At 44.6% G+C, this 258,204-nt stretch overlaps 2 protein-coding genes and 1 pseudogene across 2 annotated transcripts; 1 reads left to right on the top strand and 2 right to left on the bottom strand.

Annotated features, from left to right (window-relative positions):
* Nucleotides 1-17,276: 17,276 nt before the first annotated feature.
* On the bottom strand, nt 17,277-56,823 carry mettl2a (methyltransferase 2A, methylcytidine). Its single transcript, XM_078529825.1, has 9 exons — nt 56,675-56,823; nt 56,003-56,094; nt 54,532-54,968; nt 48,682-48,731; nt 45,183-45,243; nt 41,142-41,281; nt 30,804-30,910; nt 20,990-21,055; nt 17,277-18,909 (listed from the first exon to the last, which is right to left on the bottom strand). The coding sequence occupies exons 1-9, from the start codon at nt 56,788-56,790 to the stop codon at nt 18,758-18,760; spliced, it is 1,221 nt and encodes a 406-aa protein (XP_078385951.1). The 5' UTR covers nt 56,791-56,823; the 3' UTR covers nt 17,277-18,757.
* On the top strand, nt 32,967-33,326 carry LOC144667776 (cytochrome b-c1 complex subunit 7 pseudogene; annotated as a pseudogene).
* An 11,252-nt stretch (nt 56,824-68,075) lies between the features above and the next one.
* LOC144668068 (integrin beta-3-like) lies at nt 68,076-158,780 on the bottom strand. The gene is made up of 15 exons (XM_078529834.1): nt 158,635-158,780; nt 139,929-140,011; nt 133,721-133,922; nt 129,071-129,323; nt 122,073-122,235; nt 119,274-119,435; nt 116,832-116,927; nt 113,178-113,267; nt 110,921-111,055; nt 100,016-100,445; nt 90,172-90,391; nt 88,514-88,614; nt 82,116-82,235; nt 72,530-72,696; nt 68,076-71,607 (listed from the first exon to the last, which is right to left on the bottom strand). The coding sequence occupies exons 1-15, from the start codon at nt 158,687-158,689 to the stop codon at nt 71,536-71,538; spliced, it is 2,349 nt and encodes a 782-aa protein (XP_078385960.1). The 5' UTR covers nt 158,690-158,780; the 3' UTR covers nt 68,076-71,535.
* Nucleotides 158,781-258,204: the final 99,424 nt, after the last annotated feature.

Below are 258,204 nucleotides of genomic sequence, written 5' to 3'. Positions count from 1 at the left end.
AACAATCTTCAGCCAGAAGTGCCGAGTGGATGATCCATCTCGGCCTCCTCTGGAGGCCCCCAGCACCACAGCTGCCAATCTTCAGCCAATTTGATTCACTCCAGATGATATCAAGAAATAGCTGAAGGCACTGGATACTGTAAAGGCTATGGGCCCTGACAATATTCCGGCAATAGTACTGAAGACTTGTGCTCCAGAACTTGCCGCACCCCTAGCCAAGCTGTTCCAGTACAGCTACAACACTGGCATCTACCCGGCAATGTGGAAAATTGCCCAGATATGTCCTGTACACAAAAAGCAAGACAAATCCAACACGGCCAATTACTGCCTCATCAGTCTACTCTCGATCATCAGTAAAGTAATGGAAGGGGTCATCAACAGTGGTATCAAGTGGCACTTGCTTAGCAATAACCTGCTCAGTGACGCTCAGTTTGGGTTCTGCCAGGGTCACTCAGCTCCTGACCTCTTTACAGCTTTGGTTGAAACATGGACAAAAATGTTGAACTCCAGAGGTGAGGTGATAGTGACTGCCCTTGACATCAAGGTAGCATTCGGCCGAGAGTAGTATCAAGGAGCCCTAGCAAAACTGGAGTCAATGGCCTCAACTCCCCGATATTTCAAAACTCTATCTACCTCCTCTTTAAATACTTTCAGTAATCTAGCCTCCACAACTCTTTGGGGTAAAGAATTCCAGGTATTCACTATCCTCAGAGAAGAAACTCCTTCACATCTCAGTTTTAAATGAGTGTCCCCTTATTCTGTAACTATGTCCCTAGTTCAAGATTCCCCCATTAGTGGAAACATCTTCTCAACATCTACCCTGCCAAGCCCCCTCAGAATCTTGTACATTTCAATAAGATCACCCGTTGTTCTTCCGAACTGTAATGAATAAAGGCCTAACCTGTTTAGCCGTTCTTGATAAGTCAACCCCTTCAACCCAGGAATCAGCCTAGTGAATCTCTTTTGAACTGCCTCCAATACCAGTATATCCTTTCTTAAATATGGGGATTAAAGTGTACACAGTACTCCAGGTGCGGCCTCACCAACACCCTGTACAGCTGTAACAAGATTTCCCTATTTTTAAACTCCAACCCCCTAGCAATACAGGCCAAATTCCATTTGCCTTCTTAATTACTAGCTGCACTTGTGAGCTAACGTTTTGTGCTTCATGCACAAGAACACCCAGATCCCTGTGCTGCACTTTTTTGGAGTTTCTCTCCATTTAAATAATAGTCTGCCTTTTGCTTCTTCCTACCAAAGTGCATGACCTCACACTTTCCTACATTAAACTCCAACTGCCAAGTTTTTGCCCACTCACTCAACCTGTCTATATCCCCTTGCAGATTCCTTATGCCCTCATCACAACATGCCCTCCCACCTATTTTTGTATCATCAGCAAATCTGAAGAGGTTACACTCTGCCCCCTCCTCCAAGTCATTAATGTAGATAGTAAATAATTGAGGCCCTAGGACTGATCCTTGTGGCACTCCACTAGTTACGTCTTTCTAACCTGAAAAAGACCCATTAATCCTGACTCTCTGTATTCTGTGTGTTAACCAATCCTCAATCCATACTAGTACATTACCCCCAATACTGTGAGCTCCTATCTTGTACAATAATCTTTTATGTGGCGCCTTATCAAATGCTTTCTGGAAATCCAAATACACTATATCTACCAGTTCCCCTTTATCAACTCTGCTTGTTATATCCTCGAAGAACTCTAGCAAATTTGTCAAACATGGGAAATATCCAGCCTTGGGCTGACAAGTGGCAAATAACATTCATGCCATACAAGTGCCAGGCAATGACCATCTCCAACAAGAGAGAATCTAACCATCACCCCATGACATTCAATGGCATTACCATCACTGAATCCTCCTCTATCAATCTCCTGGGGGTTACCATTATCCAGAAACTAACCTGAACTAGCCGTATAAATACTGTGGCTACAAGAGCAGGTCAGAGGCTACAAATCCTGTGGCGAGTAACTCACCTCCTCACTCTCCAAAACCTGTCCACCATCTACAAAGCAGAAGTCAGGAGTTTGATAGAATACTCTCCACTTGCCTGGATGAGTGCAGCTCCAACGCTCAAGAAGCTCGTCACCATCCAGGACAAAGCAGCCCGCTTGATTGGCACCCCTTCCACAAACATTCACACCCTCCACCACCGACAAACAGTGGCAGTGGTGTGTACCATCTACAAGATGCATTGCAGAAACTCACCAAGGCTCCTTAGGCAGCACCTTCCAAACCCACGACCGCTACTATCTAGAAGGACAAGGGCAGCAAACACATGGGGAACACCACCACCTGGAAGATCCCCTCCAAGCCACTCACCATCCTGACTTGGAACTATATCGCTGTCACTGGGTCAAAATCCTGGAACTCCCTCCCTAACAGCACTGTGGGTGTATCTACACCACATGGACTGCAGCGGTTCAAGAAGGCAGCTCACCACCACCTTCTCAAGGGCAACTAGGGTTGGGCAATAAATGTCTGGCCCAGCCAGTGACACCCACATCCCGTAAATGAATAAAACAAAACACGTACTCTCACCCACTCTCTCAGTGGGTGAGAGTGCGTGAGTAAACACCTTGAGACTGGGAATGAGCTGGACAGACACACTCTCACCCTCTTCCACTCCAATGGTCATTTGTTATTAATTACTCTTTTTTAAATTATCAATTTACTGCTTTGACTTTGCTTTATTTTTGCTCAGCAAGTTGTTTCTTTTCTTCATAGTCAAATTTTTCTTTGACATTCATGTATTTTTCCAAAATCTGCTCGTTGGCCCCTTGAGTAAGAAAAAAATGGAAATGTGACCCCACATGCAAAAAGGTTGGACAGGCCAGGTTTAAACTAAGATGGCAGGGGATGGAAACCAGGAGGTTAACATTAGAGAGGGAAAAACAAGGTGAACAAGGAATCGGGAGAGGCATATAGCATTACATATAGAAAGAAATAGTAAGGTAAGAGTAAAAATAATTGCATGGGAGAGGGGACAGTTTTGGTGGGGATCTATCCCAGCTCGATTGGAAGCAAAGATTGGCAGGTAAAACTGCAATGGAACAATAGGTTACTTTTAAAGGGAAGATGGTTCACATACAGCCGAAATACATTCCCAAAAGGGGGGAAAGGTAGATCAAATGAAGTCCAAGTTCCCTGGATGATGTAAGAGACAGAGTATAAAATGAAGCAGAGAAAGGGTGTGTATGACAGCTGTCAGGTTGAAAATACAATTGAGAAGCAGCCTGAATATAGAAGGTTCAATGCAAAATGAAAAATGAAATAAGAGAAGCAAAGTAAGAGTCTGGGAAGCGGCTAGCAGCTAATATAAAAGGGAATCGAAAAGTTTTCTTTAGGCATTTAATAGTAAAAGGAAGAGTGGGACTGATTAGGGCCCAAAAAGTGGATTTATGCATGGAGGCGGGGAGCATGGCTGAGGTACTAACTGCGTATTTTGCATCTGTCTTTAACAAGGAAGAGGATGCTGCCAACGTAGCAGTGGAAGAGAGGTAGTTGAAACATTGGATGGTCTAAAAATTGATGAAGAAGAGAAATTGGAAAGGCTGGCTTGCAATCCTCATTTGATACAGGGATGGTACCAGAGGACTGGGGAACACCCTTGTTCAAAAAAGGTTGAGGATAAATCTAGCAACTACAGGCCAGTCAGTTTAACTTCGGTGATGGGGGAACATTTAGAGATGATAATTTAGGACAAAATTAACAGTCTTTTGGACAGTTATGGATTAATTAGGAAAAGCCAACCTGGATTTATTAATGGCAAATTGTGTTTAACTAATTTTATTAAATTTTTTGAAGTGGTAACGGAGAGGGATGATGAGGATATTGCAGCTGATGTGGTGTACATGGACACCCAAAAGACATTTGATAAAGTGCAACATAGCAGGCTTATTGGCGAAGTTGAAACCCATGGAATAAAATGGACAGTGGCAGCATGGGTACAAAATTGGCCAAGTGACAGGAAACAGATCAGGAGTGAATGATTGTTTGTCAGACAAAGGTCTGGAAGATTTATAGTGGGGTTCCCCCATTGCTCAGTATTAGGATCGCTGTTTTCTTGATCTATATTAATGACCTGGACTTGGGTGTGCAGGTCAAAATTTCAAAATTTGCAGATGACATTAAATGTGGAGCTATTATGAACTGTGAGGATGATAGTGGTAGACTTCAAGAGGACATAGACAGGCTAGTGGAATGGGCAGACACATTGAAGGTGAAATTTAATGCAGAGAAATGTGAAGTGATTCATTTTGGTAGGAAGAACAAGGAGAGACAATATAAAATAAAGGGTACAATTCTAACAGGGGTGCCAGAAAAGAGAAACCTGGAGGTTTATGTGCACAAATCATCACGGCAGGTGGAGAAAGAGGTTAATAAAGCATAAGGGATCCTGACTTTATAAATAGAGGAATAGAATTCAAAACAAGGATGTTATGGTGAACATTTATAAAACACTGGTTCAGCTTCAATTGGAGTATTGTCTCTATTCTAGTAGCACACTTTAGGAAGGATGTGAGGTATAAGAGAAGATGTAAAAAAGGTTTACGAGAATGAGATGATAGATTTCAGTTGCCTGGATAGTGTTACGATCCGATTAGAGACCAGTAACTTTTTGTTTAAAGTTGACAGAGTTTGAAATCCCAGGTACTTGTTGAGAGAATAAAGCCCCAAGATTCCATGGTTTTAAACAAACAAAATAAACTTTACTATGCAAAGTCAGCAAAGTAAAGCTGTCTCAAATATTTATCTTATACTTTAACACTCAGAATTAACATGAGGTAAATATGAATTAACAGGCAAATTGAGGTTGAACACATCACAATGTGCATTAAATGGCAGATGTGACCAAGACAGATCCTTATAGACTTCTCAGCAACCCACCCAGACAGCAGAGTCACAAAACCTCATTAAAACTCTGGCTCCCTCATGAGGTAATTCAATTCTCCTTTTGAAGATCTAGCCTCTGAATTCCCTTGAAAGCTGCTCCAACTTGGGTTGCCTCAACAACTGTTCACCTCTCGATGGTTCAATCTCCCCTCCTGGGACTGCGTTCCACGGGATTCACAAAGCTGCACTCCCTCCTCGAATTACCAGCACAATTCCAACCCTTTCTCAAACCACTAGCTTCACTAAGCTGGCACTTGCCTCTGGGTTTCTCCTCACTCCAGTCTCCCAGCTGCCCCAAGCTATAAATGGCTCACATGGCTTCCCTGAGCCCTAATTGTCTGGCATGGAACCAATGGCCTTCTGTCACTTTCTCAGCTCCTCAGGAATTCTTGGATCCCTGAATGCCTGGAGCATGCTGACAGCTCCAAGGACTTCCCTGTGAGCTGTAAACCACTTGAGATCCAAACGGCAACCAACCAACCCCTCCCCCAACAAACACACAGATAAATTGAAACCAGAGAACCTTCTTAAGCTCCGCCCATCTCTATGATGGTGTAGCCTTTCAGAGTTCGCTGATTGCTTTTAAACTAATCTAGCTTTAACTCCCAAAACAAAGCATCTCTCTGGACTGCACTACTTTGCAAACAGCGTCTCCAGTTCTCCAGCTGAGCAAGCCCACCTGCAGTTTTATGGTCCCATCTCTTCTATTCTGACTCAATGAAATAAACATGGGTAACCTCCTGAACTGCCATTTTCTTTTAGGTGTTCTGGCCATCTCTAAACCCAGCATTTTAGTTACTTTACATTCACAAAAATAATCTTCCCAGGACTAAACATTAGCTCTAAGATGGTAACATGAACTGTGAACTTGATATTTGTAACAATGATTGAAGAAGCTTTGTTTGTTGTCCTTAGAGAAGAGAAAGTTGAGGGGGGGGGGATTTGATAGCAGTGTTCAAAATCATGTCGGCTCTAGCTAGAGTACACATAGAGAAATTGTTCCCATTGGTGGAAGGAACCAGGGACACCAATTTAAGGGCAATAGCAGAAAGACCAAAGGTTACATGAGGAAAAACATTTTTACACAGCGAGTGGTTAAGATTTGGGATGCACTGCCTGAGAGTGTAGTGGAGGCAGATTTAATCATGGCTTTCAAAACGGAATTGGCTAATTATCTGAAGAGAAAAGAATTTCAGGACATCGAGGAAAGGGCGGAGGAGTGGGACTAGGTGAGTTGCACTTGCAGAGAGCTGGCATGGGCACGACAGGCCGAACGGCCTCCTTATGTGCTGTAACCATTCTACAGTTGTGTGGTTCATTCGACAGTTGTAAGTTTTCATTCATATCTGGTGTTGTGTGGGCTTCAGCAAAACCAATCTGTCTAACTTACGGTGACGATATATACTGAACATTTAGAGATTGCAGCTATAACTGTGGTGCTCCTATCCATGTATCCCATCGCAATGTGAGAGATGGAGAATAACAAAGGAGCTCATCAGCAACCATTGGAATGACAGCCAATTTTCCACGAGAACAACAGAGGCAGGAGACGCAAAGGAGGAATGAGGGATAGACAGAGGGAGAGAGGGAATAGGAGACATACCGAAGAGTGTCAAGAGATGAAGAAGAAATCAGAAAGAGAGTCAGAGAAAATAAGAACACGTCAAAAGTGACAATGCTGTGGTAGGTCTGAACATATCTTGTATGGCGTTCCAGTTGTTGTTACAGTGAGAGCATCAGTGAGCAAGATGTACTTCATTTTAAATTTATAGCAGTATAGTCTCCATCGCTATATTGGGTGTGTTGTGTTAATGTAGTTTACATAGAAACATAGAAAATAAAAACAGCAGTAGGTCATTTGGCCCTTTGAGCCTGCTCTGCCATTCAATATGATCATGGCTGATCCTTTATCTCAACGCTGCACTCCCGTTCTCTCCCCATACCCCTTGACGCCTTTAGAGTCTAGAAATCTATTTCCTTCTTAAATATATTCATTGACTTGGCCTCCACAACCCTCTGTGGTAGAGAATTCCACAGGTTCACCACCATCTGAGTGAAGAAGTTTCTCCTCATCTCAATCCGAAATGGCCTACCCCATATCCTGAGATTGTGACCCCTTGTTCTGGACCCCGGCACCACCCCCAGCCAGAGGAAATATCATCCCTGAATCCAGTCTGTCCAGTCCTGTCAGAATTTTTTACATTTCAATGAGATTCCCTCTCGTTCTTCTAAACTTCAGTGAATACAGGCCTAGTTGACCCAATTTCTCCTTGTACGACAATTCTGCCATCCCAGGAATCAGTCTGGTGAACATTCGCTGCACTCCCTCTATGGCAAGTATATCCTTTCTTAGGTAAGGAGACCAAAGCTGCACTCAATACACCAGGTGTGGTCTCATCAAGGCCCTGTACAGCTGCAGTAAGACATCATTGTTCCTTTACTCAAGTCCTCTCGCAATGAAGGCCAACATACCATTTGTCTTTTTAACTGCTTGCTGCACCTGCATGCTTGCTTTCAGTGATTGGTGTACAAGGACACCCAGGATCCTTCGTACATCAACATTTCCCAATCTATCACCACGTAAATAATACTGTCATTCTGTTTTTACTACCAAAGTGGATAACTTCATACTTATCCATTTTATCTGCATTTGCCATGTATTTGCCCACTCACTCAACTTGTCTAAATCACCTTGAAGCCTTTTGACATCCTCTTCACCACTCACATTCCCACCTAGTTTTGAGTCGTTAGCAAACTTGGAAATATTACATTTGGTTCCCTTGTCCAAACCATTGATATATATTGTGATTAGCTGGGGCCCAAGCACTGATCCTTGTGGTATGTCACTAGTCACTGCCTGCCATTCTGAAAAAGACCCATTTATTCCTACTCTCTCTTTCCTGTCTGCCAACCAATTCTCAATCCATATTACCCCCACTCCCTTGTGCTTTAATTTTACACACTAACCTCTTATGTGGAACTTTATCAAAAGCTTTCTGAAAATCCAAATACACCACATACACTTGTTCTCCCTCGTCTATTCTGCTAGTTACATCCTCAAAAAACTCCAGTAGGTTTGTCAAACATGATTTCCCTTTCATAAATCCATGTTGACTTTGTCTAATCTTGTTGATATTTTCCTGTTATCACATCCTTTATAATAGACTCTAGCACTTTCCCTACTACTGATGTTAGGCTAACCGGTCTGTAATTCCCTGTTTTTTCCCTCCCTCCTTTTTTAAATGGTGGGGTTATATTTGCCATCCTCCAATCTGACGGGTCTGTTCCAGATTCTACAGCATTTTGCAAGATGACAACCAACGCATCCATTATTACCATGGTCACATCCTTTAGTACCCTGGGATTATCTGCCATAATCCGCAACAGAGCAATATTTAAGGAGTCCAGGCAATTGAGGGATAAAACATAGGCTAAGACATTGGGCCAGGACTTCCAAGGACTGGAAATCGCAGTCAGATTTCCACTCCGCTCCTTTTAACTTACCTTATTCGGGAGTTGCACATTTTTCGCCTGACCTTCTGACCTGGGCTTGCTGAGAAATGTGCAACATACCAGCTCCTGGGACTCTTCAGTGCAGGGCAGTAGCAATGGGGGAGGTGAAGCCGCGCCCCTTTTTTAATGCACTAGTTGCCGTAAACCAGGTAAAGTTTAAAGATCCCGGCCAATTGGGAAGCCAGGGAGAAGGTAAATGTGTAAGGTAAGTGGGTGAGGGGGTAGGGTGATCAGGGGAGGGAGGATAGGATGGGTCAGGAGAGGGGTAGGATGGGTTGATGGGGACGGGATGGGTCAATAGGGGTGGGATGGGTCGGGCGGTCAGTCGGGAGGCGGAGGGGTAGTTGGGGTGTAGTCATGGGTGTGGGGTAATCTGGGGGAGTGGGAGGTAGGATGGGTTCGTGGGGGGAGTCGGGTTGTCAGTCAGGTGGATGAGAGGGTAGTCTGGGGGTACTCTAGGGGTTGGGGGGGGTTAATCGGGGTGTAGTCACAGGGGTGGGGTAGGTGGGGATGTCTGGAGGGTAGTCGGTGGGGTGGGGGGCTCGGAAGGGTAGGCAGGGGATGGGGGATAGTTGGGTGGGTGTCCAGTGGGAGGTCGGTGGGTGGGGGTCAGTGCTATAGTTATCAGGAGTTAGAAGTGGTTTTAACTCTTCTAACATTTCCTGTGTAACTATTTTGCCAGAGAGTCGGAATCACCTAAATTCTCCAATTTAAGTTGGAATATCGGATGGTTCCCAGTGCAGGGTAATTACCCATTGGAAGTTTGAACTTCCTGGTCAATTCCTTGCGTGAGGACTTCTGGGGGTTCCCCCAGTGCATCATCTGGGGTACTTCCTGGGTACAATCCCCCTGGAGATCAGTTCTGGTAGAACCCCTCTGTTTTTTTCAGTAATGCCACATGATCTTTTACATCCACCTGAGAGAGTAGCAGGTCCTTGGGTTAACATTTCATTCAAAAGGCAGCACCTCCAACAATGCAGCACATCCTCAGTACTGCACTGGAGTATTAGCCTGGACTTTGCGCTCAAGGCTCAGGAGAGCAACTTGGACCACGACCTTCTGATTCAAAGGTGAGAGTGCTACCCACTGAGCCATGGCTGACAAGTGCCTGATGTAAAAACAAAAAGCTAAAAGCTAAAGCTAACAGCAACTCATCTTCCGACTAGGCACTTTACAGCCTTCCGGGCTGGATATTGAATTCAACAACTTTAGATCTTAAACTCCCCCTCCCCTCATCCCCACCCCGTTTCTTCCCCCTCCCTTTTGTTTTTTTCAATAATTTATATAGATTTTTCTTTTCCCACCTATTTCCATTATTTTTAAATCTACAACTAATACTTTGTCAGTCTTTCCACCCCACCCCCACTAGAGCTGTACCTTGAGTGTCCTGCCATCCATTCTTAATTAGCACATTTTCTTAGAAAATATCACCACCTTCAACACCTCTTTGATCCTTTTGTCTGTGACATCTTTTGATTATCTGCTCCTATCACTGCTTGCTTATCCCCACAATCACCACACCCTCAACTTCTCTCTCTCCCCCCGCCCCCCCACCTTAAACCAGCTTATATTTCACCCCTCTCCTAACTACACTCAGTTCTGCCGAAGGGTCGTGAGGTCTCGAAACGTCAACTCTGTTCTTCTCCACCGATGCTGCCAGACCTGCTGAGTTTTTCCAGGTAATTCTGTTTTTGTGCCTGATGTAAACAGATTGCCTTAATAACCGCAAGTTGCATAAATTGTGGGGATTGTAGTGGTTTATCTTTCCTACTCTAAAGCTTTGAGACCCTGGTTACTCCTGACCTTTGCTGACCAGCTGTGTGGGATTTTGAACATCAAACTACCGGATTGCTGTAAAAACCCATCTGGTTCACTAATGTCCTTGAAGGAAGAAAATCTGCCATCCTTACTCGACCTGGTCTATCTATGGCTCCAAATCCACAGCAGTGTGAGTGACTCTTACCTCCCTCCTCAATGGCCTAGCAAGCAATTCAGTTGACAAACAGGTGGCTCCACTTCCCTTTCAGTGGTATTTAGGGATGGGCAATAAATGCCAGTGACACCCACATTCTGTGAATGAATTCGAGAATTCAGTCGTTCAAAATAAGGAGACATTGGATGGGAAGTCCTGATAACTCTAACCAATTTCAGCTCACTACATCATGTACAACCACCTTCCACTCACTGCTGACTGGTAGCTGACCTGCTGTCCATATTGCTTCCAGAATCTGTCTGCTGCTTGGAGCTAACTCCTTAATGCCTGCACAAGATCTAAGGAGTAATCGGCCGGACAATGAACTGAAAGGAAGGAAAATGTTGGGAGCATGTAGTTATGCAATGGGAAGAAGAGTCTGCTATCTAAGGAAGAATATACTTGCCATAGAGGGAGTGCAACAAAGGTTCACCAGACTGATCCATGGGATGGTGGGATGGTCCAATTAGGAGAAATTGGGGAGACTGGGCCTGTATTCTCTAGAGTTTAGAAGAATGAGAGGTGATCTCACTGAAACTTACAAAATTCTTACAAGGCGTGACAGGGTAGATGCAGGAAGGATGTTTTCCCTGGCTGAGGTGGTGGGGGTGGGGGGGTGGTGGTCTAGAACCAGAGGACACAGACTCAGAATTAGGGCCAGGCCATTTAGGACTGAGATGGGGAGGAATTTCTTCACTCAGAGGGTAGTGAATCTTTGGAATTCTCTACCCAAGCGGGCTGTGGAGGTTCGGTCGTTGAGGATGTTCAAGACAGAGATTGATAGATTCCTGGATATTAAGGATGTAAAGGGATGTATGGATAGTGCGGGAAAATGACATTAAAGTAGAATGTCAGCCATATCTAATTGAATGGCAGAGCAGGCTCGAGGGGCTGAATGGCCTACATCTCCTCCTATGCTGCTGGAAAATCAGAAAATGTACATGCTGATAAATCCTTGTATATATCTGATTCTGGAACAATGCTTCATATTTGCAGTAAGGGAGACAGCACATCGTGATGGTAATTATTATTGATTCTTTCTATTTTGAAACTGGAAGTTGCCGGAATAGAAAATGAACTAAAGATCGCTGACATCTCATTGGGCAACACAACTGAATAGATGGAAACCATGACTTGCATTTATATAGTACCCATTATGACCTCAGGATGTTCCAAAGCAACTTACAGTGAAGTAGGTACTTTTGAAGTCACTATTGTAAGTGTACACCACCATTGCAGCCAATATGTGTATAGCAAGCTCCCACAAATTGCAATGAAATAAATGGTCTGATCAACTGCTGAGGGATAAATGTTGGCCAGGGTATCTGGAGAACTCCCCTGCTTCTCTTTGAATAGTGTCATGCAACAGAAACATTTCACTGCTCCATTACACTGAATAATGGACCCCAATTACACTGAAGAGCAAAGACCTTGGTTCAATTGCAGTTGCCTGCTCTGTGCTTTGCCAACTTGGCATAGATCTGGGGTTGAACCCTGGTCTGAGTGACTCAGTAACACACTTTGTGATGAATGTGCCATTGGCTGAATGGGGATGGGGAGAGCCTTGACGATATCTGAATCATGCATTTTGCAGTAGCTGAAGAGCACTGTTAATAAACCTTCGCATATCTCTGAATGTAGAAGGTTCAGGGGGGGATGTGAAGAAGCAAATAAGAGAAGCAAAGAGGGAGTATGAAAAGTGACTGGCGGCTAATATAAAAGGGAATCCCAAAATCTTCCATAGGCATATAAACAGGTAAAAGGAGGAGTAGGGATGATGTGGGATCAGAAAGGGAATTTACACATGGAAGCAGAGGGCATAGCTGAGGTATTAAATGAATACTTTGCAGCATCTTTACCAAGGAAGAATATGTTACCCAAGCCATGGTGAAAGAGGGGGTAATTCAGACATTAGAAGGGTTGAAAATTGAAAAGGAGGAGGTATTGGATAGATTATCTGTGCTTATTGATAAGGCATCGGGACCAGATAAGATGTATCCAAGGACACTGCAAGAAGTGAGAGTGGAAATAGTGGAGGCACTGCCATAATTTTTCAGTCTTCCTTAGACTCAGGGGTGGTGCCAGGGGATTGGAGAATTGCAAACGTTACACCCTTGTTCATAAAAGGGTGTAATAATAAGCCCAGCAACTACAGGCCAGACAGTCTAACTTTGGCGGTGGAGAAACTTCTAGAAACAATAATTCAGGGCAAAGTTAATATTCATATGGACAAATGCAGGTTAATTAAGGAAAGCCAGCATGGAATTCTCAAGGGAAAATCATGTTTGACTAACTTGCCAGAGTTTTTTGAAGAGGTAACAGAGGGTTGCTGAGGGCAATGTTGTTGATGTGGACTTCCAAAAGGCATTTGACACAGTGCCCCCAACAGACTTGTGAGCAAAGTTATAGCTCTGGAATAAAAAGGACAGTGCAACATGGATACAGAATTGGCTGAGTGGCAGGAAACAGAGAGTAGTAGTTAATGGATGTTTTTTGGGCTAGAGGAAGAGTTTTGCTTTTCCTGATATATATTAATGACTGGACCATGGTGCACAGGGAACAGTTACAAAGTTTGCAGATGATAGAAAACTTGGAAGCATTGTGAGCCGTGAGGAGGATAGTGTAGAACTTCAGAAGGACATTGACAAGTTGGCGAATGGGCGGGCAGGTGGCAGATGAAGTTCAATGTAGAGAAGTGTGAACTGATTCATTTTGGTAGAAAGACAGTATAAAATAGGGGTACAACTCTAAAGGCGGTGCAGGAGCAGACGGACCTGGGTGTATATGTGCATAAGTTATTGAATGTGGCAGGACAGGTTGAGAGGGCAGTTAATGAAGCCTACAGTGACCTAAGCTTTATTAATAGGGGCATAAAGTACAAGAGCAAGGAGGTTATATTGAACTTGTATAAGTCACTTCTTTGGCCTCAGCTGGGGTATTGTATCCAGTTCTAGGCACCACACTTTAGGAAGGTTGTGAAGGCATTGGAGAGAGTGCAGAAAGATGCAGAAAGAGTGCAAGAATGGTTTCTGGGATGAGGAACTTCAGTTATGAAGATAATTTGGAGAAGTTAAGACTGTTTTCCATAGAGAAATGAAGGCTGAGAGGAGATTTGATAGAGGTATTCAAAATCGTGAGGGGTCTGGACAGAGTAGATGGGGAGAAACTGTTCCCACTTGTGAAAGAATCGAGAATGAGAGGGAACAGATTTAAAGTAATTATTAAAAGAAGCAGCAGTGAAATGAAGAGAAGCTTTTTCATGCAGCGAGTGGTTAGGGTCTGGAATGTATTGCCGAAGAGTGTGGTGGAGGCAGGTTTAATTGAAGCATTCTAAAGGGAATTAGACTGTTATTTGAAAAGGAAGAATGTGCAGGGTTACATGAAGAAAGCAGGAGAATGGCACTAGGTGAGTTGCTCATTTGGAGAGCCAGTATGGGCCAAATGGCCTCCTTCTGCATTGTGATAATTCTGCGATTCTGTGATCTTGAGTATAGAGTCCAGGATATGGGTAAAATTAACGGAAAAGTTCCTGCAGTCAAATGTGATCATACAGTCAACTAGTCAACTATGAACTCACCAACTGGCAGGAAATGTAGACTCTGAGAAGAGTACCTCCAGAACATGGCATTAGATGAAGACTATTACAAGTGTACTTAATACAATCCATATGTATTCCACATACTGCCAAAAAGAAATCTAGATTTGTTTAACATTTGGGTTCAATTAAATGTAACCCTAGATTATAGTGGATGTAGGTTTTGCAAATAGATTACCTTATTCCTGGTCCCTTGTCTGCCAGTACACAGCTCCCTTTGGATAGTCAAAGGCCCATAATTTTTTTTTCTTGAACCCTTTCTGGCAATCTGCATTGAAATGGAAACAAACAGCTTGAGGGAATTCAACCCCCACCCCCACCACAATAGGCAGAAGAGGGTCGAGGGGCAGTTAAATTCACAAATGTGTGAACCCTGGCCCCAACCTGCCGCAAACGTGCCTGCTTCTGTTTAACGGTGGTGGGTTTGGGGCCCATCTGACTAATCCACTCGGGAGAGGTGGGTCCGTCATTACAATATGCTACAGAAGCCCACTCCCGTTCCTCAGATTTTGGCAGTCATTTGAATTTAACACCTCCTGAGTTTGGGAGACTTGGCAGTTAAAGGGAGGTGGGAGCAGTTGGATCCAGCAGGTAAGTACTTTGCCAGTAATAAACACAGCCAATGCTGGAAATACTCAGCGCGCCTGTCAGCATCTGTGGAGAGAATTAGATAATGGGCTGAATTTTCATGCCATTTGTCCATATCGGAACAGAGGACCGGCGACAAACACGGTAGGCGGGATCCGATTCCAGGATTCATGTCTCCAATCCCATCGCTGGCAATTTTTAGCAGAGCGGGAAGTGAAAGTGATTCAAGAACTGAAGACACTGTTTGCTCAGGATGGAATGATGCCTTGCCCTTGTGAATAACTAGAATGCTTGCCTCTTCAGCGGTGTGCAGCCTTCCAGATATATAATTGAGTCTTGGGTAGGCAGTCAAGAGGCTTGTGCTCCTGTGACTGTCAGCTCGGTCTAGTAACCGAAACCCCTCACACGAGTTGAAAATTATTTCAGTTATTAACGATCAAAGGTTAAGAATTCAAAGTGTCTTAGCAAGATGGCAGAGGAAATCTACCTCAGTGCCATGGTTGTCAGATGTGGCTCAGTTGGTAGCGCTCTGATTGAGATTGAAGATTGAGCGGGTTGAGCCCCACTGCAGAGGCTGGAGCACAAAATCCAGGCTGGCACGTCTGTACTGTACAGAGGTGTGGTAGTCACAAGTAGCATCTCTTGGATGAAATGTTAAACCAAGGGCCTGTCTGGCCTCTGACCTGGATGTAAAAGGTCACATAGAACTGTTTGAAAGGGAGCAGGGGAGTTCTCCCCAGTTTATTAACACTTATTGCCTCTCAACCATCATGAGATTATGTGGTCATTGTCACATTGCTGTTTGTGGGAGCATGCTGTTTACAAATTGGCTGCTGTGTTTCCTACGCTACAGCAGTGACATTTCAAAAATACTTGATTCTGATTTATGGGGGTGCAAGCTCATGACATCAAAATGAGATTTGAACTAGGCTGATGCTGCGTTGCTAGTTCAGTACCATAGCCACTTGGTACATCAACAGTCAAGCTCAACACAAGGCCACTTGTTGGGTGTCCATGCACACAATCTAAATTAGGGCTTCCAAAACTGAGGGTCGAGACCCCTAGTGGGGGTTGCAGCATGAGATTTTGGGGTGGCGAGCTCTGAGACAGCAATGGCTGTGGAGCTCAGGATGACTGATAACAGCTGCGAGGCCCCTTTAAATCATGTCTATTTCTTGGGCCTGGTCTGACAGATCTTTGAGGCCTGATTACTGTGGCAAAAATGCCTGTGAAAAAGGAAATTTTTTTTTCAAAAACCTTGCATTTTAAACTCCCACCACTGTAAACTTCTCCCACCTATCCACCCCCTGCCCCCGCTTAGCAGCTGAAAGTACCCAAGTAACCCTGCCCCCCCCAGTCACATGAAGCCTGAGGCATTGAAATGGGGGTCAGAGCAGTAAATATTTGGGAAGCACTGATCTAAATTATGTTCTGGAGCAACCCACCAAGCTCACTTCCATTAGTCTTGCAACCTCCACCATCAAGTACAAAAACAGCGAGATGATATCACCTCCAAGATCTCCTCAAAGTCAGGCACCATCCTGACTTGGAGACATATATAGTTTAAGCCTGTGACTCCTTACCGTACACAGGATTTAATTGTGATCACCTTGCTTGTTCCTTTAATTATTTTACAAACTTCTTTAAGATCATCTCCTTTTCCAACTCTCTCCAAAATTCTCAGACCTCAGGTGCAACACCTAATACTTCCCCTCAGCCTGACATGAGTTCTCTAACAAGTAATTTTATTCCTTTCAGTCAGTTATTCTGACTTCCCACTGTTTTGTAGCCTTTTGTGTGGGACTATCAGATGTTCATTGGAAGCCCAGTAAAAACACCATTGGTTTTACCACAGCCCAAAGTCGAGGAGGCTGGTCAGATACCATCCCCAGCTGAAACCACTTTCGCTCCTGTTACTGGATTACCCTCAGGTCTACTCCTAGTGAAGTGGGTATATAAAACACCCAAGTACAGGGCTTTATAACATAGTATGCACGCTAATATATAACATACACAATGTTGTATAATATACAGACGGCAACATTACAATATTTTTCAAATATTCATTCTGAGGTTGTGGGCGTCACTGGTAAGTCCAGAATTTATTACCTCTCCCTGGTTGCCCTTGAGGCGGTGGTGGGCGGACCTCCTTCTTGAACCACTGCAGCCTTTGTGGTGAACCTGTTCTAACAATGCTGTTAGGTAGAAAGAAACTGTGGTAAGCTACTGCAGTGCCTCTTGTCGATAGTATACACTTCAGCTACAGTATGCCGGTGATGGAGGCAATGGATGGTGAAGCCAGTGGATGTGTGCCAATCAAGTGGACTGCTTTGTCCTGGATGTCTTGTTGGAGTTGCACTCATTTGGTAAGTGAGAAGTGTCCTATCACATTCCTTACTCATGCCTTGTAGGGTTTGGAATGACTTTGGGGAGTCAGGAGGTGAGTTACTTGCTGCAGAATTCCCAACCTCTGACCTGCTCTTGTAGTCACAGTATTTATGTGGCTGGTTCAGTTCAGTTCCCCAGGCTGTCGATGCGGGAAATTTGATGATGGTAATGCCATCAAGGGGATATTCATATCTAATGCATATACAGTAACAGTCATAAAACACACACAAACAGTGTCACATGTCACAGGAGTCACACATACCCAAACAGGAAAGTCCACTCAAATCACTGGATATCGACAAAGAAGAAAAAAATACAATTTATTAAATATACTGTTCTTGCCATAACACCATCCAGTAAAAACAATGACAATACAGTTAAAATCGACATTTTTGTTCCCATATCTACAGTGGGTCAAACAGTACGAATAGCTTGATGTGCTTCGTTAGACTACGATAACGTGTACAGACCCAGACATGGCTACTTGAAACACAGCAGCACTGAGAGACTCTCTTGGCGTGCACTCAACCCTTGTGTGGTGCCTACATATGGTTAGAGTCTAAATTTGCTGCGTTGTGTATCAAACTTTTCCAATAAGAATTAACCCTTCCTCCGCCACCCCAGCAATTTGAGGCATCCATGGCAGAGAGTGAGACTCCTTTGTTTAAGATGCTTTTTGCTGCGTCTGTGAATGGTGAGCAATCGATCTGTTCCTGGGCCTTCCCTGAAATCAATGTGCAGGAAGCATGCAAGGAGGCTGCCCTCTCTCTAATGGGCCCTCGTTACAGGAGATGGCCCTTGATGCACCCCAAAGCCTTGCTGCTGAGATGGGGATCTCTGCAGAGATCAGCCAGCTCAAATCCTTTTCAAAGTAAAGTAATAGCAAACTCAAATCGTGAATATCTTCATCTAATTTTGAGATCACCATGGTTTACATGGACACCCAGGGGTCCAATGAGGAAAGGAAACCAAACCAGTATGCAGAGAATGGTTCACACAGTAACTGGCTTGTGTGCCCTTGAGTGAAGACAACTGCGGAACGATCTGATCAAGTTATCTAAAAGGTTCAAAGGATTTGAAACTATATTTTCTGGTGGGCGAAATCAAGAACAAGTGGACATCATGTTAAAATTAGAGCTCAGTTATTTCGGAGCGAAATCAAGAATATTTGTTTCAGACAAAAGGTAGCAGAAATCTGGAAAACTCTCTCCACCCCCAAAATGGATGCTGGGATAATTGGAGCTTTTAAGACTCAGACTGATCAACTTTTGTTAGGTAAGGGCATCAAAGAATATGAGTGAAGGTGAGTAACTCGAGTTGAGGTACAGATCAGCCATGATCTGATTGAATAGTGGATCAGGCTCAAAGGGCTGAATGACCTATTCCTGCTATATTAACACAGAGACTACAGAAGTTTTGGAGAATGGAAGAAAATGGTGTGAACAGTGAGTTGTGGTGACTGACAGGGGAGCTGAAGGGAATGGGCAGTCAGGTTTGTACAGTCTACAGAAATGTTCAACAGATTAACACACTGACCAGTGATTTCACCTCCAAGAACAAGCAGCAAGTATGAATATGGTGACTGTAACATACAGAGTGCTATATATAAACAGACAGGAGTTAATGTGCAGTCATCCAGAATTTTATAACGGTTCTGATTATGGAGCAAGAGGGTTTAAGTCAACTCATCAGGGCTAAACAAAGTGACAGCAGATTGAATCAGGATCTCAGACAGTCACATCAATTCAATGCAGCTCAAAGGCAACTGATGCACGGGGTTGGGAATCTTCATTCTCCTTGCTGGAGAGGTTTGCGATACTTGCACTGGATCCAGACCCGATACATAGTCAGCTGCTTCCCACGGTTAACCTGCAGACGCCGATCCACTAGGTTCTGGACTTTGTCCAGGCTGGCAGATGTGAAGAGCTCATCCAGTTCACCTGGAGAGAGAAGACAGTATTACAGGTTAAGTGGGCTTAGGCCTTGCAGGCTCTACAATGTTCTTATCAAGTATCGGCCAATGGCCCACTCTGAGCAATTTTATAAATGGTATTTTAGAGCTTTATAGCAGGGGCTATCTCGATCATTGTGTCTGTACTGGAATAAACCAATACTAATCCCACTGACCTGCTCTCTCCTTGCAGATTATATCTAAATATTTACCTTCTTTTCCCTTAAAAGGAATGATCTCTGCCTCATCCACTCCCAATGGAAAGCATTCCCTTTGTGGAAAGAAATGCATTTAACTTCTTTCCTCACTCTCTCGAAGACAATTTTAGATTAATGACTGCTAGTCACTGCCTCCCTAACATATTCACCTTGATATAGCCCTTCATTATTTTAAGAACCTCCATTACACCTCTTCTTGGCTGGGAGGAGCAATAGTAAAGAAAGAGATGTGCATTTAAGTCACACCTTTCATGAATACAGGGTGTCCCCACAGCCAGTGAAGTACTTTTTGAAGCGTAGTCACTATTGTAGGGAAATGCAGCAGCCAATTTCCACACAGCAAGATCCCACAGAGATAAATGAACAAACAGTCTGCTTAGTGATGTTGATTGACAGATTGATATTAGCCAGGACATCTGGAGAACATTTAAATAATGCCATGGGTCCTTTTATATCCAAACAGGCACAACGGAGCCTCGGTTTAATGTTTCTTCTGAAAGATGGCATCTCCGATAATGCAACACACACCCCAATGGTGCTCTGAAGTCTCAGCCTAAATTATGTGCTCAAGGCTCTGGAGTGGAGCTTGAACACATGACCTTCTGACTCAGAGGCGGAAGTGTAACAAGGGCCAGGATAGTCCTGTCACACAGCGAAGCAGTGACTTATGCTGCTTACTGCATCTTAAATATTGTTCTTGCCTTTCTCGTCAGCTGCAGCAGGAGCTTGGTCTTCCAGCTGCAGAGTGTACCAATGGTCAAGGAGAAATGTGAGGCCTAGTGGCGTCACATTGAAGCAAAACCTGCCCCTTTGTCATCATTAACTGAAGGCAAACCGCTTCAGTTCAGTGTTTCCAAGTGTTTTAAAGCCAATTTTTAATCAATTTTTCATTCTAGCACCACCCCACCCCCACATCTGCACCTGCACTGCCGTTCACCCCCAACTCCTCATTTCCTGTTCAGACGACCCCATACACCCCACCCGAACCTGCATCACCGCTCACACCCCAGTCCCATCCGCATCCCTATGCTGCTCACCTCCCTCCCAAACCCATGTCATCACACACCACTGCACTCACATCTCCCGTGATGCTCACCCCCTTCCTGGCATTCACCCCTTCACCTCCCCTATCACTGTGCACACCTCCCCCAAAGGCATCATCGGCTCTGCTCTGACACCTGTGGAACTAAGGAGCTGGGGATATTGGGGCAGGGGTCTGAGTCAGGGGTGCAGGTGGCAGGACAGTGGGGGGGGTGGTGGGTTTAGCAGCATCAGGGTTGACGGCAGCGTGAAGACACCCTGCTTGATTTAAAAGAGCGATCCTAGTAGGCTCTACTCCTACTAAGAAGAGGGCTAAATAAATCAGGGTAAAATAAATTAGGTAAATCTAAGGCAAACAGCCCAAATTTACATGCTGCCTGGTCTCAGCAGGACCATCAGCCGGGGCTCCCACAAAACCATTTCTGGTGAACTGGAAGTTTGGGTTCCAGCATAAGTTGGCTTCCCAGTACCCAGAACCTCGGATTCCATCGTGGCCCCTTAATTGTGGTGAACATCTCCGCATTCACCACAATCGGGAACGGAAGATCTGGGCCAATATATGCATCATGGTTGTACTAAACCAACAGGCTAGCTGCTTGGAGTTCTCATTCCAAAGTGACAGCACTGACCATATCAGGAAGAGGTCAGGTCAATAAAACAGGATCTTAGCACATAAAATTTTAAAAAGGGAATCATTTCATAACAGGGACTGTGGATCAAATCACTATCGATTCTAATGCAGGAATCCCCTCAACTCCCACATTCTTAAAAAATTTAGTGAAGATTAAGCTGCAAACAGTGTATGATTACCTGGTGTGAAGAAATAAACTCTAGTCCCATCTCCTCGAACGTAGAAATTTTTAGATAGACAGCGACCTACAACAATAACAACAACTAATATTCATTTGGCTCCTTTAAGGTAATAAAACATTCCAAAGCACTTCACAGGAGCATTATAAGACAAAACATCACACCTAGCCACATAAGGAGATATTAGGTCAAATGACCAAAGTTTGGTCAAAGAGGTAAGTTTTAAGGAATGTCTTAAAAGAGGAAAGCGTGGTAGAGAGACGCAGGGAGGGTAATTCAGAGCTTAGGGTCTAGGCAGCTGAAGACAGGGTCACTAGTGGTGGAGCAATTAAAATTGGGGGATGCACAAGAGACCAGAATTAGGGCAATGCAGATACCTCAAAGTTGTAGGGCTGGAGGAAATTACAGAAGTAGAGAGGGGTGGAAACATGAAGGGGTTTGAAAACAAGGATTTTAAAATAAGACATTGCTTGGCTGGGAGCCAATGAAGTTGAGCGAGAACAAGGGTGACAGGGGAATGGGACTTGATGCAAGTTAAGACACGGGCAGCAGAGTTTTGGATGACCTCAAGTTTACAGAGGGTAGAACGTTTGGAGACCAGCCAGGTGTGTGTTGGAATAGTTGAGTCTAGAGGAAACCCTGGATGAGAGTCTTAGCAACAGGTGAGCTGAGACAGGGTAAGGTTGTTTTGAGATTGGACGAGGTACATTCTTTGAGCAGTGTAAAGGTGCTCTGGAGATGGCTGGGTTGCACCTGATTCAGAACTGCTTTACGCTGGCACTAAAGACAAAATTAGCAAAGTGTTTTCCATTTCCAGTGTTACGGAGGTGGAAATGGGCAACCTCAGGAATGTCACAAACATGAGGTCGGAAGCTCATCTTGGACCGAGTGTGACAGCAAAGTTACGAACAAAAACATATAATGTTGGAGAACTCAGCAGGTCTGACAGCATCTTTGGAGAGAAATACAGAGTTAACGTTTCAAGTCTATATGACTTCACCCTATTTCAAAGCTGTCCTTGTCCCCAGTTTCATTTTATTCTGTTTCAGATTTCCAGCATCCGCAGTATTTTGCCTTTATCTTAGTGTTTAATTCACTGCCACTTCTCTTCCAGGAATGCCTACCTTGAAGAAGTACTGCTCTTCTCTCCGACAGGATTTCCGCTTGTCTCTTTTGCCCTGCTCACCTTCATTGCTTTCCATTTCCCTCCTGGTGTTTGACGAGGTGTTTACTAAAACTTGCTTTCACAGCCATATTTCCTTCCTCAGTGACTGTCTCCGTCTCCGACTTACCCCACGTGGATTCCAAGTGAAGTCCCATCCCTCATGTTTCGAACCCACACAGGATTACAGGTTATCTCCAGGACATACAACGCTCCTCGAACTGCTATTCTCGTTGCATCCTGAGATCCACACTCCATGCGCCACCATGTGAACACAATCGACCTCTCCCTCCAGCAGCACAGACTCAACCTATCTCAAAGATGTCCTTGCCCCCAGTTTCATTTTATTCTTGAAGAGTCATACAGACGCGAAACGTTAACTCTGTCTTTCTCACCACAGATGCTGTCAGACCTGCTGAGTTTTTCCAGCATTTTTTGCCTTTGTTTCAGATTTCCAGGATCCGCAGTATTTTGCCTTTATCTTAAGGTTACGAACATACTGGCTTAATCTCAGACTATTGCCCGGGAGACGGCTGGAGTTGGTAGTTAAGGAACGGACTTTGAAGTGGAGGCTGAAAACAATGTCTTCAGTCTTCCCAATATTTAACTAGGGGAAATTTCTTTTCACCCAGTACTGAAAGTTGAATAAGTGGTCTGATAATTTAGCAACAGTGGAGTATTCGAGAGAGGTGGTGATGAGGTAGAGCTGGGTGTCATCAGCGTACAAGTGAAAACTAACGCTGTGCCTTTGGATGATGTCGCTGAGGGGCAGTATGTGGGTGAGAGCTGGGGGAGGGGGTGCACAAACATAGATCCTCGGGGGACACCAGAGGTAAGGATGCAGGAGCAGGAAGAGAAGCTGTTGCAAATGATTCTCTGGCTACGATGAGACAAATGAGAATAGAACCAGGTGGGAGCAGTCCCACCTAGGTGGATGACATTAGAGTGATGTTGGAGGAGGATGCTGTGGTAGACTGTGTCAATCAGGAATGGGTATGGTATTCAGAGAGAGAATACAGAGACTTAAAATGCATAGCTGATTTTATTTTAAATGAACTGCCGCATTTTACTGGAGTTAGCTGGAGTTCAACTTGCAGCTACTGAAAGCACTCACCAAAGGGGTTTCATTATGATGAAACATACAGGCCACTGGATGGAATGCAAAGCACTGCTGCCCATTTAGTATTTTTGGTTCCAAAGAAGAGTCATATTGGACCCCATAAGTTAACTCTGTTTCTCTCTCCACAGGTACTGCCAGACCTGCTAAGTTTTTCCAGCACTTTCTGTTTTTATTTTAGTGATTTTTGGCGATTTTTCTGGTGGTCTGGGTACAGGATCTCACTGGAAAATGGAAAACACTTTGCCAATTTTGTCAACCAGTGCCAGTATGAAGCATTTCCAAATCAGGTGCAACCCAGCTATCTCCAGAGCACCCTTACACTGCTCAATGTTCCTCATCCAATCTCAAAACAACTTCACTGCACCATATGGCACTGACACATGCTGTGGCCTCCGTCAACGAGACTGCCAGTTTGTGGGCAATGTGTTCCCTCCCACTGGGAACTAGGTTTAGATGTATTGCAGAGAGGACTCATAGACAGAAGACAAACACGACTTCCATCTCTTCAGTTTTGGCTAGTTTCAAATGCAGGCCCAGCTTTGAAAGAGCAGTGTCCAACTACCTGCACCATCAATTTCTCCGTTTGCCTGTAGTTTCGACAAAATTTGGAAAAGGATTTTAAGGATTTTTCATTAAGCGTTCATTAAGAAAAACCTTGCGACCTTTAACAATTCCATATGAAGTGTCTCAAACACTTTAGTGGTCTATCTCAGAAACAACATGTATTCAATAGGAATGGATAAAGTTAGTGGCTCAGTCTGAAACATAGCAGGAAAACTTACTGACTATCCAGCAGCAAATGCTCCATTTCTGCATCGCAGCAAATAATTCTGAAGTGGACTGGGAAGTGTGGTTCGTGTCTGTCTAATGGAGCCTGTAACTGAAGGTCATTGACCTTTCACTAAACCACACAATAAATAGAATGTTTTCTATCACTCTTTCCAACACCCAGTGACCCGACCTATTCTTTGTTTGACATTTTACTTGTCACAGCACCAACTTCCATGTTACTGAGAGAACAGTGTACTCATTGAATTGAGCAGAGCGGCAGTGGTGGTTGGGAGAATGGGATATTTTTTTCACCATATTAAGCACTCACTGTCCAGGTAATACAAAGCGTGGAGTCCCATGTCCCAGTGATTTTTTTCCGTCGATTGCAGACCTGCAACTCCACTTCCACTCTCCCACAATATTTCTCCATACTGATGAATTCAGCTAGTCTGGTAGGTAATTTTGCCGTTAACTCATTGCTTCTCAGAAGTAGAACATGGCAGAACTTGGAATGATTAATTCCACTTGCAGCCAATTTGTGGAAACAACTGGCATAGTGATAACATCTTCAACATAGTCAGACATTACAATGAACTTCACAGATGCGTAACCACACAAATTGTGTCTGTGCCAGCCAAAATTGGCCAACCAGCCTAACCCCACTTTCCAGTTCTTAGTCTGTAACCCTGGAGGTTACAACACTTCAAGTTCATATCTAAGTATTTTTTAAATGCAAAGAGGGTTTCTGCCTCTACCACCCTTTCAAACAGTGAGTTCCAGATCTCCATCATCCACTGGGTGAAAAATTACTCAACTCCCCTCGAATTTTCCTACCAATTACTTTACAATCTACAACCCCTGATTATTGACCTCTTGCTAATAGAAATAGGTCCTTCCTATCAGGCTCCATCTAGGCCCCTCATAATTTTATACTCCTCAATTAATTCTCCCCTCTGCCCCCTCTATTCCAAAAAAAGCCAACCCCAGCCTATCCAATCTTTCATCACAGCTAAAGTTCTCCATTCCTGGCAAAATCCCCATAAATCTTCACATCAACTCTTCTTGTTGCAAATCCTATCAAGTTGGTCAGACATGACCTTTCCTTAACAAAACCATGCTGACCGTCCTTGATTAATCAACTGTGTTTCTAAATGACTTACACTGTCCCTCAGACTTTTTTTTCCAATAGTTTGTCTGCAGCCAAGGTTAGGCTGACTGGCCTGTCATTGGTCTATTCCTTCCTCCCTTTCCAAATAGTGGTACAATATTAACAGTCCTCTAGCACAATGCCAGTTGCCAGAGAGCCAAGCTAAAGGGAGAGAGATTGGGGTTGCGGGCACATTAAAAGCTTCGTCAATGAGGTAGGATTTAAAGGAGGAGGGAGGTGAATAGATTTAAAGGGGGAATTCAAGAATTTAGGGCCTGGTAGCTGAAGGCAGGGCCATCAATGGAAGGGCGATGGAAATCAGTAGGCCAGAATTAGAGCAGTGCAGAGTCACCGATTTAAAACTGGATTTGTCGGAGAACTTATTTTCAGTGCTGTGACATAACTCAGTCAGCACACATGACGCATTTGTCCTGCCGTAGAACCAGTGTCCATGAGTTGGCACAGGTCCAGCGACAGGTCTTGTCAATTCTTTTACTTTTGACAATATAACTTGGATCTTCGGGCTAATTAATTTCCTTTTCATCTTCTAAATATTGCATCGGGTTTTTTGGATTATTGTAGCACCACTCTTAAGTGGTAACACTGAAAATAATCTTGTTTTCATTTGGCATTGTCACAGTGTTTAACTGTTGAGGTGTTGAGTTATGTAAAATCTGTGTGTTCGGTGAAAATTGAGATCAGTTTTTAAATTTTATTTGTTTTCTCTGTTGCAAAGGCATTGGCTCATTTTGGGCCACAATGCCACAAGGTGCCAGGAGTATTCTGGGCCCTCACCCTGCTCTGACTGATTCTGAGATTTTCTAGTCTGTATAGCTTGGTGCTACACTAGGTGGTGCCATCACCCAGCAGGTCATCAGAGGAGTCTGATATCAAAGCTTTAATTCATCATAAATCGGAGATGTAGCATACCCTGAATAGGAACAGCAGCGAATCACCAATTACATTTCTCATGTTGAGGCAGAGGGAATGCTATTTCTGGGAGTAGTTTATGGGCCCCCTAACAGTAGCTACATTGAAGGACAGAGTATGAATCAATAAATAACGGGGGCTTGTAGAAAGGTAATAATCATGGCCAATCTTAAACTTCATATAGATTGACAAATCGAATTGGCAAAGGTAGCCTGGAGGATGGGTTCATAGAGTGCATTTGGGACAGTTTCTTAGAACAATACATTCTGGAACCAACCAGGGAGCAGGGCATTTTAGACTGGTAATGTGTAATGAGACAGGATTAATTAATGATCTCACAGTAAAAGATCCTCTAGGCAAGAGTGATCATAACTTGATAGAATTTCACATTCAGCTTGAGGGTGAGAAATCTGGGTCTGAGACTAATGTCTTAAACTTAAAAAAAAGGCAATTAAAAAGGTATGAAGACAGAATTGGCTAAAGTGGACTGGGAAAACTGGTTAAAAATGTAAGATGGTAGAGAAGCAGTGGCTGACATTTAAGGAGATACTTCAAAACTCTCAACAAAAATATATTCCGTTCAGAAAAAAAAGTCTATGAGAAGGATGCACCATCCGTGGCTGATTAAGGAAGTTAAGGATGGTATCAAATTGAAAGAAAAGGCATTCAATGGCTATGAAGATTAGTGATAGGATGGAAGATTGGGAAAATTTTAGAAACCAGCAAATGATGACTAAAAAAAAGGAAGAAAACAGAGCATGAGAGTAAACTAGCAGGAAATATAAAAGCAGAGTAAGAGCTTCTACAAGTATATAAAAAGGAAGAGTAGCAAAAGTAAGCGTTGGTCCCTTAGAGGGAAATTAATAATGAGAACAAGCACATGTCAGAGAGTTGGAACATGTATTTTGTATCTATCTTACAGCTGAAAACATAAAGAGCATCCCAAGAATTATAGAAAATCAAGATGCAAAATGGAGGGAGGAACAAAAAATAATCACAATTACCAGAGAAAAAGTACTGGGAAACTAATGGAACTAAAGGCTGACAAATCCCTTGAATCTGATGGCCTGCATCCTAAGGTCTTAAAAGAAGTGGCTGCAGAGATAGTGGATGCAGTGGTTGTAATCTACCAAAATTCCTTAGATTCTAGAAAAATCCCAGTGGATTGAAAAACCATAAACATAACACCTCTATTCAAGAAAGGAGGAAGACAGAAAGCATGGAAACTATAGGCCAGTTAGCCTGACATCTGTCATTGTGAAAATGTGAGGAACTCATTGCTAAAGTAGTAGTGGCAGGACACTTAGAAAAATCACAATACAATCAGGCAGACTGAACACGGTTTTGTGAAAGGGAAATTGTGTTTGACAAATTCATTTCAGTATTGCTGAAAAAAAGGAGACTCTTTTTGTCAAGGCTTTTGATCTTGCATTCATCAGGACAATTTGCAAAAAAATACCAATGTCAAGGGAAACAACATATTTATACAGTCTGAGAAGAGTGCGCTGAGTGGCTGGCAAGTGGACAGCTGAATGTAATAATTTCCTTGCATGTCTTAATGGGCTCCATCCTGAGCTCAAATTCACCTTTGAAATGGAGCAGTCAAATGAACTCCTCTTTCCTTGATGTACTAGTTGAGAAATCTGCCAGGGGGTTCTCTACCACGGTCTACCGCAAGCCTACCTTCACTGGTCAATGCAGGCGCGTTGGGACTCTTACAGTTCCACGTGTTTTAAGATTGGCCTTATCGGCAACCTCGTAAATAGGGCCCGAGCCATTTGCTCACCATGCATGCTTGATGCTGAAATAAGGTGCATAAAAGACATCCTGCGGGATAAAGGCTACCCTGATCAGATCTTTTCACGCGGTAGGTCGAGCAAACCCATGAACAGGCCCAAGGCCATCAACTTTGGTCCTGAAAAGTGCCCAGTCTACCTCAGGTTACCCTGGTAGGGCAAGGTATCCTAAAAATTTGAGCAACAGGTAAAGCTAGCTGTTTCACGCTGCTACACTAAAGTAGCAACACAAATGGAATTCGCCACTAACAGGATGCTGCCATCAAGCCAAAAAGATTTTCTGCCTCTCACACAAATGAGTAATGTGGTGTATGAATTTCAGTGACAGGGATGCTAGGTATGTAGGCCGTACGTCGCAAGGAATGGCGGATCGCATCAAACAACAAGTCCCTTCCGCTGTTTGCAACGGGCAAGGTACAGACCGTATCCAACTAACCTGTGCTTGCAAAACTCAAAACACAATGTCCGACACTAGATGTGATGCCACGATTAGGCAACATTTGATAAATAATCCTCAGTGTGCTAAGAATTACACTGACAACCAATTTAAGATTGTCAGTACTGTTCGCAGTGTGGCGTAATTGCATGTACTGGAAACTACATACATTAATTCACAGGGCCCTGTTCTTTGCAGCAGAAAGAACATGTACACACATTGCTCCTGTTTCAGTTAGGTGACAGCCATTTGCTGGTTCATTCCCCAGGGCAATGTCTTGACCAATCAGAGTCAAGCTGCCTGGTTTCAATGGCAATCAATGCTTGGCAGTTAACTGTCAATCACCATCAACTGGTGCATTCACCATGGCAACACATCTACCAATCAGAGTCCGCTTGCCAATCAATCAGCTCTCTCTTCTCATACAATATAAATATGCGGTTTCCCCTGACATTGGTATCTTCTTGTGAATTATCCTGATAAGTGCAGGATGAAAAGCTTTGATAAAATATCTCTTTTTTCAGTAATACTTCAGTGTTTGTGCTACCAAACAACGGATTTCATTAGAGTTAATTGAAGATGGAACAAGCAGGGTGCTTAAAGGGGAACCAGTAGATGTATCTGAATTTCCAAAGGCATTCGATAAGGTGCCACATAAAAGGTTACTACACAAGATAAGAGCTCATGGTGTTGGGTTGATATACTAGCATGGACAGAGGATTGGCTAACTAACAGGGAACAGAGACTCAGGATAAAGAGTAATTTTCATGTTGGCAAACTAAAACTAGTGGAGTGGCACAGGGATCTTTGTTGGTACCTCAACTATTTACAATCTATATTCATAACTGGAGTGAAGAGACCAAGTGCATTGTAACCAAATTTGCTGATGATACAAAGATAGGTAGGAAAGCAAATTGTGAGGAGGATTCAAAGAGTCTGCAAAGATATATAGATAAGTTAATTGAGTGGATAAAAACTTGGCAGATGGGGTATAATGTGGGAAAATGTGAAATTATCCACTTTAGCAGGAGAATAGAAAGTCAGAATATTATTTAAATGGAGGGTGACTGCAGAACAGAAGGATCTGGGTGTCCTGGTACAGGTATCTCAAAAATATAGCATGTAGATACAGCAAGTAATTAGGAAGGCAAGTGGAACCTCGGCCTTCATTGCAAGGGGGATAGAGTATACAAGTAGGGAATTCTTGCAACAACTGTACAGGACACTGTTGAGAACTCACCTAGAGTACTGTGTACAGTTTAGGTCTCCTTACCTAGAAAGCAGTTCAAGAGAAGGTTCACCAGGTTGATTCCTGGGATGAACGGATTGTCTTATGAGGAAAGGTTGAGCTGGTTGGGCCTATGCTCATTGGAGTTTAGAAGAATGAGAGGTGATCTTATTGAAACCTAAGAGTCTAAGGGGGCTTGACAGGACAGATGCAGAGAGGTTGTTTCCCCTCCAGGGGAAATCTAAAACTAGGGGGCACAGTTCAAAAATAAAGAGTCTCCCATTTAAGACAGAGATGAGGAGGAATTTCTTCCCTCAGATGGTTGTCAATGGAATTCTCTCCCCCAGAGAGAGTGGAGGCTGTATTATTGAATATATTCAAGGCCAAGTTAGACAGATTGTTGATTTACAAGGAAGTCAAGGGTTAGATGGGGGTCAGAAGGAATGTGGATTTAAGGCCACAATCACATCAGCCACACTCTTATTAAATTGCAAAGCAGACTCAAGAGGCCGAATAGCCTACTCTTACTTCCTATGATCAGTTGGCCCGTGATTGTTTAAAAAGGCTGAGATTACAGAACCACCTCTGGAGGAAGTAATAACAGGCCTCTCTTTAGAGGTTACAGCACCATCTCTGGGGTAAATTAGAACAGCAGATTTTTGTTGGATGTTATAGCTTTTCTTCTGGAGCAAGTTCTTTAGAAGCCATTCTGTGGGCTAAATAATAGCAGACAGACCCACAGTTATTCTGGGACGTGGGAGTAATTTACCTTCCAATGATGAAAACTATCCACTTTCAGCTTCTTCCTTGAGAAATACATTTCACACTTCTGCCCTTGAGGAGGCAGCTGTGAAGACACTGCTGTGCCTAAGTTGCCAGTGGGTGATTGAACACTGTCACATGGGGACATCCATGTCCTGTGCTTCCATTACTAATGCAGAGGCACTGGGGTCTCGATCAGGAACAGAGTGAATCCAGAATCAAACAATATGCTTCTGAATCCTTGCATTATTCATTTGTGCTAAAAGTCGCAGTCACCGCAATTCTCCAATATATCACAAACTCGGAGTTAGTTCCAAACTCATGTCATCACATACTTGGGTAATGTACAATGAAAGAATTAGATTAAAACTGTAATTTTACGATTCCAATAATAGCTTGGGAGGCCTGAGCAGGTTATGTTACAGTATCAGTTAATCAGGGGGATCAGCTTCAAGCCCTTACCTTTCTTAAATCGAAGTTGTGCCATGTCATAACGCCCGTAGTCCCTGAAGAGAATCATCCCTCCTGGTTTCAGAAGTTGACTCAACCTCTTAACTACAGCCTGCATTCTGCAGAGAGAGGTGAGAAGAGAGAGTGGGGACAGGGGTGGAGAGGGGGGACAGGGCAGAGAGCGGGCATGGGGGGGAAGAAAGGAGAATGGGAGAGACAGATTAACAGGAACAACAAAGAGGGGGAAGAGAGAAAGGCAAAAAGAACGGGAGAAATATTTGAAACAGGTTAGTATTTGTCCCACACACCCTAGTCAGCCTGTGACATGCTCCAGGACACCAGCACTAGATACTACAAATGTTTTTATTTGTTCATGGGATGGGGCAAAGCCAGCATTTATAGCCCATCCCTCAAGAAGGTGGGAGTGAGCCAACTTCTTGAAATGCTGCAGTCCGTGTGGTGTAGGCACACTGACAATACTGTTAGATAGGAAGTTCCAGGGTTTTGACTTGGGGACAATGAAGGAACAACTATATATTTTCAAGTCAGGATGGTGAGTGGCTTGGAGGGGAAGCTGCAGGTAGTAGTGCTCCCATGCATCTGCTGCCCTTGTCCTTCTAGGTGGTAGTGGCCACAGGTTTGGAAGGTGCTGCCGAAGGAGGCTTGGCGAGTTGCTGTAGTGCATCTTGTAGATGGTACACACTGCTGCTACTGTGCATCAGTGGTGGAATAAGTGAATGTTTAAGGTGGTGGATGTGGTGCTGACAAAGCATGCTGCTTTGTCCTGCATGCTGTTAAGCTTCTTGAGAGTTGTTGGAGATGCACTCAGACAAGTGGAGAGTATTCCATCATTCTCTTGACTTGTGTCTTGTTAATGGTGGAAAGGTTTTGGAGTCTCACACTGCAGAATTTCCAACCTCTGACCTGCCCTCGTAGCCACAGTATTTATGTGGCCAGATCTGGTCAATACTAATTCCCAAATGTTAATGGTGGGAGATTCAGCGATGGTAAAGCTGCTAAATGTCACAGGATGGTGGATAGATTCTCTTTTGTAGGAGATGAGCAGCACATTGTGCTACAAAAGTTACGTGCTGCTTATCAGCCCAAATGCTATCCAGGTCCTGCTACATTTGGACATGGACATGAAATTTCACCTTCACAAGGACTGGGCAGTGGTCACTCATACCAATACTATTATGGACAGATGCATCTGTGACAGGTAGATTGGCAAAGACAAGGTAAAATAGGTTTCCCCCTCTTGTTGGTTCCTTCACAACTACCACAGACCCAGTCTAACAGCTATGTCCTTTGGGACTTGGCCAACTCTGTCAGTAGTGGTGTTACCGAGCCACTCTTGGTGATGGACATTGAAGTCCCCCAACCCAGAGTACATTCTGGACCCTTTCCACCATCGGTGTTTCTTTCAAGTTATGTGCAACATGAAGGAGTACTGATTCTTTGGCTGAGGGAGGGCGGTAGATGGTAATCAGTAGGAGGTTTTCTTGTGCAGGATAGTGACGGAGGAGTCTGAAAATTGGCTGTAAGGTATGATTCTGTGAGTATGTTACTTGACTAGTTTGTGAGACAGTTCTCCCAATTTTGGCATAAGTTGCCACATGTTAGCAAGGAAGACTTTGCAGGGTCAATTGGGTGGGGTGTGCCTTTGTGTGTCATTTTTGGTGCCTAAGTTGATCACAGGTAGTCTATCTGATTTCATTCATTTTAGACTTTCTGGTAGCAGATAACAACTGAATGGCATACTAGGTCATTTCAGACGGTAGTCAAAAATCAACCACATTGATGTGAGTCTGGACTCACACAGGCCATAAAATCATAAGAAATTGGAGCAGGAGTAGGCTATTCAGCCCAACAAGCCTGCTCCACCATTCAGTAAGACCATAGCTGATCTGATTATGGCCTTAAATCCACTTTCCTGCCTGCCCCCCATAACCCTTGACAACCAAAAATCTATAAGGCTCATGTTGGAGAAGGAAACAGTTAACTCACAAGGAGTTCAATCACTAATTACCAGTTAACAACCTAAGTACCCATTTGGATGTATAAAAGGGATAACAGTCCCTCGTTTTCTTTAATTTAGTTTAATTGGTTGCTCAAAAGAGTAAAAGGGATAACAGGTGAGACAAGTTGTTTCTGTAGAGAGTTTTATGGCTCTTGAGCAGGAAGATGGTGGCGAGAGCTCCAGTCAAAGCAACAAGCAGTTTGCTTCAAAACCTACAAAATTGGTACTATAATGCTGCAGGGTTCAACAAATACGGACTTATGCGGGATGACACACTCAACGAAGCTGATGACGTGAAAGAGGCTGTGCGAAGGTTGCCTGAAAACCTTTACAATGAGAGAATGTTCTGAATAAAACGAGCTTTGGATGTGAGCATGAAGCATTAAATCCTTCCAAAAGAAAAGTAGACAAAATACAAGTAGGATGTATGCTACCTAGAGCCATATCTTAAAGGAGTTATCTGCGAACAAAAGGAAAAAGAAGAATGGAATAAGGAGTGATTTACTGGTTTAGTTTTTGACTTGGTATTTGATTCCCTGTTAATATATAGTCATTGCAAATTTAAAACTCATTCTTTTGTTATTGGCCTTTGGCAGCAGCCAGGATAACAGATTCCCTTCTTGGGAAAAAAATAAATTGTGCTGTAAAACTACATTCCTGCAATTTGTTTTGTTTATGTACAGAATAATTTAAAACTCATTTTCTGATTACTTCCGTCATGGGCAGTTTTACTCGCAATTGTGTAGATTCAAAAATAAATCGAAAATAAAATTTAAAAAAAGAAATAAAACTCTGTCTGAAGGAGCCTGTCTTGGTCTTTATTGCCAAACAGCTATTGGAGCTTAACAGCGGTCGCAGTGGGTGGTTGCTGCTTGTAAGTAAAAAGATTGGAGATTTAAGCTTTCTTTGGACAAAAGACTGAATTTGGAGTTACTTTAAGAGCGTGATTGTATTTTTGTTTTTGTTATGATTACTGATCGATGTTTTCAGAGAGTGACCCCTATGAGCAATGGAAGAATGGAGTAACTATGTGGACATGGGTTACATCCTTGCCAAAGAATAAACAGGGAATGGTCTTGGCACTTTCATTACCATACAAAAGTAAAATAAAATGCAAAGTATTTTTTGGAGTTAGAGCCTGAGCATTTAGACACAGATGAAGGTTTGGAAACATTATTAGATTTTATGGATAAGATCTATCAAAAGGATGTGTGGTCAGATTTTGATAAATTTTGAAAGTTGGAGGATAGTTCCACAGAAGATTACATAATGGAATTCTGTAGACCATATGCAAGATTGCAAAAGTTCCATCTAGAAATTCCCCAATTAGTGCTGGCATTTAAGTTACTAGACTGTGCCAGAATATCGAAAATTTACAGAAAGATGCACACTGCTAGAACAGATGTCAGAAGCTCTAAAAAAGAACTCCTCTGAAAACATTCCTTTCCTGCAGCGTTCATGGTGCAAATGGGTCATTCGGCGGTAAGCCAAAAACGGAGGATGCAATGTTAACGGGATGGCGAGGTCGTTTAGAAGGATGCGGGCGTCCGTACAAAAAGGAGATTTGTAACCAGAAATAAAGAGGACAGAAACACCTTTGACAATTATGGCAGGAGAAAAGAATTGGGGAATTACAACAAAAGAGTGAACGCCAGGAATGCCCAGGGTGTGGTCAATCAGTGTTTTAGATGCAATTCAAAATACCATTATGCAATGAACTGTCCTAAACGATATAGTAAGGTGTTCAAAATTAAACATGAGACAGAAGACTCAGAAGAAGATGGAGATATTGACCAAAGAGAGGATATTGTATTAATTACAAGAAGTTTTAGCCCAGTGATGAATGTCTTGGTTGCAGAGTCCTTCAACTGTGTGGTGCTGGATAGCTGATGCACGTCTACAGTCTGTGGACTAGACTAGTTAACATGCTGCCTGGACTCCTTAAATGACAAGGACTGGAATAAGGTTAAAGAATTTGAGAGTTCCACCTGCTTTAGATTTGAAGATGACAATACCCTAAAATCTTTAAAAAGTGTAGTGATTCCCTGTAAGATAGCTGGAGTCAATCATTTCATCAGCATGGATGTAGTGTCTAATGAAATATCATTACTGTTGAGCAGGCCATCGATGAAAGCGCAAATGAAGATGGACATTGAAAATGACAGGCCATTGTATTTGGAAAACCTGTGGACAATTTACGCAATATGGACGCTACTGTATTCCTTTAATGAAACCTAACTTTTCTACTAAGGAAATTAAAGAAGTGCTATTAGCATCAGAAGAAGAATTTACAGGACAAAAAGATAATGGTATTAAAATTGCATCAGCTGTTTTCCCACCCGTCTTCCCAAATATTTAAAATTTTGCTAAGGGATAGAGAGTACGCTAAACTGATAAGAGGGGATAAGCGATAGATGCGATATATGCAAGAAATACAGAAGGACACCATTGCGGCCCATAGTGAGTCTACCCTTAACAAGGGATTTCAATGAAGTTGCGGTGATGGATTTAAAAGTGTGGGATAAAGTAAAGAACATTTTTATTTTACATTTTGTGGATTTAGCAACAAGGTTTGCCTAGTCGACAATCACGTACATTAAAAAGAAAAGTGTGGACCAGGTTGTGGAAAAGTGGATAGGGACTGGATTGGGACAAGCAGCAAAATTCCTCACTGTTAATGGGTGGGAATTTGCTAACTACGATTTTCGAGATATGTATGTAAACATGAATATAGTAGTTATGAATACAGCAGCAGAAAGCCCTTTTAGTAACGGATTGTGTGAAAGCAATCACGTGGTGATAGATGAGATGCTTCGTAAAATATTGGCGGATAGACCAAGCTGTAAATTATCAGCTCCAGCATTGGCTGTTCATGCCAAAAATTTGCCGCAGGTGGTTGGGGGCTATATCAGTTGGTTTTTGGTAGAAACCCAAAAATTCCTTCAGTCCTGAGTGATCATCCCCCAGCTTGGGAGGGAACTACGATTAGCTCTACCTTTTCTGAGCATTTAAATGCACTATACGCTGTAGAAGAGCTTTCCTTAAAGCCAAAGTTTCAGAAAGAATTCGGCGAGCTCTAAGGCACTATGTACGATCATCGGAAACTAATTTCAACCAGGGAGACATGGTATACTATAAAAGAGAAGGACTTAACAAGTGGAAAGGTCTGGGAAAGGTTATAGGTAAAGATGGTAAATAAAGATGGTAAAACAGTCTGGTTCCCATGCTATAAAGTGACTGTTTGGGTACACTCATCAAGGCTAGTTAGCATGGATTAGAAATTTGCGAATCTGGAAAGTGCTGTAGGAAGTGATGAGGAACCTTGTACTTATACCCATGTGTTGCATGATTGTGAGGGCCAGGTAGCTGAAGTTGACCGGGTATCTGAAGATGGACACAATAATTTGGACGAACAAGATGAGGCGATTAGTCCCAGAGGACAACTGCCAAAAGCTGACACTAAAGTTACATACTTGCCAGAAGGGACCAGTCAATGGCGGGATGTGATAATTGTAGGTAGAGCAGGGAAGGCCACTGGAAAATATAAAAACTGGTTAAATATACGAGGTCAAGGACAGGAGGTTAGGCTTATGGATTGGAAACATGAAGCTCAAAAACGGAAGGCACAAAAATGTATCAGTTCAGACAGTGGGTCTGGGAGAGAACATGCCTCCAGGAAGTGATTGCAAACTGTTGAAAGAACATCTATAATTGGGAGCGGGAGATCTAACAGTAACAGTCCAGAGCGTGATACAGGGCAGGATAGAGGGTGTAGCTTAACAAGGTCAAGGAATATGGCACAGACTGATAATGCTACAAGGAGCAGGAGTTCATATGATCGAGAAGTCTTAGTAGCTTCAAGCAAATTAGATGATAAATTAATAAAGGATTCCAAACAGTAAGAACTACATAGTTGGAAAGAAATTTGGGGTATACACAGAGGTGCCAGATAGGGGACAACCAGCTCTGTTGCATGGATGAATATGCACAGAAAAGGTGCTTCCTGTTGGGACTTATAAAGCTAAAGCTAGGCTAGTGGCATGAGGGTTTGAATTAAAATTGGGTTGCTAGGATATAAAAGTAGATTCACCAATGGCAGGAAAAGTTATTCTGAAGATCTTCTTGGCTCTGTTAGCTACAAATGCTCGGGAATGTAAGTCCATTGATACTAAAGCTGCCTTTTTGTAGGGACACCAACTTCAAAGGGAAGTTTTTCTCCTGTCCACCAAAAGAGGCGCCAAATGCAGAAAGGACACTCTGGAAGTGAAATAAATGCATATACGGTTCAAATGACACATCCGGAGTTTGGTATTTCTCAGTTTTGTTAAAGTTGAGTTGTCTTCAGTTGGAAACGGATCCGGCAATGTTTTGTTGGCACCATGGAGGGAAACATGCAGGCATCTTTATGATGCACATAGACGATATTTTTGTGGGGAGGTAGTAGCGAATTTGAAACGATTGTCATTAATGGGCTCAGAAAGAAGTTCAAAATTGAAAGTCAAGCTCCTGGTGCGTTTAAATACATTGGATTAGAAATCAGGCACAGCGGATCACACATCATCTTACATCAACAATCCTACTTAGAGAATGTCAATCCCATTGCAATTGGTCGTGGTGGGGCCTCCTAGAAAAATACAGTAGCTTCTGAAATGGAAAGAGGGGACCTCAGAAGTCTAATTGGGCAACTCAATTCGCTAGGCAAACAAACAAGGCCGGACGTCAGTTTTGGAAGTGAGTACTAAAATGAACGATCCCAAGGTTGAAGAAATCATTCGAGCAAACAAAACACTGACAAAATTAAAAATAGAAATTCCCATCTTTGGGTGATCTTAGAAAAATGAAACATTGTGTTCAGTGATGCATCTTCTGCAAATGTACGCGATGGATTTTCAATTGCGGGAGGATTTATAATATTTCTCATGGCGGGGGTGGGTGGGTAAATGTTGCCCTTTGGCATGGGAATCTAAAGATATGAAGAGTTGTAAAAATTACGTTGGCAGTGGAGACTCTCAGCCTTGTTGAGGTGGTTGATATGGCATTTTTTATATCAAAGATGCTGGCAGAAATTTTAAATGGAAAAGGGTATTTGGGAACGGTGCCTATCGAATGTCTCATAGACAATATGTCACTTTGGGAAAATGTTCACTCTACGAAGTGCGTTAACGAAAAGAGATTGGGAATTGACATTGCAAGCTTAAAACAGATGCTCGAGAATAAGGAGATTGCCAAAATCAAACGGATTGATATCAGCTACCAATTGTCCAACTGCTTCATAAAAAGGGGAGCGAGCTCCAAAAAGTTATTGGAGATCCTCAAAGAGCGATGTCTTTTCCTTTGAGAAGGCAAGAGGGAATATTCTTTTGTGTGGACATTTCTATGCATGTGTTTTTTTTTAAAGGAGGGGGAATAAGGTGGATTTATTGAATGAAAAATGTATATTGATGTTTGTGCTTTGGAAGAGAAGATCCTTTTTTTTCGTGATTATATAAACTTAAGGGTTACTTTCTTAAGAGGAGGGGAACCTGTTGGGGAAGAAAACAGTTAACTGGTAATTAGCAGTTGAACTCCTTGTGAATTAGCAACCTAAGCACCCAATTAGATGAATAAAAGGATAATGGGTGAGACAAGTTGTCTCTGTAGAGAGCTTTATGCACCAGAAATAAAACTCTATCTGAAAGAGTTTGTCTTGGTCGCGGTCCTTATTGCCAAACAGCTATTGGAGCTTAACAACCCAGGCTTTACTATTCTCTGGGGAAGAGAATTCCAAACATTAATAGCCCTCAGAGAAGAAATATCTCCTCATCTCTGTCTTAAATGGTGAACCATTGGGAGGCCCTTATTTTTAAACTGTGCCCCGAGTTCCAGATTCCCCCATGAGAGGAAAAATCCTGTCAACATCTGTCAAGCCCCCTCAGAATCTTATCTTTCAATAAGCTCACCTCTCATTCTCCTAAAGTCCAATGAGTATAGGCCCAACCTGCTCAACCTTTCCTCATAAGACAACCCCTTCATCCCAGGAATCAGCCTTGCGAATTTTCTCTGAACTGCTTTAAATACAAAACTGTACACAGTAGTCCATGTGTGGCCTCACCAATATCCTGCACAGTTGTAGCAAGACTTCTCTACTTTTATACTCTACCCCCCTTACTACAAAGACCAAGTTTGCATACGGACTCGAAACGTTAACTGTGTTCCTCTCCGCAGATTCTGGCAGACCTGCTGAGTTTTTCCAGGTATTTTTGTTTTTGTTCCAAGTTTGCATTTGCCTACCAAATTACTTACTGAATTTGCATACTCACTTTTTGTGATTCATGTACAAGGACACCCAGAGCCCTCTGTACTGCAGCATTCTGCGGTCTCTCTCCATTTAAATAATATGCTGCTTTTCTATTTTTCCTGCCAAAGTAGACAACCTCACACTTTCCCATCTAATAATCCATTTGCCAATCTTTTGCCCATTCACATAACCTATTCTTTGCAGATCTTTTGTATGCTCCTCACAACTTGCTTTCCTACCTATCTTTGTATCATCAGCAAACTTGGCTATAATACACTCGGTCCCTTCATCCTAGGCAGTAACCTTTTTATGTGGCACCTTATTGAATTCCTTTTGGAATTCCAATACATTACTCGTTCCCCTTTATGCAGCCTGCTTGTTATATTCACAAAGAACTGTAATAAATTTGTCAAACACTATTTCCCTTTCACAAAACCTTGTTGACCCTGCTTGATTGTATTATAACTTTCTAAATGTCCTGCTACTACCTCCTTAATAATGAATTCTCACATTTTCCCAATGACAGATGTTAGTCTAACTGGCTCATAGTTTTCTGCTTTCTGTCTCCCTTCCTCCCTCTGAACAGAGAGTTGGCATAAATGGTTTTCTGGTTGGCAGGATGGAACAAGTGGTGTGCCACAGGGATCAGTGCTGGGGCCTCAACTTTTTACAATTTATATAAATGACTTGGATGAAGGGACTGAAGGGATGGCTGCTAAATTTGCTGATGACACACAGATAGGTAGGAAAGTAAGTTGTGAAGGGGACATAAGGAGGCTAAAAAAGGATATAGATGGGTTAAGTGAGTAGGCAAAGATCTGGCAATGGAGTATAATGTGGGAAAATTTAAAAAATTGTCCATTTTGGCAGGAAGAATAAAAGAAGCATTTTATCTAAACGGTGAGAGATTGCAGAGCTCTGAGATGCAGTGGGATCTGGGTGTACTAGTCCCAAAAGGATAATATGCAGGTATACCAAATAATTAGGAAGGCTAATAGAATGTTTATTGCGAGGAGAATTGAACACAAAAGTAGAGAGGTTATGCTTCAATGAGACCATATCTGGAGTACTTGTACAGTATCGGTGTCCTTATTTAAGGAAGAATGTGAACGCGTTGGAAGTAGTTCAGAGAAGGTTTACTAGACTCATACCGGGATTGGGCGGGTTGTCTTATGAGGAAAAGTTGGACAGGCTAGACTTGTATCCACTTGAGTTTAGAAGAGTAAGAAGTGACTTGATTGAAACATATGTTCCTGAGGGGTCTTGACAGGGTGGATGTGGAAAGGATATTTCCTCTTGTGGGAGAATCTAGAACTGGGGGTCACTGTTTAAAAATAAGGGGTGGCCCATTTATGAGGAGAATTTTTTTTCTCTGAGGGTTGAGACACTTTGGAACCCTCTTCCTCAAAGGACAGTGGAAACATCGAGCTTTTGAATATTTTTAAGGCAGAGCTAGAGAGATTCTTGATAAGCAATGGGGTGAAAGGTTATCAGGGGTAGATGGGAATGTGGAGTTGAGGTTACAATCAGATCAGGCATGATCTTATTAAATGGCGGAGCAGGCTCGAGGGTCTGATTGGCCTTCTCCTAAGTCGTAGTCTTTCTTGAAAAGCGTGTTAACATGTGCAGCTTTTCAATCCACTGGCACCTTTTCAGAATCTAGGGAATTTTGGAAGATTACCACCAATGCATCTCTATCTACTATCTCTACAGCCACTCCTTTAAGACCCTAGGAGTGGGCCATCAAGTCCGTCCAACTAAGGATTTAAAGATTTTCTTCCCTAAAGCATACTACTGAACCAAACAGATGTTTATGCCAATCTGGTAATTTCGTAGTTCCCATTACTGATACTAGCTTTTTAAGGCATTTCACCAGATGCTATGAAAGGATTTTAATTCACATGTCTGGATCATTTCTCCAGATCTCTGGATTACTAGTACAGTAACATAACCATTATGCTACTGTACTCAACCTCACACTATGTACGTTGTCTAGTACCATATGTTTGACATAGTCTAGGGCATGAGTACCGTACACGACCGAGGTACTTACTTATCTGGATGTATCGCTGAGAGGACAAATATGAGGATGATGATGTCCAGGCTTTCATTTGGCATTGGATAGTTGGCCTGTGTATCACACAAATCGTGGACAAAAGCAAGGCAGCGAGAGCGATCATAACCAGAGTTCAGCTAGAAACAGAAGGACAAAATTTTGACACAACTTGTAGTCTGCAGGACACCAGAGCTCAGACCAATGGCTCAGCTGCTAATCTGAGGTTTGGTAATAGACACACTAGAAGAGAAACACTGTCGAATAGATCTAAAGATTTATTTCAGCAGAGAGTGAAATACTTGAACAATTAGAGATTGGGATAGGGTTCATTCTTCTATGTATTAGAGAACAGATGTATTGTATAAATTACTACAGCACAGTGATACGAGACAGTGGTACACACACTGTGGGTTCTTGTGCTGTGCATGCTGTTTTCATTGGCAGGAAGATTGGCAACCAGAGGACACGGATTTAATTAAGTGATTAAAGGGGGATGAGGAGAAATTACTTTATGCAGTGAGTTATGATGATCTGGACTATCTGAAAGCGTGGTGAAAAATTCAATAGTCACTCACAAAAGAGAATTGGATAAATAATTGAAAATTAAAGATTTGCAGAGTTGTGGGCAATGTACTTTTTTTGTAGCACGTGGGCCCTTTAAATGCTCTTGCGCGGTAACTTAAGGAACCTGACTTGTGCTGGAACTTTTAGGTTGTGTGGTCACACATCTGCACAGCTTAAAGGGAACATTGGTTATGAGGAAATAGCAGGGGAGTGGAACCAATTGGATAGCTCTCCAAGAGCTGGCACAGACATGATTGCTCCTTCTGCACTGTATAAGTTCCAAACTTTCAAATCATCTCGTCAGGCAGTTTGTGAAATGCCAACAGATTAATTCTTTAGAGTCATCCCTTTTAAAGAGGTGCCTTCCCCCCTCCAATACCTCATAAATTGCATTGATTCGAAGCTGATGTTTCGCTCAGTCAACCAAAAGACTGTTTAAAATAAGCCTGTATATGGTATCACTATGAGTCAAGACTGGAAAGGTGAAACACTAATGATAGTTAGAGCCAGAACGCAAAGCCCCTGTATAGGTTTGATTTGTGCTCAGTGTGAACCTCCCCCAAATCTAACCCACTGAGGACCAATAACAACTCCCCCAGCCAGATGGACTGAAAGAATCAGAGAGCCAGGGCAGGGAATTTGGGCACACTCTGGTGTTGAGCTCCAGTCCTGGTTCTAGAATGAACAGGAACTCAGTGATAATAGAGTCCAACAGCCTTGCCATCATTAGAGACACACCATTAGTTAATGCACATAGGGCACTGTAAATGTTGCTTCTTCCCCGGAGACGGCTTTGTGGGCACATGCAACACTCTGGAATGTTACAAACTGGATCTGCAGCTCTGGCTCCGAAAGAGGCTAAAGATCAGCCAGGGTTCTTTCTAATAATCACAATACAGCGACACTCGCGGGGAAGCGCAAGTGAGGTCAGCAGTGATGTTCTATTTGACCAAATAGTCTGCTCACAGTCAGTTGTGAATAATTGCCAATTGAGCAATACTCCAGCTGTCACCAAGTCTGAGGACCAAACCTGGTACCTTACTGGTTTCGAAGAGACATATTTGACTCAAAACATTAACTCTGTTTCTCACTTCACGGATGCTGCCAGAGCTGCTGAGTTGTTCCAGCACATTTCAAAATTTGCAGATGATACAAAATTTGGAAGCATTGTGGTCTGAGAGGATAGTGTAGAACTTCAAAAGGACATAGGTAAGTTGGTGAAATGGGCAGACAAATGGCAGATGAAGTCCAATGTGGAGAAATGTGAAGTGAGCATGGAGAGACAGGAGCAGAGGGACCTGGGTGTATATGTGCATAAGTCATTGAAAGTAGCAGAACAGGTTGAGAGAGCGGTTAATAAAGTATACAACATCCTGGGCTTTATCAATAGGGACACAGAGTACATGAGCAAACAGGTGATGTTGAACATGATGTAAGACATTAGTTCGGCCTCAGCTGGAGTATTGTGTCCAGTTCTGGGCACCACATTTAAGAAGGATATGAAGGCATTGGAGGGAATGCCGAAAAGATTCACGAGAACAGTTCCAGGGATGAGGAACTTCAATTATGAGGATAGACTGGAGAAGTTAGGATTGTTCTCCATGGAGAAAAGAAGGGTCTGGAATGAGTAGATAGGGAGAAACTGTTCCCAGTCATGAAAAAATAGAGAACAAGAGGGCACAGATTTAATGTAATTGGCAAAAGAAGCAAAAGTGACGTAAGAAAAAACTTTTTCATACAGCGAGTGACTGGGGTCTGGAATGTGCTGCCTGAGAGCATGGTGGAGGCAGGTTCAATCTAAGCATTCAAAATGGAATTAGATTGTTATCTGAAAAGAAAGAATGAAAAAGGAAGAATCTCCTGTCAGCCACCTGTTAATAAATGTTCTGTTATTCAATTAATAAAATCTGGAACATAAAGCTAGGATATAACGGTGACCATGACAACTATCATTGATTGTTGTAAAAACCCAGCTGGTTTACGAATGCCCTTTTGGGAAGGAAATCTGCTGTCCTTCCCTGGTCTGGCCTACATGTGATTCCAGACCCACAGCAATGTGGCTGACTCTTAACTGCCCTCTGAAATGGCCTAGCAAGCCACTCAGTTCAAGGGCAATTAAGGGTGGGCAACAAATGCCGGCCGTGCCAGAGAAGCATATAAAAAATATAAAGAGAAAAAAATACAAGAATTGTATAAATTGCTTAACCCTCTCCTCAGACCAGCACTCTGTTGTAAAGATTGGGGTCTGCCTGGATTGCTGATAACAGACTCCATTTGCAGTGCAAGCCCTGCAGAATAGCTCTAGTAGCTGCTCAGTCAGGCCATAACCCTGTTTTTATGAAGTGACATATCTTCTCTTTTAGCATATGGCCACCATAAGCCTGGAACAGCATCAAAAGTGAGTCAAAAGTCTAAGGAGTATAACTTAACATTACCCCACTGCTGCTCTGAGATTGCTGTGAAGAATAGAGTTATGCAAAACATTTCCATAGAAACACAGAAAATTTACTGCACAGGAGGTCATTCGGCCTATTGCGTCTATGTTGGCTGAAAAAGATTGTCCATCGCAGCGCCACTTTCCAGTTCCTGGTCCGTAGCCTTGTCAGGCATTTTTAGGTATTTTTTTTTTAAATGTGACAAGGGTTTGTGCCTCTACCACCCTTTCATGCAGTGAGTTCAAGATCCTCACCACATGAAAATATTCTCTTCAACTCCCCTCTGATCCTTCTGCCAATTACCACAAATTCATGACCCCTGGTTACTGACCTCCCTGCTATCCTTCCTATTCATTTAATGGCAACCTCACAATTTTATACCCCTCAATTAAATCTTCCCTTAGCCCTCTCTGTTCTAAAGAAAACAATCCTAAACTATCCAGTCTTTCCTCATTGCTAAAATTCTCCATTCCTGGCAACATCCTTGTAAATCTCTTGTGTACCCACTCTGGTGCAATCACATTCTTCCTCATGTGGTGACCAAAACTCTACACAGTACTCCAGCTGTGGCCTAACTAGTGTTTTATACAGTTTGCGCATAACCTTCCTGCTGTAGTGCTTCAGCTAATAAAGGAAAATATCCCATATGCCTTCTTAACCACTTTACCTACTTGTCCTGTTACCTTCAGGGATCTGTGGACATACACTCCAAGGTCCCTTTATTCCTTTACACTTCTCATTATTGCATCATTTATTGTGCATACTACTGCCTTGTGTGCACTGTACAAATGCGTTACCTCACAATTCTCCAAACTCAATTCCATTTCACGCTTTTCTGCTCACTGGGTCAGTTTGTTGGTATCTAGCTGCATTATCAACCACATGGCCGATTCCAATACACTAAGTGGTAGATGCTTGGTAAGCCCCAAGCCCACTGTGAGGAGTGCTGCTGACATAGAACTGATGAGTAGGATAGATTGGGCTACAGGGAGAGGCACATTCACAGACAAAAGCAAGAGCACAATTGCAACTTTCTCACCTTAATGAGTTCCACAGCAGCGGAGGAAAAATCGCAGCAGTACACAAACAGCCCTGGGTCACTGCAAGGGTACAAGAGGAGTGTTAGTGACAGCACCTATCCTTCCATCAGTAATCTCAACAACTTTCTCAAACTGCCCAGAGACAAAACATGACAGATGCTACGGTCAGCTCTTGTTAAAGGAACAGAACTGAAAACCTAGGACCATTTTTTCTCCACACCCATTGCATTCATTCTTGTAAACTAGATGTCAGGATCACCGAATTGTTACGGTGCAGAAGGAGGCCATTCGGCCCATTGTGTCTGCACTGGCTCTCTGAGCATTTTAACTTAGTGCCAATCTCGTGCCTTTTCCTCGTAACCCTGCACACTGTTTCTATTTAAATAACCATCCAATGCTCTCTTGAATGCCTCAATCAAACCTGCCTCCACCAGACTTCCAGGCAGTGTATTCCAAGCCCTAACTACTCGCTGTGTGAAAAGTTTTTTTCTCACCTCGCATTTGATTCTTTTGTAAAACACTTTGAAACTGTGCCCTCTGGTTCTCGATCTGTTTATGAGCGGGAACAGTTTCTCCCTATCTACTCTGTCCAGACCCCTCATCACTTTGAAAACTTCTATCAAGTCTCCTCTTAGCCTTCTCCTCTCCAAGGAAAACAGTCCCAACTTCTCCAATCTTTCCTCATAACTGAAGTGTTGAACCATTCTTGTAAGCCTCTTCTGCACTCTCTCTAATGCATTCACATCAATCCTATAGTGTGGTGCCCAGAACTGTACACAATACTCTAGCTGAGGTCTAACCAGTGCCTTATATAAGCTCATCAAAACCTCCCTGTTCTTATGCCCCTATTAATGAAGCCTAGAATAATGTATGCTTTAGTAACAGCTCTCCACCTGTCCTGCCACCTTTAATGACTTAAGTACATATACATCCAGGTGTCTCTGCTCCTGTACTTCCTTTAGAATAGTATCCTTTATTTTACACTGACTCTCCATGTTCTTTGTACCAAAATGCATCACCTCACACTTCTCCGCATTGAACTTCATCTGCCACCTATCTGCCCACTCTGCCAGTGTGTGAATGTCCTTGTGAAGTTCTACACTGTCCTCCTCACAGTTTACAATTCTCCCAAGTTTTGTGTCATCCGCAAACTTTGAAATTGTCCCCTGCACACCAAGATCTAGATCATTTATATATATCAGGAAAGGCAGGGCTCCCAATACTGACCCTGGGGAACTCCACTACAAACCTTCTTCCAGCCCGAAAAATACAATTATTCTGTTTCCTATCCCTCAGCTAATTTTGTATCCACGTTGCTACTGTCCCTTTTATAATCTATAACTTTCCTCACAAGTCTGTTGTGTGGCACTGTATCGAACGCCTTTCGGAAGCCCATTTACACCACATCAGCAACCTTTCTCCCATCAACCATCTCGGTTACCTCTTCAAAAAACTCCAGCAAGCTAGTTAGACACGATATTCCTTTAACAAATCCATGCTGACTCTTCCGAATCAATCCACATTTTTCCATGTGACTATTAATTCTATCCCGAATAATTGTTTCTAGAAGTTTCCCCATCACTGAAGTTAAACTGACTGCTCTGCAATTGCAGGGCAGATCTTTACAACCTTTTTTGAACAAGGGCAATTCTCCAGTACCTCCCCCGAATCCAGGGAACATTGAAAGATTATTGCCAGTGCCTCTGCAATTTCCACAATGTCAGAAACCTATTAACTCTTCCTACCCTAGTTCCTACATTATGTACATGATTCCTATGAAATGGTGGACAACAAAGAGTCTGCAGCACTAACTAACAGATTAAACTGACATCCGAAACTGGTTGTGTGCACAGTTAGTGAACAGGAATCTGCAGTTAGCCCTAACCCTCGTTCTTCAGATAAGTGAAGGCAAGTGAAAGTGTCCTGATCATTTTCCAGTGCCTCCTGCTGGCGAACACACCTCAGTGCTGGTGTTGAGCGATGGCAGGATCAGGTATGGCTGTGGGTTTTTGTTTTGTTTCAGTAAAACTTTGCAAAGATCATGTCAATCGCCTCAGAAGGAGCCTAGTGTGAGAGATGCCCACATTCAGCATCAGCAGACTTGGAGCTGCAGGAAGGCTGTGAGAATAGTGTTGATTTGTGCCAAACTAAATAGGGGAGGGGAGGTCTGTAACCACACAGAACCAGCTTAAGATTACCCCAGACTTATTTCACTTGAACTCTTGCAGCCACTGAGATGGGGCACAGGGGGCAAGTTTACTTTGTCAACTAGTTCCCCCAAGGGTAGATTTTTTATGATGTCAAATTTTAACCCGTGTTGTGTTAAAAGCAGTAAATATCCCTGAACCTTAGGAGTGGGCAGATGTTATGTCTTTCCTTCCCCATCCTCACCTAATCACAGGCAGACATGGAGGACAAAAGGCACACAGGAGTTGTAGCTGGTACCACCCCAGGCAATGGTTGCACATCAGAGTCAACGACCCAAGCATAACAGAAAACCTGCGATCGAAGCAGGTGAAGGTCAGGTTATATAGGCATTTTCTGTAAGCTACAGTTTGCAGCATCCATGCTTAGCACCAATTGTTTACAAAAGGTATGGCTTAAACATACAACTCCTGATGCACATGTTAGTGACAAGTATTAACTGACGTGCAGAAAGTTTGATTTAGTGTGGCACAAGAAGGAAAAGTATAAACTAGTTCTTACATATACACAACGTTAGGTTGTTGGCTTAATGAATATTAAAAGAAACAGAAAATGCTAGATATACTCAAAAGCGTTTCCAGCATTTTCTCTTTTTCTTTTAGGGTTTCCAACATCTGCAGTGTTTAGCTTTTAGCTTTTCACAATACTTAAAACAGCTTCGTCAGCCAGTGCCTCTCAGTTGTTATTTGGCAGGTGAACACTGGAGGGAGCAGTTTAGCAGAACCCTCCATCACAGCTGATAATCATAAAAACAGCAAGAAAGAATTGCTCATTTATGTAATGCCTCATCACCACCACTGGACAATATAACCAATGGATTACTACTAAAGTGCTGTTATTACTGTCATTTAAACAATTGTAGCAGTCAATTTGTACACAGCAAGGTCTCAAAAATAGCAAGTTTATAAATGACGTATGATCAGCTTTTGGTGATTTGTTTTTGAGTAAGGAATGTCGGCTGAGAGGAAGCCCCTAGTCTTTGAATTGTGCCATGGAATCTTTGACATTCGCTCGAGCAGGCAGCATCTCTGCTTAATGTCTCATCTGAAAGACACCCCACACTGGCAGTGCAGCACTCCCTCTGTGCTACACTGAGGTGCCAGCCTGGGTTACATGCTTAAGTTGGCAGGAGGGCTTGAACTCTCAGTCTCGTTGCTCAGGCAACAGTGCGTTCATTGTGCCAATTTGACACTGAATTTGTCATCACGAATGGGCCCGATAGGGAGGCATTATTTGGTGCGCACCTCAGTGAATGATGTGATGAGGGAATAACAAGGGAATAATGGTTCTTACTTGTTAGTCTGTAGAATAGGGAACACAGTATTTCCGACTCCACAACCGACCTAGTGAAGAGAGAAAGAAATGTTTGGTACATGCTACGAAAGGAATATTTCGATACTGTACAGCCTATTTGTTAAGACTGTTCCAAATAACTGGAATCATCTCAATGACTTGCATTTATATATCACCTTTATATATCATGTAGAAATATGTCCTGAAGTACCTCGAGTAGCATAAGACGACAAGAAATAGGAACTGGAGTAGGCATTTGGTCTGTCGAGCCTGCTCTGCCATTCAGTAAGATCATGGATGATTGTGAACTCAACTTCACCTTTCCACATTATCCCCATATCCCTTAATTCCCTTAGTACCCAAAATGCTATCAAATTTGTTATGACCACAGCCAATGTAATTTGCTGAGCAAGCCAAATCCCAGAGGGAAACTTATCTTTCTGATCATTCCCTTGTTTTCAAAATATAAAAAAAAAGGTTAAGAACTACTGATCCCAGAAGCATAGAATTCCAGTAACACTTTTAGGATTTTAAAGTTAAAAGATTTATAAACAAGAAGAAAAAAGCTTAAGCACACAAGATTAAAGTTACACAATTAAACAGTCTTACAAAACATCCCCCAAAAAAGTTTCACTTCGTCAGGACAGACAAGTAAACTACTTGGCAACAGCTCCCTCTTAGATTTTCAACTATAAAAATTCAGTAATATTACCCAAGGCAAAAACTGCTATCACTTTAGTAAAAGGTATACCACACAACTTCTCACTTTCTTTCACTTTGCTGTGGAAATCGAAAAGAAAGGGTCAGACTGCTTTCTGAAAACACAGACTTCTCTGGTTTGAAACCTCGATGGCTGCTTCAAATTCACAACTTTCACACCTCCTCCCAACACAGATCTGGTCTCAGGACATCTCCCTCACACACAGCCACCACAACCCAACTAAACATGCTTCTTTGAAAATCTTTTTTGCCCCTTTCACCTTAGATTCCATTATTCTTAGCACCTCTTTGAACACAACTTTTCCAAAATGCAAAAACACACACACACAGACACATACACACACACACATACACACACACACAGTGCGATTGGCGCTGCTGGAACTGAGGGAATAACTCATGCAAACCCAAAGCAGCCTTTTTGTACCCTCACTGACACTTACACACAGCATTAGGGTCAAAGGAAGAGATGGAAAGGAGAAGATGTCAAAAGTCTATTTGACGTGGATAAGCGTGAAGGTCAAAGAGCAAGATTCCATCAGGAACAGGGACATCCAGAAAGTTAAAGATCAATGCAGGGGCAATCTCACTGCTCCACATTTCATTAAATAGAGCCAGGCATTTATTACTGCCCATCGTAACCAAGCTGGCCAAGGTGAAGAGTGAAAAATTGCACTGCACTATTGAAGAGGTTCAGGGAGTTATCCTAGTGTACTGTCTGACATTTCTCCTTCAACCAACACAACCTAGACAGATTATACTGAGCACTCATCTCATTGTTGTGTCGAGGGTCTTGCTATGTCTAAAATGGTTGTCCATGAGTAACTGTAGTTCAAAAAGTAATTAAGCGTTTGGCAATGTTTGCCAGTGAAGGGCTAACTATAAATGTAATTTTACCCATTGAACTCTGGTCAACCGACTAGGCCTCCTACAGCATTCCCTTCCCGCAGGCTTTGAAAACCTGAGCACGGTGTCACCTAACCTCCACTTCTGCACTGGGTTGGCCTTTCCTAGTATTCTTTTCATTGGTGCTGGTGTCTGGCATACTTCACCTGAGAGTCTCAATAATAAGAAAATTTCCCATTTCACACAGACACGAGGGAACATCATTTGAAACAAGAATGTTCAAAAGGTAAAAGTTTGAGATGTTTTCCCCATTTTAACCCTCGACTTCAAACCGAAGACAAGGTTTTTAGTCTTTCTTTAATAAAAAAGTGATTTTACTGGGTATACATTCAAAGCAGGAGAGTTTACTCAAAGCCAGAGCCCACACGGAGATACAAGCACACGTTCCCTCTCGTGTGTGACTTGGTTATTCAGTGCTTGGGACCAAAATAAACCAAAGCTGTGACTTTTCCCAACAATGCAGCACAAAAATGACATTGTGCGAAAACTCACATAAACAGAAACCCACAACAACTGGGAGCAGAAACTGGTGTAGCAAACAACTCAGCTGCAGAAAGACAGAGCATTGCTGGTGTTGTTACTAATCTTCACACTGATGGCAAGTTATTGATTCACAGACAGGATAAGTTACTGACCCATACAAAGAGGGGCAGTTCATCAGAAATTGGAGGAGAGTCAAAAAAAGGTCGGATACTTTGTGAAGGAGGGGAGCGTGATGGTTTGAGAGGTTATGGTGCTGAACGATAATCTTCAGACTTTGGGACTCGTTTGATGGACAAGAATGAACTCTTTTGATCCCTATTCAAATCACAAGCTGTGAAGTTGACTTCCAATGTTGCTCATCATGGCACCAGCTCCAACCCTGTGTTAATCACTCCTCTTGAAGGCTGGATGTTGTGGTGTGAAGTTCCAGGCACTGAGCAACTCCATCAGTCTCACACACAAAGGGCAGTGAATGTCTGATGAGCTGTTTCACCTTGCTTGGGACCCTAGCTGGATAATATCCTGTCCTCATTTTATCCCCACACACCCCTAGCAGAGGTGATTGATATTGAAGGGCAAGAACCTGGACTAATTCCCCCTTACCCAAGACAAGGTCAGAGATCAGTAAGCGTAGCATCCAAACCGTCACTCTAGATCTGACTTGTTAACTGCACTGGAACACAGAGTCAGCAGGACTGGAGAACAGCATCACAGCTCATCTCGCAGTCCTCTTTGGGAAACGTACTGTGCGATATCTGACACCGATAAAATCTTTCTCCAACTTATCCAGCTTTCTTCAATCTCCTCATACAATCAGCCTGCTCACCACACTCTGCATAAACTAGTTAAAGTTACTTTTCACTCTCTAAGGTTTAAATTGTGCGCATATGTTGTGAAATCAGTGACTACGTTAAACATGCAGGACGTTTACCTTGTTTAAGCTCTTTCACCTCTTGAATACTTCAAGAAAGAAAGACTTGCATTTATATAGTGTCTTTCGCAACCTCAGGATGTCCCAAAGTGCTTTGCAGCCAATTAAGTACTTCTGAAGCGTAGTTACTGTTGCAATGTAGGAAACACACTTGCACATAGCAAGCTCCCACAAACAGCCACATGATAATGACCAGATAATCTGCGTTAGTGATGATGATTGAGGGATAACTATTGGTCAGGACACCAGGGATAACTCTTGTACTCATCTTCAAATTGTGTCATGCGATCTTTCACATCCGCCTGATGTGGGCACAGATGGGGCCTTGGTTTAACATCTCTTCTGAAAGAAGGCATCCCCAACAGTGCAGCACTCCCTCAGTAAGTTTACTTAGGAGTTTAAAATATCTTCCTCAATGTAATTCTTGCACAAACTGACGTGCTGTAAAGACTTTTGTAGGGAACAGTCTTTTCCAGAGTTCCAGGTGCATTTTGCTACTTTGTTGAGCTGCGATTCCTCCTCACCACACTTAGTTCAAATCTTAATTCCAGAAATGAAAACTATAGTTTGAGTTACGTCAGCAGTGCATTTACATCAAAAAAATGCTTTTCATGTCATGATGTCAGTAGTGATGGGTCAGCTACATGAGGAATTGAATGTGTCCACTTCCTTCAGCCCAAAAACTGGTATAAATATTTGAAATACCCAGCCACTAAATATATCCAACCAATGAGCTTGGCACTAAATACTGGCTAATTGACACAGCAAAGAATCTGACTTGGTTGTTGCAACGAGCTGAGTTCTGATCCTCAGTTGAGTTTGGTAAGGAAAGGGAGCTTGTCTCTCTCAGAAAGTGTTTTTTTTTTAAAAATTCATTTACGGGATGTGGGCTTCACTGGCTAGGCCAGTATTTATTGCCCACCCCTAATTGCCCTTGAGAAAGTGGTGGTGAGCTGCCTTCTTGAACCGCTGCAGTCCCTGTGGTGTAGAGACACCCACAGTGCTGTTAGGGAGTTCTGGGATTTTGACCCAGCATCCGGGAAGGAACGGCGATATATTTCCAAGTCAGGATGGTGAGTGGTTTGGAGGGGAACTTCCAGGTGGTGATGTTCTCAACTATCTGCTGCCCTTGTCCTTCTAGACTGTAGCTGCCGTGGGTTTGGAAGATGCTGCCTGAGAAGCCTTGGTGAGTTTCTGCAGTGCATCTTGTAGATGGTACACACTGCTGTCACTGTCTGTTGGTGGTGGAGGGAGTGAATGTTTGTGGAAAGGGTGCCAATCAAGCGGGCTGCTTTGTCCTGGATGGTGTCAAGCTTTTTGAGTGTTGTTGGAGCTGCACTCATCCAGGCAAGTGGGGAGTATTCCATCACACTCCTGACTTGTGCCTTGTAGATGGTGGACAGGTTTTCAGGAGGTGAGTTACTCGCCGCAGGATTCCTAGTCTCTGACCTGCTCTTGTAGCCACAGTATTTATATGGCTAGTCCAGATTAGTTTCTGGTTAATGGTAACCCCCAGGATGTTGATAGTGGGGGATTCAGCAATGGTAATGCCATTGAACGTCAAGGGGCAATGGTTTGATTCTCTCTTGTTGGAGATGGTCATTGCCCAGCACTTGTGTGGCTCAACTGTTACTTGCCACTTGTCAGCCCAAGCCTGGATATTTTCCAGGTCTTGCTGCATTTGGACATGGACTGCTTCAGTATCTGAGGGATCATGAATGGTGCTGAACATTGTGCAATCATCAACGAACCCCACTTCTGACCTTATCATGGAAGGAAGGTCATTGATGAGGCAGCTGAAGATTGTTGGGCCGAGGACACTACCCTGAGGAACTCCTGCAGTGATGTCCTGCAGCTGAGATGACTGACCTCCAACTTCCATCTTACTTTGTGCTAGGTATGACTCCAACCAGCGGAGAGTTTTCTCCCTGATTCCCATTGACTCCAGTTTTGCAGGGCTCCTTAGTTCCACACTCGGTTAAATGCTGCCTTGATGTCAAGGACAGGCATTTTCACCTCACCTCTGGAGTTCAGCTCTTTTGTCCATGTTTGAACCAAGGCTGTAATGAGGTCAGAAGCTGAGTGACCCTGGCAGCACCCAAACTGAGCATCAGTGAGCAGGTTATTGCTAAGCAAGTGCCATGGATAGCACTGTTTATGACCCCTTCCATCACTTTACTGATGGTCGAGAGAAGGGGGTAATTGGCCGTGTTGGATTTGTCCTGCTTTTTGTGTACAGGACATACCTGGGCAATTTTTCATATTACCTGGTAGATGCCGGTGTTGTAGCTAGAACAGGTTTCCCTACTAGTCATTTCCCTGGTAGACAAAAGGACTCTTAAAATGCAAAGTGAATTTTTAATTCACATAGCTCTAGGTGTCTGAACTCACAGACCAGTGAAGCCAACTGGGGCCCTCTTGGTTGCTTTGTGGAGTATTAAATGCTGCTGCAGTCATCCAGTAAGTAATTGGAGTAATTTAGTTGTCATTTTTAACAAAAACCACCACCAAGAAATCCAATAGGGAACTTGGAAGAAACATCTTTACCCAAAGTGTGCTGAGAATGTGGAACTCACGACCACAGGAAGTAGTTGAAATAAATATTATAGATGCATTTAAGGGGAAGCTAGACAACCATATAAGGGATAAGGGAACAGGTGTTTACGATGGTAGATTTAGATGAGAAAAGATGGGAGGAAGCTTGAGTGGAGCATAAAACTCAGTATGGACTGGTTGGGCCAAATGGCCTGTTTTTGTGCTGTTAATCCTATGTATCTACCTGTAAAACATTGTGAAACATCCCACATTACCTCAAGTATACGGAATGTTGCCGACGCTCCTGAGTAGTCTGTATCCAATAGTTCTGTCTCACTTGGCTTTGTGCGCATCTGGGACATACCCACCGAAGACAAGTCCACAAGTATATCTGTTCTCTGACCATCCTGCACACTGTCAGCATCAACTTTCAAATTATTCTGCTCTTGGATACAAACAGCTGCTTCTTCTGCACACATCTGGGGCAGGTGGGAGCCATTTTCAAAAGTCCGGTCAAGGCAGGTGTGGGGGTCAGCGTTGGCCTGGTCAGATGTTGCTGCAGTAGGCTTGGATTTATCCAATAGGAAGGACTTATAATTGGGAACCAATTCAGGAAACTCTGTGAAAAGCCAGTGACGGTCTTTGAAAAATCTGTTCTCGTGGATTTTGTAGAAGTCATTCCAATAGCTGTTGGCCTTGAGCTCGTACTCCACTGTTTGAAAAGCAAGACACATTTCAGAAGGATACTAAAATAATTTTTACTACAGCCAATTGTGTCACAGCAGCACACTGTACCACGCTGCTAACATAGGCAATTTGGAGTTACAAGTGCTGCATTTGTAACATCACTCGAAAAGAGGTACCAATTTCAAATTATAAAGTTGTTTAGGCTGACACTGAAAGACTTAGGGAAATGAGGAGACCTCCACAGCTTTCAGATCCTGAGAAAGAACAAGGTTGATTAGGAGACAAGCTGCCAGGTCTTAATGAAAACGCAACAGCTTAGGAGGAACACTGACCGCTGATAAAATAGAGAAAGGCGAATGAAGAGAGAGAGAGACAGGCACAGTATGAAAGACATGGGCAGAGGTCTCGGGGCAGAGGCCTGTGAGATCACAGATTATTTCTAGTACTCTCCGGAGTGGAATGTGAGGATTCTGTGCTCACTTATCTGGCAGGTGAGAGGCTGTGGTCATGGTTTTGACAGGATGAGGATTCGCTTCGGCAGCACATATACTAAAATTGCACTAACTGCACAACTTCATTCACTCGAGAGATGGGCTTAGAATTTCCTATGGCAGTTGTGTAAAATCATCCACTCTGCATTAATATTCATTTCCTTGTACTTTAGGCACTGCCTGTTTGTTAGTTGGATGTATAAATCTGATTCTGGGATCAATTCACTGGTTTGATTTCTTAACGAGGCTTTATTGTGAGTGATAATTTGTACTTAATCAATAAATCAATCCTACAATCTGCACCAGGTATTCCCTTGTGGTTTGGACCCTGAGCATTGGACTGCTGACTGTGCTGAAGGACTATGACATGATGAATAAGATACCGATAGTTTGTGCAAACATCCAAGAAAGTGTGTGTTCATTTGCAATGGTTAAAAATGGAGTGTTAAAATACAAATCATAATTGGGACATAAAGTATGTCTCTTTCATAGATTAAAAATTACAGCAGGTCTTGCCTTGAGCTGGTGCTAGCTTGTGGAAAGAAAGGAAAGCTGTTGATTCGCTCACCTTGTTTCTCTGAAGATACAAGCTGGGTACAATTTTCTTCAACTTTTTTTCTGGCTGCAGCCTCTTGTTCTTGAGACCATTCCACGTTATCCCTGTGTGAAAGGAGAAAAGGAAAGCCTCAGTACCCCTGCCTGATGGAGGAAACGTTAGACTAAAACTTTTGGATTGCTGTCAAAGCCCAACTAATTCCTTCAGGGATATGGGCCTGCCACTTCTACATGACCTACATGTAACTCTGGTCAACATTACATGGTTACTACATAACACCCTCCGAGTGCATATCGATAGAAGTCTAATCATCCTTGTATCATTAGTGGACGATTAATTCAGCCTTCATTCTAAAAAAAAAGTCTGTGAATGTCATGAAAATGAAACGTTGGTTAACTTTCCGTGTTTAAGTTGGAAAAGCGGAGCGTTATTCACGTGAGCAGGATGATGAATATTCACCCACCCGTCAGGGAAAAGCAGTAAAGCAGGTGGAGAAATAAAAAGCTCAGAACATTCTAGTGCTGAGATATGGAAAGGTTTATGAGCGACAGCTGCAGCGTAAAATGTGCTGGGGTGTTTTTATGGGAGAATTGACTATAAGACAGAGTTTGTAAGGTCTGGGGGCAGGGCCTCTCTCTCTCTCTCTTGGGAGGGGATCTGCCTGCCTGTCGCGCATATTCTCACCAGGCATTATGCTGAAAAACCCGGCCAGGGTCGGTCAGGTACCGACTCCCGAACTGCGGTCTCTGCAGACTGGACTCGGTCTCTATGCGCGCAGCCATGTTGGAACGATGAAGCATGCCGGGACCGTGGAGGAGCTGGAGGTCCTCCGAGCTGGGCGGTGAAGCATGGCGGGACCGTGGGAGGAGCTGGAGGTCCTCCGAGCTGGGCGGTGAAGCATGGCGGGACCGTGGGAGGAGCTGGAGGTCCTCCGAGCTGGGCGGTGAAGCATGGCGGGACCGTGGGAGGAGCTGGAGGTCCTCCGAGCTGGGCGGTGAAGCATGGCGGGACCGTGGGAGGAGCTGGAGGTTCTCCGAGCTGGGCGTTGAAGCATGCCGGGACCGTGGAGGAGCTGGAGGTCCTCCCAGTTCCGCTGAAGGGAATACCAGGTGGATGGGGCAGTGTAGTGAGTGGCTGGAGGCTGGAGCAGGGTCCGGCCGGCTGACCATTGTGTCTCTCCAGCCCATGATCTGCCCATTTCACAAATGGGCAAAGGGCAGATTAGAGGCTGCAGATCTTAGATTTTCTCTAGGGTGAAAATCATTAAAAAAACTATAATAAGCTTTCGTTAAGATCCCCAGGAACATGCAAATTAGGAGCAGGAGGAGGCCATTCGGCCCCTTGGAGCCTGCTCTACCATTTGGTCAGATAATCGCTGATCTGACTGTGGCCTCAGCTCTACTCCCCTCTCCATAACTCTCTTGTCAATCAAGAATCTATCCAACTCAGCCTTAAAATCATTCAATGACCTGCAGCCCCCACCACTCCCTGGGGAAGAGAATTCCACAGACTCACAACCCTCCTAGAGAGAGAGAGAGAGAGAATCTCCTCACCTCCCCCTCAAATTAGGAGACCTCCTTATTTTTAAACAGTGTAAGGATATTTAATGAGCAGATTTTTCTGGATGAAAATCTGCTCTCGAAGAATTTGGAGGAAAGTAAAGGGTGTGAAAGTAAAGTGAACCACGAGAATCACCCCCCGCCCCGTGTCTCTGTGTTACTGCTGGATGTGTCCAGGGGAAAGGTTACAATCTCAGAGGCCGGACAAATCGCTTGCTGAAACTTTACTGTCTCTATAAAATCTTATAACAGGAGGTGGATGTATGGATGAGGATATATACTCATGGTGGGACTCACCGACTGATCAATGCATTGGAATAGTTTTTAGTACATATTTTAATTAGAGTTAGACCTCCTGGGAAAAGGTGATTTTCTGTTTTTTATTGTTGTTATTCATTTAAATATTTTTTATTCGTTCACAGGATGTGGGCATGACTGGCTGGGCCAGCATTTATTGCCCATCCCTAATTACCCTTGAGAAGGTGGTGGTGAGCTGCCTTCTTGAACCGCTGCAGTCCATGTGGTGTAGGTACACCCACAGTGCTGTTAGGGAGGGAGTTCCAGGATTTTGACCCAGCGACAGTGAAGGAACGACCGATATATTTCCAAGTCAGGACGGTGAGTGGCTCAGAGGGGCTTGTTTTCTTGTGGACGAGCAATGTACCCAAACTGAATTTTTGTATGGACGATAAAGTGAAATCAAATTCTTCATCGAAAAAAGGACAATTAACTAGAACTAAAAGAAAACACAATACTGTGCATACTGGAAACCGGAAATAACATCACAGATCCAAATAACAACAGAAAATGTTGGAAATCCTCAGTAAAATAAAAAGCAAGTCCTGTTCAATGCTGAGTTACCTCAGCGGTGAGATTCAGCCTTCAGTGCGATTGACGCTATGATGAGGGAGGGTTTGGGTGAATCCGGAGGTGAATAATTGGACCAGAACCTCAGTGCGGAGCTTCTAGTCACAATTATTTTCCAATGTCGGAAGCGATTCCAGGGTGGAATCATTGATTCCCCACAAACAACGTGAGCAACTGAAATCTCCACATTTCAGGAGCTGGCAGCCCCACAGCTGGAGAGGGTCGAATGGTGAAAGGTCACCGTCTTTGGGACGAGGGTAAGATTTTAGGAAGTTTTGGACAAAGCTGCTCGGGATCCGAAGTTGGATGATGGAAGTGCAATGTATATTCAGATAAGAATGTTATACGTTGTATATTGCGTGTTGTATATTTAGATAAGAATGTTATACGTTGTATATTACGTGTTGTATATTCAGATAAGACATTGATCCAGAGCTGGAAAATGGCCACTTCAGAGTGATGTAAGTGCTGGTTGAGGGGTGAGGAAGAAGAGGTCATAAGGGGTATTCAGTCATTAGGGGGAGAGCCATTCCTCTGACAATGGCCAGAGGTACCAAATGGACTTGAGAGTGTGTATAGAGCCGGGCCCGTGTATAGAGCCTGAGCCTGGCCCGTGTATAGAGCCTGAGCCTGGCCCGTGTATGGAGCCTGAGCCTGGCCCGTGTATGGAGCCGGGCCCGTGTATAGAGCCGGGCCCGTGTATAGAGCCTGAGCCTGGCCCGCGTATAGAGCCTGAGCCTGGTCCGCGTATAGAGCCTGAGCCTGGTCCGCGTATAGAGCCTGAGCCTGGTCCGCGTATAGAGCCTGAGCCGGGCCCACGTATAGAGCCTGAGCCGGGCCCGTGTATAGAGCCGGGCCCATGTATAGAGTTGGGCGTGTGTAGAGCTGGTTGGGTGTATAAAGCCAGGCATGTAGAGTACAGTGTCCAGATTTATGTAAGGTTGGCTTTAATGTGTTGAGACATAAGGGACAGAGACTGTCCATGGGGCCAATCTGTTAATGGGTAAAATGACAGAACGTCAGTGGGAGATTGTCATAAAGAACCAGTTTATACTCCCAAAGGGCGAGCGCTCTACTTGTCAGAGACACAAAAGGCGTCAGACACAATATAAAACCACAAGGAATATTGTGCAAAAATGCAAAGAATAGCACAGATGCTGGTGAAAAGGAAAGATACAAAGAGCAGGAAAAGGATGACAAAACAGATCATAAAAGCTACAAGGAAGGAGTATAAAAGAAACTTGCAAAGGACATCAGAATAACACAAAAAACTTGACAATTCCACTAGGAAAATCAGGATGGCCAATAGCAACTAGAAAACCGAGAACGGTGACACTGTCAATAAAAATAAGGAAATGGCGGAGGTGTTGAATAATTACCATGAGTCTGTATTTACACAGGAGGAAGAGGTCGGCATGCCAGAGATCCCAGTGAAACTAATATTGAATGAGGGACAGGGACTCAACAAAATCAATGTAAGCAAAATAACAGCGATGCAGAGTGAGTGACATTACAGAGTGACAAAATAACAGGAGGAGATGGTTCCCACCCCAGAGTATTAAAAGAACTTTGTAGGCGTATATAGCCGGGAGTGTGTACAGAGCTGGTCTGTGTACAGAGCTGGTCTGCCTATAGAGCCGGGAGTGTGTACAGAGCTGGTCTGCCTATAGAGCCGGGAGTGTGTACAGAGCTGGGTCTGTGTACAGAGCCAGGAGTGTGTACAGAGCCAGGAGTGTGTACAGAGCCAGGAGTGTGTACAGAGCCAGGAGTATGTACAGAGCTGGATCTGTGTATAGAGCCAGGAGTGTGTATGGAGCTGGGTCTGTGTACAGAGCCAGGAGTGTGTATAGAGCCGGGTCTGTGTACAGAGCCAGGAGTGTGTATGGAGCTGGGTCTGTATACAGAGCTAGGAGTGTGTATAGAGCTGGGTCTGTGTATAGAGCCAGGAGTGTGTATAGAGCTGGGTCCGTGTACAGAGCCAGGAGTGTGTATAGAGCTGGGTCCGTGTACAGAGCCAGGAGTGTGTATAGAGCTGGGTCCGTGTACAGAGCCAGGAGTGTGTATAGAGCTGGGTCCGTGTACAGAGCCAGGAGTGTGTATAGAGCTGGGTCCGTGTACAGAGCCAGGAGTGTGTATAGAGCTGGGTCTGTGTACAGAGCCGGTTATGTGCATAGAGCCGGGTCTGTGTATAGAGCCTAAGTGTGTCTGGAGCTGGGTCTGTGTTTCGAGCTGGATTTTAATGTCCTGAAGTTGATTCGCGGACCATTGGAAAATTGTGTAGTCACTCGGCTCTTTAAGAAAGGTCAGAGTGGGAAACCAAGGACCAGTTAGCCTAACATCTGTTGTCAGGAAATCATTGGAGCCATTAATTAGGGATAGAGCGAGTGAACACCTTGGAAATGTTCAGCTGATCAGAGAGAGCCCGTGTGGATTTGTAAAGGGCAGGTCATGCCTTCTGAGCCTGATTGAAGTTTTTGCAGAGGTGACTAAAATGTTGGACCTGGGAACACCTATGGATGTTATTTATGTGAACTTCTGGATGGCAATTAGTAAAGTCCCTCGTATGAATCTGTTAGCTAAAGTTGAAGCCCACGCCATTGAAGATAAATTATTAAAATGATTGATCTGGTTAGGAAACCAGCGGAGCAGCAGCAGACAGAGGCAGGTACTTGAATTGCCAGGGGGTGACTATTGGTGTCGCTCAAGGGCGTTGGGGCCTTAACTATTGTCTGTATTTATTAATAATTTGGACGATGATATGGAAAACCACATATCCAAATTTATTGATGACACAATGATTGGTGGTATTTTAATTCTAAAATTACAAACAGATATTGGTGGATTAAGTGAATGGGCAAAACTGTGGCAGACGGATTTCAGTGTAAGGAAAGTGAGCTCATCCACTGTGGGCCTGAAAAGGCTCAAACATGCACGCGAAAGAGCGCAGAAATCTCCCTGGGGCACAGAGCTGCCTCAAGGAGATCAGCTTGAGTTTCCAAAATTTTAAAAAAGAAAAAAAAAACAATTTAGGACATGTCCCCTCATGTGAAAGTGTCACATGACCTGGGACATGTCTATGAATTTTAATGAAAATCTTTATTTCACTTATAAATCATTCATGAAACCTCATCCCGCCCGTGGATGAGGTTCCATGAAAAATGCGAAGGTCGCCTGGGCTCCTTGCCTGCCCGACAACCTTAAGGTTGCACGGGCAGCTATGTTAAGTGGTTTAATTAGTCTTTAAATGGCCTTAATAGGCCTTTGACAGTTTGGCGGGCGCGCAGCCAACTCTGGTGCGCACCTGCCGAACTGAAAATCGGAATGACGCGCGGTGATGTCGGGACGCGCACCTGATGTCACCGCTCGTCATTTTACGCATCAGCGAGCAGGCCCCACCCCCGCTCACCGAGCCGAAGATTCCGGCTATATAGATCATTAAAATATCAGGAACGGGGACAGCAAATAACCTAAAAGACAAATGGAATGCTGGCCTTCCGATCTCAAGGCCCAGAATACAAAGGGGTAGAAGTCAGGCTTCAGCTACACAAAGGCCTGGTTAGGCCACACCTGGGCCTGAATTTTTAGGTCAGCAGGCGGGCGTCATCAGCGGACCTGGGATCGGCCTGGGGATGGACCGCTGACCGTGGCTGGCCAGTTTGCGGTCAGCCAGCAAGAAACGCGCGGGGAGAAGTTCAAAGCTGCCGGGGTGGGGGTGGGGGCTGAGGGAAAGCTCCCTGAAGGCAGAGAGCTGAGGACCTGAAAAATCAATAATAAAGGCTTCAGAAGCTGAAAGGAAGTGTCCCTGCATCATAATAAAACACCTGAAAATTTAGCTCCTGAAAATGCTGCGCACAGAAATTTATTTATATTTTATGTCATCGCGGAAACCTTATCCCGCCCGTGGATGAGGTTTGATGATAAGTATAAAGGCCGGCTGGCCGATTCGCCCGTCCGCCAGCCGTAAGATTGGACGGGCGATTAGAAATGGCAGACAATTGCGCCGTTAATGGGCTTAATTGCCCCCTTAATTGTCGGCAGGCACGCTTCTGACTTTTGCGTGCGCCCACCGAGCAAAACATCACCTGAGCGTGGGGCGCTCGCTCGACGCCATCCCGCGCCCGCCCGATCAGCATTAAAATTCTGCTCCTGGAGTTACCGTGAGCTGTTCTGGACATCTCGCCTTAGGAAGGGTGGATTGGCCTTGGAGTGAGTGCAGCAGAGATTTACCAGAATGATACCTGGATTCAAAGAGTTAGATTGCCAGGGGAGGTTACACAAACTTTGGGCAGAGTTTTACTCTGGCGAGGGTTTAAGGTCCCGCCGAAGTCGATGGGTTTTTGAACCGTTTGCTGCATTCTGTGGCCCCACCCAAACAGGGCCTTAGGATTCCTCCCTATGGCTCTATTCCCTGAGATTTAGAAGGTTAAGGGGTGATTTGATAGAAATTTTTGGGATATTAAGGGGAACGGTTAAGGTCGATGGAGAGAAACTATTTCCGCTAGTCGGGGGGAGTTTAGGACTTGGGATCTTTGTTTAAAAATTAGAGGCTGACTTTTCGGGAGTGAAATTCGAAAACACTTTCACACACAAGTGCTGATAGAAGTTTGGAATTCTCTTCCACAAACGGCAATTGATTCCCAATCAGTTGTTAATTTTAAATCTTAGATTGATAGATTTTTGTTATCCAAAGGTATTAAGGGATATGGGGCAATGGCAGGTATATGGAGTTAAGTCATGGATCAGCTATGATCGCATTGAATGGTAGAACAGGCTTGAGGGGCTGAAGGACCTCCTCCATTTCCTGTGTATGTTCTAGTGGAGTGTGTTTAGCATTGAGTGTGTGTGTACGAGTGAGGTATGTAATAGAGCGATGTGGGGCATGTGTAGAGCACTGTGTGTGAGTGGCAATAGTGTGTAAACAGTGCAATCACGTGGATCCTATTGATAACCTCCTAACTGATGTCAAATTAGGGTTCTGCCAGACGTCAGTACAGCCTTGGTCCAAACAGGGGCAAAAGAGCTGAATTGCAGAGTTAAGAGTGACTGCCCTTGACACAAAGGCAGCATTTGACCAAATGTGGCATCAAGAAACCCTAGTAAAATTGAAGTCAATGGGAATCAGGGGGAAAACCCTCCACTGGTTGCAGTCATAGCTAGCTCAGGGGAAGATGGGTGTGGTCGTTGGAGGCCAACCCTCTCAGTTCCAGGACATTGTTGCAGGATTTCCTCAGGATAGTATCCTATAGGCCCAACTATCTTCAGTTGCTTCACCAAAGACCTCCCTTCCATCATAAGGTCAGCAGTGGGGATGTTCGCCGATGATTGCACCATTCGCGACTCCTCAGATACTGAAGCAGTCCATGTGCAAATGCAGCAAGACCTGGACAATATCCAGGCTTGGGCCAATAAGTGGCAAATAACATTCATGCCACACAAGTGCCAGGCAATGACCATCTCCAACAAGAGTTAGTCTAACCATCCTCCCTTGATGTTCAATGGTATTACCATTGCTGAATCCCCCACTATCAACATCCTGTGGGTTACCATTGACCAGAAACTGAATTGGACTAGCCATATAAATACTGTGGCTACAAGAGCAGGTCAGAGGCTGGGAATCCTGCAGCGAGTAACTCACCTCCTGCCTTTCTATCAAGTACAAAGCTCAAGTCAGGAGTGTGTTGGAATACCCCCCAGTAGTCTGCATGAGTACAGCTCCAACACTCAAGAAGCTTGACACTATCCAGAACAAAGCAGCCGGCTTGATCAGCAGCCCAACCACCACCTTAAATATGTGTACCATCTACCAGATGCACTGCAACAATTTGCCAAGTGTCTTTCAACAGCACCTTCCGAACCCGTGACTTCTCCCATCTAGAAGGACAAGGGCAGCAGACACATGGGAACACCACCACCTGGAAGTTCCCCTCCGAGCCATTCACCATCCTGACTTGGAAATATATCGCCGTTCCTTCACTGTCGCTGGGTCAAAATCCTGGAACTCCCTAACAGCACTGTGGGTGTACCTACAGCACATGGACTGCAGCAAACACATATACTCAATTTGATACACATTACCATATACACACTTTTTTATTCTTTTACGGGATGTGGCCATTGCTGACAAGGCCAGCATTTGTTGTCTATCCCTAATTGCACTCGTGAAGGTGGTGGTGAGCCGCCTTTTTGAGCCGCTGCAGTCCATCTTCCCTTGTCCTTTGAGGTGGGAGAGGTTATGGGTTTGTACAGAGCAGATTGAAGAATGTGTATAGCAGTGTGCTATATGTTGTAAGGTGTTGGCATAGTTTGGGAGGATTTATTAAGGTATTCATAGTCTTGGGTAGTTCGACAGTATTTATTAACTGCTAGAAACTGTATACATAGGTACAGTAAAGGTCTAAACTAGATGCAGTCTCCATGCTTGCTTCTACACATCGCTCTGTCCAGCACGACACTGACCCCTCGGTGCGGGTCACGTGCTCTCTTACATCAATGTGTGGGCGGTACCATGCTCAGTCCCACCTTAATCCTATACATGTCAGACCCTTATCCTACATGTTACAGTTCTGTGTTTCAGGGAGCGTATCTACAGTAGTACGTTAGACTGGATCATGTAAAGCGCTGGAACGAGTGTGGATTATGTTGTGAGGAGAGGGAGTAGAGATTAGAGCAGTATACTGGATCCTATCTGGTTAACGTTAACATCTGGAGGAATAGCTCACGATTGTTCCTTTTCCTTTATGTCAATCTGAAAATCTTGCTGCATTTTGTCATTTCATTTTGTCATTCAAATATCAGTAGCTGCTTCATCTGTGTAATGTTGACCAGGAATTATGGAAATTAAAAACAGTGAGGCAAGTCAGAGAATCCCAGGTTAGTGTCAGATGTTCACAAGTCCTGTCTCTGAGCACACTGCGCTCGAGGAACGTCAAGGGGCGAGCAGTGTGTACTTCAGGTAGATTCACACTCGGGGAGAGCAATAGTAAAATTAGTATCTTTATTACATCAGCTGTCACAATGTATTACAGTTTTATTAATATAAAAAATAAGGTTGAAAGCCCTGGAAGAATATATTGAATTGTGCTGCTGTTTATCACACTTTGTAGAATTCAGAAATCAAACATATTTCAGATCAGAACTAACCCATCCATTGCTGCAGACATTGTCCCTGACAATTGGAGTGTGACCAGTGTGTAAACAAAAAAACATTCATCTCACTCTGAGGTTCAGTTGCAGGTTTATGTTTCTGAATGTCTTGTTGGTACAAGTTAGACAGACAGACAGGGAAGGAAGCATTGACTAAGCTTCAGAGCTCGTCGCAATGATGGATTTCACCATTAGGCAAAGCCAGGGTCGTTTAGTTCCTGACATGGAGCCTCAGTGGAGATCGGGGGGGGTGCGGTAGAGGAGGGTTGTGCATTGGAGGGGAAGAGTGGGGGCAGTGCTGTGTTGGGAGAAGGTGGGAAGTGTTGGGGGTGGGGGGGGGGGGACAATAACAAAAATAGTTGGAAAAATTCAGCAAGTCTGACAGCATCTGCGGAGAGGAATACATTTAATGTCTCGAGTCCGTATGACTCTTCATCAGAACTTAAAGAGAGACTAGAATTTTGATCACCAGTGTTGGTGGGGGAGGTATGTGTGGAGGGGGAGGTGTGGTGGGGGAGACGGGGGGAGAGGGTGCATAGTGTGGATGGGAGGGGGTGGTGTTGGGGAGGGGTGTGGGGTAGAGGGGAGGGAGAACATTTGGGGGAAGAGGGGGGCAGGGTGATGTGGGGAAGGGGGGATAGTGTGGGGGTGGGGAGAGAGTGGTGTGATGTGGCTGATTGGAGAATTGGAACAGGTAGTAAACTGATCCCTATCCCCGATCCCCCAGTCCAGCCCTGCCAACAGGACTCTCCAGACTGTTCCTAGTTGTGCTTTTAACCCATTTTGTTCTAATGTTTATGTAATGACCATAATAAATGACCTCGATAACCCCCTGCCCTATCAATGGGGTTGTTAACTCTGGATGGAGATTTCATCACATGATCATGTCCCATGTGAATTAATGGATTCTGACCAGAAACAATCGAACCCTGGGTAACACAGGCCCTGTAGAAGTGTCTGGAACCCACCTCGAACTGCCACTCAGTCATGGCTTCTGTCACACTGGTGCAGTATGGCCCACACTTATGTAGGGTTAAGATTCTATGTTCTGGAGCAGTGTTGAGAGAGAGAGAGAGAGAGAGAGAGAGAGAGCGCATGTTACTCTGTTAAAACTCACCTGGGAGAGATTGATATTCACACTAGATGCCAGAATACACATGATATCCTGGATTGGAAGATTGTTAAGGGCTTACTGATGTTTACAAATGTGTAAAAATCTAAAGCACTGATGTTATTTCTTAGCCTGGATTCGTGTTAAGTAAAATATTTGCCGCAAATATGTCAAGGGCTATTGCTTAAAGAGAGACTAGAATTTTGAAAGAAACTCTCCTGCAGTACCCAGGGCTGATCAAAAGGTGTCGCCAGTCCACACAAAGGCACTTATGAATTGGGAATCTCTCCTTCTCAGCAGACGCCTGTGATCACTGAGAGTTTATATTTCTCCCTTATTCTCCCTCCCTCTTCTTCCTTCTGCAACGTTAACCAGAGATGTCTTCCCCCCCTCAGGATGACATTAAAGATTCCATTGCACCATTTTGACAAAGAGCAGGGGAGTTCTCCCCAGTGTCCTGATCAATATTTATCCCTCAATCAACATCACAACAACAGATTATCTGGGTCAGTGTCACATTGTTCTTTGTGGGATCTTGCTGTGTGAAAATTGGCTGCCCCATTCCCTACATTACAATGACTACACTTCAAAAGTACTTCATTGGCTGGTAAACATTTTGGGACATCCTGAGGTGAGGGAAGATGCTATATAAATGCAAATTCTTTCCTTTGTGTCCCACGGGCACTTCTTGACAAAGAATTCAGTTTCAGAGGCGCCAGATTCTTTGCATGCCAGCTCATACAGTGAGCGTTCACAGGGCAGGGCTCCACAGCACAGGCCGACCCTGCCTTCACCCCATGACCACGGCCGGCACAGACCTCCCAGTGCCAATGACCAGCACCATGGATCCTGCCTGAGTTACCAGCACCATTCCCCCCCCCCCACCCCTGAGGCCAAGTAGCATCTCAGCTGAGGCCCTAGATGTGTAAACTCAGCTGGGCTGTCTATGTGTGCTTTCACTCCATGTTAATCCTGCCTTCTGTCCAGGGAAGGTCCACTGGCTTTCACTTCCTACTTTTGACATGGTATTAACTGGCTAGGAAATCACAGACAGGTCACACACCCACCAAACACTGCCTGTAACTTCAGGAGAGCTGAGTGACTGGGTGGGGCATCATTCACATTCTGAATCACCAGCTACTGGGTGCACTTCCTGTTTACTAACCATATCCTCCTGCGATGTTCTGTTAGACTTCCAACATGCAACAACTGCAGTTAAATTTTGGCAGTTGCTACACTTCAGCTTGGGCAATTGCTTCCAATTTTCAGTCACAATGCAGTTAGAGGCATGTGTCCAGGAGAACGAGTCTTGTAGTGTAGAACCCAGCTCCCACAGGGGGCAGGACTGACCAAGGATTAACCTCTGCCAAATCCAGACTCTTGTGGAGACAGGAGTTTCCAGGGCTGCTCCGAACAGATGTACTTGTTCAACCTGCGTTTACCTGTAGAAATATGAAACCTTCCTCTGTCTCTAATTCCTGTCCCACCACTACAGGCTCATCGACCCAAGATCCCTCCTCCCCTTCTAAGATGCAGCCAAATGGATGCTGATACAACAGCTGGCCTGAATGTCTTTCAAAGTATATTTCCAAGACAATATCTCCACAAAGTGCTAAAAATAAAGAATGACTTTTCTGGCCCCTTATACCCTCAGAAACAGAAGGCTTTACAGACAGTGGATTAGGATGCTCTTGGTAAATATAGTGACCTAGGAATTGCGAGACAGAAAAAGACCAAAGCCCATCCAGTTCACCTTCTACCATCCTGGTACCTGCATGTTACAAAACTAATGGAGTTCTTGACCAATCCTTGCAATTAAAATCTATCAATGAGTCTACAGCAGAGCCGGACAGGAAGCAAGAAATGTCACCAGTGATGGGGTGGTGGGGGGTGGATTTAAGAACGTTAGGGCCTCAATGTGTTACACTTACTCATGTCTCTCATTATTCACAGACTGCGCCACATTTTCTGAAAGAATTCTGGCCAATTTGCATTGGGAACGAGTCAACCTCCTTCCACTATCTTCCTAGGGGAGCCAGTTCCTCACTGAAATATTGGCTGGGATCTTAACGGCACACACACCGATTCCTGATGTTGGGACCCAATGTGCATCCCGAGTCCACATTGGGTGGTCACCGCAGCGGCTATTTTGCTGGCGATGGCCAATCCCACCCCTGGGATCACCGGCTAATCAACGATGCTGCCTGTTTCTCAGGACTGTTGGCTCAATCGGAGAGTCGGCAGCACCACTGATAAAGGCAGTCACTGCTCAAGGCTGCGGGGAGAAGGAAGGAGGTGCCACCCCCCCCTCGAAAGCATTGTTAAAATGTTTGGTGATGGGGCAGGCAGACCTGGCAACTGGAGGGATAGCCCCACTATCGGAGTCGGTGGCCACGGAGGATTACCACCAGGAGGGCATCTCCATGGATAGACTGGAAAGGAAGCACCCCCTCCCCAGTCCCCTCTAGGGAGTTGCTAGGAGGTCACCTTGATGTAGCTGGCAGACTCCCCATGTGGCGGGAGCTGTTCTAACCCTGGTAAAATGCTGGTGGCCTGGTTAAAAATGCCATCAATAGACCACCTGCCACTGGTCAGCGGGCACCTGAGTTACTGCTGTTCCTGCCACTGGGAATATCCCCTGGCTTCAGGGACACATTAGACCTCCCTTCCTGACAAATCTTCACAGCTACTTTCCCATTCTCCAATGAGCCGGGAAAATCCCGGCCATCATTTCTGCAGATGAATTTACCCTATTTAAAGCACAGGCCCAACGAATCTCACAAACAGCTGTGGAAAATGGATGAGTGAATTGTTTCAGTTGAAGGGCACACAAATATAAGTTAGGGAGGCACAGATCACACCCCCTCAACTGACGACATTGCCGAACTGCATTCGGGCCCCATGTTCTAGAATTCCCTCCCTTGGCCTCTCCTCCTTCAGAGCCCCTGTTGAAAGCCATCTCTTTGACTAAACTATGGTTCACCTCCTCACCCACCTTCCCCCACCCCAAACTTCTCCATCTTTGGCTCAGTGTCTATTTTATCCACTTACTCCACTGACAAATGGGCTATGTAAATATAACTTGACATTATAGGTTAGTTGTTAGGAGGTAGTTCTTTCTGCAGAGAGTAGTTAAATTCTAGAAGGGATTGTCAGACCATAGTTCTTATGTAGGGAGTGATAATCAGAATGGAATCAGTTATTGTGCTGACAGTGAGACAGGCGAGTAACTCTCTAACAATGTTCAGTGTGTGCAGTTCGATAAAAGCCAATAAAATGAACCAATGGTATTCCTTCACCGATGAAGAGAGATATATACATAAAACACAGGAGGCTTTAATGGCATTTTAAACAACAGTCTATAAAAGGAACGAATGAAAAAACTACTAGTAGGTGTAGAACTTGTTCATATTTCGTTCTGGCTTCAGTCCCTTGCTGTTTCTGTAGCAACATAGCTGGATTTTTTGAGTGCAGGAGTTTCTGGGATGTAAAGCCAGAGGGGGAATCCTGCTTCCCCCCCCTACCACTCTCATTGGGCCATGGGGGTGGGGGAGCGATGGGTGAGTGACACTGACTGCGGAGCTGCCAGTCTAAGCCCAGTGAACCCATTCAAGCCAGCGCCTTGCAGCCTGCCTGGCTCAACCTCATCCGCTTCCGAACCCCGGGGGCTAACGGTTGGTCGATGAGCGTGAGCCGAGCATGGTTCAGGGGGTCACAGGGCCACATTCCTGGGGGGAGCCAGACAATCTCCAGTCTTTGGGAAACAGGAGTAAGGCATTTGTTTGAGCTGGTGTGAAGTATGGGTACCCATAATGGCCAGATATGCAGTTACATGTCATCATCTGTAGGATATGTTCAATCTGACTGGTTAAAGTTCCTCGAGATTCTGGTGTCTGAGGATGAGAAACTGGTTCCACTACTTTCTCCCTTCCTTTCCTACAGCTGCCAACCCTCTGTGTCCTCCCTCACGTGTCTAAACACGCCAAAAGGCCACTGATACTCAATCCTGCCCTCACCCAATTGAATGCTCATGCCCGCTTCCAGGGGGAGCAATGGGAATACAGTCAGGGGCACTTTTTCCCCCTTTCTCCCTAAACCCAGGAACACGGGGGCTCAGTCGTGACACTCCAACTCAGATCAACAAATAACACGCAGCAGCATTCAAATCAGGCAGCCTGTGCTAGGAACATACAGCACAGGAGGCCACTCGGCCCATCTTTGGAAGAGTGACCCAATCAGTTGCACTCCCCTGCTCTTTTCCGCAGAATTTCCCCTTCAATCCCCTTTGAAAGTTCCGTTGAATCTGCTTCCACTAGTCTTTAAGGGAGCGCATTTCACATCATAATAACTTGCTGGGTAAAAATAACCTTCCTAGTCTCCCCTCTGGCTCTTTTGTCAATCACCTTATATCTCTGTCCTCTAGCTATTGACCTACTTGCCAGAAAAAAACTGTCTCTCTTCATTAGGTTTATCAAAGCCCTTCATAAAGGGATGCATACTACAGTGCATTCATCCATTGGGATTATCAGAGACACCGTTCAGATATCACAAATCCTCACAGACAGACCAGCAGGTAAGTGCCTGAGGCACTGTTACAATGCAGGTTCAAACACCTACTGGTGAAATATACCAACACCACCTCACTGTGGCTCAGTGCAGTTTCTAGGTTAAACGATCCAGTGTTGAGGGAAGGTAGGTCTTACAGACTGAAGTTGCGGCTGTGTGCAGCTCGACACAAGCCAATGAAAGGAATGCTGTCTCATTGAGAAATAAAACCCCAAGCGCCTTGGTTTTGTGCCCCGTGTAGCCCAGTTAAAGCTCTCCAATGCTGTGGTTTGCGTAACCCTCTCCCGCTGATGCTCCCCTCAGTCTGTGTTGCCAGTGTAGGTGAAATTTGTAAAGGTTGATGTTGGTCCTTGGTAGAGCGGGTTGTTGGCCTGAAATGAGACATAATTGTAAACATGGTGAAGCTACATCACCAACCACACTTACAGAATATATAATCCTGTCTTGCTGCAGATGTTGAGTGTATCTGAGGGGACAATCGCAGTGAAATGGTGATAGGACTTGCTATAAAGCCACATCAAGCTCAGTATGATTTCCGTTTTACCAAAATTAGCAGGACAGCATCTGAGGTTGGCATCAGCTGGCACTGACAGCAATGCAACTGAAACTGGCTCAACATGAACTTTGGAAGTGTTGGCTGCTGCATTTAATATGTTACAGAAGTGGCAACACTTCAACAAAAGCACTTCATTGATTGTGATGCCCTGAGATCGTGAAAGATGCTATATAGATGCAAATTAATCATTTCTTCTTTCATTCTCACTGTCTCTCTTTCTAACTGTGAGCATGTTTTTTAGATATACAGAATGTATTGCCACTTAAATAAAATAAGTTTAACTTTGACCATCTGAAGGGTCAGTGTGCCTTTCCTGAACGCATACACAGAACTCCACTTTCTATTAGCAAGGCAGAGCCAGCAGTATAGCTCAGTGCACTACCTCACAGCAGTCAATCACAGGCACTTGTGTCAAACTATTCCTTGAAATGTACAGGAACATAGGAGCCATTCGGCCCCTCGAGCCCGCTCCATTATTCAACTAGATCTTGGCTGATCTTCTACCCTAAGACCATTTTCCTGCACTATCCCCATACCCCTTGATAGCTTTAATATCTAGAGATCTACCAATCTCTGTCTTGAACATGGGGCTCTGGAGTTTCTACAATGATCGACGCACAAGGGAAGGATGTCTTTTGAGTTGAGCTTTTTGGTACTTTCTGTCACAGGTTTTTTTTTGTTCAGTGGGTGTCCTCCCCAAACTCTGTTACGGTCAGTAAATGCAAACCCTTCCTTACCGTGTCCCACTTTGCCTTGGCTCGCTCTGCCTCAAACTTTACAAACTCTCGCTTGTCATGGACTGTAACCAGCAGCTTCCAAATCAGCAGCGCCACCAGGCCACAGAGCAGGATGGCACCCATCAAACACAGGATAATGAGCAGGATGTTCGGAGGTGGTTGGCATTCTGCGGGGGAAGGGGGGGAGAAAAGGAAAGAACTTTCATTTATATAGCACCTTTCTCGACCTCAGGGCGTGGTTGGTACTTTCCACATCACTGTTCAGAGTTCTATGAAAGGCAAGATGAAGGGGAGGCTGAAAATAGCAGAACGGAAGAGCAATGAGATCAGAAATTAGGGATAAAAGCAGCAGTGAAATTAGAAATATTCCCTATTCCACCTCCCACCTTGCAAAATTACTGCAGGCATTAAGGAAATTAGAAAAGGTGACAAAAGATGTATTAAATTGCATGCGCGTCAATGTCCAGAGAGTAACGAATATGGCTGGTGAGCTGAAGGTGCAAATTACTACATGGAATGGTTGCATTAATAGAGACGTGGTTTAAACAGAGCCAGGAATGGATCTTAGTATTTCCTGGTTACCAAGTATTCAGGAATGATAGAGATGGAAGAAGAGAACAGGATGTGCCAGTATTAATCAAGGATCTTGATATACTTCTAAATAGAAAGGTCTTACGAGCTGGTTTGAAGCCTGAATCTTGAGTTAAGGAATAGAGGGAAAGCTGTGACATTGTTCATGGTCTTTTAAAGAGCCTCAGGAAGTGGGGAGGAAATGGATGATCAAACTTGTTGGAAGTGTAGATGAGACCTTGATATCCATCTTCACAAATCATTAAAGGCGGCAGGGCAAGGTGATGAGGTGGTTAAGAACATTTGGGGCTGGGTTTTATGCCCCCACCCCCCCCCACCCCCCAGCCCTGCTGGGCATGCTTTTGGCAGGGGGCATGTAAAATATGACGGGTGGCTATCCCACTGCCTTCCCGCCAGCCCCCGACCCTCCAGGTCCCCATAATACAGTAGGTGGGCACGCACTGAAATCGGCAGTGTTAGGAGGAAGGAAGTAAGTAAGAATTTATGGTAAGGGAGAATTTATTGAAAAGGAATGAATTACTTAAAATCTCCAGGCGACCAGGGCTACCAAGCACATTGGCAGCTAAAGGTTACCAGATGAACCTTGCACATCCTTAGGGCCTGCAAACAACAGAAAGGCCTTGGGAGCTGGACTGCAGTCAGAGCATTGGCAATAACAACTAAGATTAAGTGTGCTCTTCAACAGATAGGGGAAGAACAGGTAGTCCCAGCCTGGGTGAAAAATAGGGACATACGGTGCATGTACCTGTTACCAGAGATGTCTGTTTAATGTAAACCTGTATGTTGACAAGATTGGAATCTGGAAACTTTCTTGTACGTGACCAATAATGTATAAATATGTTGAACATTTGTAATTTAGCAGAGTGCTATCTCAAGCTGCATTGTGATGGTTCTCCCCTTGCAATTGCTCGAATAAACGATTGTGACCTGTACCTGAGACTCCTGTGGTCCGTTTGTCAAAGTGACCACAACAGTAGCCCATCTGTCATTTTTAAATAAATAATTAATGAGCAATTGAACTTGTTATCAAGCCAGTTGACCCGAATATTATGCTGCCCACGCCATAATAAGGTGGGAGTGGGTAGGCCGTTTTTTTAAGCAACGGCTTAACTGTACTTTTCAACTTGTGGACATTGGGCACACCCTTTGCCCCCAAGATGTTGCCCCACTCCCTTGTTCCTCTCCGCCCAGCCTTCAAAACACAGCCCCCCCCCCCAAAGTCCACCTTGCAACGTGAGTAATTTTGGACACCACATTTCAGAATAGATGTAACGGCCTTAGAAAGGGTCCGGAGGAGATTTACCAGGGTCTTACTAGGGAGGGACCTCCATCATGAGGAGAAGTTTGAAAGGTAAGACTGTTCTTTCTGGAACAAAAGGTTAAGAAATGAGTATTCCTGAAAGAAGAGATATTTTTTGTCGATGTTTTTAGTCTTGATGACTCCCTGTCCTGATGAGTGCAAGATGAAAAGGTTTGACAAAAACGTCTCTTGTTTCAGCAAAACTCAATTTCTGTACTAACAAACAACTAGTTATAACCTAATAGAGCTTTGAAGATGACGAGAGGTTTTGAGAGAGTAAGCTGAGAGAAACTATTCCTTCTGCAAATGGGTCAAGATCTAGAGGACATAGATTCAAAATCATTGGCAAAACATCTCGAGGGCAGATGAGGGGAACTTTTCCTCTCAGTAAGTTTTTCAGATCTGGGACACTCCACCCGAAAAGGTGATGGAAACTGATCCTATAAATAATTTTGAAAGGGAGTTGGGCAGGTACTTGAGGATGAGAAAATTACAAAGTTACGGACAAAAAGCAGAATTGTCAGATGAAAGATGACTCCTCTTTCAAAGAGCCAACACATGCAAGATGGGCTGAATGGCCTCCTATTGTGCTGTAAGTTTTTGTCCCAATGCACTTAATTTTTGAAATGTTGAAATGCAGGAAATATGACACCCAATTTGCGCACAGCAAGATCTCACAACAGCAATGAGATAAATGACCAGATAAACAGTTTCAGTGATGTTGGTTGAGAAATAAATATTGAGCAGGCTTTTGGGGAGAGAGCCCCTGCTCATCTTTGAAATCATGGGATCTTTTATGCCCAGCTAGAAGGGCTTACAGCACCTTGGTTAAGCATCCCATCTAAAAGATGGCATCTCTGACAGTGCAGCACTCCCTCAGCACTGCAGTAGAGTAACAGCTTGGTTATTACACTCAAAATTGCAGAATGAGAGTTGAACCCACAAGCTTTTGAGTCAAACTTCAACCCCTTCAGAAGAATCTGGGAGTAAATATAAATCAGATTGAGATTAGAGCCTGAGTTTATTAACCAGGAGGCCAGCAGTCGAGTGCTACCCCTACCAGGTCAGATTCCTTAAGGGCATTTCAGGCTGGTGATTTACCTGAGCGATGTCTGAGTAGGAGGCCACTTTGTGTGTTAGAAAGCCCAGTGAGCAGTGTTTCTCCAGAACACCACAACATTTCCCCAGTGTCTCTCACATCCTGGCCTCCGACTTCTACGTTATTCTCCTTGGTTGATGGACAAAATGACAGGGTAGATCCTCAACTTGAAGCCCGGCAATGAAACTGCCTGGCTTTCATTCCTGTTAATTTCACTACTGATCTGCAGTGTCAGTTTCACACCCGGGCACCAAGTTGGAAATTAACCTTGGGCGTCATTGCTTCCAACTCCAGGCCCAAGGCCCGGGTCTTGTAGTTTCCCACCTAAAACCTGACTGCCAATGTGTCCCATTTCTCAAGGTTCCCAACCAGTGAGAGGGCTGACCCTCTGACTATATCCTGCCAATAACTTTGCCGTCTCTCCTCCTCCTCTCCTGAGAGTCACAAGAAATCATTTCCTGTTGTTCTTAAAACAAATAAATGAATTGGCCTGGGATGAGCTAATTGACTCTCATTGGCCTGTCTTGTGTTGTTATCATTGAGTAAAAATTGGGCAGCAACTTCCAGAGTTTGCACATGATCAGTTAAACGAAAATCTAAAATTTGCTGTCTGATTTCCCCAGCTCCTCCTCCACAGCTTGTGCTCCACCTGTATCTTGCCGGTATTGAAATCTATGTAAATGCATCTATTTGCAATACTTATGCTCCAGATAGGCCAGGAGAAAGTTAGGGCTGGTGCATTTAGAAGCCAGGAAATTTTTAACGCTGCGATACATTTTAATTACTGACAAACAACATCTCTGGCCTTGAAAATTTAATTTTATAACTATGGAGTCTCATTCCTTCAGCATTTAATTATAGAATCATAGGATAGTACAGCACAGGAGGCCTTTCAGTCCATTTAGTGTGTACTGGCTCTTTTGAAGAGCGATGCAGTTTGTCTCATTCCTCATATATCTTGGCAATTTCCCCTCATTCAGACTTTTATCCAATTTCCATTTGAAGGCTGTGATTGAATCTGCTTCCGTCACCCTTTCAGGTATTTCAGACTATCATAATTCACTAAAAATAAATTTACTCCTCATGTCACCTCTGGTCCTTTTGCCAATTACCTTGAACCTATGTTCCTCTGTTTACTGACCCTCCTCCCGTTGGGAAATTATATTCTATTGAAATCCCTCATAATTTTGAGCACGTCATTTTTATATTTGTTTTTTTTATTTGTTCATGGGTTGTGAGCATCACTAACAAGGGCAGCATTTATTGCCCTTCCTTAATTGCCCTTGAGAAGATGGTGGTGAGTTGCTTCTTGAACCACTGCAGTTCCATGTGGCATAGGTACACCCACAGTGCTGTTATTGAGGGAGTTCCAGAGTCTTGATCAAATGACAGTGAAGGACACAGTTTCAAGTCAGGATGGTGAGTGGCTTGGAGGGGAACTTAAGGGTGGTGGTGCTCCCATGCATCTGCTGCCCTTGTCCTTCTAGGTGGTGGAGATCGTGGGTTTGGAAGGTGCTGTCGAAAGAGGCTCGGTAAGTTGGTGCAGTGTATCTTGTAGGGAGTACACACTGCTGCCACGGTGTGTCAGTGGTGGAGGAAGTGAATATTTAAGATTGTGGATGGGATGCTGATCAAGCGGACTGTTTTGTCCTGGATTGTGTCGAGTTTCCTGAGTGTTGTTAGAGTCACATTCATCCAGGCAAGTGAGAGTATACCATCACACTCTGACTTGTGCTTTGTAGATGGTGGACAAGCTTTGGGGAATCAGGAAGTGAGAATTCCCAGCCTTTGACCTGCTCTTGCAGTCACAGTATTTATATGGCTGGCCTAGATCAGTTTCTGGCCAATGGTAACCCACAGGCTGTTGATAGTGGGGGATTCTGCACAGGTAATGCCATTGACTGTCAAGGGGAGATGGGTAGTGTTTTAATATGCCTGTAAGGGATAGCAGCATGGCATCGTTAAAAGGGAGGGTGTGTCATGTGATCTAGTTTTAGTTTCACTTTGCTCTGTGAGCAGAACACACACCCACACAGCTCTGCTGCTGATGTCTTCAAGCTTTCTGCCTTGTATAAATGTTCTCATGTGCCAAGTCGAAATAAATGAACCTACAACATGTTTACACAATCGTTTATGAATGATTATTTCATTCATGATTATATTTATATTATTATAACAACACAACATGGTGTTTAGTGGTGGACAAACAGCCTTGCAGGAAGATTAAGTACAGGTACGACACTGTGAACAGTTTTAGATCGTGTTACACAGCATGAGACGACCCTTGACGTTTTGGTCAGACTGCAACAAATTTGAAGCATCAGAGAATGTTGAGAATGCAGCGCGCTGACTGCGAAGAAAAGCTTTGAAGACAGAGCGCCGAGATAGATCTGGTGAACAGACAGATCCCTCGTGGTGAGTGGGTCAGCACGTCAAGAGGACCAGCACCAGGGTAATTCTGTCAGGAAAGATGAGTAACCAAGGTATGGGCTGGATCGGTAGTGAGTGAGTCAAACAAAAAAACCCAAACAAAATCATCATAAAATTGGGCCAGAGAAGGTAACGATGATAACAGGCGGAGCTTCAGAAAACTGTGCAAAGGCAGCTACGGCGACACTCATCCCAGGTGCTATAGGAGAAAGAAGGTCAAAGGGATATTTTCAGAATGTCCACAAGATTCCCCAGTCTGCATTGGGATGCAACTACCCAAATTCAGAACGTTTAAACACCATACAGAGCTATGGTTTCTTGATTCAGGTGCATCTGAAACAGACCAGCAAGACATAAAAAAATCACCTAGCAATTGGGAATGAAGGTCTATATAGGCTGAACACATGAGGATTAACAGAAAAGCTACTAAAGAATCCCCAAAAGATATGGACTGTAGAGAAAGACCGGTTCAGAATCAAGTTAAACTTATGTATTCAACGACTAGAGTTCATGTCATTTCGACAACAGCCTACAGAATCCACAGACACTTCATCAGACAAAAGGTACATACTGTGATTTTTCAAACACAGAGCTAGCAGAGTTGTTGAGTTGGCGATTGCATCCACTCCTATGGAAGAATTCCAGAAAGTCTGCTAGACAAGCCCAAAATATACAGCATGGAAGAGCCACTCAAGGATGGATACAAATACAAAGTGATCCTCGCAGGTCAACAAAGCTTACAGGTCCTAAGTACAACCCCAATTATTGACACTCACTAGAACACCCAAACCTAGCAAGACAAGTGGAAGGTGTGGTCTTCTGCATGCACAAAGGAAATGTCCAGCTTTTAATTAATACTGCAAGGCATGTGGCAGAAAGGGCCATTGGCAGTGGCAGTGCACTAGAACAAAGGCTGGTGCAGCTACAAAGAGCTGTGCACTAATCCAAACAGACTCTACACAATGGTTACCTTCAAGCAATAAGAATGACCATCCGGTATCCCATCAGAAACATGTTCATGAGGTGATTGACAAATCATAAAATGATGATGATGATGATATGCACAAGATGAAGAGCAGTGAACACGTTCCACACCGTCAATTGCTTGGAAAACATAGATACCATGTCACCGTCCAAAGCGTTTCCCAAGATTCGAATTATCTGCCCTAAGAAAGTTGGTAACTATTCATTATTGGCCAAGATTGACATTGGGGCAGTGCCAACATACTACCCCTGCAAATTCTAGAAGACGTGTATCCACAGACATGGAAGGCTATGGTGAAACCTACTGCTATGCAACCTTCAGTGTTCACTACTTCCATGTGCAGATTCCATAGTCCTGGAGTGCATATATAACCAATCTTCCAGGGTGTCACAGGTGTTCTACATCATGGAGGTTAAAGGCCCAGCGATTGCACATCTGTTGGCATGTCGTGGCCTCGTACTAGTCACTATCCTTGGAACCGGTCAGGCTTCATATGGCAGATCAACCTCAGAAACTACTCCTATCGCCTGAGTTCATAATCTAACATTGAAATATCCAGTATGTTTTGACAAAATTGGCAGTTTCAAGGGAACTGCAATATTACACTTGCAGAAGAATGCAAGTCCGTCAATTGAACCACCACGTTAAGTGCAACATCCACTTATAAAACAAATTAAAAGTCAAGCTAGACAAACTGGAGAAAGACGGAATCATTAGAAGAGTACAAGAGCACACCATTTGAAGCAGTTCAATCGTGTCATAAAGAAGGATGGATCATTGAGAGTTTGTCTCGACCCATGACGTTTAAACACTGCTTTGAAACATTGTCCGTACAAAATACCCACATTAGGAGAGTTAAATTCAAGATTTGCAGATGTAAAATTCTTCTCGAAACTTGATGCCAAGCTTGGTTACTGGTCAGTACACCTCACGGAGAAATCCCAAGAGCTTACTACATTTCCGTAGCCCATTTGGATGATACCGTTTTCAATGACTTCCTTTTGGGCTGTTATCCAGGATCTCTTTCAAGCTCACATTGCAATTTTACAATCCCAGGGATACAACCACACTGGAGATAGATGCCTCACAGAAAGGTCTGGGAGCAGGCATACTACAAAAAGACAAACCGATTGCATTTGCTTCAAAATATCTGTCTGTAACGCAATCCAGGTACTCCAACATCGAGCACAAGACATTATCTTTAGTGTTTGGAATCACTTGTTTTCATTCCTATCTATTTGGTAAAAGATTTCTGGTAGAGACTAGCCACAAGCTACTGGAGATGATTTGGTGAAAACCATTGACCAGCACATGGCCAAGATTGCAATGTCTCTTGATAAGGAATCACGGTTATGAATGAGATTAGGTGCAAGCCAGATAACTTGATTGTCACATCAGATACACTTAGAAGATTGCCTAACCCAGTGAAAACAGAAGATGTATCCTCGGATCTACAAGCTGACTTAATTGATATGGACAGGTGGCCTGATTCAATTCAGCAGGTCCACGAACACATGAGACCATTCTGGCCTTACTGGGACAAGCTAGGAATCTCCCAGGGAGTCATTTTTAAAGGCAGGCATGTCATCATACTGGAATCTTTGTGACCTGATATTCTTCAACAACTTCATCACTCACACATAGGCATAGATAAGAAGAGAAGACTCGCAAGAAAGACCGTCTATTGGTCAGGTATTGAAGTCATCGTCAAGAAGTGTGAGGCATGTCAAGACCATATGCCAAGTCAGTACAAAGTACCATTGATTTCACATGAAGTTCCTAGCCTCCTTGGTCCCAAATTACATCCGACCTCTTTCATGTCCATGGCACTGACTTCACTGTCATCATCGACTACTTTACCAAGTATCCCATTATTTGCCAATTGCACAATACGTTAAGCACAACTGTTGCACACGCTCTAAGTGCTACTTTCAGTTTATTTAGTGTGCCTAGAGAGATCATTATGGATAACAGATCACAATTTATTGGTAAGCCATTTCAGGATATGTGAGAGAAGTGGAATATCGAGCATACTATTTTCTGTCCTCATTACCCTAGACCATACGGCCTATCTGAAAGAATGATTCACATGATGAAATCCCTAATTCTCAAATGTAGACAGACCAAGCAAGGTTTACACATTGTGGTTAAGTCCGAGAGTAACACCTTTAAGTGGCAGGGCTCATACCAACTTACCTACTCTTACCCATTCTATTCTCTCAGAAATTAGACAGCAACTTTTAAAACTACAAGAGATGATGATCAACGTGCATGATAAAAATGCGGGTACAGAATTGACAAGTTTATAGTTGGGACAAGTTCACATCCAAGATCCCACAGAAGGTATGTGGTGACCAGCTGAGGTGAAGGATTTGACCAGAACCCAGGTCCTATGAAGTCATTATACACAAAGGCACAACAGTGAGGTGTAACCGAGGACAAATCAGATCCATTCCAGCTCCTCAACCACTGTACAGTCCTACTGCATCAAGGACAATATCCCAGATGCAACCAGGAACCAAGAATGACAATCCCACAGATCACAGAGTTATTAAATACACCTCCAAACAAGATTATGAGGAGATCAGGGCGTATCAGCTGATTACTTTTATGCTTTAGAGACTCAAATTCATCAGTCCTACACACTTATGTAATAGTAACCAAACATGAACATGTATTGTAAATAGTTATACTTCTTTGGAAGGGGGAGGGGAAAGTATCTTTATAAAGAAAGGGGGATGTTGTAATGTGCTTTTAAGGGATAGCAGTATGACATAACTAGGAGGGAAGCTGTCATGCGATTCAGGCTTAGTTTCACTAGTTTCTCTGTGAGCAGAGTACACAGCGCAGGCAGTTCTGCTGCTGATGGCTTCAAGCTTTCTACCTTTGTATAAACATTCCCATGTGCCTAGTCTAAATAAATGAACCCACAAAGTGTTTACACAATCCCTTATGGTACCTTTATATCATTATAACAACATGATTCTCTCCTGTTGGAGATGATCATTGTCTGGCACTTATGTGGTGGATGTTACTCCCCTTAACCTTCTCTGCTGTAAGGTTAATGTTTCTACAATACTCCCCATTTGTATTTATTACCAGCAATACTGAGAAACTGCAATTAAAGCAACACATAGAACAGAGGAATCAATTCAGCATAAGGAATAACTGTTAGTCAAACCTGGTTCTTCAATAACCGACAGAACGGATTTTCCATTTGACTCTTCGTGATAACGGAAGTGAACCACACAGCCATTCTCGTCTTTATAGGTACAGATGACACCATCTTTAGCTTCTGTGTCTACAGAGAGAGAGAGAGGCAGGGCATGAATCAAACAATGCAATTCCGCATTAAATGGAGACACAACCAAAACTTGGCCGCCAATTCCTCATTGGCCACTGCACCAGCACACCACAATGCTCATTTGATTCCCAGAATCGATCCCTAAGTAACAATGCCCGCAATCTGTCCTGTGAGCTGTATGTGTTATCACTCGCCACTAAAAGCTTGACTAGACTTTAAGCACAGTTATCAAATTAGTACTTAACATTCGTATCAAATTCTTCACTTCACTTTTTAAACAGAGGCATTAAACAAAGTAAAATAAATGCAATGAAAGTAACGGAGAGGAATTGATGCAAGTATATCAGGCGTTTATACAATAACATGAGCCATAATCGTTTACAGGCTGCACTGTAATCATTGAACGTAATGTACTGAACCCATGGATATAATGTTTGTATCTATTTAATGTGAAGTAATGTACCTATTGAATATAATGTATAGTACCCACTGAATGTAATGTTTTGCATCTTTTGAATGTAGTGTGTTGTACTCATTGGCCGGAATCTTGCGTTCTGGAGTTTAAGTTTGGTGGCGGGTGTGAAAGTGGGAGTGATTTCTGCTGGGGCAGGGGGCATGATGACGATCTTGCCCTGTTCAGCTAATTAAATATGCACCCGTGAGAAGTTCGCCAATTCTCATGGTAGGGCAGGCAGGAGGTCGCCATTCCCACCATTATCTCATGGGATCAAAGGTCCATGCACCATATTTAAAGGGCACCCAGGCAGCCTGAACTGTCCCTTTCACCTTTCCCGGGCCCATGTTCCACCCTTCTCCGCTAACCCCTCCTCGGTCATCCCCAATGTAACGGCACTGCCACCACCCAGTCTCAAGCATTTACAGGCTGGCATTTACAGACACTCTACAAAGAGGACAATGCAGTGGCAACTCACTGTTAATCATGGAAGGAGTCAAGCTCGCCGGTTGCACGCCACTTATGTGCAGTCGTAAAAGTGAACATTCTAATTTCTCGCTGGTGGGGGACTTAAGTTGAAGTGGGAACTTAATTCCGGCGAGGTGACCTTTTAATGACCATGCATGACATACTAATACATGCAAAAGAGCTTCCCAGCATTGTTCGTCGGGAATCTCCACCCGCCTTTAAAGTCCCAAGAACTTAATTCCTAAAATTCATCTCACCATCTGGAAACTGATTTTTGGCCTCACGCCAAATTAAGCTGCCCTGCCTGCCAAACGTCCCGCCGCTGGCAGGGCCAGAAGGTTCTGCCCATTGAATATAAAGTACTGCTTTCATTGAATGTAGTGTATAGAGCACTAAAAGTATTTTTAATTTGACTGGGGGCAGTCCCAGTTACACCAGATCATTAATTGGTAGAGAGTAGAGTGGATGGGTGGGGTCTGGTTGGGATGGTCACTCTGAGTTATGGGTTGGTTACCAAGGTTACCAAGCCAAGTGTCTTCCTGATGGTGAGTGTGCAAGACCCAAGTGTGAAGCTGCCCGTGTGCCAGGAGATTCCCCATGTGGGATATTTCTAGAGCATATTTTCAATAACAAATAATTTCTCTGCCTTCTTGGAGGTCAGTTGTTTTATTTCCTCAGTATCTCCCCTTCCCTGCTCAGGTACTAACTCACTTAAAGCTTCGGTTTCACAAAGCAAAAGCTCAGTTAGTTCACCCATGCTGCCATTTCTCAGCGGTGGGCCTAAATGGTGAGAAGATATTTGAGCCTGGGTTGAGGGAGATGCCAAATCAAAGCCAAATCTCAGCCTCTCTCTTATTTCACACTTGGCAGCAGGAGTCACTAGTTAAGAATTTGTAAGTGGGAACCTTGGACCCAGACACACTGAGACCAATTATGGCATCCTCTGGATATCCAGCAGTATTTATAGATCCACAACAGTTAGCTAACTCCAACTGTGGTGCTACAATTGGCCTCAGGATCCCTGACTTAGAGGGATGGGGGGCGGGGGGGAAGCAGATTGTTCACTGCAGGGGTGCCAGGTCTGACAGGATTAAGTCCCCCATGGTGTCATGTACCCAAACTCCTGGAATGGACATTTACCATCCCAAGCGCTGGTTAAACTGTTGAGGGGCAGTGGGCATTGGCATGAATTCTAGCCTCTTCAGAAGAGCACTGCAGCAGTCAGAGAAGATGCTAAAAGAAAGGGTAGAGAGGGATATAGCCTCTGAGACAGTATAAAGCCTCTTTCTTCCCCCTCCCCTCCCCAGCCCCGGAGTTGGAAGCTGCTTGCCGTGTTCGATAGCCAGTGTTAGGCCCTGCTGAGCAGTGTAGCCCAGCTTCTAGCTGACAAATCTCAACATGCACAGGCCTGTTGGTCTAGTGTTAATTTATAGATGGAATTGTCCCATTTGGAAGACTTTGACAGTCAGGTTGTCAGTAACTCCCTTATGGATCAAACAGCAACACCGACTACCTCTGTTAGTGTCGAAGGGCTCAGTATAGTTTGAAGTTATTTCCCATGTTAGGGTGTACAGGGAATTGTATTGTTCAGGTTGATTTCCTGGGACTAGCATGAAAGAAAGCTGATGAATATACAGTATACACACACACGCACAAACATGCCTTTCAAAACAAGAGCTACTTGTCTCTGATGAACTCATCCCATCTAATGTTATACAACTTGCACTAGCTTAGCGTCTACAGGATGTGAGGTGTTAGCTGCTAAAGTGAGTTCTCACACTCTGTTTCATTGATAAACTAACCTGGAGTAATTTTTAAAAATCTCCTTCAAAGTGACTAATTTGATGAATGGTGAAAGTTTGGAATCAGAGCTCGGAGCTAACAGAGCAGGGGACATATGGTTGGGAGTGGGGGGGGTGGAGCGGGTGAAGGAGAGGAGTTTGTGTTCACCATACACCTCATTGTGGCTCAGCTGGCAAGAGGCAGCACTGAAGGGAGACTACATTTGCTCATACCTTGCATCCCGGGAGGATTCCATTCCATTCCCCCAGTTTCTCTGTCTTCGTCATATATATTCTGGCGTTTCCAATATGTCATAGAGTCATAGAGTTATACAGCACAGAAACAGGCCCTTCGGCCCATCGTGTCCATGCCGGCCATAAAGTACCTATCTATTCTAATCCCATTTTCAAGCACTGGGCCCGTGGCCCTGTATGCTATGGTGTTTCAAGTGCTCATCTAAATACTTCTTAAATGCTGTGAGGGTTCCTGCCTCCACCACCCCCTCAGGCAGTGCGTTCCAGATTCCAAGCACCCTCTGGGTGAAAAAAAATTTCCTCAAAGCCCCTCTAAAAGTCCTGCCCCTTACCTTAAATCTGTGCCCCCTGGTTATTGACACCTCCGCCAAGGGGAAAAGTTTCTTCCTATCTACCCTATCTATTCCCCTCATAATTTTGTATGCCTCTGTCAGGATCCCTGACTTAGAGAGTCAGTGCCTTTTCTGCTCTACGGAAAACAACCCTAGCCTATCCAGTCTCTCTTCATAGCTGAAACGCTCCAACCCAGGTAACATCCTGGTGAATCTCCTCTGCATCCTCTCCAGGGCAATCACATCCTTCCTATAGTGTGGCGACCAGAACTGCACACAGTACTCCAGCTGTGACCTAACTAGCATTTTATACAGTTCCATTATAACCTCCCTGCTCTTATATTCTATGCCTCGGCTAATAAAGGCAAGTATCCCATATGCCTTCTTACCCACCTTATCTACCTTTGCTGCTGCCTTCAGGGATCTATGGACACGTACACCAAGGTCTCTCTGATCCTCTGCACTTCCTAGGGACCTACCATTTATTTCGAATTCCCTTGCCGTGTTAGTCCTCCAAAAATGCATCATCTCACATTTCTCAGGATTAAATTCCATTTTCCACTGTTCTGCCCATGTGACCAGCCCATTTATATCATCCTGTGATCTAAGGCTTTCCTCCTCGCTATTTACCACACCACCAATTTTCGTGTCATCTGCGAACTTATTGATCATACCTCCTATATTCACACCTAAATCATTAATGTGCACTGCAAACAGCATCCCAGCACCAATCCGTGCAGTACACCACTCGTCACAGGCTTCCAATCGCAAATACAACCTTCGACCATCACCCTCTGCCTCCTGCCACTAAGCCAATTTTGGATCCAATTTGCCAAATTGCCCTGGATCCCATGGGCTCTTACCTTCTTGACCATTCTCACATGTGAGACCTTGTCAAAAGCCTTACTGAAGTCCATGTAGACTACACCAACTGCACTACCCTCACCTACACACCTAGTCACCTCCTCGAAAAATTCAATCAAATTTGTTAGACATGGTCTCCCTCTGACAAAGCCATGCTGACTATCCCTGATTAATCCCTGCCTCTCCAAGTGGAGATTAATCCTGTCCCTCAGAAATTTTTCCAATAGTTTCACTGCCACCTCCTACCACTGTGTCTTTCTTTTTCCTCAACTGAGGGCTCCCCACCCAACTGTGGTCGACAGGGCCCTCCACCACGTCTCATCATTTTCCTGCACTTCTGCTCTCACTCCTTCCCCTCCCTCGCAGAACCATGATTGGGTTACCCTTGTCCTTACCTTCCACCTCACCAGCCTCTATTCAACAGATCATCCTCCACTATTTGTGCCAGCTCCAGCTTGATGCCACCACCAAACACATCTTCCCCTCCCCTCTCTGTCAGCATTCTGAAGGGAATGTTCCATCTGTGATACCCTGGTCCACTCCTCACTCACCCCCAAACAGCCCTTCCCTTCTCACAACACCTTCCTGTGCAAGTGCAGGAGATGTAACACGTTTTCTTTTATCTCCTCATCATCCAAGGCCCCAAACACTCCTTCCAGGTGAAGCAGCAATTTACCTGTACTTCTTTCAATTCAGTATACTGTATTTTCTGCTCACAATGTGGTCTCCTCTTCACTGGGGAGATCAAACGCAGATTGGGTAATCGCTTTGTAGAACACCTCTGTTTAGTCCGCAAGCAAGCTTCTCATGGTCTGTCATTTTAATTCTCTAACTTGCTCTCATGCTGACATCTCTGTCCTTGGCCCGTTGCAATGTTCCAACGATAATTGGTATAAGCTTGAGGAATAGCACCTCATCTTTTGATTAGGCATTTTGCAGCCTTCCAACATTGAGTTCAACAACTTTAGGCCCTAATCTCTGGCCACAGCATTTTGTTTCCTTTTCTTTGCATGTGTCAATCTTGTTTTTCTTGTTTTTGCTTTTGGACAGCAGATGTTCATTACTCCGCCATTCACACCTCCTCTGGACCTACCTTTTGTTTCTTTACTTGTCCCATTAGTCCGTTCGGCTATTCCTACCAACTCTTTTGTGGTACCGTCTCCTGCCCTGTCACAGGCACTCTTTTGTTTTTTTCCACCCTCCCCTTGTCACCTACTTAAAACCTATATTACATTTCTAACTTTTCCCAGCTCGGATTAAAGGCTATTGACCTGAAACATCAACGCCTTCTTCTCTCTCCACAGGTGCTGAGGAGCATTTCCACTATTTTCTGTTTCTATTACTAAAGGTAGACAAGCTGCCCTTCACCAGGAAGTCAGTCACCTACAATCTAGCACTGACTCAGGATTCAGTGTGTGCCCAGGGGAAGAGTTATTGGGTAACAATGGTGTAGAAATTCGTCTCAAGCACTGGTGCAAATTGTGTGGTATAGGATTGGCCACCGTTATACACAGCCCCAGGTATTTAATTGTATCGACTAAAATGAAACAGAGTATCAGCAGCTACATAGAATGAGCAATCGATCAATATTACTCAATTTGATCCAATATCCATTGGGGAATTTCTACCCTGCTGTAGGTGGGGTGGTGGGGGGGGGAGAAATATTATCAAGCAATGCTCTGCCTATGAGGTAGGTTCATTGGGTGGTGTTGTGCCATGGGGAGGGTTTATTGGGTGATGCTGTGCCCATGGGGAGGCTTTATTGGGTGACACTGTGCCCATGGGGGAGGCTTTATTGGGTGACACTGTGCTTGTGGGGGAGGGTTTATTGGGTGACACTGTGCCTGTGGGGAGGGTTTATTGGGTGACGCTGTGCCTGTGGGGAGAGTTTATTGGGTGACGCTGTGCCCATGGGGGAGGGTTTAATGGTGACACTGTGCCTGTGGGGGAGGGTTTATTGGGTGACACTGTGCCCATGGGGGAGGGTTTATTGGGTGACACTGTGCCCATGGGGGAGGGTTTAATGGTGACGCTGTGTCCAGGAGGTACCCTGTCCTGATCAGATAGCCAATAGGCAGGACGGCTGGTAGCTTAATCCAACATGTCGCTTTGTAAACTTACCCAGAGTCTTCACCTTTCGAATCTCGTCTGTGCACACCTGGTCGCATGTGCCGTTCTCCATCAGTTCCCCAGTGTTAAACACCTTACACTTGACACAGTCCCTGTGAGGGAAAAGGGAGATTGAACAAAAGCAGAGAATTTACACTTCTGTGAAACTCAACTCATTATTTTTGAAGCAAATTGTTCTCAAATTATCTCTCTTCCCTCTCCTGGCCCTTACTGATGTTGGCGCTGATTGGGTTTGCGGTCTGAACATCAACAGGTTATCCCACCACGGAGGACATCACAATCAAACCTAATCTTCTCCTGACCTGGTGCATTGGTGTGTACCTAGAAATTTGTTCTTTAAATGGGCTTTTCAATTGGCGTTCCTCTTTATTTATTTTTTGTTCAGTCTGCCTGCTGTAAAGAAAAACTTGCATTTCTATAATGTCATTGCCTTTTCAGGAGCCCCCCAAAACAATGAAGCACTTCTGAACTGTGTGTGCTGTTGTAATATAAGAAATATGGCAACCAATTTGCTAACAGCAAGATCCCCACAAACACAAAAGAGATAATGACTCGATACATTTCTAGTGCTTTTAATTGAGTGTTAAATATTGGCCAAGACTCTTCTTCGAAATTGTGCCATGGGATATTTTGCATCCACCTGAGAGAGCAAACAAGGGCTTCAGTTTAGCATCTCATCTGAAAGACAGCACCCCTGACAGTGCAGCACTCCCCTCAATGCTGCAATGGAATGTCAGCCTGAATGTTGTGCTCAAGTCTCTGACTCTGTGATTCAGAGGATAATGCCGGCACTGAGCCACAGCTAATACAAGGCTCTGGACAGCAACAAACTCCTTCCTTCTGATGACCCCCCAAATGGGATGGGGCAAATTCCCCACTTGTCCTTTGCAAAGGTCAGACTAATTCCTGGAATGGAGTGAATGTCCTATAAAGGAAAGATTAAATAGACTGGGCTTTATTCTCTGGAGTTTAGAAGAATGAGAGATGATCTCATTCAAAACATACAAAATTCTCACAGGGCTCGACAGGGTAGATGCAGGAAGGATGTCTCCCTTGGCGAGGGGGTTCCAGAACCAGGGGACACAGTCTCAGAATAAGACTGAGAGGAGGAGAAATTTCTTCACTCAGAGGGTGGCGAATCTTTGGAATTCTCTGCCCCAGAGGGCTGTGGGGGTTCAGTCATTGAGTATGTTCATGACAGATATTGATAGATTTATACACATTAAAAACCTCAAGGCCAGGATTTTATGGCTCTGCCTCAGCGTGTCTCCCCTTGGCGGATGCGGTGAGCCATTTAAATCTCCATTCAGATCGGCAGGATCGTAATATCCCACCGGGTGTGGGGGAGGGGGAGGGGGAGCGATGTCAAATCCTGGCCCAAGGGATATGGGGATGGCGCAAGGAAACGGTGATGAAGTAGGAGATCAGCCATGATCTCATTGAACAGCGGAGCAAAGTAGAAGGGCTGAATGGCCTACTCCTACTCCTATCTCTAACGTTCTTAAAAAGGAAGTTCGAGTTTGTGAATGCCAATCAAGTCTGCAATTGGAAAGTTCAATGGAGTCCAAAAACGAAGAGTAGCAGCTACCAGACTGACCGATTCTTCCTTCCGTGGTGTGGACGAGTTGTGGCGGGGGAACTGGACTTACCTTTTAGAGGAGCAGGCATCAGGGCAGGTGGGGCATTTCTCACAGCGGTCTCCATAGGCCCCGCCTTGGCAAACGCACTTCCCACACACACAGCTGCCCCGCCTGCTGCAGATGGACCCTAAAGCGGTCATGCAGCTGTCAGTCTTGGTGGTGCAGTTGCAGTAACTGTTGATCCAATTCGAGAAGCAACTACACTCCCCGCATTCGCACTTGCCATTCCCTGTGGTGAGTGGAAAATGGTCATTAGGCTCAGAGCGGCAAACATTGCAGATGTGGTATACTTGGATTTCCAAACAGCATTCAATAAAGGTGCCACAGAAAAGGTTACTTCACAAGATGGGGTTGGGGATGATATATTAGCATGGATGGAGGATTGGTTCACATAAGAACATAAGGAATAGGGGCAGGAGTAGGCCATTCAGCCCCTCAAGCCTGCCCCACTATTCAATAAGATCATGGCTGATCTTCCCCAGGCCTCAATTCCTCTTTCGTGCCAGCTCCTCATAGCCCTCAACTCCCTGATATTTCAAAAATCTAACTACTTCCTCTTTATGTACTTTCAGTGATCTAGCCTCCACAACTCTCTGGGGTAAAGAATTCCAGGTATTCACTACCCTCTGAAAAGAAATTCCTTCACATCTCAGTCTTAAATGAGTGTCCCCTTATTCTGTAACTATGTCCCTAGTTCGAGATTCCCCCACTAGTAGAAACATTTTCTCAACATCTACCCTGTCAAGCCCCCTCAGAATCTTGTATGTTTCAATAAGGTCACCCCTCATTCTTCTAAACTCTAATGAATAAAGGCCTAACCTATTTAGCCGTTTTTGATAAGTCAACCCCTTTATCCCTAGAATCAGCCTAGTGAATCTCTTTTGAACTGCCTCCAATGCCAGTATATCCTTTCTTAAATACGGGGACTAAAACTATACACAGTACTCCAGGTACGGCCTCACCAACACCCTGTACAGTTGTAACAAGACTTCCCTATTTTTAAACTCCAACCCCCTAACAATACAGGCCAAAATTCCATTTACCTTCTTAATTACTTGCTGCACCTGCATGCCAACCTTTTGTGTTTCATGCACAAGAACACCCAGATCCCTCTGTGCTGCACTTTTTTGGAGTCTCTCTCCATTTAAATAATAGCCTGCCTTTTGATTCTTCCTACTAAAGTGCATCACCTCACGCTTTCCTACATTAAACTCCATCTGCCAAGTTTTTGTCCACTCATTCAACCTATCTATATCCCCTTGCAGATTCCTTATGTGCTCATCACAACATGCCCTCCCACCTATTTTTGTATCATCAGCAAATTTGGATACATTACACTCTGCCCCCTCCTCCAAGTCATTAATATAGATAGTAAATAATTGAGGCCCTTGGGCTGATCCTTGTGGCACTCCACTAGTTATGTCTTTCCAACCTGAAAAAGACCCATTAATCCCGACTCTCTGTATTCTGTGTGTTAACCAATCCTCAATCCATGCTAATACATTACCCCCAATACTGTGAGCTCCTATCTTCTGCAATAACCTTTTATGCGGCACCTTATTGAATGCCTTCTGGAAATCCAAATACACTACATCTACTGGTTTCACTTTTATCAACTCTGCTTGTTATATCCTCAAAGAAATCTAGCAAATTTGTTAAACATGATTTCCCTTTCACCAAACCATGTTGACTCTGTTTGATTGTGTTAAGTTTTTCCAAATGTCCTGCTATTTCTTCTTTAATGATGGACTCTTAGCATTTTCCCAATGATAGATGTTAGGCTGGCTGGCCTACAGTTTCCTGCTTTTTGTCTCCCCCCACTTCTTGAACAGGGGCATCACATTAGCAGTTTTCCAATCCACGGGGACCCTCCCAGAATCCAGTGAGCTCTGGAATATTTCGACCAATCCCTCCACCATCTCTGCAGCCACTTCCTTTAAAAACCTTGGATGCAGGCCATCAGGTCCTGGTGACTTGTCTGCCTTTAGTCCCATTAGTTTGTCAAATACTTTGTCCCTCGTGATGGAGCATGTTACAGGATTGTTCCTCCCATTAGCTCCTTGCTTATCTGATATCTTTGGGATGTTTATAGTGTCCTCTAACGTGAAGACTGATGCAAAATATTGGTTTAACTTATCAGCCATTTCCCTGTTCCCTGTTATCAATTCTCCAGTCACATCCTTCAAGGGTCCCATGCTCACTTTAGCCACTCTCTTTCCTTTTATATACCTGTTGAAGCTCTTGCTGTTTTCTTGCCAGTTTACTTTCGTACAGGGAGGCAATGGCGTCGTGGTATTGTCACTGGATTAATAATCCAGAGACCCAGGGTAATGCAGTCCACGTGGTGTGGGTACACCCACAGTGCTGTTGGGAAGGGAGTTCCAGGATTTTGACCCAGCAATGGTGAAGGAACGGTGATATATTTCCAAGTCAAGATGGTGAATGGCTCGGAGGGGAACTTCTAGGTGGTAGTGTTCCCATCTATCTGTTGCCCTTGTCCTTCTAGGTTGTAGCAGTCGTGGGTTTGGAATGTGCTGTCTAAGGAGCCTTGATGAATTGCTGCAGTGCATCTTGTAGATGGTACACACTGCTGCTACTGTGTGCTGGTGGTGGAGGGAGTGAATGTTTGTGGATGGGGTGCTGATCAAGCGGGCTGCTTTGTCCTGGATGGTGTTAAGCTTCTTGAGTGTTGTTGGAGCTGCACTCATTCAGGTAAGTGGGGAGTATTCCATCACACTCCTGACTTGTGCCTTGTAGATGGTAGACAGGCTTTGGGGAGTCAGGAGGTGGGTTACCCGCAGCAGGATTCCTAGCCTCTGACCTGCTTTTGTAGCCACAGTATTTATATGGCTAGTCCAGTTCAGTTTCTGTCAATGGTAACCCCCAGGATGTTGATAGTAATCTCATGTTCTTATTGCACACACTCTGAATGTTAACATTAGCCTCCTTCTCTACCATACCATGGACCATCACCCCGCCACCACCCTGCCTACCTCTTTCAGCAATATAAGGGACATGTAGATGAAAAAATATTAAACAGACAGGGAAACTGAGTGTGGAAAGTGAGCCAGAACTGTCTGTCCATTGGAAGTGAAAGAATGAGACAGAGAAAAGGCAAAAGGTGAAGAAAAACAGAGAGAAGGGAGAATAGGAGAATGTCAGAGAGATGAGAGATGGAAAGAATAAGGGGATGAAAAGAAAGAGAATATAATTAAGACTGCAATAGAGGATGAGAGAATGAAAGAAAGAGAACAAGGAATTGCCGGATGGGAAATAGGGTTGCCAACCCTCCAGGATGAGCCTGGAGCCTCCAGGACACTGCCCTGTGCAACTCGAGAAAAATCACTGGGACATTGAAAAAGATTGTTTTTTTTGACATTTACTTTGAACATTTTTCTTTGCTTTTTGCTTTCCGATCAGCGTAGGAAGGTGGTACGTCACAAGGCCGGATGTGTTGGCTGACGAATGGCTGGGGTGTGGAGGTAAGTCATGTGATGAAATCTCCAGGAATACATTTAATCATATGTGGCAACCATGACTTAGTATGAAAATACCAAAGCCCTTCCTGTTCACTTTCCATCATCCTGGTATCGGCTTGGAATGGAGTTGTTGACTAATCAGTGACCAATCCCTGACAATGAGTCTACACCAGACCTGGTTATGAGGGGAGAAAAGGTCTCAGTGGCAGAGAGCTCTGGGAACCAATAGGTCCAAAGTCACTTGCTCCTCCCAAGCCACGCACCACTCACCACATGTCATGTCTCAAATTACTCATCTATGTATCATTAAGTTTTATTTGCTGAAAGAAATCTGTTCAAAGAGAAAGGAAGAGTAAAAGACAAAAAGATTGGGGTGCCATTAGGAACCGTGCTGTACTACTCTGCGTGATCATTCTGCTCTAATGCACACTGTTAAACACACTAAATGAGATTCTGCATCTTTTCTCATTCATGTGCTTTTAGACGGTTGGAGAGACAACCCTGTAAGCAGTCTACCCACTTTCCTTCCCAATCTAGGAATGTGGTATGACGTGATGATTAGGGGAGAGATTTTTAAAAAAAAATTGTTTAGCTTGGGTGTTCCTAACCCTGGGCTATCAACAGGGTATGATTAAGTTATCTGGTTTTAGCTAAGTGTGGTGTGTCGCCATAGGGAGGAAATGGAGTCAGTAATGGGCAAATCAAAATATAACATATATATTAGAACGTTTCAAATAAACCTGTTCTCTTGTAGTATTGATGTTTACCACATGGAAATTTCTGCACTTACATTTCTGGCACGAATTAATAATTTACTGATTTTTAATTTTAAAAAAATGCACATAAATTGATTATATTTAGTCATGAAAAAAATTCAATGCGATATTCATAGTTTTCATAAGTTCTCGTTAATCCTGGGGAGTTGTTTTGTGGTGACAAGTGAAAGTGGGTGTGGTGGGACCGGTGGGTGGTCTGCGTGGTCTTTTTTCCTGCCCGATTGCTCCATGGACAAAATCATTTGAAAACCACCGATCTAATCAATGTTTTCAAAACAGCAAAAGGATTCAATAAGATTAGAAACCATTTCCTTTCTTTTTTATTCATTCATGGGATGTGGGCGTCACTGGCAAGACCAGCATTTGTTGCCCATCCTAATTGCTCTTGAACTGAGTGGCTTGCTAGGCCATTTCAGAGGGCAGTTAAGAGTCAACCACATTGTAGTGGGCCTGGAGTCACACACAGGCCAGACCATACAAGCACGGTAGATTTCCTTCTCTAATGATGGTTGTCATGGTCACCAATATGGAGATTAGGTTTATATTCCAGATGAATTAATCAAATTTAAATTCCATCAGCTGCTGTGGTGGGATTTGAACCCATGTCCCCCAGATTATTAGCCTGGGCTTCTGGATTACTAGCCCAGTGACATTACCACTACACCACCACCTCCCCTCTCTTGTGACAGAGTGCAGTACAAGGGGCCAGAATCTTAAAATGAGAGTTAGGTTATTCAGGAGGGAAATTCAGACACCCCTTTTCACACAAAGGGTCATGGAAATTTGGAACTCTCTCCCCTAAAAAAGCTGTGGATGCTGAGGGGTTAATTGAATTTTCAAGATGGAGATTGGCAGGTTTGTTTAGCCCCAGGTATCAAGGTAGGGAACGAAGGTGAGCTGAGGGACAGATCAGCTACGATCTGACTGAATGGTGGAACAGGCTTGAGGGACTGAATGGTGCTATGTTGCTACTGAGTGGATGTGGTGCTATACTGAAGTCTGGATGCCCAGCCTAAGTGCAAGTCTGCACTCATTTAATTCTTTAAAACGTTTTGCTACCTGTCACTTTAAACAATAATCAACAGGATGCCGAAGTAGAGTCAAATATGGGTCAGAAACTGGGCTATAATTTTTAGCACTCCTGGTGTGAAAACAGAGAGAAGCAGAGTACCAACCCATTTATTATAAGCAATAAAGGTGGGGTTAGATGAAAAAGGGTGAGAGGAGGTTCATGTGGAGCATACATACTGGCCTAGACCAACTGGTCAAATGGCCGGTTCTGTACTGTAAGTTCTGTGTAATACTATGGCCCAATGTGAGGCTCCAATGTCACTGAAGAGTCTCGCTAACAGTGACCAGGGGAAGAATTTTACAGCCCCCTCCTGCCAGCAGGATTTTCCTGTCCCATTGAAGTCAGTGGACTTTTGAACAGCTTGCTGCATCTCACGGCCTTACCCCCGCCGCAGTTCTGAAGGGGTGCAAGAAGAGAGAGAGAGACCTGGGGATGTTTGTACACAAATCTCTGAAGGTGCAGGGCAGGTTCACAATACAGTTAATAAAGTATAGGGAATCCTGGGCATTGTAAATAGAAACATTGAGTATAAAAGGTGGCAAGTTATGCTGAACCTATACAAAATACTAGTTCAACTTCAGCTTAAATATTATGTCCAATCTGGCACCACACTTTAGGAAAGGTGTGGAGGATCTGGAGAGGATCCAGAAGAGATTTACCAGAATGGTTCCAGGGATGAGGGATTATAGTTACTTGGAGAGACTGGAGAAGTTGGCAGTGATCTCCTTAAAGCAGGGAAGAAAAGGGGAGTGTTTAAAGTCATGAAGAGTTTAAACAGGGTAAATAAAGAGAGACTGCTTCCAATGGCTGAAGGGTCAAAAACTTGAAGATACAAGCTTCAAGTGATTGACAAAAGAACCAGATGTGGCATGAGGAATTGTTTTGTAAAGTAATGAGTAATTAGGATTTGGAATGCACTGCCTGACGTGGTGGTAGAAACAGATTCAATAATAGTCTTCAGAAGGGAATTGGATAAACACTTGAAAGAGAAAAAAAAGTTGCAGGGAAATGGGGAGAAGAGCGGGCAATTGTGACTAACTGCTTTGCTCTTTGAAAGAGCTGGCACAAATTTGATGGGCCTAATGGTTTTATGGTTTTCTTCTGTCAATCTCAATGATTTATCTATCTGTGAGTCAAGTCACCAGCTCAATCATAAACTGAGAATCTATGTAGTTCAGGCATAGGATTACTGAGTACCAGATTGTAGGAGGTGAACTTGGGTTCTGAGCTTCAATTGCCAGGTGTGTTAACTTGGAGCCACCTTGATCCCAAAGAGACCGTATTCACCTCTCTCCAAAGGAGAAGGTACAATGTCTTTGGAGAGTGATCACATAAGATGTTTTTCAGATGGACATTGGATGAGGATTGAGAGTAGAAAGTTGCTTCCCTATTCATTCCTCCTTCTTTGAATTTGAGTTATTGGGGTAAATGTCAACATCTCCAAATTGAATGAAGTCTCCGACCCAGAATTATGAAACTTAAGAGCTGAGCCAACATCTGACTGGGATCTTTGCCAGTAATTCCTTTGGTTTCACCCGGGCTCCAGTCTGGTGATTGGGACTGTGGGGGAAGGTGCACCTCCAGTTTGTTGAGCCAAAGGAACAAGTGGAGGCTGTCTGTCTGTTTGACATCTATAAACTAGATGATTCCTGAAATCATAAGCTTCAGGAGCTGGACCATGGCAAACTTCCTGTGCATTTTAGCTTTGGGTCCCTGCAGCTTGATGAATATTGTGAAACATTAATTGTCTGTGATCGGTAATTAAAGTCATTTCACATGGAAAGCCAAGCCTGTGTGTGTGGTATTAACATGAGGCAATGTCAAACATTCCACTTGGAAGCGTATACATTGCAATAGCCAGGAACCAAATGATGAATCAAACCCTGTTCCTTCAATTTCACGCTCTCCGCTGCCTAAAAGCCTGCCGGTGGGGGAGCGAGAAATTCAGGCCCTCATGTGTCCTAAAATGGATACCGAGCTAACGAAGGAGACAGGAGGGGTCAGGAAGGTCAAAGGAGTGAGTTTTAACCAGCGCCTTCAAGACCTGGTACAGGAGTAGGTAGAGAGAAGCCTAAGCTTAGGAAGGTTTCTGAATTCCCCCTATCTGGAGTTGTCCATTTCTAAACCTGCTCTGTAAACTGTTGCACGGTGCTCGGAATTGATCAGAATGTACAAAAGTTGGTTCATTAAGTTCCAATTAAAAGAGCAATACTTTAATGTAGAAACCTTGCATTGATTTTTTATCAGTGGCTGAAGTTTATTTCTGACAGAGATCCCCGTGCTCCGAGCTGAATTTTGATACAGAAGCCTTGGGATTTCCCCCAGAATATCTCTCCATCCCATCAGACCTTCTGCTGGCTCTCTGCCATCGGACACAGACTCAGGTCAGGCCTGGATAATCTGCAGAGTGGGGCCGAATCCTAGGACAAGTGCCTGAGCTCATGGGGAGCGACTCACGGGCAGTGAGCCTTTGGCAGTTTGGGAGCCAGGGAAGAGGGCAGAAGTGTCGGTTGAAGCGTGCCATGCCATAACAGGGGTGATGGAAATCCCCCATCCCCCAAGTCACCTCCATAGAGTGGGCAAGAGTCTGATCCTGGGGAACATTTGTGTCTGGGCTGCTTCTTGTAATATTTAAAAACTACTCTGTGCTGCTGTTTGGAGGTGCAGGTTGTAATGCCAGTGATCTTCACAACCACCCGTCAGCCAGACAAGTTCCTGAGACTGGGGTCTAATAGGACCCTACACTTGGTCCCGACTGAGGGCCAGGGTAAGGGATGTTCTGCCCCTCACACCAACTTCATCAAATAGCAGCTCAGCGAAGGCCCTAGCCCATGAGTCCATGCAGGTTAATGGGTGTGGGACAGGTTTGTGGCCATTCCACTTGTACTGTTTCCTCGGGGGTTCTGATCAAGTTACACCAGACTAGGAAAACCCCAGGGAATGTTCCATTCCTTGGCGCCTCTCATAAAGACTTTGTTCCATGGCACCTACCTCACATCTGAGGATGTCCCAAAGCAGTTGTTACAATGTCAAACTAGTTGTACATAGCAAGATCCCACAAACACCAAATGAAATCAATGGCCAGTTAGGCTGTCTTTAGTGGTGTTGGTCAAGGGAAGAACGGTATCTAAGGCACTCTACTCTTCAACTATCATCATGGCATCCACTTCAACAGGTACGTGGGACCTCGGTTTAATGTCTCAGCTGAAATACAGCATTGCCAACAATGCAGCACTTGCCCAGTATTGCACTGTTTTGGGCTGAGGTCCTGGGAAGGGATTTGAATCAAACCTTCTAACTTGGAGGCAAGAGCATAATGTCCCCTTCCCCACCCACCACCAGCGGCATTGGGACTATGGAACTTGTCACCATATAGTTTGATTGAGCTGAATGACATTGATGCAAAGGAAGGCAAAATAAGCACATGATGGAAAAAGGGACAGAAGGATATGCTGATGAAATGGGTTGGAGGAGGCTCATGTGGAGCTTAAACACTGTCACGAGCCACTTGGGTCAAACAGTGTTTCTGGACTATAAATTTTATAACTTTAAGCCCCAGGACTGGTGGAACAGGTGCTGAGGGGAGGTGGGGTGTGAAGGTGGGGGGCGGGGGGGGGTTTGGTGGTGGGGGGGTAAAAGTTAGATTCTAAAAATATAGGAAACTCAACCCAAATGCACTGTGAACATATCTCAGATTTTCGCAAACTTTTGGATTTAATACCAGCTGGCAGGGTTTCCTAGGACTCAGGTAAGTGCCTTTCCAGCACTGCTTATGGGCAGAGGACCAGGTGTACTACCCTCCCCCACTCTCCGGCTAAAGCCTGGAACACCAGGATCCCCCCCCCTCAATCAGATTCTCAATCCGATGGGAAAATTGAACAAAAATAATTCAAGTGAAATCCCGTTGTTACATTTGGCAGGACATCTGACTTTCCTGTATTTCTCCACTTCTTCTAGATATCTGGGGTCCATGTAATTCATGCCTTCAGGTTTGTCTTACATGAAGGCTTAATAGAACTAGAGTAAAAAATGCAACATGATGACAAAATTTGAATTATTTGTAGATAATTGGCTTAAAGAGAACTACAGGTGTTAAAACTGCAAAAGTATAAAACGCGTATGATAAATGGAGTGAAAGAAAGACGTGAATTTATATAGCTCCTTTCATGACCTCAGAACATCCCAAAGCCCTTTACAGCCAACGAAATACTTTTGAAGCGCTGATCACTTTTGTAATATAGGAAACGTGGCAGTCAATTTGTGCGCAGGAAGATTATATTAAAATGGTATGTTTAAACCCAGATTGGAGAATTTGACTTCAAACCAGTGGTTAACCTGCTCCAGAGTCATTAGGCATTACTTGACTTTGTACATGTTTCGGTCAGGATTTTTGGGAGGAAGCATCAGAAAAAAGGAAGCCTGTTGTCCAGGAAACACAATGACAGGCACATCCTACTGGCCAATGATAGACAGGCATTGAGACTGCTGGTCAACACTTTCAGGTAGCAGAGGATTCTGTCACTCACCTGAGCACAGCTCCCCCTTGTATCGTCCACAAGAAAAGTCATCGCATTCGCAGAACTTGCCGGATATGATCCCAAACGCACTACTGTGGCAGACGCACTGTCCGCAGACGCATTCCCCGCGGTTATTGCAAATGGGGTCGCCTTTCTTTGGGGAGCAGGTGGCTTGTTCAGTCACTGAGGAATCGCTCTCTGTGCACTCACAGTGAGGTCCAAGGTGGCCTGGAAGACACTTGCACACTCCGCAATCATAGGTTCCCGTGCCATTACACTGAGTGCTGTTTTCCACTGCATTGGTTTCGCACTCGCAGTCACACTTGAAATTGACGGTCACCTCCAGAGTATCTTGAAACAGAATAGGCTTCAGAGTAAATGTCTTAACTTTCCCATCCTTCGGACAGTCTATGGCCTCTATTTTTACAGTAAAATTCACCTGGGGACAAAGAAAGTACTTGTATTTATATATAGCTCAAGATGTACAGAAGTGATTTGCATCTAATGGATTAAGACCATAAGACGTAAGGACAGAAGTAGGCCATTCGGCCCATTGAGCCTGCCCCGCCATTCAATGAGATCATGGCTGATTTGCTAGTCCTCAACTCCACTTTCCTGCCTTTTCCCCATAACCCTTGATTCCCTTATTGATTAAAAATCTGTCTATCTCAGCTTTGAATATACTTAACGACCCAGCTTCTGCAGCCCTCTGCAGTAAAGAATCCCACAGATTAACAACCCTCTGAGAAGAAATTCCTCCTCATCTTAAATGGGTGACCCCTCACTCTGAGAATATGCCCTCTGGTCCTAGACTCTCCCACAAGGGGAAACAACCTCTCAGCATCTACCCTGTCAAACGCCCTAAGAAGCTTATATGTTTCAATAAGGTCCCCTCTCATTCTTCTAACTCCATTGAGTACAGGCCCAACCTACTCAACCTCTCCTCATAAGAAAATCCCTCCACACCTGGGATCAACCGAGTGAGCCTTCTCTGGACTGCTTTGAAACGCAGTCACTGATGTTAGGAAAGTGATTATGGCAGTCAATTTATGCCATTATTCAAACAGCAATGAACTGACTGACCAGAACTGTCCTTGGTAGAATTGACTCAAGGAAGAATATTGGCCAGACCAGGAGTAAAATTTCCTACTTCCCTTCAAACAGTGGCCATGGGATCATTAAGATCTATCTGAATACATAGCATGATACTTCATAGGTCACTATTGCTCTATAGCTTTTTATTACACTTGGACTGATATAAATAGTGACTGCTATTACTCTATAGATCATGAACAGTTTGTAAATTTCTCTTACCTTATAGCTTTCCATGACCCTATGGATTGCTTTACTCTAGAGATTGCTAAAATTCTGTGTGTTCCTGTTACTCTAGGCCTGTTATTACTTTATGGGTTGCTATTATACTAAAGATTACTACTGATTCTTGGATTGTTACTGCTGTACAGGTTGATGCTTCTCTGTGCTACCTATTAACCGCTGGAGATTATATGCGATTTTAAAAAAAAGTTTGCTTTTTTAATTCATTAATGGGATGTGGGTGTCGCTGGCTAGGCCAGCAATTATTGCCCATCCCTAACTGCCCTTGAGAAGATGCTGGTGAGCTGCCTTCTTGAACTGCTACAGTTCATCTGGTGTAGGTACACCCACAGTGCTGTTTGGGAGGGAGTTCCAGGATTTGGACCCATCGACAGTGAAGGAATGGTAATATATTTCCAAGTCAGGATGGTGAGTGGCTTGGAGGGGAACTTCCAAGTAGCTGCCCTGTCCTTCTAGATGCTAGTGGTCATGGGTTTGAAAGGTGCTGTCTAAGGAGGTTTGGTGAGTTCTTGCAGTGCATCTTGTAGATGGTACACACTGTCTCCACAGTGCGTTGGTGGTGGAGGGAGTGAATGTTTGTGGATGGGGTGCCAATCAAGTGGGCTGCTTTGTCCTGGATGGTGTCAAATTCTGCCTTGATGTCAAGGGTGGTCAATCTCACCTCACCTCTGAAGTTCAGCTCTTTTGTTCATGTTTGAACCAAGGCTGTAATGAGGTCAGGAGTTGAGTGGTCCTGGTGGAACCCAAACTGAGCGTCAGTGAGCAGGTTATTTCTCAGCAAATGCTGCTTGAAAGCACTTTTGATGATCAAGAGTAGACTGATGGGGCGATAATTGGCTGGGTTGGATTTGTCCTGCTTTGTGTGTACAGGAAATACCTGGGCAATTTTCCACATTGCTGGATAGATGCCAGTGTTGCAACTGTACTGGAACAGCTTTGCTAGGGGCATGGCAAGCTCTAGAGCACAAGTCTTTAGTACTATTGCTGGAATATTGTCAGGGCTCATAGCCTTTGCAGCATCCAGTGCCTTTATCCGTTTCTTGATATCACGTGCACTGAATCGAATTGGCTGAAGACTGACATCTGTGATGCTGGGGACCTCCGGTGGAGGCCGAGATGGATCATCCACTTGGCTACTTCTGGCTGAGGGTTGTTGCAAATGCTTCAGCCTTATCTTTTGCACTGATGTGCTGGACTCCCCCATCATTGAGGGTGGAGATATTTGTGGAGCCTCTTCCCCCGGTGAGTTAATTGTCCACCACCATTCGCGACTGGATGTGATTCATTTTTAAATGAGCAGATATAAAGTCGGCTGTCACAGGCAAGGTTAGAGCTAGAACAGGGGCCAAATCATTCCAATATGGATCAGACAACAACAAAATAAGATTGGACGGGATATTCGAGCAGGAGAGTACCTAGACACCATTCAGAAGAGGTATTACATATGGAGGAAGTGTTATTGGAATTGATGCCTTGACTCTACATAAATAAATTCAGCCAATAATATGGTCCAGCTGGCTGTCTGCCAAACTTCATATCCAAGTAGCGTTGTCAACTGGGATTAAATGAATTCCTGGAGATTTCATCATATGACTGGCCCTCAGCTCCAACCATTAGTCAACCAACACATCCATCCTTGTGACATACTAGCTTCCTATGCTAACTGGGAAGGAAAAGACTCATTAAAATTGGATGATGCTTGACCGTCAGCCAAACAGCCTGTTTTTCCCCATTTTCAATATTTTTAAACCTGGTAAAGAGAAACATTCAAAGAAAATTTTAAAAAAGACCACTTATTTTCATGTCCTGCTGACTTATCTCCAGGATTGCACACATCAGTGTCCTGGAGATTGATCTTCAATTCCTGGAGGGTTGCCAACCCCATATCCAAGTTTTGAATTAGTAACAGGACTTAGTCACACAAAGTTGGGAAACTGGAAACAGATAACAGGTACACATGGGGGAAGAGAGTCACTGAAACTATTAGAAGGTTTTAATTTATTCATAAGCTCTTCTGAATGGTGTCCAGATAAATGACAGGTGTGGGAATCAATTTAACCCCCTGCACCTCAGCTGGATGTTCCCCTGTTGCACTGCCCAAAGTAAAAGGAAAATCAGGCAGAGAGGCCGACAGCCCCTGGCGGTCTTAGGCCATCCCTGGAATTTTCCCCTTCTCACCGCCTTGCTGCATGGAAATACTGGCTGGGAGCTAGGGTCCAGAATTCAAGGCAAGCTACATGCCTGGTACTGGCAACTCCAGGGTTTCCCTGGATGGAGGGTTTGGGGGGGGTGGGGGGGGTGGGGGGGGGGTGGGGGGGCGGGGTGGGGGGGGGAGTGCGGGGGGTGGGGGGGGGGCGGTAGAGGAAAGCATTAGCCCCAGGCCAGTGGAGGGACGGAGCTTAATAGAGGGCACCTCTTCCACTCTTCAGGCTTTACAACTGTAACTTGGCTGAGACTTCTTGGTGGCAGGGATCCCACTGGGTAACTGCTCTGTCCAAGTAATGATCCCTGACCCAGAAAACTGCAGAGTCAGGGCAGTAGGGGGAAGCCCCACCCCAACTTGCCATCATGTGAGAAGGGAAACACAGTCCCCAGCTTCCTTCCTCCCTGCACAACACTGCCTATCTATCTGAAAACGCTGACTCAAGCTGTCTTGAAAATGCACTTTTGCCTCTGCTATTCTGTCCAAAGTTTCATTTCGTGTTTTGGTCTTTAAATACAGGAAGACTTTCACATTAGTCCTAAGCTTTGGCTTTCTCCAGTTTGAACTGACGCTTTCTGGTCCATATCAGAGGCATGCCATGGAACACAAGAGTAAAATATTGACTATTATGTCCATCAGATGCCTCCAGGGATTGAACTATTGCCTTTAAAGTATCTTCTGTGAGCTGGCATTCCTAGTCATGTACATTTGGTTGGATTTTCTGTGGAAACTTCCCTCTTATCAAACAAAACGGTAAACCAGCACAGCATCATCATCGTCTTCCTCGGGAAGGCCTTGTGAAGTACCTTGCAACTTTGTTTTACTATGTTCCGGGCACTTTTATCAATGCAAGTTGTTGTTGGTGTTGGCATCCTGGCAATGGAGTTGCATGGTGGTGGGGAGCACCTTGAACAACCACAGACTGATGAAGGTCTAAGATACTCTGGCTGGCCCAGTTTGTTTATATCTGCACAATGTATCCCCTGCTCAAATCTTCTCCTTTTCATCTGAAGACAAGTTCCCCAAAGAGATGTTGCTTATTGAAGTAATATCCTCAATACAGTCTTCCTTTTATAGGAGAGGGTTAAGTTAGGAAGTACAGGGCCTGCATATTGCTGCCATCTCATAAGCCAACAAAGCCATGAACCAGCCAATAAAAAAATGTGAGGAGCAACTATCAGTGTGTCCAGGTATGTCAGGAGCAGTCAGTATTGACAATGTCACCCCAAGAAAGGACTCAAAGCATGACAAAGTTGCCCATAGTGGGTATCAGAATTCCATGGTGGTGACAACCAACACAGTACATACTCTGGCTAGAGCAGTGATGATGGGGGTTGGAATAAACTGTTTTTTTTGGGGAGGCTTTGGCATAGTGGTATTGTCACTGGACTAATATTCCAGACAGCCAGGGTAGTGCTCTGGGGATCCAGGTTCAAATCCCACCACAGCAGATGATGAAATTTGAATTCAATATAAATCTGGAATTAAAAGTGTAATGATGACTATGAAAACATTATCGATTGTTGTAAAAACCCATCTGTTCACTAATGTCCTTTAGGGAAGGACATCTGTCATCCTTACCTGGTCTGGCCTACATATGACTCCAGACCCACAGCAATCGTGTCTTGGAACAATCGGTTGCCAGAATGTTTAAGCAAGAAACAATCCCTGTTTATGTTGCCTGCACTGACTTGCTTGTGCAGCTATGTTGACAGAGCTAGTCCCTCTGAGAGCTGCTGTCTATTTAGTTGAGGCTCCTTGCATATCCTTCCATTGAATTGGGTGACACTGGGGCATTGGACCCTTTGATTTCCTCTTTACTGTGGGGGACCTTCTTCTCCAGAAATGGAGCCCTATCTGATGGTCCCTTCTTTGAAAGTGCTTAACTTGGGTGTAAGTAGAGCCAGATCTTTAATGGTTTAGAGCAAAAAAAAATCATATAGGACAGAGGGAGCTTATCCATCTACTGTGCTTGGGATGGCTCTTTGAAAGAGCGTTCCAATAACTTCCATTCCCCTGCTCTTTCCCCAGAGACTTGCAATTTTTTTCCCCATTGAGTATTTGTCTAAATCCTCTTGGAAAGTTACTATTGTATCTGCTTCCATCACCTTTCAGACAGTGCATTCCAGACCATAGCAACTCGCTGCGTAAAAGTATCTCCTTTCATTGCTTTTGTCAATTACCTTAAATCTGTGTTCGCTGGTTACTGACCCTCTGGCCAGTGGAAAGAGATCTTTCCTATTTACTCTTACAAAACCTTTCCTAATTTTAAATGGATATGGAATCACAGACACTCTTTGAAATTTCCAATTCCATTTATCCTGTCCATTATCTTGAGTACATTGGTTCCCTGCCACCCCTCCTCACCAGCTGCATGGAATCCAAATACCTTGTCTTAATTTAACAATTGCTCCACATCCTCACCCCTCACCCCAGGCTGAATTTCATGGCTGTGGTGGTCCGATCTACCCTGCCGCAGCTGTCTCTGGGAGCCCCGACAGAATTAAATGGCCTTCAGGCAACCTTGTGTCTGTTGTCAGGGTCCCCGTGCCTCTAAAGATGAAGGTCCTCCCTCCAAGAGCTGCTGGCCAATCAAGGGCTGCCAACGCTTCATTCCCAGCAACACCACCAGGAGCAGTGGCCACTGCTTGGATTTCAGGAGGCCTGGGGCAGAAGCAACAATGGAGGCCCTGGAAGGGTGATGAGTGGGACGGGCTCACTGGGGCCAGTCTAGTAGCCCCTGGTGAAGAGGGGAGGTGGGGGGGGGGTAGTTAGTGCGGAGAGTTGGCTTTTACTGTGGGAGCAGCCCTAGCCACCATTGAGACTCACCGTGGGCACAGGCTGCCTGATCAGAAAGGACCCCTCCCCGCTGCTCCTAAGGCCACAAAGAAGCTGCCAGGTGCCCAGAAGATGTGCCCCTTCTCCCCCCAGATTAAGAGAAAATAACCTCAAAATTAGAGCTTGGCCATTTTGGGGTGATCAGGAAACATTTTTTGCCACAAAGGAAACCTGGAACTCTCTCGCCAAAACCCACTGAAGCTAAATCAATTGGTAATGGCAAAATTGCGATTGATAAATTTTGATTGGGTTATGATACTAGTGGATATGTAACCAAAACAGATGGAATTAAGATACAGATCAGCCATGATCCTATTGAATGGCGTGACAGGCTTGAGGGGTTGAATGGCCTCTTCCAGTTCCTATGTAACCTTCAGTCCTCTGACCCCAACCTCTTGAGTGACCAGCCCAATACTTTGCAAGCCCCTGAGCTGTATCATTAGTGGCCAAGTCCTGAGCTGCTGAAGTCATAGACTGGGATTTTCTGGTCCCGCGGATTCCCGCCTGAGGTCAACGGACCTTTGGCTGGTCCGTCAAATTTTCCATCCCACCCATGATGATTCCCACCATGGAACCCTCTCCAGCTCTTCTGCCTTCTTCAAAAACCTTTGCAAATCCTATCTGACCATTCTTTCAATCACTTCTACCAATTTCCTACTTTCCTAGATACAAGTAGTGTACCAAAGCAGTAGATGAGATGAATAGCATAGATGAGCAGAAGAGGGGGAAAGGAATGGAAGGATATGTTGTTAGTGTTAGATGAAGAGCAGTGGGAGGAGGCTGCTTGTAGTATAAACACCAACATGGATGCATTGGGCTGAATGGCTTGTAGTGTTGTAGTTCAAAAAGAGCCTGGTATATTAAGTGTTAAGATATTTGGTTAATCCTGATGGAATGAAACCTCATGAAAGCTTCCTGTTGCCTTTTAATCACATTAATAAGGCCATGGGGATACTATTTTAATTAAGCTCGCCTTTGCAGTTTGGGAAATACTGTAATTACACCCTGACTAATTCCTTATTACGCAAAAGGAATTTAAGACTTAATTGCACTTAATATTGAAAGAATGTGATGGAGTAGCTGGTGCTGAGCAAGATTGATTGCAGGACTTCTTCAGCACCAGCTCCTTACACACAGGGTGACAGGTGACAGGTTGGTGGTTGCTATGGTGTCTGTTGCTAAAGTTTGTCAGTACCGAACGACAAAAGGCTTCAGGGCTTAAACCATGTATGTCCCGATATTCCTGCAGTCAGTTGGCCCTGATGTCCTGGACTGTCAGACAAAAGGGTGAAAAATATGAGGCAGATATAAACTGATCTAAACAAGGAAGATATGTCAAAGGACATTCCTCATTTATGGCCTTTGCAATGCTCAACCTGAGATGTTCACATTGCAAGGGCTTGAAGATGTAGGGTTGGGGGGGGGTCGGGGGGGGGGTATTGGGAGAGGAGGTGAAGCTCCTTCCTTTCTTCCTCCTTCCCAGAGGCCCTCAGGATTGCCAGTGCTCTGGAGCTGGAGCAAAATTGGTCCCCCAGGTCACATGTGGGAGCCCCAGTTGTGTCACAATTGAGACAGGGTGCTCGAGTTTAATACTTAGTTTACCGAGAGTTCCGATGGGCTCAGGGAATTCAGCACAGGTTGGGCCACAATTGCTCTCTTCCCCAAATCTGCCCTCATTCCACATCAGCCCTTTCAGGGAATATTATGAATATTGCCAATCAAATATTTCAAGAACACTTCCAGTTTATAGACATTCCAGGGAACCTGCTGTACTTGTCTCTGGAGCCACCAATATCCAATGTGGTTCTGAGGGGCACCATAGACAATGTTCCAGCTCAACTAGAGAAAGTGAAACAACTTATGGTTGTGCTGAAAGGATAGGTTTGGTTTTGCTGCATTTGATGAAGAATTGAATTCTGACTGTCGTTTAGAATTTACAGCATAGCCACTGGTCCGACACATCTATGCTGCTGTTTAAGCATCACGTGAGCTTGTGGGAGACGGTGGGGTAGTAATAATGTCACTGGACGAGCAATCCAGGGGCCTAGCCTAATGGTCTGGGCCATGGGTTTAAATCCCACCATGGCAGCTGGTGGAATTTAAATTTAATTAATAAAAGCTAATCTCAGTAATAGTGACCGTGATAATGATCACTGATTGTTGCAAAAGCCCATCTGGTTCATGAATGTCCTTCAGGGAAGGAAATATGGCATCCTTACCTGGTCTTGCCTGCGTATGTGACTCCAGACCCAGAGCAATGTGGCTGACTCTTAGCTGCCCTCAGTTCAAGTGCAATCAGGGATGGGCAGCAAGTGCTGATCTTGCCAGTGATGCCCACGTCTCATGAAAGAAAAAAAAGCCTCCTCCCCTCCAACTTCATTTCACGCTATCAGTATGTGTTTATCTATCTCCCCTTTGACTGCACTAGCCACTTCAACTAAGCCATGCAGTAGTAAGTTCCACATTCTCACCACTCTCTGGATAGAGATATTTCTCCTGAAATCCTGATTAGATTTATTAGTAACTATCTTATATATATGTCCTCTAGTTTTACACTTTCCCACAAGCGGGAATATGTTCTCTGCTTCCATCCTATCAAGCCCCTTCAAAACCCTCTAACAGGTCACCTCTCAGATTAAACAGGGAGCAAGAGGGAGAGACAAGATAGATAAGAAGGTAAAAGCAAAAAACTGCGGATGCTGGAAATCCAAAACAAAAACAAAAATACCTGGAAAAACTGGTTCCTTAGATAATATCACCACCTTCAACACCTCTTTGTCCTTTTGTCTGTGACATCTTTTGGTTATCTCCACCTATCACTGGCCCTCTATCCAGCTCTACCTGTCCCACCTCCCCCCCCTTAAACCAGCTTATATTTCACCTCTTTTCTATTTTTACTTAGTTCTGCTGAAAGGTCATTCGGACTCGAAACGTTAACTGTGTTCCTCTCCGCAGATGCTGCCAGACCTGCTGAGTTTTTCCAGGTATTTTTGTTTTTGTTTAGGTAAGAAGATATGTTGTGAAGAGGACATAAGGAGGTTGAGGACAGATATAGATAGGTTGAGAGAGTGGGCAAAAATCTGGATGTAGGAAAATGTGAAGCTGTTCATTTTTGCAGGAAGAATAATAGAGCAGAGTATTACTTAATTGGAGAGTGGCTGCAGAATTCCGAGGTGCTGAGCGATCTAAATGTTCTAGTGCGTGAGTCACAAAAAGGTAGTATGCAGGTACAGCAAGTAATTAAGGTGGCTAATGGGATGCTATCCTTTATTATGAGAGGAATTGAATATAAAAGTAAGAATGTTATGCTTCAGTTCTACAGGGCATTGGTGGGACCACATCTCAAATACTGTGTGCAGTTTTGGTCTCCTTATTTAAGGAAGGGTGTAAATTCGTTGGTGGTGGTTCAGAGGAGATTTATCAGATTGATACCTGGAAAGAGTGGGTTGTCTTATGAGGAAAGGTTGGACAGACTGGGCTAGTTTCCACTGGAGTTTAGAAGAGTGAGGGGTGACTTGATTGAAGTATAAAAGATCCTGAACGCCCTTGACAAGGTGGATGTGGAAAGGATGTTTCCTCTCATGGGTGAATCCAGAACTAGGGGGCACTGTTTTAAAATTAGGGGTTGCTCTTTTAGGACAGAGATGAGGAGAATTTTTTTCTCAGAGGGTTGTGTGACTTTGGAATTCTCTGCCTCAGAAGGCGGTGGAGGCGGGGTCATTGAATATTTTTAAGGCAGAGGTAGATGCATTCTTGTTAGGCAAGGGAATCAAAGGTTATCGGGGGTAGATGGGAATGTGGAATTCGAGACATTAACAGATCAGCCATGATCTTAATAAATGGCGGAGCAGGTTTGAAGGCCGAATGGCCGCCTTCTGCTCTTATTTCATATGTTGCATAAGAATGAGAATGGGGTTGGATAGGAGAGTGACGGAGTATCAGAAGTGAGGAAGAGGGAGAGACAGGACTGAGGAGTTAGCAGCGCCAATGGAACCTCGGACAGAGGGTGAAAAAGCCAGCTGTGTTATTGTTTACAGCTGGCATGCCGATGTTCACTTTATTCAATGTGAAACCCCGTTCGATGATAAAGGCAGCGTTGCTTCCATTGGGTGTGAAAGTGTGAAACAGCCCTCGGTTATTACAGAAGAACTTTGAAATAGTCCAGTAACTTGGCAGTTTGACACAGGGGTGATGTGATTTTTAAATGTGAAAAATCAATTGGAGGAATCCAGTAACACCTATGGATTATTTCACTCATTCATATTTTGTAATAATATTGACACATTAAACTCAAAGAACAAGGATGCAAAGGTGTAGATTGACTGCATAAGGACTATGACACCACTGAACAAATCTCAGAATGTGATTGTGGGACTTTGAGCATCATAGTGCCTAATTGTAGCGGCTCGATGTTTTGGATTCAAAACCAGCTCTCCTGTAACCTCTTAGGCATTGAATGAGGGAGTAAGTGTGGCAGGTTTCCTTGCTACCAAACTGGTATCCAGCCCAGTACATTGAGATGCTTTTACTCTACTTACTGTGTCTCCAATTTTCAGCCCTGAGCAACTTCTCTGTCCTGGTAAGGATTCCTTATTTCCACAGAAAGCATCGAAGGATATTGACAATTCCTTCGGCAGATTCACAACCTCCATTTCCACCTCAGAGCGGATTTTCTGAAGATAAGGAAGAAGCAAACACATAGCTTAGTTTAAAGACTAGTTCTACTCTTAATTATGTGCCAGTTGTCATCTCCGCCTACCTTTGCCTCATCTACAGTTCCCTGTAGTTCTCTGGACCATAGTTTCCTGACCAAAGGTTTTCTGGCCTGTGGTTCTTTAGTTTATAATTTCCTGGTACATATTTTGTTGCTCTATTTTCCCCTGGCTTATCTCTTTCCCCCTTTTTGAACAGGGATGAAACATTTTGCAGCCTCCAGTCCTTGGTGGTGAAGAATCCTGCTTCATAGTCTTGAATATATTAACAGCAAGTCTTTATTAACAATTCGTAACTATATACATATTTACAGTAGAGGGTACAGGTATGAAGCTGACCCCAGCATAGGTCTTTGTCCATCTCTCGACTGCCCCTGGCTCTGGCTCATGTGTCTTCTTACATCACAGTGTGGCTGGTACTGTACTCAGTCCCACATTAACTCTGTATGAACCAGACCCTACTACTACAGCTCCCCCCAAGTCTTTATCCCATGGATATACAGTTACTTTAGTGTATTTCCAAGTTTTACATTTTATAAGTCTTGCGCAATAAACCTTATTGTTACAGCCTTAATGCTATTCTAACATTATTGCTATTACAGTATTAACATTAGGAACATACTGGCTACCGCATCTCCCCCCTTTGAAATTAGGAGTTCAGGCAGTCTGGAGTCCTTATAACCCTTCCACATCTCATTCGCTGTTCCGTCAGGAGAGCGACAGGCTCTGGTGCTTCTTGTTCTTGCTGTTGGTTAGGAGGTTGGACTGGTGTTGGGTATGGTTTCATCCATTTCTTCCGTTGCTTGAGGTTGAACCACACCCGGTTGGTCTGGCTGGCTTGACAGTTTATGGCTGTTGTTTGTCTTGGCTGTTGATTGTGGGGTGGATGAAAATTCATCTACTTGGCGGTGTTTTTTTCTCCTTTCTTTTCCGTTTAAGCCATCTAGAAGCTCTCTGAGGCGGAGGAAGTGTGTTTCTGTGGTGAGAAGGTGATTGAGTCGAAGAGGATTGAATGGCATTTTCACCTCTTTTTTTTGGTATTGGTGTGGAGGTGCCACCAGGTTCCAGCGTCTCTTGTGGTTTTGGCTTGCTGGCTGGAAGTTGCTGTGTGTACAGTGAGTGGTGTGTCCACCGACTACCATCATCGTAGGTGAAGGTAGAGGCTCCTCAGACTGTTGATCCTTCTCTGGTATCACTCCCACAGGAGGTGCTGTGGTAATCTCGTGCATGGTAGGTTGGTCTGACCATTGGGGACTATCCGGGATCTGGAATGATGATGGACAAAACCTGCTCCATAAAAAGGGCAGAGAGATCACAGGTGAAATCAGAGTCTGAACACTCTTTATTGTTTGAAAACTCAGGGCCGTGCGGTTCTGGCTGGTTAACCACTGTGGTAGTCTTCAATGGAGTCCTCTGCTTGAGTAAAATGTCTACCTTTCCTGTTTGCCTCCAGGATCTTCTGTCTCTGGAGCTTTCTCTTTCTGGTGAATTTCCTCAGCATCTGTAGCTTCAGTTGGGAGTTAGGTTGAGTGCAGAATTCGCTGAAGGTGTCCGTTTTCTTAGTTTCTCAGCATTCTTATGAGGGTTTTGATCATGAAGCCACCATCATGAAGAATCCTGCTTTGGACACCATGAAGAAGGCTTCGTAGTCTTGAATATATTAACAGCAAGTCTTCATTAACAACTCATAACTATGTACATATTTATAGTAGAGGGTACAGGTATGAAGCTGATGCCATTCTTGATCTTTACCCGTATCTGTCCATCTCTAGACTGCCCTGGCTCTGGGTCACGTGCCAACACTGTGTGGGTAGTACTGTACTCAGTCCCACATTAACCCTTTATGTACCAGAGCCTACTACTTTTCCAATTTCAATTCTGGTTGGCGTCTCCTTCCCAACCTCTTTTAGTAATCCAGAAAATGCATCATTTGGGATGGAGCTGGTTAGGAGAAGGAGCTGGAGACAGGGCTAGAACTGGCGCAGGGATAGTTACTGGAGTCGGAATCATAACCTCAAGTTAATGATGCCATCATTTCGAAATATTACCTCCGAGCTGCTCGTTGAGTTTTGTTCAAACTTACCTGATAAGCATCCACGATGAGGTTCAGGACATTTCCGGAATCATCGGAAACTGTCCCAACTGTAGAGCCAGGAATCATTTCACTGTAATTCTGTGGAGAAAGCAAGATTACGCAACATTAAACCTCAATAATCTGAAAACTTAAAAATATCCCCTCCCATTGACAATTAAGCCAGTCATTCAACTGATTTCACTGTCGACCCAATCTGTTCACCAATTTGAATTGATCCATTCTCTGATTCCAGGTAATTGTTAGTAACCTGTATTGGCAATACTGTAACATTTACAGACATTTTATTACTTCAGAAAGTATGATGGTATCCAGAAGTTTTGAGTGTGTAATGTAGAGACTTTCCTTTTAACAATTTATATCAATCAGTGTATTAATTAGGCAATTGGTTTGATGGAAACTAGCTGACAGAAGCTTGAAGATGGAGCATGGCACAAGAGGCTGAACTTCTGGCTGCTGTTGTAAATCATGCTGTTTTATAGTTTAATAAAATGAATGCTTTTTAATCAATCTTGGACCATGGATGCTAAAACTAATTCAATATAAAAAAGTTAATACGAACATAGGAATTAGGAGCAGGAGTAGGCAACTTGGCTCCTCAAGCCTGCTCCATCATTCAATAAAATCATGGCTGATCTGATTATAACCTTAAACCCATATTCCTGCCTATCCCTGATAACCTTTCACCCCTTGATAATGAAGAATCTATCTAGCTCTGCCTTAAAAATATTTGAAGACTCTGCTTCCACCGTCTTTTGAGGAAGAGAATCCGAAAGACTCACAACCCTCAGGGAAAAAAATTCTCTTCATCTCTGTCTTAAATGAGTGACCTCTTAGTTTTAAACAGTGACCCCTAGTTCTAGATTCTCCCACAAGAGGAAACATCTTCTCCACATCCACTCTGCCAAGACCCCTTGGGATCTTAAAGGTTTCAATCAAGTCGCCCCTTACTCTTCCAAATTCCAATGGTACAAGCCTAACCTGTCCAACCTTTCTCATAAGACAACCCACTCATTCCTGGTATTAGCCTAGAAAACCATCTCTGAACTGCTTCTAATGCATTTACATCTTTCCTTAAATAAGGTGACCAGTACTGTACACAATACTCCAGATGTGGTCTCATCAGTGCACTGTATAACTGAAGCATAACCTCCCTACTTTTGTAATCAATTCCCCTCGCAATAAATGGTAACATTCTATTAGCCTTCCTGATTACTTGCTGTATCTGCATACTAGCCTTTTGTGGCTCCTGTACTAGGACACCCAGATCCCTCTGAATCTCAGAGCTCTGCAATTGTTAATGCTCACTCCCATTTTGCTGTGTTGAATTTCTTAAAATAAAATTGTAAACACAAAGAACAGGCTATATTAATTTTGAAACTTTATTGTGCGGAATAATATAACGAGGGAGCTACGTTTGGGATTGGGTTTTATCGCCAATATTAGAGTTTATTTCTTTGCCCCTAACATCAAGGCAGCATGTGACAGAAAATGGCATCAAGAAGCCCTGCAAAACTGAAGTCAATGGGAATCGGGGAAAACTCTCTACCGGTTAGAGTCATACATAGCATAAAAGAAAATAGTTTCACAACACTCGCTATGATTGCACTGCATTCAGTACCATTCACAACTTTTCAGATACTGAAGCAGTCCATGCACATCTACAGCAAGACCTGGACAACGTTCTAGTTTGGGCTGATAAGTGGCAAGTATCATCTGTGCCACACAAGTGCCAGGCAATGACCATCTCCAATGAAAGAGAATCTAACTATCTCCCCTTGATATTCAAGGTTATCATCATCGCCGAATCCCTTACCATTGATATTTTGGTGTTACCATTGACCAGAAACTGAACTGGACCAGCCATATAAATACTATGGCTGCAAGAGCAGGTCAGAAGCTAGGAATCCTGTGGCGAGTAACTTACCTCCTGACTCCCTAAAGCCTGTCCACCACTTACAGGGCACAAGTCAGGAGTGTGATGGAATACTTTCCACTTGCCTGGACGAGGGCAGCTCCAACACTCAAGAAGCTTGACACCATCCAGGGCAAAGCAGCCCATTTGATCAGCACTCCATCCACCATCTTAAACATTGTCTCCCTTCACCACCGATGTACAGCGGCAGTAATATGTACCATATACAAGGTGCACTGCAGCAACTCACCAAGCCTACTTTGACAACCCCTTCCAAACCCGTGACCTCTACCACTTAGAAGGACAAGGGTAGCAGGCGCAGGGGGGGTTACCACCACTTGCAAGTTCCCCTCCAAGCCACACACCATCCTGGCTTGGAACTTTATCACTGTTCCTTCACTGTTGCTGGATCAAAATCCTGGAATTCCCTTCCTAACAGCACTGTGGGTGTACATACACCACATGGACTGCAGCGGTTCAAGGTGGTGGCTCAACACCAACTTCTTAAGGGCAATTAGGGATGAGCAGTAAACGTTGGCCTTGCCAGCAACACTCACATACCATGAGTAAATTTTTTAAAAAGTGAAAATTTTCTGTTTGACTATGTTGTTTTCTAGTTGTTTAGGAGTCTACTCTAGTCGTTCTAGTTGTTTTCCCACCACTGATGTTGGACTTTCTCTTTCCTATTTTTGGAAAAGGACTGTAATATTTGGAATTCTCCATTCCTCTGCTTCTTGGAATGATGCCATGGTCAGAGCCTCCACTCTTCTGCACCCTACCTTCACTCAGTAACCTAGGATCATAGGAGCCAAGAACCTTGGAATCATGACAGCTCAGGAGGTCATTTGGGCCTTCATGCCCATGTTGCCTCTCTGCAGTATTGACACAGCTAGTCCCTGACCCCCACCCTTTCTCTGTAGCCCTGCAAACTGATTCTCTTCTGGTGCTTATCCAATTCCCTTTTGAAAACCAGGATTGAATCTGCCTCCATCACTCTGTCAGTGCATTCAAGGTCTTAACCACTCGTTCTGTAAAAATGTATTTCCTCATCTTGTAAAGACATCCCCCAAATCCCCAAATATGGTACCCATGGCCAGGGGATGAGCAGGGGTGAAGAATAATCTGGAAAATTATTTCCATTAATCAGAGAACCAGGAGAACATGGAGAGGCAGGAAATGATCTGATTAACCCTTTAGTGTCACTTTCCAAATCACTTCCAAACTGCACAGTGACACAATATATGGGCAGTCTAGAAACTTCTAACACTAGCAGAGATCAAGTATTGTGATCACTGGTTAGTGAGACTTCTGCTGGGAGTGGGCTGGTACACCTGGAGCTAGGGTGCATCACTGGCCCCCGCAAATGACATTTTGGTTTGAGTTTAAGTTTCCTTTTGTAGTATTGTTCTTTAGCTGCAGTGCCCCTTTTAAGGGGTTACCTCCTTTATTAATTTATTTGACCTTTCGTTAATTTGCCCCCCTTTTCGTTAATTGGTATTTCCAAAAGGATATAAATCTGAACTGAATCAGACTAGATCACTTGAGATTTGGAATTCAACTCAGTAGACATCTCCTGTTCTAATTTACCAACCTTTCTTTTGGTGACAGAAAAGATCATTATGAACCCATAAACAGAACTGGCAATGTAATCAGAAACAGCGGAAACTACATAGGCCTCTAGGTATGTCAGGCCTTGCTTGCATGGCGATCTTCACTTTTTAAAAGCCTACCTTGTATATGGCAGTGACGGGTTTGGTTACAGCAAAGAACAGGAAGATGTTATTCTCTGTAAGTTTTTCAGTCAGCATCGCAAGTGATGGGAAATCCTGAAATGCAAAACACGTGAAGATGAAAGTAGAATATTGATTCTAGGCACTTCGACTTGAATTTCTGTAAAGATGGGTTTCCATCTTAGCCAAAGTGACATCGGAGGCCCAATTCCAGAAGTCCCGCCCCCAAACCTGGCCCCACCATATTCGGGGTGGGGGGGTGGTGGGGGTGGTGTTGAGGGAGGGAAATGGGGATGAGTTGTACTTTGCATATCTGTGGTTCACGGAGGCAACTGCACATGTTATAAAGTGCAGCTGCTTCCAGTCAGATCCAACTTTCACTCGTCAGCTGTCCAAAACCCTTTAGTGGGGAGAAGGTTTAAAGCTGGAGTTCTTTGGAGAGGTAGGTACCTTTCTGCATAGGTCCAACGGCACTTTCGGGAGAGGTCGGGTGCCCTCTTGGAGAGGTCAAGCGTGCTTTGGGGTTGTTGAAATTAGACACGAAAGTGTATAAAAAGTAAGTAAACTTATTGGATCGGTCAAGCTGTCGAGGGATCTGTCAAGGCATTTAATACTCTTGCCCTTTACATTTTTAAAAGACCTGCCTACAGTGCAAAAAAAAGTGCTTTCTATTCCATTCTGTCTGTTGCTAGAAGCCTAAGGATTATCATGAAAGGATTTGTGCTGCATGACTGATTTCCCAACCTGTCATTATCACAGTGGGTTCCCCTTCAGTTCGTAGTTTGATTCCCAGCTCCAAGTGGGGTTATGAACACAACTGCTTGTTTTTATAAGGGTTTAAGTAGTTGAATGAAGTTAAATGTAGTGAATGGGTTTTTAATCAATGAGAATATAATTTTTAGTGAATTTGTAAATAGACACTTAAGAACTTCATTTCCTTTTGGAATGGGTGCTGAGGTCTGCCCATGATGGACACCGGGCAGCTGGCACGGAGGGTGTTCGAGCTAAGGGTGGTGGTTGGGGGAGCACCAAGTTGGCATTGGTTGGCATGGAGGGTGTGAGGGGTTGGGTAGGGGCATAAGGTGGCTTGGTTTGGGACATGGGGAGTGTGTGGAGGGGGTCAGTGGGTGTAAGGGGTGAGGGCTGGCAGGCTATTTTTCGTTTTGTTTTTTTAAGTTTCAAAGAGCTGGATCACCAAGGCGGGCCTTCCGCCTGGCCCTCCCTCCCCCTCCCCCCGCCCGGCCCTCCCTCCCCCTCCCCCCGCCCGGCCCTCCCTCCCCCTCCCCCCGCCCGGCCCGCCCTCCCCCTCCCCCCGCCCGGCCCGCCCTCCCCCTCCCCCTGCCCAGCCCGCCCACGCCCCCCCCACCGCGCGGCCCTCCCTCCGCAGCTGGCAGCCCGTGGTTGCCTCCGAACTCTTTCCCAGGTTGGTGGGTCTGACTCGCATTTCACTCCGTGCCCCCCACTCTCCCCAGCCCCGGAACATCTGGGGCCACTTTTTCCTCTGAATGGGGTTTGCAGAGCAACTTATCCACCTCTGTGCTCTTGATGCGGGGGTGATAATTCAAGACTAACAATCTCATCTCTCTAGCCCTGGTTTAATTTTAATATCTCATTATTGGGCCTTAAGAAATTAGGACACTGACCATTCCTGTTTACCAGTTGGATTTTATTCACACATCAAGTGATGCCCACACTCCTGCCATTGGCTGCCTGACAAATGAATCCTCACAACCTTCTGACACTGATTGGAAAGCAAGCAGGCACTTTGTTACCTAACTGACGGTCATGACCCAGCCAGTTAAATGGCAGTGAAATAAATGACCGGATCATCTGTTTTTTTTCAGGCGTGGACACCAGTGAACTCTTTGCAAAACAGTGTCACATCCACCTGAGGGGGCAGACGGGGCCTCAGTTTAACATCTCATCCAATAGACAGAACCTCCAAGAGTGCACTGCACTGGAGCGGGACTTGAACCCACAACCATCTGACTCAGAAGCAAGAATGCTACTGGGCCTTTTTTTTTTTGGATTATGCTGCCCAAAGGAAGTTTCCAGAATTTATTACAGTATATCAGGTAGGGTGAACACAGTTAACTCCCCGCAGAATGAGCTAGATAAAAATTGAATAGGGAATGGGGAATGTGAGGGTTCCAGGAGTAGGTACAGGTGAAATATTGATGGGATATAATTCAGTGTAATTGGGAGTCTGGATGGCATGGACTGTGAGGCGAGGGTGCAGGGCAGGGAGGGTAGTAGGCCAGGGGATGTCAGAATGGGTGAATGCTCTTTGGAAATCAAGACATATTTATGAAGAATTTTCACCCAGGTGGCTAAATGCTGAGGCTGAGTGTGTGGTAGGAAAATGGGCTGTCTGTGGGACAAATGACCTCCTCTTTTTCAATGCTCTCATGTCGCTAGAACCACGTTGCTTTATGAACATACCAGGATGGTGGAGGCATTGTACTCGTTGTCCTGACTCAGGTGGCACAGCCCATCATTGGGACGAGTTATTCCGGCCAGCCTCCCGTCCAGCGCCAAGTGCGAGTTGGCGTCAGTGACAAAGACCAACAGGTGTGTGGCGTCTTGACGCCAACCGATGTCATCCTGAAGAAAATAAAGGATTCATTAGAAGCATTTAAAGGGAAATTTCCACTTTCCCGACACGATGAAATGTCACAAACATCCTGAAAAATACAGTAAATTTTTATAATTTTTCATGGGATGTGTGGCATCGTTACCTAGGCCACCATTTATTGCCCATTCCTAATTGCCCTTGAAAAGGTGGTGGTCAGCTGCCTTCTTGAACTGTTGCAGTCCATCTGGTGTTTGTACACCCATAGTGCTGTTAGGGAGGGAGTTCCAGGATTTTGGCCCAGTGACAGTGAAGGAATGGCGATATATTTCCAAGTCAGGATGGTGAGTGGCTTGGAGGGGAACTTCAAGGTGGTGGTGCTCCCATGTGTCTGCTGCCCTTGTCCTAGGCGGTAGAAGTCACGGGTTTGGAAGGTGGTGTCAAAGGAGCCTTGGTGAGTTCCTGCAGTACATCTTGTAGATGGTGCACACTGCTGCTACTGTGTGATGGTAATGGAGGGAATTGGTGTTGAAGGTGGTGAATGGGGTGCCAGTCAAGTGGGCTGTTTTGTCCTGGATGGTGTTGAGCTTCTCGAGTGTCATTGGAGCTGCACTCAACCAGGCAAGTGGAGCGTTTTCCATCACACTCCTGATTTATGGTTTGTAGATGGTGGACAGGCTTTGGGGAGTCAGGTGGTGAGTTACTCTCCCCAGAAATTCCCAGCCTCTGACCTGCTCTTGTAGTCACAGTAGTCCAGTTCCGTTTCCAGTCAATGGTAACTACCCAGGATGTTGATAGTGGGGATATTCAGCGATGGTAATGCCATTGAACGTCAAGGGCGATGGTTAGATTTTCTGTTTTTGGTGATGGTCATTGCCTGCCAATTGTGTGGCGCGAATGTTACTTGTCACTTATCAGTCCAAGCCTGGATGTTGTCCAGGTCTTGCTGCCCATATGCAGCAACTGAGGAATTGTGAATGATGCTGAACATTGCGCAATCATCAGTGAACATCCCTACTTCTGCTTCATTTAAAGTGTTTGATAGTTTTTTGTTGCTAAGGATGGCAGGGAATAAGGACCTAAGGAGACAGTGTACAGATAAACTTTGATCTAACATGGCAGAGACAGCCTCTAAGGGCTGAATGGTCTACTTCTTTTCTCACATTCCTTTTTTTAACTCTCTTCATAGTCCTTTCATCACCACAGGTCCTATTTGATCCAGAGACATGAGGTAATTTGACTCTCAGAGTCCCCATCATCAACTGTGAGATCAGTCGGACAAACACTGTGACAAAGTGGAAGGGGGGTAGACAATATCAGTTGACCCTGCCATTCCTCACACTGCCAACATACAGATCCTCCTTTCTTCAACTCCAGTCATAACTGACAGAATTCTCACCATCTCCTGGTCATATTGTACCTCGCTGACATCAGTTTAGGCTGGATTCAGTCCCATTTTCTGGGGCTAGAAGGACCATGTGCCCTTCATTGGGAAGCTGCTCAGCTGATTTTTAAAAATCAGTCACAGGGTGTGGTGTCACTGGCAAGGACAACATTTATTGCCCATCATTCTACAGCTGTGTGGCTTGCCAGGCCATTCTCTATGAAACCAAAACAGTTTCCTTATCAGTTTCTCATGAGCCAGGAGGTTACTGAGAAAACACGGTGAAAGATTTGTTTTATCCTTTATTCTTTCATTGGATGTGGGCATCATTAGCAAGGCCAGCATTTGTTGCCCATTCCTATTTGTCCTTGAACTGAGTGGCTTGCTGGGCCATTTCAGAGGGCTGTCAACCACGTTACTGTGGGTCTGGAGTCACATGTAGGCCAGATTCCCTTCCCCTAAAGGATATTAGTGAACCAAATGAGTTTTTAAACAATAAGCAACGATAATTGTTACAGTCACTGAGTTGAGCTTTCAATTCCAGATTTGTGAATTGAATTTAAATTCCACCAGCTTCCATGGTGGGATATGAACCCATGTCCCCAGCTCATTAGCTTGGGCATCTGGATTACTAATCCAGTGACATTACCACTACCCCCATCATCTTCCCCTATTTGGGCTTACAAATCCTGGCCTCCTTGATGGTCTCATAGTCAAAGGCACCCCCACACAGGTTGAAGGAGTCCAATTCCTTAGAGTTGGCTCACCTCAATTGGGTGTGACTGTTAGGCCTCTACTATTGGCTTCAGAGCCCTGGGATACAAAAGACGAAAGAAATCAGCTCTGGTCCAAATTCCTGATCACAGCTCAGTGACCCACCCATCTGGTTTAATGTAGGTGTCAGATGGAAATGGAATCTAGCGGACTGTGATACTCTCTATGGCCAATAACGTGACAAAACAGGTTGCCTACACTCAAGCATTGCCAATATTCAGGAGTGCCAACACTCAGGCAGATGGGGCACATCTGATTTGAACTAGAGCATATGTGAAGGATAAATGACAATGGAGGGTGGTTAGCGTGACTGGCCTGTTTCTGTATTGTCATTTCTTTAGGACTTCCACATGTCTCCATTATGAGTCTGTCCAGCTGAGCGTGTGATGCCCCTGCCCAAAGGAGGGAAGAACTACGAACAGAAACGCTCTGAGGTGCAGGCATTTCCCTCTGATAACGCGCTTCAACAGGAGTTCCAGCAGAGGGGTGAGGAAGATCTAGCTCTACTTACACCGCACACTGTGGCCTGAAGTATGGCATCCATTCCCCCTTCCGGCGAGTCGCGATTTCGTGAGACCCTCTGTTTGCCCACTTCATCATTAAACTTGCTCACTTCTTCCGTCAGTTTGAGGACGTGTTTGAATCCAAATATGGGTGAGCATGAACTTGAAATGCTTAAAAAAAATTCACAAAAATCTCAATAAGCCTTGTTCTTGGATCGCGATTTCTGCTTACAATCTTACGGCATTGGAGGTGGCCATTTGGCCCATTGTACCTGTGGTGGCTCTTTGAAAGAGTTATCCAATTAGTGTCACACCCTTGCTCCTTCCCCATAGCCCTGAAAACTTCTTGAAGTATTTTTCCATTCCTATTTTAAAGTTATGATTGAGTCTGGTTTCCCTAGCCTTTAAGGCAACACATCCCAGATTGTTGCAATTTGTTGCGTTCAAAATAATTTTCTCCATTTTTCCCCCAGTTTTTTTTGGCAATTATCTTAACTCTGTCCTCTGGTTACCAATGCTCTTAACAGTGTAAACAGTTCCTCCTTATCTACTCTAGCAACATCCTTCATAATTTTGAACATCATTAAGTCTGCGCCTACCCTTTTATGTTCCAAGGAGAGTAATTCCAGCTTCTCTAGTCTCTCTTGTTATGACCAGTCCCCAGGCGAGGTCCCCCAATTTATCATGATCCTGGATGAGATACCCCAAATTATTAACTTCCTGAACGGGACCCCAGTCTTGTTATGCTCCCAGGTAAGGAGGGATGAGCGGGCTTCCCTTTTTTATTCAACCCCCTTGGTCGGTTGCAACAAGATTAATTTAAAAAGAATCCCTTCCCTCATGGATATCTTTTCCCAGTCCAAATGTATTTGTTTTAGAAGGAGCTGATTTAACATTTCTTGAGTCAAAGAAAGAGTAAGTTTATTAGTTACTAAAAAACCTAAGAAAAAGTTAAAAAAAAACAACACACATACTCACAGATCAGAAATGAGAAGTTGAGCCCAAAAATAAAAGTTAAAAAAGATATACGAATTAGCCTTTGGCTTGTCCATGAGGAGTAGATGGCAAAACATCTCTCCTATTTGCTTTTTTTGACTGTGGTTTTGCTGACTTGCCTCCAGCCACACAGGGAGAGAGAGAGAGAGAGAGACTTCTAATTGCAAGCTGCAGGGATGCTTAGCTGATGTTCTTCTGCTGTGATCCTCATACCGCACACCAGAACTAGAACACACAGATCAGTTTTGCAACTAGTTTTTTAACCCATTTTCTTGTGTATTCTTGGAAGGGAAAAACAAACATGTCTTTTGCCCAGAATTGGCTCTCTTTCAACTCCTTCAGCTAACCTGCAGAACCAAGTGTCTTCAAACCAATTGCTCAGCTGCCAAAGTCAGCTCAAATTGGGTGATTTCAATAAACAGCCACAATATTTTGCCATCTACTCCTCGTGGACAAGGCACACTCAAAGGGCAATGCAGGTGCAAGGGAAACAAATCAGCAGAGGCATTAGTGGAGTGCAGAAAGTGCAGGGTGGGGCTTAAGAAAGCAATTAGGAGAGCAAAGAGGGGATATGAGAAAGCTCTGGCTGGTAAAAGTAGGGAAAATCCCAAGATATTCTATAAGTATATCAATGGGAAGAGGATAACCAGGGAAAGAGTAGGGCTCATAAGGGACCAAGTGGGCAATCTACGGATGGAGCCAGAGGACATCGCTAGAGTGTTGAATGAATACTTCATGTCCGTCTTCACCCAAGAGAATGAGGATGAAGGTATCGAACTCGGGGAGAGAGACTGCGAGGTTCTTAAGCAAATTGATATAGGGAATGACAAGGTATTGGAGGTTTGGCAGGCTTAAAAGTGGACAAATCTCCAGGTCCAGATGATTTGTGTCCCAGACTGCTGAGGGAGGCAAGGGAGAAGATCGCAGGGGCTCTGACCCAGATTTTTAATTCCAATCTGGCCACAGGGGAGGTGCCAGAGGACTGGAGAACAGCTAATGTGGTTCTGCTATTGAAGAAGGGTTGTAGAGATAAGCCAGGGAACTACAGACCAGTTAGTCTCACCTCAGTGGTAGGGAAACTATTGGAGAAAATCCTGAAGGAGAGTATCTATCTCCACTTGGAGAGGCAAGGTTTGATCAGGGATAGTCAGCATGGCTTTGTCAAAGGGAGGTCATGCCTAACAAATTTGATTCAATTTTTTGAGGAGGTGACCAGGTGTGTAGATGAGGGTAGTGCAGTTGATGTAGTTTATATGGATTTCAGCAAAGCCTTTGACAAGGTCCCAAATGGGAGACTTATAAAGAAGGCAAATGCACATGGGATACAGGGTAATTTGATAAGGTGGATTAAAAATTGGCTTAGTTGTAGGAGGCAGAGGGTGATGACAGAAGGATGCTTTAGTGACTGGAAGCCAGTGTCCAGTGGCGTCCCACAGGGATCTGTGCTCGGTCCCCTATTATTTGTCATTTATATAAAAGACATAGATGACTATGTGGGGGTAGGATTAGTAAGTTTGCAGATGGCACAAAGATTGGCTGGGTGGTTAACAATGAGGTTGAGTCTCTTGGGTTACAGGAAGATATAGACAGGGTGGTCAAATGGGCAGGTAAGTGGCAGATGGAATTTAACCCTGAAAAGTGAGAGCTGATACACTTTGAAAGGAGTAATTTGACAAGGAAGTATTCAGTGAACGGCATGACACTAGGAAGTTCTGAGGAACAAAGGGACCTTAGCGTGTGTGTCCATCGATCTCTGAAGGCAGAGGGGCATTTTAGTGGGGTGGTGAAAAAGACATATGGGACACTTGCCTTTATCAATCGAGGCATAGATTACAAAAGTAGGGAGATCATGTTGGAGTTGTATAGAACCTTGGTGAGGCCACAGCTGGAGTACTGTGCGCAGTTCTGGTCGCCACATTATAGGAAGGATGTGATTGCACTGGATGGGGTGCAGAGGAGATTCACCAGGATGTTGTCTGGGAAGAAACATTTAAGTTATGAAGAGAGGTTGGATAGACTTGGGTTGTTTTCGTTGGAGCAGAGAAGACTGAGGGGCGACCTGATCGAGGTGTACAAGATTATGAGGGGCACGGACAGGGTGGATATGGAGCAGCTGTTCCCCTTAGTTGAAGGGTCAGTCACAAGGGGTCATAAGTTCAAGGTGAGGGGCAGGAGGTTTAGGGGGGGATGTGAGGAAAAATTTTTACCCAGAGGGTGGTGACGATCTGGAACGCACTGCCTGGGAGGGTGGTGGAGGCAGGTTGCCTCACATCCTTCAAAAAGTACCTGGATGAGCACTTGGCACGTCATAACATTCAAGGTTATGGGCCAAGTGCTGGTAAATGGGATTAGGTAGGTAGGTCAGGTCATGTGTCGGTGCAGACTCGATGGGCCGAAGGGCCTCTTCTGCACTGTGATTCTGAGATGCAACTCAACAGGAGATGGTTTCTGCTGAATTGTGGTAATCAGTCTCCACTGTCTCTGCACCCACAGGAGATTAAAATTCAGTCTTTTGCATTGCATCCGTTCGTTTCAAGTGTCAGTCTGAAGTAGGCCTTGACATCTTTTTAGGTGCGACATTCCATGGTCTCTCTGGACTAGTCAGTCAAGTATAATCCACATAGGAATTTTCCAGAAAATGTTTACTCAGCCAGCTTTTGCTTGTATGTCTTTTTAAAAAAACACACATCTGCCTTTAAAAAGTTCAATATGCCTGCAAGCAATTCAGGCCTGTGATCTGCTGTTGTGACACTCCACATAATTAAAGTCCTTCTGTTCCTGGTGCTCCTTAGTGCTGAGGCCTGTTATGCTGGGGAGGGGACTTTTTTTCTGTTTCTATTTAAACATTGAGCTCTCCCAGGCCAAATATAATACAGGTTTCACACTGGGCTAATGGCAGGTCTACACCAAAAACAGCAACTTCCCACTTCCCTCTGCAGGTGCTCATCGATCTGCTAAATGTTTCCAACTTTTTCTGTCTCGTTACTGATTAAATTTTCTTCTACTATGTCCCAAACAACATGCCTGGATCCCAATCTCAGAAAAACATTACAAGTGTCATCTGTGGCTCTGAAAGTAGCACACTCACCTTGGAGTCAGAAAGATGGGGGTGTCAGCCAGAGTGCAAACTCTAGTCTGACATACCAGTTAATTGCCATTAGGGTGACTGGTACCAGAGAGGGGTCCGGGGCCAATTAAACAAAAGGTGGTACCTAAGGGCAAATGGAACTTAGCGCAGGCAACTGTATGGGAAGACACAATGAAATCAAAAACATGGAAGTGGACATGAATCCCATGGGTTAAGGTTTGGAATTCCCTCCCTTAATTCTTCTGCTTCAGTTCCGTCAAACCAAGATCTTCTTTCTTGCCTCAGCATTCATTTACATCTTTGTGCAGCACGTTGGACTATTTCTTCCTATTTTAAGGGCGCTATATACATGCAAGTTACAGATGACGATGAAGGGTTGTTAACTAGCACAGTTTGGGGTGGATGACAATTTACTGAGCCTGTCCAATCAATGTGAAGAAATGTACAATAGTAAAAATATTGCGGATGCTGGAAATCTGAAATAAAAATCAGAAATACTCAGGTGGTCAGGCAGCATCTATGGAGAGAGAAAAAGAGTTAATGGCCAGAACCTTCTGCCCCTGTAGGAGGCAAGGAAGGAGGTGGGCAGTCCTGAGGATGTGGCAAGTTGGCATTGAGATCGATACCTGACACCTCCCTGCCTCCACTACAAGTAAGTTTTGGGCAGGAAGGCCAATGGTCGACCTTTCCATTCCAGCTCCACTAGAGTCCCTTAAATGGCCAATTAACGACCACTTAAGGGCCTCTTCCCATCTCCGCTTAAATATTCCCAGCTCCAGGGCCTGCCGAAAAGTGACCTGCACTACTGTGTGGGCTGCATGCCAGCTGGTGGAGGGGGGTCCCTCGATCTGCACTAATCTGTGTGTGGTCATGGGCATGGACATGGGGTAGCCACTGACAGCCACCCTCCTGCCCTTGCTGCTGATCCCCATGGGCCCTCAGTAACCCTCGCCACAGGAGACCCAACCTCCACCCACAACAGCACTAACTTTTCTCTTGGGTCGCTCTGTGATCCTGGGACTCCGGGGTGGGTGGTGGGTGGTGGTGTTGTTCCGGCAGCAGCCACGGCCTCCTCAGTGGCGCTGCTGAGCATGAGAGCTGCCGGCTTCTGATTGGCTGGCAGCCCTCGATGGGCGGGAAGCTGTTTTCTGGAGACCCAAGTCTGGAGAATACCCGCCACTGTCCAATTAACTGCCTGACGGGCAGAAGACATGATGGGGCTTTCCCCCTTTGAGTCAGTGCAGGAGTCTCGCCGCTTTCTTAGGCAGCAAGTGAGACACCCAGTGAGAACGGAGGCTTCCCTGAATGTTTCTGGTTGACAACTTCTCCCCAGAATTGTGTTTCTCTCTCCACAGATGCTGCCTGTCCTGCTGAATATTTCCAGCATTTCCTGTTCTTATTGAAACTATTGTATGCTGGGTACTGAGCAGTGTTTGGTAACACATTGGAATGGGGTTTGTATAATCCTATACACCCCCCTGGGAGTATCAATTTGCTGCTACATTGAGCAACTGTCCTTCAAAAGATTATAGATGGATTGGAGAGGGTGCAGAGAAAGTGATAATGATGATTCTGGGCCCTCTGCTTTATGCAAGGAGGAGGTCTGAACTTGTAACAGGGGTCAGGATTTTTAATTTGACGGGCGCCCGTGATCGGAGGGCCCGGGAGTAGCCGGGGAATGGATCCCTGTCCGTGATTTCACGCCGGCTGGCCAATTAACAGCCAGCGTGAAGCGTGCGCTGAAATGCTCAGCGCTGCTGGGGTGGGGGTGGGGGGGCGGGAGGAGGGCAAGCGCTGAAGTCAGTGCGGGCGTAGGGGAGCATGGAATGAAAGCTCCCTAAAAGGCAGAGAGCTGTCTCAAGGAGCTGAAGAATTTAAATGCAAAAAAAAAATTTTAAATTCCGGAAAAAATGCCCATGCATCAGGATCAGTCACCTGGACGTTTACACGATGAAAATTCTGTCCATACATTTTTTGTTTTATTTAACAAAAAGAAACTTCATCCCACCCTTGGATGAGGCTTCCTGAAAGATGCAAAGGCCGCCTGGTTGATTTGCGTGCCTGCCAACAGTAATGTTGGACGGGCAACGGAAAATCTTGGTTAATTAAAATCTTGGTTAATTACAACTTTAATGGCCTTAATAGGCCTCTTAGTTGTCGGCGGGCGCGCTTCCAACTCTGGTGCATGCCCGCCAAACGAAATATCGCGCGATGTCATCAGGACGCTCGCCCGACGTCATCACGTGCTATTTCACGCTTCAGCGGGTCAGGCGCTCACTCACGCGCCAAGCGGAAAAATTCCACCCAGGGGTGTGCAGAAATAACTCAGTCCCCATTTTAAAGTCATAAAGCCTGTTCTTATTTTTAGATGTAAAATCCCAGAAGACAGCCTTGCATTTTTGTAGCACCTTTCATAACCTCAAGATATCCCAAAGCAGTTTACAGCCAATGGAGTAAATTTTGAAGTGTGGTCACTGTTGTAATATAGGAAACACGGCAGCCAATTTGCACATTGAACGCTCCCACAAACAGCAATGTGATAATGACCTGATAATCGTTTTTAAAATAACTTTTTTTTTTCCCCAGCGATGTTGGTCGAGGGATAATTATTGGCCAGGACACTGGGGAGAACTCCTATTTCGAAGAAATGCTATTGGATTTTTCACGTTCACCTGAGGGGGCAGACGGGGCCTCAGTTTTTAAAATCTCATCTGAAAGACGGTACCTCCGATGGTGTAGCATTCCCCTCAGTGGAGCAACAGCCTGGATTTTTGAGCACTAATACTAGTCTGCTATGCAGATACGGTGATTTCCCAGTAGCAGAGTGTTGGGGGCCACTACCTGCACAAGTTGCCAGAATTTTGTTTAATGATATTAAAGAAGAATATGAAGAGATATATTTGCAAGCCTTTCTTTCCTTACCTTACACACGGGTTTTTGATTTCTGCTTCTGTTGTCATATACATGTATGGAGAGACAGGCTTGTCTACAAAAGCCCCAAAGCCTATTTGGAGTTTGCTAGTCAGGCTAGCCATTTTCTCAGCCATCTCTGTGCCAAGTTTCTGTATCTTTATCAAATCGTCCTTCATGGAGTAAGAGAGGTCCATCAAGTAGTAGATGTCCACAGGATAGTCCTCCACCTGACGCACATATACTGTGAATGAACTGGACTCGCCTGTGGGAAGTGACAAAGGAGAGGTTTATAAACATATAAAACGTTAGGAGTCAACAGTACCAGATCAGATCATGCATCTGCATCAGTGACAAAAACGCCTGTTTCCTTCACAATTGCTCACTTATTTTAAGCGTTGTTCCGATTTTGCAAATTAAATCACTGCCACGTGCCACTTTATGTCAGGCGTCACTCTCTGCTGACCAAAGAATAGAGACACATCGGTGTAGAGTTTTGTCTGACAGACTGATCGAGTGTAGCACTAAACAGAAAACTGAACATGGGAGGATTACATTTCGAATGTCATCGTGTAAAGCTGCGTGTTCTGTTGCAAACAAGGTAAGATTAGATGTTTTTGCAAGGTGTCTGTCTTGGCATAGTGTAAACACTTCCATCTTTGAGTCAGCAGGTTCAAGCAACTTGACCACATAATCTAGGCTGACACTCCAGCGCAGTACTGAGGGAATGTTGCAATGTCAGAGGTGCATTTCCTTTGGGTAAGATACTGTAAGCTGGCCCCTCAGGTAGATGCAAAAACCCCATGCCACTATTTGAAGGCAGGGTGCGTTCTCTGCAGTGTCCTGGAAAATATTTATCCCTCAATCATCATCATTAAAAATGATGATATGGTCATTTACCTCTTTGCTGTTTGTGGGAGCTTGCTGTGTGCTAATTGGTTGCCACACTTCCTACATTACAACAGTGATTACACTTCAAAAGTGCTTCATCGCATGACGCATTTTGGCATCCTGAGGTTGTGAAAGGTGCTATGTAAATTCAAGACATTTTTTTGTATATCATCTATACCTGCGGGACTTCCCTAGTGACCGACTCCAACGTACAATTGATAATTGCTGAGGTTTGGATATAAAAGTCAAATAAATCCGAAATATGTGAGCAGGCACGGCTGACTGTCTCTAAGACTGTTGTGCAGCCAGTGATGAAACAAATTAATTTCCTCAGACAAAAGGCAAAATACTGCAGATGCTGGAAATCTGAAACAAAAACAAAAAATGCTAGAAAAACTCAGCAGGTCTGACAGCATCTGTGGAGAGAAAGACAGAGCTAATGTTTCGAGTCCATATGACTTTTCTTCAGAGCTGAAATGAATTTCCTTATTTGGTTTGAAGTTCCACATTACTGAAAGTGAGTCAGGGTGCAATGCACTCAGCACATTTTTCATGTTGGTGGGAAATTGCCCTCATTATATCAGTTATGTGGATTTTCTCATTACCAACTTAATCTGTGCTGCAAGTGTGGAGATAATGTAAATACAAGTGAACACACTCCTTTCAGTGGAAGATTACTGAAGATATGTTTCCATCTAGTTCAAGGTATCTATAATTTGTGGGTCTTATCATTGATTGTAATCTGCATAGGAAAAAATATTGTCAAAGTGAATGAGCTGCCCTTGGCCAACTTTTATAAGCTAGCTTTAAACACCCTTATGATTGACAACTGAGAGATTTTTGATCTTAATAAAAATAAAACAAGCGTTTTCAACTGAGCAGATTATCACTTCCCCAAATTTACCTCAACAATCGCTTACTCATATCCAATCCAGCACCCGCCCCAGCCCTCGCTTACAGAGATATATTTAGCCCTCTGGTCCCAGGTCAAAACCCCATACCCCGGCAACCACCTTATTTTTTCCCCATTGAGATGCTCTCTCCAACTCCAACCCTCCAGCTCACATTGGCACTTTCCCGCGTAATTACCTGTGATGTTTCTTCCCCTCCGAGTTAACTCAAGTTGGGATTCTTTTTCTTTGCCCATCAGTTAATGCTGGCATGCCCCCCTCACCAGTCCTTTCCAGTTAATGCTGCCACTCCCGTTTTCCCCTACCCCACTCCAGAAGAGTATAAATGGAAAACTGAAGCACCCATAACTTTTCTCCTCCCTCCCTGGAACTCCTACCTCCCTTGTTCTGTGCTTCCCATTCTTTGCCAACCTGATGTCCTGCCAGCCAACCCCAGGAAAGACCCCAAGACAACAACAATCCCTGGTGTTCAAGCCACCATCACTAAAGATGCCGCTGCAAAAGGATATAGACAGGTTAAGTGAGCAAGCAAAACTCTGGCAGATGGAGTATAATGTGGGAAAATGAGGGGTTGTCCATTTTGACAGGAAGAATAGGAAAGCAGAATATTATTTAAATGGAGGGAGACTGCAGAATGGCGCAGTACAGAGGGATCGGGTATTCTTCAACATGAATCACAAAAATCAGCATGCAAAAGTTAGAAGGCAAATGAATGTCACCCTTTATTGCAAGGGGGATGGAGTATAAAAGTAGGAAAGTCTTGCTACAACTGTACAGGGCATTGGTGAGACCATAGCTAGAGTAATGTGCACAGTTTTAGTCTCCTTATGTAAAGAGGGGTATACTTACAGTGGAAGCAGTTCAGAGAATGTTCACTAGGCTGATTCATGGGATGGTCTGAGGAAAGGTTGAGCAGGTTGGGCCAATACTCAAGGAAGTTTAGAAGAATGAGAGGTGACCTTATTGAAAGATGTAGGATTCTGACAGGACAGATGCTAAGAGGGTGTTCCACCTTGTGGGGGAGTCTAGAACTAGAGGACACCATTTAAAAAGTAGGGGTCCCCCATTTAAGACTGAAGTGAGGAGAAATTTTTCTCTCAGAAGGTCATTAGTCTGTGGGATTCTCATCAACAGAGAACAGTGGGGGCTGCAGGTGATTGAATAGATTCAAGGCTGAGTTAGAAAGAATTTTGATCAGCAAAGAATCAAGGACTATCAGGGACAGGCAGGAAAGGAGTTAAGCCACAATTCGATCAGTCATGATCTTATTGCATGGCAGATCAGGCTCAAGGGGCTGAATGGCCTACTCCTGCTCATATTTGTTATACTGGGAGTGTAAACAGACTATGCTTTATGCATGAGCATGTCTACCAGTCCACTCAGGCTGTTCATTGACTTACAGACTGCTCAGTCACAGTCAACTCATTAACTTGCTCTCCTTGATTGGATCTGGTGTTTTGTTTTCTCTCCATCTTTGCTTTGTTCCAACCCTTCCAAAACACTTATTTTCCTGCTTTTCATTCTGATGAACACTTGTATTTGAAATATTTCTTTGTCTTCCGTGTTTGTAGATGCTGCCTGATTTGCTCTGGGTATCCGCCATTATCTATTTTGAATTTTCATCGTTTGAAGTCCATCTCATCCTCGTATCTGTGTAGCACTTAGAGTGGAACTGAGGCCACAGTCAAATTGGACGTGATCTTATTGAATGGCAGAGCAGGCTTGAGGAGCTGAAAGGCCTACTCCTGCTCCTAATTCTTGTGATTTTGTGTTCATAGAAAGAGGCAGCTCTGAGTGCCATTCCTCTGTGTTTATCCTATAGTCCTGCAAATTTTCTTTCTGCAGATAATGATCCGATTGATCCAATTCTCTCTTGAATACCTCGGTTGGTTCTGCCTCCACCACACTCTTAGGCAGTGTATTCCAGATCCTAACCACTATCTGCATTAAATTGTTTCTCATGTTTCCATTATTTACTTTACTCATAACCTTAAATCTGTGCCCTCTGGTTCTCAATCTTTCCACCAATGGGGATAGTTTTTCCCGAAGTGCTCTGCACAGAGCCCTCATGAATTTGAGCTCCCCGAACAAATCTACTCTTAATCCTCTCTTGTCCAAGGAGAAGACTCTTGTCCCAGTTTCTCCAATCTGTCTTCGTAACTGAAACCATTCTTGTGAATCTTTTCTGCACTCTGTCTAACGCCTTCACATCCTTCCTAAGGTGTGGTGCCAGAATTCGATGCAATGCTCTAGTTGAGGCTGAACCAGCGTCTTATACTGGGGCTTACCATAGCTTCCTTGCTTTTGTACTCTATGCCTTTATTTGTGAAGCTCATTGTTGATTGCGGGATCTTGCTGAGTGCAAATTGGCTGCCGCATTTCCTACATTTTGCTGATATCTACACTTCATTCGCACTTCATCGGCTGTTTTGCGCGTTGGAACGTTCTGAGGTACTGAAAGGTACAGAATCAGTACAAGCTCTCTCTCTTTTCTCTCCAGTGAAACGTCACCTCACCACTGAGAGGAATTTCCATCTGCATTGCTGTTGCTCAGGGGAGAATCAAAGATCGTGGCTGCCATTTTATACAGGAAGACAAAGGTGGATTTACCAAATGGCAAATTCAGTCGCTATGGTGATTACCTTAGAAGTGTAACAACCTCCAGTTTCCTAGATGCTAAGGGGTGGGGGGTGGTGGGGGGGGGGGTGGTTCTGTGGTCACTTGCCGGATCACACTGGAAGTGGAAAGCTGGGGGGCAGGCACAGGGTAGGGAAGGGATGGGAAACAGGTCCCCCCAGAGGGGAGAGATAAGACTAGTGGCCCATGAAACTAGAGGCATAGCACCTTGTGTGTTTCATACCTCGACGCATATTGATGGTGATCTTTTGAGGAGCGAATTGCACAGTGTCCTCTGGTTTGTCACTCAACCCTTTCTCGGTGAGGGGCAAATTCTTCTCAATTTTGACGGAGCCCTGGGGAAACTCGGTCGAATTCTCTTGGCAACCTTTTTGAATTAAATTCTCTTTTAGGTCACATCTTGGAGAGCTGCTTCCACCAAAATCCTGAAACAAATCACAAAACAATCCTTTTTTAATGTAACCTTGTAGTAGCCGCTCTGCAAAGTGATGTACACTAAAAACAACATTTGTGAATAACAGCTGAAATTACAGACCCTGTAGTGTGGTTCTGAGGTGTAAGTAACTTGATGATCATTCAGGTTTCTCAAACCTCTTAAAGTGGACATTGCTCTCAATACCTGTTTAGCACGGGCTTCACTATTAATATCCTTACAGTGAAAAGTCATCACTACAAATACCACTTTATAGAGTGGGCACACTTATTAATACTCCTACAAAATATGGGACTATCATTTGTACCCCTTTAGGAGAATGACAGGCACTCTCAATACCCCTTTAGCATGGGGACCATCATAATACCCCTTTATAAACTGGCAAGCACGCTGAATACCCCTTAAGACTGGGCACCATTACTGATACCCCCTTTAGAATGACAGAACATGAATAATCCTTTAGATTGGGAACTATCATTAATACCTCTTTCCAATGGGAAACCATCATCACTCAGCTGAATTAACATAACGGTTGATGGAAGGGGTTGTGAGGTTCACAGGGAATCCTCAGGGTCATGGTTTTGCAATTCCCCAGAATTGTCTTTAAAGTGCTTTACGTTAGCTGTCTTATAAGGAGGCCCAGTAACCATCAGGCATCATCTTTTGGTACAGCCACATGCATGGCAGGTGTACAATGCTGTATCATCCTATCCCTGCTCCCCTCCAGTGGGGACCTAGCTGTGCTATATTGATACAGTAATGTGCCCTTTAAAGTATTTAAACTTGTCCTGACCCTTGGTAGACCGACAGGATCAGGAACAGAAGTTGGAGTAGGAATGGTTATGGCTGCAGCAGGCTGTTTATTCAGCAGTGTGGTGAACATTTGTTAAATATGTAATTCTTAAAACCAGATCAGGCTCTGTTTCAATAACTATCAACATCTCTCCTATTCAGTGGGCAATAAAAAGGAAATTTTATTAAATGTATTGCTTTGCAGTCTGCCTATTGAATCTGCTTGAAATACTGAGAAATTTATACTCTCCTAACCTTCAACTGGGCTGAGTAACCATCTCCGAAAGGTATAACCTGTCTAAATTTCCTCAATAATCCTTAACATCACCAATGTGACTCCCTCATTTGTTGTGATGCAATTACAGGACACATGCATTAGCTCTGCTAATTTAAAAAATTTAATTTGCATCGCGGACAAGCCCAGAATTTGTTGCCCGTGCCTAAATACCCCTTGAGAGTGTGATGTTGAGCCACCACGTTGAACCGCTGCAGCCCATGTGGTGTAGGTACACCCACAGTGCTGTTAGGGAGGGACTTCCAGGATTTTGACCCAGTGACAGAGAAGGTACGGCGATGTATTTCTAAGTCAGGGTGGTGAGTGGCTTGGAGGGGATCTTGCGGGTGGTGGTGTTTCCACATGTCTGCTGCCCTTGTCCTTCTAGGTAGAAGTTATGGCAAGGCTGTCTGGATAGGCAGAGCCTCTGGCGCTCTGAGATTTGAAGGCAGCTAACACTTGGGCGGTTTGTCCAATATCTTGGGTGGCATCTTCTTCTCCTTGCCGTCCTTTGCTGTGCTCCTCTGGCTAGCTCTGGACCTGCAGGAGGATGACACTGCCGAGGCTCCTCCTTGCTACTCTGCGCGATGTCAGTGCAGCCTGTTCCCATCTCCAGTCACTGAGCTGCCAGTCGTTTATTCCGCAGGACTTACTCAGCCAACAGCTGCTGCCCAGGTGATGCCAGCAGGCTGACGCCCCTCTCACTGCTGGGAAATACAAAACACTCGGCCACAGCGATGGTAACTCTGTATACTGGCTGAGCAGCTGAGAGTGATTGTCCATATTCTAACTAAGTTAACCAGTGCCTCCATCAGCTCTGGTTAGCTTCCTGCTGGGTGCATGCCCGATTTACCCTGATGTGTCCCAGACACTGCATGTTCCCTGTGCCTGCTGAATTAAAATCCAAAACTGGCCCAGTGAGGCCTTTTAACAGTTCCACAACTAGCTCAACAGGGACTTACTTGGTATCATGGCAGGTTCCAGTCACCACCCTCCCATCAAAAGAAATTGCATTGCTTTCTGGAGGGGGTGGGATCTAGTGTTGCCTTCATGACCACGCTCGTACTTGACCCCACCAGCAAATGAATGTCTGGCCCAACACATTTGGGGGCAGTTGTCGAGGATGCCTTGTTGAGTTGATGCAGCGCACGCGGTGGTCAACCATCCAGTATTTTATGGGATTGTCCCGTGTCCAGGGTTGTCCGAGGTCAGGACGCCATTTTTCGTGTATTTCCAACATTTGAGCTCCACACACATGTGGCACGTACATGTGCACTACTCTCTCTCTCGCTCTCTCTGGCAGCCCAAAAAGCTTTGGTGGCACCTGCCCACACTCACTGCTTCAGCAACAACCCATTCCATCCACCCCCACAGGCCTGCCTCCATGCCAAAATGCCCCTTAAATTTTCCGCTGGGTGTGCATCCTTTAAAAGTGCACGTAGCAGCCATGATGCACTGCTGGTGGAGTGAAGGGATGTTTCAGGATCATGGGTGAAGGGCCAATCAAATGGGCTGCTTTCCCCTAGATGGTTTGAGCTTCTTGAGTGTCGTTGGAGTTGCCCTCCTCCAGGCAAGTGGAAAGTATTCCATCACACTCCTGACTTGTGTGATGCTGAGTGTGGAGAGGCTTTGGGAAGTCAGGAAATGAATCTTTCACTGTGGATTACACATCCTCTGACGCACTCCCATGTCACAGCATTTGTGTGACTGATCGAGTTAGGTATGTGGCCCTCCCCAGGAAGGTTAATGGCATAGGATTTGGTGATGCTAATGCCATTGAATATCAAGGAGAAGTGGCTTGGCAGTCTCTTGTTGGAGATGGTTATTGTCTGACATTTTGTGTGGTACAAATGTTACTTGCCACAGAGTTAAATTTCCATGGGCAGTTTTTGACCCGGAGCATGCAGCATGTGCCCAGTTTATGGGTAGACTGGCACTAGAAGCTGCACAAAGTGGTTAGCTCTGCACTGCCAACATACAGCAAATAATGGTTTGGAACACAGGAAACTGAGGTCCGGGAAAGACAAATGTGGTTAAACTGATGTTTGTATTGTTTCAGAAAATACAGCTGAATCATCAGCCTAAAGAAAACTGAACACGAAGATAAGATATTTTAAGTAATGTCTGACACGTTGTCTTCTGTGAGTAAATGAGGGGAGCAGTCTTTAATTGCAACTTCGAGAAACTGTCTCCAAATTAGGATGGTGTATAATTCAGACAGAAACTTGGGGAGGTGCTGGTCTTCCCATGCACCTGCTGCCTTTGTCCTTCCACGTGATGGAGGTTACACATTTGGGAGCTCTGGTGAGGGTACCTTGTTGTGCTGATGCACTGAGCCCTGCAGATAGTACACAATGCAAATCCAATGTACGTGTGCTGGAGGGAGTGAGTGTTCAGGCTATTTAAAGAGGCAAAATACCAAAAGTGAATGTAGCTTTTGGAAATCATTCCAGCCTGTGAAATCCTCTGCTGTCCAGTAATTAAAATAATCTGAGGCAATTTATCAGTCATCGTTAATACCTCTTTTAGGTGGCTCAAGGCGTTAAACATTGTCCTTGCATCACACTAAGATATACAATTAATGCAGGGCCATAATGGTCTGGTTTATTGGCAACTTGAGATAAGCTGCTTGAAAAGGCAATGAATTTAATTCTGAAATAAGGTTTTTCACAATGCTGAGCCAAGAAAATACCCTGAACATTCTGATCTTACTGTTTCAATATTAAACTAAATCGACCATGATTCTAATTACAGGGCCCTCCTCAACTCATTAGTTGCAGGATCCCATATCATATGCAAATTTGACTAGTTTGCAGTGAGATCAACTGAATATTCTCTTTCCATCTGTGAACAATCCTAGTTTCTCTAGCTCCCCTCACAGCACAGTTGCTCTGCACCATCCCCATCCCAAGGTGACTGGAATAATACAAAGTATTCTTGATGGGCCGGATTAACAAGAGTCTGTACAAACTCCGTGTCACATCCCTGGGGTTGATGCTCTCTTCGCTACTGTCAGTGGTTCCATTGGCTATTCCACTGGTATCCCCGGACTCTGCTCCTGTGCAGTGTTTTGCAGATGAGCATTACCTTCCCGTTGCTTATTCAACTTTCCGAAATCTCATCAATGTGCCTTTATCCACACTAAACAACTTTGGCCACTTGTTGGCCATTTTCTCACTTTCTATACAAATCCCTGGGTATGTTCTGAAGAATGGACCTCCCAGCAAATGAGACCAGTCATGCAATTATGAGATTACAGAAAATGACAAGCAGGAAAATGCCTATTAGCCCATATGAAGCCTGTCATGTACAGATATGATGTCTTGTGCGTCATGACATGTAGACTCCCCACTTGCCAGCCACCACTTCCAGGCTAGAAAGAATGGGCTCCAATCTCTGTGTAAAGCCTTCTGCCAAATAAGAGCTGGATTCCTCCTTGCTCCCTGATCATGTCCACATGCCATGCTGGCAGGTTGGCCAATGGTTCAGCCATGATGCAGCGCCTGATGGTCAATGGCTCAGATTCCACTGCAGCACAAAGGTGTCAGTTAATATTTTTTCACGCAGTGAGTGGCAACGACCTGGAACTCGCTCTCTATGAGGTGGTGGAAGCACAGGTGATCAATGATTTCAAAAGGAAATATTTGATGGACACTTGAGCGAACTGAAGCTGCAGGGTTACAGGGAAAGAACAGCGGAGTGAGACTGATTGGATTGCTCTACAATGAGTCGGCATTGACTCAATGGCCTTCCTTCTCTGTCTTAATGATTTTATGACCTTTTGAAGCTGTGAGAGAGGTGGGAAAGTAGACAAAATCTCAGGCCAGTTAGCGGGAAGGCAATCTAGAAAATTCCTCTCTAACCTCTTTCGATAATCAAAACTAGTTCAGGAGACACCCCCTCCCCCGACATGCCCCTGATCAATGTTACAAACTATCAACTCTTGTGTGAGGCGATCTCTTCCCCAGTCAGAAACATTCAGTGCTTGTTTGAAGGAATTCAGTATATCAACACACCACATGAGTCTAAGATCAACCTAATAAATCCGAGTGTTTGCTGACTTTTACAGGGTGTAGGGCAGTCATTCACTTGAACATTCTGACAATGAATTAATCAGGTGCATTTAGTAGGACAATGATTTTTAATGTCTTCAGTGACAGTGGACCACCCAACCCAATTAAGAATGAAACAACGCAGGGCTACTAAAATCTAAAAATAGCATCACTTCCATTTTTTTCACACTTTCATGAGATGTGAGCATTGCTGGCCAAGCCAGCGTTTGTTGCCCATCCCTAATGGTCCTCGAGAAGGTGGTGGTGAGCTGCCTTCTTGAACCACTGCAGTCCATGTGGTGTAGGTACACCCACAGTGCTGTTAGGGAGGGAGTCCTAGGATTTTGACTCAGTGACAGCGAAGGAATGGTGATATATTTCCAAGTCAGGATGGTGAGTGGCTTGGAGGAGAACTTCCAGGTGGCGGTGTTCCCATGCATCTGCTGCCCTTGTCCTTCTAGGTGATAGAGGTCATGGGTTTGGAAGGTGCTAAGGAGCCTTGGTGAGTTGCTGCAGTGCATCTTGTAGATGGTACACACTGCTGCCACTGTGCGTTGGTGGTGTAGGGAGTGAGGGAGTTTGTGGAAGGGGTGCCAATCAAGCAGGTTGTTTTGTCCTGGATAGTGTCAAACTTCTTGAGTGTTATTGGAACTGCACTCATCCAGGCAAATGGAGAGTATTCCATCACACTCCTTGTGCCTTGAAGATGATGGACAGGCTTTGGGGAGTCAGGAAGTGAGTTACTCGCCACCGGATTCCTGGCCTCTGACCTGCTCTTGTAGCCACAGTATTTATGTGGCTAGTCCAATTAACTTTCTGGTCAATGGTAACCCGAAGGATGCTGATAGTTGGCGATGGTGATGCAGTTCATCCCTCTTACCTTTTGTGAGCACCAGGCACAGGATGGATCTATTTGCAGACACTCTGCACATGTTGCTGCTCCTCGCAATTGACACTTATTACCTGAGAAAAAACAAAAGAAATTTTCAACAAACTGCAAACATACATATATAAATTCCTCATTTTGATCATATTTTAAGAAATAAAAAGGTACCCAACTCCCAAACAAGGCCTGAAATATCAAGTATCAACTGGGAAAACCCTGGATGGAAACTGGTATAGATCCAACCAGCATGAGACTGGCGAGTTTGGCACTGGGGGATTTTCCTGTCCCTCCCACCAGTGGGATCTTTTGGTCCTGCCAAAGTCAATGGAGATTTGAATGGCTCACTGCGTCCGCTGCGGGGGAGGGCGGAATGGAAAATCCCAGCCTGGGTATTTCCCTTCATGGCCTATTTATATACTGAGGTTAGCTTCTATCATGCACATCCCATGCTGCTGTAACCATGGAAACAAATTAAATGGTGACCAAGGGATGGTGAAGACAAAACAAATATTGGATCCTATTACATATGAATGACTTGGATGAGGGAACCAAACACAATATTTCCAAGTTTGCTGATGACACAAAACTGGGCAGGGTTGAGAGTTGTGAAGAGGATACAAGGAGGCTTCAGGGCGATTTAGACAAGTTGTGTGTGTGGATAAACACATAGCAGATGCAGCATAACGTGGATAAATGTGAAGTTATACACTTCAGTGTGAAAAACAGAAAGGCAGAGTATTATTTAAATGGTGATATATTGGGAAATGTGGATGTACAAAGGGATCTAGGTGTCCTTGTACACCAGTCAATGAAAATAAATAGCAAGCAAATAGGAAGGCAAATGATATGTTGGCCTTCATTGCAAGAAGATTTGAGTTTAGAAATAGGGGATGTCTTACTGCAGTTATACAAGGCCTTGGTGAGGCCACACCTGGAGTATTGCGTGCAGTTTTGGTCTCCCTACCAAAGAAAGGATTTACTTGCCATAGAGGGAGTGCAGCGAAGGTTCACTAGGCTGAAACCGGGGATGGCAGGACTGATGTATGAGGAGAGATTGGTTCGATTGGGCCAGTATTCACTAGAGTTTAGGAGAATGAGAGGGGATATGATTGAAATATATAAAATTCTAACAGGGCTAGACAGAGTGGATGTAGGGAGGATGTTTCCCCTGGTTGGGGAGTCTAGAACCAGGGGCCACAGTCTCAGGATACAGGGCAGGCCATTTAGGACTGAGATGGGGAAAGATTTCTTCACTCAGAGCGTGGTCAACCTGTGGAATTCTTTACCACAGGAGGCTGTGGAGGCTGGGTCACTGAGTATATCCAAGAAAGAAATTGATAATCTTTTGGATATTAGGGGCATCAAAGGGCATGGAGAGAAAGTGGGAATATGGTGATGAGATAGAGGATCTGCCATGATCATATTGAATGGCAGTGCAGGCTCGAAGGGCCGAATAGCCTACTCCTGCTACTAGTTTCCATTTTATTATTCATTCGGCATGTCCCTTCTTGACGAATATTAATCCCACCTTATTGGCTTCCTACCTCATCTTAATCTTTTCCAACTCCCCGAACACATTCTGTTGGCTCTTATAACCATTTATGCTGCTCTCTCCAATGGATTGTCTTGGTCATTTGTTCCTACTGCCTTTATGAAAAAGAGTTTTGCCTGACTCCCTTTCTTCCTCTCATCACCCTCATTTTTAATTGTCACCCTTTGGATTCTACCTTGAAGTGGAACAAGCTTCCTGGATCAACTTTGCCAATTCCATTCATTATCTGTGCAGCACTCGACTTCTAGGTTGAGATGGATTGGCTGGGCAGGAGGGGTGGGTGGCAAGGGCTGTCCTGCCATTGAGGTGACTTGGGGGTTGGGGGGCAAGGGTTGCCCTGCAGTTGAAGGTAGTGCACAAGCACATGGAGGGTGGGGGAATGAAGTGGCCACGCATTAGGGAAACCTTGAATGAAGTGACAATTCCTTTGCAGCCAAGACTGTTCAGACGGAGCCACATTGACAAGCCATGCTTGTAGTCGGGCCTTTAGCTTATCTGCCCACTCAGGCAACACAGAGGTATGAAAGTACCACAAAGTGCTCCAGAGCTTTTTCACCCCTCAGGCACAGACTGCAAACTAATAAGCGTGTAGTGGACTGCAGAACAGTTGGACGACTGGGCACATTGTACAATCCCCTTGCTAAAACTGGCCATGGAGCAGTCACTGGTGGAGGTGCTCACAGCCCCTTGCAATGTCATCACCCCGGTTTGGACCAGTCTCCCCCATGGTTCAAGCTAACAGTGCAGCCTTGCAGTGTAGGTTAGGAGAATGCCTGTGCCTGAGCTGAGAGCACAGCATGCAGTCCAGTGGGCAAAGCTGCTGCCAATTGGTCAGGTGGAGTGGATGGGGTTTTGGACAGCCATGCAGCACACTAATGTCTGACCATCCAAGTGGTGGCCAGCACTCTCTAGGGTGCATTAAGGGGCATTCAGACTTAACCAAGACAGGTTCTTAGCATACCAAGTTAATCCACACGTCTCTCTCTTTCATCCTGCAGAAGTACATCAGGAGCATGGAATCAGGTGAACTAGCTGTGTGCCTCGAGTGAAGACAATGGAGAAGAGAGTGATGGAGGCACCTTGCTGCGCAGAGGGAAGAGCAGCACCCTCAGGAAGGAGGAGTAGCTGCGACTCCCAAGCGTGCTGCTGAAGAGCGACAGTGAGCCGCCATTGGTCGGCACCTAGCTAGACCCAGGGTCTACAGATGCTGCCTTTCATTCCTGCAGATGACCGACAACCAGCGTTGCTGAAGACTGCGCATGCCTAGTGTGGTGATCTGAGGTGCAATACTCCTTTAAGAGAATATAAGCAGATTGACCATGTGATTGTATCACCCAATTGCTGTGTAGCGCAGGCTACTTTGTTAATCAGTAGCAGTAGAATGGGTTTTGATTCGAGAAGCACATGTGTTAGTGCTCAGTTACTTATATGAATAAACAGCACATACTTCATTTTATAATAGTCTCTTTGTCTACATCATCTTAATTACCAATGCTCTCATCAGTAGATCGGTGTGCGACCGTGTTCACTGAACAAAGCGACCCGATAGAAGGAACATAACAACTGACGACGAGGCAAAATGAGACCAATCGACGACACCAAGGACAGCCGCAGGAATTAAACAGAAGCAAATCAGCCGTATCTTGCAGGTGATTGCAAGTACAGCCTTCATCATAGTCTTCAACATTATCTCCCTCTAGTATGCCACAGTTTGGCTGTATCAAATCATTTGATCAGTCCACCGATGACTACGTTAAATGCCATGGCTTTTTCTTGTTTTTTTTGGCCAACGACATATCAGGGGAGGAGAAGAGGTGAGCGATCCTCTTATTGATGTGTGGCAGTAAAACATACGGCCTAATTCGTAGCCTAACGGCACCTAACGCTCCAGATTCCAAAAGCTTTAATGAGTTGGTAAATCTTGTGAAAAGCCACTTTCAACCGAAACCCTTGGTAACAACGCAGCGTTTTAAATTTAATTCGAGGTGTCGCACCCCTGGACAGACAATCGCTTGCTATGTGGCAGCCTTAAAACAATTGGCAGGGCATTGAGAGTTTGGGGCGTTGATTAATGATATGTTATGAGACCGATTAGTATGCCATTCAAAAACGGCTGTTGTCAGAAACGAATTTAGACTTCAGCAAGGTGCTGGAGTTGGTGCTCGCAATGGAGACGCGGTCAGGAATTCAGAAGCAATCAGGGGAGCACAAAATGACCCCGTTCTTCACGTTGGGAGGGAAGCACCGGTTAGAAATGGTGTGGAAGCGCAGGGCTCCGTGGAAAGGCGGGAAACAACCACCATTAACAGGCCTGCAAAAAGCAGTCGGTTAACAGAGAAAACCTACAATAATAGCGGCCGAAATGGAACCAGACAGCTTGCAAACGAACAACAATTTAAAAGAATTGAATGTTTCTTCTGCCATCGTAATGGACGCATTATGCGACATTGTAAAGACAGGTTAAGACAAAACTTTAAGCAAAAAAGGTAGAAATCATGAAATCAACATAATAGAGGAACCAGAAGAAACAGAATCATATATTGACTCACTATACAACTTGAAAATGGGTAAAACAGAGCCAATCTATGTGACAGTGAAAGTCAACAAGAAACCCACCCGAATGGAGGTGGATAGAGGGGCATCCACGACAGTTATAACAGAACATACGTTCAAATATCTGAATGGAGGTGACCACCTATTAAATCTGGAAAATTCAGATGCTAAATTAAAGATGTATACTGCTGAAGACATACGCGTAGGAGGTTCCAGTACTGTATGGAAATCAGCCTACCCCTAATAGTGATAGCAGGCAGAGGACCGAGTCTCCTTGCAGGAAACTGGTTAAGACAGATTAGTCTTGAGACACTATTGAGATCGCAATCAGAAGTAGCAAGTGTTACTGTTTGGAAAAAGGAGCATGTAAAGACTCAACAAAAGGAACTCAGAGGTGATGCTTCAGGACGGAGTTCAAGTTGAAGTCAGTAACCTCCAAAAAGAAAAAGAAAACCTGCTGAAGGACTTTCACATATTGCAAGATTCCTTCAGATCCCAATTTGTACCACTAAAAAGGTATGAGGAAGAACAGAAAGAATTCAGTATATCTCTGGCCGTGGTGAAGAATAAATTAGCCAAGAAAACACAACAATGCTTAATTCTCCAGGAAACAACTAACAGATATTTTTTTTTAAATGGAAGAGCTGAAGAATCAGCTACTGGAAACCAAGAAGCTTTAATAATAGAGACTCCTGAGTTTTCAAGGAGCTGGCAGATGAGGAAATGCTGGAAGACTCAACCACCGAGTTCACTCAAGTCGAGCTCGTACCTGAGCCTAATCTGGCCAATGGGGAAATTGAAAAGAAGCCGCGATTAAAGAAAACTCAGCAAAAGAAGGCACATAGGAAGAAAAAGCAGAATTACTAACAAGGCCTCAAATTTTTTTTTTTTTTACACAATGGGAAGCTGATCATACCATATTGAATTTAGCTTTGCCCAACATCCTGATTTTGGAGAACCTTCCTGACAGTTGACCTTCATGTTGTTGAACTTGGTGGGGAGGAGCAGCAGGAACGCATGTGACTGGGCCCAGAAGAAGGTGAAAGCATTCGCGTTGGAATCTATACATGTGAAAGGAACTTTCTTTGGTTTGGAAGTGCCTGTAGGATCTGTTGAGCCTGAGATAGCTGAAGAAACAAACTTACAGGTTCCTACTGGAGAGCCTAGTAGGCAGATGACTTCTGAGAGTGGGCCTCGGATAAACCATCCAGAGTCATAGAACTAAGACGTTCGACACATATGAAGAAACTTCCAGAGAGACTGAATTTGTAAACATTTTTACATAAACAAAATGTAAATAGTTGGTTTATGTAAATAGTTGATATATTGTAAAGATTGTAATTTGTACCTTCCAGTAAAGGGGGAAGGATGAGGTAATCTGAGGTGCAATACACCTTGAAGAGAATGTAAGCAGGTTGACCACGTGATTGTATTACCCAATTGCTGTGTAGTGCAGGCTATATTGTTATTCAGAAGTGTTAGAATGGGTTTTGGTTTGAGAAGCACATGTGTTAGTGCTCGGTTACTTATGTGAATAAACAGCATGTGCTTCATTTTACAATGGTCTCTTCGTCTACATCATCTTGAATACCAACTCGCTCATCAATAGATAGGTGTGCAACTGTGTTTGCTGAACAAAGCGACTCGATAGAAAGAACATAACATCTAGGGAACTGGCCGGTCACATCTGCCAGCTGCAGGGTAACCTGTGTTTATTTAATAAGGTCAGGCTTAGAAGTGAGAAAACCTAAACAATGGATGGCCCGTCTTTTAGCTTTTGGTAACAACATGAGGTCTACAGTTATTTCAATAGGGATTTGGATTATTCAGCAGTTCCCAGATCAAAGAAGCTAAGAGCACCTTTGGAATCAGCAAGTCTAGAAAAAGGGGGATTAACGTCATTGAAGATTTAAACTTCATGTACGTCACAGAATCAAAGGGTTGTTTCAAAGGTAAAAGATAATTGATTTACATTTCTGTTTGGGAACATCCCAATAGACTATAAAGATAGGCTAGAAAGGGGAGGTACCCTTTAATGTTGCTTTTTCTCCTGTGTATTTTTTTTCACTGAAAACAAGCAGTTCAGCTTGGGAACAGGCAAAGAGTGAGAGAGAAAGAGTCAGCCAGGGGCTGTAAAGCAGTCTCTGTCCATATAAAACCGGGCAAGGAGCATAGAGGCCATTAGGAACCAAGGGTGTTCCTGATTGTTAAATCACTAAGCACAAATGCAGAGAGGCCCAAGCTTGAGCTGAGAAGTCCACAGTTGTGGGATTTTAAAGAAAAGTTGGAGGGTCACTTAGATAAAAGCTAATGGAAGGATCTCCATGAAATCTCATACCTTGGGAGATTAGCTGGAACACTGAGGAGAAATCAAAGTGAATTCTGGAGAGCTGTGGCATAATTGGTTTGACTCCGGAAGGAAAAGAGAATAAGCCTCCAAGATCTTGGAACACATAAAGAACCTCTTGGATGGAATTAGGAAGAGAAATGGAAACTGGATTTATACATGTAAGCCTTGACAAACTATAGTGTTAAGTTAATAGTGCTTGCTTTGTTTAATTTTTTAAATATATGTACAGCAAAGTTTGCTTTTGGTTAAAAATGTGAGATCTCATGGTGTGGTTCTTTCCGTTAATCACTGGGTGTTTGAATTTATTTTTAAAAAGTTAACGGTCTCTGCAGAGAACATAATAGAAGCTTATCTCTTGCTGTATTTCTCACTGAGTGCCTCAAACTTGGAATACCGTGCATAGATCTGGTCTCCAGATTATAGAAAAGGTTGTAGGTGCTGGAGCAAGTGCAAAAAAAAATTACAAGGATTATAACTACCAGGAAAGACTGAACCCTGGGGCCCTTTTCTCTAGAAAAGAAAGGGATGATGGGTTATCTAATAGAGGTTTTAAAGATGTAGCAAGGGTTTGTTAGCAAGAAAATGCTTCTGCTCGTAGGGGAGACCAGAATGAGGGACCATAAATGTAAGATAGTCACCAATAAACCCAATAAAGAACTCAGGAGCAACTTCTTTGGCTAGAGTCTGGAGTGGTTGAAGCGACTTGCATAGATGCATAAAGGGAAGCTAGATAAACAGGAAGGAGGAAGGAATTCTCTGTAACTTACATTTAAATTCACAAGCTTCACTCATGTTTTGTAGATTGCTGAGTGTTCAAAAAAAGATTAAAGTTTAACATTGCCTAACCACAGTGATCCGAAATAAAACAGAAATTGCTAGAAAAAAAAACTCAGCAGGTCTGGCAGTGTCTGTGGAGAGACAAACAGTGTTAACATTTCAAGTCTGTATGACTCTTCTTGAGAACTAAGAGAAGTAGAAATCTCTGAGGAGGAGTCATACGGACTCGAAACGTTAACTCTGTTTCTCTCTCCGCGGACACTGCCAGACCTGCTGAGCCTTTCCAGCGTTTTCCGTTTTTATTTCAGATTTCCAGCATCCGCAGTATTTTTCTGATCTATACTTGCCCTCTCAGCCTTGGCAGTCAAGCTGTTTGCTCTCAGCAGGTTTCTCAATTATAACATTTTGCAAAACACCATTTTTCACATTCTGCCTCATCGCAAAAATCATTTCTGCAAAATCATAAGACAGTAAATATGATTTTGCAGCTTGTCCAGTCCACAAGATCATCCATTTTGCATTAAACTGAAATACACAGGAGCATTGTCTTGGCATTTGGCAGAAATTTGAAGACATTAATGAGGAACTGAGCTCCTATTTTGCATTTTTCTCTTTTCTAACACCTGAAGGATACAGAGTTGACAAGTCACTACATCCCCCAAGCTCCAGGTACTTATACATCCTCTTCTCTATCTCCCTGCCCACTCACATATGCTTTCTGAAGCATGTACCTGTTATCATTCTTTACTCCAGAGTGATCATTGCTTGTTTAACCCCATGATTGCTAGTAGGCTTAGGGAAGTTCCTGCTTGGAAGTAAAGCCCTGTTTAAAATTTTTTTGGGTGGAATTTTACAGCCCTGGTGCGGCGGGGGCGGGACCATAAAATGCGGCGAGCCGTTTGAAGTCCATTGACTTCAGCAGGACGGTAAAATTCCACCCTTTGGTTCACTTTCTCAATGGCAAGACTAACTCACATCCTGCCCAATCCCAACAGATAACAGGACAAGGTTTTACGAGGGGGTAGGGGGCCTGCTATATCACCAACTAGCCTGAATGGCACAAGAATATTGACCCAACCCAACATCACCCAGAAAAGGTGGAGTAGCTCCTGCTCTCCCCCAATGTCTCTCCTTGTCATATTTAGTATTCCAATACCTGTCCCAGGTGGGCCTGCAGTATTCCACAGCACTTTTACTGATTGATCAGGCTACCTGCTTTACTGATGGGAATAGAGGTGCAGGTCAGTCGCTTAGAATCTACCCCGCCCTTGGCTCAACATTACCATGAAAGTCAATCAGGGTTGCCAACTGTGATTAAATGTATTCCTGGAGGTTTTGTCACGTCATTCCCCTCATGCTCCAGCCATTAGTCAGCCAACACTTCCAACCTCATGATGTACTGCCTTCCTACGCCAATTGTAAAACAAAAAGACTCATTTTCCAATTGGATGATGCTTGACTGTCAGCGAAACAGCCTTTCCTCAGCCCCATTTTCAATATTTTTATATCTGGTAAATAGAAATGTTCAAAAAAATGGGGAAAAAAAAGCTTTTCTAATGTCCCAATGATTTTTCTCCACAGCAGTGTCCTAGAGATTGATCTTCAATTTCTGGAGACTCCAGGCAAATCCTGGAGGATTGGCAACCCTTAAGTCAATGCCCTGGCGGCAGTTGGATGCTCTTGCCTAGACAAGCAGAAGCTTACCCATGGGCAGTCCTGGTATGGTGTCAGCAATTTTCTGTTTAAGCTCCAACAGTTCCCTTGAAGGGTGGGTCGGGTGACCTTAACCCTTGGCTCTTCCTCAGCTAAGACTTTGATATTAAGAAGTGGGGTGTGCCCCTGCAGCTAAAGAGTGCACACTCTATATCAAACAAACTCTACAGCTGCAGAAAAGTCACTATATTTGATTTGAAGACTCTTGAACATGGGGATGGATTTCTGCATGGGTCAGGCACTTGAGGTGGATTTTCGGGGCCCCCAAAGACAGGAACAGAGGTAGGGGTGGGGGGGCCAAAATACTGGCATCAGGCGTCTTGACAATTTCAAGGTGCCAATCCCGCCACTGGCAATAATCCCTACCTGCCACCTGGTCAAATGCTCCCCCCCCACCTCCACACACACCTAGGGGGAGGGCATTAAATTCCGGCCAAAGAGTGGGGAGTCAGTCATGAGTGTCCCAGGGCATTATCCCAGCCATATTAGAGGGTCAGTGGGCAAAGGGGGACTGGGAATGTGGTAAGGGGGTGCCCTTGGCACTGCGCAGGAGGCAGGGAGAGTCAGCACCCTGACATCATGGGGGAAGACAAGCAGGGGGCAAAGCTGCCAGCCCTGAAGGAAGGCTCCAGCCAGCAATGGAGGCACCACCGTCAGGTTTTGGGCCCAGTGGTTATGAGGGCAAGACCATCTGCAGGAAAGGCAGAACCCTGGGCATCAGGAGGGCAAGGGAGAGGAAAGAGGGGCAAGGAGGACGCAGAGGGAATACCCTCCAAAGACAGAACTGAAGATGATCGACAACCAGTGTCACAGGAGGCTCTGACTTTTCAGGAAGATAGTCACAGAGATGTGTGCCCTCATCACCGAAGACCTCACACCTTGCACCAATGATCACCACGCCCTGCCAGTGGCCAAAGTCATTGTGGCCTTGAACTTCTTCATTTCTGGCTCCTTCCAAGGATCAGTTTGGTGGACATTGGTGGCACCTTGCAAATAGCTACACAACACAGCATCTCGCAGGTTGCAGATGCCCTCTTTGCCAGAGCTGGACAGCACATTCACTAACAACAGACAAAGTCTGGTAGTGAAGAGGGCATTGGGTTTCACCTCCATTGCTAGATTCCCCCAGGTGGCAGGGCATCAACCATTACACCACAATCAGATCAGCCATGACCTTATCGAATGGCGGAGCAGGCTCGAGGGGCCGAGTGGCCTACTCCTGCTCCTGTTTCTTATATCTATGTGTGGAGAGGTGGCGGGTCACCCAAAAGCCCATTGGCTTTCGGTGGGGCCAGAAAATCCCGGCCTCAGAATCTACCCTAGCTTTTCCCCTTAACATCTTGATAACTTTGAGCAAATTAACCTTGAACCTTTAAATTCCAGGGAATAGAAGCCTATTTTTTCTTTTAAATCTCACCTCATAATTTAACTCTTTGAATCCAGGTATCATTCTGGTAAATCACTGCTGCACTCACTCACTCCAAGGCCAATCTACCCTTCCTAAGGTGCGGTGCCCAGAACAGCTCATAATAACTCCCGGTGTGGTCTAACTAGGCCTTTGCGTAGCTGAAGCAGGACCTCTACCCGCTTTTATTTTAATCCTCGAGATGTAAAGGCCATCATTCCATTTGCCTTTGAGATTATTTCCTGAACTTGTTCTTTGTTCTGTACGTGTTCCTGTACATCTGGTCTTTGGGTCTCCACTGCTTGTAGTTTGTTGCCATTTAGAAAGTGCCCTGTTTGATCCTTTTCAGGTCCAAAGTAGAGGACATCATATTTCCCTACACTGAAATCCATTTGCAACAGTTTTTCCCATTCATTTAAAATTACAAACAAATATTGATAGATTAATGTTTCCATCTACACCACTTACAGTGGCATCTATCATTGTGTCATTCGCAAATTCGGATATGGGACATTCCATTTAATCCATTAATAAATACAACGAATAGTTGAGGCCACAACACGATCCTCGTGGAACACCACTTGTCACATCCTGCCAATTAAAATACCTGCTCATTATCCCTACTCTGTGTCCTGCTGCTTAGCTAATTTATCAATCGCCTTCTGGAAGTCCATCTAAATAACATTATTAGCAAATAGGGATAGTTTAAGTTATATTTGTATCTGTGGGTGTTAGGAATGAGATTAGCTTTAAAGTTTAAGTTAGATTTGTATTTCTGTATGTGTGCGTTAAAAAAAGGTCAAGTTGAGTTTTAGCTTCATTTTAAAAGGTGCCTACATTTCTCATGAGTTCTACAACTTTAAGAGAAGTTAAGCAAACACAAGAGTAGGAAAAAAAACTGTGCTGTTGCCTAGCAACAGGGGCCCAGAGAGGCAGGCTCCAACCCCCCACACACAAAAAACTAAAGAAACAGCAGTGTTGAGTTCTGTTAGGAGCAGCTGCCAAGCAGAAGCAACCTCGAAGGCTCAGATAGCCAGTTCCAAACCAACATTGGTTGAAAGTAGCTGCCAGAGAGAGACCGGAGCAAAGGAATAGATAGCAAGTCCCAAGCTAAAGGAGGAAGTCCCTAAATCCAGGTGAGTGGAACAGGAATGATCCCAAGAAGACCTTCTAGTCAAAGGAAGGACAGGAACCTGGAAAAGCTCCTGTTAAGTGAAGTTAAGAGTGAGGGGCAGAGGAAAGCTCCGAGCTTTATGCTTAAAGAGACAAACGCTGTATGAGGCAGATTTAAAGTGAGAATGGCTTGTGAGAAGAAGTCAGGAGGTCCAAAGAGACAGCTGAAGGTCTGTAACTCTTTGCTATGGGCATGTGACACAGTGGGGTACTGTTGATGGCTGAGTTGGTAAGAGAGAGTGGGTGGAAGACAGCTTGAATACATGTGATGACCCAGGGTAGAAGAACATCACAAGGAGAGTTCAAAATGATGGAGATGAACCCTTGTGGAAGGCATCTGAGAGAAAACACCAGTTTGGGAGAAGATTCCAAAGCGAGTTCTTGGAGACTGGAGATTGGAAACCCTCATGCGGAAGAGAGTTACAAGGTGATGGCTTCCCACCACCTCCTTAACCTTGAAGATGGTGAAGCTGCCTTGCTGCAGCAGAATACCCCGGCCAGGCAAACGGGAATTGTTTCCTACTCACCAGATTAACGGCCCTGGGACCACCATTGTGACCATTGCCTTTAGGTGCTGAGGTTTGGTATTCCACACTCCTGCTAGAACTGCAGGTTGACCTTGACCTTAGGAAGGTACCTCAAAGTTGAAACATATCACACAGTCTTTCGTACACTCTACATTTTAATGGATGCCATCTTTAAACCCACTTTTAAAAAAAAAAGAATGCTCTAAAGTCCCAACCAAACAGTCAGTTACGCTGTTTCCAGTACTGGGATCTGTTTCTTCATTCCTGTGATCTGCTCAATCTGTTTCATTATATCCATGCTGAGGTACAAGCCCTGACCTGAAGGGATACTGTTTTCCTGGGCTGACATTGACAGTGTTGAGTGAGGGGAAGAACCCAGGTTATCTCCAGTAGGACATAAGAAATAGGAACAGGAGAAGACCACATGGCCCATTGAGCCTGCTCCACCATTCTATATGATCATGGCTGATCACAGGCCTTAACTCCATTTTCTCGCCTTCTCCCCATATCCCTTAATTCCCTAAGGCACCAAAAATCTGTCTATCCCATCATTAAATATATTCAACGTTGGAGCTTCCAGAACTCTCTGAGGTGGAGAATTCCAAAGATTCACAACCCTTTGAGTGAACAAATTTCTCCTCATCTCAGTCCTAAATGATTGGCTCCTTACCCTGAGACTGTGCCCCCATGTTGTAGATTCCGCAGCCAGGGGAAAACAACCTCTCAGTCTCTACCTCGCCAAACCCCCTCAGAATCTTGTGTGTTTCAATGAGATCACCTTTTATTCTTCTAACACCAGACAGTACAGGCCCAATTTACTCAACCTCACATCATGGGATCCTCTCATAGAAGGAAACAATCTCGTAAACCTTCACTGTATTGCCTCCAAGGCAAGTATATCTTTTTTTATATATGGAGACCAAAACTGTGCACCCTACTTGTCTGATCATACTTTGATTTCCTAAGTGCATTGTTAAAGCTTCCTTAATAACAGGTGACAGCATTTTCCAGACAAGTGATGTCAGGCTAACTAGCCTGCAATTCCCTGTATTCCCTCTTCCTCCTTTCTTGAATAGTTATATTTGCTAACTTCCAATCTACTGAAAACATTTTAGAATCGAAGGAACTTTGAAAAATCATACCCATTGCGCCCACCATCTCTACAACTATCTCTTTTGAACCCTAGGCTGTAGACCATCAGATTCTGGGAATTTGTCTGATTTTTGTCTCTTAAGTTCATCCAATCCTCTTTCTCTGCTTATATTAATTACCTCAAGGCCCTCACTCTTATTAGCCCCTCGGTATATTTAGTTCTGGTATGTAACTGGTGTCTTCTACTATGAAGACAGGCATAAAATATTTGTTCAATTTCTCTGCCATTTCCTCCTTCCTCATGATAATTTGTCCCATTTCTTCCTCTAACACTCTGACATTAACTTTAACTACTCTCCTTTTTACATGCTTGTAAAAGTTCTTAAAATCTATTTTATATTCCTGTGATAGTTGACTGTCATATTTTATCTTTTCCCTTTTTATCAACTTTTTGGTGGTGCTTTGTTGGCTTCTAAAACACACTCACTCCCCAGGCTTACTAATACTTTTTGCAATATTATAAGCCTCTTCTTTTAATCCACCACTACCCTTAACCTCCTGAGGAAGTCATGGATGGAACATTCTTGCTGAATTTTTGTTTTTTAATGGAATGTATTTTTGTTGAACATTTTGAATTGTTTCTCCAAATGTTTATTTATCACCACAACTTTTATTCTAGTTACTCAATCAACCTTAGTCAGCCCTCCCCTCATATCTATATAGGCTTTGTTTAAGTAGAAGATTCTTGTTTGGGACTGGAGTATGTCATTGTCAAACTTAATATAGAATTCAATTCTACTATGTTCGCTTTTTCCCAGGAGTCGAGTTGTATTTGACTCTAGGGGACTGGATTGACCCAGATCTGCTGGAAGCGTACGAGAGTATGGTTCTGGCCAGCAACGTGTCAGAATGCACGAGGAAAGGCATCATCACCCTCATCTACAAGCAGAGGGGAAGAGACTGGAATCATAAATTGGTGACACTTAATCACTCCTTAATGTGGATTATAAAATTCTGTCCAAGATCATCACCAACTGGGTAAAGTCTGCTCTGTAGTTTCTGATCCACCTTGATCAGACCTGTGCTATACGTGGCAGAAAGACCTCAGATAACCTCACGTGCTATTCAGGGATACAATTGCCTACATGCAGAACAAGGGGGTAGACACCCATCTCATCAGCTTGGACCAGGAGAAGGTCTTTGACAGAATATCACGCACCTACATGATGGATGTGCTCTCCAAAAATGGGGCTTAGGGAGGGAATCTGCAGTTGGATCCAACTGCTCTACACAAACACCAGTAGCTCAGTTTCAATCAGTGGAAAGTTTTCCAATCAAATCTGGAGTTGAGCAGGGCTATCCTCTCTTCCCTGTCCTGTTCATGTGCTGAGTCTATCAGGAAGGATACGGGCATAAAATGGAGTGACAATCCCAGGCAGCGGAGGCACTCAGGTCAAAGCATCCCTGTACAAGGATGACATCACCATCTTCTGGTTGGATTCGCTGTCGGTGTGCAGACTGATGAGTATCTGTGACCAGTTCGAACTAGCCTTGGAAGCCAAAGTAAATTGTGGCAAGAGTGAAGTCATGTTCTTTGGGAACTGGGCTGACCAATCCTTTGTTCCCTTCACCATCGGACCAGACTACCAGAGGCACTAGGGATATGGTGCGGAGGGGCAGGGGCATGTAGCAAAAACTGGAAGGAGCACTTTGTCAGAAACTGGGCATGTGGGAGTGACTCTCCCTTTCCATTGCAGGTAAAAACCTGGTTATCAGGTGTGAGATGTTCTCAGTGTTGCTCTACGTGGCACAGTTCTGGTCCATGCCCTACTCCCGAGCCATTTAATCTGGAGATCAAAGTGGACCATATCTGCAGGGACACAATACGCAAATCTCCAGAAAGAGAGGGGAAAAATGTACCCAAATGTTGCTCGCATCTTGATGGCCACCTTTCTGTGTGGCTGCATCAAGCTGTGTCTAGACCCTTGGTATGCAAACACCAAGCGTCACTACCTGAGGTGCTAGCTGTCCCCCGTGTTGTGAAGGATGGGTCTAACCATGTTGCTGCAGAATGCTCCACTCAGTTATACTGAGCCGCACCACCTGCCCCTTGTGGAAAAGTTTGTGCAGAACTTTGGGCAGTAGTTACACATGTAACATCTTTGAGGCCCTAAGGGAAAAAAATGTGATGGTGGATCCAGTCAGATGGTTCCCTGAGAAGACCGATTGCCAGAACTTTCCAGCTAGCACCGAGACGTGCTGAGGGAACACACTAAAGCTTGGAGCAGCCACCGCAAAGGCTCAGTGGGGAAGGGCCATGTTTTGGGGCCCTCCCACCATAGTACACCAGGACTGGGTCCTGTGTAAAACCCCTCAGGAAATGTTTCATGCTATGTAAACGTAATCTGCACTGTAAGTGGAGTGAGGCACCCTAGACTATTTAACCTAATTGACCTGTATTGCACTATGTGAATTGCAACATTTAGATAGCACTGTGGGCATGCCCTTACAAGTTTCAATGAATAAAATATATTTTTGAAACAAAAAAATTCAGCACATTGAACAGTTCAAAAGCTCCCCGCCACAGCTGCTGGGTTTTAATGGTTAAAGGCGAGAGTACCCGTTAAAAAAAAACACGAGGCGGTGAATTAAGCAATGCGCCTGGACAGGTTTCCACATCGTGTTGAGGACTGTGGAAAAGGCAGGAAATCATTTCAACCTGCCTAGACACAGGCAGATACCAACGGTGATGAGGTCACAATTACTGATACTTCAATCCTTCACCATCATGTGTCAGCCACAGGATGCACTAACAGTTGATGCTTACGTGCAGAAATGTGACCTGAACTGGATAATATGCACACGGCAACAATTATTACCAAGAGCAGATAGCAGGGAGTGAGGCTAAAGGATGCAAACGTTGGCTGTGGTTCTGACCTTCAAAGTTTCTGTATCATTCTCATCAAACAATTAGCAACTTCAACATAACAGAAATTCCAAAGGTACTTTCAAAAATTTATGAATTCATTCATTGGACGCCAGCATCGCTGGCAAGGCCAGCATTTATTGCCCATCCCTAATTGCCCTCGAGAAGGTGGTATTGAGCTGCCTTCTTGAAGTGTTGCAGTCCCTGTGGTGCAAGAACACCCACAGTGCTGTGAGGGAGGGAGTTCCAGGATTTTGGCCCAGTGACAAAGGAGTGTAATTAAAAAAAAAGACATTGATATTAAGATGGGTGGACAAAAGGTAGATTTGAAAGGAGGTGGGGGTACTGCTCTTAATTGACCTGTATTGCACTATGTGAATTCCAACGTTTAGATAGCACTGTGGCATGCCCTTACAAGTTTCATGAATAAAATATAGGGGGAAGGGGTTAGTGAAGAAGCATAAATTTAGTGAGGCAATTCTAGAGCATGGGACAGCTGAAGACACCGCCGTCTTTGGTGCAGCAAAGGAAGAGCACAGGAGTCAGAAGAATGGAGAGGTTGGGTTTGGGGTGGGGTGGAAGAGGCTGGATGAAGTTAAGAGGGAGATGTAAAGTCATTTAAACACAATAATAATCATTTTAAATCTAAGCTTTAGGGACCAAGAACCCATACAGGTCAGTGAGGGCCTGTTGAGGGTAAATGGTGCTTAGTGATAGGATACAGGCAGCCGAATTTCACTCTTGTAATGAATGCTTCAGTTGCCTCTTTATTGTTGTGATTGCAATCTTACACCTTATCCAAGGTTCCAATAGTCTCCATACAAACATAATTCCACATTTGTTACAAATTTCACTTTTGCAAGCATTTCAACAAAGATTAGCTGGAACAGGAAGGTTATCCCGAGAAAGGGATTTAAACATTTCAGATACATTTGGAAACAAGTTGTGTTGAGGAGGAAATAGCTGCCCTTCTGTGTGTAGTTTACAGTTAAAAACAGCACAAATGCAAGCGTGAGATCTAAAAATTATATTTTAAAACTGTTATTTGTTTTGTTCTCTTTCTTCAGTTGATGTTGCTCGGTTAAAATGAGCTAGAATTCATACATTGTAATTCAACGAAGGTGGAATTACATCTAGGTGGCCACCTCTCCTCAATCTTACAGTAGAGGAAATCACCCATCTCTCCACGCGCTCCCCACCACCTCCCTGACCCCCATCTCCCAGGCCCAACCTACGTGTTCTCTACAGATTTGCAATTATAGAACCCTACAAACTTAGGATAACATGGCACATAGAGGCCATTCAGCCCATTGAGTCTTTGCCAATTCTTTCAACGAGCAATCCAGTTAGTCCCACTTGCTCATTCTTTCCCCACATCCCTGTAATTAATTTCTCCTTCAAATATTAATCTAAATCCCTTTTCAAGGTTACTATTGAACCTGTATCCATTATCGCATCAGGCAGTCATCCAAATCCTAAGCACTCACTGCATAAAAATGTATCACCCTGTGTCTTCTCTGCTTCTTTTAGCAATCCCCTTACATCTGTGCTGTTGGTTATTGTCCCTTCAGTGGAGACAGTTTCTCTCTTTTTAAACCCTTAATGACTTTAAACACCTCTATCAAATCTCCCCTAGGCATTCTCCTGTTCGAACAAGGACAACCCCAGCTTCTCCAGTCTAGCCACATAACCATAAATCCCTCACCCCTGGAACCATTCTCGTAAATCTCTTCTGCACCCACTCCAAAGCCTTCACATCCTTCCTAAAATGTGGTGTCCAGAATTCAACACAATACTCCAGCTCAGGCCAAAACTAGTGTTTTATACTAGGTTTAGCATAATTTTCTGGCATTGATACTTTATGCCTCTAATTTAAAGTCCAGGATACCATATGCTTTACTAACTGCTCTGTGAAAATGTCCTGTGGTGCTTCCCTGTCCCTCCTCTCCTCCCCCCGCAATGCCTCAGGTCTCTCTGTTCTTTCACCCTCTTTAAAATTGAACCATTTAGCTTGTATTGTCTCTCCTCATTCTTCCCCACAAAATATGCCAAGTTCACTTTTCTGTGTCTACCATGTGTCTGCCCACACCATCTGCTTGAAGTCCGTTACACTTTCCTCACTTGTTTACACTTCCAAATTTTATGTCCTGTGCAAATTTCAAAATTGTGCCCTGTAGTCATTATGTACAGGAACAACAGTGGCCTCAGGCTTATTTAATTTAATTTGAAAATATGCACCTTTCAATTGATGTGTCTCTTGACATTAAAAGTACCCCTCAGCCTTTTAAACAATCTTACCTGTTTTTTTAAAAACACAACTGTTTATTTTAATGGGATTATACCACTCTGGCTACTCATGACATTGCTCCTAGTCAGTCAGTCAGTGGTCAGGCGAAGTTGAGGATCCCTTGACAGCCGCCGGGAACCGCTCACCTGTCCCCAGGATACTGACGAATCCAGGAATTCCCGTTCTTCACTCCTGGGGATGAATACCTGTCAGTTACCCTTCAGCTACGTGTGGGGACCAGCAACACTTACCCACCCCCCTAAATTCCTTTCCTTACCGCCGGGTCTTTCAACGCTAATTCCTGGAATACCCTCCTCTATCCCGAGAGGAATCTCAGCCACTTACCCAGGGCGGCGGCGATGCAGAGGGCAGCAAGTAGCGCAGTGTGCCCGGTTCCCATTGCTGTGCTCGGAATACCAGCAGCTGCTGAGAGACAGACAGAGAGAGAGACTGAAGGGAACAGCTGCTCAGCCAGGGAGCTTTGTAACACTGAACAGCCAGTCAGATGGAGAAAAAAACTTTAAAGACCAGATTAAACCCCGCCCGAATTTCCTCAACACCAGAGAACGGGAGCGCCACCTGGGGACACACACAGACAATGTGTACACACCTATACACAGGGTCACACACAGAGACAATGTGTACACACCTATACACAGGGACACACACAGGGACAATGTGTACACACCTATACACAGAGACACACACATATACAATGTGTACACACCTATACACAGAGACACACACATATACAATGTGTATACACCTATACACAGGGACACACACAGGGACAATGTGTACACACCTATACACAGGGACACACACAGAGACAATGTGTACACACCTATACACAGGGACACACACAGACAATGTGTACACACCTATACACAGGGACACACAAAGGGACAATGTGTACACACCTATACACAGGGACACACACAGAGACAATGTGTACACACCTATACACAGGGTCACACACAGAGACAATGTGTACACACCTATACACAGGGACACACACAGAGACAATGTGTACACACCTATACACAGGGACACACACAGACAATGTGTACACACCTATACACAGGGACACACACAGAGACAATGTGTACACACCTATACACAGGGACACACACAGACAATGTGTACACACCTATACACAGGGACACACACAGGGACAATGTGTACACACCTATACACAGGGACACACACAGACAATGTGTACACACCTATACACAGGGACACACACAGGGACAATGTGTACACACCTATACACAGGGACACACACAGAGACAATGTGTACACACCTATACACAGGGTCACACACAGAGACAATGTGTACACACCTATACACAGGGACACACACAGGGACAATGTGTACACACCTATACACAGAGACACACACATATACAATGTGTACACACCTATACACAGAGACACACACATATACAATGTGTATACACCTATACACAGGGACACACACATATACAATGTGTACACACCTATACACAGGGACACACACATATACAATGTGTACACACCTATACACAGGGACACACAGAGACAATGTGTACACACCTATACACAGGGACACACAGAGACAATGTGTACACACCTATACACAGGGACACACACAGAGACAATGTGTACACACCTATACACAGGGACACACACAGAGACAATGTGTACACACCTATACACAGAGCGAATGTAAACACACATATACAACGTACACACAGATATACAGAGGGAGTGGACACATACACATCAATTGACGGAGTGAGCACACACATGTACAATGTACACACAAATATACACAAAGGGAGTGTAAACACACACATATACTATGTGCACATAGATATAGACAGAGGGATTGGACACACACATATACATGCATAAACATGTGGTTATAAACACATACATAAACATAAAGTCAATATACACACATACACGCATAGGCAACGAGGGAGTGGACACACACATATACACGGAGCGAGTGTAAACAGCATAAGGCAGAATTATATGCTCCCTTGCAGTGAGTTTGCGGGCAGTGGGGCTGTAAAATGCCATGGTGCCCGCCTGGTCATCTCTCCCCCGCCGCAACTTTACAAATTATGGGGGAGATATCTGGTGGCCCACCTGTTTCTGTATCAATTAAAGCTCTTAAGTGGCCAATTAAAGGCCACTTCAGGATCACTTCCAACCTAGTGGTGTTGCTGTTATGAGGTTTGTAAGATTGTTATGTTTTTGGGCTGAGTCTTTAATATAAGGGAGAAATGTAGGGGGTCATGTGACCTATTCTGAAATCTGCCTGATAGCAAGTCTGAGGGGTTTGATTATTAGTTTAAAGGGGACGTACATTGTTTTACTGGGAAGAAGGTGCAAGGCGTTTACACTTGGAGACAATAGCCACAGCCTGTGTGATAACAGTGGATAGACTGTGAGTCTTCAAAATCCCAAAAAAGTGTTCAGATTATTAGGTTGTAAACAGATGTGCTTTAAATTGTCCATTTGTTTCTAAGATAAAAGAGAGTTGTGCTCTCAAGGATAGCTAATTATCATCTATACCTGGATACCAGGCTCATGTGATTCACGTTGCCATGGTGATGGGCTTTGAGATGCGAATGGTCCAGGAGAGGCCATTGTGCTATTGTGTTACAGGGTTTCCTAAAATATCACTGACTATCAGAGACAAATTAGTCTGCTGAGGTCTGGGAGAGAGAGAGAGCAGCTAGAGGCCGGAAGACCAAAAAAGACCAAATCCATGAGGAGTTAAAATGAGGCTGGAAGGTTCACTTAACTTTAGTTTGAGGAAGGATCTCCAATAGTACTCTGACTCATGAAGGACCATTCTGGGGCTAGACGTTACCAGGCAGAAAACATACGAACATAAGAAATAGGGGCAGGAGTAGACCATTTGGCCCTTCAATAAGATCATGGCTGATCTGTCCCAGACCTCAACTCCGCTTTCGTGCCAACTCCTCATAGCCCTCAACTCCCCAATATTTCAAAAATCTATCTACCTCTTCTTTAAATACTTTCAGTGATCTAGCCTCCACAATTCTCTGGGGTAGAGAATTCCAGACATTCACTACCCTCTGAGAGAAGAAATTCCTTTGCATCTCAGTTTTAAATGAGTGTCCCCTTATTCTGTAACTATGTCCCCTAGTTTGAGATTCCCCCACTAGCGGAAACACCTTTTCAACATCTACCCTGTCAAGCTCCCTCAGAATCTTATACGTTTCATTAAGATCACCCCGCATTCTTCTGAGCTGTAATGAATAAAGGCCTAACCTGTTTAGCCTTTCCTGAAAAGTCAATCCCTTCATCCCAGGAATCAGCCTAGTGAATCTCTTTTGAACTGCCTCCAATGCCAGTATATCCTCTCTTAAGTACGGGGACCAAAACTGTTCACAGTACTCAAGGTGTGGCCTCACCAACACCCTGTATAGTATTTTTAAGCTCCAACCCCCTAGCAATACAGGCCAAAATTCCATTTGCCTTCTTAATTACTTGCTGCACCTGCATGCTAACTTTTTGTGTTTCATGCACAAGAACACCCAGATCCCTCTGTGCTGCACTTTTTTGGAGTCTCTCTCCATTTAAATAATCGTCTGCCTTTTCATTCTTCCTATCAAAGTCCATGACCTTACGCTTTCCTACATTAAGCTCCATCTGCCAAGTTTTTGACCACTCACTCAACCTATCTATATCCCCTTGCAGATTCCTTATGTCCTCGTCACAACATGCCCTTCCACCTATTTTTGTATCATCGGCAAATTTTGATACATTACACCCTGTCCCCTCCTCCAAGTCATTAATATGGATAAGTAAGTCATTGAGGTCCTAGGACTGATCCTTGTGGCACTCCACTAGTTACATCTTTCCAACCTGAAAAAGACCCATTAATCCCGACTCCCTGCCTTCTCTGTGTTAACCAGTTCTCAATCCATGCTAATACATTACCCCCAATGCTGTGAGCTCTTATTTTGTGCAAGAGGAAAAGAATGGGTGTAAACCCATGGGAGCTAAGCATCAATTTGGACTGATTCTGGGAGAATTGAATGTCTGCATAAAGGACAGTGAAACATATACCTGTGAAGTGTGTTTTTTCGGTTCTGCTAAAATAAAAAGGAGGGTTGGAGGTTATTCAGTTTTGTGCTTTAAAGTATATGTTGCCTGCAAAGATAGAGTTTAGTTAAAGTGCTTTTGGTTTTTTTGTTACAGTAAACATCTTAAAACATGAAAACTTGTGCCATTCTTTCAGTCATTAACTGGAAGTTTGAGTTTCTTTTTAAAAGTTATCGGTCTCTATGGGGATCGTAACCATGGGAAGGGTGTAATATCAGCAGGGTATCATGTGTCCAGGGCATAATATGGTGAGCGGCAATGTGGGCAGGATGTATTATGAGTGGGGTGCAAATGGGTGGTGTGTAATATGGGCAATGTGTAATATGGGCAGGGTATAATATGGGTGAATTTATAATATGGGGATGATCTAAATTGGGTGATGTGTAATGTAATATGTTCAGGCTGTAATATGGGAAGGGAGCAATATTTGAATGGTTTTATATGGTGGGGTGTAGTGTGGGCAGCAGTAAGATGGACAGGGGGTCATATGGACAGAGGGTAATATTAGCAGGGGGTAATTAATATGGGAAGGGTGTAATATGAGAAGCATGTAATAGTAGCAGGATGTAATAAGAGTGAGATGCAATTGGGTGGGGTGTAATATGGACAGTATATAACATGGATGAATTTATAATATGAGCTCGGTCCAAATTGGGCAATGTGTAAAGCGTCCAGGGTGTAATATGTTCAGGATATAATATAGGTGGGGTGTAATATTGTCAGTGTGTAATATGCATGGGGGTGCAATAGCAGGTGTGGTGTAATATAGGGAATGTGTAATATGGACTGAGTTTAATATTGGGTGGTGTAATGTAGGTTGGGGTGTAATATGAGTAGTGTAAATGGGTAGGGTGTAAAATGGGTGGGGTATAATATCAGTTGGGGTGTAATATGGGCAGTGTGTAATATGTGCAGGGTTTAATATGGGTGTGATGTAATATGGGTGGTGGTGCAACATGGTGTGGTGCAATATGAGTTGGGGTATAACATGACTGAAAGTATATGTGTGGGTTGTAATATAGGTAGGGTGTAATATGAATGGGAGTATAATATGCATGGGGGTGTAATATGGGTTGGGTATAACATTGGTTGTGGTGTAATATGGTTGAGGTTAATATGGAAGGGGTATAATAAGGGTGGGGTGTAATACGTGAGTGATGTAATGTGGATCTTGTATCTGTGGGGAAAGAGAGTTTATCCCAGTGATCCATTAGCTGTGCAGTAATTCTGTACCTATAACATACAGTATTTTTCACTGTAAACTCAACCAGGAATACAAACAAGAAAGGGATCTCTGGACAATATTTCCGCTCCATAATCCAGGGAAACTGGCCTCAATATTAATTTAGAGAGGCTCTGGGGGCATGGAGGGGTGGGTGAAGAGGAAATAGGGGTTTGTCTATTAGTGCATAGGAAACCTGGAAGTAATTGTAATGCATCTGTCAGCGGCATTTTAATCAGCTAACTGCTTGGCACTTCAATTCTCAGTTTAGCATCCAAGGTGCAATGGTGGGCATGATGCTGTGATGGCATCCCTGGTTTCAAAGCTTGTATTTTTTGGGACAGACTCTAACTGAATGGGAAATTGAATCTTCAGTTTTCCATGAAACTAAAACAAAAATGGAAATGACAACTTCAGTTTTCTGGGGAAACTGAAGCTGATTAATACAAGATAAAAGACACAGAGCCATTTGAGCTCAGTTCCAGCGGTGCAGAGAAGGCAGGTTGAAAGAAAATGAAGCCTGGATCTAGGAAGGCAAATGCAATGTTGGCATTTATTTTGAAAGGACTAGAATATAAAAGCAGGGATGTGCTGCTGAGGCTTTATAAGGCTCTGGTCAGACCATATTTAGAATGTTGTGAGCCATTTTGGGCCCCGTATCTCAGGAAGGATGTTCAGGCCCTGGAGAGGGTCCAGAGGAGGTTCACGAGAATGATCCCAGGAATGAAAGGCTTAACATATGAGGAACGTTTGAGGACTCTGGGTCTATACTCGATGGAGTTTAGAAGGATGAGGGGGGATCTGATTGAAACTTACAGAATACTGAAAGGCCTGGATAAAGTGGACGTGGGGAAGATGTTTCCATTAGTAGGAAAGACTAGGACCCGAGGGCACAGCTTTAGAGTAAAGGGAAGACCTTTTAGAACAGAGATGAGGAGAAATGTCTTTAGCCAGAGAGTGGTGAATCTATGGAATTCATTGTCACAGAAGGCTGTGGAAGCCAGGTCATTGGGTGTATTTAAGACCGAGATAGATAGGTTCTTGATTGGTAAGGGGATCAAAGGTTACGGGGAGAAGGTGGGAGAATGGGGTTGAGAAACTTATCAGCCATGATTGAATAGCAAAGCAGACTCGATGGGCCGAATGGCCTAATTTCTGCTCCTATGTCTTATGGTCTTATGGTCTTATCTGGGATAAAGGCTACTGCTGCTGCTTCAGTTATTTTAAAGCAACTGATTGACCAGCATTGACTATACAGTGTGCAAGGTTTGTACTGAGGGTTCAGATAAAGGTGTTTCTGGTGGACCTCATCAACAAGACTGTTATGAGCAGAGCTGATGAGGTTCTGCAGCTGTGCTCCATTTTGAAAAGTACCATGCCAATAGAACTCGGGTTGTTTGGAAGCTTCTGCTGGCTGAGGATCAGTGGCTAAATCCAAAGGAATTCTGGAATTATACCTGAGGTTGTTTCAGAGCTTTGAAGGATTTTGTGGCTGAAATTGGTGCCAGATATGCTAAGTGGATTGTCCAATAATTCTGTGAAATCTCTCTTTGTTGTGTCTGCTATTTAATGTGTAATTTATAGTTTACATTGACTACAATTTGCCTGTTCATTCATGTTTAATTTATGCTGATTTTGGTTTGGTTGTTAAACTAAAAGCTATAAGAAGTGAAATCTTGACCATTGGTTTTCTCGTTGGGGTTGTTCAGTCAATTCATTTTTTTTTTGGTTTGTTAGTCTCCATGGGATCATAATAATGTGATCGCAACTCCAGTTTTTAAAGGAATAATCCAAAGATGGAATATGGAAGAGTAAGTCGGAAACAACAAAAGAGCAAGTTCAGGAGTGGATTACTGATGGGCAGTGACTGTGCTGTGCTTCAGTGTCAGGAAGATATAATAATTTCCATAATGTTATTGGAATTTATTGTGTAATAGAGTCTATGGGTGTGTCTGTGTGTGTGTGAGAGGCTTAATTAAATTAGAGGCAGCTAGTCTGGGTGCTTTGATGTAAAAAGAGAAGTTAGATTTTGAAATGTTAATTAGGTAAACATGGGGAAGTTTAGAAACGTAGGTGTCAAGGGAACATTTGCATTTTTAAACAAACTATAGTGGTTTGAATTCAAAGGAGGGGGTGCAATGTTTACCTAACCAGCAGAAGTAGTAAGAAATAGCGTGTTTATTTATTTTTCCCAAAGGTTACTGATGGAATTGATGCTATGATAGATTTTTTATTAGTAGAGAGGTAAAGTTCAAAAGACATAGTGAAACAATGGGAATTTTCATTCAAAGAGGGAATTATGTATGAAGGAGAGAAGGCTGCTTATAAGGGAGGCAGGTTAAGGTCCAACAGCCGAAAAAGCCTGCAGCCTATATGTACCAAACTACTGCCTCCAGGGACTGAAGTTAAGGGAATTCACTTTGAATTCAACTTGTTCAGGGTATCATGTTTCTTTGCCTGGCCCTTTTAAAATCTATATGTCTTACTGTTGCCTTAATGAAAGCGTAACTGGGAGTTAGATTGAGTAGGGGATTTAGAAGTTATCATAGTGGTAATTTGTAGATCTATGTATGCATTTAAAAATCATTTCTCTTATTAATAAATGTTTAATTTAGTTTTGTAAAACCTACAAGACTTGGTGGTCTTATTACTACTGAATTCAAGGTACGCATCTCGAAATTTATACCTACTGCAAAACAAGTTGTGGCAGTTGTTTCAAGTTTCCCTTTGAGATTTGAACAATTCAGCGTTTACAATCGACTGTGCCATAACATTCAGTGATACTTTCCATGAGGGACTTCTGGAGACAGTGAGGAACAGCAGGGAGATCTTCTCCAGCAATGGGAGGAAGAAACCTACTGGTCAAACCAAGAAAGAATAGCTGGAGTTATCCCAGGAGGTCAGCAGCACGAACGTGGTGCCATGCTCATGGATCCAGAGCAGGAAGGTCTTCAATAATCTAACCAGGTCACGAAAGGTAAGTACCATTATACGTTTACCTACAACATGCTGTACACATCGCCTCCACCCCTCACTCTACCTTCTCAAACCTACTCCATCACATTGCTCCTCATTTCACTTACCTTAGCAAGCACACCTTCTCCTTCTATGCATTACCTCCCTTCACCACCTAACCATCTATTCACTATCATTCACCCTCATACTTAGGGATTTCCCTCCCCTGATACTCACCTTCCACAAATGCACTGCATCCATCGGTTGAGCACATGCCATTGTACTCATTCTGCTTTGTTCTTTCCCTTGTTGAAGAAGGGAGCACAGAACATGAGGAACAGGGAGAGAATGGGTGTAGGACTCCAAACATTTTCACCGCACAAGGAGAGGAGGAGATACTGGAGATAAGTGGAGTATAGGTGTCTCTGGCCCCTGCACACTGGGGAGACAGGGAGTCCCCAGCTATGTGGTGACACAATCAGTAACCTATGTGTTATATGGCAATCAGTCATGTTGACTTGATTTCAACAGTGAACGAGATATGATCCACTGTATAATGTTAACCTGCAATATATTCTTATGTTAGGAACTAGAGATAGTTTAAGTAAGGTATATTTGTATTTGCGGGTGTTAGGAATGAGTTTTAGCTTTAAGTTTAAATTAAATTTGTATTTCTGTACTTGTGTGATAAGAAAAGGGGGAACTTGAGCTTTAGTTTCACTTTAAAAGATGCTTGCATTTTAATGAGGTTTTATGACTCTTAAAGAGGAGTTAAAACAAACACAAGGTAGAAAAAACTGGGCTGTTGCCTAGCAACCAGGGCTCCACACACAGACAGGGAGAAAGGGAAAGCAATTTGTCAAGAAGACAAGAAATTGTAATATTTTCCTTCTGTTAATGACCCTGTCATATTTCTTATGTACTGGAAGACAGGCTGTTGGGAGTTTGTAAATATGGTAATTGGAGTAAGAGCCAGAGTGACTGAAAGAGTCTAAAACTAACAGTAAGAAGTGGTTTTGATATATTAATGAACCAAGAGGAACTTCAATCAGAGTTTTGCAAAAAAACAATAACAGGAGTAATTTTGAATTAAGCTGTCTTAGTTCAAAGGGGGATATATGCAGGTTGTAAAAGGTGTAATTAAGGTAAAGACAGGGTAAGTTTGTTTTTTATAAGTCTAAGAGCTAGGGTAAAGAAACAAGTTTAATCAATTCTGGGAAGAAAGCATTTCTGAAGAGACTGGTTGAGATAGTAGAGAGATCAAAGGGAAGGAATGCATTTAAGGAAATACTGAAGCCTATGTGAGGGGGTCACAGTTTAGATCTCCCAGAAAACAGCAGGATAGCTGGCCAGAACTTCAAGAAGACAGTGTGAACAAGGGCAGGCCAGGAGAACCAGGCGCTGTTAGCCTCAGAGGACACCCCAAGGAAAAATGGCACTGTGGTAAAAATGACTGGAATCCTATAGATTTTGAAATCTACAAGGATAGTCACTGAACAGAAAAGGGGAAGGTTAGCTCTGAGGGTAATTAAGTTAAGATCTTGTGGAACTGTTTTAAAGTACTGTTTACTGTGTGAAGCCATTCTTATGTTGAAGTGTAATTGTGTTTTTCTTTGCTTTATTCTTTTAAGAAATGTTTGCTCTACTATAAAATCATCACAAGTCGTTGGAGACACCATTTCCTGATTTCAGAGCCTCTCCTCATACTATACAAATTGCAAAAACCATTTTGGAAGCTATTTCAAGTTTCCTCTGGGATTTGGGCAGCTCAGCATTTACCACCAGCTGTGCCATAACAAATTTTAGTTCAGCTGAAGCTAGGAGCCAGGAGAGGCTGGACACAGCAGAGGGAATTGCAGAGAGAAAATTTTTCCCATAAGAACAGGAGAGGGTCCCAGAAACTAGGGAGCAGGTCCTAAAGGGAAAAATAAGAGTCCCAAGAAAATCCTATAGTTAAAGGAAGAACATGAGTCTGGAAAAGGTCCTGTTCAGTGGAAGTGAAAGTAAGGAACAGTGACGAAGGCTCCAAGCTTAAATGGAGAAAGCTGCAGGATGCAGACTTAAAGCAAAATAGGCTTGTGAGGAGCCAGAGGATACAAGGAGAGAGCCTTATGGGCATGTGAAGCAGTGGTGTTCTGTTGGCATGACTGAGTCTGAGAAACAGTGTGCGGAAAGAAGCTTGAATGCATGTGGTGATCCAGGGGAGAGGAACATCAGAAGGATAGTTCGAAACCCTGGAGGTGGACCCTTGTGGAAGGCATCTGAGACAAAGTGTCATTTGAGAGAAGATTCCAAAGCGAGTTCTTCGAGAGTGGAGATTGGAAACCATTGTGTGAAAGACGAAGTTCAGTGAGACCGGTTGGCTCATGGTGTGACAAGTGCCTAGGGGGAGTTGAGGAGAGATCCATAGCATCTGCTTGGGGTGGCATCTGTCACTTGGTTTCAGAGTGTGGTGTGTCTAACCACAGGTCGTCTATTGGTTTACATGGACTGTGTACTTACTGTGAACATTAGAGTATAAGACAGCTTTTGTAACTTGTGTTATCCTTACGAATCTGTATATATCCATAAAAGTATAGTTGTGGGTGAAGGAGTATTGTAAAATAGTTCATATTTTCTTGTTTAATAAATGTTTTATTCTTTCATTAGAAGTTCATCAGCTGACTCCTGTGACTCTGTTCAGTAGCAGCCCTCCACGTTTCTAAACAAAAAATAAAAGTTAGGATCTATCAAGCCAGGTTCTACCCTGGGATCTGGCTTGTTCATTACTAACATCAGCTGGGATCATAACACTTACCTTGCTGTGACTAATTCATGTCTTTTCTCTCTGGCAGGGCCTTCATATGTGCAGCAGCAGTCAGTGGAGGTCACAGATGCCACATTACATAAGATTAAATAGGATATACACAGAGAAACAGGCCATTCAGCCCAACCAGTCCATGCTGGTGTTTATGTTCCACTCTAGCCTCCTTCCATCTTTCCTCATTTAAATGTATCATAGTAACCCTCCACTCAACTCCCCCTCATATACTTGTCTAGTTTCCCCTTAACTGCACCTGTACAGTTCGATTCAATCGCTCTCTGTAGTAGCGACTTCCACATTCTCACCAACCTTTGGGCAAAGAGATTTGCTCCGAATTCCCTCTGGGATTTCTTGGTGACTATCCTATCTTGATGACCTCCAATTATGATCTTCCCCACGAGAGGAAACATTGTCTCTGTATCCACTCGATTGAAGCCTTTCATCATTTTAAATATGTCTATTAGATCACCCCCAGCCTTCTTTTTTCAAGAGAAAGAGACCCAGCCTGTTCATCCTTTCCTGATATGTATACCCACACATTCCTGGTATCATCCTTGTAAGTCTTCTCTGCACCCTCTCCAGTGCCTCTATATCATTTTTTATGATTCTTCATAGCAGCTAATTCCTTCTGCACCATTACAGGACACCCACAAGCTATGTACCAGCTCAGATACGCATAATTTGTTGGGGGGACCAGTCAGAAAGATAGTTGCGACTTTACCTGGTGATTCACAGTTCAAAAGTGAGCAACAGCAGATAGTGGTGACAGCGACAGCTGGGGAGAGTCTGATCGGGGAGAGGCAGAGGGCGCAGTGCTTTCTGAGCTCTGCTCAGCTGGACACAGACGGTGCACCCTGGGGGCCAATGATAAAAAGGAGAAGCAGAAAAGGTGTGATGCACCGACAGGCCTTCCAAGCACACTGACCGTGATTGCAAAGAGCACACATGACCACATTATGCTGACCATGGCCAGGCAGAGTCTGGACGCCAACATGTTCACCAACTTAAACAGGGGCTGGATATTGACATGGCAGCGGAGGTGGGTTCGAAGATGGGTGAGCCGTGTACCAGTTTCCATACATGAAGCTGCCTCTGCTCCATTTTTCCAGAGGCGAATTACCTGCGAGTATGGTCTCCCAGCAGCAATTAGGATACTTAAGGAGGAAGTTGACAGACAACAAAGTAAGGCAGTGAAATTTTGCCAGAGATGCAAGGTCCGAGGCACGTCTAAGCAGGTGAGGCAGCTGCACAGCGGGAAGCCCTTGACTGGGGAGGCAGCTTTTTATAACTTTGTATAGAGACAATAAAGAATGAGCAGAAATTCTTGCACATGCACTAACCTGCAATCCTTGAAACAGAGCTGAACCACGAGGATTAGTAATGGAGAGGGAGGGACTTGGAGAAATGATTCATGACACCGGCGCAGTTGAAGTTTGGCGGCTGAATGATGCTGCACCTCACATTGTGAATGTGAGCCCATCAAATCTTAAGAGAAAAGAAAAGAAAGCTCATCAGTCATGTCACTCTTTGGCAGAATCGATCCTACGGAAGACGGGACCCAGTATGTAGAGCGCCTTGGTTTTTATTTTGTAGCGAATGAAATGACTGCAGAGGAGAAGCAGAAAGCCATTCTTTTGAGTGTCTGTGGGAGCAAGACAGACAACCTCATCCACAGCCTGACAGCCCCGAACGCGCCCAATTCTGAGTCCTACGATGAATTAGCAGACCTCATAAAAACGCACTTTCAGCTGAAGCCATCCGGTATAATGCAGAGGTTTAAGTTTAGTTCCGGAGTGAGGGCCCCGGGAGAGTTTATCACAACTTATATGGCGAAGTTGATGCAGTTGACTGAGCACTGCGACTTCAGAGACACGCTCAATGAGATGCTGCGGGACCGATTAGTTTGTGAAGTTCATGACGACGCTATTCAGCGCCGTTTACTGGCAGAAGTCGACATCAATTTAAAGCGCACCATGGAAATAGCATTAGCCATGGAAAGTGCTGTGAGAGACTCACAGGCTTTACAGAATGTATAACATGGCGCTGTTCCTCATGTGGGGTGGGAACCTCCCGCCGGGTGTGGCTCAAAGACCAGAGACACAGCAGCAAAACGAGAGGCAATGTCCACTGTTAGAAACATGAAAAAGCCAAGTAGAAACACTTCAGCAGCGACTCCAAGGTTAACCTGTTATAGATGGTGGGGGGTGACCATGTACCGGACACCTATGGATTCAAGGAGGCAGAATGCCATAACTACCATAAGAAAGGTCACGTAATAAAGCAATGCAGGGCGAAATCGAAACAGCCCATAAAGCAGCAAACCAATATGATTAAATGGAATAATACAACAGAACCTGAACCTGCCGATACCGATATCTATTCCCTGTACAATGTCACAGCTGTAAAAACTGAACCTATTACTGTCACAATCCGAGTGAATGGGAAGCCACTAGTAATGGAGGTAGATACGGGAGCCTCAACCACAGTGGTGGGAGAGCACAGGTTTAAATACCTAAATGAAGATACCCAGCCACTGAATCTGGAGCAAACAACGGCTCAGTTGAAGACATATACTGGAGACCCCATACAGGTAAAGGGCATCACCACAGTACCTGAGCCCCATAGGCAACAGACAGCCCAGCTTCCAGTGATCATAGTGAAGGTGAAGGACCTAGTCTTCTGGGCCGAGACTGGTTACAAAAAATCAAGCTCAACTGGTCTGAAATATTTCACTTGAACAGGAGGAGTTCCTGAGCTGCTAAGGAAATACGAATGTATTTTTTGATGAGATTAAAAGGCTTGCAAGCAAAAATATATGTGGATTCTCAGGCAACACCACATTTCTTTAAGGCCAGACCTGTGCCTTATGCCCTAAAAGAGAAGGTGGATGCAGAACTGTGCCAGTTAGAAAAGCAGGGCATCATTCAACCTGTCCAATTCTTGGAATGGGCAGTGCCCATAGTCCCAGTGGTGAAACCTGACCAAACTATACACATTTGTGGGGACTATAAATTGACTGTGAACAAGGCAGCCAAACTAGATAAATATCCTATCCCGAGGATAGACAACTTGTATGCAAAGCTAGATGGAGGCAAATCCTGCACCAAACTGGACATGAGCCATGCTTACCAACAACTGGAGCTGGATAGCACATCTAGAGGATATGTAACCATTAACATGCACATCCTTATCAATATATTTGCCTATCCTTTGGAGTATCGTCTGCATGTGCATTCTTCCAAAGGCCATGGAAAGTCTTTCGCAAGGACTTCCCGAAGTAGTAGTGTACCTAGATGATGTTCTGATCACAGGGTCAACTGAAACTGAATGCGTGGCCAACCTGGAAGAGGTTTTAAGAAGATTCTTGGAAGCCAGTGTACGATTAAAGAAAGAGAAACGTACATTCCAAGCACCAGAAGTTTCTTACCTGGGCCACAGGGTGGATGCCATGGCTAGAAGAGAAAGTTGGGCAATCAAAGAGGCGCCCTCTCCGTCCAGCGTAACCGAACTCAAGTCTTTCCTGGGTATGATCAACTACTCTTGCCGCTTCTTGCTAAACTTGTCAACAGTGTTAGCACCATTACACTTGTTGTTAAAAAAGAATCATTGTTTGTAATGCAATTCACAACTGGAAGAAGCCTTTGTGAAAGTTAAGAAACTATTACATTCATCACTCCGACCCGTTGAAAGAATTGATATTAACATGTGATGCATCTCCTTATGGTGTGGGAGCTGTGTTATCATATAGAATGGGAGATGAATCAGAAAGGCCAATTGGCCATATCACGAGAACCCTCTCCACAGCCGAGTAGGGTTATTCCCAACTAGAAAAGGAAGGTTTATCGGTGTTGTTTGGAATGAAGAAATTCCACCAGGATCTGCATGGATGACATTTCACCATTGTGTCGGATCATAAACCATTAATGTGTTTGTTCAGTGAGGATAAAGCCATTCCGACAATAGCATCAGGAAGAATTCAACACTGGGCTTTGATTTTATCGGTGTATGAATACACCATTATGCACCATCCTAGTGTACATATTGCAAATGCAGACACACTCAGTCATCTCCCATTACCGGAGAGTATTGTACATGCTTTGGACTATTGGAGTATTGTGTGCAGTTCTGGTCACCTAACTACAGGAAGGATATCAGTAAGATTGAGAGAGTGCAGAGAAGATTTACTAGGATGTTGTCGGGTCTTAAGGAGTTGAGTTACAGGGAAAGATTAAACAGGTTAGGACTTTATTCCTTGGAGCGTAGAAGAATGAGGGGAGATTTGATAGAAGTTTACAAAATTGTGAGGGGTATAGACAGAGTAAATGCGAGTAGGCTCTTTCCACTTAGATTAGGAGAAATAAACATGAGAGGACATGGCTTTAGGGTGAAAGGGGAAAGGTTTAGGGGGAACATTAGGGGGAACTTCTTCACTCAGAGAGTGGTGAGAGCGTGGAATGAGCTACCATCTGACATGGTAAATGCGGTCTCACTCTTAAGTTTTAAGAATAAATTAGATAGATGCATGGATGGGAGAGGTCTGGAGGGTTATGGACTAGGTGCAGGTCAATGGGACTAACGGAATAATATTTTGGCACAGACTAGAAGGGCCGAATGGCCTGTTTTCTGTGCTGTAGTGTTCTATGGTTCTATGGTTCTATGCTCCAAGGCCACAAGAAATTGTACTTGTGCTGAGTTTCTTGGACCCTTCGCCTGGGTGTGTGAAGCAAATTTGGAATTGGACAAAGGTCCAATTTTATCAGAAGCCAGAGACCTTGTTTTGCAAGGATAGTCAAATTCACCAGTGTCTGAAGAGAAGAGACCATTCCATGACCGAAAAACAGAGTTAAGTTCTCAAAATGGAATTTTGTTGTGGGGATCAAGAGTTGTCATCATTTCGCAAGGAAGAGAACCACTCTTGACAAAGCTTCGCCGTGCTCATCCAAGCATATCGAAGTTGAAGATGCTTGCGCGATGCAATGTCTGGTGGCCAGGCATTGACAGTGACATTGAAAGCATGGTCAAGCACTGTCTCCAGTGTCAGCAACAACAGAAGTTGCCTGTTTCAGTTCCACTGCATCAGTGGAAGTAGCCTGGTCGATCCTGGGTTAGACTACATGTTGATTATGTTGGACCATTCTTTGGTACCATGTTTTTATTGACCGTAGATGTACATTCTAAATGGATGAATCTGTATGAAGTCAGGTCACCGACATCGAGCGCAACTATCAAAAATCTGCATCATAGTTTTTGTATCCATGGCCTACCGGAAGTCATTGTTTTGGATAACAGTGCAGTCTTTACCAGTGCAGAGTTTCAGCGATTCGTGGGCTGAATATTCAGCTCGGCGGCGGGCGTGTTCGGCTGGCCCAGGACCAGCCGGGAAACAGGCCCCCGGCCGCGATTGGCCCACGGCTGCGATTACACGCTGGCCGGGCAATTAAGGCCAGCCCAGCACGAAATGTGGCTTCCCAATTGGCGGGAAAGGCCAGGCGGGGCGGGGGCCTGACAGCTGCTGGGTCCAATGGCAACCCATCGGCTGGTTTAAAAATGGCCCAAGCAGCCCCTTGAAGGCTGCCAGTGAAGAAACTTACAGTTCGCATTGCGAAGACGGTACTTATGGCCTTGGCAGCGGCTGGAGATGTCAGGCAGGAGGGCAGGTTGTGTGGGCACTCGCCCAACCCTGCTTTTCGGATGAGTGCCTTGCGGTCCTCTTCGAGGAGGTGGCTTCCAGGGGGTACACCTTTGTCCCAAGGGACAGAAGGAGGCAGCCACCACACCCGACGAAGAAAGCCTGGGAGGAGGTGGCAGCCCAGGTCAGTTGTGCGCGCACACGGGTGCAGTGCCACAAGAGGGTCAGTAACCTGCTGCGCTCAGGGAGGGTGAGTACTGTGTTGGCATGGATCAGTGTGGTGAAGTGTTAAGGGCTGGCTGTTCCTCCATGGAGCTCAGGGGTGTTAGAGGCTGAGTGCCCACTGTCAGTGATGCCGGGGCTGGCCAAGGGGGTGAGTCCTGGCTGCTTGGGCTGAGTATCTTGTGGCTCGAGGGCCACAGCTCAGATGTGCCCTGTGAGGTGTTCCTCAGGTGGGGTTGGTCAGGCTGCAATGGCGCTGCAGGTAGAGAGTGGACTAATCATTGCTCCTCTGTCCTTTCAGGAGAAGACAAACCATAACCAATTGGACAGGCGGAGGCCCTCCCAACCTGCTGCTGCTGACCATGTTTGAGCAGGATGCTCTTGAGCTGGAGAGCCGGCACGGTCCATGTGCAACCGGGCGTCAAGAGGCAGGGGTGATAGACGAAGGTGCGAGTGCAGTCTCACAGAGGTGAGAGTGTCAGATTGTGCAATATTCTCGTGTAGTCTCATCATTAATGGAAGCCTCAAAACTGGAGTCTTCTTTGATCATTGAAAGACGATGGCACCATGATGCAGATCTCCATTGTCTCACCAGGATGCCTGGTGAGCACAGTGACAGTGTGATGACTTAAACTAATGACATGTCCTTGTTCTCCCTTAGATTCTCCAGCACGAACTCATTCTCAGAACCCCAAAGAGCCACCCCTGATGCCAGAGGACCACTGGGCTTCAGATGCACCTGCATCACACCCGCTCTCTGAACCAGGCACCAGTGCAGATATCAGCACCTCAGTGGGCGTTAGATTGTCGGCTACATTGTTGGTGCATGTTGGTGAGGGCTCTTCACACTCGCTTGAGGTGCAGGCAGAGGCAGAGAGTGCCCAGGATGCTGGGAGTCAGAGGACTGCTGGAGACCAGGATGATGCTGGGTCAAAGGCAGATGATGAACCCTGGAGTCATCCATTAAATGGCGGATGCTGGATGTCCAGTGTGATGTGTGGGAGTAGATCCATGAGGGTATGTGTGCCATGGCCTCTGTTGTGGAGGAGTCCATGTGGAGCAAAAGCACTGCTTTGACCCTCATAGCCAAGCGCACTGCTCCTCCACTGAGAGGGTGGCAACTCTCATGGACAGGCAGCTCCAGGGACAGCACTCGGAGTTGCAGCCCTCACACAGGCTCACCTCAGGTGGTCAGTGTCAGTGTGGGAGACGGATGAGGCACTCAGTATCCCAGCTATGTGCCCGTCCATCAATGGTGAGCAGGGAGGTCCAGAGCAACCTCACGTTGGCGTACAAGCTGCTTGACATCTCTGCAGGGTCCTCTCAGGGCGCTCTGGATGATGGCACCAGCTCCTCCGCCCCTCCGCCAGTGACTGTGGCATCTGATGATGCTGCGATGACTGGGGAGATGCCAGCCGTGGCACTGGCCGCTCCCTCCCATGCGGGGCCAACACAGGCTCCACTGGCCAGGGGATGACCGCCAAGGACATCAAGGCCAACAAGACAGCAGAATCAGCAGGCTGTCTCCAATGCTGGTGCCAGTAAAGGAGAGGCACCAAGACAAGGCAAATGTAAGTGTAAGGCACCATGAGTACAAGAGGGGCTGTTCAGGGTGATCTTCTGTTCGGTTATTTTTAGCTTATATGTCTACTGGTGCTGACATCAACGCCAGTAATGGTCATGTCAATGCGATTTGAATGTGACAATAACATTAAATTTGCTTTTGGTGTGATGGCACCTGGTGAGGCGCCTGTACCAATATGTACCAGAGGCCTCCTTGAATAAAAAGGAAGACTCCTCCTCTGGCATTGGCTGGCTTTGAAGTGGCTTTTCATACTGGTGCCAGGATGAATTCCTGCAAGCACCACCAACTACTGTTGATGAGTCCTTCACCAGAGGCATCCACTGCTGGTCTGCTGACACCAACACAATCCTGGAACACAGGCCTCCAACTGTCACCTGCTCATTTGGGGTTCGGACCATCAGAGGTCTTGACCCTGCTAAGAGTATTGACGTATCTATCTCTCTCCTTAAGATTTTCAATTCTGTCTCAAGAGGGATGCCGAGTTGACATTGGTCAGAGATCGCTGTATGGATTAGGTCCTAATCTGCACCAGTGCAGTTAACACAAACAATACCAAACTGGGCCTGAAGTGGGAGCAAGGTTGATTATTGATGTCAGTGCAGGGATGTGTGGGTTTGATGTGAAGCATCCAGTCTGGAATGGGTTGGGAAATCTTACAATGAGCAATAGAAATAGCTGTCAGAATAAAGTCTGGTGGTAATGGTGAATATCTCAGTGACTTTAGCGTCTGAACACACCCCACAGACGGTAGGCAGATTCCGTGAGACCCTATGGGTCTGACTAACCAGTTCCACTACTTCAAATATTTATCCCTTAAAAGATGTGGCAACCTTTGCCTCAACTGTTCCTTGTCACAAGGCATTTAGAAAAGTCTGCGGGGAGGGTAGTTATTGACTATCAATTTAAAAACAAATTAAAGGATGTTGAGCTGGCCCTGAGAAATTCACAGAGATATAACCGGTGGAGAATTTCAGTTACTCTGTTTCCTCCTTTGCGGTATCTCTACTGGCATTATTGGTTTTTGGTCAGAATTTGCTTCCTCTTGCATTAGATCCACTTGCCTTTGATTTGTTTCTTATGATGTGTCTATGGGTAGTTTGATAAAAACCCCATTTCCTCCCATTCATGATGACAGCAGCTGTGGACCTGTGGCTGAAGAAGAAATAAGGCACTGGAAAAAAACTTGGTTGCAACAAGTACGACAACAGGTTGTTTTATAGCTCCCCCTCGTATAGTAAGACCATTTAACCTGTAAATACTGAATACAGATTCTGGGTAGAATTTTACACCGGCGGGATTTTACGGTCCCGCCGAAGCCAATGGGCTTTTGAACGGGTTGCCGCTTTTTATGGCTCCGCCTCTGTTGAAACAGGGCAGTAAAATTCCGCCCTCTGGGTGCAAAGCTGATTGGCTCGTTCCATTTCTTCTATTTTTACTGGTGCCATCTTAGTATTAAAGAAGGTTCCATCACTTCTGGAGTTGGACACCTGACAACTTCAGCTATTTGTCAGTTTCTGTCTCAATAGGCACTAGGTCTAACCATCTGTGTGAAGGAATTCTTCGTCTCCCACCCTTCATTCTTCAAGTCTTAACCCTGAGCTCTCAGTGCTGCTGGATAGTTTGAGACGCTATTTATTCACTTGTTCATTCATCTCCCTCTCAGCCTCTGCCCTTATTTAGTCTTTCATTCTATCCCAAACTTCACTCAACGCCAATCAGTGTCTCAACAGGACGGCTCTCAACCACAAGTATAAACAAATCTTTTACAACAGCAACCGTCTGAGTGTCAGCTGGCTTCCATTGTTCACACTCTCTTCACAAAACAAAGCTGCTCAGACCATCTGAACATCTGCCTTTGCTCCGAAAGGGATCAGCCAGAGAGTAAGAATCAGGGCAGCACCATTCCCATGAGTTTCCTGCCTCAAATTTACCCAGTTTACAAACCAATTGTGATGTCTGATCTCAATGTGATGCTCGGTGAATGGGTGGGGAGGTGGTAAGATTTCCCTGTGATGTCCTGGCTTTCCTCATCCAGTTAAAAGGCTGGGCAAACATCCTTGGACTTCAGTTAGGCTGCAATGCAGGATGAACTTTTTTACTTATACATTCACGGGATGTGGGCTTCGCTGGCTGGGCCAGCATTTATTGCCCATCCCTAGCTGCCCTTGAGAAGGTGGTGGTGAGCTGCCTTCTTGAACTGCTGCAGTCTGTGTGGTGTAGGTACACCCACAGTGCTGTTAGGGAGGTAATTCCAGGATTTTGATCCAGCGACAGTGAAGGAACAGCAATACATTTCCAAGTCAGGATGGTGAGTGACTTGGAGGGGAACTTCCAGGTGGTGGTGTTCCCATGTGTCTGCTGCCCTTGTCCTTCTAGGTGGTAGTGGTTGTGGGCTTGGAAGGTGCTGCCTAAGGAGCCTCAGTGAATTCCTGCAGGGCAACTTGTAGGTGGTACACACTGCTGCTACCGTGTGTCAGTGGTGGAGGGAGTGAATGTTTGTGGATGTGGTGCCAATCAAGTGGGTTGCTTTGTCCTGGACAGTGCCCAGCTTCTTCAGTGTTGTAGGAGCTACACTCATCCAGGCAAGTGGGGAGTATTCCATCACACTCCTGACTTGTGCCTTGTAGATGGTGGACAGGCTTTGGAGAGTCAGGAGTTGAGTTACTCATCGCACGATTCCTAGCCTCTGACCTGTTCTTACAGCCACAGTATTTATATGGCTAGTCCAGTTCAGTTTCAGGTCAATGGTAATCCCCAGGATGTTGATAGTGGGGGATTCAGTGATGGTAATGCCATTGAACATCAAGGGGTGATGGTTGGATTCTCTCTTGTTGGAGATGGACACTGCCTGATACTTGTGTGGCATGAATATTACTTGCCACATGTCAGCCCAAGCCTGGATATTGTCCAGATCTTGCTGCATTTGGACATGGACTACTTCAGTATCTGAGGAGTCGCGAATGGTGCTGAACATTGTGCAATCATCAGCGAACATCCCCACTTCTGACCTTATGATGGAAGGAAGGTCATTGACGAAGCAGCTGAAGATGGTTGGGCCTAGGACACTACCCTGGTAGATATTCTATGTTATCGCTGGTGTCAGTCAGAAGGGTGGGCAGTAGGTGCCAGTCTTTACTGGGCCCCACACTAAGGTCCCATGAATGCATTCAAAGCCTCCCCTGCTACCTGCAGGTACGTAATAAAGCTTAATGGATCTGGTGCATCAACCATGGCCATACTCTCGGGCAATATCTTGTTGAAAACCTTCGATCTAAACCACAGCGACAGCACAGTTGGAATTGTATTCAGCTCCATTTAAGACTCCCGCCAGCACCAATCAATTCCCCAGCCTTAATAATGTTAACCCAGCTTCAGTGTGTCTTGATCAATGGTATCCAACACCACTGATGATCTGGAGCACTCAGCTCTACCAAGCCCCCAGCTCAAGAAACAGGACATTGGACCATTGGATTCATCCTTCACCAAGAGGAGGAGGGAATGAGAAGGCAAACATTCCCATCACAGTCTGTTGCCCTCGGGGCCTGTTCTCTGATTTGTAACCATAAGGGAAGCGATTTTATATTCCTCAGCATCACAGATGCCAGTCTTCAGCCAATTCGATTCACGCCATGTGATATCAAGAAACGACTGAAGGCACTGGATACTGAAAAGGCTATGGGCCCTGATAACATTCCGGCAATAGTACTGAAGACTTGTGCTCCAAAACTTGCCGCTCCCCTAGCCAAGCTGTTCCAGTACAGCTACAACACTGGCATCTAGCTGGCTATGTGGAAAATTGCCCAGGTATGTCCTGTACACAAAAAGCAGGACAAATCCCACCCGGCCAATTACCGCCCCATCAGTCTATTCTCCATCATCAGTAAAGTAATGGAAGGGGTCATCAACAGTGCTATCAAACAGCACTTGCTTAGAAATAACCTGCTCACTGATGCCCAGTTTGGGTTCCGCCAGGGCCACTCAGCTCCTGACCTTGTTACAGCCTTGGTTCAAACATAGACAAAACAGCTGAACCCCCAAGGTGAGGTGAGAGTGACTGCCCTTGACATCAAGGCCGCATTTGACCGAGTGTGGCATCAAGGGGCCCGAGCAAAACTGGAGTCAATGGGAATCAGGGGGAAAACTCTCCACTGTTTTGAGTCATGCCTAGCACAAAGGAAGATGGTTGTGGTTGTTGGAGGTCAATCATCTCAGTCCCAGGACATCACTGCAGGTGTGCCTCAGGGTAGTGTCTGCGGCCCAACCATCTTCAGCTGCTTCATCAATGACCTCTCCTCCATCATAGAAGTGGGGATGTTCACTGATAATTGCACAATGTTCAGCACCATTTGCAACTCCTCAGATACTGAAGCAGTCCATGTCCAAATGCAACAAGACCTAGACAACCTTTGGGCTTGGGCTGATAAGTAGCAAGTTACATTCAGGCCACACAAGTACCAGACAATGACCATCTCTACCAAGAGAGAACCCAACCATCACCCCTTGACATTCAATGGCATTATTATCACTGGATCCTCCACTTTCAACATCCTGGGAGTTACCATTAACCAGATCCTGAACTGGACCAGTCGTATAAGTACTGTGGCTACAAGAGCAGGTCAGAGGCTGGGAATTCTGTGGTCAGTAACTCACTTCTTGATGCCCAAAGCCTGTCCACCATCTACAAGTTACAAGTTAGAAGTGTGGTGGAATATGCTTCGCTTGCCTGGATGAGTGCAGCTCCAACAACACTAAAGAAGCTTGGCACCATCCAAGACAAAGCAGCCCACTGACTGCCACCCCATCTGTTACCTTCAACATTCACTCCCTCCAACACCGATGCACAGTGTCACAGTGTGCCATCTATAAGATGCACAGCAGCAACTTGCCAAGGCTCCTTCAACAGCCCCTTCCAAGCCAGCGACCTCTACCACCTCAAAGGACAAGAGCAGCAGGTACATGGGAACACCACTGCCTGAAAATTTCCCTCCAAGTCACTCACCATCCTGACTTGGAAATATATCATTGTTCCTTTACTGTCACTGGGTCAAAATCCTGGAATTCCCTCTCTAACAGCTCTGTGGGTATACCTACACCACATGGACTGCTGCAGTTCAACAAGGCAGTTCACCACCACCTTCTTAAAGGCAATTAGGAATGGGCAATAAATGCTCACCTAGACAGTGACGCCCACATCCCATGAAATTATGATAAAAAAAAACTTTTTAAAACTTTTCTGTCTGTTCCCAGCTTCGCACATTCAGAAAATATTCTGACCTATCTTAAGTTCAAAGTGGATGACTTTGCCACTTCCCCACATTGAACTTTATCTCCTGCAGTTTTACCACGCAGACTATCAATGTTCCTTTACAAGTATCCGCTGCCACCTATCTACTTACTGTGCCACTTGTCTTAGTGCCATCAGCAAACTTGGCAATATGGATCTATCTTCCTTCATCTCAGCCATTGGAAAACAGTGAAAAGCTGAGGACCCAGTGCAGATTCCTGGGGAACACAACTTGTCACACCCTGTCAATCAGAGAAAATTCTCTTTATCCCAGCACCTTGTCCCCTATCTCCCAACCAATTATCGACCCATGTCACATGGTCACCTCCAATTCCACGTACTCTCATTTTCACTCTAATTAACTTTGCAGAACCTTTTCAAATGCCCCCTGGAAGTCCAGAATAGAAAACGTTGATCTTCACCATGTTAGCAACCTCCTCAAATTTCTTTCACTAGATTAGCCAGACATGACCCACCCTTCACAATGTTGGGCTGGTTTCATTTGCCAACCTGTGGAAGGCCTACTAGTGATAAGTAGCTAGTTACAGTCAGGGCCCAAGCACCAAACTCACAGACTGGCATTGAGACAGACAACCAGGGATTCCAAGTAGGGACCTGAGAGAGGGGCTGATTAACTGTCAGAAATCAGGCTCCAGTAACCCAACCGCCTGTGAGCAGAGGAAGGTTTACTCGTGACAACAAATATGACAATTCCACCTGTCTGTGCAGCAGTATTACTGAGTTTGTAGTGTCCTTTACAAATTACAATACAAGATAACCATATTGAAACAAGCCTTTCAATAGCTGTAAATTTCAATTGCTGTACCAGTTGATGATGTTGCCATTGGTCACACTCCTTTCACAAAGTGAATTTATTGAGATATTCTGGCTGACCACATTCACTCTTAGATAGACCAGCCAGTTAGTAACAGTCAGTGCACAGCTTCATTTCCTTCACATCAAGTGATTGTGCAGCTTCCAGCCTCAAATTTACCCAGTTTACAAACATACTGTGATGTCTGATCTCACTGTGATACACATTGTGAGGGTAAGGCTTGCACTGGGTTTGACCTTTCTGTTCACTGGGCCACATTTTGATGAAATTGTGTTTGGCAAACTCACCTCCTGACTTCCCAAAGCCTGTCCACCATCTACAAGGCACAAGTCAGGACTGTGATGGAATACTATCCAATTACCTGGATGAGTTCGGCTCCAACAACGCTCAAGACACAATCGGGGCAAAGCAGTTCGCTTGATTCGCACCCCACCCACCAGTATAGATATTCACTCCCTCCACACTGACGCAATGTGTACCATATACAAGATGCAATGCACCCACTTACCAAGGCTTCTTCGACAGCCCTCTCAGGGCTAAGGGGGGATAAGGGCAGCAGACACATGGGACCACCACCACCTGCAGGTTTACCTCCAAGCCACTCACCATTCTGACTTGGAACTATATAGCCTTTCCTTCACTGTCGCTGGGTCATATTCTTGGAACTCCCTTCCTAAGAACACTCTGGGTGTACCTACACCACATGGACTGCAGCAATTGAAGAAGGGAGTAACGACAACTTGAGATGAGCAACAACTCCTGGCCTTGTCAGTGATGGACACATCCTGTAAAAAAAGAAAATCAAAGTCATTGACCGCAGTTACACTGTGGCTGGCATTAAGGGAAGTTATTGAGAGACTGATTTCTGGAAGAGGTGCTGCTAAAGTATCGGGACATGAAGTATCGGGATAGTTCTGCAGACAGTCTGGGGCAAAGGGTGGAGTGGCTTTGGCTCCCATATCTTATAAGAGGATATAAAATTCTGTCTGGAAACAAAAGGAAGAAAACTATTCACTAAAAATTCAAGGATGGATGTGTGCATTTCCAGAATAACATACTCTGCAAAATTCTAAAGGCCCTGAGTGCACGAGATCTGTGAGTCTCTCTTTGTATCACACAGATGTAAATGACTATTCCCCTTTGTTGTCTTACAGTTTGATTAACTTTAAGTAATAGTTTATAGCAGATGATCACTCTGCATATCCAGTATAGACTCCACTCTGGATGGGTGGGTGGAAGTATATTTGCACAATTGAATAAGATGCAAATGGGGAGATGGTGTCATGTGCTAATGTCACTGGACTAGTAATCCAGAGGCCCAGGCTAATGCTCTGGGGGCATGGGTTCAAATCCCACCATGGCAGCTGGTGGACTTTGAATTCAATGAATAAAATTTGGAACTGAAAGTTACTCGCAGGAATGATTAAACATGAAAATACAAGTTAGGAGCAAGAATAGTCACACAAACCTGCTTTGCCATTTAATAAGATCATGGCTGATCTGATTGTAACCTCGACTCCACATTCCTGCCTACCCCCTAAAACCTTTCAACCCCTTGCTTAAGAAGCATGAAACTATCATTCATTGTAAAAACCCATCTGATACAAAGAAATCTGCCATCCTTACCGGGTCTGGCCTACGTATGGCTTCGGACCCACAGCAATGTGGTTGACTCTTAAATGCCCTCTGAAATGGCTTAGCAGGTCACTCAGTTCAAGGGCAGTTAGGAATGGGCAACAAATGCTGGCCTTGCCAGTGACACCAAAGAATAAAAAAATCCCTCGCTCACTTATAGAATGGTGCTTGGATCTGAATCCTATAATAATTCCCTAAAAAATGAATTGGCAACAACTTGGAATAATGCCTGGGACTGTAGGCCAATGAGCAGTGTGTGCTTCAGGAAAACTTTCCGTTCACTTTTCCTGTGGTGAGCAGGGAAGGAGTAGCCAGCGAGTGTCCTGGGTGGTCTTGGACAGTAAAATCCAGATCGGGGCGATCAGATGGTCCTGGGCCTCACCACCCAGTTTTGACTTTTTCTACCGATTTTGGGTGGGAGAAAATACCCAGGTCATCAGATGGAAAACCATTAGGTTGTAATGCTACTTCTGATAGTTTGACCAAAGAATTACAGTGACAGTTTTCATAGACACCTCCAGGCTGGATGATATGGCTCTATGGCTGATGATGACAGGGTGTATTGAAGTGGCTCTTGCTGCAGAAAGGGAAATGTGGAGAAGGAATTAAATATCAGCTTTTTAAAGTCAATGTGCTTCTTTGAGATAAATGATTTAATGAGGAACAAAAACAATGGTTAGGCATAAATAGATGGAGAAGGGAAGTTAAAGCTTGTGACAGCTGTCAAATTATCAAGGCAAAGCTGGATATGTGCATACCATCTGTGCTTCCCTTTCCTTCCGCTCTGTGAACTTGAGGAGCTGTTGTCCACTCTGTGGTTGAATGAGACAGCAGGTACGTTGAAGGCAAGTTGTTTATGAAGAAGAGCTGTAAAAGTATCTCCGATCTCAGACACATTCATTTTACATTTTACATTTCTCCGTGAGCAGGAGTTTGACATAGACATAAGACATAGGAGCAGAAATTAGGCCATTCAGCCCATCGAATCTGCCCCGCCATTCAATCATGGCTGATAAGTTTCTCAACCCCATTCTCCCGCCTTCTCCCCGTAACAATCAAGAACCTATCTATCTCGGTCTTAAATACACTCAATGACCCAGCCTCCACAGCCTTCTGTGGCAATGAATTCCATAGATTCACCGCTCTCTGGCTAAAGAAGTTTCTCCTCATCTCTGTTCTAAAAGGTCTTCCCTTTACTCTGAGGTTGTGCCCTCGGGTCCTAGTCTCTCCTACTAATGGAAACATCTTCCCCACGTCTACTCTATCCAGGCCTTTCAGTATTCTGTAAGTTTCAATCAGATCCCCCCTCATCCTTCTAAACTCCATCGAGTATAGACCCAGAGTCCTCAAACGTTCCTCATATGTTAAGCCTTTCATTCCTGGGATCGTTCTCGTGAACCTCCTCTGGACCCTCTCCAGGGCCAGAACATCCTTCCTGAGATACGGGGCCCAAAATTGCTCACAATATTCTAAATGTGGTCTGACCAGAGCCTTATAAAGCCTCAGCAGCACATCCCTGCTTTTATATTCTAGTCCTCTCAAAATAATTGCCAACATTGCATTTGCCTTCCTAACTACCGACTCAACCTGCAAGTTAACCCTAAGAGAATCCTGGACTAGGACTCCCAAGTCCCTTTGCACTCCAGATTTCTGAATTCTCTCCCCATTTAGAAAATAATCTATGCCTCTATTCTTCCTACCAAAGCGCATGACCTCACACTTCCCCACGTTGTATTCCATCTGCCACTTCTTTGCCCATTCTCCTAACCTGTCCAAATCCTTCTGCAGCCTCCCCGCCTCCTCAATACTACCTGTCCCCCCACCTATCTTTGTATCATCTGCAAACTTAGCCAGGATGCCCTCAGTTCTTTCATCTAGATCATTAATGTATAAAGTGAAAAGTTGTGGTCCCAACACTGACCCCTGCGGAACTCCGCTAGTCACCGGCCGCCCTCCTGAGAAGGACCCCCTTATCCCCACTCTCTGCCTCCTGCCAGACAGCCAATCTTCTATCCATTGCCTCTAACACCATGGGCTCTTATCTTATTGAGCAGCCTCCTGTGCGGCACCTTGTCAAAGGCCTTCTGGAAGTCCAAGTAGATAACATCCATTGGCTCTCCTTTGTCTAACCTCCTCATTACCTCCTCAAAGAATTCTAACAGATTTGTCAGGCATGACCTCCCCTTGATGAAACCATGCTGACTTTGCCCTATTTTACCATGCACTTCCAAGTATTCTGAAATCTCATCCTTAATAATGGACTCTAAAATCTTACCAACAACCAAGGTCAGGCTAATCGGCCTGTAATTTCCTGTCTTTTGCCTCACTCCCTTCTTAAACAGGGGGGTTACATTAGCGATTTTCCAGTCATCTGGGACCCTCCCTGACTCGAGTGATTCCTGAAAGATCACCACTAACGCCTCCAATATCTCTTCAGCTATCTCCTTCAGAACTCTGGGGTGTAATCCATCTGGTCCAGGTGATTTATCCACCTTCAGACATTTCAGTTTTCCTAGCACCTACTCCTTGGTAAAGGCCACCATACTCACCTCTGCCCCCCCGACTCTCTTGATCTTTGCTCCTGTGTATCTCCTCTACAAAACCATTCTTCATCATTAAGCCTGGCCAGTGAAGAGTAACAGGATTTTGCAGCTGAGCTTGATTCCACTCTCGTGCTATAGATGCACACACACGGCAGCAGGAATATCAGACCTGGAGGAAGTCACTCAGCCCATGCCTGTTCCACCATTCATTTGGGTCATGCCTGATCTGCATCATAATTCTATTCGCCTGCCTTACTTCCCTTAATACTTTTACTTAACAAAAGTCAGTCAATTTTCGTTTTCAAATTTTTGATTGACTTCCAGCCTTATCTGGTTGTTGAGACAGAGAGTTCCAGATTCCCAACACACTTTCTGTAAGGAAATGCTTTCTGACATCACTCTAGAGTGGCTGGGCTCTAAATTTAAGGTTGCACTGCCTTGTTCTGGACTTTGGGAAACCATTTTTCTCCATCTACATTATCAAATACTTTAATCATTTCAATACCTCAATTAGATCACATCTTAATCTTCTATACTCAAGGAAATACACGCCTACAAGCAGGGATGTTAAGTTTAAGTTGCACTTTGTGTTGGTACCACACTGCTGGAGGGCCACAAGCACCAGAAGCATTTCGAGCAATGCAAGATTACGTGAAAGCTTTGCAGGGGCGGGTAGCAAGAATGACAGGTCCAGAGGACAGATTTTGTGGCTTGAATACATGGAACCAATACATCCTCCGTCAATTTATTGGATAGCATAACCTTGGTATCTTTCCTCAGAATAGCCCACACAACCCAAGATGATCAGAGTAACCCCCCTGTTAACCTCACTGTTAAAAACAAAGGGCATTTGGCCAACTGTGCAAAATATTTCATTGAGTAGACAGGAATTATGATATCTCCCTGATATAACCAGATTATATCTTGATCTTGAGGGCTGGATTTTAGAGTCATGATGCACATTACTGGGATGTTTGTATTGGCTTGTTCCAAATTATGGGCAGGAAAAAACTCTAAGTTTGGATTCTTATTTTCAGACCATGTGGCAATGGGATAGGAGTTCTTGTAGCACAATGGGTAGTGACCCTACTGTTGGGTCAGATGCTCTGGGTTCAACTCCCACTTCAGGGCTTGATGGCTGAGGAAGGTGTGTTCATAACAGGTTGAGTATCAGCCTGTAAGTCCTTCCATGTGGCAGGTGGTAAGAATGGGAGAGTTTATGGGTCAGCCATACTGCAGACAGCAACGGCAAACCACTGCAATAAGTTGCACAGTCAAGGAGCAATCCAATGGAAGTCCATGGTTGCCAACATCCTCTTAGTGCATGGCACCTGGAAGAGGAAATGGGGCCTTTTCCCAATTTTCTCATCAACTGATGAGAGATGCTGCCAGACCTACTGAGCTATTCCGGCATTTTCTGTTTTTATTTCAGATTTCAAGCATCTGCAGTAATTTGCTTTTATTCTCATCAACCGATATTATTTTTTTCAGAAAATATCACCTGCCGTATACATTTCAGATCAAGAAAAATTAGTCCCAAATTCCTTGGTGATTTCCAAGGAATGTTGCCCTAACTCTTATGTGATATTAGCTACTTATTTACTTTTTCTGCCATTATCTGTTTGCTAGTCAAAACAAAGTTTACTGCTGCAGTCCTTTAAATCTGTGCAGGAGAGATTCAGCTTCTGATTCCATACATGAGAACTCGCACAGAGAGGCGGTGTGGGTGAGAACTCATTTTGCACCATGAATCTCCTAAAACCTGGAGGCTCGGGTGAGAGTGACCATGTGGAACAGCTTTAGAGGAGGGTGCCACTGTGCCATATTCTCATCCAATGTCATTCATATCAATCTCAATGGCAGGTGATGGCGTAGTGGTATTGTCACTGGGCTAGTAATCCAGGATAATTCTTTGGGGGACCCAGGTTTGAATCCCACCATAGTAAATGATTCAATAAATTCAATAAAATTCAATTGAATTCAATGAAAACCTGGAATTAAAAGTCTAATGATAACCATGAAACCACTGTTGGTTTTTGTTTTTTTTAAAAAAAGCCCATCTGGTTCACTAATGTCTTTTAGGGAAGGAAATCTGCTGCCCTCACCTGGTCTGGCCTATATGTGACTCCAGGCCCACAGCAATGTGGTTGCCTCTTAACTGCCCTCTGAAATGGCCTAGCAAGCCGCTCAGTTGTATCAAACTGCTACACGCCTCAAAAAAGGAGTGAAACTGGATGAGGCACTGGAAACATCAATGGCAAACTTGGCCCTCTCGACTCTGCAAAGTCCTCCTTACTGACATCTTGGGGCTAGTGCCAAAATTGGGAGAGCTGCTTGACAGACTAGTCAAGCAACATGGAATCATACCTTACAGATAATGTCCCAGACACCACCACTGGCAGGACAGACCCAGCAGAGGTGGTGGCACAGTGGTATACAGTCGGGAGGGAGGTGCCCTGGGAGTTCTCAACATCGACTCCGGACCCCATGAAGTCTCATGGCAACAGGTCAAACATGAGCAAGGAAACCTCCTGCTGATTATCACGTACCAACCTCCCTCACTGATGAATCAGTGTTCCTCCATGTTGAACAACACTTGGAGGAAGCACTGAGGGTGGTAAGGGTGCAGAATGTAGACTGGGTGGGGGTCTTCAATGTCTATCACCAAAAGTGACTCTGTAGCACCACTACTGACCGAGCTGGCTGAGTCCTAAAGGTTATAGATGCTAGGCTGGGTCTGCGGCAGGTGGTGAGGGAACCAACAAGAGGGAAAAACATCATCCTCACCGACCGGTCTGCTGCAAATGCATCTGTCCATGACAGTATTGGTAGGAGTGACCATCGCACAGGCCTTGTGGAGGTGAAGTCCCGCCTTCACATTGAGGATATTCTCCATTGTGTTGAGTGGCACTATCATCGTGCTAAATGGGATAGATTTCGAACAGATCTCGCAACTCAAGACTGGGCAACCATGAGGTGCTGTGGGCCATCAGCAGCAGCAGAATTGCACTCAAACACAATCTGTAACCTCATGACCCGCCATATCCCCCACTCTACCATTACCATCAAGCCAGGGAATCAACCCTGGTTCAATGAAGAGTGCAGGAGGGCATGCCAGGAGCAGCACCAGGCATATCTAAAACTGAGGTGTCAATCTGGTGAAGCTACAACTCAGGACAACTAGCATGCCAAAAAGTATAAGCAGCAAGTGATAGACAGAGCTAAGTGAGATAACAACCAATAAATCAGATCTAAATTCTGCAGTCCTGCCAAATCCAGTTGTGAATGGTGGTGGACAATTAAACAACTCACTGGAGGAGGAGGCTCCACAAATATCCCCACCCTCAATGATGGGGGAGCCCAGCACATCAGTGCAAAAGATAAGGCTGAAGCATTCGCTACAATCTTCAGCCAGAAGTGCTGAGTGGATGATCCATCTTGGCCTCCTCCGGAGGTCCCCAGCATCACAGATGCCAGTCTCAGCCGTTTCGATTCACTCCACGTAATGTCAAGAAATGGCTGAAGGCACTGGATAGTGCAAAGGCTATTGGCCCTGACAATATTCTGGCAATAGCACTGAAGACTTTTATTCCAGAACTTGTCACACCCCTAGCCAAGTTGTTCCAGTACAGATACAACACTGGCATCTACCCGGCTATGTGGAAAATTGCCCAAGCAGGACAAATCCAACCCGGCCAATTACCGCCCCATCAGTCTAATATCAATCATCAGTAAAGTAATGGAAGGGGTCATCAACAACACTATCAAGCTGCACTTGCTTAGCAATAATCAGCTCACTGATGCCCAGTTTGGGTTCCGCCAGGGCTACTCAGCTCCTGACTTCATTACAGTCTTGGTTCAAACATGGACAAAAGAGCTGAACTCCCAAGGTGAGGTGAGAGTGACTGCCCTTGACATCAAGGCCGCATTTGACTGAGTGTGGCATCAAGGAGCCCTAGCAAAACTGGAGTCAATAGGAGTCAGGGGGAAAACTCTCCACTAGTTGGAGTCATACCTAGCACAAAGGAAGATGGTTTTTGTTGTTGGGGGTTAGTCATCTCAGTTCCAGGACATCACTGCAGGAGTTCCTCAGGGTAGTCTCGTTGGCCCAACTGTCTTCAGCTGCTTCATCACTGGCCTTCCTTCCATCATAAGGTCAGAAGTGGGGATGTTCACTGATGATTGCACAATGTTCAGCACCATTCATGACTCCTGAGATACTGAAGCAGTCCCCATATCCAAATGCAGCAAGACCTGGACAATATCCAGGCTTGGGCTGACAAGCAGCAAGTAACATTCATGCCACACAAGTGCCAGGCAATGACCATCTCCAACAAGAGAGAATGTAACCATTGCACGCACAGTGGCATTACCATCACTGAACCCTCCACTATCAACATCCTGGGGATTAACATTGACCAGAAACTGAACATGACTAGCCATATAAATACTGTGGCTACAAGAGCAAGTCAGAGGCTAGGAATCCTGTAACTCACCTCCTGAACCCCCCAAAGCCTGTCCACTATCTGCAAGGCACAGGTCAGGAGTGTGATGGAATACTCCCCACTTGCCTGGATGAGTGCAGCTCCCACAACACTCAAGTAGCTCGACATCATCCAGGACAAAGCAACCCGCTTGATTGGCACCCCATCCACAAACATTCACTCCCTCTACCACCGACGCATAGTAGCAGCAGTGTGTGCTATCTACAAGATGCACTGCAGAACATCATCAAGGCTGCTTAGACAGCACCATCCAAACCCACAACCACTACCATCTAGAAGGACAAGGGCAGCAGGTAGATGGGAACACCACCACCTGGGAGTTCCCCTCCAAGTCACTCACCATCCTGACTTGGAACTATATCGCTGTTCCTTCACTGTAGCTGGGTCAAAATCCTGGAACTCCCTTCCTAACAGCACTGTGGGTGTACCTACACCAGATGGACTGTAGCAGTTCAAGAAGGCAGCTCACCACCACCTTCTCAAGGGGCGCTAGGGATGGGCAATAAATGCTGCCCCAGCCAGCGATGTCCACATCCCGTGAATGAATAAAAAAAAAAATCCCTTCTACTCAAAGTCATACAAAACGCCTGCCTTACCACCTGCCGACTTGCCAATGCCCTTCTGGTGCGTTTCTCTAACTGCATTCTATGTAAAGGTTCAAAACTCCTGTGTCCTGTTCATCCATCATCCCTGTACCTATCAACTGATATTGGCTCCCGACTCTCCCAGTATCTCCAATTTAAAATTCTCATCCTTGTGTCTAAACCCTTTTCATGGCCTCATTCTGTCCCTACTTCTATAACCTCCTCTGCACAAATGTGGGTCAGCGTGCAATCTCACAGTCTTTTCAACTCACCTCCATTATGTAGGATCTTTCACTTTCCACTCAATTGCTTCAGTTCTTGAGTCGCACTCACCAGCAGCCGTATTCCTTTTGCACCCCCAGATATGGTCAACACAGACAAGGTGCATGTCTACAATCCCTCTCTCACTTGGGTCATGACAGTCTTGATAGCACAGGATTTCCAGAGGGTCCCTTCTCCAATCCCTTTAAATGGTCTTGTAGGCTCTGACAACACTAAAACAGCAGAAATGTGTCTTTTCCATCTACAGCCCCTTGCCCTCCCTGTCTTCAGCTCTGCTTTTTCCATATGGATAACACACATACTAACACAGGTCCTGCTCTATTTTCAGACTTGCTTTAACACCAGGATCTGTTCGAAGACTGCCAAACAGAGAACTGTCCCATTTGGAGAGAACCTTGCTTGTTTCCTCTGTGCATGAATTCACAGTGTGTGCTGAACTGTGAAATATGAAACATAGGCTGGTGCAATCCCACTGCAATTAGCTTCCTATTCACCCTTTGCTTCTTAGCTAAACCAATTAACTGTCTTTTAGACTACTTCCCAGCCCACTATCATCTTAAAGGGACAGTGTACAAAAGAAAATAAAGGCTTTTCCCAGCAAATGGGTCATCACACCCTATTTACGAACAAATTCAGCTAATGAAAAACTAAGGACAACATAAAAAGACTCCTGTATATGTAAATTCTTATTGCATCACTAAATTACTTTGCGGTTCAGTGACTGTTGTTATGTAGGCAGACACAGTGACCATTTTGTACACAGCAAGATCCCACAAGCTGCAATGAGATGAAAGGCTAAATGACCTATTTTTTGGTCACGTTGCTTGAGGGAGGAGTGTTGCTTGGGACTCTGTGAGCTCCTTGCTCTTCTTCGAAGAATACCATTGGATTGTAAAGTCCACCTGCCTTGAAGGATGAAACCTTGTTTTAACAGGGTGAATTCCCTCAGAAATATTCTTGAGGCCATGCTGCAACTTCAGCAAAGACCAAAAAAAGCAGGTGTTCCATTAAACTCCTGCCACTGTTGATCTGCGCAGTGGGAAGAAAGGAATACAGGAAAAGGAGCTGGAGTAGGCCATCGGTCGGGACTGCTCCGCCATTCAACTAGATCTTGGCTCATCTTCTACCTCAAGGCCATTTTCCTGCACTATCCTCATACCCCTTGACGCTTTTAACATTTAAAAATCTGTCAATCTCTGTTTTGAACATATTCAATGACTGAGCCTCCACAGCCCTCTGGAGTAGAGAATTCCAAAGGTTCACCACCCTCTGAGTGAAGAAATTCCTTTTCATCTCAGTTCTAAATGGCTTACCCCTTATTCTGAAACGATGTCCCCTGGCTTTAGACACCCACCAGCCAGGGGAAACATCCTTCCTGCATCTACCCTGTCAAGCCTTTTAAGAATTTTGTATGTTTGAATGAGATCACTCTTTGAAACTCTAGAGAATATAGATCCAGTCTCCTCAATCTTTCCTCATAGGACAATCCCGCCATTCCAGGGATCAGCCTGCTGAACCTTTGTTACATTCCCTCTATGACCAGTACATCATTCTTTAGGCGTGGAGACCCAAACTGTACACAATACTCTAGGTAAGGTCTCACCAAGGCTCCACACAATTGCAGCAAAACCTCTTTATTCCTGTACTCAAATCATCCTGCAATTAAGGCCAACGTACCATTTGCCTTTCTAATTGCTTGCTGCACCTGCATTTATCTAACCACAATATTTCACCCTCCGACCGGATCTCTGACAACGCAGCACCCTCTTAGCGCTGTGAATGTATGGACGTGAAGGACAGGTAGAGCTCCACTAGTCTATCCAGCCTGTCTCACACAGTCATGATGCCTTAAGCACCACGATACAGACACCCGGCATCCAGCCCAGAGCCACTAAATCTCCTGTGTCACGACTCACTGGGGATAGTGCGCTGTAATATCAAGTTCTACTGTTCCCTGAGCCGTGACAAATGTGAAAAAAGTTTGATCAAACCACCAGATTGCCCCAATTCTACCTAACTGTTTAATTTAGGTTAACAGAATACAAGCACCAGGTTTATAAACTTAATAAGTAAATAACTGTTTATCGAACAAATTGTCTTTAACTAATGACAAAAGAAAGAAATAAGAACTGCTAATATCTAACACTATAACTTAAACTCTATCCCCTTCTTAAATCCCTATACACACACACACATACAAGACACATAAGACACACAAAAACGTGGATTTTAAGGATGGGATAAAACAGTTCAGTAGCACCAATTCCGGAGTACAGGATTCGATGGGTTGATTTTGGTCAATGTCTTCCAAATTCCTTTCAGTTCTTGTTGATGACACAAGGTGGTCTTCCAGCACTTTCAGTATTTGGTTCACTGGTTGAACACTTACCTTTCAATGTCCATAACGGTGATTTTCCCCTTTTGCCTCTTGACAGGGGTTTTCAGAGAGAGAGAGAGAGCAGGTTATAGAGATATGAGAAGAAAAAAACAGCTAACTATTATTGTGGAATTACTGGAATCTTCCACAGGCTAGAAGCTATTCTGCTGCACTGCTCTCACACAAAACCTGGTCACCTGGTCAGAAGCCAATTAAATGCTGTTGTCAGGCAGCTCCCTTGGTCCAGGACTCCTTTCCGGCACCATCCTGGCTTTCATGTTACACTCTGTTCCAGGACTGCAACATTGTATATCTCTCATCCTGTTCCAGTGGACAACCTGCAGCCATTGTAATTTTAATCCACAACCCAACAGAAAATAAAAAAGATACGTTCTTTATAACAGTCCAACAAAAATAAAAAGATATGTTCCTTACACCTGAGAGAGGGGCAAAAAACAAATTTAAAAAAAAACTCAGATTAATAGGGGAGGAGATGTGGGAAATTGCTCTCTGGTGTGATCAGAGCTGGTCTAGGGGATCACATTGCCCCTCATTTACATTGCAGGTACCCCTTATTTTTCTACAAAGTCACCTCTGCCCAAGCGAGAAACAGAACCAGATCTACATTTGGAACGTCACTCCAGATTGTCTGTTCGAAAATAGGTACCTGAACCCCACCCGCAACCCCTTGACTCAGAGGCACGAGTGCTTCCCACTGAGCCGAGCTGACAAGTCTATGCCCTGTGCTCAGAACGGAGAATGTGACTGCGCTGGTATTAAAAGCTCACGCTGAGCAGGATTGCTGTGAGCAGCTGTCGAAACTCTTTGGTTACTCAGCTCCCTCCAGTGGCCCAGTGCATGAACAGCGTGATACATAAATCAGAAGAGTTGCAGCTCATCCCAGCTACAGCAGGAAGCTAAAGCCAAATCCATTCAACTCACCTTTGGTGGCACCTTGGATCTTATAGGGAAAAAAAAACGCTCCAAGTTTCTCCCTTAACTGACTCTTAAAGGGGCAGAGGGAAGTGAACGTTAGTCCAAATTGCTCTTCCAGTCTATATTCAAAAAGATAGGACTGGATTTTCAATGCCCTTGGGTTAGAACTGGGTGCAGGCTGTTAAAAATGTTAAAATGGTGCCCCGGAGGGTGTCTCTGGATCCCGATGCCTCCGATTTTCAAAGCCAGGACTGAAAGGAAGGGAGGAGTCAAGAAACTGCTGGCCTCCAGCGAATGGCCTGTTGAACTCCCCGAGGAGCTTGTTAACAGGCCAGGGAGAGAGAGAGAGCAAAGGAGCTTATTTTAATTCTGGAAATTGGCCAGCCTGAAACTGTCTGCTGCACATTAGCGTACAACAGTCAGTTTCAATGTGGGGAGAAGCGAAAGGTTTTCCCTTTATTCTGTGAAAAAGCTTGGTAACCTAGAGCATCTTGTCCCAGTTCACGCACGTTCCCTCTCACTTTGGCCTTTCGGCCACTTTCATGCTGGGTTAGGTAGACTGGCCCTCTGCGGGGCTGCAAGGCAACGCCAGGCTCCAACATGGCCGCCGCCAGCCTTTGCTGCTCACACTTTACAGGCGGTTCCTGCCCCCTGCTGACGCTCGGTGCCCCCATTTGGTTTCTGAGCTCACCACCGGCCCAGTTAGGGTATTTACAGTGGTGGTGGGGCCGAGACCTGGAAATTACCCGGGCATTGGGGTTCCCAACCCCGATCTGAAAATCAAGCCCATAATCTCACAGAACATATTCTCCCACTTTAAAAAAAGGCTTAATTTTAATCCCCATTTTTCTAATTCTCTAGAAGCCAAAATCAGGTGAGTTATAAAACCAGTGTGGTATCCGATCTCATTGTGGGTTAAAATTGCTCTCTATTATCTGGTGTCTTTTTTTGCTGGACTGCAGCTTTATTTATGCTTTTATGGGATGTACGTATTGCTGGCTAGGCAATATTTATTGCCCTTCCCTAATTGCCCTTGAAAGGGGGGTTCTGAACCACATTCTTGAATGGCTGCAGTCCGTACGGTGCAGGTGCTGTTATGTTACTTGCTGTTATCACAAACGTATCAAACACTATGATTGGGGTTCTCCACCCCCGATGGTGTTGGGTGTCATTGCGGGACCGAGCGGAAAATATGGCGGGAAGGCCAAAAATCGGTTTCATGACATCATGAAACCAGTTTACGATTATCTGCTCCACCCGTCAATAGCGGGACGCATGTTGGGAGGGTCATTTTAATACATCTACATATCGTTATAAGCCCTGATTTCTGGAATCATCCTCCACGCTGGATCATCTGGGTATGAATCATGCCAATGTGTTTCACAACTGTACATATGCGATGTGCACTTGGTGAGCTGCATTTCACTCAGGCCTTCGGGTTTTGTTTGTCTACCTTGCTTCGGGCAGCACTTGCGGTCATCAGTGCCAGGCTTCACAGGTAGCACCATGGGCAGGTCTCTACCTAACAGACCAGGGCGGGGATGTATTTCAATGGCTGCAGGGCTAGGGCTTGCTTGGGGAAGGGGGAGAAGTAGCCTCAGGCAAGGGAAGAGGCTGCAGGGTGAGGGCTGTCCTGGGGAAGGAGGGTATCCCAGGGTGTGTGTGGGGGGCACATGTTGATCTGTGCAAGTGGCCTCGATCGTGAGGACTGAGGAGGCAGTCTCCAGAGGAGATGAGGCCAGATGGGGATGTGAGGGTGTGTGTGAGGCAGTGAGTGGTGATGTCTCTTGAGCTGGCAGTGAGTGAGATGTCAGTGAACGCGTGATGGGCTTGTTAAGTGTGTGAGTTTAGAGTGATGAGATGGTTGCCTTCCCTGGCAACACAGATGAGATCACTCATCCATTTTCTGCACTGGATGGTCAACCTCTTTTGTGCAGCACTGGCACTGACCACCACTGCCACCACCTCCCAAGCCGGAGTGGTGAGACTGATGGGCCTCTTATGGCCAAAGCAGGGGTAAAGGACATTGTGGCGGGCCTCCACGGTGCCCAGAGAGGGCACCCCAGGGATGAGTCACTGAATCAGGGGGCTGCACTCTTCTTGACTTTTGGGGCCATGTCTTCACCAGTGCCCTCCTAGGATGCAAACATTGAGAAGTGTGCACGCGGCTGCAGTTTAAATATGGCACCTGGTGTGACGAAGCAGTGAGGTAACGGCATGGTGGGCAAATCAGAGGCCACCCGCCAGCGAGACGGCATGTTTCCTGTAGTTGCATAATTTATGAGGCAGGGAGGGGATGATACAGCACGGAAAGCCTCCACTGTGGCCGATGGGTAAAACTTACTTTCTCCCGCCCTCTACTGCACTTAGTGCAAATCTGGGATGATTCTGCCCTGAGACAATGATTGGTAGTCTAAACAAAAAATTATTTACATATTGAGCAGTATGTTAATCAGTATGTTAAAGCACATGCAGAATATTCCAACACACGGTGCTGTTAGGAAGGGAGTTCCAGGATTTTGGCCCAGCGACAGTGAAGGAACAACGATATATTTCCAAGTCAGATTGGTGTGTAACTTGGAGGGGAACATCCAGGTGCTGGTGTTCCCATCTATCTGCTGCCCTTGCCCTTCTAGGCGGTAGAGGTCACATGTTTGGGAGATGTTGCCAAAGGAGCCTTGGTGAGTTTCTGCAGTGCATCTTATAGATGGTACACATTGCTGCCACTGTTCATCGGTGGTGGAGGGAGTGAATGTTTGTGGAAAGGGTGCCAATCAAGTGGGCTGCTTTGACCTGGATGGTTTCAAGCATCTTGAGTGTTGTTGTCATCCAGGCAAATGGGGAGTATTCCATCACACTCCTGACTTGTGCCATGTAGATGGTGGACAGGCTTTGGGGAGCCAGGAGGTGAGTTACTCACCACAGGATTCCTAGCCTCTGACCTGCTCTTATAGCCACAGTATTTATATGGCTAGTCCAGTTCAGTTTCTGGTCAATAGTAACCCCCAGGTTGTTGATAGTGGGTGATTCAGTGATAGTAATGCCATTGGATGTCAAGGGGAGATGGTTGGACTCTCTTTTGTTGGAGATGGTCATTGCCTGGCACTTGTGTGGCACAAATGTTACTTGCCACTTGTCAGCTCAAGCCTGGATATTGTCCAGGTCTTTCTGCATTTGGACATGGACTGCTTCAGTATCTGAGGAGTCGCGAATGGTGCTGAACATTGTGCGATTATCAGCGAACATCCCCACTTCTGACCTTATGATGGAAGGAAGGTTGTCTTCCTTTGTGCTAGGTATGACTCCAACCAATGGAGAGGTTTCTCCCTGATTCCCTGTTATGATGTAGCAGTTTGTACAGGCTGAGTTATTTAAAATCCCAGAGGGAAACTTTAAACAACTATCATAACCTATATTTTCAATTGGTATGCTTTGAGTTGCAGCTTTACATTCAGGAATAAGACCACCAGTTCTCGAGAGGTTTTTATATCAAACTCAATGAGGCATTTATTAATTTATAACAAATTAAACACATGCACATGGCTAAAAAATTACAACCATCATAACTTTTAACAAATTCCCAAATTAATCTCCACTAAGGCAACAATAACCAATAGACTTAACCAGACACCAGGCAAAGCATTTCACCTTACAAATTCAAAATAATGTTCCTTTCACTTTGGTTCCTTTGCAGACAGTTGTAGACTTACAGGTTGAAATCTAACATGCCTCTGACCTGCACACACACAAACTCCTTTCTGTTATACCCAACCTTCCCCTTTGAATGTACATTTTCATTACATCATCAGGCCCTTTGAACTCCTTTCCTAGTCTCAATTTTATTAGTAATATAAACATTGCTTGGTGTCTCCTAACTAGGTGCAATATTTCACCCCCACTCTTGAATGCTCTATTCAACAAAATGCAAATGTACCCTCTACCTCTGTTTACATCTGAAAACTACTATACACCAAAGCACCCAGGCTAGCTGGCTTTAATCCAATTAACACACGCACAGACTAAACCTCTATTTAAAAAAAATCCAATAGCATTATTTACATTAACATCGCTTCCTGACATTCCCCTTCCTATCGAAAAATGAACCGTCATATTTCTAAAAGGCGGCTTCATTTTTTAATAACCCATCTCTCACCATCTCACTATGACACTATTACATTATCAGATTCATGCATTAACATAACAATATATACACAAGTCCTTAGTATCAACAGAAATCACTCCAGTTCAGTGTACAGGTTTTTAAAAAATCTCCAATTTTCCTTTAAGCTTCAAACTGCTGATAACATCATGAATCTGTGAACAGATTGTGTCCCAGCAACATGTATAATCCTTGGATAAATGGTTGTAATAATAGGCTCTATCTGAAAAACCTTGCGCTTTTGCCTCGAAATTTGTCCCAAAACTTTAAAGGATTATGGTCTGTATAAACAATTGTTTCTGATGAATTGTTTGCCATATAAATTTCAAAATGCTGCAATACTAACACCAAACCCAAGGTCTCTTTTTCGATGATTGAATATCTTCTCTGTTGAACGTTCAGCTTCTGTGAAAAATATCCTAACAGTTTTTCAATTCCAGTGCCTTCTTCTTGTAACAGTACAGCCTCAGTGCCTATATCGCTTGAGTCAATGGCCAGCTTGAATTGCTTGGCGCAATTGGGTGCTGCCAAAACTGGTGTCGTGGTTAATACAGTTTTCAAACTATCGAATGACGTCTGACACTCCAGTGTCCATTGAAATGTCATGTTCTTTTTTAATAGTTCAGTCAGTGGAGCAACCACTTGGCTAAAATTTGGTACAAATTTCTGGTAAAATCCACTCATGCCCAGAAATCTCAAAACTTCTCATTTTGTTGTAGACACTGGGAAATCTGTGATAGCCTTGACTGTCACATCTCTCGGAGCCACCTTACCATGTCCAATGGTATGGCCTAGATACGTAACTTGCGCTTTTGCAAACTCATTTTTAGCCAAGTTCATCACCAAATTAGCTTCTTGTAGTCGAGTAACTAATTCTTCCAGATGCTGTAAATGCTGCTCCCACGTCTGAATGAAAATGATTAGATCATCAATATAAACAGCACAATTGCTTAGACCTGCAATTACTTTGTTTGTCATTCTTTGAAATGTCGCAGGTGCAATCTTCATACCAAATGGCATGACTTTAAACTGATATAGTCCACTTGGCATTGCAGAAGCTGATATCTCCTTTGCCCTCTCTGATAATGGTACCTGTCAATATCCTTTTAACAAGTCAATCTTTGTGATAAATTTCGATTGTCCCACTTTCTCAATACAATCCTCCGACCGTGGTATAGGATATGAATCCGCTTTCGTCACCGCATTCACCTTTCGATAGTCCACACACCGTCTTTGTGTCCCATCCGGTTTCGGTACCAGTACAGTAGGTGAACTCCAGTTACTGCAACTAGACTCAATGATATAATTTTGAAGCATGAAATCAATTTCTTTTTGTACTTGTGATAACTTTGCTGGATTTAATCTACAGCGATGTTGCCTTATTGAAGATAAAACCTGTTCAGAGACATCAGTTAAACCTGTCTGCCCCAACTTATTTCCACAAATATGTTTGTGTGAGTGCAATAGCTTTTCCAAATCACTTTGACACTTGTTTGGAAGGTAACTCAATATTTCATTTAAATTTTTACGCACCCCTTCATTATCCAATTTGGTTAGAGGAAAATCAATTTCAGACTCCTGCACTTTGACCTCTTTCTCATCATCCACTATCACTAATACCTATTTTGTTCCTCTTCTCTGTCAAAGTATTTTTTAAACATATTTACATGACACACTCTCTGCTTCTTTCTTATATCTGGAGTATTTATTAAATAATTTACATCACTCAATTTCTTTTCAATCCTGTAAGGCCCACTAAATTTTGCATTTAATGAATCACCTAGTACTGGTAACAAAACTAATACTTTCTCTCTAGAATCAAAACTGTGATCTTTAGCTTTCTTATCTGCCTTCATTTTCATCACTTGCTGTGATGTCTTTAAATGTTCCCTAGCCAAGTCACATGCTCTGTTCAATCTTTCCCTGAAATTTGATATGTAATCCAGGAGAATAGTTTCTGACCCACCAATTTCTCATGAATCACTGTCAGTGGTCCCCTTACCTCATGACCACAAACTAGCTCAAAAGGGCTAAAACCCATTGGTGCATTAGGAGTGTCTCTAATAGCAAATAATGAAAATGGAATCCCTGTATCCCAATCCTGTGGATAATCCTGACAGTATGCCCTCATCGTAGTTTTTAAAGTTGTCTTTCCAAAGCTGCTTGTGACTCTGGATGATAAGCTGTTGACTTAAACTGTTCTACCCCCAAACTGTTCATTATTTCCTTAAACAACTGTGACAAGAAATCTGAACCCTGATCTCATTGTATTTCTTTAGGTAAACCATATATTGTAAAAAATGTAATTAACACCTCCACAATCCTCTTAGTTGTAATATTTCTTAAAGGTATTGCTTCGGAAACCTGGTAGACACATCCATTATTGTCAGTAAATACTGATTTCCATTTTTAGACTTAGGGAGGGGTCTTACACAATCAATCATGACCCTGGTAAAAGGTTCTTCAAATGCTGGTATTGGGATTAAAGTCACCGGCTTAATCACTGCTTGCAATTTTCCTGTTACTTGACATGTATGACAGATTCTGCAGAATTTGACTACATCCCTATGTAATCCTGCCCCAAAAAAAACCTCTGTATCTGTTCTTGTGTTTTCCTAATTCCTAAATGTTCCCCCATTGGAATTTCATGAGCAATCCTCAGAATCACATTTCTATATCCTAATGGGATAACAATCTGATGCACCTCCCTCCAGCTTTCATTTGCTGAGACATGATCTGGCCTGCATTTTCTCATTAAAATATATCCCTAAAGGTAATAACATACTGGAACACATTTTGCTTCTGTTTCTGAGTAAGCTTTCTGATATAACCGTGTTAAGAGCAAATCGTTTTTCTATAACTTCACTAACCTCCTTGAGTTAAGCACGTCAGCTGAATTGTCCTGTATTCTTTCCCCCTGAACATTGTTATCAAACACAGTACCAGCTAATTGGATTTCAACACCTTCTTCTTGCTTATGAACTGCCTGCCCTTCTTGTTTATCTTGTTCTTCCCTATGAGCCTTTAATCTCGTTACAACACAATTAGGAAACAATCCAGGATGTTCCTTCTATAATACCTCTGTTGAAAACATTTCAACAGGGTGCTCAACTAGCATTTACGATCCAGCTATATAATTACCCAGAATAAATTGAATCCCTGAATTGGGCAATTTTTCCACCACTCCAACTATAGCTTCACTTGTCCTCCATTTGCTCTTTAAATTTACCTTCCACAATGGAATAGATTTAGCATCTCCATAAACCCCACTTATTATTATTATCTGCTCCTGAAATACGTCCTTTGAACAACAAATATCACCATCCCACAACATTAAAGATTGACTAGCCCCTGTGTCTCTTAAAATTTTAACATCTTTACCTACCTCACCCTGTGCAGATGGAAATACTTTCCCTTCACACACAAAATCTTTAAATATTTCTGCAACTTGCTCCTCAGAATTCTCTTGAGTAAACTGTGAACACATTCCCACTTCTTCACCTATCACTGATTCTTCTTGTTTCACCTGTACACAAACCATTGGTTTCTCCTGTGCCTGAACCTCAGAACGCACAGTACTTCTACTTCCAGAGCTTTTCTGTACCCTAATAATTCCAACAGATTTTTCCTGCAATTTCCAATGCACTGACTTTGTGTGCCCCACTTTATTATAATGAAAACACCTCAATTTTTGAATGTCACTTCTACCTTCAGCACTTTCCTTTTTATTCTGAGGAAAAATTCCTAGGAACTTCCAGCTACTCCTTCCCTTCCCTGACTGCCTACCTCCCTTTCACCTTCTCACTTTTTATCCTTTTCCAATTTAAAAGGGTGACAAAAAAGTTTTAGCTCTATGAACTAATTCATAATCATCAGCTATCTCGGTTTCTTGTCTTACAGAATCAACCCTTTGTTCCTCCTCATGAGTTTTCACCACCGAAGGGATTAAAACTTTAAATTCTTCCAAAAGAATTACTTCCCTAAGAGCTGCATACATTGTCTCTATTTTTAACACCCGTATTTACTGGTCAAAATTATTTTGTTTTACTCTTTCAAACTCAATATAAGTTTGTCCAGGCTGTTTTCTCATATTTCTAAATTTCTGCCTGTTTGTTTCAGGAACCAACTCACATGCACTCACTTTCACCACATCATAATTCACCGAAAGTTCTTCTGATAGCGAAGCATATACCTCATGCGCTCTACCCGCCAACTTAGACTGTAATAATAACGTCCAGTTCTCCTGTGACCATTTCATCTGTTTAGCTAGCTTCTGAAATAAAATAAAGAATGCTTCAACATCTTTTCCCTCAAACTTTGGAAGAGATTGTACTAATGTAAACATCTCCCCTCTGGAGATAAGTCCTTCCTCACCTCCTGGCATCTCTTTTTTAGCTGCCAACATTTTCAGTTGGAATTCTCTCTCATTTTTCTCTTTTCTTCTTCTCTATCGTCACAATTTCTAATTCCCTTTCCTGTTTTCTTTTTCTCGCCTGCCTTTCTACCTGTTCCCTTTTAAAAGCTGTTTCTCAGTCCTTTGCTTCTAATTCAAGCTTTTTCAGTTCCTTTGCTTGTTCAAATTCAAGCATCTTCATTTGTAACTGAAGTCTCACTGCCTCCAGCTGTGACTCACTAGTGTCAGTTCAGTTCCAACTGTAGATGCTGTGCTGTACTTTTAATTATATCTGATTTCCTAGTAACCCCAATGTTAACTTATCTGCCAACTCTTGGTTATTTGTTGCAACCCAATTATTTTTGGTTATTTTCTCCAACCCAGTTAGGGATATACCTTCTACTCCCAGACAAGTCTTAGCAATTGCCAAAGCCATCTTGCAGTCTCACCACTTCTAGAATACCTCACCAATTCCTGAATTCAAAGTGCTTTTCATACTCATAACCTTAAGATTCATCAATTCCAAACCAATCAAGGAATTATAAATGTTATTCCTGGATGAGCCCCCACTTGTTATGACACATCAGTTTGTAAAGGCCGAGTTATTTAAAATCCCAGAGGGAAACTTTAGACAACTGTCATAACCTATGTTTTCAATTGGTATGTTTTGAGTTGCAGCTCTATATTCAGTAATAAGACCACCAGATCTCAAGAGGCTTTTATATCAAACTAAATGAGACATTTATTAATTTACAACAAATTAAACACATACACATGGTTACAAATTACAACTATCATAATTTTTAACAAATTCCCAAATTAATCTTCACTAAGGCAACAATAACCAATAGACTTAACCAGATACCGGACAAAGCATTTTCACCTTACAAATTCAAAATGGGGTTCCTTTCATTGTGTTCCTTTGCAGGCCGCTTTAGGCATACAGGCTTAGGTCATACATGCCTCTGACCTGCACACACAAACTCTTTTCTGTTATACCCAGCCTTCCCCTTTGAATGTAAATTCTCATTGTATCACTAGGCCCTTTGAACCCCTTTCATGGTACCAATTTTATTAGTATTATAAACATTGCTTGGTGTCTTCTAGCTAGGTGCAAGATTTCACTCCCACTCTTGAATGCTCTATTTAACAAAATGCAAATGTACCCTCTACCTCTGTTTACATCTGAAAACTACTAAACATCAAAAGCACCCAGACTAGCTGGCTTTAATCCAATTAACACACACACAGACTAAGCCTCAATTGAAAAAATATAATTTCCAATAACATTATATACATTAATACCTCTTCCTGACACCCATTGACTCCAGTTTTGCTAGTGTTCCTTGATGCCACACTCAGACACATGCTGCCTTGATGTCACAGGCTGTCACTCTCGTCTCATCTCAGGAGTTCAGCTCTTTGGTCCAAGTTTGGACCAAGATTGTAATAAGGTCAGGAACTGAGTGACCCTGGAAGAACCCAAATTGAGCTTCAGTAAGCAGGTTATTGTTGAGTAAGTGCCGTGTGATAGCTCTGTCAATGTCCTCTTCCATCACTCTGGTGATAATCAAGAATAGACTGATGGGGTGGTAATTGGCCGGGTTGGATTTGTTCTGCTTTTTGTGGACAGGACATACCTAGGCAATTTTCCACATTGCTGGGTAGATAGATGCCAGTGTTGTAGATGTACTGGAACAGTTTCGCTAAGGGCACAGTTAGTTCTGGAGCACTAGTCTTCAGTACCATTGCCGGAATATTGTCAGGGCCCATAGCCTTTGCAGTATCCAGTGCCTTCAGCTGTTTCTTAATATTATGTGGAGTGAATTGAATTGACTGAAGACTGGCATCTGTGATGCTGGGGATCTCTGGAAGAGGTTGAAAGGGTTCACCCACTCGGCACTTCTGGCTGAAGATTGTAGCACATGTTTCAGTCTTATCTTTTGCACTGATGTGCTGGGCTCCTCTATCATTGGGGATGGGGATATTTGTGGAGCCTCCTCCTCCTGTGAGTTGTTTAATTGTCCACCACCATTCACGAATGGATGTAGCAGGACTGCAGAGCTTAGATCTGACCCATTGGTTGTGGGATCACTTAGCTCTGTCTATCACTTGCTGCTTATGCCGTTTGGCATGCAAGTAGTCCTAAGTTGTTGCTTCACCAAGGTGACACCTCATTTTTAGGCATGCCTGGTGCTGCTCCTGGTATGCCCCCCTGCACTTTTCATTGAACCAGGGTTGATCCCCTGGCCTGGTGCTAATGATAGAGTGGGGGAAATGCTGGGCCTTGAGGTTAAAGATTGTGGTTGAGTACAATTCTGCTGTTCCTGATGGCCCATAGCGCCTCATGGATGCCCAGATGTAGGGTGAACATCACAAGCCAATCGTAACCTCACCCAATGCATGTGGCTTCAAATCAGAAAGGCAGGTTATTTAGAGCCTCCCTTGGTTTCGGTTGCAACGAGATTGCTGGTTCCTTGATTGTGATTGGCTAGCTCAACAGAGCTGGCTGTATATAGTGACACAACCATTCCTGACCAGAATGGAGAGGATTGGCTGATTCCCCCGTCAATCGCACCTAGAGACCGCCCTGCTGTAATTGACTGGGATTGATTTCAGACACAGAATTCAAAATATGTAACTATCCTTCACTGACTATATTTTGCTGGAGAAATCAACCTGGTTTTAGCAGTAGAAATTTCTGAGTTCTGTTCACTGTAGTTCACGGAGAGCCTTTACAAAAAGATTCTGGAAACAGATTGCTTTGCTGAAAAATCAATTCTGTTTTGCTGTCCGTCTTTGTCCCCAACTCATTGGCTGACACAGTGCTGTTAATGGACACTAAAAAGATGAGTTTCAATCAGACCAGTTAATGCACCTACCCACGGAGCCACCAGAGGGAGCAGCACCACAACTCCTCCCCCCCCTTCTAAGGCAGCTTGGTTCAATAAATGGCTGGTAAGTCCAATATGCAACCTGCGGACTCTGCTGCATGTGGGCAGGTTTTGCTTGGAGTGTCAGGTAGATGAGGTGCTGGGATGTTTGTGAAGGCTCTCTGATGCCTCGACTTCACCTCTGCATGTTCCCAACAAAGTCTCTTTGCTGCCTTCCCGAGTGAACCTGCTCCATTTTGATTGGTCGCTCGCCAGTGACTCTCACATGAGGTGTCAGAGATGCTTGACCTCTTCAGGGATGCTTTCAGGACCATCCCTAACGCGTCTCTGCTCTTCTCCTGGGAGTCTCCTTCCTGTGGCTAAGTTCTAAGTAGAGCAGTTGCTTAGGGAGTCTGGTGTCAGGCATATACGAATGACATGTCCTGCCCAGTGGAGCTGGTTTTGAGTGATCAGCGCCTTGATGCTGGGCAAGTTGGTTTGGGAATGGATGCTGCTGTTGGAGCCTTTCCTGCTACTGGACTTAGAGGACCTTGCGAAAGCACTGCTGGTGGTACTTCTCCAGTGCTTTGAGGTGCCTGCTGTAGGTTGTCCAAGTCTCCGAAGCACAGAGATCACCTCTGCCTGGTAAACCATGACCTTACTCTCGAGTTTGAGACTCTGGTCCTCAAATGCTCTTTACCTCAGTTGACTGAAGGCTGAGCTGACAGATTGGAGGCGATGATGAATTTCATCATCTACGTCTGCCTTCATCGAGAGGAGGCTCCTAAGATACAGAAAATTCAAAGTTCTTGGGAAGAAACAATAATATTCAGTAAATCAGCATTCAGAATCAGAACTGCACATGCTCTTTAAAGCCTGGATCCATTTATTTGCCCTCAAGAGTCCCTCTGCTGTGTATGGTAGCTTTAATCGGACAAAGCACACAATGCAATTCTCAATACACCATATCAATACACTAAAGCAATTGGTTCACATTTTCCAGAATCTCTCCATTGACCTTAGTTGATGTGTTTCAATCAGACCATAAAATGCACCTACTCACAGAGCCATCAGAGGGAGCAGCACCACAGCTACACAGAGAGGCACATATCGTGACAGGACACACAGGTTATTGTGGATTGAGAGAGTGAAGCAGTGACAGCAGGAATAACCCACCCCCCCCCCCAACAACCCGTCACTGACAGCAGGAATAACCCCAAGCCCCCCAACAACCCGCCAGTGACAGCAGGAATAACCCCACCCCCACAGTGACAGCAGGAATAACCCCCCGCCGCCAGTGACAGCAGGAATAGCTCCCACTATTGTCCCCCCTCTTTTGACCAGAAGTCTTCCCCCCAACTCATTGGACCCTTTTACCTGTCTCTGGCACCCTCCTTCATGTGGACTCCTCCCTCTGGCCTCTTACCATCTCCTGATCTTTTCATTGAGAACTGTTGACGTGATGTTGACCATCTCAATTTCTCTGCTCCCTTCACTCACTCTAACCTGTCTCCATCTGAACTTGCTGCACTCCATTCTCTCAGATCCAACACTAACATTGTCACTGAACCTGCTGACAAGGGTGGTGCTGTGGTTGTCTGGTGTACTGACCTCTACCTCGCAGAGGCTGAGCGCCAATTCTCTGGCACTTCCTCCTATCTCCCCCTGGAACATCCATCAGTGAACATCGAGCTTGGGTATCGAGGACTGTCACTGACCCCCACCTACTCTGTAGATATTCTCTCGACAGCCTCAACCCCCAAACAGTTCGCTTCTACCTCCTTCTGAAAATCCAGAAACAGGGCTGTCTGATAGACACACCATTTTAATCTGTTTCTGCCCCACTCAACTTATTGCTTCCTATCTCAACTAATTTTTCTCCCCTTGTCTAGTCGCTTCCTACCTGTAGTGTTCAATTGTTCTGTGTTTGATCATGTGAGTCTGTTTACTATTGATGCTCACTGCGCTTGATTAGTTAAGTCTGGGTGTGGACTCAGAGAAAAGTAAACAAAGCTGGAGAAAGAGCTGGAAGCCAGAGCTGAAGCATGGAGTAGACATTTTAAAGCATTGTAAATAAAACCTGTTACATACATAGAAACTAATGTCATCTCTGCATAGATCCAAGATATAAAATATATAACAAAGTGGCGATGAGGATGATGGAGAAAAGTTTAAATTTACCAACTCCTGCACCTTCCCTTTCTTTACCAGGAGATCCACCCATGCTGTGGGATTGATGGATTTCAGGATTCAAGGCCCACTTACTCACCGTAGGGATGGATAGTCCAGCTCTAGCAGCATTCCTAAAAAAGACGATACTCATACATTGTCTCAAAGCAGAAGGCCAGCGAATATTTGAGCAATTTGCAGAAGACAAGCCTAATGTGGTATGGTGGTGAGTACTCTTAAAAAGTACTTTGGGCCAAAGGAAAGGTGTGATGATCGAATGATATACATTCCACCAGAGATGCCAGGGAACTGGTGAGCCCATTAAACAATATGTGGTGGGTTGTGGCAATTGGCTACTACATTGGCTTCATCAGTTTGACACATGGAGGAGTCGCTTCCTGAGAGTGAGGTACTGCATGCGGATACCATCATTAATGGGAAACAACCAGGTCATTTTAAGGAATGTTCAGTTGAGATTGCAGGCATCTCAGTGTCCGTCCTCATCAATGTTGGCGCAAAAGTATCTATTTGGAGTGGCAAACTTTATCATCGGTATTTTCCCCAACTTTCACACCTGCGGCAGACACTCCTCAAGCTTATGATGACTCAACTATTTTGGTTTTGGGAACAATCACTGTTCTTGTATCCATCTCTGCATAGCCCTGTGATATCAAATGCATTCTTTTTTCTCAGCCCCGTATTCCCCCCCTCGCTGTGATTGACAGGGACCTCCGGCATATCCGACCCATTTCCTGCACTTCTGCTCTTCCCCGTTCCTCCCAGAACCATGGTAGGGTCCTCCTTGCTCTCACCTTCCACACCACCAGCCTCCATGTTCGATAGATCATCCTCTGCCATTACTGCCACCTTCAGCATAATGCCACCACCCCTGCCCTCCCGTTTCAGCATTCCAGAAGGAACTTTCCCTCTGCAATACCCTGGTAAGCTCCTCATCCACCCCCATGCCTAATCCACTTCCGACACCATCTTTCCATCCGAGCACAGGAGATGCAACGCCTGTCCTTTTACCTGGTCTCTCCTCACCGTTCAAGGCCCCAAACACTCCTTCCAGGTGAAACAGTGATTGATTGTACTTCTTTCAGTTAAGTATACTGTATTCACTGTTCACGATGTGATCTCCTCTACACAGGGGAAAGCAAACGTAGATGGGGGGGAACCGCTTTGCTGCACATCTCTGGCCTGTCTGCAAGCACAACCCCAAGCTTCATATCACCCATCATTTTAATTCCCACCTTGCTCCCACTCTGACCTTTCCATCCTTGACCTGCTGCAGTGTTCCAATGAGGCTCAACACAAACTCAAGGAACCTCATCTTTTGATTCAGCACTCTGCAGCCATCGGGAATCAACATTGAGTTCAACAATTTTAGGTCCTAAGCTCTGTGCTCCATTTCGTTTCATGACTTTTTTGCTAGTTTTGGTTTTTCTTGCTTCTTTCTTTATTCCTTCACTTTGGCTGCTATCTAAACATTCACACCTCATCGGGACACGTTTTTTTGTTTCTTTACTTCACTCACAACCACAAAATCTTTTCTTACTTAATCTCTCCTGCCCTCCACCCTAACACAGACTTTCACCGCTCCCTCCTTGCAAAAGCTTAAGAGATTTTACATTTCCATCTTTCCTCAGTTAAAATGAAAGGGTCATCGACCTGAAACATTAACTTTGCTTCACTCCACAGATGCTGCTTCGCTGCTGAGTATGTCCAGCCTTTTCTGTTTTTAATATAGGAGTAGGCCATTCAGCCCATCAAATCTGTTCTGCCATTATATTACAATATGTCTGATCTGCATTTCAACTCCATTTTAAAAAAATTCATTCATAAGATGTGAGCATTTTTGGCAAGGCCAGCATTTATTTCCCATCCATAACTGCCCTTGAGAAGGGGATGATGAGCCGCCTTTTAGAACCACTGCAGTCGCTGTGGTGTACGTACATCAAAGTGCTGTTAGGTAGGGAGTCCAAGGTTTTTGACCCAGCAACAGTGAAGGAACGGTGATATATTTCCAAGTCAGGATGGTGAGTGACTTGGAGGGGAACTTCCAGGTGGTGGTGTTCCCATGTGTCTGCTTCCCTTGTCCTTCTAGATGGTAGTGGTTGTGGGTTTGGTAGGTGCTGTCTAAGGAGCCTTGATAAGTTTCTGCAGTACATCCTGTAGACAGTACACATTCCTGCCACTGTTCGTTAGTGGTGGAGGGAGTGAATGTTTGTGGATGTGGTGCCAATCAAGTGGGCTGCTTTGCCCTGGATGGTGGCAAGCTTCTTGAGTGTTATGGGAGGTGTACTCATCCAGGCAAGTGAAGAGTATTCCATCACACTCCTGACTTGTGCCTTATAAAGAGTGGACAGGCTTTGGAGAGCCAGGAGGTGAACTATTCACCATAGGATTCCCAGCCCCTGACCTGCTCTTGTAGCCAAGTATTTATACAGCTAGTCCAGTTCAGTTTCTGGTCAATGGTAACCCCCAGGATGTTAATAGTGCAGGATGCAGTGATAGTAATGTCATTGAATGTCATGGGAAGATGGTCGGATTCTCTCTTGTTGGGGATGGTCATTGCCTGGCACTTGTTTGGTGCAAATTTTACTTGCAACTTATCAGCCCTAGACTGATTGTTGTCCAGTTGTTGCTGCATATGGACTCGGACTGCTTCAGTATCTGAGGAGTGGTGAATGGTGCTGAACACTGTGCAATCATCAGCGAACATCCCCACTTCTGACCTTATGATGGAAGGAAGGTCATTGATAAAGCAACAGAAGGTGGTTGGACCTAGGACACAACTCCGAGGAACTCCTGCAGCGATGTCCTGGAGCTGAGCTGACTGACCTCCAACCACAGCCATCCTCCCTTGTGCTAGGTATGACTCCAACCAGGGGAGAGTTTCCCCCCTGATTCCCATTGACTCAAGTTTTCCTAGGGCTCCTTGATGCCACACTCGGTCAAAGGCGGCCTTGATGTCAAGGGCAGTCACTCTCACCTCAGCTCTGGAATTCAGCTCCTGTCCTTTTTTGGACCAAGGCTGTAATGAGGTCAGGAGTTGAGTCTCCATGATGGAACCTCCCTTTTCTCCCTATCCTCTGATGTCTCTAATTTACAAAAATCCATCAATTTCACTATTGAAAGTATCAATTAACTGAGCATTCAGGATGAGAATTCCAAATCCCCACTATCCGTGTGTGAAATGCCTGCCAATACTGAGACGTTAGCTCATTCAGAGTTACACTGATCAAGATTAAGTTTGCTTTAAGAGAATAATCATTTTTTCTGTTATTTTTAAATGAAGTTGGAATTTATTTTTCCAACAAATAGTAGTTTTGATATTCCCACATTGCAAAACCCACTGTTAAAACAGTCAAGTAATAAGACAATGAATGAGTTAAATGGCACCAGTAACTGTTACTGACTAGCTTTACGATGATCATTGGATCATAAGTACATAAGAAATAGGAACAGGGGTAGGCCATTCGGCCCCTCGAGCCTGCTCTGTCATTCAATAAGATCATGGCTGAACTGATTCTGGCCTCAACTCCATTTTTCAGCCTCTCCCCCATAACTATTGACTCCCTTGTCAACCAAAAATCTGTCTAACTCAGTCTTGAGTATACTCAATGACTCAGCCTCCACAGCTCTCTGGGGAGAGAATTCCAAAGACTATTAACCATCGGAGAGAAGAAATTACTCCCCACCTCCATCTTAAATGGGACACCCCTTATTTTTAAACTGTGCCCCTAGTTCTAGATTCCCTTATGAGAGGGAGCATCCTCTCAGCATCTATCCTGTCAAGCTCCCTCAGAATCGTATATATTTCAATAAGATCACCTCTCATTCTCCTAAACTCCAATGAGTATAGGCCCAATCGGCTCAACATTCCCTCATAAGACAACCCCTTCATCCCAGGAATCAGCCTAGTGAACCTCCTCTGAACTGCTTTCAATTCAAGTATATCCTTCCTTAAGTAAGGAGACCAAAACTGTACACAGTACTTTAGGTACGGAGTCACCAATGTCCTGCACAGTTGTAGCAGGACTTCCCTACTTATATACTCTATCCCTTTTGCAGTGAAAGCCAAGATTTTATTTACCTTCTGAATTACTTGCTGTATTTGCATGCTAACATTTTGTGATTCATGTACAAGGGCATTCATTTCCCTCTGTGCTGCAGCATTCTGCAGTCTCTATATTTAAATATAATTCTGCTTTTCCATTTTTCCTGCCAAAATAGACAACCTCACATTTTCTCACATTACACTCCATCTGCCAAATATTTGCCCAACCACTTAATCTATCTTCTATATCCCTCTGCAGACTCTGCATCCTCCGCACAACTTGCTTTCCTACCTATCTTTGTATTGTTAGAAAATTTGGTTAAAATAGAGTCTGTATCTTCATTTAAGTCATTAATAAATGAACCCTGTGGCACTCCACTAGTTACAGTTTGCCAACCTGAAAATGGTCCATTTATCCTGACCCTCTGTTTCCTGTTAGCCAAACCTCTAACCATGCTAATACATCACTCCCAAAACCATGAGCTCCTATCTTGATGCAGGAACCTGTCGTGTGGCATCTATTCAAATGCTTTTTGGAAATCCAAATACCCCACATCTGCTGGTTCCCCTTTATCCGCTCTGCTTGTTACATCCTCAAAGAACTCTAATAAATTGTCAAACACGAATTCACTTTCACAAAACCGTGTCGATTCTCCCTGCTTATATTATGTTTTTCTAAGTGTCCTGCTTCTATCCTCTGTAAGATTATTAGGTTACTAACAAGAGTACTAATTATTAAAATCTACCCTTATTATTAGAAACTAATCTTGTGGTTTACTAACGCTTGACTATATTAGATGCTATTCTTTGTAAAATAGTAAAATGGGAAAACTTAGAAGTAGGCCAGGTGGAGGAATGCAACTATAAATTAAAGTTTAAGAGAATCCAGGTGTAAACAAGAAGTTATAAGATTTTTAAAAAGTGATTCTCCTATGAAGTAGGGATTAAAAATTAAAAGCAGAGTTCATCTGCTGGACAAAGGTCTAAAAGTTTATAGACGTACCTGAGCATAATTGTGTGCTCACAACATCTTGTAGCATATCCTCTGAAAAAAAACAGGTCTTCACATCACCTCAGCAAGGCATCAGCACGTTATAAAATTCTACAATCTAGCAATGTATAATTTTAAGAATGACCCTAAATAACTTGTTAACTGAACCCTAGAAACTGGGCGTTGCAAGGACGTGACCACTACCTGCGCATCTCAGTATCCTGTTTGATTGAAGGATGTTGACTAAAAATGAAGTATGTTGTCTCGCTGAGTGCTCAACATGCTTCTTGCTGGCTTAGTTTTTTTAGGGTATAAATATAAACTACACAGTAGGGTTTTTAGATTCATTGGATTCACTCCAGTGTCTCTCCAGGTAAAGGTAGCTGCTGTGGTGTTGTGATGATAGTTCTCCCTTTAATTGGGATAGAAATATCTTGCCAGACTCAGTATCTTTCCACTCGGGGTTTTAAGGGAAATAATACTTTAAATATTAATGGATATCTTAAATATTTCTCTGTAACCTTAATTAGACCTGGATGGGCAGTGGGGGAGAGGGTATCCGGGGGTTGTGGGGGAATGGGGAGGAGGGGGTTGGGGAGGAGGTGTCTGGGGGTTGGGGGGGTGAAGGTATGGGGGAGTCTGGTGGGCTTAGTCTGGGTCTTTACAACAGCTACTCAGGAGTTAGAAGAGGTTTTAATTCTTCTAACTTTTTCTGGGTAACTATTGGTATAACCTTGTCTGTGGAAAATTGCTTGTGTGTGAGAATGGAATGTGGATGTCTCTCTCTACCAGATAAGGAACCGCAGCATTGCAAAAGCATTGGGATATCAGACACATTATTTACCTAAAAATGCAGTGTTAGCAACAGCCACATGAATTATTCCTGGTTGGTCAAGTCAAGTGTCCTCACAGACGGGGCTGAAGATGATTGGGGTGATGGAGGGGTTAATTGGATAACAGCCAAAATAAAATCACGTTGTTTTTGTGTGGCAGAGAGAAAGACCATCCCAGAGACAAGAATAAAACAAGACAAGTGACAAGGGAGAGGGGCTGGAAACCCAAAAGACCAAGGCTGTGAGAGAAACCATTCTGTGCACTTTGTCATCCAGATTATGACATGAGAGTAAATTCCACATTAAACTGTAAATCACTGTCCAAGTTTGTTGACATAATTTACCTGAGAACTTAGAAAACTCATCCTGACTTTGTCTCAATAAAGCCAAATCAAACAAAGCTTTACTGCCAGATCTGCTCCTGTCCTGAAGAGTTGCAAAGAGCCCCAAAATCTTACACTCCTTCATCATGGGTTTTAGCATTTTCCCAATGACAGGCGTTAGGCTGACTGGCCTATAGTTTCCTGCTTTCTGTCTCCCTCCTTTCTTGGAAACGGGTGTTACATTTGCGGCTTACTAGCCTGGGATCTTTCCAGCAGAGGTCACTTTGTAACCATGCGCAGATTCTTGTGCCCACCCCCTGGCAAGTTTGGGGCAGGAGGGCATTTCACCGGGTGGTAAGGCGGAGGCTGGGAACCCCGTCACCTTCCTACCTCCACCCCGATTAAATCCATGGCAGGAAGGCCCATAGACGACCTACCCATCATGCTGCCAAGTAAGGCCCTTAAGTAGCCAATTAATGCCCACTTAAGGGTTTCATTCTGCTGCCACTGGTATTCACCCAGCGGTGGTTGGGGTACTTGCAATGTGGGGAACACAACAAGCTAACCCTGTCGGGATTGGTTGAGGCTATGAAGGGGGATCCCTTGTTCAAAGGCATTCAGTGCCTGATTAAAGGTCCCAGCATCGGGAAAGCGGACAATGCTGAGAGCCATCACCTTGCCTTTGCTAGCCAAACCCTTGCCCCCCTCCCTCTCCCTCCATCACTCGCCTGTGGCCTGGGATCCAGTGACAACCCTAGGCCCCAGGTGGGTGTCTTACCAGAAGCAGCCACCACCTCCCCAATGGCACAGCTGTTCAATAGAGGTGCCGGCCTCTGATTGGCCAGCAGCTGTCGGTGGGCAAGACTTCTGCCACTTGGGTCCTTGATCCTGGGGTAAGACCCGGTGCTGGCCTGTCAAGTGCCTGATTGGCGCATGATGCTGCCGGCCTTCCCAAAAAGAGGTGATGCGGGGCTCTTGCTGGCTCTCCTGCTGGCGGCTGAGACCCCCATTGCACCTATAACATTCCATCCAATGTCTCTATAATGGCCATCATTTCATTCCCATTTATATCTATTTGTGCCAACAATCCTGTTGCAGATGCTGCATGTATTTAGTTAAAGAGCCTTTAAGTCTGTCTCTTTACTATCTTTATGTACTTTGACCATATTTGCTGGTGCGCTCTTATGTTTGTAAGCTCTGTCCATTCCTGTCACACTCTGGTTATCATCACACATATCACTATCCTGCACTATTTCCCTGTCCTTTCCTTTTAACTTTCCAAATTTCCCCTCATGTGATCCTCCCCCCGCCACCACTCCCGAAAACGATTTAACTTAAAGCTACTTTACAGCCTGAGTTTATATGATTCACTAGGTACACTAACCCCAGCATGGTTCAGGTGAAGGCCCTCTTTCCCCAGTACTGGCACCAGTGCCCCATGAATTAAAACCCATTTCTCCCACACTAATCTTTGAGCCGTGCGTTCAACTCTCTGATCTTATTTAACCTTTGTCAATTTGCTTGTGGCTATTTGGTTCCGCTTTTTAATTCAGTCCTTAGCTCTTCCTACCCTCTCAGGAGAATATCTTTCTAAGCCCTGCCTATGTCATTGGTACTAGCATAGACCACGACAACTGGATCATTCCCCTCCACTCTCGATTCCTCTCCAGCCCAGCGGAGATACTTTAACCCTGGCACCGGGCAGTCAACACAGCCTTCGGGACTCACCCACTTGGTTGCAGTGAACAGTGTCTATTTACCTAATTATATTGACCCCTACCACAACTACGTTCCTTTTTGCTCTCCCTGTGGTGCCGTGGTCAGCTTGCTCATCCTCCCTGGGGCCCCTACTCTCGTCCATACAAGCTGTAAGAACCTCAGACCTGTTGGACAATTACAAGCGCTGAGGCTCCTCCATTGCTACCTTTGGAATCCCCGTACATGCCCCTCATACCCTCTGAGCCAAAGTTCGTCTAGCTGCAGACACTGACAGCAGATGAGGTTGCCGTGGATCACACAGGTGTCCACCAAATTCCCACATGCAACAGCTGCAACACATCACCTGCTCTGCAACCTTTATTGTGCTTTATTTAACTAATTAGGTTTCAAGTTTAGAATATCACTCATGATTATCCATAGTTAAATTATGGAGTTTAACTAGTTACACTATAAGTTTAATGTGATGCTTATATCTTTCCAGTACTGGTTTAAACTACTGCCCCAGTTTAGAGGGGAAAAAAAACCCTTAAAGCTCACCAATTACCTAACTGCACACCATCTAATTAATGCCTCCGGGCTTCAGCTCTTGTGTCCTGCTGTCTCCGGCCCCTTCTCTTGGACCACTCCTTCCTGTAAAAGGCCAGAGTAGCACTTCTTCCCTCACTGCACTGAATTCCATCACTCACCAGATTCCTGGATTTAAGCACTCACTCACGCTGCACTCAGTGTTGAGCTGCCACCTCCATGTGACTTACCTGCGCCTGCTGTGAGATTATAACCTCAGTCCATTCTCCTCATTTCCATTCGGATTGTATCAATCAAACTTTTATATTCTGTTGTTCTAATGTATGAAACGTGGCAGCCAATTTGCTCACAGCAAGATCCCACAAACAGCAATGCGTTAATGACCAGATAATCTGTTTTAGGCGTTGGCAGAAGATACACATTGTTAAATAGTACAGCAGTAATGGAAATTGCACTGGAGAAATTCATGGTCCAGATTTCCTTTCCCTTGTAGTGTTTCTGTGGGATGCATTGATGGACCAATATCACTTCTGAGGTTTTGCCCCCATGCTGTAGACTCCCTAGTTTACAGGAAAAGATTATGTCTATTGACTTTATCTGTTCTCCTTAGCATCTTAAAAAGTTAGATCAAATCTCCCCTTCGACAAAATCACCCTTCTAAATTCCAGGGAATACAACTCTGACTTGTGCAAACTCTCCTTGTGATTTAACCCTTGTGTCCAGGTATCATTCTGGTAAATCTACGTTGCACTCCCTCTTAAGGCCAATATATCCTTCCTCGGGTGTTGCCCAGAATTCCAGGTATTTTGTTGTGTATTGAGTCATAGGGATCAGGAACTTATGTCCCAGAATTGATTCCTGCGTTAGCTCATCTCTGCGAAGGTGCCCCTGGACTGAGGAGAGGCTTTCACCACAGATTTTCTCCTGAGAAAACGTCTGGGTGGCAGAGTTAGATGAAGACAACAAAAACTTGATTTATATAGGGCCTTTAACGTGGTAAATTCTTGTTCAGAGGGCATTTAAGAGTCAACCACATTGCTGTGGGTTCAGAGTCACATGTAAGCCAGATCAGCTTAGGACAGCAGATTTCCTTCCCTAAAGGACATTAGTGAGCCAGATGGGTTTTTACAACAATCGACAATGGTTTCATGGTCATCATTAGACTTTTAATTCCTGATTTGTTATTGCATTTCAAATTCCACCATCTGCTGTGGTGTGGTGTGGTGTGGTTTGAACCCAGGTCCCCAAGGCATTACTAAAGCTAAATTACTAGTCCAACAACAATACCACTCCACCATTGCCTCCCCCAGTTTCAAGGAGGAGAGCCAAAGAGCATTAGGGAAGTAATTCTAGAGCTTAGGGCCTCAACAGCTGAAGGCACGGCTGCCAATGGTGGGCCAAAGGGAGTCAGGACACACAAGAGGTCAGTGTTGGAGGAGCGCAGACTTCTCACAAGTTGTAGGGATGGAGGGATTTACAGAATTGGGAGAGTTGAGGTCACGGAGGGAGTTGAAAATAAAAATGAGAATTTTAAAATTGAACCATTGCTGGACTGAGAGTCATTGGTAAGCACTGGGGCGATGGTTGGGGGAATTATCTAGCTCGACAGTTTTGCCTCCTGCAGCCCAATAGCTCACCATCAGTTACTGTCCATTCTCATGCATAACCAAAGTATTGGAGGACATCTCCCTCCCCGTCCCTCCCCACCCCTATGGAACTGAATAGTTAAAGGAATGGGTGGCTTCAGGAAGAAAAGAAAATTGGATAATTCTGCTCAAAGTCAAACTCTAATAACAGTATCAGCTGTGGTTCAGGGGTAGTTGCGGGAATGAGCCTCATTCTACAGACTTTAACTCACAACCTACACTCGCACATCAGTGCAGCACTGATGGAGTGCCGCACTGCCACAGGTGTCATCTTTCAGGTGAAACATTAGATCTAGGCCCTGGCTGCTCAGAGAGCTGTAAAAAGATCCCATGGTATTTTACTGTGTGCAAATTGCCTGGTGCCTTTCTCTACATTACAACAGTGAATACAGTTCCAAAGTACAATTTTTTCACTACAGCTTTTCAGTAAAGTGAGGCCATGAAAGGTGCTGTATAAATACAAATTCTTTCTTTCTTAAGGGAAGTGCAGTGAAATATGTTGGAACAAGTATATTTAATTGCTAAATTTGGTCTCCCTATATTTACAACTGAGTCTATCACCATCACAAACTCCTTTCATATAAACAATTATTAACATTCTTCAAAAGTATCTCAACATTCTTTTGTCTTTCTCATCCGTCAGTTTCAGTTTCTTGATTTTTTTTCAACATTCAGTTTAGGCTTTACTGTTGGTGCATTGAGTGAATGAGCCCTTAATACATTTGGATGACATCCCATTCTCTGATATTTTTTAAGTGGGAATCCTCCATTTCAAATAAACAGATTGACAGCTGCTGTAAAACCTTGGAGAAACGAATATCAGATAAAAATGTCAGGCTGTGGTCTGTGAATATTGAGGACTGTAATTTCTGTGTCCTTTTAAGCGTTGATGACCTCCTGAAAGGGAGCTGGAAGAGCCACTGAGACTAACAACACGAGGAACTTTCAGCACCAGCTCTTGGGCTGAACCGATCCAAGCCCCGGAAGAGTTTGAAATGGGAAATGGCCATGTTTCCCCATTGAAGATCCACCCCTGGGGATTGTTCTCCTTCCAGCTGGGATGATTCAGGTGAGATTTAATATTCAAAATCAGGAGGCTTGAGTAGACAGGGAGAAGTTGCTTCTTCTAGTAGGCATGGTAGCAACCAGAGGACATGATTGAAGATCATTTGAAAAAGAGCCAAGGAGGAGATGAGGAGATTTTTTTTTTTACACATCCGTCTGTTATGATCCGGAGTGCACTGTCTGATAAGGTGCTGAAAACAGATTCCATAGTCACTTTCTGAACAGAATTTGATAGATATTTGAAAAGGAAACACTTGGAGAACTATGGGGAAAGAGTAGGGGATTGGGACTAAAAGCAAAGAACTGCGGATGCTGGAAATCCAAAACAAAAACAGAAACAGAAATACCTGGAAAAACTCAGCAGGTCTGGCAGCATCGGCGGAGAAGAGCACAGTTGACGTTTCGAGTCCTCATGAACCTTCAACAGTTCTGTTGAAGGGTCATGAGGACTCGAAACGTCAACTGTGCTCTTCTCCGCCGATGCTGCCAGACCTGCTGAGTTTTTCCAGGTATTTCTGTTTCTGTTTTTGTGAGGGGATTGGGACTAATTGGGTAACTCTTTCAAAGAGCCGATACAGACATGAAGGGCTGAATGGCCTCTTTCTGTGCTATATGATTCTGTCGCATTGTCCAAGCCAGTGAATGTGTTTATCTCTAAGGGCTTGCTTTGAATATTTTTCCAATTATTTACTCTTTGAGTGAGGACTCCTTCCCTTATACCTTTTAAAACTCACTTTACTCTCGTTTAAATTTATCTCTGCTTGTCCGATTAGGTTGGATCATCTTGAAATCTTATTCAAAGTTTGTCCCATCTCTACTTTTAACACTTTTGAACCATTTACTCTGTTGAGCTCTTGTATTTTTATCTTCTTTCTTAATTTTTGAGGAGATTTTTCTCTAGTCTTTCCAATGAGTTCATCCTCCTTGTTGTTGTACCTCTCTACATCCCTGCAATGCCTCTACATCCTGGATGGTGACCAGAATTGATTGGAATGTTCCAACAGGGACATTTTAAGAGGATTCTCACCCAACCCAAATCTTCATTAGCTGTGAGCACAGGTCAGAGAATTGAGGCTTTAGTGCTACACACTTGTTCCCACTGCTCAACCATACAAGAACAATACTATGCATTTATATGGTGCCTTTAATGCAGTACAACATTCGAAGATGCTTCCCAGGACCATAATCAGATAAAATTTGACTTTGAGCCAAAAAAGGGAGACATTAGGACAGGTGACCAATTCCTTTGTGTCAAAGAGATAGGTTTTACAAAGCATCTTAGAGGTGAGAATGCGGTTTGGAGGCAGAGCGTTTTAGGGAGGGAATTACAGAGCCTGGCCAGGTGAAGATGTGGCCACTAATAATGGAGTGATGGAAATTGGGGATGCATGAGAGGCCAGAATTGGAGGAGCGCAAAGCTCCCAGAGGTTTGTTGGGCTGGAGGGAGGTTATAGAAACTGGAAAGGGTGATTCGGCTTCAACTGGAGTATTGTGTCCAATTCTGGGCACTATGCTTTGGGAAGAATGTGAAGGCTTCAAAGAGGGAACAGAAAAGATTTAAAAGAATGGTTCTAGGCATGAGGGACCTTGGTTGCAAGGATAGATTGGAGAAGCTGGGTTATTCTCCTTAGAGAAGAGAAGATTGAGAAGAGATTTGATAGAAGTGCTCAAAACCATGAGGGGTCCGGACAGGTAGATGGAGAGAAACTGTTCCCATTGGCTGAGGGCATCAATTTAAGGTGAAAGGCAAAAGAACCGATGGCGAAATCGGAAAGCACTTTATTATGCAGTGAATGGTCAGGAATGCGGGCTGCGCTGCCTGAGGGTGTGGTGCAGGGAGATTCAATCATGGCTTTCAAAAGGGAATTGGATAAGCAAGTGAAGAGAAAACAAATGCATAGCTAGGGGAAAAGGTTGGGGAGTGAGACTAACTGAATTGCTCTTGCAGAGAGCTAGAATGTACTCATCAATGGGCTGAATGGCCTCCTTCTGTGTTGCAACCATTCTATAATTCCATAATTCTATGGCCTGGATTTTCATCCTCCAGGCTGGTAGTGGGAGTTGGGAAAATTCCCGGCCCGCCCCGCTTCCCTCAGGAGAAGGTGTCTGTAAAAACTGGATCTTCATTGCTGGGGGGTAGTGGGTGCAGGTTGGAGTCAGGCCAGTCGACCTGGGAAGAAGTGCAGAGGTAACCACATGGGCTGCTGGATGCCGAGGTGGGCTGTTTAAAAGACCCGCCTCGGTGCCATGGGGCTTCGTCCCAGTTAAAATAGAAACAGAAAGGCACCCCTCACACCCCTTCACCCCCCATACTTTCACCATGCCCCATTCACGCCACCTTCATGCTCCCCACCCATCCCCATGGCCCATCATGCCCCCTATGCCAAGCTATGGCACCTCCATGCCCATTGACCTGCTATACACTGTATATAACTAATGAACCCTATAGTGACATATAGTAGGATTTGTAAATAAAATACTTTAAGCAATATGGGAGGTGGTGGCATAGTGGTATTGTCACTGGACTGGTAATCCAGAGACCTAGGGTAATGCTCTAGAGACCCGGGTCGGAATCCTACCATGGCAGACGGTGGAAATTTGAATTCAATAAAAACTCTGGAACTTAAAAACGTCTATAATGATGACCATTAGATCACCATGAAACCACTGTCAGTTGCTGTAAAAACCCATCTGGCTCATTAATGTCCTTTAGTGAGTCATTTCACTATAGGGCAATAAAAGTGTCATCATCCAGACCTTTTAAAGTACCAATAACAAAAACTGCAAGCCCTTGGAACCACTTAACCTTGTGTAAATAAACATTGTGAAATTGATGCAGAGATCAGAGAGCTAAAACTGTCAGTCAGGCAATGTTTTCTCTCGAGCTCAGGTGTTTCACCAGAGTCATGCATTCCTGAGCTCTCGGCCGAGCATACATAATGAGGCTTGCGATGTTTAAAAGTGTCACTTTAGGTTTCATTGGTTCTATGCAGTGTATGGTCAATGGGCATGGAAGTGCCATAGCTTGACACTGGGCATGTGAGGGGCCATGGGGATGGGTGGAAGGGCACTGTTTGGCATAGGGAGCATGAGGGGCCATGGGGGTGGTGGAGTGCCATAGCTTGGCATATGGGGCATGAAGGGCCCTATGGAACTGGGTGGGGTCCCACCTTGGCATGGGGGCACGAGGAAGACCTTTTGAACTCACCATTTAAAAGTTCCCCCCTCATGCAGACTAGAGTTCATAACTCGTTTGAGGTGCTGTGAATCACGACTCTTTAAAAACTTGGCCCAAGTTCATAAAGAACTGTGGAGGAGTAGGACATGCCTATTGCCACAACAGAGCCGCCCAGGTCAGGACTGCCGGGTGCTTTTGACCCAAGCTGGCCCAGACCTTTTAAAGGCACTCCCGAAAATCAGACAATCCGGAAATGGGGTCAGGAATTCTGGAATTGGGACCCATCCATCATTGCTAAAGGGATCCTGAGTCATCCTGACTGGGTAAAAATCCAGCCCTATGCCTTCATCTTATGAAGTGCCTTGGGGAATTTACCTATGTTAAAGGCAACATTTCAAGACACGTTGTGGTTGTTCTAGTGGTATGGGTCTATCAGTTAAAAGGTCATAAATTCATTAAATCATTGGCTGCTGCTTGGAAATGACCCTAAAAGCTGCTGGATTGTTATGAAGACTCAAGTGGTTGACCAATGTCACCAGCCCCCTATCCAGCCTGGCCTACATGCAATGCCAATCCCCTCACTACCTGGTTGGCTCTTACTGACCTCGCAGCAACTCATGGTGGGCAATAAATGCCAGCTTGCTGCTGTTGCCCATATCCACAACAAATTAGAAAAAAAAGTGGTGGGACACCTCAGCATGTTAAACAGCAAATGGTGACGTGTATAAATCAAAGGGTGGGCGGAGCAGTGGGGCAGTGAGAATCCTGCAATTCTTTTCACCTCTAAATGGGCCTTTCTCCTGCTGGGAGATGGTCTCATAGATGGAGACAGCCTCTCTCCAAGAAGCAATTGTCATGTGTGAGCTACGTAGTAAAGAAAGGACCACATTTATATAGCACCTTTCATGACCTCAGGACATCCCAAAGCAGCTGACAACCAATTAAATACTTTTCAAAGTGTAATCACTATTGTAACATAGTTAACGTGACAGCCAAGTTGTGCACAGCAAGCTCCCACAAACAGCAACAAGTTAAATGTCCAGGTCATCTGTTTTAGGTGTTAGCTGAGGGATAAGCATTGGCCTGAACGCCAAGGAGCATCCAATGCTCTTCTTTGAAATGGTCTTATGAGATCTTTTACTTCCACAAGGTCTCAGTTTGATGCCCCACCTGAACAACAGCATAGCACCCCCTCAGTACTGCACTGAAGTGTCAGCCTGGGTCAGGTTGTCTTCAAGCCTCCAGAGTGAGATTGAACATACAACTTTCCAGATGCAAAGGATGAGTGCTATCACCAAGCTACAGCTGACACCTCAGTATGCTCTCCATAGGCTTCCTGCAGGCTTTGTGCTGCCTTTGTACCCAAGTTGGTCACAGTGGAGGAATTCCTGGTGGATCACAGGACTCTGCTCCCCCACATGCCACCAAAATGGACAGAGGGTTTGACGGGTGAGAGAATCAATTGCCTGTTTCCCCCATCCCCGCCCACGTCAGAAGGGCAGAGACCCAATGGAGAAGGATTTTGCCCCAACATCCAGTGGCTGTGCTCATTTATACCTGACATTCTTCCCGATAAAGGAACGGGAAACTCTGCTCCTACATGTTACGCTGTTTAATGGTTTTCCTTCTGTTTAATTTATTCAGCTTTGCGAACTGTGACTTCTCTCTTCAAGTCAAACCTTAGCCAAAGCTCTAAAAATGGTATAATTTAATAATCTGACTAAACTGTCTCTGGCTGATTAGTACGGTGAATATTCCAAGAATGTAAACGCCTGCTAAACTGAGCAGATTGCCCAGGAATTGAAGCAGGAAACAGGCTCCACAGACTGAGGCCACATGCCAGCGCTGTTACACTGCACTTACATCCTGCTGCCATTTAAACTTTCAGAAATGTGGTAAAGTCACAGGAGGGATGTAAAAATAGCTCTGTGATATAGTTATTAAAACAACTAGCTACCAGAGCTGTGTGCTCCGTGTCATGGTTCACTAATCAGATTACGATTATTAAAGCCAAAGCAATCGAATCGAGGAGAGGGCTCTGTATGAAGACGGTGACGATTTCCAAATCACAGCAAGCAGTGTTCCGCCTAGGCTAGCCCAGCAGCAAAGTTGCCCCCGGTTTGGGCTCTTCTTGTTTGTTTATTCACTCGTGGGGTGTGGGCGTCATTAGCAGGGCTAGCTTTTGTTGCCCATCCCTTATTGCCCTTGAGCTTGCCAGGCCATTTCAGAGGGCAGTCAAGAGTTAGCCACATTGTTGTGGGTCTGGAGTCACATGTAGGCCAGCAGATGAACCAGATGTTTTATTTTTCTTAAATGACAGCCATCAGCAGTTTCATGGTCACCGTTACTAAGATGAACTTTCAATCCTGGATTTAATTAATTCATGAATTGAATTTAAATTCCCCCAGCTGCCGTGGTGGGATTTGAACTCGTTCCACCGTGTGAGCAAGCGCAGCCAGGAACCATCAGCCCTCCAGGGGTGGAGACAATTGCTCTGGTCAGGGAGTCCATGACGAGGTGGTGGGGGGGTCAGGAATTTAAAATGTCGTGAAATAACTGTGGACAGAAGTTAAAAGAAATGCTTTTATTCAGAGAGAGAGGACAGGGCAGAGAGCATTGTACCTTCGAAGGAGGATTTGGATGAATGTACCCGATAAACGTACAGGGATCTGGGGAGAGAGCAGGACATTAAGATTGGTTTTGGATTGTTCCAGGAAACAATGATGATCTTTCTGTGCTGCAGAAATTCATTCACCCTGATATTTGGGTGCAGGGTCACGACTCACAACCTGCCTCTGCCCATTGGGAATAAGGTGGATAAGGCATGAAATTCATTTACCCACCTCATTTCCATGTCCCAGGTAACTTGTACAGTCCCAGACTCCATTTCAGTGCAGACTAGCATTCTGTAGAAATCATGTATTCCAAGTAGTTTCTGTTTTTTAAAACTGCAGTTCCTATCACAGGGAATTTGTAGCAATGCACTGAAGGTTGCTAGATAATTCCTTTTAGTCATTGACAGAGAAGTCACTGAGGGAAGAACAGGAGTGCAAGGTTCTGCAACATTGCTCTAAACTCCTGCTGATGAGATTCTGAAGCCAGGAAGGAGGCTGTGTTTCTGATGGAGGTGGGGGCAAGAAGCTCTTCAGAATGAAGGGAGTAGGGGCACGTGACGAGGTTCATGAATGCCCAGAGCGTGGCACAAAAGGTTTAATGACTTAACTGCAGTGGTCAAGGTGAGTGAACACGACTGCATATCACATTTCACGCCCAGCACAACACCCACCTCTCACGCTGCTCAATGTACCACACCCCCATCACTCACCCAGTAGCACTCCCTGACACTCAAAACTCACTCCTAATATCCTTACGCTACCTCTCACCCTCACACACCTTCGAAACATACCAGCTTCACACCAACCTCTCGCTGCCTTCACATACCTCCAGCTGTTCAACTATGGAAGCCATCACCCAAACAAACTCACTGGCATTCTGCTTTCTCTCTTTTTCAGGTGAAGGTGGCTCACAACAGGTAGGAGATGCAGACAACCCGAGGAGGACCATAACCAATCCATCTGCTTAGCAGCCTGGAGGAGATGCTTCTGAGGATAATGGACAGCATTGCTATGGAGTCAGTGGTACCTGGCACTGCTGAGGCCAACCTGGATGATGGTAAGTTGCTGTTTTATGCACCTTCTCCACTCACTCCTCACCCTCACCCTGAAGGTGCCATGAAATGGAATTTTTTAAAAATTCGTTCACGGTATGTGGGCTTCGCTGGCTGGGCCAGCATTTATTCCCCATCCCTACTTGCCCTGGAGAAGGTGGTGGTGAGCTGTCTTCTTGAACCGCTGCAGTCCATGTGGTGTAGGTACACCCACAGTGCTGTTAGGGAGGGAGTTCCAGGATTTTGACCCAGTGACAGTGAAGGAACGGCCGATATATTTCCAAGTCGGGATGGTGAGTTACTTGGAGAGGAACTTCCAGGTGGTGGTGTTCCCATCTATCTGTTGCCCTTGTCCTTCTAGGTGGTAGTGGTCGTGGGCTTGGAGGGTGTTGCCTAAGGAGCCTTGGTGAACTCCATGCAGATGGAAAGACCCTGGAACTTCTGATTTCACCCCCATCCCCTTCCCTCACCCTCTGCTCCCCTTCTGATCCTGTGCTCTCCGACATTCAAGAACTGTCGGCTGCTCAGCCACTACAGGAGCTGGTGGAAGGGCAAGAGGAGGAAGAGAGCTTGGCGGGAGAAGCAGCTTCACTCACCCTAACCCTGGGAGCCACCAGCTCAGATACGGGCACTAATACAGCAGATTACCAGAATTGCTGAGGTGCCATCCATGGGAGTGACAGTGGTTCCGTGGAGCACCAACCTGCTGTCCTCTCTCTCAGGAAGACAGTATTCATGTCCTCCCCACTGCCAGTCACCAATGCCCTTATTGTTGCCTCTCAGCCAGCCCAGACTGCTGCCACCCATGATGAGGTGGTGTAGTCGGAAGCTGGGCTCTTGAGGCTTAGATCTGCTTAAGGGCGTCCTGCATGGCCAGAGATTCACCAGCCTTCCTCTAGCCAAGCTGCAGCCACTGGGGGAACATAGCATTAGGCCAGACAAGGGTCCCCTGTACACAGGCACTAAGGAGCTGAAAAAGGGTGATTACTCCTGTTTATTTTCCATTACTGATATCTTGCTGGATAAAGCTGTGTAAAGTGTTTTGTTGTTGGCTTTTATTGAATGATAAAGCAAAATACTGCGGATGCTGGAAATGTGAAATAACAACAGAAAATGCTGGAAAAGCTCAGCAGGTCTGGAAGCATCTGTGGAGAGAGAAACAGAGTTAACGTTTTGACTCCGTTTGACTCTTCTTCAGAGCTCCATGTTTGTGCTGGTGTGCTACATCCTCCACAATCTCAAAACAAATAGGGGCCAGACAGTTCCTGCTGGGGTCGTGAGGCCACCTCGGGGTTGGGGGTCAGAGGTGGGGTGGGGGAAGGGGAGGAGGAAGAAGAGGAGGGGGAAGGGAGGAATGATGTTGTCCAAGGTGATTTTGTGAAGGGGAGGCTGACATGGATGTACTATTAAGGAATGGTGACTCCATGTTGGGCTGGGGAAGTTGCTTTTAACTGAAGTGAAGCCTTACAATGCGGTCTCTTTCACTCTGTCCAGTTGCATGTGGGGTGCATATGGTGGTCCTCCCTTCCCCCTCCTCTTCTTCCTCCTCCCCCTCTCCACTCCACCTCTGACCTCTAACCCCGAAGTGGCCTCAGAAACTGCCTGGCCCCTATCTGTTTTGAGATTGTGGAGGATGCAGCACACCACCACAAACATGGAGACCCTGTCAGGCGGGTACTGCAGAGAACCCCCCAGGTGATCTAAAGCAGCAAAATGCCTGTTTTAGGAGTCTAATGATATGCTCCACTGTGGTGTTTGTGGCTCCCTGGCTCCCATTGAAGCCCCCCTGACCTCACATGGTGAGATACTGGAAGGGGGCCATGAACTCATGCGTGGAGGGGCATTTCCCTAACTCTGGGTAGCCATCCTGAATCTGTCTTGGAGATCTTGCTGACTGCCACAGGATGAAAGCATGGTGGGTGCTGCCAGGATACAGAGCATTCATCGAGATTGGTTTCTTCTGGTGGTTGCACACCAACTGCACAGTGACTGAGTGGTAGCCCGTGCGGTTGTGGTATTGCTTCCTGTTGACGTGAGGGACCCACAGAGCTACAAGTGTGCAGTCAATGGCACCCAGCACCATCAAGAAGCCTGCTACCCAGACACACCCATGTGTTAGTTTGTCCTCTTCCTGTCCAAGAGAGTGTGATTGTCCATGTCCTGAAGCCTTCTCTCTTGAACTAGCCTTTCATTGAAAAGGTTTCATGACCCTTACGGTCCAGTCATTGTAGAAATCACAGCCCAGTTACCAGCAGCTGTGGAAAGCTGCTCTCTCACTCCGCAAATGTGTTTCTTTTCCAGGGAAATGAAGACCAACCAATATGGACACAACGGGCTCCAAGACAGCTGAGAACACTGTGGGACATTGAAGCCATTTATGACAGTGACTTGGAGGGGTGAAAGGGGAGGAGTTGGATAGAACCTGTAACAGTAAAGAAAGTTTGAAAATGTAATGTACATAGTTTAAAATTATTAAAAAATTGAGATTATACTTGGGGGAGATGTAGAATAATGGGTTAATAGTTATGGCAATGAGATAGTGATGTGTATCATGCTGTAACAATGACACCGGGAGTCATGTGCAAGAGACTGAGAAGAGAATATGGAGTAATCTGTACAAGAGAGAGATGTACTTACCTAAAAGCTTTAGTGTAAATAAAGGGGTTTTTGAAGAAACATACCAGAGTTAGGCCTAAGTCACTCATAAGCAGTGGGAAACCTTTCCAAACCAGAACAGGCCACAAGTTACCTGAAAAGAGATCCAAAAAGTACTCAAAGTTGAAACCAAACCACAAACCACCAAGAATGATGGGGCCGGAATAACAAATGAGCTCTCCTTATCCATATTGAGCATCGCGTTCTGCTGTTGGTGGCGGTGATACTGATCGACTCCAGTGGGAGAACTGGGAAATTCACTCATAGATTGTGCATTAATAACAAAAATCACTTTCGTGTAAGTGCTTTATAGTACTGGCCTCAGAACCTCTTAGTGTTCTACAGCTTTATTCCTCAAGTGGCCGTTGCTATGTAGCCAACAACATTCCACAGTGCGCTGACCTGCCAGCTTTTTATGGGTTATGCTGGTTGAGAGTTTGAAGACCGACCAGGATAATTTATTCTTCCAGTAATCCTCTATGGTATTTAACATCCACATGAGCCGGGGTGAACAACTCCTGGTGAAAAATTTAAGGGGCGCTTTGGCATGGGGGCGAACCTCTAAGAGTGGGAGGGGTGGGGTGGGCAGCTGGACTTGTAAAAGCAGGGGTGGGGTTGGAGCTTACTCACCACCAGCCAATCCGATCAGTGGCAGGACATCCCAGAACTCAAACTACGTACGTGCCGGGTCACAGAAATGAAGCCTCCTGCAAATGAAGAAACCCAGGACAAAATGCCTGACCCCGGACATGGGACGAAAGGGCAGGTGATTACAGGACAGTCCCAAAAAATCCTGGATGGTTGGCCACCCTGATATGAATAGGAATCCACGACCTCAGTTTAACATTTCATCCAAAAGATGGCAACTCGGTCAATACAAAACCCTCTTAGCACCATGAAAGAAGAACCTGAATTTATATAGCCCCTTTTCATGATCGCAGGATGTCCCAAAGTGTTTGACAGCCATTTAGGTACTTATAAATTGTCATCACTGTTGTGATATGATAGGTGGCAGCCAATTTGCCAGGTCCTACAAATAGCAATGAGTAATGACCAGATAATGTTATGTGCTGAAATGGTGGCTAAGATTATGTATTTATGAGCAATAAATTTTATCTGCTGGAATTGAGATTGCTCTAGTTCCATGGGTAATCTCCGGTAGCTCTCCATTAAGATGTGCATTCAAGTCCACCTCCAACCCAGAGACTTCAGCACATAGTCCAGGCTGACACTTCCAGTGCAGCACTGACCAAGAGATGCATTGTCAGAGGTGCATCATTTAGAAGACACATTAAATGATCTGTCACTCGCTTGTCCTGCTTTCTATCCTTAATGTCATCATTAGCACATTCCTCAGCTAATATAAACGCCGTCAACACCCCATTGTCCTTTTGTCCATGACATCTTTGGCAATCTCTTCTTTGCCTCCACCTATCACTGGCCCTCTATCCAGCTCTACCTGTCCCACCCCCCTCAACCAGCTTATATTCCACCTCATCTCTATATTTCTTAGTTCTGATGAAGAGTCATACGGACTCGAAACGTTAACTGTATTCCTCTCTGCAGATGCTGTCAGACCTGCTGAGTTTTTCCAGCTATTTTTGTTTCTGTTTTAAATGGTCATCTACTCTCTCGGGTGGAAGTTAGAGATCCAGTGGCACTAATTCAAAGAAAGAGCAGGGAATTTTTCCCCGATGTCCTGGTCAGCATTTATCCCTCAATCAACATCACAGAAACAGGCTGTGTAATTACCAAATGGCTGATTGTGGGAGCTGTTGCCCCCATGTCCCTACATTACAACATTTCAAAAATACCCCATTGGTTCTAGAGTGCTTTGCGTCATCCTGAGGTTGTGAAAGGCGCTATAGGGATACAAGTTTACCTCCCAAACAGGGAACCGAGAGAAATCCTGGAGCCGCCTCTTTAGCCAGCACTAACAAACTTTGCCACGCCACGTGTACTGAGGTGGCTTTTTTTTATTTTATTAGGAGACCAAGCTAGGAGCTCGGATTTTCATTAAGAAGCGGTACAAACATCTCCTTGCGGTTTAATTGCGGGCTTTATAGTGTGTGAAGGAGCGCTGGCTGCGGCCATGTGACTATGTGCAATGGCATCTCAAACAAAGGCTTTCAACCCATGAATGTGCTTCGACACAAAGAGCAGCGCTGGAGCGGGGGAGAGAGGGAGAGAGGGAGCTCAGCTGTTCCTTCGAACCGACTCCTCTCGCATAAACGGGTTGGCATCTCCAGTAAGCGAAATAATGCGGACCGAGTCAGACAGACTCAACGTAGCTACAGCCTCGAAATGCTGCAAATCCGAGGGTTTGGCAAACATTATTTTTTTGCCACCTCTTGTTTAATTGTCTTATTATTTTTATGTGTCCAAAGTAATTGCTCCTGCACATGGGATAAAGCGCGGTAGTCAGATAGTTTGGGAGCTGTCTAATTGGGCAGATGTGGTATAATTTCGCTCCTTTCAACAGCAGCTGGGTGGAGGCGGAGAGAAGGAGAAAGTGAACTGCACCTATTACAGTGAATCTGACAAGCCATCAAGACTGGTGCCGGCTACATGTTTATCATTGCAGCCTACCTCCCAACCTCAGAATATTTCCCCCTTTTTAGTTGGCAGAAGGTGAGAGTCTCTTGGCCGTTTTAGTAATATCATTGGGGATTCAACGCGCGCTAGATATCAAAGGAGAGGATTTGGGAAAAGTTTTAACGTCACTCAGTGATTGGTTTAGATCCGATCTCCCAAAGGTTTAAATTTGGAGAAGTTCGTGTTGTTTCTCTCTCTCTCTCTCGGTGTCTGTGACCACCTTGTGTTCTCTTTTGCAGACTCTCACCTCCCTCCCAAGGTGGTTGGCTCCAGGCTCCCTTTATAAAGCGCCTTTAGCCTCCCGGGTGATGGTGCAATTCTACAAGTAGCAGCGGAGAGGGTTCGGCAGCTCAGCTCTGAATGAACAGACTCCCATCGTCAGGTCTTTTTTTTTATTTTTTGGGGGGGGCTATAACCCCATCGAGGAGCTCGGGCACACGGGGAACTGAGGAAGCATCTGCCTGAAGACTTGGGAGATCTGGAATTCTTCAGCACCCAGGACTTAGAGCTGAACTTGTGATGCAGGCTTGTGATTCGCACCATTAGCAGCCCCGATCATTTCCTGACTCCTGTCTCAACCAGTACTTTTTTTTTAGAAAGCTGCTTCTTGCTCTGCGAACAGGCGCAACATGAATTCTACTTTCTTCAATCAGACTGTGGAAGGGTTTTATTCCAGTAAGGGTCCCGGTCTGGGGACAGTTCTTGGATGTTGCAACCAGACCACAGTGACTACTGATGGCTCCCTGAGTCTGAATCAAGAAGAACAGAAAATCTTCATTATGAGAGTGGTGCAGATTGCTGTGCTCTGCGTCCTCTCTTTGACTGTCATCTTCGGCATATTTTTCCTGGGCTGCAATTTAATGATTAAATCGGAGAGTATGATCAACTTCCTGGTAAAGGACAGGAGACCCTCCAAGGATGTGGAGGCTGTGATAGTTGGCTTGTACTAGCAGGGTCCTGGCCTCACCCTCTTTCTTTTTTGTGTTTTTTTTTGTAAGCCGATGGGGTTCTCTCCTGCTTGTACATTGACCGCTGAGAGTGTCCCCGAGCCAGGGAGGGGGAAGTCCCGGGGCGGCGGCGAAGTGGCGCAGTTAAAGCGTGGATCCAGGGAGTTTGAGAGAAAGAGAGAACAGATTGGCACGCCAAATAAAACTATAATTTCTTGACAAGAGAGTTTCTGGGAAACTGCTAGAATTTTGCCTCCCGGGCACGGTTGGGGGGTGGGAGGGAGGGGGGGGGGAATTGTGTTGCATGCAGAACTGAACCAAGTTTGAATATTAATTACAAATTGCATGAAAATCTCACACGTAACGAGGAAGGGGATTGTAAAAAGGGGAGAGAGAGAGAGATGAGGATCGTGCACTTGGGATGGAATATTGCATGTGTAGGTACCTTCGAATCATTCTTTGAACAAAATGACATGTATGAAACTGACTCCGAACTACCAACAAAAAAAACAATCGCAACATTTTGTAAGATATTTTCTTGAGGACGAGTTTTTAATCGCATGATTTATTTCTCCAGCGAGTCGGTGTCCTGCTTAAGTCTTTCTCTCCCACGCACCCCCACCCCAGTCTGTTGTCAGTGTCTGAGTTATGGAATTGTAGCATGGTTTATATTTTGGTTCTCCAGTTTTCACTTAAATGTGACTCCGTTTATCTGATGCGAATTTTAAAGTTTCCTGTTTTTAAAACTGTAAATGCAACAACAACAAGAAAAAAAAGGATTGATAAAAATGTTCCAAAAATACTTTTCACGAGTGGCTTGATATTATTGCTCCATCTTTGAGAGGGAAATGCTGAAGTCGATGTGTTGATCTATTCAAACTCTGTCCGGGAAAGAGGTCGATCTTAAGGGGAAATTAAGTGGCAGGTTTAGTCAGCCTCAGCTCCAAGTTACAGCTTCCCCACCCCAACACACTTTGGTTAGACTGGTTTCAGACAAAGTTGATAAATAACATACCTCTGGTCTAAACAAAAAGCGGTGTTTGTGTCACAAGGATGTTTCAATCTCTCTCTTATCTTGGAGACGTCCGCGGCTGTGCAAATGCCTGGTGTAAGCTTAATTTCCAAGCCTGTGTTTCAGGCAAGTTTGCCACACGTTCTGAATCTGTCTAAATTGTTTTGCTATTAAAAAACAGGCGGATGACAGTGCAGTGTGTGTGGCGGAATGTCTGAGCCTATCCTACACTGAGCCCTCCAAACTGCTTTCTCACTTTGAGAAATGTTGACCAGCTCTGTATACCCGGCGGTGCAAGTGGTCTCAAACCGGCTTCCAAACATGACATGTTGATGCATTTCAGGCACCCCTTCCACCCCCACAACCCCCCACAACTCCCCCCATCTAACTTCTGCCAATGGCCCAAAGGAAACGAGGGCAACTAGCGATATAGCACCAGTCACAGTGAAAATCCGATGACGGACCTGGAAAACCCCCTTTTTGGGTCTCCCTGCTCCGACAGCGCCGTGCAAAGGGCGGATTGGGACCACTGCTGGGGTCTAAAAACCGGTAAAACGGTTGCCAACCCTCCAGGAACGACCTGGAGACTCCAGGAATTAGAGGCTAATTTCCGGGACGCTGCTGTGCGCGACCAGGGAGGGAAATCATAGGGGCGTCCAACCAAAAAAAAAGGGTGTCTGTTTTCTTTGACCACATTCGTAGGCTGGTTACATTAAAAAGAAATGGCGCTGGGAGCAGGGCTTGTTGAGGGTTGGAGTCTGTGTGGTTAAAAACTCCAGGAATGCGTTCAACAAGAGTTGGCAACTACTGTGCTGAAAGTTTTGCTAAGTTCCCAGCCGTTTCCTTTGTCTATTTTGCAGTAACTGGAAGTCTTTTGGAAACCTGTTCTAACTTTGACATTACTGTGGCTTGCTGCAAAAGCACAAATATAGGGAGGAGGATGAACAATAAGTCTTGACAGTGGTAGGAACATTCACAAGTCATTTATTTCTCTGTAAACTGGCTAAAATAACTCCTCCACCTCTCGCTCCTGTTTCTGAAGCAAATATCAACGTGAATCTGATCTTTGGTGAGGTTTGCTGTCTTCTAATCCCCTGGTCACATCAGTTGTATTTGTGTGTAAGTATAACATTTATTTGCACCGCCCCTTGGCACGACCACCCCTCACTCCACCTTCGAAAACCACGCTAGTGCAGAAAGAATCAGGATGAACTCCCCCCCACCCCGTCAGATTGCTACCCATCTGTCGACTTATCCACTTTCCTACCAGTGTGAGACTGCTCTCAAGGAACCAGCTGTGGGTTCTCAACCCTATCTTATCACTCAGCTTTCCAACGGTACCAGGGGATGGTACATCACAAAATATGTGTATGTTTGACACTACTGAGAGAAATTCAGAACACACTGGGGGCTTAACTGGCACAATACAATTGAATGAAACCTGTCATAAGAGCAGAGAACACTGGGAATGCATGGGTCAGTACCTTTAAAGAGAGTTTCTTGTTTTCCCTTTACCCCTTCACTCTCTTTGTTCTATATATGGAGGTTCTTATCTCCCCTTTTTCTGTCCGCAATATTGGCCTTTCCCTTTCTGTAAATTTAAGGCATTTTCTGTCTTATATAATTTAAACTCTTCAGTGTAATTCACAGCGACAGTTATATTTTTTTATTAAATCTTTTTGTCTCACTCTCATTGTTTTATTTCCCTTTTGGTAGCTTTCCTAATGTTTTATTTAACAACATATCAAGAGGGGGGGTACATTGAGGGGAGCATCTCCTTACCCCTTATCTTTCACAACTGTGCCCTCTTTCCCCCACACCACTTTAAACCAAGAGTGTTGCTAATGTTGGAATGTGTCAGTGAACTGGTCTCTCTGCCGTTGTCGCCCACTCACTGCCAATTAGGCAATGCACAGGCTAGCATTTTAATATTTCTTTATTAATCAATTTTATGCTTATTGAACTGCCTTTGCACTGAATTGGAATGTTTTTTCTGTTTCTGGCACCCAGCAACAGCCTCAAGCAGCTAACGCCAGATGAAGGGATTGAAAATCAATCCCAACATCACAAATCCACCAATTATAAAATTGTAAATTTCAATAAAGATGAGCAATAGAACAGAATTGACCCTTTCTGCGCAGAACTGGCTGTAAATACACTTCAAACACCTCGATGCAACTTAAAAAAGCCACAGTGCGCCTAGTCACTTTATCATTACCCTGTAGGGATGGGGTAAACAGTGATTCTCTTTATTTTAATTCATGGGATACAGACATCACTGACATGGCTGACATTTATTGCCCATCCCTTATGGTTTGATAGTGTCCTGCGAGACCACTTAGGTGGGCAGTAAAGAGTTACCAGCATTGGCGTTTGTGTGAGTCACAGATGTGCCAGGCAGTCTTGGTAAAGAGGTCAAATTTCTTCACTAAAGGACTTTAGTGAATCATTGAGGTTTTCACAACATTTTGACAGCTTCACTTTTTCTGTGATTGGATTTTACAACCAGAGTTCAGGCTTCGATGGTGGGATCATGAACTCATATTCCCTGCATTATCCGTTGAGGCCTCGGGATTACTAGCTCAGTAACATAGCCACCACATTATCGTTCCTTTTAATGCTGGCATGGTTCTCTTCTCTAAGTCAGTGACACTGAGGCTATAACGAGACACCCCTACTGATGCTGCAGAATCAACACACAGATTGAACCTCACCTGATTTGTGGCAGTTCGTCTAGCTCATATTTCATTTACCATTCAAACTCTTTAGTCCTTACTTTCTAAGGAGTAAAGCAAAATACATTTCTAGGCTGGAAATGCAGGACAAGACTCACAACATGAACATTCGTATTGCAGAAATACAGAGAAACATCCTATTGTGCAAGCAAGAATAGATTTACTTTATCATGACTTGAGCTAACCAACTTCAGATAGTGTTAGCTGGGCTCAGTGCTGCAAATAGAAAACTACAGTCCTTGTACCTGTGTTCAGTTGACAGGAGTTCAATGGAATTGGATTGATTACTATGCATCATGGATAAGGTTGCCAACCCTCCAGGATCAATCTGTAGTCTCTGGGGATGAAAGAATATTCTCCTGGACATTACTGTGAGTAACTCAGGGAGAAAAATCAGAGCGGCATTCAAAAAATATTTTCTTTAAATTTCTCTGAATGCGTCTGAGATAACATTTTAGAGACGAGGAGAAAACTGGGTGGGATGGTTGAAGGTTATGTAACATGATGAAACATCCAGGAATAGCCCAACCAGATCCGGCAACACTAGCAATGGAATATTGTAGCCTCTGCTTGCTCCTGTCGCTCGCCTGGTAAGTGAGGGGGCTCAGACACACAGGGCTGTTTGCATTGAGTTACCTGAACTCAGCCAGCGTGAGAGCTGTAAACTTAGCCTTAATACTGGGGGCAGAGTTCCCAATCCCAATTGTAGTCCCACTGGAAAAGTGCCTTTGTGTAAACGCTAAGGGATGAACATTTTGGGTATCCCCAAAGTCAGGAAGGGAGGCAGAGGGTGGTGAGGGTTGGGGATATTGCTGAAAATACTAGAACTGGCCAGTGTGTCAGTTTTGGCACCAGCAATGTTAACCAGGGTGGGCAGACTAGCAATTCTGCTCTCCTCCATTTTGAGGCCAATTACTGTATTTAAAAAGGTAGTTATGAGGTCGTCGGAGGAGAACAGTGGCATTTTGAAGAGGGTGAATGGGTTTCAGATCAGTTGAATGGAAATTTGTACAGAGTGAGGAGCCAATGGTTCAGGGAGAAAAAGGGGACTCGACATCTGGAAATGAGGTACCCTTGGCATTCTGCATGTGGCAGTGCTCAGGTATTGGATGGGTTTGTCACCTCCATGGCATTGCAGGGACAGAGGGCATTGTGTTTTGCCTCCATCACTGGATTCCCTCAGGCACAGGGCATCATCGATTGCACCTGTGTTGCCATCAAGGCACCCAATGACCAGCCAGTGGGATCCATCAATAGGAAGGCTTTCACTCCCTCAGCAGTCAACTAGTCTGTGACCCCCAACAAGAGCTTCCTCCCTGTGTGCGCACGCTTTCTTGACAGTTGCCATGACTCCTCCATCCAATCCAGGCTGCCTCAGATCTTCACTCCAACCTATAAAGTGCATGGATGGAACCGAGGGGACAAGGGACACCCATCAAAGAGATGGTTACTGACCCCTTTATGGGCCCCCCAGAAACAAGCACGGGGCAAAATAACCAATGCCACCTGCTCATTAGAACAACCATTGAGCAGGCCATTGGGCTTCTGAAGATGCGATTCCAGTGCCTGGACCAGTCGGATGATGCCCTCCAATACCCTCCTGCAAGGGTCTCGGTTATTGTGGTGGTCTGCTGCACTCTCTGTATCATGGCCCAGGGGTGGGCTTTGAGAAGGGTGAGGCCCTGGAAGGAAGCAGCTCATCGGGGGAGGAGCAGAAGGTGAGAGAGGAGAAGTGAGATGCCCCTGCTGCATGAGGAGGTGGCCCCCTCCTGCCGCTACCCAGGAAGAGGGCCCCCCTCCTCCCCACCATAGCCTCCACATTAGATCCAGGTCGACATCAAGGGCTGCCCCTCCCCGAGTGCCAGGCCTCCGTTTCCCTGGTGACATCGCACGTCCCTGTGGTGCTGTGGAACATTGGCACAAACCACAGACCTCACCCTCAGGACAACTAGCAGCCTTGGAGATCGACACCACGGGGTGTCTAGATTCTAAATTCGCAATTCATCTGATCCGCCTCTGTTCCTGACCCCACATGGCTCTAAGTGGACAGGAAACTCGCCTCCATATCAATTAAGGGCTCACTCATGCGAAAATCTGAACTTTAATCAGTTGCCACAACAAACCTGCCGTTTCCTTCCCCCATAGCGAAAATTCAGAGCTAGGGGTTGGTTTGTTTTTGAGTCTTCAAGTGGAAAAGGGGAGAAAACTGGCAGAGAGAAAAAGTAGCCTCCAGAAAAGGACTTCTGTTTAGAGTAAGTCTTAAAATGTGAAATAGTTGGAATTAATTACAATTAAGTTAAATATCCTTCCATTTCATTTTTTGGATAATATTATGCGAATAGAAACAAAATGGGTTTACAATTAATAACAACCATTGTTGAGTTATTACTTGTTTTAAAAGTGTGAGAGTGGGACTCCTTTAATAAATAAATAGTTCCTGTTTTACTCTGCTTGAAGTTTCTTACAGATATAATTTAATACAGCACATTACAGAATGATTACATTACGCTACAATCCTCTTACAATGCAATATACTATATGCGCTGTTACAGAGTGTTGCTATTACAACACAGGATTGCTGCATTACAGTGTTGTTACCACATGGTATCAGTATATGACAGTGCTGTTACATTGCTGAGCTATCACAGTATGGCTCAAATATAGTATAGTACCAATGCTGTATTGTTACAGGGCATTGCTGTTGTTGTGCAGTGTAATGACGATATGGTATGTAACAGTATGGTGCTATTAATATTTCAGAGTTGTTAACATTGGACTAATTGTAGGTGTGAGATTTTTCACAGTGAGCCACATGCTTAGCATCAACTCATGGCGAAATATAATCAATGTTGGAAGCAGCGTGTTGTGATTTTCACAAGGCAATGCAGTGAATATCCATATTGTTGTCTCCTTTCTCTTAATCTCTTCCATTATGGCTACATTTGCCCTTCCTTCCTGTTACTTCATGAATTGTCTGGCTGTGGGATTTGAGTTGCAGCTGTATATCAAGTCTGAGATTGATTCAAATATAACTAATATCCAGGCTTCTTTCTTTTCACTTAGTCTCAATGCCTTCAAAGGACAGATTTCTTTTCTAGGCAGCACATCAAGTGTAAAGCTCTGGGATTTATTCAAGTTTAATTCTTCAGGGAAATTATGATTGAAAATGAATGAGGGTTCAGCATTGAATCTCTTTCTTTCTCTTTGATTAATCATTCATTAATTGGAATTAACTAGGCCCCAGGGCCAGAGGCCTCCCAAAGACTGCAGATATATTCATCTAGAAAAGTGAAAGCTTGATCCATTAGAAATATTTAAATGTTAAATGCTAATATTGGAATATGTCAGATTAGGAATCTGTAGAAGCAATGAACTAATCGCCATCAGCTTCAGCAAACCGGGAGATAATGGAGAATGATCAGCTAGGAAAACATTTACAGGGCTATGGGGAAAAGTTGGGAGAGAGGGACGAGGTGAGTTGCTCTTGTAGAGAGCTGTCATGGACATGACGGGCTGAATGGCCTCCTTTTGTGCTGTACGCAATCTAAGATTCTATGCTTTTCCCCTTTCAACTGCTATCTAGTTTCAAAGGTACCCGGAAAATCTACCTGTCGATGATTGGCTTTGACCTCAACAGCTGGGAAGCACTGGCAGGGTGAGCCCTGCTTCACCAAGGTGTAACCAGTTTTGAGGCAGGGTGATGATAAAGGCTGAAGACTTGAGAGCAGGAAGAAAGTTCAAGCCCTCATCGACCGCGGACTGACCAACTGACTGACTAATGACTGAGTGTCGATGTGGAACGTGGACTTTTCTTTTCCTCTTGATGATCTTTCATTCTTAACCTTTAATTTTCCCTTTTCCGGCTCCTTTACCTTGGACTGACTTCATCCCCATCTCTTACAGTCTCTCTCTCTCTCTCTCTCCCCCCTGCCCCTTTTCTTTTCTCTCTCTCTCTCTACTCTCAATCTCCCTGGCAAGAGTCCTCCTTGCTCTGAGGGCCCAGCAATACTAGTAGCTATCTAGTGACTTCTGATGCAAAGTGTGAGTGTTTGGACACAGAATGAACACAGGATCCAGTTCAGCACGATAAAGTCCATGGACAGTCAGCCTGCTTGAGACACTCACTGTTAAGGTTCATGAAGACCGGTCTCTAGGCAGCTAATGTTCATGGGATGGTTACAGCACAGAAGGAGGCCATTTGGTCCATCATTTCTGTGCTGCTTTCTGCAAGAGTACCTCAGCTAGTTTCACTCCCTGTCTTTTCCCTGGAACCCTGTGTCCAAAAGAAACCAGCACTTTCTGGACGGGAAGTTGGAATATAAACCTCCATTAGTAGAGAGAGAGTGTTGGAGGCAGGTTGGCTGAGTGGAATGACATAACAAACCCATTTTGGAGAATGAAATAGAACCATACAGCACCGAAGGAAGCCATTGGGTCCATCATCCAAGTCAGGTAATTGCTCCTTTAATCATTGACAGCGCTGAGGCAGGGGAAATGTCGTTGCCACGAGTAATAATAATTTAATTTTGTATCACATCGCTCCATCTCTCCTAATAACTCCCTCTCTCTTCCAATCCCCCTTTCTCTCCTGATCATTAGCCCTTCCTTTCCTAGTACTTACCTGAGGGTTCTTCTCTGCATCATGATGGCCTGGAGTCGAAGCTCTTGCCGTTGTAGGCTGCCTGATGTTGTCCATGTGTCGGTAGATCACTGGTCTCGGTTAAATTAGGCTTGAGGCCCAGTCTCAGGTGTGCCTTGGGCTTGTTCACAGATTGCACCAGCCTGCTGACTCAATCCAACTTTCCTCGACAGCAAGGACCAAATAAAAGCCTCTTTGCCATTCCATTTAAAGTTGTTCCCCCAGTGATTTGCAGAAATAGTAATTAACGCTAAAACGCTGGGGAAAATAAAAGATTAATTAGAGGAATGCGAGTGTGTGAAGCAGTCTGGGAAACTGGCTAAGCATTTGTTTTTATGTTACTTTTGTGCCCGTCAAGATGAAAGATTGGACGAGGGCACAGCGAACCTTTTATAATTTAGTGCTTCCAGGGCAGAGCTTTGCTTGACAGATTCGGGCCAATTTGCAGTCTGCTCAGTTTTTCCATCCAATCATTTTAATTTGCACAGGTCACAAATCATATGGATTAACCTTCACACTCGGAGTGCCATTATACACTCCTGTTGCACAAAGCCTGGAGTCAGGAGACAGACGTTGCAGACTTCATCCCACAGTTCACTTAGACCCCCAGTGTCAGCAGCGGGCGAGGTAGGCTGTGACTGGGCGCAGAGTAAAGTTTTCCTTGTCTCTGTTCCAATAATGTTCTTGAACCCCAAATTCTCAGTCAAGCAGCCCCTTACTTTCTCTATCTCTCACCAGCATGTTTGTCGATTGAGACTGACAATTTGATTTGACTTTTCCAATGCACTCCTAGGTGGAATCCCATCTCCCCTCCTATGTAAACTGAGCTTATCCAAAACTCCGCTGCCTGTATCCTGATTTACACCGAATCCCATTCATTCTTAACCCTAATGTTCACTGACCTACACTGGTTCCCAGTCCACCAATACCTCAATTTTAAAATTCCCATCCTTGTGTTCAAATCCATCCATGGCCTCACTCCTCCCTACCTCTGTATCTTCCTCCAAGTCTACCACTTTAAACCACATCCCTCCCCCATCCCAAACAATTTCCTTCCCTAAACCTTTCTTTCATCCTTTAAGATCTTCCTTACAAGTTACCCAGTCTTATGTTCTTATGCCCATGAACCAGGTGTTGGGTTCACCTATCCAAATATGTTCTTATGCTAAATTTTGTCAGATAATCCTTCCTGTCAAGTGTTTGAGGTGTTTTACCATGTTAAAGGTGCTATAGAAATGCACACTTTTGTTAGTGTTTGGGGCAGTTTAGTGCAATGTCATTATAGTCATCAGAACGAGGCTTTGCAATGAGGCCTGACCAGTCTCAGTTTGGTTGGTGTTTTACACCTAGCTGACTGAGAAATCTCCAAATTCCTTCACTTTGGATTAGTGTCAAACTTAGAGGTGAAAGCCCATTTCATTACTCATAGCACAAAGGGTGAGGAACAGGAAATATTACACCCAGCGTTGAAAGGGATTTCTGAGGTTTTCAGTGAAGTACATCATTGGGCCAGATTAGGCTAAGGGTACCATCTCATTAGCCCTGCAGTCTCCAAGAATTAAAAATTAAACTCCTTGGACACAGCTACAAACAGACTGGGAGAAAAATCATAGCTTTAAATACAGTTGTGTTGATTTATTTTCTCTGCTAACTTCCTTTTCATTGGTTAGAAAAATATTGGCGTGTGGAAGCTACAAGTGTGAAGTCGTCTGATGGAACTGGACTCAGCTATCTTAGAGTGAACTTTACTCTGCATAGCTCTGCCCGACCAGCAAGAACTCTGTACTGACTCTAGTAGGTGGAAATCGGCAGTGGTGCACCAAAGCATAGCAATTTAATTGTGGATGGCCCATGCCCAATCTGTACGGGGTTAATTTGTGGGGCTCCTTTTAAGGCTTCCCGGTGGCCCCCTATAATAGGGTTTATCCCCTTGCAGATGCTAATTAGTGGCCTATTACCTGTTGATGGACCCCTGTGTAAAAATTATTTCCCATGTGTGGTTCTGGTGTTGGGCTCACGATTCTTCAGGAGCTCCTGCGGCTGACAGCCAAAGGCAAGTTTTATTTGATTTTAAAAGAATCTTTGGAACCAGAAGGGACAGTTACGGTGGCCAGATGTCTGGTGTTGTGCCGGACAGTCTGCGTTTTAGCCAGTCTGCCACTGTCCAGAGCCAGATGTCTTCAAATCCAATATTCTGACCCTTGGTACACTTAAAGCACTGGCAGGGGTCTGAGCTCACTCCTCTTCCCTGTCTGCAGTGGCCCCGATGTCAGAGGGGTGCAGAAAACAGTTTGTTTTTCATATTCCCCTCCCCCTCCCCCCTCCTTTCTAGATGATAACAACAGGGCACATTAAAGGAATTCTCCTCATCTCCCAATTGGCTCCTTTGCCGATTATCTTAAATCGGTTCCCAGGTTACTGATCCTTCTGCCAATGGAAAAAGATTAGATCATCTACTAATCCCTACATGATTTTGAAAACCTCTCTTAAATCTCCTTCCCTGCTCTCAGGAGAACAATCCCAGCTTCCCCAGTCTCTCCACATTAGCTGAAGTCCCTCATTTCTGATATCTCCTGTTGAGAGGGGTAGACAACCAATATAGCACTGAAGTATTACTGGGAAACCCACTTGTCCATGTGTTGGATAGTGGCGCGGGAGAATATTGGGTGGCAAATTGGTGCAAGTGCCTTTGATTCCTAACAATGGTGAATGCCCTTCCACCTGCCTTTGGGTGGGGTGTGTAGAGGGAGATATGGGGATTGATGGGTGCAGGGGGCGGGCGGGTGGAAGGTGAGAATCGCAGTTGATGTGAACCTCTGTCTGACCAAGCTTGTGGAGAATGGCATGGCAGCAGACAGCCAACCTGTTAGCTTACTGATCTGAGGGGGACTCATACGGACTGCGGGCGTTATCTCCTGTCTCTCTCTCTCCACTGTCGGATCTGCGGAGTTTTTCCAGCATTTTTTGTTTTCGTGTTAGCTTACTCAATTGTCTTGTCTTGTCTGTAAGTGTGGAACATGGCCTGTTCTACTCTGTGCTGATCTCGAACAGTCCAGCAATTGATGTACTACATTGGACCTCAGTGCTTTGAGCTTGGCAGGGGAGCAATTAGACAGGCTTCTCACTCCAGAATGTTAGTCGGTGACAACCCCAACACACGGGAGGAATTTTAACCTGTCAGGGTGGGTAGCTGCTAGTGCAGGCAACAAGTTAAGAGCAAAAAAATGCCTAGCTGCTCTCATGCGTACAATTGCTTGCCGGCAGTTCAATTTCTCTTTCTCAGTCATCACACACCCAAGCTTAACTAATCGCACAGTGAGCAGCCAACAGACAGACAGAAGCAAACACGGAACAATTGAACACTACACCTGGGTTCTGGTTAACTGTCAGCACACAGGTTTCCTGGGCTTTCTGGAGAGGCTGAAGAAGGTGAGATAACAGTGGAGAGTGACCACGTCTGAACAACCGGCAGTCTGGAAAGTCCTGAATGAGATACGACAGCTGCTTCTTTGCCTAAGTGAGAGGTTTTTTTGCTCACAGGACGTACTCTGAGAGTTTGCTCTCGCCGCTTTGGAGGCGATTTCTAAGACTTTGGAGGTCATTTTTGCTACGGTGGAGTTTTTAGCCTCTGATGTGCACTTTGCTGCTGTCAGCCTGGTCAGCAGCATGGGAGCCGCTAACTCAACTTTACCTCTGATCGGGAACAAGAAGGGCAGCACCAGCAGCACCAGCAGCAGCACCAGCAACACCAGCAGCAGCACCAGCAACACCAGCAGCAACACCAGCAGCAGCACCAGCAGCAGCACCAGCAACACCAGCAGCAGCACCAGCAGCACCAGCAGCAGCACCAGCAACACCAGCAGCAGCACCAGCAGCAGCACCAGCAGCACCAGCAACACCAGCAGCAGTGGGAGCAACACCAGCAGCAGCACCAGCAACACCAGCAGCAGCACCAGCAGCACCAGCAGCACCAGCAACACCAGCAGCACCACCAGCAGCACCAGCAGCAGCACCAGCAACACCAGCAGCAGTGGGAGTAACACCAGCAGCAGCACCAGCTACACCAGCAGCACCAGCAGCAGCACCAGCAGCACCAGAAGCACCAGCAACACCAGCAGCAGTGGGAGCAACACCAGCAGCAGTGGGAGTAACACCAGCAGCAGCACCAGCTACACCAGCAGCACCAGCAGCAGCACCAGCAGCACCAGAAGCACCAGCAACACCAGCAGCAGTGGGAGCAACACCATGCAGTGGGAGTAACACCAGCAGCAGCACCAGCTACACCAGCAGCACCAGCAGCAGCACCAGCAGCACTAGCAGCAGTGGGAGCAACACCAGCAGCAGTGGGAGTAACACCAGCAGCAGCACCAGCTACACCAGCAGCAGTGGGAGTAACACCAGCAGGAGCAGCAGCTGCCTTTTCCTCAACCACTTTGTTGCTACAAAGGACAGAGGTGGTGAACACAGAGTTCCAGCTTGCAGGAAGTGATAACCCCAGCACAGGATTTATGGACAGAGGATTAGCTTTCTGGACATGACTGAGCACCAGTGCCTCAGGAGGCTCAAACTCTCATGAAAGGTCAATGCTGACATTACAACAATCTGGGAGAAGACCTCCTGCCAAATGGACCAGGTGGGGATGCATTGCCAGTGGCCATCAAGCTCTGGATTTCTTAACCTCCGGCTCCTTCCAGGGATCTGGTGGTGGCATTTGTAGAATCTCATAATCTGTTGCCGCAGGAGGACCAGGAGGAGGATGAGAAGCTTGATGTGCTGAAGGCACCTGCAGCCTGCTCATTTAACTTCCCGGGAGGCTCAGACAGACTGATCCAGGCTCCAGCTGATCTGAGGCAGTGCATCCATCTGGAACACCAGTTCTGAGCCCACTGTACCCCTGCCTCATCCAGCCCCAGCACAAAGCAGTCCCACAATCACCAATATCCCCCTCACAGACGCCTATTGCTTGCCTTCTACTCACCATACCATTTTCTTCAAGGATGAAGGCCATCTGGCTGTTGACAGGCAACAATAAGACAGGACAATTGAATTTTGAAATCAAGGTTATGGTTGATGAACCTCAGTGATTAACATTCTGCAACCAGAAATTCTTCCTCTTCCTTTTCCTATTGCTCCCACCTGGGACAACCCCTGTGGTTTCAGCAGAGCTAGAGACAGGCTCCCCTGCTCTGACTGCCCAAATGCTCGTGGTTGATATGCTCTGGGTTTTGGAGCCTGTGGGGTGTCCCACCAGCGCCTGGGCAAGCTGGGGGAGGAGTGGAAATACTTTGAGCAGGGTACCCCCTTCCATGTCTCCCTTCTCTATCTTCTCTTCCATGCATGGCCCACCCACACTCCCCTGCTAACCTAGAGCTGGCCAGGTTGTTGAACCTCTTATGGCACTGTAACTTTGCTGAACATCAGTGAGGTGCTAAAGGGCCAAGGTGCAGCTTTCCTCCCTCTGACGTAAGCTGGCAGACTGAATATGCAGGCCACTGGTCTGAGCTGGCATGTAATTGGTGACCTGCTGCATCAGATGTTCCATTCGGGTAACCATTCTTTCCGTTGAAGATTGACATCAGTGCAAAAGCCTGAGATATCATGGCACTCATCCTAGAAATGGACTCCTCCTATCTGTCTCCAAACATGTGGACTTTATCTGGAAAGGCTGACAAAACCTCACTATTATTCACCTACAGTTCTAAAATTGTCCTCTTCCTCAATGGCCCCTGATGCTTAGCATCTGCATCTCGCTGAGCAGAGCTTGGAGAGTCCTTTGTCCTCAGTGGGGGACCCTGCACTGCTGTCCCTCTCTCCAACATCTGACAACCCAACTACCTGTCTTGGAGGCCCCACTGAGGCATGTGTATCTGCGCTGATGGAGGGTGTGCATGAGTTTTGGAAAGTTCCTCCTCAGAGTGAGTGACCTCCTCTGAGGACTCTTCATCCTGCTCCAGTGGCATCTCCTGAGGGACACTTGTAGGACATTTTGGAGCTGAAAGACTTGAATTAGAACCGACAAAATGAGATGGTTCTCAATTACAGTTTTCAATGTTTTTCATTGCCTGTTGATATCAAGTCAGCGTGAGCATGTTTAATGCTGTGTGATATCTAATTCAGTCATCAGCTAGCTGGGAGATCTCCATCTCTCCATCACCAATGGCCATACATACCAAAACTCTGCTTATCTGCAGTGGGTCCTCCTCATAGATGTCAGGGTGGTGATGAGATGGTTTGGTTACTCATGGTTCTTGGCATCTCACAGGTATTCTGTCCTCTCCTCCTGTAAGGAGAGAAAGGAGAGAGTTATTAGTGTGAGAGATGGAATGTGCAGAAGGGTTGGAAAGACATTTCTGGGGGGTTGTTGTGAGGGATGGGCGTGGCATTGTATAAGATAAGGGTGAGCTTCAGTGTTGGCAGGTCAGTTGCGGGTGTGAGGAGGTGTCGAGAGAGAGAGAAATGCAGGGTGTCATGGCCTGAGGAGTGCTGTGCATAAGGCTGGAGATGCCTGAGTGAAGGCGTGTGTACCCTGATGTGGCATATCACTTACCTTTCCTGACTTGGCCAGGTTGTTGAACCTCTTATGGCACTGTAACCAGGGGCCAGGCACCACACTCCTGCTGCTCACCACCAGCCACGCTGGCTTGTTTTCTGAAGCTACCTTCATCCTCCTGTTTGCTGGAAGAGAAATCTTCCCGTGGGCCCTTACAGCTCACAGCATGATGCCCAGGGATGCATCTGAGGACCAGGGGGCAGCCTTCCTTCACTGACACTCCAGCGCTCATGTAGCTGGCTCTCTTTTCACAGTTATGGAATGCTTCCATTGTGACCCTGGCAGGGTCCCTTTAAGTACTGAAGTTTCAACACTCAGGTGAGGTGCTCATCGCACCCGCTGGCTTTAATAGGTTGGGGAACCCAGACTGGGACGCAAATAATGTGGCCAAGTTAAAAAGCCAGTGAAAAGCTGGCTGCTTAAACATCCGTTAACCCAAGCCATTAAGAATGGGTCAAAATAGTAAAATCCAGCATGTGTGGTGCATGTTGAGCGAGAACAGGATCAGGCTCAGCTATGGTGTCCCCTCTGGCATTGTCCAGGATCACACATAAAGAATGGGTTAACTGTAATATAAGTTGATGGCCAATCCTTATAGATCTATAGCCAAGTAAGCCTCTGCATATACCTGTATCCGCACTCCAGTGAGGGAGTAAATTGACCACCGCAACCAGGGACTAGAAATATACCAACATCATAAGCCTGTCGTCTCTTTCATCCAAGTGGTTAGTTTGCACGAGCTCAGTGGGGTTGCAGTGCATGAGCTGTGTGCTATAAGACAGCGAAGCAACAACCAAGAGCTTTAATTAGCTGTTCGAGATGGGAGCTGACAATTCCTGGCTCTAACACCATAAACCACTAGTGAGTAGTTCGGAACAGTGTCCTTTACTGAGGTGTCTCATGCTGCACTGGGAAAACCTTAATCAAGTTCTTCGACCATGGGACTCTATTGGAGATGAGTGTGAGTTCAGCAGTGAGTCATCCAATGCTGTTTTAATAAACTAATAAACACACTTCAGGACACAGTTGCTGTCAATGGACGTAAACAGAATAAAATGAACATTTTTTTTAATATTAGTATAAGGGAAGTACTGCAACATCTGGAGTGCTCTTCAAAACCTGATGCACATCAACAGAGAGCTTTGCCGTTCTAATCCTTTCTTTTCAATATCCCACATAATGAGGCATGCATCCCTCTGACACCCACACTGAACTATCTATATGGAGACCTCTTGCACTGTTGGAATAAACTTAAACTGAGTTCCATTGATTAATGCTTCCATTCTAAAGACACATGGAGTGTCTGGGACTTTACAAGTAATCAAGGGTAATATTTATAGCTGAACGCCAATGATCCCTGCTAATTGGGAGTGTGCATGGGGAGGATGTAAATTGGACACTTGATCTGTTTGGGAACTCAGTGTCCAATTGAGGAGACGAGTTATTGTAATGTGGAGCGTACTGCTTGAAAGGATGTTACAGGGCGATGCAGAAAGAGCACGGGAGTGAAACTAATTGGATAACTCTTTCAAAGAGCTGCCACAGGGATGGTGGGCTGAATGGCCTCCTGCTGTGCTGTTCGACTTTGTACAGTGCCCCTTCTCTTCTGTACCCGTGTTAAACTGTCGAAGAGAAGGAAAAGGAAGTGAAGGGCCCTAATTTCTGACCTTTGGTAATGTTTTGACACTTTGCATTTGTTAGTTTAAAACAGAAACTGGACTACAGACATCAGTGGAGGCAATTAATGACAGTGGATCCTGTAACTGAAAGGAGCCGCCTGGGACATGGCTGTATTTTTACAGTGCCTTATCCCAAAACTTTTCACAATCAATAACGGTGCAATTGTCTGCTATTTTTCGTTGCCTGTCCAAATTTATTGTTGGCGGATGGGTGAATTGGCCAGACGTCCGTTACATTTTGCGTGAAACCTCATACAAGCGCGGGATGAGGTTTCCGTTATGAAATAAAATAAAACCTAAAATCAGCATTTTTTTCATCTTTATTTTCAGGTGCCTGATTGTGATGAATAAATTATCAGAAAGTACTCTAGGAACTCGACTTTCCCGCTTTCTTTTCAATTATCATACGACGCCTCATTCAACTACGGGGTCAACACTGTCTGAATTATTGATGAAATGCTGCCTATGTACAAGGTTGAGTCTGGTGTTTCCAAACTTAGAGGGGAAGGTAGAGAAGAATCAGAGTAATCAGAAATTGAATCACGATATTCAGAGCAAAGCTCGAAGATTTACTGTAGGAGACACAGTTTTCATGTGGAATTTTGGAAGTGGACCTTGTTGGTGCAATTGTCTCAGAAACTGATCCCTTGTTCTTCCAGGTGGAAGTGGAAGACCGAATTGTTCGAAAACATGTGGATCACCTTTGGGATAGAGAGACATTCCAACAACCAGCTATTCCGCCTGTGATTAATGTCGAACTATCAAATCTCTGAAGTGACAGATCGATCTAGAGCAGACATCATGCCTAATGTCTCTGTAGAGTTGCATGATCCTGAACTGCCACTATCTAATGATGACCTGGTGCTGCAGTTCCTGATCATGTTGATCCTGTGGAAGAACCTAAAGTGGTAGAGCTACGCTGCTCTAACCGAATAAGGAAAGCACCACAGAGACTTAATCTTTAATTACCTGAGTTGTATATATGTATATGTTGTTGGATATTCAAATGTTCTCTGTAAATAGAAACTGTAAAAAAACTAAAAGGGGAGGAAATGTAGTAACTGAGGGTATAGTATGTCAAGTCATTATATTTGTGCAATTTCCTTGCCACTTAGCAGCATAGACACTGGATCGTATGGCTTGAGGGATATAGACAGGTCTTTATCTCTGTTTACATCTAGAAAATGTTGAATGCATCATGACTCAGTAGCAGACTTTAGAGTTATCTTTGAAGCTGTAGGAGGAGGATTGCATGAATTGTTGAAGGATAATTCCAGGGTATCTGCAAAAAAAAATTGCAACAGAAGGCCCCAATTAATTTACTTAGCTGAGCACAACAAATAGTTATAGCTCTCCAACATTACTTGCTATGGCTTTGCTACCTATTGCTGGCATGCCTAGTAGACAGGACTTGCTATATGATTTATTCATGAGTGTAAAGGGACAGGAAACATTATTGTAGCTGAAACTGCAACAGAAGTCAGGGATGCTAAACAAGAGCAAACTAATCTCTGTCTGTGTGAGAGCCATTTCCTCAGTGGCCTTTCCTGTACAGGGTCTTAGTTTTACTTCAGCAGTCATTTCAGGCTGTTGCTCTTTTTATGGGAGTCCCCCACAATTCAGGAGATGAATGAATCTTGTTTGACTTTAATTACAGTGGCAGCTCACATTCTTTAGTGCTTTTCAGATTGTTTGAAACCTTGGCACCCCACTTGACCCTGAGCTGAGCTTCCGATCCTATATCCTCTCCAACGCCAAGACCACCTACTTCAACCACTGCAGTATTGCCCATCTCCAACACGTCTCTGACCCTCTGTAGCTGAAACCCTCAGCGATGCCTTTGCTGTCTCCAGATACCACAATCCCAATGCAACTCTGGCTGACCTCTCACCTTCCCCTTCCATAAGCTTGAGTGCATCTAAAATTCTACTGCCTCTATCCTAACTTGCACTGAGTCCTTTTCTTTTTTTCATTTGGTCAAGGGATGTGGATGCGTCTGGCTAGGCTGGCATTTATCGCCCATCCCTAATTTCCCTTGAGAAGATGGTGGTGAGATGCCTTCTTGAACCGCTGCAGTTCATGGGGTGTAGGTACAGCCACAGTGCTGTTAGGGAGGGAGTGAAGAAACAGCAATATATAGTCCCAAGTCAGGATGTGGCTTGGAGGGGGGCTTCCAGGTGGTGGTCTTCCCATACGTCTGCTGCCCTTGTTCTTCCAGGTCGTAAAGGTCATGGGTTTGAAAGGTGCTGTCGAAGAAGTAGTGCATCTTGTAATGGTATACACAGTTGTCACTGTGCAATGGTGGTGGAGGGAGTAGATGTTTAATGTGGTAGATGGGGTGTCAATCAAGCAGGCTCCTTTTCCTGGATGGTGTCAAGGTTCTTGAGTGTTGTTGGAGCTGCGCTCATCCCAGAAAGTGGAGAGTACTCCGTCACATTCCTGCCTTGAGTCTTGTAAATGGTGGACAGGCTTTGGGGAGTCAGGAGGTGTGTTACTTGCTGTAGAATTCCCAGCCTCTGACCTGCTCTTGTAGCTGCAGTTTTTATACAGCTGGTCTAATTCAGTTTCTTGTCAATGGTAACCCCCAGAATGTTGAAAGTGGGGTATTCAGTGATGATAATGCCATGAAATGTCAAGAGGAGATGGTAAGTTCTCTCTTGTTGGAGATGGTCATTGCCTGGCACTTTCATAGTGTGAAGTTTACTTGCTACCTATCAGCCAATGGCTGAATGTTGCCCAGGTCTCATTGCATGTGGGTACAAACTGTTTCAGTATCTGAGGAGTCATGGATGGTACTGAACACTGTGCAATCGTCAGTAAACATCCCCACTTCTGACCTTATGATTGCGGGAAGTACATTTCTGAAGTAGCTGAAGATTGTTGGGCCGAGATGAGGAATGCCTGCAGTGATGTCCTGGAACTAAGATGATTGGCTTCCACTATCTACAACCATCTTCCTTTATGCTAGGCATGAATCCAAACAGTGGAGAGTTTTGCCCCTGATTCCCATTGACTCCCGTTTTACTAGGGCTGCTTGATGCCACACTCGGTCAAATGCTGCCTTGATGTCAAGGGCAGTCACTCTCACTTCATCTTTGGAATTCAGCTCTTTTGTCGACGCTTGGACCAAGGATGTAATGAGGTCAAGAGCTGAGTGGGCCATCAACCCTATTCTGGCTGACCGACATTAGCCTCTGACATTAAGATTACCATCCTTGTGTTCAAATCCTTCCATCACCTTGCCCCTTCCTGTCTCTGTAATTTTGTCCAGCTCTGCAACCATTCAAGATATCTTCACTTGCCTAACTCTGGCCTTGCATGTAACCCTGATTTCTGTCACCCCAGAGTTGGGTCTGGGCTTCCCTCTTTGACCCTCCCTGTCTCTGTCATAATTTCTGCTTAGGTGATTCAGTGTCAGGTTTTGTCTTATAAGACCTCTGTGAGGTGCCTTGGGACATTTTACTATATTACGCGTGCCTTCTAAAAGCAAGTTGTTGTTATATTTTATATATGAATAACATGGATAGCATGATTCATTTCTTTGCAATTTTTTCCAGTACATTAAGTTCCATTTCATCGAAACATGGGGTGGAGTTCCTGCAGGGCCACTCCTGCCCTGATGCAGGTGCTCAGGCCAAGGTTTGGAAGGGGACAGGGTGGGGGGGTGGTGGGGGTGGAGGGTCAGGGTGGATCTCATGGTGGGAGTCAGGTCATTATCGGCCAAGGGATGGAGTTAGAGTTGGCAGCAGTGTTCAGGTCAGCCTGTCGGCAGACGCGTCTGTAATGCAGTTTCGGATTCACTCCTGGTTCTCTTGGTGCTGAATTTTCAAAATCTTGTCCGTTTGTGCAACTATGGGAGCTTGGAGGGACAGTGCTGACCTTTCTACCCCTATCTGTCTGCAGCGTGACTTTGTTTAACACTAAAAAAGGACTCTTGGAGTTCTCCCCATGACCTATTGGTCTTCTCAGCCATTTTTTCAGGTCTGTCTATCTGTGACACTTCAGTGCAAGAGGGACCTTTCCCTGCATAAGTTACAACACAATGGTACAAACAGATAAACCATGACAGCTGGAAAGATGTGTTTAGTTTGCACCAAATGCACTGAGCTTCAGCAATGACAGATGCCAGAACCAAACACCAGCAGCTAACTGCTGAAGAATCAGCTGTGACAAACACAAGAAACATAAAGGTTACCATCTGGCCACATTCTTCTTTGAACCATCACAATTTCATAACAATCTGCACAATTACAAACTTTTTTTTCTATCATACTGTTCTTCAAAGCTCTAAAAATTAATTTCCAGCTCAGTACCTTCTCGTATGCCCACTTTTCCCCATCACCTCACTTTTTGGTGTAATCTTTCTATCTCCGCATTGTTAACTTTTCTCTCTGCTCCTCCCTTTTAATTGCAACCTTATCTACCTTCTATCTCTTCCACTGTGTTGCTGCCCATCTCTGTTTTTTCCTTCAATTGCAATTCCACCTAGTCTCTTTGTTCTCCCTCATAAAAACATAAGAAATAGAAGGAGCAATGGACCATTTGGTCCCTTGAGCCCGCTCCGCCATTCAATACAATTATGACTGATCTCCTGTCTCAACTCCACTTTCCCACTCATTCCCCACATCCCTTGATTTCCTCAGAGATCAAATATTGATCAATCTCATCCTTCAACGATGGAGCGTCCACAATCCTCTGGGGTAGACAATTCAAAAGATTCACAACTCTCTGAGTAAAGAAATTTGTCCTCAGTCCTAAACGATTGACCCTTTATCCTGAGACTGCCCCCATGTTCTAGATTCCCCAGCCAGGGGAAACAACCTCTCAGTGTCTACCCCGTCAAACCCCTTCAGCATCTTGTATGTTTCAATGAGATCACCTCTCATTTTTCTAAACTCCAGATAGTTCAGGCCCAATTTATTCAACCTCACATCATAGGATAACCCTCTTATTGCGGGAACCAATCTGGTGAACTTAAACTGTTTCACTTCCAAGGCAAGTATTTCCTTCTTTAGATATGGAAATCACACAGTACTTCAGGACTGGTCTCACCATTGCTCCGTACAATTATAATATAAATTCCATATACTTGTACTCCAATCCCTTAGAAACATGCCAATTGCCTTCCTAATTGTTTGCTGTATCTACAAGCTAACTTTTTATATTCTTTGTACGAGTACACCCACATTTCTCTGAACATCAACATTTACAAATTTCACACTTTAAAAAAAGTATTTGGTTTTTCTATTTTTACTGCTAAAGTGAATATCCTTGCACTTCCCCACATTGCAATCCATCTGCCAGCCTGTTGTTCTCTCCCCTGTCTATATCTCTTTGCAACCTCTTTGTATCCTCCTCACAGCTTACGTTTCTACCTAACTCTGTATCATCAGCAAACTTATGTACATTACTCTCAGTCTCTTTGCCTAAGTCTTTAATATAGATTGTAAATAGCTGAGGCCCCGACTTTGATCCTTGCAGCACTTAGACAAGGGAATGGCTGATAGGCAGGAAAGTGGAACTAAGGCTATAATCAGGTCAGCCATGGCCTTATCGAATGGCAGAGAAGACTTGATGGGCAGAATAGGTGACTCCTGGTCTTATTTTTTATGATCTTCACACTCAGCTATTTACAGCCTGCCAACTTGAAAATCTCCCATTTATCCCTACTCTCTGTCTATTAACCAATCCTCCATTCATGCTAACATATTACCCCTAACTCCATGAGCCCTTCTCTCATGTATCAATCTTTTGTGCGGCACCTTGTCAAATGCCTTTGGAAGTCCAAGTATACTACATCTGCCGGTTCCCCTTTATCTAACCTATTAGTTACATCTTCAAAAAAACTCTAATAAACTGGTCAAACACTATTTCCTTTTGTAAAACTATATTGACTTTGTCTGGTTATACTATGATTTTCTAAGTACGGTGTTAAGACTTCCTTAATAATAGATTCCACTATTTTCCCGCCAACTGATGTCACAGCAAATTGGTTTGCGGTTCCCCATTTTCTCTCTCCCTCATTTCTAGAATTTGCTCACTTCTTCTCCCTGACTAATCTCTCTCTCTCTCTTTTCTCATTCCCTATTCAGACACCTCTCTCTCTTTCTTTTTCCTCTTTTGCCTTTATCCCCTTCCCTCTCCTCACTTGGTTGATCTTCCTTTCCCTTTCTTCACTCCCTGCTCAGCCAGCTTTGTCCTCACTGTTGGTGTTACTCTGATGCCAGCAATGATGAAGTGGGGGATGGGAGGGCTCAATCGGGGCTAACATCTTGACACTCAAGGTTCTTACTGTACACGCTGGTATCTGACTTTCAGAAGTTAACTGAGGAATTGCCCCCATTTTCCAGGCTGATTGGGATTGAAATTTCCTGAAGCCTAAGACATCTTCAACACACACTCTCAATCAGAGAGCATTCAGTTTCCATGGCAACTCTTAGCACTGAATGTTCGGCATCAGGTTCCAACATTTAAGAAAATTGGAATAGAAATGTAAACATTTTTTTGTGTGCCCTATCTATTAAGAAAGGTAATAATGTCGTGTTAAGGGGCAGTTTTTGAACCTGGAAAGCACCAGGTGCTGCAGGAGAGAGGGACATGAGGGAGAGGTGGCCTCCAACCCCCCTCCCCTCCTCTGGGCCTCCTCCAGCAGGGCATCCAGTGCTGTATCCAGGAACCTGTGACCTGTGCACAACCCCCCAGTCACTTCCTGAACTGTCCTCCAACATGCTGCTGTGTACCAGCCAGAGCCCTTCACACTTTCAGTGGAAGTGAGTACGAAGAACCCACACATATTGCTCCATGACAATTGTATCTAATCAGCCTTTGGTGCTAAACCTACAGGTTTCTGGTTTAGCACCTCCAGCCAAGTTCAAATGATGGTAATCAGCAATTAGCACCAAAATTGTGTCCGGACTTTCAAACAGGCTGGTCTTATTATCACAGTACACATTTAGTGTCTGTTTTCAACTTTTGGTCAAAATAAGCCCCCAAAAAGATTTAAAATCCCAAACCCAGGCCCAACCTGTCTTGAACCCACCCATTTCCCTTGTAAGAAACATGGAGCTGTAGAAACAGAAGGAGGCCATTGGACCCATTGTGCCTATGCCAGCTGAAAAAAGCTTATCCTGCCTAAACCACTTTCCAGCTGTTGGTACATAGCTTTGCAGGTTAAACATTTAGTACATATTCGGGTATTTTTTAAGTGTGATGAGGGGTTCTGCCTCTACCGCCCTTTCAGGCAGTTTAGTTCCAGATCCCATCACCCTTGGGTCAAAAAATCTTCAACTCCCTTCTAATTCTTCTACCAATTACTTTAAATTTATGCCCCCTCGCACAACTGCCCCTCCACCCTGCCCTAGTTATCGGCCTCTCAGCTAATGGAAATAGGTCCATCTTATTCGCTCTATCTAGGCCCCTCATAATTTTATACACTTAAGTTAAATCTTCCCTCAGCCTCCTCTGGTCCAAAGAAATAACCGTAGCCGCCCTAATCTTTCGTCAGAGCTAAGATTCTCCATGCTGGGTAACGTCCGTGTATATCTCCTCTGTACCCTCTCTGTAGTGCAGTGACCAAAACTGCATGTGGTAGTCCGGCTGTGGCCTAACTAGTGTTTTATACAGTTCCAGCATAACCTCCTTGCTCTAATATTCGACGGCTTGGTTAATAAAGGATGTCTTTTTTGACCATCCCTATCTACCTGTCCAGCTTCCTTCAGGGATTTGTGGACATGCATTCCAAGGTCCCTCTGTTCCTTTACACTTCTCAGTATCCTACCATTTATTGTGTATTTCCTTACCTTGTTAGCCTTCCCCAAATATATTAGCTCACACTTTTCTGGATTGAACTTAATTTGCCATTGTCCTGCCCACCTGACCACCCCATCGATATCTTCCTGTAGTCTACAACTTCATTATCAACCAGGTGACCAATTTCTGTATCATCTCCAAGCTTCTTAATCATGCCCCCTAAAT

Source organism: Cetorhinus maximus, chromosome 25 (assembly GCF_964194155.1).
Source record: "Cetorhinus maximus chromosome 25, sCetMax3.hap1.1, whole genome shotgun sequence".
Lineage (NCBI taxonomy): Eukaryota > Metazoa > Chordata > Chondrichthyes > Lamniformes > Cetorhinidae > Cetorhinus > Cetorhinus maximus.
The sequence above is the reverse complement of the archived record's forward strand: the minus strand, read 5'-3'. Positions and strand labels throughout refer to the sequence as shown.

Coding starts and splice junctions, on each gene's coding strand:
- mettl2a (XM_078529825.1), bottom strand. CDS start 56,790: ATGCTTCATCGTTCCAACATGGCTGCGCGCATAGAGACCGAGTCCAGT. Junction 45,244..48,681: donor CCTATTCTACAGACTAACAA/GTAAGAACCATT, acceptor GTACCCTTGCAG/TGACCCAGGGCTGTTTGTGT. Junction 18,910..20,989: donor AGTTTATTTCTTCACACCAG/GTAATCATACAC, acceptor TTCTCTCTCCAG/GTGAACTGGATGAGCTCTTC.
- LOC144668068 (XM_078529834.1), bottom strand. CDS start 158,689: ATGGGAACCGGGCACACTGCGCTACTTGCTGCCCTCTGCATCGCCGCC. Junction 116,928..119,273: donor ACAATGCCTCCACCATCCTG/GTATGTTCATAA, acceptor TTTGCATTTCAG/GATTTCCCATCACTTGCGAT. Junction 88,615..90,171: donor GATGCCTGCTCCTCTAAAAG/GTAAGTCCAGTT, acceptor TTTCCCTCACAG/GGACTGTGTCAAGTGTAAGG.